Below are 274028 nucleotides of genomic sequence, written 5' to 3'. Positions count from 1 at the left end.
TTAACCCCTTGCCCACTGTGAGCAAGAGTCAAAGCATCAAGCTCTTGGGGGGTGGGGTGGGGGGCTGGGAATCACACAGATTTTCATTTTTAAAGTTAAGAATAACACAGAACCCTGCACACAGATAAATCAGAGGCAGAAGGGAAAATTCCTTTTAAAGGGTGATTAAGAAAGGTTGGAGGGGAGTATAAAAGTGAAAATAAATTGTGGAGGCTAATGTACCAAATTTGTAATGGAAACAGCTGCTAGCTTTCTCCTTCAGTGTTTGGCATCTGGTGCAACATCACAGGAAGGATTGTCAAAGGATCTGGACATGAAATGTAAACACAGATTATCAGCCAAAACTCAGGTGCTATATTTATAAAACAGTAGCAACTCTTCTTCCATGTATGTGTGTGTGTATATATATATACACACACACACATACACACCTGCCTCATACATATGACTATATATATCGATATACATACACACATACATGTATACAATCCTGTCCTTAAGCAGCAACTAGTAACACCATTACATGACATTGCACCTTACTACTGGCTGAAGTAGGTAAGAACATGCATTTAATTCTTACTAACACTGGGTGTGGAACAACCACCTTCATTGTTCTCCATTTGCAGCAGCATTTTTTCATTTAAATAGCAAAACTCTAGTGCAATTCAACATATAATCTCTAACATTAAACCAAGGCAAAAATTAACCAGTAAAACTTTATGTCAAATATGTTCAATATTCCCAGAAATACTCCTACAATATTAGATCTTTATCATCAGTGCAAGCTAACTGAACAACTCCCTGGACATTTACTAAATCAGATTTGAAACTCCTAGCAGCAAAACAAAGTTCCACTGAATAATGAGGTCCATTTCTAATTGTATTTTCTTCTAGGACCTTTTGTCGCAGAGATAGAGATCTAGTTTCATTTCCCTCCTTTAAAAAGGAAGAATTGGCAAGAACATGAAACCCCAAAGCATGCAACTACTGCCATTACTCCACTGCTATAAGCCTATAATAAAGCACAGATTTGATAGTACTATCCATGTAGTGTGGCGAACCACACACAAATAAACAGTTCTCCACAAAGAATGAAAACCCAAAGACCAAACCCTTCCAATTCAAACATTATTGTTGCTTTTAACATAAGCCATCCGCAGAAATCAGCCAAGGAGGTGACAGGAAATCCAAAAATAATTTGGTCTGGCCCTACGCACTATGAGAAAGATTACAAGTTGCTTTAAACTCTTCTTACTGGTTGAGGGAAGCAGTGAAAACTGTAAAAAGTTATGTTTATGTAACAGATACCTATGGTACCACTCTTGTGAAAGACTTATTTCTACCACAGTTCAGAACAGCATCACTGAAATTCATCAAATAAATGTGGCATTTGAGTAGTGTGAAGGGGGGGGGGGGGGGGGGGGGGGGGGGAGGCAACTTTACAAAACCACTGTATTAATTCAATAGCTAATGCAAATGACTAAATGTGTGCAAAATCAAACCATCCAGTGCACATAGTTAAGGCGGCCAGATGTGCCTCAAAATATCCTGAGAAACTGAGTCTAAACCTGGTGCTTTCTTTTATCAAAATGTAGAAAGCGAGCTGTAGTTTACAAAAGTGTGACCAATTGGAGCTTAGTCTTCTGTTGCTAATTGAAGCATGAAAAAAAGACCCAGTTTCTGAGGGCAAACTACAAACACATACTTTTTATATTCCACTGCCACATGATAAAAAACAGAATCAAGCTGACTGATAGAAATTTGACTGGCAACCAAAGACCAAGCTATTACTTCAAACCGTTATGGGAAGGCAATAAAATTGCTACCAGGTCTCCTCATGTTACTCTTCAATAAAAAGAAGCCATCAGGGAAATAAGAGGAAAAGAAAACACATCAAAACCTCTAAAGTTCGTTTAAGTAAGAATACATTCTGTGGCATAATGCCATCTGCTTCTTGGTTAACGTGACAAGACAATTCAACAACTAGAATACCACTGTTTTGAAAACACCAAGTAACCACAATCAATAGATTTTAGTTTGCTCTTTTGACTGCAAAAACTGTGTTCACATGCCACTATTGGCATATGCTTCAAACATCCCCATGAGGGCATTTTTCTTAGATTACTATTTGGTAGAGATTCTCAGGAGACTGAACACCTCAGCCAAGCTGGGTCTGTGCCCTGGAATAAGATTTTGGGTAGGAAGACTCAAAAACTGGATGAAAATGATAGAAGATAAGGAACCCAAATGTTTGGTATTTATTTTTTCTCTAAGATTTATAAGTCAAAATAGTTGAGGAAGATTTATCAGAAAGGACACACAATTCAACATAGCATGTCTTCACTTCAAAGTTACTGAAACAAAGAGCTTCACATTTAATTTCCGATGGCTTTGATCTGAATAGCCCCAGTGGACATTACAGGTAGATGCTAGAAAAGTCGATCCCTTTGTTTGAGATTTAGCAGTATTTGCCAACTTACAGGAAAAGACGACATATTCTAAACTTCTGACACTAAAATGCAACTTTTTTACTTGCAGTATGGGCTTAAGACTGCAGAAAATTTAATCAATACCATAGCTACGCTAGAGCTGGACAAACTATATATATACAATCATCAATCCTATTTCATTGCATGCAACTTACCCTACCCTACGTAAGGTGTTTAATCAAGTAATCTTAGATATAAAATCACATATATCTTATGTATGTGCAAAAAGGGGCACCAGAAGAAACTACCTACTCCCAGCCCCCTGAATTTTCTCTCAGCTTAAAAAAAAAAAAAAAAAAGGGGGGGGGGCTGTTTTACAAAGAAAGTGCTTGTCAGTCAAGTCACTCTGAATAGTTTTACAACCTTTCATTCAAATGTAAAGGCTTTGTTCCAATTGCCAAGACCATTTAGTCTGAATTAAAAGCGAAAACCCAACAGAGAGTGCCTACTGAAACCCTTGGCTACAGTACAACCAAAAGTCATAGTCTGATCTTCATATTTGCCCAAATGGCTACTCATAGCCTGCAGCAAACTGGCTTTAATTCAAGAATGTAATAATAATTTTTAAAATCTTGTAATTTAAAATCTCATTTTAAGAAAACCCCTTAAGTCCTGATAAGAAGCCTGGTAATTATCTTTACTAAAATTATCTCATTTCAAACATACTTTAAAGTAAATTAAAAAATGATAGCTTGTATTATTATTTTTAGTGAAATGCTGCACCACAGAAGAGCTCCACTGGGCAGAAACACTCGGATGCAAAAAGGAGGGGGGGGGGGGGGGTGTCAAATTGAAAAGAAAAAAATATAAACAAACTTTTCTAAATTAAAAAAAAAATATTTACTTTCTGTAATTATGTGATCATCATAAATTTTCATGGAACGCCATTTTGCTGTCTTTCACTCAACAGGGAATGTTGTGTACAGACCAGAATTTTTAACAAGATCAACACATCTTCTGTGATTATTATTAAGAAATAACTCTTTGACATGTAAACATACTACACAAAACACTAGTTTTCAGCAAAACTATGGCTAGCCCTTACACTGAAGTCACTACATCCATAGATCCACAGGTGTGACCCTGTGTGAGGACTCATGGGAGGCTGTATTTCTGTTGTAAGAAATAAAGCACAATTAAGAATTCTGTCAGGTAACCTCTCCAGCCTTTCAGGAGATGCAGTGACGTATCACCATGTACATTAGAACATTATACAAGTACAATATAAAGCTGGTACATTGCTAAGCATATTATGTGAAGAATAACCTGGCTGTTGGATCATCTGTACAAAGTACCTTAGCTCAAAGCAAAGAAGACTCTGAAACTTGGTTGTATTCCGCAATCTTCATTGTACACCAAGGCACAAATATGGAACATGCAGCTGGCATACCACTCAAAATTTGAGTACTGTATCTGAGAAATGCAGAACATGTGGCAGCGACACAAAGCTGGAAGTAATCTAACCTTTTTTCAAGGATGGGTGATGGAAATCCAAAATATACAAGTCTTTATCCAAAACATAAGTAAAGGTGGTATTTCTGATAGCAGAAATGTTAGTATTTCCAAGACCATATTCCTGATGATGCTTATAAGATGTGCTCAGTAGCACATGTACCAGCAACACCGTGTAAGATGTGGAGAAACACAGGTATTTTATTTTTTTATTCTTTTAGCCTACTTTGACAAACGCAAATGGCATGGATAACACTGAGCAAGTAACGGGAAAACTGCACTCAACATGCAAAGGATGGGACCAGTTGACAGAAAGCAGGCCACTGAATCTCCCACAAGCATCAGTACTATGGAGGTCATTCATTTCTGGGGCGGGGCAGGGGAAAGACACGAGTTTTAGCATGCAAGAAAAACTGCATATTTCAGATTTATGATTTACGTTGTTGTCGATAAAATAGCTTTCCAATTATCAAGGCCCTGGTAGAAGAAGCTGGAATGCATTATGTGTTAATGATCACAACCAGGGGTCCAAGCTCTACTCTTTTGTCAGAGCTACAGCAGATCCTCCCCGCAGCTTCACCATTAACATGTCTGTTTCCTGTCAGACCACTCAGAGATAATGTCATTTATCTCAGGGCGGCACAAGACCAGTCATTAGCTTCAGTAAAAGACCTCAAACAAAGGCCGGACGGCGTTTTATCCAGGGCTCGCAGGCTCCAGCCAAGAATCTCATTGCCTAACAGTTCAGAACTTAAGTTATCTTTAAAAGAGTAATTTTTCCTCTATCAACAACTCTAGAACACTTCTCTGAAGAGCAGAAAAGTCTCTGCATGGAAAATTTTAGTCAGTGGTTTTGTGACATGCAATTAGGTGACTGATAAGAGCTTGCTAAAGTTATCCTTTGAGAGGCTGCCTTTTTTTTTTTTCCCTCTCCCTCCGCCCCCCCTCCCCCCCTTCCTTTACCTCGTAGGGAAAAATTGACAGAGTAATTCAGGTTCTACCTAAAGAGTAAGACCTTTGAAGAACTGACCCTTATTGTGTTTGCCTGCAGGAGATGATTCACCATTATAAATTCTTCAATGACTGAGCTTCTGGAAATCTCTTTAAATGAAAGTGGAACTGGTTAACTGTACGCATGAACATGTGTTTTCATAGTCTCTCCTGTATTATTGCATTTCAGAAAGCTTCTATAAAGTGCCAGGTGAACTTTTTTTAAATAATGATAATAATAATAAAAAAAAGAAAGAGAGTCGAAAAAAATATGAGCAAATCTCAGCTATTCAATTCCTGGTTTTATGCTGAAAACTAGGAACAGATGGTACTTTCCATGTTACTTGAATCTGGTTATTGAACACCTCTATGGTTACGGGAGATTTTGCTTAGCACTTTTAACATACATTTCATTTATTGGACTATAAAATGCTACTTTGGAAAAACAAGTCTTTATATAGCTATAATTAAAACAGTCTTGCAGGAAAGCCCTTTAACACGGAGAACATGGTTAACCTCATGACATCTGGACAATCAATCCTTTCCTTTTTACTGGATATTTATGAAGTTATTAAAATTGTAAAATTACCAATGCCCAAAGTGAACTATTTTTCCAGTAGTTCCGAGTAAGGTTATCAGCTTCCTTACTTTATTTTATAAACGTTCTAGACTAGCCTCCATTGTGCTACACTAACTCCTGCTTTGCACAGGAATTCAATAGCAGATCTGGCAGTACATATTGGCAAAGGTCAGCAGGCTCACACGGAAAGCTTTCCCCGGCCAAAGGGCAACACCTCTTCACCCAGCTCAAAAAGCACCGTCACACTACTAGACAGCACTACAGAACTTTAAGAACCTTGAGCCGTGCTTATTGTTAGACACCCATAGTTATCAATGTTTTTAACAGCTAAATCCCTTATGTAGCTTTCAAAACAGTTTGCTGTCAAACAACAATAGACTTTGTTCTTTAATTACAGCAAGTGACCTCCCTGCCCTTTTATTTCACAGCAAATAAACTACACACAAGGCTGGCAAGAAAAGTACATGAAAAGCATATCTCCATAACATCATTAATCAAAGCATGTACTTAAATGATTTACATCAATAGGTAAAATGCACACGGAGTTTCCTGATGAAGTGTAGAACACCCTCAAACCTGCTATTAAAAAAATAGTGAATATAAAATAAACAATACCAGCCAACATGTTAATTTGCTGAAGACGTGAAATGCTGTCTTAATGGGAAGCAATAAGTCAATACAAGAGAAAAACTCAATCCTGGAGTATCACTGGACAGATTCATTTAAAAACTGCATGTAGACACCTCTGATTATAGCTTTGTATCTTCTGTATTATTGTCATGTAAACACAGTGATTTTCACATGCCAAATACAATTTTCACATATCTCAGAGTAAACTGTGACCGAATCTCAAAATCTCCCTGCAACACACAAAACGCAAATTCTTGCAGATGCTCTGAACGCTTTTCCATGTAACAGCTGTTAAAAATACAAAAAACATAGCTAAAACAGATGAAGAGTTCATGCTGACAGTCAGTAACTGCTAAAAACAGTATGAATGAGAAATGGAAAATGGAGACAGGTTTTAACACCAAAAATCTTAGGAGTGGTTAGCCTACCTGTCAAAGCTACTTATTCAGACATGTCACTGGTGGCTTAACCACAAAATGGGCTGCACGAACACAGCTCAAACATCTTAGAATTACAGCATACTTTGACTTTATCCACATATTAGGGGAGTGGCGACTTTTACAACGTACTTGCGGTTTCTGCATAAAAGAGCCAGCAGAACACAGTCATTGATTTAATTAGGCTTCATAAGATCCAATTTATCATGTTTTACATGACTTTATGCAGCAAGGAAACAGAATAAATAGACCAAAAATAGACACTGAAGCATGCTGTGAAAGCTAAACAGTGACTACAACTCCCGGGAATCTGCTCCAAGCTTTTCACAAATAGTAAACAAATGCAGTATTATATTTCTGTAGATTACAACCTGTAGATTTTGAATCAGCAGACATGAACTCATCTGTACCTACGAGGAAACATCCAAATTCATGAGACGTCTTTCCTAACATTAAGATAACCGGAAACTGATTTTAATATGCAGGCTTGAAAATTATACATTTATCTACAGACACCACGTACATTGTGCAAGTACAGCATCTATGTTCCAGTGTATAAACAGTCAAAGCAAGAATACTTAAGGAATCCAAAACCCCCTTTAAAAAAATCTAATTATTATTAAATATTTGGGGAAAAAGCCAGAACAACAAACATAAAACACTTCAGTACCATTAATAGTGCCACAGGGTAGGCTTAAGGTTGCAGCCATTGTCAGCAATGAGTTTTATTATTATTATTGTACGTCTAGAACGGAACATTGTTTGGGAAAAGAAACACCAAGGGATGTTACTTAAGACAGCAAGCAAGCACATCATTGTGCCAGACAGTGGCCACCACTGCACGACTCTAATGTGTGAAGCCTGTATTAAAGTCGGTGTGTGCCAACAACAGTGTCTTACTGGAAATGCAAGCTCCAAATCTCCTCCTGGAGCAACAAAGTGTACTACTGGCTCTGAACCGCTCCATACATGTTTGCTCTGCATTTGCATGCCATCCAATTTACATTGCACATTACTGGCATGTATATGGATTCTTCATACAATTTCCTGTGTGACTAGAGAGTGAAAAGAATACAAAAACGGGAGAAACCACACCACCCTCTAATCTCTGTTGCCATGACAGCAGCCTTTGAGATACTGAAATGTTCAGATTGCCAGCTAAACAAAATTGTTGAATGTGAACATTTGGCTGAGAGATTAAAAGGCTAAGGGGGTTGCAAAAGGGCAGTACCTCCCACATTCCAGGCAGCCACTGAATCCAATCAAATGGCTCTGACTCTTTAACCACAGCCATTGTGAAGACCGGATTAGGGCAATTTATCTAGATAGTTAAAACAGATTAGAGAACTGCAATTTGAAGGCTATTGGCAACAGAAGTAAATGCCTACTGTACTAAGTTAATAAAAAGACTTTGCGATTTTAGGACACCTTTCCATCGCGAACAAAACTTCCATAAACCAAAGCACAAACATACGCACATGAATTACAGCAATCTGGTTTTCTCATCTGCATTTAGAAAAGGTCACAAGGCTCATTCAAATTCGTCCGTAGATACGCTATCTTTAAAAGCAGTAATACACATACAATATGAAATTTAATTTGTTCCTTGCCTTAAACAGAAGCCCTTGAAATTATCTTTGTGTTTTAACAAACATCTGATGTCACGAACACCCAAATCTAATCCTCCAGTCGGCTTCAACATTACAAAAATTTGAACATGACCAAAATACAAAAAAGCTGGTAACGGGTCATAAAAAGACATAACTTTTCCCTGAGACCTTCAGCCCTCCCAGACACTTGCAGACCATACCATACAGTTAACACCAACCCGAAAGTTTTCCCATCGCTGAACATTCACTCTGGGAAGTTGTAAAAGCAGGTAATTTAAGACCAACAGCTGACAATAAAGTCACAATCTAACACCCTGAGATTGTTCATTTGTGGGGTGTTGGTTTGCTTTATTTTTCAGGCAGACCAGGTTATCTTTGCTTAACAACCTGTAGAATTCATCAGACCCATAACCCTGGACCAATGCTCACACCCAGGTCCCCCAGAAGACGCCGTCTGCCCTACAGACCGAACAATTCCCACCGACACCAAAACCTCCTTGAACCAGCGCTTAACAAAAGCCAAGTTCTCCCTCCACCCTTCCCAGAGAATAGAGTCATGGCCATCTATTCTTACAGAAAGCATCCTTCATAATGTAATAGAAAGGAAGAAAGACACACACCCCCATCTGATTTCTTTCACACATTTCAACTACTCAACAGACAAGCAGTTCACATCCAAGAGCCAGCGGGGCTCAGCTATGAAATGTCCCCCAGACAGGAGACAAACTGCTCCCCTCTGTTTCGAAAGCTGTTTTGCACACATTGCATCTCAGCACAAGGTGCATTCCCCTCCTCCCAGCCTCCTCCTTCCAGGAAGAGGAGAGGCACCGCCTTTCTGCTGGCTCCTTCCACCCTGTTCTCTACACCAGCTTCTGGGGCCTCTGGGCTGCTGTACCACAGGAGCCCCCAGCATGATAAGCATCCTGCATCTCCACAAAGTGTAACGGCACCTCCTGCTTCCCCACCCCACCCCCCAAACACAATCTCAACTCCAGACAGCGGGTCAGAGGAGAAGGGAGAGGGGTCCCTTTAGACTTTGGGCGAGGAATGGCCATGAATGCCCAGCGGTGCTGGAAGTGTCAGCACATACAAGAACTGCTGCTCCTGGAGCCTGAGTTACACACCCCTCTAGGCAAACACACAGATCTCCAGCCTGCAAACACGTGCCATCCCACTGGTACCAACACTGCTGCTTTCCACTAAAACCTGTGACAGCTCAGTCAGGGCCACTGCAGGGTTTGTCCTTCTGGGTGAGCGCTATCAAAAGGAACAGACTTAACAGAAAGGTTCTCCAGGTCTGACAGGGAGGGGAAATCATAAGAAAGAGCAGCACACTCAAAACATGGTGTCTTCTGTCTAGGAAAGAGGTCTCAGGGCTGTTGTTTTTTTTCTTTAAGAGAAAGAGGAAGAACAGATGCATGTCACAAATAGCAGAGAGAAGGACACAGGAGCCAAACACACAGGGAGACACAGAAGAGGAGAGATGGAGAGGAGCTTTGTCCTACCTTTTCTGTTTTCAATTTCTTGATTCGCCTGTGGCTCTCTTCCTCCTCCTCTTCCTTCTTTACCAAAATAGAGTTCCCCATTAACCCTGAATCCGGGGTACTTTTGCTCACCTCCCCCACAGCAGAGGAGGTGCAGTGGAAGGGGCTGCTGCTTCCACCACCACCTCCCTTGGCCCCAAAGCCATAGAGGTGCCCAGGGGGAGCTTGGCCGCTGCCACCCCCACTGCCGTTGGGGTGGCCCTGCTGCAGGTCATGCTGCTTGTCCTTCCTGGATTTTCCCGCATCCTTATCTCGCTTGGAGCCTCTGCTGCCTGGGGCTTTACCTGCTTTTTCCTCTTTGCTTTTCCCACAAGAGGCAATGGTGGTGGTGTTGCTGGTGGTGCTATTATTGCCGTTTGGGTTACTGCTCACGCTTTGACCCAGTGCTGAATTCATGCCAGTTGCCTCTCCAGGGCGCCCTTGGACTTCCTGCCTCTTGCCAGCACTGCTGATCTCAGGAATCCCATACAAGGAAGCAGAAGGCAGAGATTTATTAGCATCCTTAGAAGTTTTACTCCTTTTCACTTTTGATTTGCTAGTCTCTTTGTGAGAGGAATTCCCCTGGGGAGCAGAGGGCTGAACAGAAGCAAATTTTAGGCCATCAGCTAAGGCTGAGGTAGCATTAGCCCCACTGGAAGCCAGACCCCCGCAATCCTTGGAGCTGGTGTTACTGCTGCTGGTGGTATTAGTAGAATTATTCATCTCAAATTTCTGTCTGTCCTTCTCCAAATCGGCATCCAAATCAATTATTAAATTCCCAACACCGATTTCCCAATCATCGCCACTGTCGTAAGTGTCAACCGTGTTTGGATCCACACCTTTTCCTGCAGTGGAAGTGTTCAATGACATCCTGAAGATGAGATCTCTAGAGTAAAAATCCGATGAACTTTCCTTTGGAGATGTGGGGACATTCGTTTATCTCCGTTGGGCTCTCTTAAGTTCAACTCTTCTTGTCTTCCTCCCCGAGGTGTATCTAGGTTCACAACCTGCAGTCCACGTCCACCTTGTCCTGTGATGAGGGGGAAAGTCAAATATTTCTTGTCTGGGTTTTACCAGAATATAATACAACTAATAAAAAGGGAGCAAGGTTAGGGGGAGCGAAATCATTTACCATTGCCCCATTTTTTTCTTAAGTTTGTTAAACCGGAGGCTATGACCATGATGCTTTTATAGCGAGCATCTTTAATCTAGTTGGATACCAATATCCATAGTCTCTCCTAAAAAAGTCACGTCCACAGAAAGGAGGGGAGAGGGGGGGGAGAAAAAAAAAAAAAAACCAAAAAAAAAACCCCTACATGATTTAAATCCACAAAGCTCAGGAAATACAGTCTTAGAAGTGGTGCCTAGCTGCTGGAGCACATGTTGTAATCTAACCCCTGGACCACCACCTAGGCACGAAAGGGAGAAAAGGAAGATTCACAGATTCACTCTTCGCTGCATTCCATGGATTTCGTGGCTTTAAACCAGACCCTTGAAGTTTTGTGACTCTCCTATATTATCTTTTGCCCCCGTTCCGCTTAATCTCTTGTGGAAGGGGTGAGGGAGCACTAAGGGAAGTGGGAAACCTCATTTTTCCTTGCCACAACACAGCTTCTGTTAAAAATCAACAGCCTACAAACACAAATGTTTACTGGAAAATACTAAACTCCATAGGTTAAAAAAAGAAAGAAAAGAAATAAAAAGGTCTTTTTCCTTTAGAAAAATATTATCAAGATAACAGTTCTAAAAGCAGTTCTAATGTACTCCTAGGTCACACAATTGTTAGGTCTGTTAAATATAGTATTACTGACTGTACAGGAAACTGATTAAGACATACACTTAAGTGATCTGCACCAAGGTGGCCTCAGTGACCGCAAATGAGTGTGTGTTTGACAAAGCTTAGTTAAAACGATTTTTAAAGCGATCTCTCCCTTTTACAGTCGAATGTGGAAATATTTATACATAGATATGCATAATGCTTACCTTTAATCCTTTATCATTTTTTAATTAAACCAGCAAATCAAAATGCTGTTCCCACTCGTCTCAGCAACAACTCTGTGCCTCATTTTACTTAAAGAGCAAGTGATCAAGAAGTAGAAAGCAAGTACCATCTCAGCCAGTATAAATCGGTCAATAACATATCTCCCCCTACTTTGGCACTCGGATCAGAAGTCCTTTTTTTGTTTGTTTAGGTTTTTTTTCCTCCTTGCTTAAAGAAAAAAAAAATGCTGAGCCTCACAACTTTACCAGCTGGTAGGTAATATTTCACATTCAGAACTGAAGCATCAAGGACCAGATTTTTGTTTGTTTGCTTTTCCTGAATAAGCACCGTGAGGTAATAATCATCACAGTAATTAAAAAAAAAAAAAAAAAATGTTTCCCCAACTTCACACTCCGTCTTCAGCCCCGGACCTGGGAGCCATCCTGATCAGTAAGTAATGATCCCATGAAACAAACCTACAGGCGCCCGGGTGTTACAAGACAGAATGTGCTAACATCGGGATAAATTAGTGAAAGGGAGGAAGGAAAAAAAGAAGAAGAAAGGACTGAAAATCTGGGCTGGATTCCGCCTGTTAGTTGGGAAGTGGCATTTTTTTCGCCCGTCCTGACAGATCTGATTTCTTGAAGTAACTTGAGGGGAAACGGGGGGGGGGGGGGAGGGGGGGGGCGAGGAAGAGGAGGAGGAGCGGGAGGGGGGAATCACTGATCTGATAAACCGGCTATCAAAACATTTTGTGGGAGTGGAGGAAGGACAGCGTGCTCTCAGACGAAGTAAATTTTCCCAGGGATCAGATTTCGGGGAGGGGGGTGTCTGTGCCTGTCGTCGTGTCCGTCCCCCCGTCCCCCCCCCCCCACCCGCCTTGAATCTGCGCGTTTTAGAAATAGTAATAAAAAAAAGCATAAGCACAGTTTCAAATTGCTGTCTCGGAAAAAGAAAATAATAATGAAAAACCCGGGAGCTTGGGCTAATCAGTCATGCGGTAAGTAATTCAGTAATTAGAGTCCGAGGAGATAAAGCAGACGACCTTTTTTTCAGGACAGATCGCTCCCACCTCATTGTCTCGGCAAACCCCGCAGTCTGCTCCTGCCCCCCGGCCGCCCCCCGCCCGCCTCACCACCCCCACCACCCCCGAGTCAGACGGCCTTGGAGCTTTAGCTTAGTATTTTTAATTAGCCGGCGATGGGAAGCTAAAAGCCGTAATGAATTGCCGGTGGCGGGCGAGGGAGTGGGGGGTGGGGGACGACGACGGGGGGACGGGAGAGGAGGGGGGATGCGGGGGGGGGAGAGGGGGGAGGAGGGGCGCTCGCGCCAGCAACCGCCAACCCCCGAGGCGCAGCGGTTCCGTTACAGTTCAGGCCGCCCGCGTCACGTGAGGCTGGCGGGCTCCATTGGTTGTCGTGAGAACAAAAATGGGTGACAAGCGTATCCAGCGAATACGGGTCGGGTTTTTAACACACATACACACACACACACCCCCCCCAGAAAAAAAAGGAGGAAGAAAAAAACAGGAGGAAACACCCCCCCCACCAGCACCGCAACACACAGACAGGCAGGCAGACAGACCGACCGACCGGCCCCGCCACGCCCGCGGCCGCGGGGATCCCTGCCGCCCGGGGGTGCTCCCCGGGAATACCTTACCGAGTGCCCCGCCGCCCGGCGGGGGGTGCCGGCACCGCGGGGCTTCCCCCTGCTCCCGCCTCGGGACGGCGAGCGGCGGCCGGCTGGCAGACTGTGGCGGGGGGGAAACCGGCCGAGGCACCGGCGACCAACGGGTGATCCCACCCCCCCACCCCCCCACAGCTCCGGCCTCGCGTTCCTGGCGTCTCCGTGTGACAGGAGAAATGCCTCCCGTGCCGCCGGATCTGTCGGTACCCCATCACTCCTCCTAACGAGCGCCTCGCTCGGGGGCCGAGGCGGGAGGGGACGGTATGCAGGCTTGTCTGTAATTGTGTCACTTTTATTTTTCCCCCTTGGTTAGTTAAAACCCCAAAAAGGCACTATGCTTTAACGCCCCCCAAGTGCACCGTCAAGTATGATTTGTGTGACTACAGTGCTTTCACCCTCCTATTTCCCTCAAATAACTCATCCTGCTTGTGGGAGTCTTCTTCTTTTCTTCATTTTTTTTTTCTTTTTAAACCCAAAAAAACCCTAGTTCCCTCAACTCCCAAAACTCGTAACACTCCCCTTTGCAGAGAAAAAAAAAAAAATAAAAATCCCCTCTAAGTGCTATAGACACACCACGCAACCGTACTTACGGTCTGTATTGGATCGAGTTGACCTTTTCCTTCTAACTGCATTGAGTGTGTTTTTGTTGCAGCCGCTTTTTATTTTAGGAAAAAAAATCTAATGTCTTCAACAGATTTATTGTGTTTGGAAGAAGAGAGCACCAGATACCATGAACCTTCCTTTCTTTCTAGAAACAAAATTAAAACAAAAAATAAAAACGGGGGAGAGAAGAAAAAATAGCATCTGTATCTGTCCCCTCACACGCTGACACACACACAGGGGACACGGGCGCTGCCCCGGCGGCGGCGGCCGGGGTGGGGGAGTGGGAGCCCGCTCCGGCGCGGTACCTGAGAGGGACTTTTCTTTGTTCACAATGCCCTTTCCCTGCTGGCCAATCAGAAGCCAGCTTTTATGAAACCGGGCTCTCTGATTGGCCCGCCGCTCCTCCTGCCTGCCGGCGAGGGTGAGAGACAGAAACACGCGCGCACACACACACATTGTACACACAGGCATTAGGCACGCACACACCCCCCACTCCCCCCGCATCAGACCTCCCAACCCCCCCACCCCCTCACCCCCCTCTCCTCGCTCTGCAGCCCTCAGCCCACGCCGTGTTACCGTCGGCAGCCTCCTGCTGCAGCCAGATACAAATCATGTTTCCCATTTCAATTATCCTATATAACATTTAGGGCTGGGGGGGGGGGGAGGGGGAGGGGGAGGAGGGGAAAAAATAGAAAACCAAGGTGGAGAGTAGCTCTGCCAAGCCTCACACGTTGGGAGGAAGACTCCCTCATTTCGTTTTAATTTAATTTCAGGGCAGCCTTCGAAGCGATGATGAATGATTTTTCTGTGCCGGTTTCAAAGAGGCAATTTAGAATCTCACTCATAATTTTTAAATGCCCCCTCATTCAAAGTTACAACAGCTTGAAGCCAGCGAGAGAGGGCTGCTGATACACATGTGCGATTACTTTCGTGCTTAGTGGAGGAGAAAAGCAAACAGTGTCTGGAGGAAAGGGCTGAAGGGAGGTTCAGGGCAGGGCAGCACCCCCATCTCTGCTCGGGGGGACACCGGGGCGCTGCTGCACTGTCGGGCCAGATCTCCTTCTTGCATTCACTCTCTCCCACTCGTCACGTATTTTATTCCATGTTCATTTTTTACAATATGGCTTAAGTTAGGCTGGTCGGGTTTTATTTATTTTTTTTCTCCCTCCCCCCTCTTTTTCGGAAGGAGGGGGAGCAGAAAATAACCCTTTTGTTTCCAGGCTGCTGATTTACTGCTGCACGCACTGAAGTGTGAATGCCAGCGACCGTATAACTACCACGTGAACATCCTTTCACAGGAATTAGTAACACAAATCTTCCCTATCGGGCTTTGTGTAGCTCGAAAATATCCCCCTTAATCATTCCTTTTGTTTAGGTTGGGAGCCATTATGCTACACCACTGCGTTAAATTGCGTTTAACCCTTCGCAGACGGCGGTGGTGGGGTGGGGGCGGGGGCGGCGGCCGCCCGCGGGCACCGGGGGGGAGGGGGGGGGGGAGACTCCCTCTCGCCGGCACCCGCCGTGCCTCCGGGTCGGGGCTCGGACCCTGTCCTCTTTGATTCCCTTAAGCACAGTTTATTCCCCGCCGCCCCCCCCCCCCCTTTTTTTTTTTTTCTTTTTTTTTTTCCCTCACCTTTTTCCCTTGATCTCACCGGGAATTATGTCCCTGTGAAAATCGATAGGGGATGTTTTTCTTGCCAAACGCACGCGTTGCCCAAGTCAAGGTTTCCGGCAAGGAGTCAAAGCGTGGCATTTACAATGTCCTGCGCACCCGTGACAGGGTGACAAAATACTTCTTTGGACTTCATCCAGCTGAGCAAATTACAGGCGTTCGCGTCCCCCCGTCCCGTCCCCCCGCCCCGTTACAGGCCTCCCATTAAAGGGGTGGTTGGTGGAGTCGGTAGCGGAGCTGTGCAACCTCCCAAACCTACCTGCTGCGGGGGCAGGGGAAGGTGGTGCAGGATGGGGGGTGGGGGGTGGGGGTGGCTCTACACGCTGCCTGTGATGTGGCACCCGGACGTGCCCTGGGCACCGAGCCATCGTGACCAGGGCCCTGGGGAGCCAAGGCAGCCCTCCCAGTCCCGTGAGCCCTGGCTCCCCCGGTCGCCCCTCCGGCCTCGCGCCGAGGGCACGGGGGTCACCAGTACACGTTCCCTTGGGAGGCCTTGAAGCCGCCCAGAGAAAACTTGCTCGGTTCCTCCTGGTGTAAAAACACTTCCCTTTCAGGAGCTGATAATGAAGGGTTTATTAGCAGGGATAAGTTCATTGCCAAGGAGGCCCTTGATCATCACATTAAATTTTTAAGTGATTACAAAGAGAAGGGGGGGATGGGGGAAGGAAAAAAAAAAAAAGATGGAAGGCACGGCATGTGTGTAGTGCAAACAAGAAATGCTGCGGTATGAACGTGTCCCTGTCCTCCCACCCTGGTCTTCTGACAACGTGGCGCTGATGGCAAGGAACGCCTGCGAGGGGCTGCTTCCTAGCTAGTGTGGCAACCGAGACAGCTGCCAGCAGAACCAGAGATGGCTGCCGACACTGCCAGCTGTACCCGGGGTGCCCCACTTGCACCCCAGCATTTGCAATTCGTAGGGGCACAAGCATGCCTAATGTTACGAGGTACTGCCAATCACAGGTTCCTCCGGGTGACTTTTGGGTGATTTCACTCAGTGCATCACGAAAATTTTAAGGTCAGCAACACCAAGCCTACTTTTTTTCAGTCTACTTCGTCGCAGATCACTGTTCCTGTTTCTTTAGAGTACGTACTTTACAGATTTAGGTAATGGCCCTGATTTTTCAATATCGACCTCTGTTTGGACACGTTTCACTTTGGGCTGCTTCTCATCTGCGAAATTACAGTCATTTTCACATTATTATACAGTGAGTAGGAGACAGTTGGTATTCAGCATCGGGTGGGGGAAGGGGTATTATGGGAAGTGATCTGCTACGGTCAGCACATAATTTCAGCCCAAAGAAAATTGCTTCTGAATAGCTGGTCTGTTAACTAGCCAAGGAACAGTCACTGGTACAGACTGCAAAAGCGCCTCTGCTTTATCTGCGTTACACCATCATTTTCTTTTCTGAAAGCAACGGTCAGTGTGGAAGAGCAGTTTCTCCAACCACAGCTACCAACTGATGGGTAAAATATCCTCACAAACCCTTTAAGACCACAAAATTCAGAGGGGAGCCTCCCCTCCTGCTCCTCTTCCTCCTGGCTTTTGTGTATGACTATACAGGGAAGGAGCCTGTCCAATGTGCTGCATGATTACCGAAGCAGGGTTTTATTTATTTCTGTGGCTGAAATTACAGCAAGACCACTTGCAGGCCCGTAGGTGTATCTGCAGCAGTCGATTCCCATGAGCGGCTGCAAAAAGACCACTTAACTCACATTGCCTTGTCAGGTCGGAAATGTCCCTATTTCAAAAAGAGGCCAGTGCCCGCTGTGTGATTTAGTGGCTTTTTCGCCTTGATTTTCTCGCCAAATTAAATTACAACTTTGAATTCGTGTACGTTTTACAAGACAGGCAGAAGGCCAATAAATTAGTGATGTTTGTCTAAAATAGGAAATCCGTTTTTAATTAATGCAGCTGCAGACCACTAATAATTCCAGAGAACTCCATCCACCCTCCCCGCCCCGCTTTTCTTTTTTTTTCTTTTTCTTTTTTTTTTTTCTTTTTAATCTTGCCAGACATACGCATCGTATACGCTAAGAAAAATTACCGGTAAACGTCTATTTTTAGCGAAAGGAATGTGAGGCTCTTATCTTACACTCCCGGACAGTTTGAAACCGCATTTTTTATGAGGAAAAGCTCCTTCCTCCTCCTCCCCCCGGAGCAGCCTGGCGACGAGCCCGAGCGGCGCGGCGGGGCGGGAGCCCGCAGCCAGGCGCGGAGCCGCGGCCAGCGCTCCGCCCGCCGCCCCGCGCCCGCTCCCCGGCCGCCGGCGCCCCGGGCGCGGAGCGGGCAGCGACCAATCACCGCTCCAGAAATCGCTATCCCGGCCTCTCATTGGCTGAGGCCGCGCGGGGCTGTGCGGCCGGCGGCGGGCCGCGCCCGGCCCTGCCCGCGGTGGGGGCGGCCGGGGCGCCCCCGGCCCGCATCCCCCGAAGTGCCGGGACAGCTCGGTCCGCGGCCCGGCTGCCGTGGGTAAGCGTGGGGCGCAGCGAACACCCGTTCACGCGCAGCTTCGGGAAGGGTTTTTGTCAGGCCTTGCCCATGCCCCTGCCCCGCTGATAGGATGAACCGCGAGATCGTTGGTGTTAAATTTGTTAATGTCTGAAAGTGCCACGTCGTCCCGCCGCCGTTTGCAGTTGAGCCTCAGTCACCTTCCCTCAGACGACCTTTCCCAACTGCACCCTTTGTTTCTGGGTCTCATGTTGCAGGAGCAGAGGTCCGTGTGTGCACAGGCAATCTCAGCTTTACACACTGTGCGCCTGCAAAGATTACAACCATCATTATTTTTTCTTCAGCTTTGCACTACAGAGAGGGCAAAAATATATTTTTCTCTTGAGGACTTATTTGCTGGATTAATTAGGTAAACAATCCCAGGCATTTCTCTCGAATACAACATTTTGCACATAAAGGGTTTCGCACTGCAGATTTGAAAGCCGTACCTTGGAAATTTATTATCATATTGATGCAAAGATTTTGGATTAGCACTGTCCTTACAACCCCCAGAGTTTATCGCAGCCTATCCTGGTGTCCTACGGACAAACTTTTAACTGATATGTGTGCAAACTACTCACTTTGCACATTAGTTGTGGATAATTTATTACAGCATTGCAGACTGCCATTGATCCATAGACCAGAGTGTGGGAACTGGTGATACACACATACAGAGGAGTCATTATACACTTGGCAGCTACTTATGTTAGATACTACTGGCTTTCTTTCTTTTTTTTTTTTTTTTTTAAGAGGCAATGCTAACAATGTTTTCTTCTTCTTTAGAACACTCCATAGACTCTTTTACATTTATCTGCATATTCACAAGGAGTCTCAGTCTGATATCTAGTCTAAAGGTCAGTGTCTCTGATGTTTCAGTACACAATTACAGGTTATATATGGAAACAAAGTACCGCTCTGTTGTTTATAGAAGAGCAACAAAAAAGGCCTGGCAACTAGAGGGAACGATTTATGAAAGACTCTGTGTGTGTGTGTGTGTGTGTGTGTCTGTGTGTCTGTGTATTTGTTTGGGGGTAGGGAGAGAGTGTAAAAGGTAGACAGGATAGAAGCTATCTTTCTGAAAGCATGGGGCAGGGGGGGAGAGAAGAACAACAGCTGAAGATTAAAAAAAAAACAAAACACCTAACAGTGAAATGTGCTAATCAGTGAAATAAATAATGTCCCAGAGGAAGTTCTTAAGTCCTATTGCATAGGACTTGAAAATTAGGCTGGAAAAAGCACTAAGAATAAATACTATGGGGAATGACTCCATTGGCATTAGAATGGACTGAATGACCTAGTAAGTCTTTTCTGTTCCATAACTTAATAGTTCTGTGAAGTTCTGCTGTAGAATTTGAACTACAAACCTCTTACCCAGACATGAACATAGCCTTCAGTTCACTGTATAGATACTCAATTTCTCCTCAAATAATTTAAACAGCTTATTTATTTATGTAATGCATTGTGTAAACATTCAGCTAACATTAAAAACATGCATTTCTTGCTTAATAGACTGTGTGTGATGAGAAACAGGTAATACATGTTAAAATCTGTTGAAGCCTTTTGTCATAGTCTTAGTACTCTATTATGTAGTGTATTTTTTACAGCTACTTTCATACAAAATAGCTTAATGTTTCAGAGTCGATTATAATTTGTAATAGAAATGATGGATGCAGATTCAGTATTTCAGTTGGGCAGCATCCATATTATAGCAGTGCTAAGGTGAAAAATGTACAAAAGGCCAGTGGCTGGGTGCCATACTTCAGATTTTCAGAGAGAATAAATGAGCATGGGGGAATGAAACCAGGCTTAGGGAATAGAATTGGATTCTTTTATTAGAGAGAAGGCTAGGAGTCATAGGCCAGTGAGAGGGAAGATTAGTCTTCGAAAGGAAATTGCTGAGAAGTAGCCAGTTAGACATAAGGAATCTGCAGCAGAAGCCGGGGTGAGAGGGATTTGTTGTCCAGTGTGAAAGGAGAGCAAGAAGCATGCTGCTGGATGAGCAGAAGGAATAGGTGAGAGATAAGATTGGATAGTACATACGAGGAGTAAGATAAAAATGACTAAGAGGCAGAGTGTGTACTGGTGGCTGGTGAAGTGAGGAATGAATCTGTGAAAGTTTTTGAAGCTAAGGTTAGGTATATCATCCCCAGGGGAGGAATGAGTATGCTGCTACATTTCTGACAGGAAGGAGCTTGAAGAGGAACGACCCTGAAAACTCACCAGAGAAGTTATCAGAATGTGTTTGGGAGTTGACATCTGGTAGATTTAAAAACTGCAGAGGTGTGGAAGGAGAAAATAAATGCTCTGGGACAAGATGAATGCCTGAGATCTTGATAATCGGGCCAAGAGGCATTTTAACAAATCAAGTATGTGGGCCGCTGGAGCTGCAAGTAAAGAGAGTATCCATAAGAACCTCTCTGTGTGTACCAGACCTGGCAACTCTGTCCTCTTGCTTTCCTGACTGTCCTTGTTGCTCTCTTGTTGCTTCCTTTGCTGTACTGGGGCAGGAGGAGAGAAACACGGAGAGCTTCATACCCTCAAGTGCAAAAGAAGGGACCATCTGGAAAACGAGCGTGAGGAGACAGGGATCAAGGCAGTAGGAAAGAAGAGAGGCCAAGAAAGGAAGACAGAAAAGAGGGCAGTGTAAATGCAAAAAGGAAAGAATTATGTCATTAGTGCAGAGGATGGGGAATTGGGGCGGTCTGTTCTCAGCTGTCTCACAATTATTATGTGACCTTTGGAAGTTCATGGTACTTCTCTCTGTGACTTGGCCATCTTGCCTTGAAATGGTAATTAGAACAATGTGTGGATGTAAAAACACCCTTAAAACCTCAGCCAAAAATAATGCAGTTATGTTTTGTAGTAGAAGGGGAGCCTAGATGAGATGAGACACTACTTACTTGCAAGGCTTAAATTCTCTGTGGAGGTACCTGAAACACTGCAGAACTGCGTTCTTGATGTTTGAGGAGAAGACCCATCCAGGCTTTAGATATTTTCTGTGTAGGTGTGATTGCAAAAATTTAATTTGAAAAGAGAAGAAGCCTGATAAACAAATAAGAAAATGGCAAGAAAAACACTCTGAGGAATGCATAGATTTAGAAGTCTGGCAGTAAGGAATATCAAGTCACAAAAATATGTAATGCTGTGAAAATTTCCCACAAAAGGTAATAAATAACCTGAGAATCCAGACAATTTTATATAACGTTCAAAACTATTTCAGTGATGTCTTTGTCAATATGCAGTATGTGTACAAGAATCCAATAATCTTGTTATGCTTCTTCGTTCAACATCTAGGAGTTGTACCACAGCAGGGGCCATGAAACTTAGCTGATGTTACATGCCACAGCTATGATACAAGAAAATTACACACATCATCATCACTGGTTGATCGTTCTTCTTAAGGAAGAAAGGTATGTTTTTAGCTAAACTGAGTGGATCACATAGGTCTTTGTTTTAAAGCAGTGGCATGCACTCAAGCTGACATTGTTAGTATCAGGCACAGGCAGAGGTGATATGTTTAGCTCCTGAGCCTCTGCACAATCTGGACTTAGAAACCTGTGGGTCTTCTCATCACAATGTTTCTGTTTCCTCACTTATAATTTCATGTAACAGTGATTACTTACCTTACATGGTGCCCTGAGGACTGTGTTTGTTAAACATATTGAGATCAAGTGCAATGTGATTAAAAACATCTGCATGAGATTTAGACGTGTATTGTGAATAACTACTATTACAGCAGACCTTCCAGTGACTGAAACCACTCACTTCTTTGGAACTAGAGGAAAGACAGACAGTTCAAAGAGTCACACACAGGTCTCGGCTTTATCTGCCTTAACTGAAGATGATTTGTGCTTTCAAACCCTTTAAATGGGGATGGCAGCAAACTTTTAGTCTTCTTCCCTGAACAGGCACAGAGATGTGGAAAAAGACCTGGTGCACATTTCTTTTAATTCTGGTTAAAGAAGCCTTCAGTCCTTAGGAGATGCTCAGGGATCCTTCTGAAGCCAAAGGTTTTCTTTGGTGTCCTGGAGCCAGAAGTGCTATTTCAATGCAACCATCTCCCCACAGAAATGCTATAAGAGAACCTGGAAGAAGTGCTGTGAGGATCACTGCTTCTGCAAAGTGGGTTCTAGCTGATATCCATCAAGAATGCTCAACAGAAAATTTCCAAGCTGTACTTAAAAGACAAGGATACTTACAAGTTATACCATACTCTGGACCATGGGATAGTGTTTTGCAGAGTACATACTCCTCCTTTCCTTTTTCTCCAGATTTGAAATTTAGGAATAAATTACAGAGTTTTTATAACAAAATGTGGCTTTTTCATTTTTACAGTTCTATAATCGTAAGTGCACAAATGTGATGCCCTCAGAATTAAAACACTTGTGTTAAAATTTTGCCCAAAGCAAAGTTTTATAGCTTTTAAACAAAGTTGCTGGGTTTTAATTTTAATGGTGATATTAAAAGATATCTATGAGTACATTGACATTAATAAGAAGTATTAAAAAGCAGTGGTTTTATTTGGAGGAATGAATTTGTGTGAACTATTTCTACCTGTAAATCTTTTTATCTAGCACTCCATGTTTTGCTGGTTAAAAGCATTCCTCTGAGGTCAAATAAAAATTTGTAATCAAATGCAAACCAACTTTCTCTTGTACTGCTGTTCGAAATGTTCTGAAATACAATCTGTTAGCACATTATTAATGAAAACATTTAACAGTGAGGTCAAGATTTTCTGAAAAGAAAAAAAAAGAAAGTGCACTTTTTCAGGAGAGTATCTGCTGTGTACCTATCTTACTTGTTCTTTGTAAAAACCTTTGTAAAGAAAACTGGGTTATAATTTGTCTTTCTTGGGGGAAAGTATTGTTGACAAGAGTGCATTGCAAGTGTACAAAATAAGTGGACAATGGCTTCTACATGATTACTTTGCAAGGAGTATGTGTGAGAACTGTGCCAGTGTCGAGCACTACCCTTATCACATCCTTAGTTCCACACGGTTCAGGGTGAGGAACAATGCCAGAGTGTGACCTTAAGCAGAAAATATGAAGCCCTAAGTATTAACTGCCCAACATTTTAACATGTTCACATACTTCAGAATGATCAGAAACTTCCAAGGATACATCGCTGTATTCACACACAGTGTCACAACAACTCAGATTGCAGATAACTGTTCCTAAGTTCAGTTCTCCAGAAGGTATTTATAGAAAGAGCTTTGAGGAAAATGTGATTGTGTTCCTTTTATTTCTCTCTATTTTAGCCTTATTAAAAGGAGAAACTATGCATCTGAAAAGAAAAACATGAAGAGGAGACCCCATTGCCATTACTTTGGAGAGCTGAGAGGTGGAGAATGAAAAAGCCATTGGTCTCAGTTTTACTACCACAATGGCCTTTTATGAGAGGGATTAGATACGCCTAGAGCTGGTGCAGCATTCAGTGCTGCCCTGGACAACAGTCTGGAAAGAAAGACAATAAAAATAAGTTTGCATAAGGTTAAATCACCACAGACTAGCTAGATTGGCTTTTCAGGTTGTTTCTCATTTGGGGAAATGAGGAAAAACAGAAAGAAAGAGAGAAATATGGCTTAAAAGCTGGTTTGTTGGGATTTTTTTTTTCCTTCTCTCCTTTTTTTTTTTCTTTCCTGCAAGATGTAGCATTCAGAAAACATGTTGAGCGAGTTGAGGCATTAAAAAGATCAGTCTTTGGTTGCTGAATGAAAGACTGTTGTTCGTGTGACTCACATACTAAACAGAAATCTGCCTTCAAAGCCTATTTTACTGCCTAATTATATATACACAAAATGTAGCTGTCTGTTTCAATCAAATCCTAGGAAAAAGAATAAAACTCCTCTTAAGATGCAATTTTCCTGTTTTTTCATAACCTTAAAACACACACTGCTAATGCAAAAGGGGTAAGTACAGCTGCAAAGTCCAGATAAGGCACCAGTAATTGTTTTTCTTTTAATTATTACTTTATAAAGACATTATACCTTCCACTCAGAATGCAGAAAATTAGTGTCCTCTCCTTTTTTTTTTTCTTCTCTCCCCTCCTTCTCTTTTTGAGGTTTTCCTTTCCCCTCCCTGCCTCCCCCGCTCCCCCTCCCTGAAAGCTCTGTTATACATGTCAGGAGCAGCCAGCAGCTAAGAAAAGTACTTTTAAGCAACCTTTGTTAATAACAAGCTTTCAGGAGGGATCTAGGAATTTCAGCCCTCTACAAACTTCTGTATTGCACTGAGCAGTCCATATGAACAAAACCAAATAAAAAGTGAAAAAATGCACTATAAAATAGAAAATAATGGCTGGCAATCAGCTCTCTTGGAAACTTTCAAGCTGGACAACATGTGTGAGCCATTTCTTTTATGAGAGACAAAAAACCACCCAAATTGATTGTAGCTCTTCCTGCAGTAATGTGAGTAGGTGCATATGTGAGTGTATGTACATACATACATATATAATTTTTTTAAATAATCTACTATTCAGAGCTATTTTTTAATAACTTCAATTCTAAAGTTTGATAAGCCATTACTAATTTACATCTTGCAGATACAAACCATTAAAATGAAATTATGTTTAAATGGCTTATCCAATATATGTCTAGCTGCTCCTTAAATATTTGTTACTCTGAAGACATCACTGGATATCTCCCTGGGAGTCTGGAGCGGTACAGACATTTACCCTGCAGATCTCTGTGCTGGTGGAAGAGGTACCGTCCATCATCTGTCTGGGGAGAGTACATCATATTCTTCCTGACCTGAGTGCTTCCCTAGACCATTCCAGCCAAAATGAGACAAATTAGCAAAACTATTTTCCCCACTGTTTAAGTAGCTGAACTCAATTAGGCAGAAGTGGGTTAGAGGGGGCTCTTACTGGAAAAGGTGAGGTTTAGTAACTTGTGGGAAGAGGCATGGAAGTACAGTGATAAACAAGTCACAACAGACTGGGAAAATAACTCTATTTCATCTGCAGTGGCTGTTTACAGCCTAATAGTCATATCCTGAAACTGCTTCTATTGTTGTTCGACCGTTGGTTCTGGTAGAATATTATTGCTAATTACTAGAGGGAATAAGGTCAAAACTGGTCACTGAAAATCTAATTCAAATTTTCACTTTTTCTGTTCAAGTCACTGGCATTACTTGTGCTCACAAAAAGGCTGATCTCTCCAAAACTGGGAAAAGTCTGTTAATTACAGAATTAATGAGATAAAGGGCCCGACTTGTTCTGCTGTGCAGTGCATGTGCATTCAGCCAGAAGAAGTTTTCTGGCAAACCTTTCTCCCACCTAATCAACGTCTAGTAATTTGAACTCTGACATAAGGCAGCCATGGAGTGAGTGGGTAAGATTTAGGAGTTCTGGCTGGTATGGTTGAGCTTGCAGGTTTGCTGTACTGCTGAATGCCCTGGCAAATGGGTATCCAGATCTCACGGACTGTGTCTTCTCTCTTCCAGACGGGTTACAACGGAGGCTTGTTGAACATAATGACTGTACTTTAGCCAGACAATAGGTATGCTAAGGAGATTAGCTGAAGCTACTTCCTTTACCTGCCTGCAGGGAGGGAATTTGGAGAACAAACACAGAACAAAAGACTTATGGATCAAGTGAAGTTACTGCAAAGTATGCAGGGGTGTGACTTTACAGCACACTAACTACTGCACTCTTTCTCATATGGGCATCCTTTGTGCACGGTAAGGGTGCAGCTGAGCCAGACACTTGAGCTGCTCTAACAGCTTGCTGCTGCCAAAAGGGGCAGTCCCATTCTTCAGGCCCTGTTTTCCCACTTTTTCTCTAGCCCTTCAAGCTGTGTGGTCTCATCCTCTCCATTGCACAGCTCTGGCACTTGTTTGACCCCTAAGTAAGTCAGCGGAGCCTGATAAGCCAACAAAAAACTGCTGGCTGTTTTGTGGGGTTATGTTGCTGCTGGCTCAGTCACAGTCAGGGGAGCACTTGTGTCACTCTGAGGGGACACTGTCCACATGCAGGTTAGGTGGGAGCAAGGGAGAGGAAACTGAGGGCTGGACAGAGCAGGACCACCCCCTTCAGTCCCAGTAAACCATGACATTGGGTTATGCCATTCCATCTCACTATACTGTAAGGACAGAGACCTGCCTTTTCCCAGACTGCCCTTCCAGCTGCCGTCACCAGGTCTATGGGCTGAACTGGCAAAAAATACTTTTTAAACATAAACCAATCCCATTCATTTTGCCAAGTGTAAACTAAGACACAGCCATGCAAGCACCTAATTCAGAGGAACAGGTAAAAACTTCCGATACTTTTGGGATAGAAGCCACTTCCTCTGGCACGGCAGAAGTAAAAAGAAATGATCTGCCTCTGTCCTTAGAGCATCCAAAGTACAAGGGATTTAGTGCAGGAGAATGGCTATGCTATAAATTCACAACAGTACACTTTGCAGCGACTTCCTCACCAAAAAAAAGGTGCAAAGAAATGGAAGTGTTGGAACAGGGACTCACAGAGACACATGTGACATCCTAGGCAAATGAAGGGAAGGAATAAACCTGCTTTCACAGCAAAGAAGAGAGGTTTGGCTGATAGATCAACATATGTAATAGATGACTAGCTGAGCTGAAGGCAGTAAATGGTTTGGACAGAATATTCTGGGCCAGGCCATTGACTACAGAAGAATGTTCCAAAATGGTAAGAAATCAGGAGTAAAGAAATAATTGCAAGAGTTACTGTTTCTTATCTTGGTCTGTGTATCTTTATGTTGAGTGAAATTCATTGAGCAGTTTTAGAAACCCAGAATAAATCTCTGGTATGACTTCTCTCAAACACAAGGAACCTGATACTAAATCATCTGATTTCTTGCCATGTTGCCCACTGGCTTCTTCCCTGTCTTCTGGCCAGGCTACTTATTTGTTGAAGCACCACATGCCTGTCTTAGACTCACCCATGGGGACTACTTTGTGCTGGATCTCCCTTGGCCTTCAGTGCATCAGTCTGGGATGGATTCACTGGTACACACAGAGCTACAGACTCATATTTTTTCACAGATGATTTCAACAGTCTTGTTCTTCACTGTGAATGTAACAAAACCAGAACTTTTTAATGACATTCTTGACACATTCCTGTTGTCTCTTCAGCTCTAAAGCTGATCATGGAGAAGTATCTTTAAAAGGCATCCCTACTTCTAGAACCAGCATAGACTCAATATTAATTCCAAATCTGTAATGGGATATCAGTCATGCAATCAATTGACCAGTCAATTAAAAAAAAAAAAAAAAAAAAAAAGGCACTCAGGAAAATATTGTCAGGTTGTTCCAGAGGTGGAACTTTAACTGTAGTAATACTACCAACCCAGCATAATACTGTGGCATCACCTAAAGCCAATGGGACAGGTACTGGCAATTTAGTCTCACATAAAGCCAGTGGTAAACTCCACAGGCAATGTCGCACATGCAGTTTGAAATATCGCAGGCATGCAAGGCCCTTTCAGTTGACTTTAATCTTCCATTAGTGAAGTTTTTGGAAGCAAATATTCTCAAACACACAAAAGAGGGACAAAAGCTTTTTTGTTGTTTGTTTAGTTTTCTTACCTTTTATTTTCCACAAAGAGTTGAAAAAAACCAAGAAAGTGTGGTTTATTTCTCAAACAGGTATTCATGAATACCCATCAAAATATGTGACAGAAGCTCAAATATGACAGAGATATCTAGTAGACAAACTGCTAGATAGGCAGGTAGTATGGGTGAATGTAAGTTCAGTTGTTATGCATGAGGTCTGTGGCAGAACTAGGAGCATAGTTGAAATCATTGGACTCCTAGCTATTTTGTAAGAGAACACCAGAGTATGGGTTTAGAAAGGACACTGTACAAGAAGTACAAATCCCTGCCAGTGCAGAAACCCATGCTGTAAGTATTTTAGGAGGTGCAAAGAGTATGTATTCTATATACTACTGATACATCATGGCCCACAGAATTCATTCCTGGGTCCTACAGCAAATATGAGACCTATATCCAAATGACAGAAGCCATGCCCACGGTACACCCAAGGAAGGCAGCAGACTTGTTTTCACCCCCAGTGTTGTAAGCCTCTGCAGCAAAGGGGAACTTGCTAGAGAAACCTCCCAGACAACACTGGAAAAAAGCCTAATTCTATAGACAAACATCAAGACTACATGTCAATCAGATCTGAATAAAGATTGTTTCCAGACATCAGTTTAGCATAGAGTTGTGGCAAACACACATGAAACAGATGTCTCATGAAGTTCATTGCTACTGGAAGCATCTCCTGCCTTCAGCTGTGACCAGTGCCTCCCATGATCCATAATAAGAACATTCTTTTCTAAGGGCAGGGAAGCATTAAACTTTCTCGCTTCTTTCTACACTGGTCTACTACAAAAAGTCCACCCTTGCTATGTCAGAGTTCATAGGGAAGAAGAGATAAAAACCTTACCTGTGTCTGAACCCTTGCAGAAATGTCATGATTGTGCTAAAACTTGTAGAGTTTGGTGCTAGGTGTTCTTTTCAGGATTACTTTTTTCTTTTCAGGACCAATTACCCTTTCTGTAGAAAACAGCCTTTCCTGTCAAGGACCCTGAGGTGGTGATATCTCTCCTGAACATCCTAGAAGTCAGGTAGGGATCACAGGACTCTCCAAGGAGAGAGGGATTGCCTTCAATGCTCAGTCCATCCAGCCCCAGCCAGGAGCCTTTTTTGAGCTCTGATGAGAACTGTGTGAAAGCATCTTTTATTTACTTCTGTGACTCTGTCAAGCTGTGTAAGTCTGAAATCTTATACAACTACAGTAAGGGCAAGCCCAGATTTTGGATGTTGCCTGTATGAAAAAACTTCATGTTACCATTGAAAAATCCTGTTACTGTTGCATTTGATATTGCAGGCCATTGCTAGGCCATTGCAGAATGGCAAAATAATGTTAATCTGCCTGCTTTAATTTTATAGTTCAGCAGTTTAGTTTCCATTCCTGTTGCTGAATTGCCTAGTTTCCTATTTTTTTTTAAAAAAACATGAATCTAGTGTTTTTGACACGTCAATATATTCTCAAGACAGAGATAATTGACTGTAAACCTCATGTCACCATAGATTTCTCTCCTTGGGGTTTTCAGTGGGAATTATTTGCCCTTCAAATATCCTTTTATGTCTGTGTACATAATAAAAACAAACAAATATTTAATGGACGTTTACAAGAATGGATGAAGGAATTGTTACAGTCTACCGTGTAGAACATACAGGCATCGTGTAAAATGCATCTTTTACGCTTGCAGCGACATCAGCATGAAATGCACAGCATATAGTACTAACATATGTGCACATACAGAAAAAAGAGAAAGTATGAAAGGAGAACTGATTTTAAATACTCTTTCATTATTCAATTTTCCTGTCTTAAAATATTGCAGGATTTTATTACTTGGTTTTTAAAAATCCCAGAAGCCTAATTTGAGTTATATAAGAATACATTAATGCATTTTAAAAAGATATGAATAAGTAAAAAAAGGGGGAAAAAACCCGCGTACAATCTAGAAATTATTTTAGTGGTCTTATTTAAAACTCAAAAAAATGGGTTAAATGAAGGAGACAGCAACAAAGCCTTAAATATAGATGAGCTGACAACAACATAGTAGGAAAAATCTCATATCATTCTGAAAGCTTGCTACACTGCTAACATATTTTGTTACAGTGCTCTCTTAGTCCTTCACCAAATGTCTAATTTCAGATCCGCTTCACGTGCTTTCCTTGCAGGGTTTAATGTACGTGATTAATCTTGACTCGGCTTAATACTGCTAGGAATGTGGCAATGACCTCAGCTGAACACTGGCAAAGTGATTAATGTTACATGAACTGGGATATTTTTTACTTGGGATCCTGAATAAACACCGACGTGCTGTATTCCGTTACAGACCTTTGCTCAATTGAAAATGTACTGTGGTTTCAAAGAGTAATGTTTCAGATGCAATAAACAACGTTAGAGGAAACATGGCTCTTGTTAAAGAAAATGCTGTTTCAGGCTAAAGTCCCAGTGATCATAAAAGATATATGATGCAATAAACAAAATGAACCACAGGCAAGACAGGTCTATTTGATGACTAACCACTGATTGAATTTTCCAACACTTCTAGACATTCTGTGAGATAAACTATTCACAAAAGATCCCTATTAAATATAAGGTTGTCATTTCTTTTTTATTTTTATAGTGAGGGCCAAGAACTGTATGAATGTCCCCTATTGGTTGTTTGTGTTTTTGAATTTTTTATGATTCAGGAAGACAGGCAAACAGTTGCTATGATTGTCAAATGTCTTAAATCAAGTAGAGAAAATGCAATAAAACACAGTTTCTATGGCAACACATTGTAACCTAGTACCTCTGGATTATGAACCAGCTCACATCTATGATCATTATTTGTTGACAAGCATAAATTGAGCCTAAAAGCATTAATTTCAGAGATAAAACTGGAATGTTGAGCTAAGTAATAATAATGTTTAAACATTTCCAAGGTAGTGGCAGCAAATCAAGGCTAGTTATGTTGCCATTTACATAATGTTAATAACCTAAATGAAAATGCTTTTATTTCCAAGCCTTTCAGGAAAGTTGTAACATATACATATCCAAACCTGCAAATAGTAATTGACATGTGTTCCATGCTGCTAAAGGAATACAGTAGGACCAATTATATGGAATTATATACAAGACATTGCCATCAAATAATATGATTTTGATTTGCAGTTTTTTGACAAAAAAACTGGAGAAAAAAAGAAGAAATATTTAAACACCTGATTACTAACACTATCTCCCTCTTCTGCACCCTATTGTCCCTGTTGCCCACTGGGCTGTCTTTGTGGGTTGCTATGAAGCACTAAAGCAGAAAAAAGGAAATTAACTTTGTTGGTAGAATTTATGTCTGCCTGTCATTACCACATTCATTTCAAAAGCATGAAGGTGATCGCTTTGTCTGTTTTTCACAAATCAGTAAGAATTGACCAAAACAATCAACAGGGATAATGAATCTGTTTCTGAGGGATTCTCACTCTCACTGCTATTATTTGGGATCATCTCAGAGCAGAGGCCCCTGGTTCACAGATTCTCCAACAGCCATTGCAGGAGGCTTAGCATCAGGCACATTGGACCTATTGCATATTCTTTACAAAGCTGCTCTGCAACCCCGCAGGTGTTCCTGGAGCTGCCTGCGTAGCAATGATCAGCTGCCTTCACAAAGGAACAGAAAGCAGCCCATGTACTGGAAGTCTGATCCTTCCATCTTACTGTGCAGGCACAGAAACCATATCCCATGCCTTTCAATTATCTGAGGTCATCCTGTTTCTAGAGAGCATCCAGTTTGTCAGTCTGTGGCTTTTCTCCATAGAAGTTAAGGTCCGTGAACTCTTTTAGAAATCTTTTGGTTTCTTATCAACAGGAAGGAATGGATATTCATCTTTGTTGTTGCTGAATCAAACCCCCTGCAATTCAAAAGCTTCAGTATAACCTTCTTTAAGGCTGTGTGTCTTGAATAGTGCCTTTACATCGTTGCTGGAGTTCAGAGAAGATAAGATAGATCCTAAACATAGATTTGTACTCCTGCAAATTCCAGACTGTAGCTTAGGGGGCTACTTAAATAAAATAATTTGTTCCCCTTTTTAGTTAAAAATTAAGTCAGATTTGACCAGCACTAACCCCTGGAAAGGACCAATTCAATAAACATATGCAACAGTTCTGGGAACAATGCATCACATTGCATCTTATTTGTAGTTTGCTGACTATAAGGTGACTTTGGAGGTATTCAAAGTTAGAATTTTTGGATAGAATCTGATTTCTGAGGGTGATTTCTGAAGCATGTTCCTACCTAAATGAAGAATCCCATAATCCTGTATGTAGACAGATACCACTACAGTTCTTATGACAATACTAAGTCTTCAAGAACAACAGTGAAGGACAAAGTGCAAAAACCTGTTCAGATTAGATAGCTATGTAATTTTCCAATTACATTAAGAAGAAAAGAAGGTTTAGAAGAAAGACAACTGTAATGTCTGAACTTGGTAGCAGCAAGCATAGGGCTTCTTCAGAAAGGACTGGGCGGCTGTAATGTCTAGGATGATTCTTGGGCTGTATTGCTTGAAGGAGATGCTTGTAATTTCACTGATAGGATCAAATACTCTTCAGTGCTCTTCAACAGCATTAGTAGTCACAAAGGTCAGTTTCGGGTGGCTGCAACTTCTCTCAAGGATCTGGTGCTTCTTTTGGGAAGACTGTTTCAGCAGACACAGTTGTTGCTTGCCTTGTTCTACAGCTTGATCTACTTGCTGCTTGGTGATGCAAATTCTGCTGGTTTTTGGCAGTGAAGTTGGTGTGGGCCCGTTGCACTACTACTTCTATTTATCTTTTTGGTCCAAAGTTTGCCTTCCTCAAAGTCAGTAGAGTTATCTGGGAGTAAAGGTGGAAGAACATGACTGTGGCTTGGAAAAAGCACAGGAACATCTCTTTCACCCATTAAGTTCCCAATTAAACACATCATTGGTCCAAATCATTTGCAAAGGCCAGTACAAGGTCATGTAGTTTATGTTACTTAGGCAGAATAGTTTATAGTTGGCATGTCTGTCCTGCTGAGCAGATGATATGCGAACAGGAAAAGTATACATACATTTTTAAGGGGCCAAAGCAAAATCCACAGGAAAGCTTTAGGCTGCAGGAACTGTTTTATGTTTGCCACATAATACATATTTAGAGGCATAAAGATTGAAAAAGCATAACAGATATATTGAGCTATTGTGTTAACTTTTTCTTTTCCTCTTCTTTTCTTTTCTTTTCTTTTCTTTTCTTTTCTTTTCTTTTCTTTTCTTTTCTTTTCTTTTCTTTTCTTTTCTTTTCTTTTCTTTCTTTTCTTTTCTTTTCTTTTTTCTTTTCTTTTCTTTTCTTTTCTCTTCTTTTCTTTTCTCTTTTCTTTTCTTTTCTTTTCTTTTCTTTTCTTTTCTTTTCTTTTTTCTTTTCTTTTCTTTTCTTTTCTCTTCTTTTCTTTTCTCTTTTCTTTTCTTTTCTTTTCTTTTCTTTTCTTTTCTTTTCTTTTCTTTTCTTTTCTTTTCTTTTCTTTTCTTTTCTTTTCTTTTCTTTTCTTTTCTTTTCTTTTCTTTTCTTTTTTGTTTTTATTTCAAACGGCCTATATACTGCTATGATATTCATAGCTCAGTATTTGTTTTCAATATATCATGACATATATGCTCACAGTTTTATACTAAAATCACTATGAGATTTGTTAAGCAGATTTAATAAATGTATGAAGTATCTACTTTCTATATTAGCTATAATTTTTAAAGGGTGTAGCTCAATGAACTCATTGAGAATTTGCTCAGGCAAAACCAAATTAGAAGCTGCGTGAAGCTAAATGAAATGACATCACACACAATTTTAAAATTGGGCCTCCTGCATCTCGGCCATTAACACCTGTCTCTCTGACTCAAAAGTAGCTCCGTCTACATTACAAAGTGTTTCAGCTAACAGGAATAGTTTATGTCAAGTCACAGAAGCTTAGAAGTAATAATACAACACAAAACTCCAGGGTGCTTGTACTGCTGCTTTGTCTAAGAGACACTGAAGGGATGACTTTAGTAGTGGTAAGCTTATGGGGTTTTGCGCGATGTTTTAAAACGCTGCAGCTTTGTGTTGCAGCCTTTTGCTCATCACTGTTCCACCTACCTGATGTTAAACATGGGCCCGCGAGTGCCTTGCTAAACGGCCTGAAGCACCATCCCTCCTTGCCAGGCAAGCCCGGGGAGCAGCCGCGGCCCGGAGGGGGAGGCCAGGGCCCACCTGAGCCCCAGCGGGCCTGGCAGGGCTGCCCCACACCATGGCTGTGTGCCGCTGTGTCCTGAGTGCCGGGCACCCAGCATGGCTGGCAGAGCTGCCTGGAAGCCCTCCTTCCTCCCTTCCTTCCTCCCTTCCTTCCTCCCTTTCTTCCTCCCTTCCTTCCTTCCTTCGTTCCCTGTGCAGTCCTGCCTCATGGATGGCACCTTACAGCCCTAAAGGTTTATGGCATTTGCATTTACTCGAATGTAATTATGACTATTGACTTATACACATTTAGAATATGTTGCACTGGGAGCAAAATTTTGTCTTTTTTTTCCCCCTTCATACTTCACAAAGAATATTTTTTTACTCTGCTTTAATTAATTGGCTCTTGGATTGGATTTAGAAGGTAAGTGACGTGTTTGCCTAGCTGCAAGCCAGAGTGCTTTATTCTTTAACTCCAGCTTCACAGAATGAAGTAGTAGCTGCCATAGCCAATCCACAGCGTTTAATTCTCTAAACTCAGTTTTGATGGAAAAAACCCCAAACCTCTACTCTTACCTTGGGAAAAGAAATAAGACCAAACTAAACCTGAGATAGTTGAAATTGTGGTCTATTCAGATTAGGTGGGCGAAGGAAAGGCTGCTTTGCTGGCATGCCCTTGTTCCACCTCCTTTTATCATTAGTAATTCTATTCCATTCTTATCTGATTATGCAGGGACACATTAACTCACTGGCAAATGAATACGCTATGGAAAAAACTCCCTCAAATGCAAATTAAACAGGGGTTGCTGATACTGAACACAAGGAAGCTTCTTGTACTCCTACCCGTCTGCTGACAATGAGCTGCCAGCCGCCCTGACAAAATCTACCCTTCCTACAAAAATAAAAGCCCTAATCTTGCAAATATTGCAGAAATTATGACTTTCTTATCTCCTTGGATGAAACCTGATATTCAGCAAACCCTTAACATTCAGACTTATTACTTATCTGGCATTATATTTTTGAAATGCCACATTTCAACCTTTAAAATAAAGCAAAGAGCAAATGTAGATTGCATGTACGCGTCAAGCCAATTGTTGAACCTATAGACACATTTGAGCCCAGTCCTCAGGGGTGCATGATTTTTCCAGAGGCTTATCATCTCTCCCAGGTCAGTTCGATGACAACACTGAAAATCCAGCACCTTGCAGGGTTGGACAGATAGCAAAAGAGCCAGCATTTCAATGTAGTTTTCAGGGTTTCCATTCTAGTTACCTTCTAAGGTTCAGTAACACCCCTTCCCCCCATATGCTTTAAGAGTAGAAAGTGTAACCTCTGTAAGAACAATGCCAATCAAACCAGACAAAATAAAACCCAAATGTGGATTAAAGATGACTCCAAATAGATCAAACAGCAACATGCACACACACTGGAAAACTACTTGTATCTTTTCAATTTTCCTAGTATTCAGTTCTCATTTTTGGACCAAGATGAAGTCCTTATAAAGTTGGGTTTTTTGAGCTATATTGGGTCATTTTTAAACATTTTGCTTTATATACCAATGATTTCATGGTGAATGTACCACCATACTTTAGAGAAATTACATTTCTTATTAATTTTTAATAGAATGAAGATCTTGGTGGACAGGAGAATGTATAAGGCAGCATGCAATTCTGTGCTCTTTGAATACCTACTAGGCCTGATCTGCAGGGAAAACAAGGATCTGTGCTTCAAGCCAATGCATGCAAAGTACATTCAACATTCAGGAATATTTGGTTTTTAAAGTGCATGTAGCTGTACATGTTCATAAGGCATTTGTGTTAAGTGGGTACTTTTATTACAGAGAACTGCACCCATCAAGACTGCCAAAAAGCCCTGGATACATTGTCAGGTTCACAATCAAAATTCCTGTTTCATATCTACAATACAAACTGTTTGAGTAGCAAGCATGGAAGATGGCAAGCATGGAGAGATGCAAACACCACAGGGTACAAATGGCAGCTCATGTTCTTTGAACTGCTTTCAGAAAAAATACACTGATTTGCTGAGGTTCTATGTGAGCACACTGAGTGAAAACAATTCTTTTCTATTTTATATATGTCATGTCACGTTACTCATACCTTTTTATTTTGTTTTGTTTTTATCTAACAGTTTTATTTTACTTCGTCCTTCAGATTAAGGCAATGAAAACTAAGAACTGGCACAGCATGAACTTACAATTTATTTAATACTTTGACTTTCCAGAGCTCAAATACCTCTGATCCATTTGTTTCATGGTGTTAGTTGGCTTAACCTTTTTAGATTTCTCCAAACAAAATAACTTGAGCTTCAGCAAGCTGTTTGCCAGGGATTTGAACTCTGGAAAGAATGGGGAAAAAAGCCACTTAGCTCCTGCAGCATGATGGAGAAAATATATTTACTCTTATTTGTGTGCTAGACTTCTGCTCACCTGGCTTCATTCTTATTACTATGCCAATTCTGCCTGTACAATACGCTCCCTTTTCCAACACTAATTCTGGTAACTGCTTCTTGAATGTACAGAGCATGAGTAAGAATAATATTAAAAATAGTACTCAATATGAATGCCCTTTCACTATAAGGTGAAGTGTAAATATAACAATTCCTGTCTATAATCTGTATTTGTTCCATGGAAAAACTATTAAAGGTATGGTAACTGCATGAAAGGATCCCCTGTATTAGCACACTCAGGTTCTTTACACATGTTATTTTAAAACGTGGCTTCTTTCACTTTGACACAACACTGTGGCTTTTCTTTTTCCAACAAAATGAATGAGAAAGGGACCAGCCATACCATACAGCAATTCAGCTTGGAACAAACAATAGAAGCCATTACTTACAGGGTAGAGGACTTCAGCAGCTCTGAAAATGAGCTGAGGCTTATGGGGAATAGTCAGCTGAATAACAAAGCTTCATGGCTCTCAAATAAGATTCAGGAGATGAAATCTCACCTTTTTTTTTCTTTTTCTTTCAGTAGGATGTTTTGTACGGGAGCACTGTGTTCAAGCAGGATGTTGATATTCTGGAGGAAATGCAAAAAAGAACCAGAAGAGAAATTTGAAGACTAGAAAATAAGCCTCCCTGTGAAAGATTTGGGGTGTGCAAGTGAATTTTATTTGTCACAGAGAGCTTAAATGGGAGCATTGTTCATAGTTTCAAATTCCTTACAAGGGATCACAAATTTTATGATATGGACCTCCATCACAGACATAACTGCATGGAATTAGTTGGTGATAAACTTAGACAAAGTCAGACCATCTCAGTACGATCTTGATGGGAGGTATTCCTTTTAACAGTAAAGGTCATCAACTATTTTTAATGTACATAAAGATTTTTGATAGATTCTCCATTGCTGGTCCAAACACCCTGCCCTGATGAGGGGAACGTGCTCAATTCTGGACATGACCTAAGATGAGTTTCTTCAGTTTTCTTGCCCTGAGCTTCTTGGGCAGCAGTACAGCACTAACGTGGGGCAGGGCTTCTTTTTCTGAGCAGCAGTGACCTGATTCAACAATCCTTTCAAGGTAGAAAGTGCCTGTGAAGACGCAGTGCATGCCTTCCCCGCCAGACCAGGGGAAGGGGAACAGCAAGACGCAATGCAGTGCTGCCACAAGGAACAGCCATCACCCCTGGCAGGACATGCGAGGATCTAACAGGGCTGGGGCAAAATGTGACACAATATAGGCAGTATGTTTGTCTTCCTGACTCCATTTTCCTACCACTGTGGCAAGCAGCATTAGCTTCCATGAGTGTAAAAGTAATCTAGTAATTATCCAGTCCTTGCTTCAGCTTGAGGAAACAACATGAGTGTTTCTTGTCCACGTTTTAGTAGTGTTTCTTTGTGATAGGGATACGTGACCAAGAAAAAGAAATGAAATAAAGGGCATTGATTCATTTCATGTGAATGACTAGGCAGCCTTCAAACCATGATGACATTGAAACACTGGTGACTGCACTGGGACAGGCTCTCTTTCTGCATGAGATGCCCATGTTATTTGGAACTCTTTTTGAATAGCTTAATTTAACATGGACCAGCTTCTCACTATCATTGTCCTTTGCCAGCTTTGCCTGAGTCTCCATGTTATCCTCAGGTCAAATTAGAAGCCTCATTCAGCCAGTCATCCATGGCTGGCTCTGAGCAAAGAAAGTTACAGTCAGAGTAATAGGAAATAATTTCAAATAATGTCTTCTTATGACTGTGAATTCTGAGGTTTTGGTTTTCTGAAATGTATTTATAAAACACGCACACACATGAAAAGAAAGAGAATGTTTGCCAGGTGGTATGTTTTCCAGCCTCTTACAGCTCCAAAAATATTCTAAGGAAGATTTTATGGTGAATGTTTTCCAATTTAGCACAATTATAGCAACTGAGTATTTGACCCGTTTTCCTTGGAGGAGTATTTTCAATGGATCCTTATACAGAAACAATCTCTCTATTCTTGTGAAAACTGTGGGTCTGGGTGGCATTTTTTGTTTTATTTTTTAAATGTAACGACCGCCACATTCCACTGCAAAAAAAAAAAAAAAAAAAAAAAAAAATCAGTGCACTCTTCTTTCTCTTTTGTGTCTCTGCTATTTTGCTTTTCAGGGGGATGATGTAAAGTCATATTAATGAAGAAGCAATCTGTGATCAGCATCTGAGAACTCTTTATACCCTGTGCTAACAATGTTTTGATATAGTCCCCCGCTCTCCCTCCCCCGGCTGGCTTCCTTCGCTGCCTGGTGGTGTCTGCCGTGCTGCTGCTGAAGCCCTCGCTGGCAGGCTGCCCAGCAAGCAGCTCTCCTGTAGATTTCAGCCTCTCTCCAGGAGTTGCCTGCCTTCAGCATAATGGGCAACATTGAAAGCAGCAAGGCGTTCGGTTGACAAGGTCAGAGTGCCTTTCATTCCTGCAATAATCAACCAGTGTAGCTCTTCCTCAGACCTGGGGAGAGAGAAGGTAGAGGTCAAAAGAGCAATTACATTTCACGTTGACTCCAGGAAAGGCTTGGAACACAAAACTGAAAAGAAAACAGCATAGAGCCTCTCTCTCCCACATTCCTTTTCTGGTCATTATTATTAGAATAGTGCAGCAACCATGTCCATTATAAACACTATAACATGAAGAACCATTTTCCTCCAGTGGGTGAGATCTTTCTTCTCAGACGTTTAGTGCTGTCAGCATATTGCAAAGGAATGTAAATGAGAAACACCACGTATAACCAGATAGAGTGAGTAAAGGCTATTAATTACATTTAAAACACTAACCCTAGCCGACTGTGGAGCAAGTAGTTGCGCTAATTTAATCAGTAATCAGTCTCTGAATTATTGTAACTTTATTTATTTAGTATTAAGACCATAATTCAGGGGATACAATTTAGGTGGAAATGTCAGTAATTTTCTTCTGCCATATTGCCATTACAAAGCTGTCTTTATTTGACCCTACAGCTGCTGGGCCTAATTGCTTTAATGGCATTAATTGTACTGACCATTGTGGTATTGTAGCTTTTAATTACTATTACTGCATAGCTGAGATCATTGTGAAATGCGTCATATTTGTTTCACAGACATCTTCTGTTACTTCCTTATATTCTTAAAGCACAGTCTGCCAAAGATTTAGCCAAAAAAATCCCCATGAAACATAAATCTGAGACAGCCCTTTAAGCAGAGCAACCTGCAAACTCTAATGTTAGTAGAGTGTGATAGTAGAAGAATGTAACTGATCCATTTACTCATTGCCCTACCCTGTCTTTATGAAAGCTGAATTAGCTTGGTGTTGACAAAGGATTAAGAAACTTGGTAGTGACATTCCTCACAGTAAACAAAACCTCCCTCATTCCACATTTCACACTGAAGGCAGCCACTTCAAGAATATTCACTTCTTTGTTTCCAGCTATAGAATGCAAACATGGCTTTCTTCCACAGTTTCCTACAAAACAAAATGTGAGCACAGTGTCTCTATCCCACGGAACACCTGGTATTATTCATTCCACTGTTGAAAGCACTATATCACTAACGGATTGAAAAACATGTTTATTTTACCAACCATGTCAAGCAACAGGATTATTTTTTTTTCTCTGTAACATTATGGGTGCATGGCAAGAGGAGAAAAGATGCAAAATTTCACTCAAGATCTTTTCAGAGAGTTCAGATCTCTGCAAGTACAATACAATCAGTAGCCGACACTTAAAAATCACACGTAAGCAAAGCACTGCTCTTGGCCATGTCCTAAAACTGAGACCTCACCAAGGGAAAACAAATCGAGGATTCAGAGGCAGCTGAATCAACACCAAATAGGGATTTGATTAGATGGTGGAGGCTGTTCACAGCCCAGTGGACTGTATTGCTTTAGCTCTGCTAGCTTTGACATCTCCCTGGCCATTTCAACACTTGACCCCTTGGGAACGGTGGTTAACATTCAGTTGTGAGAGCTGGCACTATTTTGCCTTCTGTTTTAGTGATATCTGCTGGAGGCAAATGCTGTTCAAATGGTTGACATAAGCTTTCCTAACTGCTTTTTTCTTTTTCCCAGTGGCTACCACTTGCTAGAGGAATGAATCTGGCTTGGGGGTTCTGTGGTGTGCATCACCAGGAAAGATACAGCCTTAAAAGGGTGATTTGGGATTGTGTTGTGATGGAAAATTCTGCTATTTCCCTTTTCCTTAAGTACAATTGAACTTTCCTGATCTATGGGCAGGTCACAGGAAAGAAAGCATTTGTAAAAATGTTCCCTAGGGAATAATCCTGCAATAATAATCAGCTAGAAGGTCAGTGTGGAGAAAGAGGACTTAAAGGAATACAAATGTTAACTTTCTTCTTACTATTCTAAAACCCGTACACAATCCTTCCAGAATATGACAAGATGAGTCAGTTTTCCCTTTTTGGAGATGCTTCCGTACCATGATGACATTTGCAAATAATTAGAAATATACATGATACACCTTGAAAATTTGCTCTTTCAAACAGGTATATTGATTGCTCACCTCTGCATTACCTGGGATAACCTTAACAAAGAAAATGCTGCATCAATAAGTGATCTTGATTCTGTACTGTTGCCCTCATTTAAATGACTGATAAGACAAGGCCATCCTGTAGAACTAAGAAGAGATTACTTTATTAAAGAGGGACTTTACTGAATGACCTAGTGTTATGCGCAGAGACAGATATTATATAGAAAGGAGAAAAATACAACATTGGTAAATTATTGCTAAGTCTGTATTACCTGTATGTTTCCATTCCTTCTTTATTTATAAGTTCTGTACCAGTAGCATACAGAATTTTTCAGTCATGTCTAATTTATAAGCAGAAAGAATTCACGGAGCTCTTGTGTCATGAAGCCTCATCATTTATTGAAAATCTTAGGCTGCAGGTTTAGGCACCTGTAAGCTGACAGTGCTGCCAAAATCACAGCCATCCCCATGCACAGCTAATGTTGCCCATTCCCTCCGTTGTGCCAACCTGCAATATGCCAGAAGCAGCATTTTTAAAGCAGAGACTAAAAGCGGCTGAGGGAACTGATCCATCTGGAATGCACAGAGGCTGTTCATGCTGGGCTGTCTTACAGCTGTATCAGTTTCCTGATCCCGGCTCACCACACAAGAACACAAGCACTTCTGCTGGTTCTGGCTGCAAGGTGACACCAGCCTGGAGAGGAACAGCCAGCAGCTCAGAGGGCAGAGCAGCAGGGGTGGCATAGGTGCACCTCAAAGTATGGCTTTAATATTCTGGCATGCTTATGTGATCTCTTTCCTTGTCTTCTTTCTGTGCAATGGAAATTAACATTATTGCAAACAAAATGTAACTACTAATTAGCTAAGTATGTCAGACAATAGCATTATAACTGCTCAGAGATGTACTTAAGCCTGGGGTTTTTTTTTGGTTGTGGTTTGTTTGTTTTTTGTTTTTTTTTCCTAAGCAGGGACTCTGATTCTGGTTGCTTAACTGCATACCTTAAAAGCTGTAATTTTCAGAAAATTGCATGCTGCTTAATATGTCTCAGGATAAAAATGGAAGCATTCAAAATGGTGGCCTCAGTGTGTGAAGAGAAGACAAGCAAGGCCTGGATGTGGACGACCTGCAGAGAGGTGAGATGTCCAGGCTGAATACCACACAGCCTCTGTAGCAGAGCTCAGGGTGGAGCTCATTTACTGGGGTGGGTGTTTTGGGGGGCTGACTGATGAATGCACTTCTGCAGACAAGAAACTGTATTAGTTTACTGCCTAGTCTCTCTGTAGTCACTCTAAGGAATAGCTTAGAAAAGTATAAAATTTCCCCAACAGCCCATGATATAGCTCAATCTGTTAAAAGATAATAAAATATTTCCTATAAAAGTCAGGGAAAAAGCTCTCATCAACATTGTTCAGAACAGGAAAAAGACCAATAGTCTATAAAACATGTGTATGTGCTCTGTTTATGGAAATCTATGCAATATGAAACATATGGTATTGCCACATGGAAAGAAATATTTCAAAAAAATATTTGCTAAAAGAATAAGCCTGTCAAGGGAAGAGTTAGTGATGGAGCTCTTTAAACAATGTTAAACATCTCAGTCCAGACTTGCCCTCATTTTGTAACTTCAGGTCTTACTGATGGGAATTATTTATTTCATTTCATTTTACTTCATTTTCTGGTACCTACCCAGACTTCTTGGAATCCTCTAAAATTGAATACCCAATCAGAAAATGTAGCATTTCCCAGTAAAAAAATCTTTATTCATTAAATTGCCTATTAAGCATTTTCTTGTTAATATATTCTTATCGGGCCCTAAAGGAGGCCTGACAATAGCACACCATAAAAAATCAGTCAAGTCACCCCTAGCCTTCAGCCCTTTCTCTTACAAAACATCAACATCGTAGAGACTAAAATAGAAAATGGTCCAGATTATTCTGTCACAACGTTTCTTTCAGTGGTTCAAGTCATGGCTTCACGTCATCTCATGCTTTCCTCACTGAAATGAAAAGACAGAGTAACCTGTCTGTACTACAGTTTGTAATTACATTATGTGTTTTCTTTGACGGTGAAACAAGCTTAAGAAGTTCTTCACTCCACCTGTCCTTGGCTGCTTGTTTCTACCTGCACACTAGAGGTTAGGTTATTGTCCTCCAGCAAGGGTGGTTCAGCAGTGTGTGGGAGCCATGGTGTTCCCTGGAGCATGAGATGACACATTAAGGAAAAAAAGAAAAACCACAAAGGAAAAAATCCCAACAACCAAAACCTGGGCTTTACTGTTTAGAGGACATCTCCAATACTTACATGAGAAGTTTTTCTTCAGTTTCTTTGTTATAAAAGAAGCACCACTTACCTCTGGGATGGAGAACCTGGAGAAGAACTGCTGAGGAAATGTGCCATGTAAACTTAGAAGAAACTGTGTATAGGGAAAAACTGCACATTATGTCCAGGCATATATTGTAAGAATTACATTAATTAAAGGGTGTTTCATGAAAAATAATAATGTACAATTTAAATAAAACAACGCGCAAGTGGTGTATCAAGGAAAGTTGTGATTAATTTTCTCTGGTGTTGTCCAACTTAATAGACAGCCATGATTGTTGAAAAATGGATTTCCATGTACTGTTGTTTTCACCAAAGAATAGCATGAAACACTGTTTCTGCAGGAGCTATTACAGGTATTAGGAAGCCCACAGGAATAAATGGCTGCCCAATTCTTACACCATGGAGTGCAGTTAACTCATATACTTCAGGACAGAGGATATTAACTTATTAGAAATAGGACCAATCAATAAGCGAAGTCTTGAGGAAAAACAAAAAAGATGTGAAAGAGTATGAATGCCACAAATGCATGAAAATAGGCATTATTCTTGGTTTTTATAAACCTAGGTATGAAAATGTTTCAGAGGAGGTGAGTGAGGATGCTAAATTCTTCCCTGTGACTCCTTATACAGTTGCTGAAACTTCTGCACCTTCCTCTTTGTTCTGGTTTCTCTTGGTCAGTATTTTTTCTCCCAAATGTAGTCCCTCTCAAGACTTTATAAAATCCAGGAATAATATCTTAAACTAATTTTTTATTTGCAAGGGCCAGGGCTGCCTCTCAGTGTGGCTTCTTCAAAGTGTGACTTGGATGTTAGGCAAGAGACTTCTGCTGGCCATTGGATCTTGAGCTTCCCAGAACGTAAAGGGGAGATTTTCTCATGCAAAATGGACATTCATCTTATCCCCAAGACAATGAATAAATAACACAAAGGCCAAATGTATATAAATACTAATATATATTTTTATTTATAGTTCATATTTTGATGATATTATATTTAAGTTTTATTAGTTAATTGTTTTCATTATTATTTTACTTACTTTAATATACATATAAAGAAATTCAGCATAAATAATTAAATTAGTGAATAAAATATTTGGGGTTTTTTGGCTGCTGGAGACATCCCCTAGTGAAAGTCTCAGTGAAAACTCAACCCTCTGAAGAGTTTCTCAAGATGAAAAATAATGCAGTTTAATTTTTCGTGCTGATTAGTTTTTTTCAATAAAATGTTTAGAACTGAGTTTTTTTTTCCATGTTTCTGTTTACAAGTCTGTTATTGAAATGGCTTGAATAACAAGCAACTGAAACAGCAGTTAATGACTGAGTTTATCTGCCATCTTTGAATTTCCTATGCTTTGCTCATGAGGAAAAATGGAATTGAAAATACATCCAGCAATGTGCAATGAAGCTTGGCCTGCTCATCTAGAAATTCAAGATCGTGGCATGATTTCCTCTCCTACTGGCTTCAATGACAGCCTTGTATGCAAAGTCTATGATGGATACTATTGAATCTAAGGACCTGCAGTTGTAATTTTCCTCCCCTTTCGACACATAAGGGATACAAAGACATGTGAAGAAACTTCAGAATAATTACTCCAGGTGAGTTTTAACAATCATTGAGTGCAAACATATTTTTACAATTTCCTTAAACAATTTTCTTGTAGCTTCTGAAAAAATTGAGTCATTATCTAGAGTAGGTGGTGTCATTTTGGTTATGATCCACATTTACTCTTTTGCTTAATAAATGGATGTAAGCCTCATTTTATCAAAGTCAGTCCTGCTTTAACCGTGGAATCACTAATGGCGTCATCATTTTTCATAAATCTTTTTACTGCTTTTCTGTTCCCTTTAGCACCTTTCTTACTGTTTTCAGCTTTTTGGCCTTTTACATCTTTGCTTTTCTGTATCCTTTTCACTTTTCTACTTTTCTCTTGTCATCCTTTCTTTCTGAGTAAATGTCTTCTGATGCTCCCTGGTATTCTCATCAGTTTGCAATTAAGTGGGCCTGTTATGTTTCTCCTTTTTAAAGGTAGTATTTAATGTACTAACCTAGTCCCATGGTCTTTGAACTCCACTTTTGCAGACTAATACAACAAGAATTGTTAGATTAGTAAGATGCATCATGTCGGTCTTGGCCCTTTCCATACCCATATGGACAGCACCTGAAGCAGGAGTCAGCACAAAGTTTAGACAATTTGCTCCGTCTCTGTCATCCTGCTAATCCTGTATTATTTTCTTTGAAATAAAATAGCCCCAACAAAAAGACTCAAGAGTGCCTCACATTCTGAATCCGTATAATTTAGTCGTTTGGGTGGGGAAAAGGAAGAGGGAGGTGATGGTTTTATTTCCCTCTGGTTGGAGAGGCACCTGATGAGATGACTTTCTATGCAGGTTTTATACTTTCTAGGTGTATTTGAAATAGAGAGAGAAATGATCCTCAAAGGAAAAATTTCAGATAGCCTTCTGCAGGAGGAGGGTTCAGTATGAAGATTCAGAACAAGGCTGCGGTGTCCATTGGCCTGTTAGGGTGGCAACTTCAGTGCTCCATGTGCTGGCTGTGCTGCACCGTTTGGACACACATAACTCCCACCAATCCATCCACAGGCACACCGTGCAGCCCTCTCAGGGACCTCTCTCATGGACCCCAGGTAACTTAAAGTTGTTTGCTGTGGCTGGAGTGGTTTGGAAAATCTGGTCCTAAGTAATGTGGGAACAGAGGTGTTGTGATAAAAGTTGGAAAACCACCTGAATTAAAGCATGTGACTTTACAAGGCTATTTTCTTTACATTCTTTATCAAATTAGCAAAGAAAACCAAGTTTTGCCTAAGGAAGCAGGTGTTTAAATTGGCTGACTCTCCCACAGCAGTGTAACATCCTGGTTTAGGCACTTTTGGTAGAACTATAACATGACATATAGGGAATACTGCCTTTAGACTCCACCAGATTGGTGATTTACATTCTGCTGATTTTCCACTGATAAAATGTTTGACCTGCTGATTTTAGTGTAGTAGTTATAGATCTGAGAAAGCGTATTTCATTTAGGAAATATGTTCCTTTCATAAAACAATTGTAGTACAGCACTGCAGTAGCACAGAAGTAGGAGACAAGTTCTCTTGGGTATTGGAAGACCTATGTTCTCTTCTAGGACTTTCCAAAGTGTTCTTTTTCTTCATATAAGCACACGCAGATAGAGTTGAGCACTGCTGATAATGGTAGAAAAAAGGAAGCCCTAACATTAATCATTTCCCAAGAACAACTGTTACTGCATAAATCATTATATTGAGTATATGGAGGCTTTATATAATACCAGTAACCAATCAGGCTATCCCAAATGCAATTTATGTTCATGCTGAAAACCAAACAGGAATTCTTGTGTTATATATGTAAATTGAGGTTTCAGTCATGTTATTGGCTAGTTAGGTGAATGATTTACCATTTGCATCAGCAAAGATTTAGGGAATGTTGAAGATGTGTTTTCACATAAAGTTGTATCTAGATAGATATGTTTATATCAGACGAGGACCTGTCCTTGAGGATCACGATACAGTCATTTTCTGGTTTTGGTACTCTTTGGGTGAAAGCTTCAAGAAGAAAACTGAGAAAAAAGATTCAAATTTTGCCACAAATTTGGTGAGAGAATTATATTTTGCTTTGCAGACTTTTGGAAGCACCATGGAAGGTCTAAAATAGCTTGTGACAGCAGACGTGTAATAAATATCCAACGTCAGACTATCTGTAAGAATACTACACAACTTCCCTGAAGTTCCAGCTCATTATTAATTTAACCATTTGAAAGCTAGACAACAAACTAGCATTGTCCAGATGTCCTGGTGTGAAAGGGCAATGAAGAACACAAAAAGAGGCAATGTTTCCTGCACAGATAGCTGAAGAAAAGAAGAAAGGAAAAGATGAACAGATGGAGGGAGCAACACAGAAGAAAGCGAAAACAACAGACAAACAAGACAAACAGTACCCCCAATGAGGCAGAGTACAGCCCAGGCTTCAAGAATGCTTCTGAAAACATGTAAAAGAAAAAGCTCTGCAAACCATTTCTGTTTTGGCTGTCCTGTGAACAAAGAACTCCGTGGAGTCACAGGCTCTTTCTTAACTGTGGCTACTTGCAACAGATTCACTGTGCCTTGTTTTTGAGTCATGCAAAAGGAAAAATGTGCATGATAAGCAAAATCAACATGTGTGACACAGCAAGCAACAGTTCCTCTAGAGTTCTGAGGTTAACCATAGAGAAATAATAAAAACAAAAAGTAGTAGTAGAAACAGTTACACAGCTAGAGTTGTACAGCAAACAAAAATGGTGATCACTGACATTTCAGGCTTGAATTTGAAAGATCCAATGTGCAATCATGCAGAAAAACCTCACATGTGGTAGCTTGCCTTACCTGTTCCAGAGTTACCATAGCTGAGAGTGGATCAGCCTTGGTGCATGCAGTTGTGTCCTGACAATTGCATAACTCCCCACCTGCAAATATCAAATTCACAAGCCCAGTCTTTTTTGCTGAACATATGTGCTTACATATGCAATGTATTTCTGACCCTTTAAAATAATGAAGGTGCTCAGCCTGTGTCTGGCGACTGATTTCTTGTCCAGAAAGTGGCAGAAACATGAAACTTGGGCCATCACCTGCTTCTTTATGATTACATTGGGCAAGAGCAGAGCACTGAGTCCTACCCACCATTCATATGACCAGCCCCAAAACACTTTGCTTTAGCAAGTCTTTCATATAGAACAACAAAGGGAGAATGAGTTACCAGAAAAAAAGTGAAGTAGATCAAAGACATCTCTAGTCTTTACCATATCAAGGAATTTCTTGTACGGGAATGCAGAGCAACAGGACAGTTATTGTTACTGATTAAGAGAAAGAATGAATTGGTTGGAAATCTGCAGAAGCTCAGGTGTTACAAACAATCAATGTGCAACATAAAAGCACCAGTGCTACACAAGATTTCACAGATTCTTTTGGCTCCCTCTGCTAGTTTATCCACTAGTATTCAATAGCGTGCAATCATGATGCCCAGAGGTATTTGGATGAAGTTCTCAGTCGTCTCTGCAAAGAAAAGAAAGCTTTCTTCTCTAGCAACTCCTTGTTAATGTGGGGTCTTTCTCCATGGCTCCTACTGAGGGTTGCTGTTGAAAATTGAAACTACTCAGCTGTTTTAATTTGTAAAAGGATTGTAACAATTTCTCAAATCCTTTGTGTGTGAATTTAAAAGAACAGGCAGAGGAGCTGATTTGGATGCATACCAAATGTATGTACACACCTGCAAGTACATGCAAAATCTGAGTCTGTAAGCTTATCTAGCTGGTCTGCAAGTTCCTGCTTGCACAGGCATATGTGAGTGTCAACATGCCTGACCAAACCAAGTCTGCCAGCTGAAATCTACAGCAAAGATGAGTTAAGAAAGATGTGTTAAGATGGCTTTGTAGTCCTCAAGTAATACATCAGAGATCTGACACTGGCCTGAAAGGGCAAGTTAAAGGGAGGCTAGCTGTGGACTGCTTGAGCATGCAACTCCACTAAGGTTCATGAAGCAGAGTTTTGCAGGTGAGTGATTTCTGCCCTGGGGAACAGGTCTGTGAGCTCTGGAAGGCAGCTGAATATCAGGCCCTATGACTGATACCTTGGTGTCTACCTTGGTGGCATGTAGCTGTTGTGCCTGCATGTGTGCCATGCAATACACTCTAATCCTTGGACCCAGAGAACTTAGTGGGGTTTGCTTGTAGTTAAAACCAGAAGTCAAGCAACAGTGACCTCCGTAAGTACAGCAGTCCTGCCGAGGGCCCTGAGCTGTTTTACAGATCAAGTAAAGGAAGGAGGATGCAGAGGTAATTCACTACTGTCTCTCCATAAAGCAGAGCTCAGCTGACCCAAAGCCATAGCTAAAAAAGATAAATACTAGAATCTGCTTAGCGTTGTCGTATTTGTGCCTTGTAAGCATTATTTGGAGGTTATGCAAAATAATTGTGTCAAACCCACAAAAAAAACCCCTTCTGGATCTAAGGTTTTACTGTTGCTTTTATGAAGGAAGTGTCATGTGTTGTTTTGTTAGAAAATGAAGCTCAGTTCATAGCCATATGATTAAAACAGCCTCTTTCCTCTCCCCTGAAAAAATAAAATCACATGAGCTCACTTACAAAAGCAACAGTCAAATCCTGGCTTTGGCTGTAGCATATAAAACACTTAGCACCATTAACTATTTCCTGGGATAATCAACTCATGAAGCAGCAGGGTGAGTAAATGAGAGAAAGGCCTCCAAGGATTTTTCACTTCTTTTATCCAAAGCCTAGTGTAAAAGTATATAAGGAACAGTTGCAGGGACAATTTAGTGATCACAAAACCAGAAGAAATCAGGAGAAGGGGGAGACGGAACAGACATGAAAGAGGGCAGACAAACATCAAACACATGAAACATTATTTGGCAGTTTTCTGTGAAGGTTTGTCCTCAGGCTGTATGACTGTAGTTATCTTTTATTACTCTTTTCGGCCACAAAACTTTTTTTTCATATTCCATGGTGAAGGCACAATGTTACTATTTCCCTGGCTGAAATTTTGAGAAACGTGCAAAGCACCTCCCCCACCACCGTCTGCTTGTGAGGATGTCATTGCTAGTGGCCTGATTCTGTGTGGTGCTATGGGACCTCCACTCTGGCTGAGGCAGTGGAGCACACAGCAACATTCACAATGTCCCTCTTTTTCCCAAAAGGTATGAGAAACTTAGTAAACCCAATAGCTATTAAACTAGAAAGGCGGGAGAAGAAAGCAGGGGAAATCTCACAGCTACAACATACAGACCTGCTGCAATGGCAAATGTAGAGTGGCCTTGGCTTCACTTTCATGTCAGGACTGACTGAACTGCGCTCAGGCAGCTCTGCCTACCCATGCACAGGCTGTTTCAGAGAGGAAGGAGCTGCTCCTTCATCCTGGCTTCGTCCTGCAGCATCAAGAGGTGATGATTCCAATAAAGGTCACATCGTTAAGGGGGTGTGTGGGGGAATGGGGGGGGGGGGGGGGGCGGGATGGGGGAGGGAGGCAGGGAGGAAAAGTGCAAAACCTGCATATTAAACCTGTGATGTTTAATCTGATTCCACTGAACTTGGGCTGGCACAGGCAGTCCCAAACTTCATACTGTGTGGGATTTAACGCCATTAGGAGATAATTAATAACAATCTAATCTCCACCCAACACCTCTGCAAAGAACGAGAGCCAGGGCATAACTGGCTGGAGTGCCAGCTCCCTGCAGTGCTGCTCCTGCCAAGCCAACATGCTATAATATGAAAAATGGGTGCTGAAATGTTTATGACAAATAAGGAGATGTAGGAGTACTCCCAGCTGAAATAAAGCAAAGCCAAAAAAGGTCTTTGAAAAGGCACGTAGCCACATGGGAAGATCCCTCTCTGCCTGCCCAGGTCTCCTCCTTGCTGGAGGGCAGCCGGGTGCCTGGGCAGCCTTGCAGCTGGAGTAGGAGCTGGTGGGGTACAGTACCCTGCAAATCACCGGTGCTATGCTGATTTACATCTGCTGAGGATTAAATGTGTCTTTCGAACAGCCCATCAGTATACACAAGCTCTGTTTGAAATTTACCTAAGTCTCACAAATTATGGTATTTAAATAATTCAAAAATTGCCAATTCAGCTGAATTCCCTAACATCTGTAGCAGTTAGAACCATAACAGACCCATGGAGCTGTTCTCAGCAGGCTGGTTTGGCTAAATCTACTCCCCGTAAATGTGAAGTAGCAGATATGTTTGTTGTGCAAGTAACAAGGTCACTGACTGTTCAGCTGTAGGAGCAAACTCGATTAAGACTGGTGATAATCTTTTGAAAGATAGTAATTTATCTCCATTTGAGGAGTATTATCTTTGTTCTGCAGCTATCAGAGAGAACAAGGTTAACAAATATTCCGTGATGAATTTTCGAAAGCTTTAGTCAGATCCTGTACATTTAAGTCTTTCTAAACGGCTGTCAAAGGCAAGGAAACAAAGTGTCAAATTTGTACACAGACTTACCTAATGGTCTTTATCTGAAGAAGTGGTTTATGATTTATACTGTCCCTACCTTTACTTAAACAATTTCTCTTTTGTTCTATAGTGAAGTCAATCATTACTCACGTGGGAGAGATTAGTCCCATAGACTGATCTTGCCGAAAGAAGTTAGAAGATTCAAAACATACAGAGACATGACACAAACTGTGCTGTAATCAGCTTTTATTACTGATTTCTGGTGAATTGTCAGTTGACTGTGTTTAGATATAAAAGTTATAATTATAAATGCATTCTATATTGAAAGGGACTGTGCTTATAAAATGTTTTCTTGACTTTCAAGTAAAATGTCACCTTCAATGACACTGAATAAATGTGCGTAAAAGCACATATTTTCTATCCTTGAAATAACATTAGAAGCATAGGAAGATAAGAGTAAGAGCTCCGCATCGTATACAAATTGACAGAGCTCCTACTTTCAAGGAAAAAGGGAAGAAATCATTTCCAGATATACATACTATGTATATTTTTTTAAAGAACTGATTCTCATAGGCTGTTTCTGGAGGTCTTTTGTTACATACAAGATAGCTATCTAGATAACAGAAAGAAGCTACATATCTATTTATGCATATAAATTACATATACGAGCATGAGTATGCATATGTATATGTATATATACATACTCATAATATATGTATTTATGCATTCATATCCATATCTGCAGACATGATGTTTATTTAATCATAATGCCTTTAATTTTGGGAATATATCAGAATAGAAAAGTAGAACAAATACATCAAGGCCATATTTTTCTTTCCTGTGTAATTTTTCTGTGATCAAATGCTCTCAACTGATTATGTCATGCAGTAGATTTTGTTGACTTCAGTGAATAAGATTTTGAGACCACTTAGGCATGAAGATACAATTTTAAACGTGCATTCTGAACTGAGAGTTTCCACCTGAAACTGAAACAAGGTCATTGATATGCTAATGACACTTGATCCGAGATGTCTTCTGTTTTTCTCAGGACCTAGCTATGAGACTGTAGATAACATTTGCAGTGATGGCAATTGACTTCCTGGTGAGCCCTGTTGCCAGCTGTTTCAGAAGTTTTGCAGTTGCCATTTCATCTGAAAATTAGCACTGTTGAAAGCGTGCCAGGCCACCTAGTACTTTGAGATAGTGTTTTCCTCTGGCTCCTTCTTGGTTGACAGTTCTATTGTAAATATCTTGTGGAATTGCTAGAAAGGACTATGGGCACAAGGGAAAATATGGCAACTGTGATACAGGCACACCCATGTGTCAAGGGTCAAGACTGTAAAATGAAAGGTGCATGCAATAATACTGGTTGTATTTAATTTACATTCACAGAGAAGTCAAGGATCCTTATCCCACAGAGGAAATGAGAATAATAATGAGTGTGTCATGTACACAATGGTGCCAGAATTGTCCAACCTGTAGTTTACAAACTATAGGGTATGACAAACCAGTGAAGTATGGTTCCTAGGCAAATGAAGCTACAGACCAAGTCAAGAGACGAAAATGGGACGGAGCCAGCCAGGACTGTAGAAGGTGATGTGGGACACTGCCCAGAACTTGTGAATTGCAGGAATGCATACACATGTGGTTTGGAGGATATTCATAGCCAGCCTACTGTAACAGGATGCACCAGACATAAGAGATAGATGGCCAGTGACTAAGAAAAAGAAATCCTGCTAAAGGAGGCATAGTGAGTCACTTATCTTGCATGCAGAGTAGTTCTAACCTATTAGACAAGTGTCCTAAACAGACACATAAAGGATAACTAAGGAGAGTTTTGGTCAAGTGAAACACTGCAACAGCTTTGCAAATCTGAATCTCTTGACAACGCAAGCTAAAAAGCATATAATCTAAATCTCAGGACATTAAATGGGTACACAGTTCATTGTGCTAACTGCTTATACCACCATGCACCTTGGACATGGAGTAATATACTAGTGAGTGTCTAGAAAGGGAAAGAGAAATTGTTAGACCATCATTTGCCATTTTTGTATTGTCTAATTTTGTTGTGTCTGTTGCTGTTGTAGTATTTGGCATTGAGAATGCAATTCTTTTCAGGTACTTTGGTCCATGCCAGAGTAATGGTTAACAAATGAGACAAGAACAAAGAAATGCTATATTAACATTAGGCTTGACCTTATCTCCACCCCATTAGCCCTCCAAAATTTTGTTAACTTGTTAACTTTCAATACAAGAAAAGCCTGAGAATTACAGCAGACTTAATTATCTCAGGCACTCCAGCCCTCATGCACAGTAGCACTTTTTTCTTTAAAAGTGCATATAAAAAGCTGTAAAGCTGACTTCTAGTGTCATAAAATGCGACAAAGGAATGGAAAACCAATGAGACATGGGTTTTTCTCCACAAGGGGAGATCTGTGGTTCAAAGCTATGTAAGGCTGATAATGACCAAGAGCTGCTACCATGAGCTATGATAGAGTAGAGCACCAGGGTACCTCAGGAGACCCATGCAGAAGAAGATCTTCAGCAGCACAAACTGCATACTTTATGGTCCCATACGGCTGTGCCCTTACTGTCTCTACCATCCTGTTCTGAACCAGATTATTGCAGTCTTTCTGATGAAGGAACATCAGAAGACTTGAACAAACTCTAAGGACCCTTCATAAACCTTAAACTGTCCTGTGGCAGTCATGCAAAAGCAGGAGCTTCAGGGTGGCTTAGACCCAGCGTGATAGTGTTATCAAGCTGGTGGTCTGAGCTCACTCATTGAGGACACATTTAATGATGTGCCTGCTTCTGGTGCCCCCCTCCTTTGCCCAGTGATTTCGGTTCTAGGAATAGATAATATTATTAGATCTAAGTTGGATTTGCACCCACGGTGGGAATGATATGTATTCCATGTTACTGATTGCAGATAAGAAATATAAACTGAAGGACGTGTAGGTGTGTGAACAGTGGGGTATATACAATTGACAAATACACTTATGTTGGAATTAAAGAGATTGATATTTGTCAGGACAGTGAAATTCTGGAAAGTCTGTGGAAAAACAAGAGGAAAAAAGATCACTTTTTTCAATCAAGTACTCCATTACTTTATGAAAATGATAGCAGCAACGTAGAACTGATGACACAGAAATCATCACATACACTCTGGTCTTGGTCCGGAATATTTAATGCTCCCAGAATATTAAAATTCAGTGAATGGCAACCTAGACACCTTCCCAAGCAAATGAATAATTCACAGTCTATTTCAGGAGATAAAGACATACAACAAATAACATCTGGAAAATGTAAACAGATGTGTAAATAAGACTCTTCATGTCATCTGAAACTAGCACGTTTCTGCACACTTGTAAATTCCTGTTTCTTTGCACAACTATGGCTTGGACATAAGTTGTCCTCTCATGTCACTGTATTTGTACACTTGGCTTCTGCATTGTGGTAGGTTGGCTGTGGTTGACAAGTAAGTCCCCACCCAGTTTCTCACTCACTTCTCCCCTCAGCTGGATGGGGGAGAGAATCAGAAAGGCAAAAGTAAGAAGAACTAATAGGCCAAGATAAAGACAGTTTAAGAAAGGAAGGCAAGAAAAGAAAAAAAAATTAAAAAACCCCAAGTGATGCAAAGGCAATCACCTCCCACCAGGAGAACGATGCCCAGCAGATCTTTGAGCAATGGCTACTTTCGGACACACGTGGACACGGACACCCTCACCCCCCGACCCATTTTCATTGCTGAGCATAGAATTGTAGGTTATAGAATATCCCTTTGGTCAACTGGAGTCAGCTGTCGCAGCTACTTCCCCTCCCAGCCTCCTGCTTGCTCTCAACCTATGGGAGCAGGGAAGACCATAACACTACGCCAGCACTGCTCAGCAATAACCAAAACATTGGGGTTATCCACACTTTTTTGGTCACAAATCTAAAAGACAGCATCACATGGGCTGCGATGAGGAAAGATAACTCCATCTGAGCCAGACCCAGTACACACATCAGTTTACATACTAGTATTGGGAAAACAGCTCACTCAATAACTTGTTCTTCTGAACAGCACTGGCAAGTGGGTGAGGGAAAACAAGATGATGCCTCCAGGTTGTTTCCAGCTACATCTTGAATACCAGGTTGTTCCAGGACATTAGAGTTTTGCTTGCATTGGTGAGAGAAGTTATTAGCCCACACAATTTGTACCATTTAAAGTCCTACAGAGTATAGATAGCGTGTATTTTGTGGCAGGACGGTATTCACAAATCTACAGATTCAGTGGGTTGCATGTATTTCTGCCGCAGCTTTTCTTTCTGGGTACTTCAGGGCATTCTTGGGGATATGTTATGCAGTAGTGTATAAAGTCTACAGAAATATTAGGAAAGAGCAGCCTAGCTACTAGACCATGTTAAAGTGAACTGAACCAAATTTCATGCAATCTCTGAATTATTCGCTTATGGGGGTACTCATATGGGCTTTATCTCTTGTTTGAACTTATGACATGTAAGACACCTCCTCATTAATAAAATGGATTTTCCAACAGCATGAACTGTCCACACTGAATGCTGAAGGAAAGTAGATTTTCTGAAGTGTTTCTTGTTCATACTCACTCACAGAAGTAGCATTTCAAGGCATCAAAACCCAGAAGAGGTCATCTGGAAACAATGGTTCCCCATTAGTAAAATAATATTCTGTTTGGCATTCTTTTTTCTTCTGTACCCAATAAAACCATTCTTTCTACCATCATCTACTTGTTCTGGTGTTTATGTTTTTGATTCTATAGTCTAGAAGGCTGAAACAAAGACATCTATTTTGTGTATATTTAGGGAAGCATACAGCATCCCTTATCCATCTAGTTCCCATTAAACACGAAAGGTTGGAGAAATCCGGTCACCACTACCCCAAACTAAAGCCATGCAAGTGCCTTATAAAAATAGGCCATAGCTGGTTCAAGGAATAGCACTTTGTAACTCACCCTCTACGCAGCCACAGGAATGTGGTTATAGTCCAATAAATATGACCTCTTAAATACTGTTTGAGAGGTCATACTCCTTTAGTTTAACTAAAACATCTAGAAATAATGGAAAATGAAACTAATATCAGTATTGACAAGAAACATTATCAGCCTTGGCTTAAATAAATTCCTCCTTCACATATTTTATTTCATCTTATTTACAGGCCTTTCTGTTGCTCTCATCTCCAAATTACCTATGGCCTTCATAGGCATCAATGAAGTTAGCGTCAGACAGCACCTGGGAGACCAGAAAGATTGCTGTCTTCATTTTTCAGATGAACAAGTGGAGTCACACCTCGCAGAAGTGGCTTCTTCTAGATCACAGAGGACATAAGAAGCTGAACAGAAACTGATCACCCTGACAATGTGAATTGTATTTCAGGTGTCCTACTCCTTAATTCAACAACTTCATTTTAACATTCTGTTTTTTAGAGGTGGTTGACACATACAGGCAACATAAATTGACTTGACTCAACATACTTAACAGCTATTAACAGCATTTGAGATCAATGAAGAAAAAAGAATCTGCTGATTGAAAGGGAGGGAAAAAAAGTTGAAGAAAGAATCTAAGGTGTATTTTAACATTTTTATGAATGTAGTGTAAATATGAATATTTACATTCTTCTGTTTAGTGTTCTAAGCTAGAATTCAGTAGTTCCACATTGCTCAAATATGAATTGAGTAGACTCTTAATCTCTGTTTACCTGTTTTCAAACATCCATTTGTAACATGCATCATGTTGCTTACATGTCCTTTCTCCATTTTTGTCGTAAATTTAAATCTTAATTACTCTCTGCTATTGTGAACTTTTTTACTGTGAACTGTGCTATTTTCACATGATGAAAAGGGAAATAATGACCTAAAATATGAAGTGTGCATACATAAGGCCTAATCAATAACTCTAATAAAAAAATTCCTCTGGCCTTATAAAATGCTGTGGGTTCAGATGCTGCCTGTGAAAAAGAGAATTAAAAATCACCCAGGATTATTTAGACAATTAATTGATAACTTAGTGTTAACAATTTTGCTTATGACATACAAGCTGCCTTCCATCTCATGCAAAAAATACAGTAATCCAGGCAAATTATTCATTAGGAATGAATCAGTACCATTGTTGGGAGGCAAGATTTTAATGGCCAGCTGACTTAAAGAAGAATTCTCTGAAAGGACTTGGTCAACTGCCAGAAGCTGTTTGCAATGACAAATTGCTCACAATGATTTGTTTAGAGAGAAAACAATACTTTTTGTTTATGAAACAAATCTGCATGCCAGTCAGTTGAGTTTGAGTATGAAGGATGTTTGGTGGAAGGTCATGAATGCAACATTGGTTTGCTTTTCTTAGTATGTGTTGTTTATTTCTCTTGAAGCTGAAACTGCTAAATACCAGTAAAAAGTAGATAGCAACTCCAGAATTGGGTCCATTATTGTAACAGAGAAAGGTTTCTTGGCTGTCTTTTCATACCCATCTCTTTTCTTCATTGCCAGTCCTTCTTTATTCAAGGGGTAATCTGAAAATATCTGTGTGAAAGGACTTGTGGACATTTTCAAATGGTTGTGCTGGATCATTTAAATTCAGTAACATATCTTCCACAGCTGCAAAGCCTCTCTGAGTGTTTCATTCAAACCATCTAGCTCCTGTGAAGAAGCAATATGATTGCTGGTGCTCTCTCAGAGCTGCTAAGAAAGAACCATTAAAATTTGCTTTTAACAGTATTTCTTACAGCACAGTAATTTAATAAGATACCTGTTGTTCGCAGATGTTGCATAGGTTGTTTGCACGATAGTCAGTAAGTACAATCAGATTAATGTTTTTTCTGGCACATGTTGTAAATGTACTTGGAAGACTGCTATCAATTTTCTGCACAAGCACAGAACACAGCCTATGTCCAGTTGCAGAACGCTGTATGACATTCTCCTCTTGCCTACACAGAAACAATTTACAAGAGGCCATGCTGCATCTCCAGCACATTTATCTTTGTCCTAGTCTGAATATAATGTAAACCTGCCTAGTCTTTAAAGACAATACTTTCATGAATGCAAGTACAAGAAAGTTGCTATGGAAATCCATGATTATATTTTTCTGGCTAAAAAGCCTTCCAGATAGTTCTGTGTCGTTTCAAACTTGGCATTTCACGCAGTACCTGCCAAGTATGTTAATACATATCTGATGGGCAAGGGGGAAGTTTTGCACTAAAACCATCTATCTGCTTTCCAGCAGAGGGGAAAGGTACTTTCTGTGATCAGTGACTAACCTTTCAGCAAACAGAATTGTAAACTAGTGTGCAAGACAGACAAAGGAAATGCAGCTCCAGTGTATTCAAATGCTTTGTGCTATACAAAAAAAGGGAAAGACCATCCATTGCAGCATTAATGGTTGTGATGTGAAACTGTGAGGGTGCTCTCTGCAATTGGCTTTACTGAGCACAAAGATAGAGTGCTGTGGTTTTCTAAGTTGTCCCTCTCCGCACAGTCTGGATAGTGGTGTGAGCTGAATATTCCTGCATTTACCAGGCAGTAGAACTGTTCAAGCATCACCAAGAGATGGAAGAAGCAGGCAGCAAGCATAATCAAGTCAGCACAAAGCAGGCAAAGATATTAATCTGCTGTTGTCAGTAAGCCAGCTACAGAAGCAACTGCTGATCAGGCACTGAGTACTTCAGCAAAGAATCCACCGACATTCTGGTTGAAAAGTGTTCATTCTGCTGTACTTCAAAGCAAAAATTATTACAATTGTTTTAGACATTTGCTCCTCAAATATTTTCTTGAAGTGTTTTATCTTAATATTTAAATTGTTAAATATTGGTGTACAGAAAGTGAAATGCTGTGTGACACAAATGTGGGACGCAAATGAGTGAAATTCACAAGCTGTTGCAATATTTCCAAGCTTGCAGCTCCTTAATGCACAGGTTTCTGTATCAGTGAGAGCATCAGGACAATGACCAGGTTCATTTCTACATTTTCCAGTTTTTATACTTCCAAGTCAGTCACATACATCAGTTACCAGTACAGGTGTGATTTGATATTTGCAATTAAAAGTGGTGATATAAAGGCAGATCAGATATAAGAGGATGTCATATCTCAGTCTTCTCATCTACTCAGCTCCTTGCTCCTACTGAAGATTACTACTCAAATGTGTCAGTTCAATTGTTTTTTCAACCATGTTTTAAGATTTGTCTAGTAAATATATTTTGGTTAAGTGTGGTGATTTCATAGAACCAATATAGGGCGCAGCCACAAATAGAGTTCCTCAATACCTTTCAGGGAGTGTAGCAGGGTGGGTGTGCACTGACTGATCTGTTCTAAAGATTAATGAACAAAAAACCCCTTAAATGTTCATCCATATATTTGCCATGAAACTCTTTGCTTTGATTTGATTTACACTGCTATCCCAGAGGCAGTGATGGGAGTTGTAGAAGATCCCCCCCACTGAGTCTGTTTCTGGGTCCCTTGCGTCATGGAAAAACATTTGTAATTGAAGAAAACGCTCCAAAACCTCAAGACAACAATCTAGTTTTGACCACAGTGATAATCACTTTTATAGTCTTTCAAACCCAATCTCAAAGCTGATATAATTTCCTCTGTCACTAGAAAGTACTTTATTTTTAGCTTGGCTGTTATCTCACTTCTGATAAAATGTATATCTTGTGCTACGTTTGGACTGAAAACTGCTTATTTGGTAGTGAGGTCTGAGTTTTCTGTAATTTTCGTTTAGTTAGAAAGCTCATAGATCATTTGAAAGTAGTTGCAATGAGAACAAAAGAAATGGGAAGACTTCTTTGCTCTCTGAGCTGAAGTATTTCCTGAGAGCTTTAGGGTATTTGTCCCTAATTATTTTGAACACACATACAATGAATAATAGAGAAGAAAAATTATGCATTCATTTACGCATGCAAAGTAACTATACTGCAGTCAGCAAGTCTTTAAGATCATTGTACACCCAGCTTTTTTAGTGTTGGGACCCTGTTGCAAACACAACTAGCACTGAAAGTCTGCATCATCATGCAGCTTTGCTGTGACACATTAATAATGTTTACATAAATAAGAGTAAGATTGTGTAGAACCCACTTGTGGCCAAAAATGCTGTATTATGAAAAGTCATTGTTAATTGTAGTCATGATCATTACATCTGAAGCAAACTGCAGGGAGGAATACTTCTCTTTCTATTTTTGTTTGTTTGTTTCCTTTCTGGCTTTCGCAGATTTTGTCAGCTTGAGGGGAAAAAAAAGAAAGGAAAGGAAAAGAAAAGATTCCTTTGGTAGGGAAAAGGGGTTCTGAGTCCTGAAAGAGTGTACCTTGCTCACAAGTATGGGCAGGCATTTGGAAAAGACCCTGAATTTTGTGAAGGTTATTGCATTGCCTTGTCAGGTCTAAGTACTGAGCTGTAGAGAATGGCTTTCCATTCCACTGTCTAGGGATTACCAAGTGAGCTGCTTTTTTTCCCCTTCTAAGCACTAATCTTCTTTCCTGCTGCTGAGTAATGGCACAGGAGGAAGAGTAAAATAAAGGTCCCTGATCTATGTTAATATTAATTTTGTACTTCTTTTAATACTGGTTTTGGCATACTTGACTATAAACAGTTGTCTGCAAGCTTTCTAATTTGGACCGTGACAACCTCTCAGCAAGTCAAACAGGTCTCTGTGGCCAGGGTAGATAAGCACAACAGAGAAAGGGTGTCTATAAACAGAGGCAGAAAAAAATACAAGTTCACATCTGGGTCAGTGAACAATTGCTGGTGTCACGGAAACAATGTCAGTGAACAGCAGCACTTAACATTGCTTTAAAAAATAAAGTGCTCCTGGTCTGATCTAACTCTCATTGAAATCAGAAGGAATCTTTATCCTGATTATAATGGGAACTGGATAGAAATGTAATCCAAATACCAAGCTGATTACGTCCTTAATACATTCCACAAATGTAGCTATTTATTAGAAACATGGATACTACATAAATCATCATCTGGAAATCAGAGTGCCTTTGAACAGAAACAAAACAAAGAAATGGAAAATGAGGAAAAGCAGTTTGTCACTGGCAGAAGAGTTGATTGAACTTAGTAGTGCTCTGTTTATGAACACATGCAGAAATGTTCTAGGGGTTCATCTGTTCCTACTTTGCATTCAAAGAAAGGGTATGCAAATTAAAAATAAAACCTTAAATATACACCAGCATTTTTGAACTCAGCATAAATTGCGTTTTTGCGCTGGCACATAGCTAAAAGCACTGAACTGGTGAATATTGGTAAACATTTGAAACTTGCTCATACAAGTCCTTGTTTGCACCTGGCGGGTATGCATAAGTGTAGGGCTTTGCAGATGTGCTGCATCTCCTATTACAGCGAACTTTGAATATAAGCTCTCGTTTCCAAATTGTCCCCCACCTTTCGAGGTAAAAGCAGATGAAAATGTTGATTTCACAGGACTAAGAATGTAGTAGGTTGACATCACTGTTTGTTGGCAAGGGCTTTTCAAAATCTCTTTGGAAAAAAACTTCAGCTACATTTATACTGGAGAAATGCCCTAGGGGTGCCTAGAAATGACAAGCCAACCTACCTGCAAGTCCAACGACTAAATGGAAGAAAGGGGGTACACTGATGGCAAGGCAAGCATGGGAGTAGAGCTGTTGTTCCCAGACGTGGGCTGTTATGTCTTTCCCCCCACACGCAGCACCCTGAGAACTTCAGAGTGTCACTGATTCATCTGTAATGGGGAGAGTTGTTAGGTGTGTAAGTTAGCAAGCAATATGAGTGTCTATCCCAAAATAGCTCCCTCTGTACATGTTATTTCCTTTTGACATTTAAAACATCTGGTAGAGGTTAGGCCTTCTCTTTAAAGGCTCAGCTTCACCTGTAGCATCAACTGTCCTGTTGGGTCTCCCATGAACTGTTAAGCCATTCAGCCAGCCCATTCTCCACATTTGCTCCCAGAATGATGAAAGCCATTGATTTGACTTGTCTGCACTGTCCTGATCATGCTGCCTGTGGTTTTGTTTTCTTAATGGATCCCAGAATCACACCATTAATGAATGAGCTGCACCTACCCTAGTGATAAGTCCTGTGCTTCTGGCAGATGAAGCTTTGCAACACTTAGGTCATTGAAGTATTTGTTTTTTTTCCTATATTCCTCTATTTGTTCCTGTTACTTTGCTAGCACATTAATTATGAAATTAGTCATTGTGTTACTGATGATTCTGAAGTTTGGTTATTTTGGAAAAGAAATGATTCTTGCCCCAAGGAAAGTAATCAGGAACAAATACATTGTGGCTGGAGAAACTGATAGAAAGGAACGGGAAAGAGGGATGACCAAAGACTAAGAAGGAAAACACAAGGCTTTCAGGAAAGTAGCAGAGGAAAAGCAAAAATAGCTATTATCTCATACACAGACTAACAGGCTGACAAATGAAAATACCTAATAGTTTACTAAGTGCTCAGAGTTTTTACATCTTGGGACTCTAGTTTCTAGATACTGGTACATTGTTCAGTGTCATTGTGTTCTCAGCTGCGTTGTCCAGGATTTCTTCTGAAAATGTAAAGATGTGTAAAAACATGTGTTGTTATAGAGCATCTTAAGATGATGATTTCTAATGTTACTTGTTAGAACCTGGAAGTTAAATCAGATAATACTTGAATGTTTCACATTTTTTTCAGCCATTTAAATTACTTACTACCTAGAAGGTTTTCCATTTCCCTCTGTGTTAGGCAATACTTATAGCATATTTAGGATGCTTAAAACTTTTCATTAAAGCTTTTTGGTGCACTTAAAATGTAATTAAATAATTGTGAATTTGCAGCATTTATTAGATCTTTTTAAAGAAGTGGAAGAGTATTGCCATATAAACAACATATATTCCATGACAGCTGTTTTATTCTGTTGCTTAATGAAAATGAGATCAAGCCTCATGGAGATGTTTTAATATACCACATTTCAGCCTGTTTCAGAAATTTGTCAAAAAAACCCCAACAAACCAAAACCCCATCATTGTTTTATTCCACATTGTTAATTATATTACAGCTGAAAAATCAGAGTAGTTATAATTTTTAAGATGAACTGTAAAGCTAAAATGGAATCATGTAAATTCCCAAGAATCAAGTGCACATTACTGGATGTTTCTGTAGGTGCATGCATGCTTTCAGAAGTTATTCTCAATACAATTAACTTTCAGCTCACCTTTATTTAAAAATTGCTTCCCCCTTTCTATTAATCAGTTGAGTCTGATTTTCCAGAGTTGTAGGTTGTCCAGGGATGTGTGATTTATTGAAGTTAATAACACTGTTGTGAAATAGTGGCATATTTGACAACAGTAGGACTTTCCTAATACTTTCAGAACAAAAGTTTGGTACAAATCAGAGACTGTGGAAAATCCATCCTGCTCCATGCTGAGCTCGGTCAACTGGCTGTAATGTTGGGAGTGATTACCTGGTGACAGTGTTGGTACATCAGGAAGCATGAGCAAAAGGGAGAGAAAGGGAAAAGGAAGAATATTATGGCAACTCAAATCATACAAATGTGGAGCTATCAGGACTAATTTTTTTTTTTTAATTAACTCTCAAATTCTGTTTCTCAAACAAAGAGTATTGCATTTACTACTGCCTTCTCTTTGGTAAAGGCTTCTAAGATAAGGTCTTACTGCGCCTGCCCTAAAATGTTTGTATTTTAAATTTACAGAAGAATGCAATAGACTGATCTATCTTTTTCTTTTCAGCAAAGATTAGTAATTTTTATTGTTCCTTTCAACTGAAAATTGAATGATGTAACTGTTCAGCAGTGAATGCTGATGTACACCTGAGGTGTTATTTTGTCTGGCTAGAAGAGTAGGGATTGATATTTACAGCTAACCCAGTAATATCACACAGGGAGAATGAGCAGTTTTCTGAAAGTCAAAGCAGGGCCACGAGCAGAACCCAGATTCCCAAGTCCCTTGCATGTGCTAAGTGTAACACTATCAATTTATAATAAACCTAAAATTAATTACTTTAACCCCAGCTTCGAACACATGCAGAGCCATCACACCAGTTCCTGCGGTTTTGTTGCAAGTTATTGTAGCTGACTCATCAAGACTTGACCCTAAACTATAAAAATAAAATAAGCAGGCAGAAATATAGTGAACACCAAATTCTCAGTGCAATTTTTTACTTCCTCTTGTTTCATTTGGAAACAGCACTATTCGTCTGGCAAGGTAAATGAAACAGTACTCTTACAGGCTCTCAGTCTTCCCCTTTCAGATTGCTATTCTGACTTACAAATTAAAAAGCCATCTTTCAACCAGGAAGAAATACCAGCAGGCTAAATGTTTCATGTTGGCGTTTCTGTTCTACTGATTCTATAGTTTGCCAGTATGATCTCCTCTGCGGCTGGCTGTTGTTATGCAGCAATATGAAACACACCCTGCACGCCCCCCAACAGCCCCCCCCCACCCCCCCAAGGAAACATCTCTGTGGTACATGGCCATGTTCAGTTCCTATTATTGTTTGAAACATGCAATCCAAGTTCAAGTGGGGTTTTGCAACCAGATGGAAATCTTAGAGCTAGAAATGGACCCTTTCTAACCCAGGCCCTTTCTGCCTCTTGGTTTCTCACTCTTTTCTTTTCCTCTCCACCAAACCCAAAGCCAGATAACACTTTCCTGCTGTGAATTTTTTAGTCACACAACAGCTCTGTCATAGTTTTCAGATGAGAAAATCATCTGCAGCTCACATAGATCTATGAGCTGATAGGAGTTAATTGACAGCTTGCAGGATTTCATCTCCAGGCAGAGTTAGAGGGAATGGGAGCCCTGTGGGTTTCATTTGGGCAGAGATAAAGCAGGTTTTTATTCAGTGCTCATGGAGAGAGCATAATTAACCTTTTAGAAGTTTTAAGAACAATCAAATTGTTATTCATTTTTGCAAATGAGAAAAGTGAGCTTCTTTCTCTGCCAGGAAAATGCCAGTGCAGATTTCAAGGTCACTTGATGATTTCCTTTGACTGAAAAGATGGAAGTTGGAAAAAAAAAAAGAGTAAAATACAAAGACTGAGAAATGTCTTCATAAAATCATGCATCGTTCAGGATTTGAAACGAACAAATGTCCTTTTCTAACATAATACACTTTACCTAACATTTACTGCATGTTCATGTTAGCCTGCTGGACTCTACAGGTGATGAAGGTTCCCGTTGTTATTGTAAATAAGCAACTTGGTGCTAGCAGCTCTCCTTTATGTTGCTGCTGTAATTTTTTGAAAATCTATTCTTAAAGGAGAAAATGAACCATTATACAAGGTCGGTGGCTTTGTTTTCAAGATGTGTAACACAGTATTTTCAGATGCTGTAGATTCCTGGAATGATTATATGAGTACAGAATAGGGGAACTAAACATCTGTAAATTAAAAATAAAAACATACCTTAAGTCTGTTTAAACAATAATATAAAAAAACAACTAATAACTGAGAATCATGCTGCTGTAAGCACTAATGGAAAAACAACACTCAGATTTTTGCTTGTTGACTAGGCAATGCCTTTATAAAATATAGACTAATATAGCCATGATTCAGTTTCTGTATGACTGACTGACTGACTGACACAGGGCACAAGATACCTTGCAAAACTATAACCTCTTTTCTCCTTGTATTATTTATTGCTCATTTATAGGTCAATGAGAAGAACAGAATATCTTGTACACAAGAATAGATCCAGACTCTTGCGTAGTGTAGAAGCAATAAGGCAGTCAGCAATAAGAAACTATGAACACTACCAATAAACCTGTTCTTCCAATCTAAGCTCTAGGTTTTATGATTCTGTCCTAACTCCTGCCCTTTAGAACATCCATTTTTTGTCCATCCTGCATGGTGACACTACATGAATCTCTGTTTTCTCCTCCCCTCGTTCTTCCCCCTCTTTCTCTCTTCTCCCTGAACTTTTCAGACGTGAGATCCACACAGTATGATAAAAATCATTGTAACACGTCACATCCTCTTTTCTGATCTGGAGGTACTTAACAACCTCCAACAACTCAGGCTACAGAGTTTTCCTCCTAGAAAAAAATGTATAAACCACCAGTGGTGAGCGTACCTCATGGCAGACAGGCTCCTGGCCCCTGCGCTGTAGCATCTTGCTGTAGGTTGTGCTCTTTGTCCCTGGTGGGGGTTTTTTGGTTGTTGTTTTCTTCTTTTTCATGGACAGAGGTGCGAGTGCCAAAATTGTGGAAAATTTTGATGCACTCTTTTATTAAAAACCTTGTAAATAAGTTTACTGATTAATGAAATCAGCTTAGGTCACAGACTTTAAAGAGTACTTTCCTTTAGCTCACAAAGATTATCTTATCTTGTTTTGCTTAAAGTAAATCCTTGTTATTACAGTACATGAAGCAAAGACTGTTTTGGCTTCCTAAAGCCCACATGTGAGGATAAAACATTCTTGGCATGATTTCTGTTTATGTTACCTGCTCTTTATAATTTTTTTTTCTTTCCTAAATGCTATTGTCCTTTTGATTTAGGCAGGCTGGATGGTAAACTGGTACCTTTGGCAACTCTCAAAAGAGTCCTGAGACTGTGCTGAGACGCCTCTTTATTCTTAAAATATATTTAAATGTGGTAAGATAAATAAGTATCAAATAATAATTCCTTCTTTTCTGTGACATGCTCATTACTGCGCTATTGATTTTATTAACAAAGAATGTAGGGGTTTAGGCTACAAAACCCTGTTTTTTTCAGGTTTCTGTAATCCAAAATTCCTTGCTTCATTCTTTGCCCAAGTGAATAGAAAAGCACTACACGCTTTACCTTAAAACACTTGTGCTTTCCAATCCAGTTAGGCACAACCTCTCTCCCCAAAAATAACATAAGTTGTCCTGCTGATGTACTAGCTCCCTGCTAGTAGTTGAAAATGATAATCCTCAACCAAGACAAATGTGAGTAGCTTTTGAGTCTGAGTGCCAGTGGGTCTTTAAGAGGAGAATACTTCTGATCAGACTCTAGAAGGTTTTCCAGGTAAATCTGTTTATTGCCATGAATTATTCATACTCAGATCATGGGTACCAGTAAATAGGAAGACTTGGCAGTAATAACACTGCCGGACAATAAAATCTTCAACTACACATTTTAGCCTAAAACTCACACAGTTTTACAAAATGTGTCTGCCATATCGGTTTCAAAAAAACCAATAATGAGCTAGCATATATCTTCAAACTTGCAGCAGGCCTTTAGGTTTTTCACTCTGAAAAACTTATTTAGATTTTACAATATGAAAATTATAGACATGGTGACATTTAAACCTTTGCTTTTCATAGCATTTCACACTTACACCATTTTAAAAGACAGCTATTAACATTTACAAAAATCTTTCAGGAACCAAATGTTCTAACATGCAGAATTCCAATTATACTGTGTAAGAGGGTTATCGACTATTCTTCTACAAGAATACTTTGAAGTGCTTGGTATTAAACCAAGAGCTAAAATGTCAGTTGCACATAGACAATAAATTAAGGTTTATAAAACCATGTAAGATTTATTTAATATTACAATTTTGACCTTTACACTGCCTTAACCATAGCTTGCTTAAGTTTTGCTCTCTCTTGCCTTCCTTCTTTATCTGCCTAATCTTACTTGAATGTTAAACAAAGGTTGTGATGCCAGCATGCAAAGTAATATAAACCATTCGCAGCACTAGTACTTTCCCCCAGTTGCTGTAACACAGTCACATAAACCATGTTTCATTCTTCAGCTGAGATGTTTTCTGAATTGCTCAGGGAGTTCAATGAGCAGCATTTCCAGGGCTGCCAAGACACAGCTGTTTAATTTTCGGTTTCTCATTACAAACATCCAAACCTTTCAATGAAATGCAAAACTAGAAATACAAATGCAGGTTGGCTCTCATATCCTACCAACAGACACTGAGAAGAGGACAGGCAAAGTCAAAGGAAAGGTGGCAATAGCAGAAGAGGAGCTCAGTGTTGAAGGACAAAAAAACAGTGCTTGCAGGAGACAGGTCTAAGTGAATGTTGTTTTGAAACACGTTTCAGCTCACAGCAAACAAAACGCTGCAAGGGTAGGGGATGAACTGATCCTTTTTTGCTGGCTTCACACTAAGAAGACTCCCCCTCCCCAGACAAAGAAGCTCCTATGTCAGAAGGTAAGTATCTGAACTATTTTTAGCACCTCTCACATCAGTGGTATTATTGATTAGTAATGACCAGAAAAGTCAGGAAAGCAATTAGGGAAGGGAATAGTTGCTGAATAATCTACAAACAATCTTCACAGGCACCTACCACTGAGGAAGACCATACTAAAAGCAATGTACACCAATCACGACTGAGAAATGACCAGAAGCTGTACGTGGGAATTAGAAACTCAGTGTAATGATTTTTTTTTCTTTGCATAGCAAAATGGATGGTGCAAAGGACAGTTCATGCAGAAAACATGCCAGGCTTTCAGATATCATGAAGGAAACAGAGGAAGCAAATGTGGAAAACTGTACTGAAGCTCTACTCCAGATAATATTCTGCTATGAGCTGAGCTGTAAGACCCAGATGACTGAAAGGGTACACAAAGTGCCAGTGCAGAGTCACCATCTGGGATCTTTCCTTCTCCACTTTTCTTCAGATGTCTCAACTACAGAGATAAGGTTAAAATGTTGAGATTGGCTGGACAAAGATCAGAAATTAAATTCAACTCCATGTTCATTTCATTTTATCCAGACTGTAGTTTAAAGATCCAAAGAGGTCATGGTTATTTTCTGAAATTTGAAGAAAGTCCTCAGAGATCAAAATGTTCACTATGTCACAGCATGCTTCTTTCTCTGAAGCTGAAAGGTGAGCTATAGTAAATGGGAACACTACATTTTCTAACTCCACCCGATAGCAGCTTAACATTTCAGCTTCATAAAAGCCACGACATTGTTTCTTCTAGCTCACCTTGAAAGCAGGGATTTCAAAACAAGTTGTTGGAGATTCTTTTAGTTTTTACTACAGCTAATATTGGAATAACATGCAATGCAAGATAATGCTAAAGGTCTTTTCCAGCCTAAATGTTTTTACGATTCGATGCTGTAAAAGATATTTTTCCTCCCATGTGGATGGCAAACTTGAAAAAAAATTTTTTGTCGGAGTTTTTGTTTTTGTTTGTTTTTGTTTTTTTTTTTTCTGATAGCAAACCTTGGTAAGGCTATACATGACTGATAGTTGTTTTCCTTTTTCAACATCAACACACAACAAAAATCAAGTTGTCAGCTGTAATTTGATCTATATGAGGAGACTCTGCTCAGGCAGAGTGATTTTGCAGCCCTGCAAATCACCTTTCCTAACACCAAATCCTCCTTTCCCAACACTCACCATCTTCTCAAATTCTTTGTCTCTTTTTTCACCTTCTTTCTCCACTTTCATGGCTATCCAACAGAACACATTTCTGAGCAGAGCTCAAGCATCAGAGGAAAGGGTCGTGTTGCCTTCTCCCATAAATCTTTCCATGGCCCACACAAGTCTGTTTTAATTTGCCTGCTGACGTTCATTCTGCCTTTCAGCAGGCTGCAGCCTCCAGAAGGGCCCCTTTCCTTTCCTCTCCTCTGCAATCTGCAGCAATTGCTTTGTTCTACTATCAGATGAATAAATAGCCATCCTGGCAAGACAAGTCTCACGTCACTGCAAAGGTTTAGGAATTTTTCAGTGCAGTTGAAGACTTCTGTATAATGTTGTGTTCAGGCAGCTTTCCCTCATCGTTCTCATCTGTCTGAGTGCCTCAACATAAAACATAAAGCCCTGCTATGCAAGTTTGTCATAATTTGAGGTGCAGCATTCCTTATGTTATGTAAAGGAAAATTAAGAGTCAGATCACGAAAATAATTTGAACGAAATGGGTTTTGTGAATTCCGTGAAGAGTAATTTCATTCAGCCTGGCATTAAAATTGGTAGCAATTATTTGCAGGATCGAGGTCCTGGAGAACAGTCATCTCAGAACAATACAGTGGGCAACTTTTCCCAGAATAAAGTAGCACCCAGCAGAGAGGCAATATTAGGCAGCTGCAGGAGAGGCAAGAAAGTGAAAAGGTTTATGTTATTGATTGCAGAAAAGAGAAGCCCTCAGTCACATATCAAATCAATCAGCCACTCTATTTTGGTTTAGTATGTTATTCATTCACTACATTTAGTAGTGCCTTTAATTGTTTGCAGTATGATGAGATTTGCAGACTTCTTGGGAATTTCCACAAGATTAAATCTGGAGGCCTAACAGTTAAGTCTTTATTATCTTTAGTTTTGTGGGTTTTTTTCTGTGTGTGTGGTTTTTTTTAAAATGTTTTCTCTTTCTCTCTCTCCCTCTGTCCCTGTGCCCCCCCCCCTGCCCCGACCAGTACTATATGAAGGGGGTAAGGGCACTCAATCAACTTTATTGAGTCACAGCAGTTTCCATACCTCTCAAGTGTCTGGGTTTTATTGGAAAGTCCTCCATTTACAGGAATTTGAATTATGGGCTACACAGTGTTTTCACGTTTTGTTCCAGTTTTTGCTCTGTGGCCACTGAAATCGCAAGCAGTTATCTCTAAAGGCCTAAGAAACGCAGTCAAATTCCTGTGAGTTAAATTTATTGTGTTGACTCAAATACTGTGCAAATTTTTCCTGCCACCTAGAACCAATATTGATTTAAAGAAGATGGAAAAAAAAGCAAAGAAAACAATGAACTAATCCATCTAATTTATGTATCCAGCATCACCACTTCCCTGCCTAGATTTTCTTTATTTGTATTGGGCTGGTAAAGACTCTGCAGTGCATTCTGGAATGTTAGAAATATAAGGCCAAATACATTAGAATTGGGGTTTAAACACACTGCAACACTGAATTAAGGAATGATTAATGCTACTGAGCATTATGGGATAAAAGAACTTGAGGATCGTAGTGTCGTTTGGCGTGTGTGGTTGTTACATGCATTCTTAAATTCTTTCTCATTTACCCTGGTATGCTTAGCTGCATACTGAGCTATATAAATAAGTGAAAGAAACCATTTTCATCTGGGACATAATAACTTTCCATTCACTATGTGGTGCATTGTTGAACATTAAAGGACAGCTCTGTTTCCTGGATGCTAATGAGGATGTTTGATTTAAATGGCACTACAGTCAGAGATCCTTACAGTTACCATATGCTTATGACTTTCCTTGTATAATTCCTAAGACTGCAAGTCACCAAAACCAGCCAGTAGAACTCCCTACGTCTTTTCAAGCTGTATTTGTAACACCTGTACTTTACTGGTTGGAAATACGTGTTGTAAATTTTTGGCAACATTTGGTAGTCGGGATTTTATTGCAGTGATAGAAAGAGGAAGAGGTTAAGTAGACAGAATGAAGGGAGAATGAAGAAAGCTGCTTCAGCCAAAGGCGGTTTGTATAGAGGGAAACTTCTCTTGTGATATGTAAGAAGCAGGACACAGGTAACGGGTGGTAATTTGGTTGTTAGAGTCCTATTTTCTTATCCTGCACATGTGAATTTCACCTGCTGTGCAGATGCAATTGCAGTGGTTCTATACATGAATTAAATAAACACTTGAGCAATTGTGCTCACATTTTGAGTACACACTTTGGCTTTGTGTCTTTGAATCCCTAGACCACCCACTGTCTGTAAGGACTGCTCCTTCCGTCATCTACTTTGATCCGATAAAAAGTGAAACTGTGGCACAACATTATGTAAACAATTTGGAGCTAATCTTGGGAACATTAATGAATGCTCTCTCTCTGCAATATCAGGGTCCAGCCCCAGCACACAAAATGAAGACCATTGTTATTTGAAGAAAGTGTTGGGTAAATGCAGTCAGAGCAAATGTAATTGCCTTCCAGCCAGCCCTCAGGGCCTGCTGTGAGCCACAACGTGGCTGAACTTTGTGTGCAGACTGCCCTGTGTGCCATCATGTCACCAGACCTGGACTGCATTCAGGAGAGATGGCTACCTGCTACATCACGAGATAAGAAATGCCTCCAGAAGAGTCTGAAGAGAACCTGGTGCGAAAGAGAGAAAAGCCAAGCGTGCATGTGTGAGACTGATGGTGATAAGCCATGGAGGTGAACCCCAGCATGAAATATTAAGAGGAGGAGCTGTGGAGGGTGTAGGAAACATGGAGAATGGGCAGGAAAGCAAAGCGTAGGAAGGAGTCAAGGACATGCAGGAGAAGAAGCAGTGGCTCCACCAAGAAGATGGTCAGGGACTGGTAAGTGTAAAGGGAGGAGGAAAATATTGAGGGAAGAGACCATATGGCTGGGCAAGAGGCTTTGATAAAATTAATATAGAGAAGCATGGAAGTAAATGGAGAGGGCGAGAAAAGGGAGAATTTTTTCTCCAGTACATGGGACAGGAGGAGAATAATGCTGTTCCCTACAGCTACTGCATGGGACCACACTCTTGTGTAACTTTTGAATAATAAAAAGACTTTCACATATGGCCTGTTAATTAAATGAGGGAAAAAATTTTGTCTGAAAATTAAAAAAAAGAACAGTGAAACTTTCACTGAGCAGACACCTGCTATAGCAGCTAAGCTAGGACTAGGGTCTCCTATGGTTATTACAAGGGTTTTCACTGTGCTTAACTAGGAGTTATGCCAGGCACTGACCAGGGAGACTCACATTCATAGAATAACCAAGGGTATTTTAATGATTATGAATGATTGGAAGAGGGATTTCTATCCAACACAAACAATATTGTAACAACAGGTATGAGAGGATGATAAAAACTGAACATCAGATTTTTATTTTTTTTTTCAAAGAAGCTGTGTGGTTTCTTTAGGACTTCTTGTCCTCTGCATTTATTTTTTTAAACAGATGTAAAAAGTGGATGGAAAGTTAACTGCCAGTAATTGGAAATAAAACCACAATGCAATCTCCTGCTTGTCTGTCTTCATTCTAATGTAATTTATCTAAAAATGCATCACTTTATACATATGGGAAGCTGGGATGAGTTCGTTTAAGTGCTTTTCAAGTGCAATGCGATTGTATGTTTCTCTGTTGTAAAAAGCCAACAGAAAACTTGACACAGTGCACAAACCAGATTTTTTTTAAATATTTTTTTTTCATTCTGCATAACCACCCACGTTCAGGACTGGAAACTGCACAAACAAGATACAGTGGAGTGAAAATCACTTACCAGATTTGTGCTTTAGGAACTGCTTTAGGAGCAGCTTTTACACCTTGTGTTTGTATTTATAGAACCAGCACTGGGACAGACCTTTTAGCATGCTGTAACTGTGAGCAGATTCAAAAGGAACGTCAAGTACTTTTTTAAAAAAATTAACCCAGTAACCAAAATTATTTGATCTTTTATCAGCAGACTGTAGTTGTTGTAAAAAGAAATGAAATATAGTGACCAGTGAATGCCAAGTAACTGTAGATAAACCCAGCCTGAACTGGGTTCAATTAATTCTTGGAGTATGATCTGCATTACAATCAACTTCAGGTTAGACAAACACATGTGCATATGCATGCATTCCTGATATTTTGCATTTTTCATCTTGTTTTGGTTTGTTGGTTGTTTTTTTTTCTTTTAAAATGAACCTTTTCATTTTTAACAGGCACACTGATATTTTTATGCTGATAGTCTTTTTCTAAACAGGTTATTTCTGGAGGATTCTTCTATTCTGCATGCAAGCAAATAAATAATATGCAAATAACACACACATATACATACCTCCTTTCTAACTAGAAGAAGATGTTTTCTTCTAAACCTGATTTGGTTTGATAAATGTGAGAATATACCACAACAAGATACTTTAGGTTATGCAAAATACTGGACTGGAGCTACATTTAGTCATGGCATGGCAAATCCACTTATAAGTCCCCTAAGACAGCCTGGTGGGTTAGAATAACAGCTCCATTATCATCCTACTTATTAGCATAGTTTTCATGTTAAACAATGGTGTTAGTTTTCTGTGTGCATCCTCCTACTTATTCATTATCAAATTACTTTACAATGTTTATTTAGACTGCTGTCATCTAGATCAAGTGTACCAGGTCCTAAAAAGGTAACTTCCCCAATAACAAGACAATTTTCAGCAAATTGGTTTAGCATTTAACTTTAACATGGAATCACCTTAGAAACAGTTTTTGAAAACATTTTTTCAAGAGTGAAATACTGAGCTTGATGAACTCGGAACAGTGGAAAGTCTTTTAGTAGTTTCAATAGGTTTTGGATCAAGACTAAGATCTCATTTTCAGAAAGTACTTGTAAATATGTGCATACATCTGTCCCTATTCAACAAAAGCATTTAAGGACATAGGCCAGTAGATTTTGTTTCATGGTTAGAGGTCAAGTAGGCTTGTAAGTGCTTTCCTGATCAAATACTCAATATTGACAAAAATATCCAGCACCAAGCACAAAAAAATACAAAGAGTGAGGCCCACCTCTAGGCTACTGTCTATGCTGGAGTAAAACAAAGGAATATTTTCTCCTGAGTTTAAGAGAACAGTTTGCTTCCAAGCTGTTTATTCTCATCACCTCTCTACAGATCTCTAACACCTGACAGAAGTATCCTAGTGTGCTGCTTGCCACCCCTTAGGTCACAAGGAACGCTCGACACTCCTTGCCCGCTTCCTGGAACTCAGGATTTTTTCTGTAATGCCGTCAGGAGTGTCTCTGTCTATCCACTCACATGCTCACATCTTTAACTTTTTTAAACTTTTAAAAACTTTTTTAAAGTTAAAGAAACCCTAACCACTCACCCAACCGAGATTTGCTAATCCTATAGATGCATCAGTCCCAATTTTAATTTAGCATTAAATTAAAGTTTCCTACCAGCACTCACTATAGACCTGCTGTAGGTGTGCATACATGCCTAGCCGGGTGGTAGCATTGGATAGACACAGACAGAAAGAAATTACTGTGGTTTCAAGTTACGTCGACTGTGCTCAGTTTCTGGATAAACATCTATAAAGTACACCCATGTGTCTCCAGGACATGTATTATTTTGCCCCTTTATCATAAGCAGCTTAAAGCTCCCAGGATCACTGTCTGCTTCTCCAAAGCTCGGAATGGCAGAAGCTGAAGACAGGAAATTTTCTTGTCCAAGACATCACTACTTTTCTTGCTTCTGCATCCCTGTTTTTGCCTATGTCCATCAACAAATGGCTTTAGGAAGAGTCTGAGCTGAGCTAATTTAATTCATTCCTGTGTTCAACTACAGCTGAGCAGCATTTGATGGTGTTCCCATGGTTTGTGTGCGAAGCTACAGACAAGGGGAAATTGCAGATCAGAATGAAGCTCCTGTCAGCTGTCATTTTCCACTGATATATTTTACTGTAATTATTACTTTTTGAAAACTGGCATACACTGTAAATTACAAGGTTATTTAAGTTCTTAAGATGTACTACATTCCTGCTCTGAAGTTTTTGAAGAAATTATTTCTTTTTATGTGTTTACACTAAAGCTCAAGACTGCCAAAAAGAAACTATACTACGTTTTAAAGTGATGTGTATGCAATGCATTTCAATTTCTCTCTTTGGCAACTCTGCACGTTTTTTTGAAGCTTTATATATATATCAAGAGGAACTCTTCAGCACCGATCTAATGTCTTTATAAAATGGATTGCATGACACTCAGAATATATCATGATGCATCTACTTAACATGCAGCCTTACCAGAAATACAAATTTGATATGTTACACTTCTCTAACCTTATGTTTTCAGTACAACACTATGCCTTTTTAGCACTGACTAGAAAATCAGATTGAATATGTCTGGGAATATAGTTTCACATTGTGCATAATCCTGGTTCTGCCACTGAAGAAAATCAATGAGGGTGAAGCATTGATCTCTTTGCAGAGTGCAAATGCAGTTAGCTCTGAAACACACTGCTGGGGATTTTGTTATTCAAGTCATTCGATCACTCAATGTGTTTGCTAACCAAGTTCTTATCATGCAGCACCTCACTAGCCTAAGCTTAGCTTCAGTTATGTATACAGCTAAAAAAGGTCGCTTTTGGAAGAAGAAAAAGGTTTTACATATGCACAGTTCCTCTACTGCCTGTATGTTTGCTCAAGGCTAAATTGAAATGCCTTTTCTTCAATGACATTTCACAATGTCACCAAATATATGAAAGTATCACAGAAGGATGTGTGAATACCAGTCACTCCAGGAAAGTATTGTCTTTTGTTGTGATGGATTTTATTTTAGTCTGTGCTGGTTAGTCAGTTTGTTTTCCTTTTTTTCTTAGAGAAGGAAATTTGATCCAGTATTTCTTGATGTTGCCAAAATATACATATATTCTTGTACATAGATACCTACATAATTACAGGTATGATAAATGCACGCACACACACATACACATACTCCTTAGATAGGGAGATGTACTTAATTTTTTATTTATATATGAACTATATTTCATTCTTGTCAGCAAAAATATTTTCCTAACCTACAGGCTTCCAACTGTAGACAATAAATCAAGTATTTTAAAAGTGATTGCAGATGATTCATTTAGTACTGTCATAATATAGTGTTTTCTTTAATGAAAATTTATATAACTTCCCCTGGAATAAACCTCAGTTTAATAAATTTATACTGAAAGTTGCAAGAGAACTGATATATTTTGTGGTAAAAACTGGCTGGAGCTTGACAATAAGCAGGACCCTGACCTGCTGAAGTACTCAGATGTTATTTAATGCATCTACTCTGAGTTAGGATTTTCCATGGTATTACTGTTATACAAATATCTGTAGCTGAACCAGGTGGCATTTGTATTAAGACATAACACTCGCAGATCAGCATTAAGCTGCAACTATATAAAGCAGTTCCTCAGAATATTAACAAGATTAAGATAATGAATTCTGCTTTAAAGCATACTAAGAGCAGACAGCAGGTCTGATAGTAGAAAGGTTAAAAAAACAACCAAACAAAAAATGTTCCCTGGCTTTATTGTTATTTGAGTACTCAATATTTAGCAAGATGAAGTATTAACTGAAATATTATAGAAAATATAGTAGATGAAAAGGATGCTTTGCAAACAAGTATAATCTAAGAGACTAATATATATTATGCTTTATTTATTATGATCACACATTTGGCATAATTACAGTGAAAATGTAAATGAAACAGGAATGTTTCAAATGAAACATTTCCTCTGGCTATTTAGTGTTACACCAGGAACAACTGAAGTTCACAAGATAGCAAAGCCTCCTACATTTAAGCAAATAGCTGCTTTATATCAGAAACAATTACAGTAAATCACCAAAAGCATCATGCAGAACTCAATTGGTGGTGAAACATTCAGTATCAATTGAGCAGCAGTGTAAAATTAATAGCTGAGCTTTTCATCTGTTTGTTGTATCAATGGATTAAATCTACTTACTTCAAATTGTGAATACTTTGAGAAATTTTGATATCGTATAATTAGATACTTTATTACAATGGTGTGTGAATATAATAAAAATATTATTATTTATATTAATATAATATGAATATAATATAATGTCTGTCATGCATATAGCACCGCCTTCAAAGCACACACCACACAATATAAAGAGTCACAATAGAAATGAATAAAGCACCCTGTCTCAGGATGAAAAAGAAACTCTTAAAAATCCTTACCAGCAACCAGATAAATGTTTTATTTTATTCTCACTGACCTAGTAGTGTGCATCCAGTTATTCAAAAGTTGACCTCACAAAATGCACAATGATGGGACCTTAAGTAGAAGAGTTACAGATAGCCTAAACCCAAACCCAGCCCCATCCCTTTCAGCTTTGTGACATCCATGCCCACGCTGCTACCTCTTTGCACTCCTGAACTTTCAGCTGTAACGTCAAGTAGAAGGGAAGCTACAAATTTGGATAATCTTCACACAACAAAGTGAAACAACTCATCACCTTTTCACCCTCCCTTGTCTGTTACTGCTGGTGACTCAATTATTAATTACTCTTTTTTTCTTTTAGGCTTCTAATTTGTGTATTTCATTTCTGCTATTTCTCCTATATTCATGGATACTATTGCAACAACCTGCTAGGTATCTTGTCACAATGCCTCTAAAGTCCATTACTTCTGTTTTTACAACCAAAACTTGCACGCAGATTCATACTATCTTTCCCTGTAAATACTGTATTTCCAGAGAGGAGAAAGAATGCTTCCTTATTATTTGCATTTCACTAAAAAAATAAATAAATCTTTAGTTCTGTGTTTCAACTACCTGGATCAAAACACATCCCCACATCAAAGCTCTTGGTCCTTTTCTTCCAGGACAACTTACCTTTTCTTTCATTTCTGTTACTGTCTTTTTCCACCTTCCCATAAATCCTTTTTCTTGCACATCTAATTTTCTTGTTTATACACCACAGAATGAAATTACTTCCTGAACTCTGAGAAGCAAGCCACAACTACACTCTTCCCTTTCTTTTCCCACAAAGGCTCCTAGATAAAGCATGTTTCTTCCACAGACATGGGAAACACAGTTAGCTTCTTTAGGAAATGTGGGAAACACTGACAATAAAGATACATTAAAAAGAGATGAAAATAGATCTGTCCTTTCCTTCACTTTCTCTCAATAAACCTCTATCTCAAGCCAATGAACAACTTCCATGGAAATTCTTGCAGTACTAGAATACTCCTTTTTATTTCACCCTTATCAGCTCTGGAACTGAAGTTCAGGTCAAAGCAAGTGTGTTTGTCGGAATTGCTTTGCTCTTCTGTTTTTTATGTGTATCACTATTGACTACTTCAAAATTAAATAGGACAATGTGCTGGGTTTTTATAAATTATTTTTTCAAAATACAAAATAAAACCACTGGAAAACATGCTGTCTTGATATTCTCAGCATCCTTAGAAAAGCTATTTTAATTATTAATTTTTATGAAATATCTGATGACTTCAGCTTTTTTCCTTTATGTGAATCATTTGTAAACTAATCCTGATTTCCACAAAATATCTTTTATGCATCTGTGCTGAAGGGTTTATGCAAACAAATATTGGCCCATGGCTTGTTTGCAAACTGCTGACTTAAAATGTTTGTTATTCATGGCAGATGACTTATCAGAGAGTTAGCACTTTATTGATTTAGTGTCCTCATAGTTTTTAAATTTTAAAGGAACCACAGTAGCTTTGAACTGTATGGGGAGTAGTTTCAGTGGGTAGGAGGAGAGGAAGCATGGATAACCCAGATAAAAATGAAGCAAGGACAAAATTAAATGTATGAAATTAGACTATAGGATCATAGTATATTTGACTTTGAAAATAAAGGTAAATAAATACAGAAAGAGATTTTAAATGTAATGTGTTCTTTTTAAAAAACAATGGCACTGTTAATCAACAACCCTGTGTACCACAACATACAGTTAGTGGTACTTCCAATAGAGATTTTGAAGTGAATTTCTTATATCCACTGAAATACTAAAATTATCTTGTTTTAGAATCAGAAGCTTTCATTACAGAACTGCCGTTATTCAATTAATCATAACCAATGTTCAACACAAGTAATTTATACTGGTGAGATGAACATACAATATATAAATATAAGAACACGACTAAACCCATACCACTCTCTAACAATCTTCATTCACAGAATTAAGAAACCAATTCACTTTCAGCAGTACCTCATGTAATGCTACAAGACTATTCACTAACATAAAACTTTACTGTCTGGACATGTTAATGAAACAAATTTAAAGTTTTACTTGCATAACTCTTTGATAGGCAACACTGAAAGCATAGCTTTCAGTATTATGAAAATACAAACAAACCCAAATCCGATGTTTTCTATTTACTTTGTAACATAGAGCAAAAAGTTCTTTTCACAAAAAGTGGAGAAATAAAAAGCCATTCCTTGACTAGCTCACATTCTGTAAAGCAAACAAAATAAAGGTGACACAGAAACATTTGCCAGTAAGAGAATTGTAACCAGACCCAACAACCTGACATTCACTTACTGCCACCTTTGAGAGCAATCTGACTCTCCAGGCTCAACCTCTTGCCATGTCTCATTGAGGAACCTCAAGAAAAAATGAGCTGAGTCAAGGCTTCGTAATTTAGACCTTTCCAGTGAGTGTATGTTAGTTATACTTTCTCTATACAAAATAAAGTGGTGACAATCTTCAGTGACATCTTCAACTCCTCCCTTTTGTGGGCCATAGTTGACTATTATCTTGATGAAATATTACTGTATAAAACTGTGGTTTTACAAGCTTCTACAAGGAGGAATTTTAACTTAATGCAAACTCTGAGCCACTGTGGCTCAGGGGAGTGGGAACTGGCAAAGAATAGGTTTCCTAGCACTAAAGCAACAGACTGACACTGGATGAGTGCAAGCCTATGCTGAGTGTTTGTCTGAAACAATGTTGAAGCATGTAAACTTTTTGTGTGCTGGTGAATTACTAATTGAACTGGACGTAATTATGTCATTGTTTTGTATACAGCACTGCAAGTGATTTCCTACATTCCTAATACTGAAATTAAAAAATGCAGCATTTCCTTCTTCCAGATAAACCCAGAGCTTTGTGGCAAAGTGCACGGTACCCTTGCTGGAACTCAGTCAATGTCAGATACTTAATCTAGACCTAAACTTCATGACTGTGCAGTCACCTGTCGTAGATGCTTAGAGACATAACAGGCTTACAGGTCTAAATCTTACATATTGGTAATTTTTGAACCTTCAAGGTGTTATCAAAACATAAATATGCATCTTTGGGTGAACTCTTTGCCACGGCAGCCTTCTCTGAGCACACAGGCATTTGATTCAAGTCTGTGGTTCTTGCTGAGATATGCGTTGCATCATTGTCTATTTTCAGCTTGTTACATTAATCAAAACGTATCCCATTTATTAAACTGCTTTCTGCAGCTCAGGCATTTGAAATTCAGAATGCCAGCAAGCAGCTGCCAGCCACCGTGAAGGAAAGAGGTGGGGTAGATTTGAGTAATGTACAAATTGAATTTCAAGTGACTGAGCAGCCTCTTTATCTCTTAGTGACACAACCAGTGATTGTAACAGTATTCTTAAAGGAAATTAAACCTGGAGCCACAGTTCAATCATTGGATAGTTACTATAGCCCTTCCCAGCAGTCCTTCTGGAACTACTGATGAGTGTGACCTTTGCAAAAATGCACAAAGCCTTGATTTCTGCACAGTTAACCTTTACAAGCTGGAACCCTCCTGTGGAACCTAACCACAACAGAGGGATGCTTTGGAATAGAAACACACACATACACATGTTTTATGAAAGAGCAAATTTGCAAAAAAAGGGGGTGGGGGGAAGAAAAAAAAACAAAGAAAGAAAATATTTTGGATGGGGGCATTTAACAGTTTTCCAATAGTTGATTACCTACATCTCTGTTTTGATCAATACATTTTGCACTTCTCATATTCCACAGGTAATAGTTAACCCAGAAGTCTAGCACCAAAGCTGTTTTTCTTAGAAATATTCTCTGGGCTTTAGAAGCCACTCAGCCAAGAAGCTTACAAAACAGAAATTCAGTATAATCTCAACATCGAGCGTTCCACTAAAACCATAGCGGATATAGGTGCCATACCCAGGCAATCAGTGGGCTCCCACCTCTCCATCAGTGTTCCTCCCCTGTGCACCTCATACCTGTGAGAGACTCCAAGCATGCAGCTTTGTGTGTGAGAATAAATGTCATAAGATTTTTTAGGAGAGGGTAAATTACCATTTTCCCATCCTTGCACTTCAAAACTTGAGCTCAGTCATGGACATTATTTCCTTGAGCACTCAAGAACACAGGGTTGCTTGAGAGAGCAAACCCCCATAATTTTCCTTACCAAAATTTCAACCAATACAAAACAAATTGTTGGCGACCATTTCAGCTAATGCTACACCAGGTAAAACAGAATGCAAGGTAAAAGAGGATGCAAGCTGGTGAAATGCCTTGTAAAGATCTCTTCTAGGGGAATCTTGATGATATTTAATTTCTCTTCCAGGCTTTTTTCTTATTATTCTTGATGGCACTGAGCGCTGCTTGGAGAGCTTTAATTATGTCTTTGAAGAATGCGAGAGGCATAGTAGTATTCTTCTATGCTTGGTTGATTTGGTTTCCTGAGTATATGTCTTTGTGGAAATTATCTTTGGAAAAATGCCTTTTTCAAAAACAAATTCTTACAGCATAAACTGCATTCATAGGTTTGCCTGGATACCTTTCAGTCTGGTGTATGGAAGTCTTTTGTCTCTCGTGTGCTGCCCCAGTGTCTGTCCTTGTCATGCCGGTAGTACAAAATTCCTGCTGTTGTATTGTCTTGGATGATTTCAGTCAGGCCAAGATATCAAGTAAAGCATTTATCATAGAAAAAGGATGAACAATATTAAAACACAAGAAGGATTAAATGACAGAATAGTGTCACTAAAAGACCACAAACTGGGTAAACAACTAACTTGCAAAGATATTTTACCTTTAATAACAAATTAGAAGCTTCATTTTGGGAGGCCATATATTAATTTTCGTAATTTTTGTTTCCCTGGACAGACTGAAAACCTAATACAGCTTTTTGCAAAACATCTGTAAAACTAGTATGTCTGTGAGATACATGGGTAAGAACAACTTCATTCTAACCTTCAAAGTGAAGCCACATGCTTGGACGTCAGCAGGAAAATTACTTTAATTCATTCTAGATGACCTTTTCATTGAAAAGCAAACCCATATGCCCTTAGGCTATTGAGAAAGGTTAGGTGTACCTTTTTCCTTTTATGAGGCCTATATTTATTAGTGCTCTCTAGTGTTTTTTTCACACTGACTCCAGTTAGCTTTTAGAAAAATCAAACAACTCCCAACTTCATCCCTACCCTTTTCACTTTTGTAAACCATTAAATACTTCCAGACTCCTTCTTTTGAGATCTGAGTGTAAAAAAATTTCATTCAAAAAAAGAGGAAGATGGAAAGGATCAACAGTATAATTGATATTATTTAGCAACCAACAGTTCATTAAATAGCCATTCTTATTCTTTAAAACTTGTTTTAGTTGCTTTAAATACTCCATTTAAAGGAAAAAAATCTGTAATGAAATGGTATTAAATCTGCTGCTTTTCGTCTCTGCCAATAAGGATTTTGGTATGGATATGTGGAGTTAACACCCAGGGGAAAATGTTAATTACCAACAGTGGAAATCATGTTCTGTATGCAGATCGGTGAAAAGTCTTTATTAACTGCTAAGAAATAGTTAATTTGTCATTAGTCAGAACACTGAACCAGAGGCTGCTGCCTATGAACCATTGATTAAAGTTTATGGTAGCAATAACCTCACTGAAAAACATTTGTTACCATACTTACTGACCAGATTTTAAACCATTAATCTTCCTTTGTGGGTTAACCAACCAAATGGGTGTAAGTTGTTTGTAACAACCAATACTACCAATGTTAATATTCAGATGTTTTAAACATCAAACAAGCTTCTTAACATATAGTCTATAGCAACTTATGTGAGAATAGCACTTAATACGAAAGAAAAGGGCCTCCATTCCAAACAGACACAGCGTGATATTGTAGATAGAAAGGTATAATCTGGCTTTTAACTAGCATGTTTCCTTAGATAGGGTGTATATGCTGTACAGCAGTAGAGTGCCAAAACTTCCTTCCACAGAACTACTGAGAGATAGGGGCACACACAAGAGCGCATGAGAGGTCCTTGTGATGGACCAGAGCTGGGGACAGAATCCACTGAGACCATAACTACCAGGGCAGCTGTAAGTGCTGTGTTCCCCATCTTCATGGTAGTGAGGAAGTGAACTTGCCCTCAAGCCTGTGTACGATACAAAGACAGACCTGCTCTGCCTTAAAGGCTAGTCTCTGTTTCCATAGGGAGTAGCAGGGAAATGGTATATCAGTCAGTGCAAACACAGAGGATACTAAAACTGGATTTTAGTTTACTTTGGTGGCAATTTCCTAACCAAGCCAAGATCATCTGCACCAAGTGCAAACTAATACACATGCCCTTTAGTCTTCTGCTGAAGCAGGTGCACTCTTCGTATTTCCCTCACTGCAGATTTCCTGGTGTCCACCAGCATGACAAGTCTAAGGCACAGAGCAAAATGCTGGTGTGAGTAATGGCTTTTGCTGGGATTTGTACTTAGTTCCTTTCAGTCTTGGAAAACCCAGACAGAGCATATACTCACTTTGAAACCAGTCCAGCAACATTTCTCTCAGGAGCACTTCTGGAATATGAGTGTATCCCAGATTAAAGCCTATACCCTCTAGAAATGTTTTGATTAGATTAGTGTATAGCATGTGTTTCATTCTGGATGTCTGTAGTCATTGGGCCAGTGCCCAAAGCCATAAGCAATGCTATTATTAGAAATCCTATTTGAAGGTTACAAACCATTGCAGGATGCTATTTCAGTACAAGCTCCATTCTGCTGTGACCTATTGCAAAGCTGAAGAACCTGCGGTGGACCACTGACATTTTTTATGAACCCATTTTACCCTGGCTGAACATGCACAGTGGTATGTACCTAAAAACGCATCAGTGGCAGTATTGTTAGGCCTGAGGTTAAGAACAGATAGCCTTAGCTGTACATAAGCACCTGCCAGCTTCCACTGAACTTAACTAATGCAGCTTTACTATATATGGCACCTCTGGGATCTCAGTAATGAAGTGACCCATCTTTAATAATTCTCCAAATCACAGTAATACAATAACATTTGTGACCCAATCACTTAAGATAGTTACTCTTGAGTAGCAAAATAATAAAGCAGGAACACGTGGGGTAGTTAGATCAATAGAGATGGAAATGATGCAAATGGTAGCAAACTGCAGGGCTCTATTACCGACGCAGCAAGTACTTACAACCAAAGACAGTATCTCTGGGGAACTCAATTGCTCTCGGTCATTTCCGTTTCTGATGGCTATTTCATAATTGTGGGAAATTTCATGTACATGTTAATTCTTCAAATATTCTTGGCCAGCTTCCATCTAGTAAACAAGCTTTGCTATTATCTGAGTATTTAACTCAGCCAAGCTCTCAATAATAATTTAATGACTGGATTTCATATTATTTTGGGAACACTTGTCAACTGAATGGCTGCACTGAGAGGGTGCAATAAAATATTCTTGTAACCATCTTGGATTCTGGGGCTTTTTTTCTTTTTGAGGGTTGTATTGTGTGTTGTCCTCCATCTGTTACAATATTGAGGGGGGAAGCAGTTCCTTATACACAATGCCAGCTTTCAGCAGACATATCACTTTTAGGGTAAACCCCATCTAAAAAAGCGATTTTCCTGAAATAAGATACTTAGAAAAAAATAATGTCTGGTTTAAGGTGCATATTCCTGTGATCTTGTGAATTTGTGCTATGTCTCATTAATGAAACAGTACTTAAGACTATTTGACTTTCAGTAAGGAGCTCACACCTGAGAATGAAGAAGTGTTTTAACCCCAAATAATATGTGGATGATAAGCATGGCAAATCCACTTACGAATTTTCCATGTCACAGTCTATGATGATATTCATAGCAGGACTTCACAACGCACACATGCTCTGCCATAGGTGGCTTAAGAAGTATAGTTTCCTCAGTGTGGGCGCTGTTGTGGACAGAAAATAAAGACTGTATGAATATATAATTTCCCTGCATCAGGTAGAGAATAAACTGCGCAAACAGACATACTGCCTTTTGACTGACATAAGGAGAATCAGACACAAAGGTTAATACCAGTGCAGGCGTACCAGTAAAATGTTACACCACAACTGTGCAGTAAAACTGTGCCATGCTGAGGCCTTACCATTTAGTTTTTAATGAGCTTTGATGCTCTCGTTCTTGAAAACCCTTTTATGCTTTCTGTTGACTCCATATGGCACTCTGATGAGCTCACACTTCTTAAGTACTTCTGTATCAGAAAACAAGAGCAAAGCTGAAACAAAGTGAGTCATCTGTTTTAGTCTTTGCTTTCACTGCATGAGATAATGTGGAGGTGTTAATTACAAGACTTCACTGAGTCTTGACTAATAACAGTGTGCAAACAAATGTGTGTCAAACTCAGCTACAGAAAGCTTCTACTAATAAGGTAAAACTAGCAATTAGAGCTGACAATGAAGTCATACTTTTCCTTGAATATTCATTTATGAAGTCGTTGTTTGTAGGCTTGCTTCTATTTTCTTCAAGAAAACTAATACGAACTCCTAGTCATTCATTAAAAATGACTTAAATATCATTTGGTGAGCGAGCACACTGGATTAATTCTCCTTTGTACTAATTCACTGACCCTTTGCATCAAAGGCAGAGAAGTGATGTTCTCTGAGATTTCCCAATCTGTGACCTTGGCATAATAGGAACAAATTGAATTCCCAGAAGAAGAAAAATGACACTGACCATATAAAATCACTAACTGCATGTCTGAAACACCATTCATTTCATTTAAATTCTACAGTGGAACTCCTCTGGTTACAAGAAGAACAAATATGATTAGCACACTAAACTTAGTCCTGTCACTTGGTCTGGGGCTTTCCCCCCCGCTCCTTTACAAAGCAGTTTTGACATGCTTCTTTAAACACACAAGCTTTGCATTCCCATGCTGGATGAAAGCATACCAGGAGGAAACAGACTGCACATTCAAATCTCTTTATGTGCCTAAATCCCCAAATAAAAACAATTGCAAGCTCAAACTTAGCCTTGCTGTCTAATTGCATATCCATGGATTAATTATTCCCCTAAAACCATTTAATGATTGTTCCAAAATCTATTCAATTAAATACAGATAATGTCAGGGGTTTTTGAAATAGCATTTATAGTGGAAAATAGAAAATATCATCCTGGAAAACTATTCACTAGAATGTATTTCATATGTAGCTTATGAATTGAGGACATTAACTTATTAAAAAAAAAAGAAAGAAAATAAAATTATTCTGTTTGGAAAGATCCTTTCTTTGATCACCAGTCTCCATTTTCTCCCTATGTTGTTGTAATGTAAGCCATTCACAATTAACATATGGTAGCTATACGTTGCTGCCAAGCATTGCTGAAACTGTGCTGAATATAATGCTGTTCTGGTGCATCTTTCCTCACAGTGGTATCTGTCTCAGTAATCGTTTGCCCTCTTATCATTTGATCTATTCGCAAATACAATGCTGTCTTTCATATATCTCTAGGTATCTATGGAAATCTGTGGGGATATCTATATTGATATCTACATGTACACGCTGACACACATTATCAGTCTCCAATCCTTTGGCTCAAACCATTGTTTTCCAGACCAAACTCAGGGTTCTTGTTGGGCTGCTGGTCTGGGAAGGAGAAGATGGGAGGACTAAAACTGTGACTAGCCACTGCATGCTCTTGTTTCTGCTTCTGTACATTGGCACCAGTGATAACAACAGATGGGACTGATAAGCATAAATCTGCAAAACTAATGCAGAGACTGGGAGTACATTCTATTCTGTGGGTGGCAGAAGAGTGGGAAAGCTAAAATTTTGGTAGCTGAGCCTCTATTTTAATTCAAAAAGCATCTACAGAGAAGGAGATACTGTAACAACTCTGTTACCTTCACAGACAAAACCACACTGATACGAAAACTTTGATGTTGCATTTCTTTATTTGGTAATCTAAACAAATATATTTGTTTAAATAAATAATATATAAATAAAATAAATATATAATTAGTGTATATATTTCGTATATAAATAAATAAAATAAATAGGAATAAAGTTAGTGAATTCAAGATGAGGTTTGTAGATACAAGCAATAGATATTAGGCCAATACAGTTCAAAATCAGCAAATTTTGAAGTACTTTGATTGTGACAGTACCCAAAGCTTTGAAAAAATGATCATGTTCCTCAGGTACTGTTCAAAGTGAGTATCACACCATTACACCTTCAATAAGGTACTTGGTGAAAGTAGTGTTTTTATGCATTCTTATTTTATGTGCCAGTTTATGACTACTTACAGGCACTGCAAACACAGAGTAGACCTCTACTGCAGAAGAGTTAAAACCAAATAGTTTGAAGGGAATAAAAACAGGAGGAAAACTTTTGCCTTCAGTGAAACAGAATTTTGTAAGAAAGTGTTTCTGTTAATTATTTCTTTCAGCAGGTACTGGCTGTCAAGGTAATGCATTACTACACCATTTGGAAAAAACTACACTTCTAATTAGATGAGCAAATAAATGTTCATTTCAATTTATTAATATAGCTGCAGGCCTTGTTGCAATTTATCTCTCATTTCTGAGACCAATGCATTGCAGGCTGGAAATCATTGTGCTGAAGTAACTGGCTTTAATAATGGATACAGGTGGTGAATTATTCATGCAGAGGGGAGCAAGCCTTGATGCTTTCTACTCACTCCTTTAATTAACTGAGATGCTGATGAGCCCTGTAGTGTGTCTGAGCTTTCTAAGTTTATCTCACCTGTAAATGTGAATTCTCTTGTAGCTGCAAAAACAGTTTGTCAACAGCTTAATCCAGAAAATACAATCCTGACAAAGTAACTATTTTACCACTGCTATTTTTTGTGTTGCTTTCATGTCAGCACCATTTCTATAATGCAAGCCTTCAATTTCACCCCCAAATTAGCTCAGCTCTCCTCTGAAGAAGTTACACAGCTTACAAATTCTAGAAAAGGTTGCTTACTCTTACAACTTTGATATTCAATGCTCTTTCTCTGCTGAAAGTGATGGATAGGGAATGCACTAGTGAGAAATGTTCTATACTCAAGGCATGTCCTCAGATAGCACAGGACCAGAGGGTAGCTTTGCAGTGTTTCTTTTCTTTTTATCCTGAGGGCTGCACCAGGGTAGTGGGCTACCAATGGCAATCGCAATAAGAAATTCCTACCCTCTATACGGCCCAAGTGATCAGTCAAAGCAAGACTTTTCAAACTCCTGGGCATTAAACTGTACAGTTTTGATTGTGCCTCATTCAACAGAACTGTTTCTGTGAGCCCAGTTACATATATGCATGACAATTTATTGGATCTGGCTGCAAACCAGGAAAAAATCTAGAAGAGCATAATTTAGGAAAACTTTAGTAAGACATACAAAGTAATTGAGGTTTTCCTCTCAGTATATTGGACTAAACTTTTGTTTAAAACTGTCACTTTGTAGCTGGTTGAAGTTAATGAGCTACAGAAGAGATTTTTAAGCCTGTATTTGGTGTAGCATCAAATAAACATTGCAAATTCATACCAAATGTAAACGCTGCAATTATTTGCACGGGGATCTGTATGCTATTTATGTGGGTTTACCAAATTGCTTTAACAGTTCCTTGTAGGGGATCAATTATTATAGTTTCTTAATGAAAAGAGAACAGTAAAAAAAAGAAAATTTTCCTTTTTTTTTTTTTAAGCAAGTTTCTAAATTACAGCTACAGAGTAGAGCAGAAGAAACACACTTCAGAGACAAGTTCTGCTGGGATACAACTCAACGTTTTTGTGGCAGTCACATTAGCAATGTGCTTAGACAATTGATTGTCCTTTATCTGACAGATCTACATTACTATTAGCTGTTACCAAGCACATAAAATATGTAATGCACATAAACATTTATTGAGCAATTTTTGTATTGCAATGGTAGGCATCCTTTGACTTTCAGCATTTCTGAACTAAAGAAAGAATCTGAGGGAGGTCTTATGCTACTGTTTCTTTGTAGAAATTGAATCACTATTTCTATAAATCAAATACCATGTTAAAAGCTCAGTGAAGTAAACAATGATGTATGTGAATTAGCAGCACAACTTTAGTCAATACAAATCAAAGTGGCTTTATGAAGGTATAGATGTTTTCAGCTCTTGTGATGGTTGAATACATTTAAGCATTTACCCCTGGAGGGACTGTTGATCCAACTGAATCTATTCACTTTGGAACTAGATCACGGTCATGGCAGCAAACAAGCTTACATATACCAAACTAAAAGTGGCACTTATATTAACCGTAGTAACTGTTAAGTTTATAGCAATACAGGTTTTAATGCAACAAAAGGGGTTGGAAACAAGTGCTTGATTGCAGCATTTAGGCTGTATCTTAATTCAATTTTCCATTTGTTTTTGTAATTTCAGGTAAAGGGAGTGGCAGTGAAATGCAATTATATTAACATTTTCACATATTCCACACAAAACGAAGAGAGCTGATTGTGATAACAGGTCTGTTATTTTCTCATTTTCCCTAGTAGATTAAAGTAATGACTGCTTTAAAGGAGAAATTGTATTTTGTTTTCATGCAAATGTTACTGAGGATGTGGCAAATCTACTCCTGATTGCATCTGTATAAACCTAGAGAAACTCCAGCAAAGCCTTCCCTGAGTAACCATTCTTGCACATTTCTGCTGATGTGCCAGGTCCACCTGGCCCTATGGGTCAAACATTTTTAGCATGGAAGCAGTATGTGCTGAAGGTAGTATTTATTTCTAAAAATATAATGACTGTGTGAAAAATGATACCTTATTATTGTTTGAATAATATAATGAAAACGGCCAGTCTTTTCAGGATTAGCTGCAGGACAAGGAACCTCATGACTATAATCACATGACAAGTGGGAAATACTACAGAATGCCTCAGTCGATAAAGAAAACTACAGCCTTTGGTTCAAATATGAAATACATGCTGTAAGCCTTCACCTCACAATTTAAAACCTTTTTCTTTCTCTGCGCTGCTCTGAAGAAGTTGACTGGTACACATGGGCTTAAAAGCTAACTATTGCCTGTACTTCATCGTACAAAGGGCAAAACCTCCTTTGGATCCCTTTGCCTTCTCCTCCAAGAAAATAAAAACGCATAAATATCTCTTCAAACCCACCATGCTTAATAAATGCCATCTTGCCTGAGGGTGCTTGCAAGAGACAAACGCACATTAGAGGAACCTCGCAAAACTCAAAACAAAATCCCTGTGTCGTTGGAAGCCATAGACCTTTTTAAGCACATATGAAAAAAGAATAATAGATTAAAATGTCCTCCACAATGTTTTATTTGTAGGTCTCTCCTTCTCTAAAGAATAGTGCAGCACTGGAGTGTGGGAATGTTTCTCTTACACATGTGTAAATCACACATTTCACTGCACAGGCTGCTGCAGAACCATAGCAGCGGTGGGGGTGGGGAGGACACAGTACTGGTCAAGCAGTGTGTAAATGAAACATTTACACAAGTGGTTTATGTGGTAGTAATGAAAAAGGGGTCTTTCATCCCATCCTTTCATTACTTAGCACAATCTTTAAGAGGATTAGTTTAAAAAGAAAGGGGGGAGGCGAATGTGCTTATCAGTTGATTCTCAGGATCGGTGGTGCTGAGTTCTTAATAGATTGCCCGTGGATTTGGGATTACTGCAGCACAAGCTCTTTCAGGCGTTGCTACAGAACAGAAAGCAGGTTGTTTTTGCAGCATTCTCACCCTCGGATGAAGAGAGCTATTGACTTTGTGATGAAATGACACGGGACTCAAGGTTATTGTGGCCTGATCCCTTCTGTTGCTCCGTGTTTCCCTTAAAGAAGAAACTACATATTCATAATGATCTCTTTACGGTGGATGATGCAGATTGCATTGAGACATGCACTAATTCCTCAGCTAATATGATTAAAAGCTGCTGACACTGTGAGTTTAGGCACAGCAAGCAGCAGACTCTCACGAAATCCCTGAGCTGGGATTCACCTCTACAGGAAATTTTCCCTGGAGCAAACTGGTTACAGTGCCTTGTGCAAATGTGGACATTTTAGTTCTGTTTGGATCAGGAATAATTTTGTACTGGAGCAGATTATGCTGGATGATGTGTATGCACAGTGCTGCTCTGCCATGTGGCTCAGACCTTGCTGTCATCAGCCATTGCCTCTTTGACCTCTTGCATGTGGATACTCCAGTGAAGGCACTCCCAGTCTCACCTGTGCCAGGAGGCATGCTTGCAAATAGACCTCTGAAGATGTATCCAACTCATTAGAAAAAAAAACATGTACTTGGCCTGTACATCTCTTTTAATGATGCAAGGCCAGATCTGCAGCTGACACAGACGGCCAGAGTCCTGCAGGGCACCATGAGCACATACTGACCCTGAACCCTGGCCAAAGCAAAACGTAACAGGGTCCACCAGGAAGGTGGCCCAGCAGCAGGTTCCTGCCATGTAACACAGCCTAGAGAGAGGGACCTGCCCTGGACCATCCTGATAGGTGCCACTGCTCACCTGGTCCTGCCTCTGAGTAGTTTGCATTTGATAAACGCACACATGTATTTGGTGTCAACAATCTTGTTGTTTACTGGCCCTAGCACTGCTGCTGGCTATCCACCATTATCACCCCGTTTCAAATCTCCACTTTCCCACTGGCTCAAGGAAGTAAACTAATGAGAGGAAAATGGGCAAAGCTAGCATACTGACTATTCGTGAAATTAATTTGCATTCTTACTATAGTTGAATTATGTACTGTCATGAAAGAGAATTTTTTTTTCCATTGAGTATGGGGAACAATGCCAGAAAATAATCAGATATTAATCTTTAGTTGTCTGATAGCTCTCACTTCATATCTTTAAGTGTGGGAAAAGAATACTGGATGACAAAAGAAGTGGTAAACATTTCTATTGATATTTCCACTCTTGATTGGAAATGGACTGAAATCTAAAAAACCGAGGGAATCTTTAAACATACTTTCCTACTGTCAGTTAGGAAATAAAACACTTTACTTTCTCTCTACCCCTTAATGATATTGGATGAGAACAGTTTTCTACAACAATGAAACAAATTACAATTAATGATCTATTTAAAAACATGATTAAATAACTTTTGCAATGAACTTAAAAATATTGCAATGGACTCCCTTCATCTGAAGTCACCAAATAGGATAGAAGTATTTCATAATTCATTAATCATCTGCCCATTGATGATAGTTTTGGAAGTGGTTTGGACGGACCATCTGAAGCAGGCCTGGAGCATTTCAGTATTAAAGCATGCCCGTTTGCCTCTAAATACGCTTTTATTTTAGAGTTCCTATGCTTTACTTCTTGACAGAGAGGAAGCAAAGTTAGTGGTTTGAGCAAGGGAATAGGAGAGAGTAAAAAACATAGAAATATTTCCAGTTTTTTTGGTTCTGTTTCTGATTTTGACCTGGAGATCTCTCTTTCTTTGGCCTTTCAGTCTGAATGGAGTTTTTAACTAAGAGCACGCATCTCACAATTGGTAACTCCTAGAGCTAATTATTTTGCAGCATTGAGGATTTTCTTTTTATTCCACACAAAATCTATATTTAAGAGAATATTATGATGCTATGGTTAAACATTCAATAGTCAGAATGCGCAATCTCAGCTCTGTGCCATGAACATTTTTAATTATATCAGACCTTAATTACAGAATTAGTCTTCAGAATTGCTGAACAATTTTTCTACAGTCTGTGTACAACATATGGTAAGATCCTCCCCCAATATTTTATAGTCCATTTATTTTAATATGAGGACAAGTCTGTGTATTTCACTAAGTTAACTTTCAGGCTGCAAATTCTATCAGCCAATAGTATTTTAAGAAGTTTATAGGTTTCCATGACATACATGATATAGTTCTTGCTACACTCCATAGAAGGGGATCAGGGCATAACCACGATGTCAATGTAGTTGGAAAATTGCACAGACTGTACATGCATGCATGTTTCTGAATATGTGTATGTATTCATGTACACATACACACATGTGCACACATACGTACCCGTGACATTCTTAAAATATAGGAATAACAAAACCTGATTTTTACTGGAAATCAAACTGTCAGTGATACGTGATTCAAAATGACTATCTGTAGGCCTTTTTTTCACTTAATCTAGTTTAAATGGCATTTTTAATTATATATAAAGTGGTATTAAAAACTTTTTTAAAAAAGAAACAAAAAGGATTCTAGAGATGCAATCTGACAGGAGATTAGCAATCTAATGTTGTGGTGTTCCGGAAATGAGCAGCCTTATCCTCCTCACACCTTGTTCTTCCTTTTGCTGGCCACGTGCATGAGCAAGTTCAGCACACCAAATCTGCAAAAAACTTACCAGTGGGGGTGGGAGAATATATTGTCACTAGATTAGCTTATTGGCAGGTTCTGGAGTGTATATGTGAGAGTGGTTGGGATTACTCAGCCAGATGCAGGGAAGTGAAAAGAAATGAAAGAAGGAGTGGAAGGATAAGACCTGCCCATCGCAATGGTAGTGAGATGTTAGATCAACTCAGCTGCCTCAGAGAGACAGTATTGAAAAAAATAGTTGGTGTATTAAATGCATGTGTTGCCAAAAAGTTGTTTTTATGTGTGGTCTTTCTCTTAAAAATAAAGATCAGGGAGCTTAATCAGTTTTTACTCATTGATATGCATACAGAGAGTCTGTGTTTCTTTGAACATTTCCTATACACAACTTCCAAGCCTAATTTTCTTTAATAGTATTTATTACATGGTATCCCAAAACACCATACACATCTGCCTAAAACATGAGTCCTGCAAAAACTCAGGCATTTCACTTTATGTGCTTTCAGGTTTTGAGACTGTGCGGTCTCCATCCTTGGAGGGTTTCAGACCCTGGTTGGATGAAGCCTTGAGCACCCTGCTCTGGCCTTAGAGCTAACACTGCTGTTAGCATCACATTGGAACAGACACCTCCTGAGGTCCTTCCTGATCTGAATTATCCTGTAATCCTAAATTGTCTCATGTGGCTTAAACCTGAACAAGCACACAAGTCTTATTTAGAATTGGGACTTGAAAGTTCAGAGACAGTGGCATAGTATCCTAAAAAGGGGTAATATGTGACCACATAATCAAGCACAGTGTGAAAGTACTAAAAGGCAGTAATAATACTGGAAATGTTATTGATAGAAACAGAAAGAAAGGCAGAAATGGTCAAAATGAACACAATCTTTAAAACTTTTCAAGACAAAATCCATACTAGATCAGAAAGTAATGAAGATGTTTGATAGGAGCTCCTGATTGTATGTGATAAACTAGCTCTGTTTGTGCACACAGGACCAGAAAGGATCATTGTGAAGTTCTTAACAGGTCATAGAAGAAAACAGAATCAATCTACTTTGCTACTTCAAATGCAGACTAGACAAAAGAAATAGTGGAAAGTTTATTCTATGTGGCTGGACCTATGCCCATGGAAATATACATATGTAAATACAGTAAGAAGCTGAAGTTGTCAATGTAAAGTCTAATTGGTCAATTTAGAAAGAAATTGAGGAAATTTCTCCTCAAAAGACCATTTTAAAGACCATTAAAGACCAAAGATTTGGAAAATTTATGCCAATCAGTCACCATCTCAAGAAGAGCTTAAATTAACAGAGAAACCTGGATTTCAAATTCATTTTCAACCAGCTCAAAATCCATTGCAGAACCAACCTCAAACCTTTCTCTGTCCCTCATATGCATGCAAAAATCTCTTGCACAAGTTTGATGATAAATTCAGTTCAGGTTTACCTCACTGAGGAACCTCCTGATTCCTCCCACTTTTTCACAAATTAGGAAATTAGAAAACAGTTCCATTTACCTCAGGAAAAAGGAATGGTAAAACAGATTTCCTCGTGTCATCACAGGACAAGTAAAAAGCACATTAACCTGGGAGTGGGGCTGCCTACAGCTAGACTGGATTGAACTAACCTGGGTTCTTTGACAAAGATATAGCCATAAATGTGCTGTGTGTTCTTGTACGGTAGCGAGGCCAATACCCTTCTTATTTCTAATCCCATCTCATCCATCTACCCCAAACTCGAGTAGCAGAAGCAAGACCCTTTACTGTATGATGGAGCTGCACATTATCCCTCTATCCAGTACTGCCTCCATGCAAAGGTGCAAACAAGTTCACAGCAGTATCTGCCTTAACCACAATATTCTCTCACGGTGTGTAAAAACAGTGTTCAAGAGCCCTCATCCAAACACAGCTAAGCTTTAGAAAATAAAAGGCTGTGATGTTCCCTTATCATTGTAATTAGTATTTCAAGGCCAAAAAATTTCCAAACTTGGATTCAGTTCACCCCTAGCATTGTAAGAGCCTCACTTTTGTATTAACAGTTGACACAGAAAAGGAGGTGAATAAAAAACTCCAGTGACACCTTTTGTTGACATATTATTCTTCCTGATCACTTTGGATACATATGTCAAACAGTTAATTCACCATGACATTAAAACACTGTGACTAGGCCAAAAGAAAGTGAAGATACAGTGAGCATATTGAATGTGAAGAGTCTTTTTTTCAAAGACTCTTTTTTGCACCATGCTTTCTTCCCTTCTTTTATTTTTAAGTTTTTTTTTTCTTTTTTTCCCTTTTTCTTTCCTTTTTTTTTTTTTTTTTTTTTTTCCCCTGGGAACCTAAGTAATTGCTCTTCAAAACATCCCTGCTAACTTTATTTTTCGCTTGTAAAACCAGTTCAGAATAATGCTTTTGTTTTGTAGACAATCCCATCCTGAAGCAGCTTTCCCCTTTCTTTTTGTTCCTACAACACAGTTCTTCACCAGCAAGGGATTACAATGGCTTTGTTATGTTTAGTAATAACAGGGAATAAGCACAGCTGACTTGATTTGTGTGGACATGGAGAAGACTGTTAAACTCTCTGTAGCTTAATTTTCTCGTTGGTAAAATGCTTCTACGGGATTACTGTGAGGGTTCATCAATTAGCATTTGCATGATACCTTGAGATTTCTGGATGGTCAGAACAACATGTATTTCTTATATAGATGTATATATGATAATACATATGATATATATGTGTGTATGTATATGTATGTCTATCTCTATGAATGTATGTTTGTACACGTAAAGATCACAATTAAATTGCTATTTGTTTGCTGAAATCTTCCTTTGTCCTAAATGTTGCTTGTAAAGTGTTTTCCCTGCATAGTATGAATAAAGACTTTTCCTCACTGAAAATCACCCCTAACTCCTTTTTATCCCTTTTTAATGCCTGCATGCCCCCAGGAACCCATGCTAGAATGTTTTGTGTTGTCATGTGTTTTAGCTTACGAATTAGGAAATAGATTCCCTCTGCTCTCCCAAGCTGCTGTGTGCCAGCGCTTACTGGAGCTGTGTCTTGCCTTCTTGGCCCTGCTAATATGGCCTTTCTGAACCAGAAGTAGAACAGTTTTATAGCCACTGATGTCTTCCACATAGCACAGCCCTCTACCTTTCACAACTGTGCTGTTAGTAGAGCAGCATATCATACAGAGTTTCAGCTCACAATTTCTTAAGAAAACAAAGGTACCAAGAACACAACATAAAATAGTTTAAAAATGAAAATGCCAAAGGTTTAACTATTAACACATTTAGACAAAGCTTGTTGCCAGTAAATATTTTCAGTACAGTAGTAAACATTGTATCAAAATAAAGATGAGCTGGAAAAGAAAAGAAGTAGGTGAGATCCATCTTCTAAAGGCATTGATGTCTTTTTATTCATACAAAGCACTGTGTCACCAGAGTTATGAGCGTTATAGAAATGGCTTTATGTGTGAGAAGTATAGGGAATAAATTACAGCCTTTAACAGCTGTTAGTAACACAGAATACTTACAGATTCCTTATCCTTTTGACAAACAAATTTTTCTTAAGTTCAAGGTTGAATTCTGTTTGGGAAAGAAGACTGACTAAAAATCCCAGTACACCAATGTAGGAGCCAGATCATTTCGAAGTATGCCAAAAAGGGGGAGCAAAGCAGCACATTGTGGATAAGTGCTGTAAGGATCAGCTTTTGGATGCTGTGAAATTAATTTCAGAACTAAATATTTTTATTAAAAAATGGTTCCATTTTCCTCAAAATCTCCTAACACCCACACCCTATAGAAAAGTATAGGTCTTTCTATTTGTATTAATTTGATTCAATTAATTTGACAATACTGTCACATCACAGTCACAAGCTATAAAGAAATCCCTAAGTATGTGCTACGTTTTATTCCATCCAGCAAACAAACGATAATGAAAAGAAGAAAAGATGCAAACAGATGAGTGATACCACCCCCACATACTTGCTGATTTTCTAGGAAGTGAAAACATTAAGAAGCATAAAAGAGAAACACACAATTTTGTCTCCCACAGAATGAGTAGCTGTTCTAAGACAAATGACAAGACATAAAATAACATGCATAAGAGCAATGAATCATCAAACTCTACAGGAATTTACCAGCATCATGCAGCTGATAAGTGAATTTGCTGTTGTTAGTCATTTAGGGTAGTTTCTAACACAATATCAAACAATGCTTAGGTGTATGAGGATCCTAATGGGTGTTTTCATCTACTGACAGACTCATGGAGAAACTTCTTGAAAGGCATTAGGGAAGAATGTGCTAATTTACACCTGCCTCTCTTCTTCCGTGGTGCTCTGTTCTTTGGCCTTTGAAGACGATCATAAAATCCTGAGAAATCAATGGAAAGACTCTCATTTTAGTGGGATTTAGAACATATCCTGGAGAAAGTTTTGTAGAGCGGTTACGGTACTTTCAGTTAGAGGAAGACAAAAGAGTGGCTTTCATTCAACTCTCAGAGCCGTGAATTAGCAATATGAAATTGTGTTGCTATCATTACCCATGCATACAGCACAATGTTAAAACAGACACTTTGTCTCATGCTGTTAGAAGAAAAATTAAAGCAACAGTTGAAAAGCCAACATTGCAGTATACATTTCTCCATTGCTTTTAACTAGCAAAAGAAAGAAAGCAAATCTGAGATACGGCATTTATTGGCATGATGGAAAGTGACTTGGAGTCCAGGCTGAGTATAGATCCCTTTGCTAATTGAATTGTTTGAGTGAGAACAATTTATTGCAAAGGAATATTGCCTCAGCCATATCTAAGGGGCAAATATATTGATATCTTGATTTAGAAGCATAACACAGCTTCAGAGAACCTACGCCTAACACACAGATTGCTGAAAGTGTAACTGTCACATTGACAGCCACAACACTGGAATTCCATCTATTTCAATAACGGTGGACACAAGTTTCCATGATTTCTATTATTGCTAGGTGAGATCCTGCTCAGGATCCTGCTTTTCTCTGACAGAAGTACACATCCTTTAACTGTTACCTATCTTACAGCTGGTGACACTATCGTGGGTGTTAAAGACAACACCTACAGTGTCTTAATAACACACTGTAAAGACTTGAAATATACAGGGAAAAAAAGCAAAAGCAAGGCAATAACACTGCACATATGAAGAAGTCTGAGCAGCCTGACAAACTTTCTTCCACATAACCATTCTTTTCTGCTTTGGGGAATTGTCTTTTACATGCACTATTTTTGCCTTCTACTCTTTACATGATATACTATAATACTTGTCAAAAGTTGTATCTTTTCATAGTGATCATCTGCAAAGGTTAATTCTATTTTAAAGGCAGAACTGTATGATAGAAGGCCTAGTTTTTTGCTCTAAGACCTTGAGTTTTCTACTGAGGGTCACTGAGTCACACATGAACAGTTCATGTACACACGAACACTTCCAAAATTCCTTCTGTGAAACTGGATCAGGTTCTGTGTTTGCAATGACATTTGAGGCAGCCTGACTGGCAAGATTTCCAAGACTATTATCAAATGCTCTAAACTTAACAGAAATTTCTGGAGTTGTCTCTGAGTAACAGTAGAAAATTAAATAGAAAAGGCCACCCTGATTTTTTACAACTGAACTATGCAAGGAGTACAGAGCATGTACAGAAGTAAGTGAAGTTCAGTTTAAAGAGTATCTGTGGTATCTCAAATTTCTCGAGCAATCCAAAGGCAATTCGTAAGATGAAATATGTCATAAGATCATCAGATGACAGACTTCTTACGTTGTCATCATTATATATATGTGGAATCAGACCAGTAATACTGGTTCAAAAGTGATGTGAAATTTCACAACTCCTTCAGAGCTTTGTGTCAACACTTGACAGGATTACATCTCCGAGGGTGTTAGCATTACAGAGAGCTCATAGAAGCTCATCAAACTCACAACTCCTGTTAAAAATGTCCCCGTGTTAAAGGACACTAATTATTCTCCAGGAGTGATTTTCATCCTTCTGTGCAAGAAACGCGTTCAAGGCCTTCACATCTCTCAAGTCCCAATTAGAACCTTGGAGGAAGGCAGATGTGGTGCTAAATGGTGTCAAAAAGATGGCACAGAACCACTAAATAGAGGAGGATTTTCTTCCCTGTGAACATTGTGACCGGAGAGTGAGGAAGCTGATCTAACCAAACATGCTTTTGTCAAAGGAATTTGTATCTCCAGCATCACTCGAGTGAACTCACATGGGCATGCATGTGTGTGTACTCACGCCTGTGAATAAGCCAGAGTATCACACAACTGTTGTTGTAAATCTGTGTTAAAAACACAAACAGAAAAAAAAAGGAAAAAAAAATGTTCCTGTTTAGAAATTAACTTTAATGTGACATAGTACAATAAATGTAAAAACTGTCAGAGCCTTCCTCTTCCTCTTGACCAACACTAGCCCTTGAGAACTCCAAAGTAATTTAAAAGTACCTGTCCGTGAAAAGAAAAGAATGATACACGAGAACTTCATACTTCAAATACAGTATCTAAATCAATGTGTGAGAGATTGTGGCTTTGCTCTAATTCAATATAATCAGAAGAGTGATCTTTTTTTTTTCTTTTGATGAAGAATCTTGGGGGGGGGGGATGTAGAGAAAACTCAATGCTGAGAAAGCACCAGCAAAGAACAAGTCACTCTCTATGACATTTCATTTCTTAGCAGCTTGAGATTAATGCTTTCTTCTGCAGTTCATGCATTACTATTCCTAGCTATCCAGAAATGAAAAATTGTGTACTCAACTCATTTTTTACTGCATAAATGTTATACAAAGAGAATGGAAATTTGCATTTAGGTCTTCTTTCCTGTTAAAATATTACAGCGTCGATAACATTAGGGTGAGAAATACTTTAGTGCACTTTCATATTCAGGATCACTGAAACAGTTTAATATATTCTAATTACAAGGTGGGAAATGAGAGACTTAAATTATATTAAATTATGTGGGGGCTACACTGATTTGAAAAGTCTTGTCATATCTATATTACATAGAAAATCTAATGATACATCCTCCCATACTCAGAATCACTGAGGGCAGAACTGCCCCACTTATCAGCAGCTGACAACTGAAGAAGAACATAATATTGCCAGTAGCTTTTTATGGTAACTGAACATCAGAGACAAGGGCTATTACAAGGACGTTTTAGTGCAAGGCGCTATTCAAACACATGCAGCAGACACTATTGTACTAGTCATACACATAGCACATCCACACCTTGGTGAGGAATGGCTTGTTGGGTGGATAATACGGCTCAGTTCCCCCCTTGAAATGGACAGCTTAGTCCTGTCGGAGGAATGGGTGAGATTTGAGCTTGGCAGAATAAGCTGCTATTGAGATGAGATTACCATTGGTTAATTTATTACTGGAATCAAAAATATAAAGCTGAATTTACTTGATCTGAGTGTTGGGGTCAGGAAGATAAAGTGGTTCCGTGTTCAATAGTGTCAAGAAAGACACCTGAACTCTCATAGGTACCTCTCTGCAGCATTTTTCTTGTCTTATACAATAGCTTTTATACCATACAAGAAATTCCTGGCATACGTTTTTTAGCAAAGCCAACACTCCCATTGATATGTTACATTGTTTTAAGACAAAGAAACTCCTCAGTTTTATATGCTTTTATTTAGCTTTCGTACAATGAGCTATTCAGATGGCCTATGGATCACTAGCCAGATCAAATAACAAATTTAGCTTTAATTAGTTTATAAAGATGGGGCCAGAAACCTGATTGAGGACTTCTAAGGAACAAAATTTTTAGTATTATTTCAGAAGAGAAACCCTCAAAAAGATGTTTCTCTAAGTCTGGAGGTTGCAGTGTGAAAGCAATACAAAGTTTTTCAGACACAGGTTTTATCACATCCATCTGTGTAAGAGTTTCATCCAGTAGTAACTCAACATTATTTCAGCTAGAAGAGGGTGTCCACGTGAAGCTTGTCCTCCAAGTTTCTCCCACAGGAAGATTTCACAAGCATGAAATTGGAAGAAAAAAAGATACTGAAGTGATTTGGAAAAGCCAATTCCCCTTCAGACTACCGCAGCCATGGTAATAATGTGGATAGAGAGGGGCCGTCTCTCTCTCTTCTCCCTACCCCCTGCCCTGCTTCAACTTAAAAATATATCCTACTGCAAAGACACTGAAAGATTTGTAGGAAGTTGTTGGTCTTAAGGTAATTTTGTATTTCTAGCAATTAAAGACACTCTCCTGCATATTTTTCAGACTTTACAGCTTAGATTAAACCTCAAATCAGAGAGAAAAATAAGAAATTATACCAAAAGGGGCAAGGCAGGAAAAATGCCAGCTTTCATTCAGCCTAACCTTATTTAATTGCTCTTAGTATCTACCATAAAAATAAGTTAGCTCGTTAGCACCAGAAATCTGTTCCTTTTGTGCACTGATTTCTACCTCTGTAACAACAAAGATGACAGCTAGTGCTTACTAGACTGTAACTCCCATGTCACAGGTTGAATTTGGCCCGTTCAACTAAGTACCAAATGTGTGTGTTCACTCTGGGCTTTCTGTTTCAGCAGCCGCTTTAAATCTGAGTCTGTAAAATTCTAAGTGTGAGTAACTTCTTTCTGAATTATGCACTTTGAAGGGGCAAGTACTGGGATTATATATATATTTTACACATATATAACTATATGGGAATATATGTAGATATATTTTCCTGGTTCTAATAACTTTAAAATTGCTTATAATATAATTTATTGTCTATGATATCATAAGTTTGGCTATTGCTCATCTGTTGCTGACTGGGATTTACTCACACAGGTTTTCATTCCTAGATATGCTGCCTCTCTTGATATAACAAAACCTGAATATTGTCCAGGTTTTCCCAAAGCTGACATCAAGCCTTATATTTCATAAAGGTTTTACACACTCAGAACTCACAAGTTCTGTTAGCTGTTGTGTCACACAACAGCATAGTATTTAAGAAAACATGTCAAACTTTTCAACTAGTTGTGTTAAGGTACTAAAGTACTGCAGGGCTATGCCTAGAAGAGAGACTGTTATTACACTTCCTGCACTTTTGTATAATAAATGCCTAAGAAGCTTGTGATAATTTAATTAATGTTTCATAACTATAAAGAGAAACAAAATCATTCCACAGATTAAGAGCAGTTACTGGTTTTCCAGCTAAATTTGTAGTATAGGTGAATCAAAAAGAAAGAGAAAGAAATTAAGGAGAAAGGAGAGATAAGATGTATGATAGAAAAAATGGCAAAAATAGGTACATTATATTTCTCTTGGCATGTTACTGCTAAGGAATAACTGTCTTTTGGAATACAATTTTCCAGTTTCCTTTGGGAAAGTGCTGAATCTCCCAGGAACTTCAGTGGCGCTTCCTGACAAGATTCCCCATGATTTTACTAAACATCTGGCCTCCGTGGTATGCAATTATATTGCTCTTTTCTCTTCATGCTGACCTCCAAGTTCAACTGCCTCTGACATGAGCAGCAGGAGAGAGCAAGCAGCTCAGTACCGTGTGAAAAGAAAATCATGAAGCTGGAAGTTGAATGTAAAGTCATTATTGGGGCAAATGGAAACACTGGAGAGTGGCTCAGCGTACAAACTAGGAGAAAAAACACTGCACAGAGACTGAATGGTGCCAACCATGCTGTTTATTCATCAGTTTTCTAATGTGTGGATAGGACAAAATGCCCTCATAAAGTCTTATTCTCTGGATTCTCTTGTGAAATTATGCTTACGCTTAGTAATAGGGTGCCACAAAACAAAGACAGGCAGCAGGAGCTTTGGATCAGGTCAAAGAATTTAAGGCTAATTGAAGCTGGGTTGCTCACTGATAGCTTTTACATCTGAACAATGATGATGGGAAGGAACAGTTCGCTTGCTTTGGCTCAAAAATATATGCCAGAGGCCTCATTCTGTCAGAGACATGCACTTGTTGAGTGTTCTCTGTGATTAGGTGATTAACCCATATAATATAAAACCAGCAAGTATACTCCTATTCAGCAGCCCCCTCCCTGGGATAAATTACACCCACACCATGTTAATCTTCCTCTGTAGAGGAGGAGGAGCAGGAAATATGGACCATTACTAAGACTTGCAGCAGAAGGAATGATGCATTTGATATGTGTAACATCAGGTGCACAGAAAGGGCAGATCTTTGTAATACTGCCCCAAGGGCAAAAATTGGACAACCAGTGTCATCATTAATCTTACAGCACTGTCAAAAATGGTACAGTCATTTAGTCCAACAAAGCCCTTCTTAACAGCTAGGATACATATTTGATTTTGATCCAGTGACAAATGTCTTTTGATGGCTTTCTGGCAGGCCAGTAACTTGCTGGATTAAGTATCTGCGAGAAAACTGAACACAAGAGTCACTATAGAGGGCTCTTTCTATGAGATCTCTGTGAGATTCTTTCTGATAAGGACTGTAATTTTTTAAAAAGACACATCTTCAGAGATCTGTCTTTGGAGTCTACTCTGTAGCACCAATATTTATTCAAACTCCTGTAATTCTTTTAATAAATGAAGAATATGCAACGACTGTAGTTTCTTGCATGTAGTTCAATCAGTGTTTAAAAATCAGTCTTACACAAAGTTTTCAGTTCAGTGCTCTATTTGTGTATCATCGAGAAACCAGACATCAGGTGGGCACTGATATATCTCCAGCTCTTGAATAATGGAAACAATATTAAAAAAAGCATAACCTTTTCTCCACTAAATCATCCTTTGAACATCAGGAATCTGTTCACGGGAGTTAATTAGGTTATGCGTGTGCCAATGCAAATGTTCTAGCCTTTAATCTTTCAAAAATATTTGGAAAGAGCTTTTTTTCTCTCCATGTAGAATTTATTTATGTAATTCATCACCACAGACCCAGCACAGACTTACATTATGACTCTTTGTTTGCTCCTGTTGAAATGTATACCACTTCCAGAAAAAAAACCACATCAGTGGAAACAGAGAGATAAAATGGGATTAAAATAGGAGTCCTGCAAATATTTCAGATGGTCTCATAAAAGCCCATGTTCTACTAACTACAGGTCTGTGGAGGAGACAGCTCAGAATATGCCAGAAAACTGCATGCATTTTATTTGCCTATTTACTCAACAGTTTGAATAGGAATAAGTACTTACTGTGGTAACCCTTGTGTGACATGGAGACTTGAGAGAACTTTTTTAAGACACAGATGCTACACATAAGGTATGTGGCTTGTGGATTCGCACACTGCCCTATTCATGAACAGCAAGAATGACACCATCTTACCCTCAGCAAGCTATGTCTTGAAAACCATACTTTTGGAAAAGAACATTATTTATGTTACATATGAATAGTTACAGTTTGTGTGTTTAAGATGTGAATGCCTCTTTTTGGTTGTGCACCCAATGGAACACATAACATATCCTTCCTTCAATGCTCTGGGAGGGTAATGTTGGACTTGATGGCTAGCAATGTGGGATAGCCTTGTGAACATCACAAATGGGACTTTTATTCATTTTCTGTAGTGAATAGAGAATGTATAAAGCCACTGCACATGCAGACAGCCTTGTGAATCTACAAAAGTTCAGAAATGGAGTGGTATAACTGGAAACAGATGATTAGGTGCTTATGCACACTAAAACTTAGCAGAGAGCTATTTTTTAAAGTGGGCAGCTTTTTCAATTAGGAGAAAAAAACTTGACTGAATACATGTCCATGTCCTTTTTGCAGTTGTGTATCCACTTGGGTAGTTGTACGAATAAACTTATGCAGAACCTACCTCCAACACTGAACCCATTAGTATTGAGCTAAGCTTGTGGTTCCCAAGGAGAGTATCACTCATAAGAAGAGATATTTATTAACTCTGTACATGCTCCCCTTTATCAGCTCGCTGTTTACGTTTTCTTGTCTCTTAAACACCACTCAGTTTTCCCCCATAAGTCCACATAGTCCTTTATCATTTATTTGCCATCTGTGGAAAGCAGGTCACCAGTTCTCAACTGCTTTCACTTTGTACAGATCCCAGTGATTATTTCTCCCTAGAAAGCTTTTAAAATGCTGCCATGTGGGGACTTCCTCCAAAGGAGTCTTACAGGAGGCAGGTGCTATTCCACGTTATTATGTTCAAGAAGAAGGAAGGAAAATGCAGGCTATCAGCTTCCAGTCATGGGGACAGGATGGATAAATATGGCAGCAGTCTTTAGTTTAGGAACCAGTTATCCAGAGGCTTGAAAGAAATACCTTGTGAAGGACCCACCACTGCTCTCCGGGACATGACAACAGATCTGACTCACTGGAGGCCACATCATCCTGCAAAACTCCAGAAATGAAACACATTTCAAAACGCAAACAGACATGACAGGACAAGGGTTTGTTGTGAATATGCAGTGTGATACACATGCAAATAATCAGCAGAGAGTTATTTAAAGCGTACATTCCTTGGTTTGTGACCATCTGTTTTGTTCAGCATTGGACGAGGTTTTAGTGCTGTGAAAAAGAGAGGATGCCTTGATCCATCAACAGGGTGCTATTCATAGAAGCTTCCCAACACCATAACAAATAACAATTATATAACCCTGCAATGTGTCCTGCTACCTAGATTACTGTTTTGTTTCCACATAAACCTTTGTTGCAATTTGCTTAAACCCGGAAATTTACATAACTCAGCGTGGAGATAAGGCATTTCGCACCACCATCTCATTACTTCAAGAAGTGCCACATATTACTGCCAACTTGTTTACATTGCATTACCAGATTTTAACCTCTTTCCTGGGAAACAAACCATATCAGAATTTAATACCTCACGAAGTTTCCTGGCAACGCATAAACAAAGAAGATATTCCCTTTGATTACTCTGAGGGGTGTCCTAGAAAGGTATCCCTTGCAACCCCGGCCAGTCTGAACAGCTTCCAGTTAGAAACGGAGACAAAGAACGTTAGAGACGGAGAGGGAGCAAGCGAAGTGAGGCAATGAGTGCAGCTTGTCTTTCTGATTTGCTGGGTTGTTTGCTCAGCCAAACAGTTTGGATTACCAGATAAACATTGTAAATCATTGCCGTTTTTCTGATGTAAATGAAACAACTCAGAGTGGGATGCCAACATACTTGTAAAAGTGCATCATGCTAAATTATTAGTCTGCACGTCCATTTGCACAAGAAAGCAAAAAGCTCTTCTATTACCACGCTTTAAGACATAAGAAGAGCCCGGCCAAGAGTAGCTGAACATGTTTTAGCGAGGGTGTGCATGTAAGAGAAAAATGGTTTAGTAATGAGTAATGGGAGGAGGAAAAGGTGTGAAAGACTTCTAATGTTACAGTGCTGGCTGGCTTTGATAAATCACCACAGAGAACCGGCAAGAGTAAATACCAGAATTAAGAGTCTGCTATTTCTCCAGGGGCTATGCTAATGCCCCCACCCCAGCTTCTGCTGGAATCAAACCTCAAAGGTATGAACTCGTCCAGTTGACTGCAAAAATCCTGCCCAAAAGAGTATTTTGATTTTTCATAATACCTACAAGATGCCTAAAAAAACTCGAACAGCCAAGCCTTTATTCTAACATCTATGGAAAGCTTCTATTTAAGTGGCTATGTGACTGATGCAGTGTATTGGAGCCTTGGGGGAAAAATATAAAGACTAAATATGGATTCATCAGTTTCTAAAATGCAGCCACATTTCCAGGAAAGCCTATACATCACACTCTACTAAAAATTACCTATTTCCCATGCTTTTCATGTACAAGCAATAGACGTCTGGTTTAACAGATGTAAAGATTAATATTAGCCACAAGAACATGTAAACTAAATACTTCTTCTTTAAAAACTACCCTTTAAATCTCGTTAGTTCAATCTGACACTGAAAAAGCCCTGATTTAGAAATGATTTACACTGCACAGATTGTTTGTCCAGATTTAGACTTCTTTTATGAAATGAAAAACGTGAAGATGAATTTAATATTTCTCAGATGAATAGACATGGGGCTTGAAATCTTCCTTTGACAGAGGTAACTGCATTTTGTTTCAGTGTTAATAAATTCACTTTTGTAAGACTGTGAGCTTTTTTTCTTAGATTCATTCCTAGTTACTGCCCATCAGTCTCTGTGTAGAACTATCTCCTCCATCAGAAAAAAGCAACACAACCAGCCAAAGAACAAATATATAGGATTAGTACATTATGAAGAATAAAGAGCAGCTTTCAGCTCTCTGTCATGGATGGTATTTATCACATTTCTCTCTACCCAGCTCCTAACAACGCTGACGAGATAAAGCAGGCTGGATGCATTTTTCCTGTGTAGTGTGTTTTACAACAACAATAACAGTAAGAAGACTGGGAGATGATGCATGTATTTTTCTTCTTCCCAGTTTTTATTTTTCTTAGAAAGGAAAAAAAAATACTTCTACAAAAAAGTGGGTTTAGACTTTTCTGTCTGTTATGCTAATATATTCATAGAAAAAGCTGGTGCTAAGGGCGGTTCTCCAATTAAGACAAATGAGGCACACTGAATTTCTCCCTCAGGGCACAGCAGGGGTGCTGGCAAAATCTACTTTATTCTTTCTGTCAGGGCTGAACTGGAAACAAAAGCATGAAAATTCAACACATCCACTTACAGAATAATAAAGGCTGTTGTTTAAAGCGTGAAGAGTTTTGGCACCCTTCTGGGGCCTTATGCAAATCATTCTTCCTCTCAACTGCTACCAAACCATCGGTCTTGGAAATTAAAGATGTACTTGGTCGGTTAACAGCTGAAAAGAGAGGAGCAGCCTGAAAGTCAATTAGATTTGTATTAAGCAAATAAATCAGGTCTGACTGATATTGGCTAAACTAAAATGCATTATTATGGTCTGACAGTAATTCTAATTTGATTGACAAATGTATGTAGTGTATTATTAAGCTAAATGAAAGATGAGAATAATCCTATTATTTTTTTAGAACCGTTTTCAAGCAAATAGCCCCCCCCCCCAAACACAATAAAGGCCACCAATGTTGTATTGTTATCTACAGTACGGTTAAAAAAACCCAGACACGTATTTTATGGGATATTAAAATAATTAAGGCAGTGTATGACCTTTAGAAAATTACATTTTTGTACAGATTTTTTGTGTGTCTTCCTAAATCCAGAAATGTATGAGGTTAAGAAATTTTTTTTTGTTCTTTTGTCTCCTTACAGAAAGCTTTATCCTGAAATTGGTGGTGGTTTATATCATATGCTAGTAAAAATGCTAGCACCTTGGCTGGAGTGATATTGTTACCAGCCATAGCATCAACTGTAACAACAGCAGCAAATTTTAGGGAAAACAAAAACGGTTAGCACATGATATTAGTAAGAACAATGCAGCTGTTAATCAAATACATTATTTTTTCCCCCCTGTTCTTGGAGCAAACAAGCCAAGTACCATCACAACTAACAGAACCCGTGCAATTAAGAAAAATACCTTTCTATGGCCTTATAGGATGGTATATATAACAGCATGTGATCATAATACAGACAGACAACCATCCTTTACTCATATGTAGAACAGGATTTGTAATGTAAATGACTCTATAGGTGGCTCACTGCCTATGTCTGTGTACTAACACCCAGTCCGTATGTTCTTGCCAAGGATTTCCTTTCAGAAGCAAGGCACGTGCAAACATACTTGTGTAGTTGTGGAAGTCTGGTAGTCAGAGCTTTATCATCCTTTCTGCTTCCTGAACATAAATTGTTAATGATGTACATTGTTTGTTTTTCTTGTGAAAGGGAAAGATACCACACTGCACTAATATGGTCAGGAGCCAGGATCTGCCTGTCAAAATACAGCACAAACCCCAGAGACATCAGCGATAACTTTAAGGCTATATATTGGGAAAGTATCAAGGTAGCCAATAAAACAGTAGTGGGGTGCTTTATATGACTGGCACACCCATAAGTGCACAGAATTGGCTGCTGCGTTTTGCGTTTAGGTTTTATATATTAGAAGGGCACTGAGAGATTTTAATAAGGAAAACATGTCAAATACCTTTGCCTCAAGCTTGTCTGCATTCGTAGTTTGGTGGAATCCTGTTGTTTAAAGATAACATATGGAAAACAGAAAACCAGTGTGAGTGAGTAAATGTGATGGTACAGAGCATTTTGTAAATGCTTTTTAAACTCTGAATTCAAGGCTAGAGCTGGCAGAATACTTCAAGAATGTATTCATAAACCTATGCTGGAATAAAAATATATCTACTTTAATGGTGTTCAGAGATGTTTTTATTTGTTTTCCATAAACGTTTCTAGAAGTGATTTTTTTTTTGTTTTGTTCTCAAGAATGTTAATTGAAAGCAAAGAACTGGGCAATAGACATGCAAATCATTGAGGGCAATAGCCATGCAAATCATTGAGGTAAACTGGGGTTCTTTAAGAAGTGAACAGGAAACCTTCTCTAGATTAAAAAAAAAAAAAAAAAAAGTGAAAAAAAGGCAGTTAAAGAAAATTTGTATAAACTTGCTATGTCTCTGACTCTGCTTAAAATTCCCACACCACACCTTTTTCATCCGATATGCTTTATTATAGGATATCATTGTTTTAGAATAAAATGTTTTATGATTTTGAAGTGCTAAACAAATGTTTGGATCTTTTCTTCCACCTTCAAAAATGTATCTTATTCATCAGTCTCGGGATTTTAGAACCACAGAGTCGGGAATAATTGCTGGTAGAGACTGGGAGGTGCCCCTGGAGCTGCCCCCTCTCCAAGTCTTGGTCCTCCAGCCTCTGCTTACAGGGCAGGTGCTCTAGCCCTGACCATCTCAGCGCCTTTCTGCTTGAAATTCCCCTCAATACCACATCCCCCCGATCATTATTGTCCTGCTAATCATTTCTGGGAGTGTTATTTTTCGGGGGTAAAAAAAAAAATAGAGTAAATAACCAATGAGATATTTTCTTTGGGTCCATGTAAGTATAACATTATGTTGATAAACAATGTCACCTCACCACATGTAGTTTGGATACGTTTATATAGACAGTGTACATACACATCGGTATTCTAGAAATAATTGTCTTCAGGTACTGTTAGTGGTTTTTAGAAAAGAGGAGATGTTGGCAGTTAGCGCTGAGGACACAGAAAAGGGAGGTTGAGTTCCATGCAAAACAACAAACCTTTAGGGAAAAATAGGATCACACATTCTGCTGTAATAAATGTTGATCTTGAGAGTCAGGGTTCCTTGTCATGCATCAGTTTACAAGTTAGGAAGGAAGTAGGGGGGATTTTTGTTCCTCCCTAAGTGCCAGCTCCTGCTCTTGTGGCTGGTTGGCATGTAGAGCTGGGTAAAGTTTGCAGGCTGCTCACTTAGTAGGGCCAGAGGATTCTACTGTCTCTCCTTTGTATTTCATACCTCAGACTGATGCCATGTAGTATTTCTTAACAATGTTAGGCCCTCACAGGGATTAGACAAATGGAAGAAACAGTTTGTTCTTTTTTTTCTCTAGTTGTGACTGACCATCCTCCTGTGAAAGAGAGAGGTCAGCTGTTTGAAGCAAGTCTGTCACCTGTAATAAATACAGGAACAAACCAAAAAGCACCTGAAATTAAACAGAAGATCTGAAATCCTATGAAAATATTGCTCAAGAAAAGTGCAAGACCAAGATTTGCACACCTCTGGGTTTAATGAAAAAATCAGTACTCCTCAGATTATTAGCTAACAGTAGGAAAAAAAAAAAAGTCTTGCACAGCATATTGAGTCACAGCGTAATAATTCTTGGCAAGCCACAGAATCACAGAAGGACTGAGGTTGGACGGGGCCTCTGGATATCACCCAGTTGAAACTGTCTGTTGAAAGCAGGATCCGTTTGCTCGGGCTTTGGGTATCTCCATGGACAGAAGCTTCACAACGGCTCTGGGCAACCTGTTGCACTGTTTGATCACTCTTAGATTTCAAGCATCACAGAAATTGTCCATATTTCAGTTTGTGCACAATGCCTTTTGTCTAGTTACCAGGCACCACTGAGAAGACAGTCTGGCTCCATCTTCACTACCTCCCCCTGCCTCGCAGTATTTGTACACATGGATGAGATTCCTCTCAGTCTTCCCTTTTTCAAGCTGAACAGTCCCATCTCTCTCAGCCTCTTCTCACATGTCATGTATGTCAAGTCCTTACTCATCTTTGCAGCCCTTTGTTGGACTCACTCCAGTCTATCCATGTGCCTTCTACTGGGAAGCCCAGATATAGACTTCAGGTATTTCTCAGTAGCACTGACCAGGGGAGAAGGATCACCTCCCTTGACCTGCTGGCAACACTCCTAATACAGCCCAGAAGGTACCACTTGCTGCAGATTTCCAGGTGAGTTAGCAGGAGACATATACAAGCATTGAATGTTCCACAACCGTCCTTGGTAGTCAGCTCTTAAATGCAATATACTAACCCCTTGGTCTGCACAAACTCATGAACAGAAAGTCAATTTTAATGGAAAGGAGAAAGCTTCGGCTGTCTCAAGGGAATCCACACTGAGATGTTTGTGTATGTCATAGTGAATGACTGCTGTTTCTAACCTAATTACAGATGGTGCAGCTTATCCAGGATTGAAAGAGGATGGAAGGGGCTACACAACACCTACCACTAGTCTCACTTGCACCTGGACGTCCTACTGGGAACTGAAAAATTTTTCAATTGTTCTTATTTTCTTCTTTTACTGCTATTTTGATCAGAACAGGTGTCCTTCTCACTCTGTCTGTGTGATGTACAGGCTCTTCCCCAGCCTTCAAACCTCTCTAAGAGTGCTACTGGAGCCTTCTCAGGCTTCTCATCCTCCATGCAAAGAGGAAAAAAAATTACCCCAACTTCCACATCAGCTTTTAGAAAGAAATTCTCACAAATATTAATAAGCAAAGACTCAAAAGACAAAAATGGATTAAATGGCAGACCAGTTTGCTGTTCTGTCCACAAGGAATAATTTCTTCCCTCGCATAATAAAACCTATTTTCTAGCACTTCCAGTCCAAACTGATCATCACTTGCCAGAAACAGTGTCGAGAGCCATATTCTTCTTTAAACAGATCCCACTGAAGTCCTGGTGTAGTTAAGTTACAGATTTGCAGGATGCGTATTTCCAGGTCAGCAATGTATATGCACAACACCAAAAAAAGTTTTAAAGACATAAAGGTGCAAAGCAATGATCTGAAGCTGTTCTGTGTTCTCTAGGTCTAGTGTTTGAGGGTTTTTTTTTCCCCTTTCCAAACTAAAACTTTAGTATTAGGCCTGCACAGGTATTTTTTCACTTTAACAGACAGCACCTAATATCTATGCTATCTACTTAGATTCAAGTGAGTCTAATCTATAGTTTATAATTAATAATGTCCAGTACCAGCAGTGCTTTGATGAACATAAAGCAAAAATGAAGAGGAAATTAATTTCATTTGTAACATTTTAGCTCTCATAGTTTTATTAACATCAAGCTGTAATAAGCACAATAGTGGTCCAAAAGATACTGGAAAATTTAGACAATTATTCCCTTTTTCCCCAGAAGCACCCCTTCCTCACTTTCAGACTAAAGGCTGCATACTATTTTAATGAGATTTTTGGCTGGGAGTTTTAAAACAAGTGAGAACAGTTCATTTAGTAAAACAGCAATTAATGTTGTGGGGATTATATCTGCCTTTTGGGTTTTTAAAGGTTTTGAAAGCTAATTTAAAAATTTGTTTTCCTAACATAATATTCTTTAAAAACAACACCCTATACTTTTATGTTTAATAAGCTGAAGACTTGCAATTTAAGGTAAATAGTACAGTAAAACTATAAAACTCAGGATACGCAATGCGTCTCAACTATATAAATAATGCATGATTATGTGATCACTTTTTAATGGCAATTCTCCATGTTAAAGCTGCATATTAAAGCCACGGTAGAATTTTTCTCTCACACACACATATATGAATAATATTTAATTTTCCTGCTAGACTTTTATTAAGATTCTTTTGCATCTGTAGGCATTTCCAAATTAGCAGCTTCCTATGAACTTCAGATATCTTAAAATGGGTAACTTGACACACCTACTAAAATTTAACAGTGGTGATATAATGTGATTTCATCACTTCCTTTCATTTTAGATTCTTTTAATTTTGATTGTATTTATTGAACTGCACTTGATGGACATTTAATGCACTTGCTATCGTCTCATGGCCAGCCTTATCATCTAGTGCTTACAAAAAGTAAGCACTAGACTTGTGGTAATTTACCTATGCAAATAATTAAAAAAAACCCAAGAAAAAAGCCTTAATGCTGTTTTCCAGGAAGATATATACCACTTCAGCATGAGGAGGTAAGTATCAGGGTGGAACTGAGGTGGGAATCCAAAGGTTTAGTTCTTAGTTGTTGTAGTTGTTAGGAATTCATGGCCTTTAGAGAGAAATGGAAAGAAAATAAAACTTTGTTATGCAGATGTTTCAGTATTATAAAAATAAGACAGGCCATAACTGAATTCTTAGTATGATCTCATGGACAGTGTTGCTGATTAGCTGAAAAGTATTTTTTTTAAAAAAAGTTTATTGATATTATCAGATTTATAGAACTTAAAGCAGTAGAGTAGAAAAATAAATATTCAGATCTTTGCAGCCCTTTTAATTTCAGCTTTTCACCGAACTTTATGAACACTCCTGAAGTATGTAGTACCAAGAAAAATAGTTCTTGGATTGACTGTACTGGAAAATAATCCGATTATGAAAAAGAACAAATTTCTAGCAGTACAGCAGAAGAGATGTCCATGCCGTTTCTGTCCCAGAGAGCCTTTGCAATGTCAGGATACTCTTCTGTCTCCTAGTAACATACCAGACCTTTTGGCAATGCTGAATGGGAGTTGCCCCAAAGTGAGAGAAGACCACAAATCTAGACCAATTACAGTTCCACATCAAAAGAAAGGTCTATTTTCTGTTGATGCCTCAACACATCGGCATGATTTATAAGGTCTGGCTAGAACCAGAAGGCTGTTTGCCTTGTACAAAGACGCAACGTTAAAACTTGAAAAAGAAAAAAAAAAAGTTTCCTGACCTTAGCTTCTCTCTCTCTCTTTTTTAAAAGCAATTTGAATGGCTATCACACTGCTACATCATGAACTGGGAAAGTTTTAATCCTGTGAAATTTAGAAAGCTATCCACACCCTCTAAAATCTTGAAACTTATGAACAATTTATTTGTAGCTCATATTTTCTAGATACTAGAGACACGGTTGTTTTGTAAACATATACAAACAAGGGGTAGTTCCAATTTAAAAAAATACATTAAAAAAAAAAAAAAGTAAATGCTTTTCAAGTTATTTTCCAATTAATGGACCATGCAATGTGACCTGCAAAGTACAACCTGAATTTCACCTGCCTCATCCTGAACAACTTCCTTGAAATCATCCAAGACACCTGGTATTGTGAAATACAGCCTCTCCTCCTGTACTTCACCTTCCAGGGCACTAGTGCTGCTTTCATTTAAGTCTTAAAGAAGAACTCCCTTATATTATATTGACGGAGTCTCAGAAGTGGGCGAGGAGCAGTGATTTCTTCATTAGCTTTCTAGCTTAATCAGAACTTTTATCATGAGTTTGTACCAGTTCCAGGGCATCCTGGAGGTGGTGGGTAAAGAAAAGGCTTTGAATGTATTTGGCTTCTGTGTTCCTGTAACCTTTCAACTGTGTGGATAAGAATCAAGTGGCCTGACAATGTATTTCGTGTGGAAATGGTCACTCAGCTGATTGTTTCTCCACAGAAATCACAGAGGCTGCTGCCACTACATCCATGCATCCCTTTCGCAGCCAGAGGAGGCAAAGATGCCAAATGAGGACTGCATGTCTATCCACACTTCAGTGGATGGAACTGGAAAATTTTGTCGTCTTCATCACTTATGGGTTGTAAATAACATTCAGTTTGCTTGGATTGCACATCATGTGTATACTTCATCATCTATCCATTCAATGGCCAAAAAGGCCAATCTGAAATTGGTTGTTTCCAGTTCACTTTACATTCTGTAATTTTTCTATTAAAAGCAAAATATCTGGGAAGAACATTTCCCATCATATAACCTCCTTCCAAGAAAAAGTAATGCTTCAGGCAGCTGATTAACAGTGATTCCAAAGCTAACCTACTAAAAAGGCACATGGGGGTGGGGGGTGGTGGTGGTGTGCAGAAGGAGGAATAAATCAGTGCAGGATGATTCACTGAAATTGTTTCTATGGTTTAGGCTTGTAGTGCCAGAACTAAAATAACAGTGGTCAAAGATCCTCAGGCACAATGTTTATTCTGAATTACTGGTGTCTGGTAGATTCCGACTTAAATCACTTTTGAGGCATTGGAAAATGAAGCATTTATTATAAAATTGTAGTTATCTCACCACACCCCCACCCCTCCAGAAAGTGTGAAACTGGGCTATTCTGGGAAAAAAAAAAAAAAAAAAAAAAAAAAGTAGTCAGCTTTTACTGTATTTTTTCAGCTGGACATTGTACGCTTGTGAAATGCATCTGCACCAATACCATACTTCTTTTACATTTGGGAAGTGATATTTCAGAACAAGCTCTTGTAAAACAATACTCCATTTTCTGTGGTTTGGGGAGAAGCCAACACAAAATTTAGATTTCTTCCTTTTTCATATACGAACTCTATAATAAACAAAACTAACTCCATAAAGCAGATTTACAATGCTGCCATTGTGTGAGGTTCAGCACAACTACAAAATATTACGTTGTGCAAAATTAATGCTGCTGAAAATATATGTTGCCAGCAGCTTGGATAATTACAAGGAAAGGCAGTTAGTAATGAATTCCTTTTACTCAGAATTCAAATCTCAGGGCTGAATGTTGCCCATTATTGCAGTTCAAAGGCAAGTATCTCTAGAATTGTTCTTTTAATGTTTGCTCGATGGTTTTAGTTGTTCTTTTCTTGTAGGCACACAATTGTTGTCTTGATCTTTGTGATAAAAAGAGCTACACTGAAGCTTTGTAGTGAATCCAGTTGGCTTGGTAATGTGCCCGTAGTCAGAATTCCAAAGTGGGAAGACAAAAGCTTAGAAAATATAAGGCTGAGAGCTGTTTGTTCAGGGCTGTGGGAATCTAACACAGACCTATGAAACCAATGAGCTCTCTCCCTTACATCCACATTCATAAAGTAACTATCCAATTCTACCCTTTTTTGTCTTTTCCCAGACCAGACTTTTAACCACACTTTAAACAAATGTGCCAACTTCTTTGTAGCTCTGCTCCTACCAAAATTCCCAGCATGCTATAATTCTTTCCCTTCATGTTAAACCTCCATTAGCTTAGCTCGTTCAAAGTTGCATTTATTTCCCTAAATATCTATGCATCAAGTGAAAGGGTTTCACTTAGACAAAAGGAAAAGCTGCTTTTAAAACCAAGTGTCAGTTTTCACAGGGTCACAAATTACATTCCAAAGGTATTTTCTAATGCTTTCCAAAAATAAAATTAGAATGCATGTCTGTCATTTATATCTTAATTGGAAACATGGGATTCTAGGTTGTATCTGAATAATCTGTTGCATCTGTAGATCTCAAAGGACTTCGTAACATGCTCTGTAAAAGCTGAGGCACAGAGGCTGAAGCACAAAGATTGTGTTCCAAGTCAGAAACGGAATGAGGAACAAAACATGGGGCTGGCAGCAGCAGCTCCACCACATGTCTCGTCCTACTGCTACACTGAAATGCAAAACAGCAGCAAAGGAGCTAGCAGAAGGATGGAGAGGGAGGAAGAGTGAGCGAGGCTTGGCTACCTTCTCAGCAGCTGGAGCAGCAGCTCGTTGCTGGTGGCCTTTAAGTGCAACAGCAGCTGACTTGAATGACAGAATGACAGCTAGAGCAAATGTGTGGCTGTCATTCCAGATGAATGATATTTGGCTGGGGCATTGTGGCAAGATTTACACCTAAGAGAACCTTTGGAAAATATGCAAGAAGCCAATACTATATAAGTCCACTGGGCTGAGATAAATTCAGAGGGGGTCAGCAAAACCAGGGAAGAATTAGTCATATTGTTTCAGAGGAGAGGTTGGCTGCCCTTCTCAAGATGTCCAGAAGATTGACAGGCAAACGTGCTTCAGCAAGGGCAAGAGGTTACCAGTTCTTCAAGCAACAGGACAAAGTACTGTGGGACCAAGCCTTTCCAGATACAGATGTTGCCTGTGGGACAGGCATGAAGCATGAAGTTCTCCATGCCATCACTCCTTCCCTGGGTCACAGGACAGGGTGGGGACCTTTAAGGTTACCTCTAAATTTTATGGCAAGGTCAGCATCTATTGGTACCTTTGTTCTTTTTCTTTCCTTTTTTGAAACCAAACAGAAGTCAACACATCAATCACAAAGTAATACAGCCGATTAAAAAGACACAGGTGAGATGGGAGAGGGGGGCAATGGTGACACCTCACTACCCTGATAGATGACAGGATATTTTGTTTCATAACACCGAGCTATAAATAATTACTGTCTGTGGCTTACAACACCTTTCTGCTTGCAAAGGCATTTCTCTGTTTTAGAACAACTTTTGCTGCAGTGAACTCTGCAGCTGCTCACCTACTCGGTCACTTGAAACCTGTGTACACTGCTCTTCCTATTGTACACGGTCAGTGAGCAGGTGAGCGTGCACAGTATGGGGGGCACAAACAGGAGTAAGGTAACTGCCCTCAAAAAGGCTGTGTGGTCAGTGCCCATGTGTTTGCACCCTTTAGACTGTGATCAGGTTGCATGTGAGGCACAGGGCTTCAGTACCTGGAGCGAACTGCTGACCTGATGGGTTGAATGAGTTGCAGATAGCCATCAGGGCAGTAGCTGAGAAAGGGAGCTCGGGACTGGCCTTAGTCAAATAACACCAATGACCAAGTAGAATCCATAATCAATATATCTCTCACTTATTCCTTTGGTTTAGTGCAAAATGAAAAGATACCTCATTTTCTTTTCTGTAGAACCAGGTCTCTGGCCAAAAGGATAGCTGCCGGCCAGCCTTTTACCAGCATTTCTTCTGTTTTAATTCACTAGGAGGTAATCCTAAAAAAAACCCCTAATGCTCAAGAACCTTTTTATGTTGGGATAAGTCCTGATTGCTATGAAGATAACAGCTACCTTTCAAGGAAAGCCATTCCACTAGCAGCATGTGGACTTTTCTGTCAGGATTTAAATGGCTGGGTAATCTTACTAAGGAATATGAGGAAAAATGTTGTAACAGTGAGTGATGCTGGGAGGAGATCTTTGAATCTGACTTTTCTAATGCTGCTTTTCTTCAGTTATAGTGTCTGTATAAAGTACAAGCTCAGCATTGTGTACTTGAATTAAAATAACAAGGGAAATGGCTGAATGGAAGCATCTATTAATTTTGTATTAAACAACTCACCTGGTACCTCAAGGGAAGTTAATTGTGATTGAAAATGTTATTTCATGGCTACTTGGTGAGCTATATAAAAACCTGTTTAAAGAGTCTACTAACAAGAAATAACTTATCTTCTTCAGTTTAAATATCTTGAACTTGATTTATGGATTGCCTGAAACTTTAGTTGTACTCTAGCTGCTGTTTATTACAAATAGTTTCAGTAGCTTTACTTGTACCGTCCAGGTGTGCCCAAAATGAACCACCGTGGTTGTTTGTTTGTTTTGTTTTTTTTTTTTTTTTTTTACAGTTCTGAAAACCTGGATCAGTTTCTATGTGATTTAAAAAAAAAAAAAAAATCTTGATTGATATTCTCTGGCACTTCATCTGGTTCAGTATCTTTAAAAATGTGACCAAAAAGCTGTTCATTCCTAACCATATAAGAAATCTATTTTCTGCATTAAAAGTAAAATATAATTGCATGTTCAATGGCTTCTTTGTGACTATTTATCTAGCCTTACCTCTCTAAGCTTTACAGAAGACAGACCAGTTTATTTCTCATTTGGATTAGTCTAACTGCATTTAGCAAGTGGGCAACATACAAGTCATATTACACTTCTCTTTTTGCTACTGCTTGCCTTCCCTACTTACAGGCATTCCTGAAAACATCAGCTGTAAGAAGGTTCTTATCAGACACGTATTTCACTTTTAACAAACACTTGTGCAATTTCATGATCATTTTCTGTGATACATTTCCCTAAGATTCACAGTCTGTTTCCACCTCAACTGATTTCTGCCTGCAAACACATTTATGAAGTTGCTTACAATCATAAAAAAATTGTCATTCCTCTCCCCCCCAGTCAGGGAACAGTCTCATTGCATCATAGTTAGGGTTCAAGAAGCATTCAGATAATTTGTCAAAAGAACAGGTCCCTGCACATGTAATGTTGAAGTGACTTGTACATGACATCCCCTGCTACTCTCCAGCTGTCTTAATGCAGGTGCTTTGTAATGCTCTTAATTCCCCATAATTTCTTTGCAGCAGTTAAGTAGTGCTATCTTCCCTGCTCACAAATACTACTACTCTGAATAAGTACTATGAAAAATTCAGGGTTCATGTGACCTCATGAAACTCTCCAAGAGTTAGTTTGAGACCTTCTGTTTAGAATTTCTTGCAAAACTTTTGCTTCTACTTAGCAACACATGTGATGGAGTTATGTCCTTCTAGGTCACCAAGTCCAACCTAATACCATTATAACCCTCTTCTTCCTTGGCTCCTTCTGCAAATTTATCAACCTCTTTAAAGTTCTTGCTTCTGCTGTTTATATGGGAAGGCTGTACACGTTTGACGAACTGATAGTTACAATAGGTAAGATTATCCATCTTTTGATAATAGATACACTTTTCAAAACAGAGAAATATATTAATTAGTTCAGCAGCAAGTTATTTTAAATTACCTCTTCCTTACTTACCTCTGTGCCTTCAACTATTCCTTCTTCCGCAATTTGTTCTAAAGCTTTGCAAGTTCTTGAGGTTAGTATTTGTCTTGATCACTCTTCTTCTTAAATACAAGTATTTCATTTGCATTTTTTGTGCCAACCATCCCTTAAGTTGGTTAATTAATTTTAAAAAGCACTTAGCAAGGGATTTGCATCTTAGGCAGGATCTCTCAAGACTCAGTGGAAAGTATGTAGCCTATTTATCTTGAGAACTATGAGAGTCAAGATGTACTACAGTTTCATAGCTGTGAGATTTGCTTCCATTTGCTGAAGCAGAATACCTTGTTCAACTCAAATATTTTTCAGGAAATCATTTCCTTCAAAAACTGATTTCCATTTTAATTAACACCAGGTATGCATGTTTTGATTCTTCATGATCAAACTGAACAATCAATTATTCACTAAGATTTCATTTCAGTTAGATAAACGCCAAATCTGGGTCTTTATCAGTGCAAGATAAATAAAATTATAATTCACTGCCCAATTTATGGTATATGGCTGTGAGCATGAATAGCTGCACAATACAAAATAGTTTTTAGAAGTATGATTTTTCTGTTAAAACTCTTTTAAGGTGCTCTTTGAAAGGGAAAGCTTACACTTATCTGTCACTCCTTACCTTAATTGACCCCAGAAAGCTTAAACTGCCAAGGACCAATCTATTTCTATAAAGATAAATGACTAAAAAAGACAGTCTACTTCCTACCATTTCCTTGTTTCCCTACAGAATTTTGTTACTAAAAGGAAGACTGATACCTGAGATGACATTTTGTCTGCCCCCAGCTGAGATTACTGAGAATGGTGACACTTGGACTGCTGCAGACTGAGCTCATGAACCCTCTGGGATTCATCTCCCGTTACCTCATTGGTGTCAAATAGTGTTTAGAAATCAGTCCTGGTAACTTACTGCATAGGAACATCTTTAATGTTTTCCTCCTGAAGATTTATAATAGTTCTCTTTCCCACTATTATTGCCTGTAATTTTTGTGCTTTCACAATAACTTCCCTGTGTAAACCATTTTGTCCAAAGCACATCCAAACAGTGAACAAGGAATACAGGAACAGTATGCCATGACTATTACATGGGAAGAAAAAGCAAAATCTAGAATAAAGACTCACCTTACTGATAAAGTTTACACATCCTGATAGCATATATTTTCTCAGAGTATCCTGGTCAAACAACTACTGTGCTTGGAAGTATGTTCAGTGTACTCAGTGAACGTTTTGAACACAGATACTGAATATTACTTCAAATGATGGATGTTTTATCTTTTAAGTTAGTGTGCATTTGAAAACAACGAACAAAGTGAACAGAGTCAGTACCACAAATCCAAATGCAATACGTAGTCATTTTCATGTTTACATTCTTAAAAGCTTTTAAGACACCATGTTTAATTAACAGGCCATTTCAGATGTTAACAATCAACTTACTTGAAGGTGTTTATAGTATATAAGCATATAAAGATTAAGAGCCCTATGCTTCGTTTTCTGAGTAGCAAAATGTGAAGTAATTCAAGCAGGAAGATTCTGGGGTAAGAGAATCACTTGCATTGCAACTGCAATAATGCTCTGCCTTTAGACAGAAAAATAATCAGTCTCTTTGTACTGAGCCATTATGTTGTATGCTTCCAGAAAATACACTATGCATACTTATTAACATTTTCTAGTTCAAATATTTAATTGAATAGAAACTGCTCCTCTGGCTGCATCTGTTTCTGTCAAATACACAGATACTTCTCTTTATAATGCCCTTCCTCCACCAGAGATCCCTGAGCTAATTCATGACACTTGACATTAATCACATGCACAGATCAACAAAGACTTTGCTTTCATATAAAAACTAATTTAGAACATATTTCTAAATTACTGCTTGTTATTGCAGTCAATTTAATTAGCTAGTTAATGACAATATCTGTTCATAATCCAAGTAGTCAAAAATACCAAGTTCAGTAATTAGACCACATAATTCCTTAACAACTCAATTTTATAATGGAAAAGTGCTGTGCTTTAAGTCAATTTGCTTTTAATACTCTCCTATATTCAAAATTAGAAATTCCTTAGTGTATTCTTTTGACATTTAAAGCTTGAGAGAGAATATTTGGGTTAGAAAGCTCAGCTCCCCTCTGCATTCCACATTAAATTGCATGTAAGTTATATTTCATTTTCTATCATTTGCTCAGACCTTACCGAGTATATAATATTTATCTAAATACTGGGCTGAAGAATCTATTTTAAAACAATTGCAAAAGTTTAATCTTTGTTAGACAAGTATAATGATAAAATAATTACAGACTACTCTAGCAAGTAATATTTGACCTTATTATCAACACAGACATTGAACATTATTCCAACTGATGTGACAAAGGAAGGCATAGTGTAGCATTTAAGACTGTTTTAAAAAATTCCCCACAAACCTAACGAAGACAGTACCACAAATCCAAACTGACACTTATAGTAACCCGTGGCAATGAAAAAATTCCTGTCGAAAAAGCGTTAGAATAAACTAATTTCATTTCTCCCAGCTGCCTGCCTTTCAATTCTTTATCCCTGCTATCAGGTTTGAATAAATTTCATCTCTCACACTACAAGTAATGAGCAGGCAATGACTTATGAAGCAAAGAGACCAAGTTGAGACAGAATTAGAATACAATTTTAATGAGACAGAGCTGAGAAAGTGGAAGTGTTACTCTTTTGACAGACTTGGCAAAATACCCAACATTATTTCAAATGCTCTTTCCTTTTCATAGAGAAACTGTCATTTTTTAAAAAATGGGAATACTCAGGAGAATACTTTTAGGTGTACATTGTTAATGTGATTTAAGTGAAGAACTAGTTAGTAAAGAATTTGCTTTCTTGAAGACCAAATTGGACTTAAATTAAAATACACTAGAAGTCATACTGGATGGGAGACAGAAACCAGATGCTCTGCTCTGCTGGTATCTTTCTAGAGAATCAGCGTCCTCAAAGTCTTTTTGTGGCTAACTGAATAACACTAAATCATCTTTCAGGTGTCTGGAGGAGGAGTACTCATAATTACACTCACAAGGCTTAGAATGTAAAAAGCCTTTCTAGTTCTGATGACTTTGTGTCTCCAGCACCACTCCCACACCAACAATATCAAAAGAGAAGGAGGCCTCAAGAAATTGAGTCTCTTTGCCTAGAAGAAAAAAAAAAAACCAAACCCAAGAAAGGTATGCAAGCTCACAAAGTGTTATTTTATGAAGCCAGCAGAAATTCATCCCAAGGTCCAGCCACAGTAGTAGATGCACTTAATATAGGAATGGATTCTGGCACCCAGGAAAAATGACGGGAGATAACGAAGCAAAGAGTAACTTTGAACTGAAGGAAAAAAAAAAAAGAAATATTTTAAACATATGACAAATGAAAATGAAACACTTGAACAACAGCTTTTTTTTACTAACCGCCTAAATTTTATGAACAAGTCCTTTGTGCCCTCCCTTGAAGTGGTGTTTAAAAAACCCTATCTCAAATGGATCTGTTAGTGAAACAAGTTGGAAGAACAGTAACTAGACTATACAAGTGCTACTTTTTTTCCTAAATATCTATTACCTAAAATCTGCTGTTCTCACATTTACCTGCTCCATACCTCTTTCTTACTATAAGATGCAAAACAACTCTAGAGTACAGGTTAAGCCTACATGTTTCAGGGATCTGAGACTCTGTCTATACTGCCTTTTCCTGACAAACCTGAGATCATCCTGGTTGCACTCCAAGCTAGCTGGAGGCAAGCCAGCTCTGATCCAAAAATTGTGTAACTGCTTTAGTGCCTCTTAGTAGGGCTTATTAGCTTGGGCTAAGTGCCATGCTAATGTGGTTACACAGCTTCTAGTCTGGACCAAGTTCAGGTCTAGTTGGTTTGGAGTGAGTTCTCATTTGCCTGCCTTCAGCTGTGTAGACACAGCCTGACAAAACCACTTTTTGTCACTTTTTAGCACTCAAAATCAGCTTGTTCTCTCTTACAAACTGATAACAATGAAAATATTTTTTTTAAAATATTAAAATCCATATGTAAAGTTAGTGAAACAAATCAGCAAGTCAGCCTGTGCAAAAAGACGTACAGAAAAGGGTTACAGGAAAAAAAATCCAAACCGAATCTTGAATCGCACACAAATACAAATAATGAAACCTAGTATCATTAATCAAAGGAGGGTGTCTAGTTTTCCCACAGTACAATTAAGAACTTTACAGCCTCAGGGAAAAAACGATTCAATATTTCTGATAGACAGTTAGTTCATGCACTCCTTATTCAGGATTCACCATGTTTAAAGAAAATACTAAAATGTACATACTATTGTATGCTAGAGTAGTTCTGTATGAATTTAAGACCTCTTCCTTTTTGGCCTTTTCTGTCAAAATGATATTACTCCCCCTCATTTATACTTATTTACCTGGAACCAGTCTTACTGTTCAAATGGCTGAATGTTCAAATGTCAATATATTGACAGATATGCTGTTGAGGTTGAAGAAGTTTTATTTCATGATTATATAGATTGTTAAATGCCAGATTTATGCAAGTCACTAATAAGGCTACAGCAGTGATCTGCCTCCTTAGCCTTACAGGAAGGCTTTTGACTGGTTTGAGTGTGTATTCTTGAAAAGGTAGCATGTTGTACAGAGACGGTAATTTTCTTTTATGAGGCTACTCTATTGAAGCCAAGGTAAAGATGTCACTTTTTCAGGTTTTCCTTGAAACCTCCTTCCCAGATGAAATTGCTGACTTCATGATCTGTTACTTGGAGCAAAGCCACCTTCTGAATTTGCCATTGTGTTTTCAGTACTTGCCCTAAGTAGAGAGATCTGTGTATTAATTCTTCAGGTCTCAGAATCTTAAAGAAAGTGGCATTTATTTTTGCTGAAAGAACCAAGGACTTACTGAAACCAGACTGTGAAAGAGTAACATATTGTATATTAAGAGTGGAGATTTGCTTCACAGAAATGTTTATCTTTGCTACAGTAGTCCTCACGTTTAGCAAATTATACCCACAAATACTGTGTGCACAGCTGCTTGGTGGCGAACGGGCTAATGCATGGTACAATTGGAAGGGCACTATTAACTGGCCCTGGAGAAGGGAGACAACATCTCACTTGGTAGATTAGGAATGACCCCTGAGTAGTCTTTGCACAGATGCACTGTTGCAAATTGCTGACTCCAGAGGAAAGAAAAGCTTCACCTCAGCTGTCAGTAACCACTACAGCCAGCAGATCGATCAAATTAGCCTTGAGAAGACAACTATCTATTGCTGTACGTAGCACCCAGATCCCTTCTTTAGGAGATCTCAGCTCTGCTTTGAACGAAATTAACAATGCAGATGATCTAATCTGGATTAAGAAAAACTTGATGGAGACAGTAGCTGGTGGGCAGTCCACCAAAATCAGTGGTCAAATATGTTTTATTGTACCGAGGAAACCACTTCAAAAGTCAAAATCAGTGGTACCTTTGCTCCCGTAATTTGTTTGACTTTATCCTACCATGATGTTCTTACCTTGCAAAATGCATCAGTCCTGCCTACCAAGCAGAACCAGCGTGGTTTGGTGTCTGACATGACAGAGGAACAGTAAGGCATATATTGCCCCAGGGCCTTCTAAAGGCAAAACACTTTCTTAATCTTAGCCATAGGAATATGGAACAGTCAGAAAAAACCCCACATAAATAATAAAAGGTAAACAGGATAGGTAAAAACCTGAAGCAAACTCATCTTCCAGGAGATCTTCTGTCTTTGGGATATAGAGATTAGATGCTTCTGACTCATTTTCTTTATTAACCCTGAGATTACCTGATTATATGTCTGTGTCTCTAAACCATTCTGAACTTTGTATTAACTCCTCCTTCCAAGCACACACCGCTATGTGCTATCACAAGGTATTCCTGGCAAAAAACTACTGAAACAGTCATTCCACAGGGAGTCTTAGCCACGAAACTGTGGGCAATGATCCTCCAGACCTGTTCATCAGGTCATTGCTGTGATTGTAGTCATAGCCTTATACTCATAGACTTCTGAGGTATTTTCTGACAATATTGCCAGGGAGCTGAGAAACTGTCTGTGTACAGAGCGTATCTTGATAGCTTGACCAAGACACAGGATCCCTGTGTAAACAAGAGTAGCCCCTCTAAACATTCAGAGAAATTATGCTTCAATAATTTTGAAAAGACAGTGCAGTGTTTAGAATGCAAAGTAACAAACAAACAAACAAACAAACTAGCACCCCCCCCAAGTAATAAACAAAAACCCCACAAAAAAAGAGCAGTTATTAAGTTTAATTTCTATTTCTGTAGTATTTGGTTTTCTATTCATAATTATCCAATCTCTGACACTCCTTGACAAAGTTAATATAGCTAATAAGAATCTATCATCACTGGAAAAACTGTTTGATGAGAAGTTCTGCCCCACAGTATCAAAGGACATGTCTGTGTGTCTGCAGTTTTCAGTATATCATGAAAAGCAACATTTTTAAAATGTCAAATCATCTTTTTTTCATTCAAACTTTCTCTCTCTTTTCTAAGGGTCTTGGAGCTATGATTAATATCCATCCCATGCCTGAAGCTGAAGTATATAGAATTTGCATGGAAGAATTGTGAGAGGCTGGGAGGGGACAAGAGAAGGTTTTACACAAAATAAAAGCAATATAGTGGCTGAAAGGACAACTCACAAAGTATTCTCTCCTCTTGCTCAGCAAAGCTGTTGGTTGCCTTTCAGATAAATCTCCACAGGCTGCTGTTTTTTCTTCATTCTACACAAATATAAATCAATTAGATGTAACTGTATGAAGAGAAGTTTAAGAATGAGAAAATTAGAAATACAAGCAGTTTTCATTGTATTACTGTATTTTTTTTATTAATCCATTAAAAAGAAAACCAAACAAACATTGCCCGCTTCCCACATCTCCACAGTAAAAACAGTGACTAATTGGCTTAATGTTCATAAAGGTAGAGTATAACAGCAAAATAATCCTGCATGTCCTAAGCAAGGTTTTAACTAAAAATAGCACTAGAGCACCAGGTCACTGCTAAGTGAGAAAATGCCAAGAAAATGTAAAGCAAAGTTTATTTTCTCTTTTGCCCTCCCCCACTGCTTCTGCATTTCCTTTAGTGATTGCATCCTGTCCGTTTTTCCAGTGTGTAAAACATCTGTGATTTGCTGCAAGCAGTTTCTATTTATATTGAGAACCACACAGCAGGTGCTACCTAAGAAAAAGAAAAAAAAAAAAGAAGAAGAAAAAAAGAAAAAAACCCAGCAAGCAGCAACCCATGAGTGTTATCCCATGACCCTGAGGGTCATTTTACTTGTTATTGCACAATGCATGTTGGAAGGAGGCTTCCCATGAAAAGGCTGCGTGTAGCCAGCAAGCAAGTTACAACGACTTCCTTTTATCACAGCAAAATGCAGATTTATAAAATACTTATCTTCCTGAAACAAAAATCTTTATGAATAATTGATTATGTTGAATCTAGAAACAGGCCATGTTCAACAACTGAATACTATAGTGTGTATTTTTAAGTAGACATTATGAGATGTGAATTTTTTTCCACAGTTACCATGTGAGCACAAACTCATTCTCATTACTTTCATGCTTAATATCAGTACAGCTGTCAAAGCATGGTATTTCCCAACCAAAATGAAAATGAAACAATTTCATTCTGAGCAAATGTATCTGATTACTACAAGAATTCTTAATGCAGTTTATATTTAACATTCCTCCACGAAAGAAGGGATGTACTTCAATATCATATAAGTACCCTGTTCTTTAAACATAATTTTAGGTATTCATTTAAGAGAATTTGTTGGATCTAATTGTACTTCACCAATTCCCACTAGCCTTGTTCCTTCTTCTGAGCCATATTTATCAGGTTCATTGAATAAAAAGCCTGAAGGAGCTTTCTTAAACTGGATATTTATTTAGCTCCTCGGGTCTGCCCTTTTCCCTTCCCCCTCTACCCTTTCACTGCAGCTCATTGTGAAAACTAAAGCTGTGAAGCATGAAAGATTACGTCCTGGTAGAAGACAGTACTAGAGTTTTAACCTTCAGTACTAATAAGATGGGTCCTAATTGTCCTCCCAAGTGTCTGCAACAAAGCTAATTTCGGAGTGCCAAAGATAACCTCTTTAGATGACCTAATTAAATTCTCAGGAAAGCTGTGATTTTTAAAATAAGCCGCTTCGGCAATCGACTATTTAAAAACTGAAGTTAAAATGCCTGGAAATGAGGCATTTACAATTCCTACTCAATGAGAATTTCCCATTCATGCTGGCTCTGGGTATGGACTCAGAAAAAGTGGACCTTTTAATTTAGTACAATTCACTACAAATCTGCATGATAACCAAAATATTTGTTCCGTGCAAACACATCAAGTTGTATAAATATAGGCAGTGTCTCTTTTCAGTATGGATTAAATACATAAGTGAATACACAGGGTGATTTTTTTACTTTTAAAATAGAAGTAGAGAAATTAAAGATGAGAACTGTCTCCCCTCAGGTCAAGTAATTGCGGAATTATGCGTGTCCATTCATTAGCTACATTGAAAGCATTCCCAGACTGACCAAATCTCACTATGGTGATAGTGTATTTTACCCTTACAAATGTTGGCTGGAGTGTGTTGCGTTTAAACCTTTGTAAAACATGTGCAGTGTGCTTCACCTATTGTTGAACTGGTATTTGGAACTAGTATTTGGAAAATTTGCAAACTGAATTGTCTTTTTAGAAAAGCAATTTGTTTACAGTAAGCATCTGGGCATTAAGATAAGGAGAGGAGCCATTCCCCAGACAAGGTAGGATTACTCCAAAGAGGTGAAGAAGAAAGAGAAAAGCCCAAGGACGGTTTTGAACAGCTTTCAGCTATCAGGTCAGTGTGCCTGTTGTTAGATCAGTTGCTGACAGTGGCATGTCTCCTTTGTAGTAAAGGAAACCCACACTGACATCTTAACTTGCTAAACTAGCCATGGTTGTCATTTCATGCAAGGGGAAAAGGGAGTGGAGAAATGGAAAGAATGTAAAAAATTAAAGAAGGGATAAAAAAAATGTTCTATGAGCATACCAAACCACTTAAGGAGACAGTTTTCTCTAGGTATTGTGCATTCCACTCACTTTGGATGTTGCTGGAAATGGGCTCATCTGGCAGGTTTTCTGTGTTTGAAGCAAAAATGCAGGATCCCCAAACTCGTTACTAAACGGGCTTCAGATTTTTCACACTCAGATGGATGTTACCTTTTCAATATATTCTTTACAATTCTAAAAGCCCCCAGTGTCATTGTTTCCCCTGATCCTAAAATAAGGAATTGTAAGAATGGATACCCCATCTAAAAAGAGGCCGAAGGTTTCTTTTTTCTGAGCATTTCTAATATTTTCCAACTGATTTTAAAATTGCACATTTTAAAAGCAGACATGCTAATAAGCACATAACTTCAGATTGTACATGTAAATCAAGAAAGAAAGTGCACCACACACCTCCTTCAACTCATTGCATAAGAAGAAAGCAGAACTGCTTTCTAAACTCTCCTGCCTGAGTGCTGAGATCCTGGTTCAACAATGCTAACAGGAACTAAAGACTCCCAATCATCTCAGAGAATTGCATGCTTTGCAGGTCCACACTAACACAGCAAGTAGTACCACAGAGATCCTCTCTAGCTTAGAAGAGATAGACTTGTCAGGTTTCCTGTGTACACACTGGCCTTTGCAATCCCTTTTTCCATAATCAAAACAATCGCTTGCGAAAGGCACTGGTTCACAAGGCATTGCACCTCGTGCTTCACTGACAGGCGATTTCTCCCCTCCAAAGGAAAGGCTTTGTGCAAAATTTCTTGCAGCATTCCCAGATTTGCACTCACACTGCAGTCGTTACTTAACCTAGTGCGAATTTCCTGTGACAATTTCTAACTGCATCAACTAATACATTACAGATTAAACACATAAAAAAAGAAAAAGCAGGAGTTTTCTGTTGTGTCTCTGATAACAGAAATATAATTAATGAAAACAAAGCTGAGAGTATTCAGAACTTTTAGCATTCCTTCTATAGCACAGGTCAATTATACAGTTCTACAATATTTGGGTATCCACAGACTCTCTTCACAATCTTCAATTCCCACAACTTCTTCCAGGAAGTGATTAAAAAGATTGGAAAGTGATTCTGATTCTCAGAAGTGAAGCTAATGAAACCATAAACTGAGGCACAAAAAGGCTTCCTTTACTGAATTTGCTAAAGTCACATCAACCTGACAAGTAGAGGTCACTGAAGTTCAAACCCCAAATGTTCACATCCCCAAGGAGAATGGGACATTATTAATATTTTTGTATAGAATAACTCCTGAGTGAAGCAGTCCCTCAGTGATGAAAAGAAAAGGGTATTCCACTGTGTACTGTGAAATATATTATATATCATCCACATAGTTGGTTGGGGATCAATTGCCAGCTTCTTCACGGTGTGAGCTCTTGATTGAAGCACCAGCTGTGTTCAAGGGATTGAAAGAGACCTTGAAAATGGCAAAGCAAGACCCAGCATTCAGAGCTGACAAAACAAAACTGACAAGAGAGGCAATAGCTATTCTTTCTGAGTGCTCATCATAGGAAATGTCATTGGAAAGAAAGAAGAAAAAGAAAGAGAAAAGGGGGTGGGAGAAATCAAACAGAGGTTTCGGTATGACTTGAATATGCTCTTCTGTTTTCTCACATTATTTTTTTTTAATTAAGAAAAAAGAAATGTAACATAAAGCTTGAAAAAAAATGCAGGCATCGGATGAGAAAAAGCTTCTCTCTGTCATAAACATTCAGGAATATTTTTGTTTGCAGCTTGTGTGAGTTAGAATTAACCAATGCCACGGAGCTGCGTTGGTGGAAGTCAGGTGTAAAGCAGAGGAAAAAATTAGGCCTACTGCTTTATAAAACTCACAGAAGAATTACATTTGTAAGTAAGCTCTGCAACCTTGAATTCCTATCAGAACAAAACAATCATAGTCCCACTTTAAATATAAACTCTTAACTTCTTAAAGTAGTCTGAGTTACTTATGACTCCTGGGAACTTATAGTGGTATTTTTGGAGTGAAGGAAGTATCTAAGGTCAGTCTCCATCTGTTATGTAAAGACACACATGAAGTAAAATAGATGCTCACTTGCCATTTATAAATGCATGCTAGTTTTTTCACTGCACTTTCAACTTTCAAGACTTCTAACATCTTTTCCCCTGAATTTTTTTTTTTTTTTTTTTTTTTTCTTTTTGTGTGCAAGCCCGTTCTTTGACAGCCAAAGTGTTGAAATGTCAATTGGTATCCCCTGGAGACTTCATTTCCACTGTCTGACACTGCCAACATCATCATGTGGTTCAGGGTTTATCTTTCCTGCTGTGACTGAGCTGGAAAATCTAAATCAGCCCTGTACAAAAGGTTGAGCAGAGGCCAGCCATAATCAGATAGAAACTGTATGTTTTTGACTAAAAGATAAGAGGAAGGAGGAGGGGAATCACTTAAAAAAACTATATAGACATAATCCCTCAGACTGGCTGCATACAGCATTCTGTTTAATAAGCAACTTAGCAGGAAAATGAGAGGGAGAAAAAAGTGTTATTACAAGGGAAGTGGTATAGTCTTATGCAGTCAGAAGCAGATAGATACGCAGGGTTAAAAACCAGATGTGCAAGAGAAAGATGTAGAGGAATTAAAGAGGGTATCTCAAATGGTTTTGTGTGTGACTCAGAGTCATCACTTACCAGCCCATGCGGCCAAGTGAATAGGTCACTAGACTGGGAGCTGGGGAAATTTATGCTTTATTTCTGGTTCTGCCACTGACCTAATAAAGACTGTGACTAGTTTCTTCACTCCCTCGAACCACTTCATATCTGTTTATTTTTGCAAGCTCTTTGGAAAAGTAGCAATTTGTTTCTAGCAGATTAGCTTTTTGCCTAGCTTTTTAAGAAAAGGGTTTCTAGGAAGGCTCACTTCCTAATACAAAAATTTTAATAATTATAATACATTTCAAACACAGATTAATGGTTTCACTCTGATACCAGTGTGTGACACTTTTCTGTGTTTGGTTTACAGGCCAACACCTTTAACAGCATATTTGTTCAGCAAAAGATAGAGTGCTAATCTACAGGGACTAGAAATGGCTTTGTCATTTTCTAGATGACAGCTCTTATTTTCCATTGCTTTCTGGCAGAAGAATTACCATGAGTCTTCCATCTTTCTCAGCAAGACACTTGCTTATCTAGCTGCTGGAAATGCTTTTGTTTAAAATTCCTCCCCTATAACGGTTAGAAGAAAGGTTGCTTGGTTTACAAAACAAGCTCACACTGCACTATCTCACTGATGCATCTGTTGCTAAAAACAGTCAAAAAAACCCAGCTGAAGAGCAAAATCCAGTTAGCAAGCATAGACTTTTTTTTCCTTCTAAAAATAAAGAGAGGCAATCACTTTTGCTAAGGATTAAGCAACTCTTTTGCTTATTTGTGTGAAAGAGAGTATAAACTTGTCAATACTTGAAAAGAATACATGGAAATCTGAAGCCTAGGCAAATTCTGCTGTTGGTGTGACTATTTGAAATCAAGTGGAAGCAGGACCTAACCTATACTAGATGCTTCAATTATCAAGCAAAGACAGCCTAATAAAATTGTACAAGCATATGCAGAGGCAGACCGGGATAGAATACAGGTTAGAAAGAACAATTGTAAAGATCACCTTTGTGCTTGTCTAATCCTGAAGCCATTCTGCGCAGTAAAAAATTAATTTACAGTGGATGCGAGTGATTTCAGCATGTCACTAACCTTTCACATTTCATTCTTTCGGGCCTAGATGATAGCTGGTAAGGATCCTGGAAAAAAAACAACTGTTCCTAGCCTGTTTGGTCTTTTTGTGATGTATGCTGGTTTTGGAAAGTACGGTCCTGAACAATCCATTGTGACAACTACTCAGTCATCCGGTACATGTGCTTCAGATAATGTTACTCTAGGATGACATTTACTGTAAACTGTGGTTTGTCAATAAATCAACACAATCACTGATTTGAGAGCAAGCATTGTGGACAATGAGAAAGGCAGAATTGACTGAAAGAGCAATGGGTGAGAACTAGAAATTCCCAACCTTATTTTCGTTTGTAGCGAAAGATGGCAGTAAAATGGGCTGAAATAGATAGAGCTGTATGTGTGCCTAATGCACAACAATTTACGATGGGCAAAGGCATTCCTGAGGCAAAATTAGAGCTAGCTAAAAGGTTCATAGTTCATTACTTCATTCCCCAAATAAATCAAAGGTAAAAAGGATGAAGTCAGTCCAGAGCATCTACAATTTTAAATCTAATTTTATTTTTTTTAAAAAAAGATTTTCTACTGTACAGCAAGAACTACAAACTCCCTTTATCATCACAGAAATGCAATTTACAGCACATACCTATAACTCATGTTTAAGTGAACAAGCTTCATATTATTTATGTAGGAACCATAAATAGATTTCAGGGAAGGGAAGCTTATTTTCAGGCTCATAGAAAGGGCAACCCTTTGGATTCTGCATATTTACACATACACACACATACACATACACATAATCACATCTACACTAGTTCTTGTGAAAGCAATGAGTGTCTTTCCTTCTGCCCACAGAACTTGCTTGGAAAATAGCACAGCTTCTTCCAAGAACTCCTCCTTGATGCATGTCACAGCTTGGCCCAGATGAGGTCTGTTGGTGGAACATTTTTGGAAAATGGCAAGTACCTAAACCAGTTTCCAGAAACTCACTGGTTCAGCAAAGCTATCTCTGTGGTGTCTTCAGCTCCAGAAAATGTTTCATGGTTACAAGAGACTTTCTACAACAAGGTGGGGTTAACAGTTTGATTTGGGGTATATTCTGAGTCTGTTCCATTGCTAAATGGAACCTCTGCCTGTTTTTTTGAGAAAGCATCTTGCATGTAGCCAACTGGATATTCAGCATAAGCATGCACATTTACATGTTCTCTGTTACTTAACAAAGAAAAAAGAAAAAGAGAGATTTGTAACCATGAGAAATGGAAAATGAATTTAATTTTTTTTGTAAACCATAGTCCTTGTTTTACTCCGAGTCCTACTGAAAAATTTAGCTGCTCACCGTGATGCCCCAGCTACGTCTTTGATCCTTGCTAATCTTTCTAAGTGCCATTTTTTTCAGGCTTTCCCTTCAAATCTGCTATTCCACTTCTTACTGGTGGATTTCTTTCTCCAACACACTGTATTTAATTTAACAGTTGTGATTAATCAGGTTTTTCAAAGCATTATTTAGTTTAAACATAAGGAACAAACCAAGAACAAAAGGCACATTAACACAACCCACAAGCCTTTTGCGGACCTCTGCAACCACTAACTGCTCAGCAGGTCTGAAGAGGAACAAGGAAAAATCCAACTATTTAGCCAATTTCCAAGCAGGGCAAATTTGCAAGGGCTCTCTGTGTATCTGAATAGCTCTCCACTTATCTGATAGGATGGTCAGTCTCCAGATGGCAATTTTTTTCTTTCACTCTTTTCAATTTGCTTTGGGCTGTCCTTCACCTCACCAATCAACAGATCTGTTCCCTGTGTAACTGCAGACAATCTGCCTGACTATTTCAGTCACAACAGAGCATCCACAGCCCAACCAGTATTTCCATCATCATAAACCTGCAGTTGTTTTAAAGATAGTTACCCAGTACCTGTAGCCATTTAAGAACATAATTCTCTGTGAGCCTGCCATTTTCCCCCCAGAAATTTAGCTATGTCCATAGATAAAGAAACAATAATGAATTTTTTAAATTCACAGCACTGACACTTGCTCTTTGTTTTTTAATTGCTAACATGGTTAGCTCAAAACACATCCATCAGCTCTTACTTGGCTGTTAGACAGCAGCAGCTCCTTTTTTTGGCCAGCAGGTCCTAAGGGAGGATTTGGCTAATCTGACTGCAGGTGTGTGTCAGGACAAGCTTTTATATACATATCTGCTTTCTTATGAAGAAATTCTGGAGGTTGTCACCTCCAAAATGAAGAGGTCCCTATCACACCTCTCTCCTAGTCACACCAGAATTGCTGACTGACATTAATTGCTTCACCTGTAACCCATCTGAACACATCCTCTCTCCATTGTAAAAGGCACAACTTGTCAGTGAAATTTCCACTCCAACTTTATAGACTTTAACCCGTGTTCCTTAGTAGCAGCTTATCATGAGTGGTGGAAGACTTCCAAACAGACTGGCTCTAGAAGAAAAGAAGATAATCAAGGAAATAGGGTTGTCCACCTCAGCTGAAAATCTCAGTTTAGCTGCAAATCAGAAACGCTTTACTGATTAGGAATAGGATTGGGATTAAGTTCTGCCAGTTATCATGTTTGAGCTTGTGTTTTTGTGGGTTTTCTCTGTTCTAAAATTGATAGTGGTGTCATATTTCACAAACACATATCAGACCTAGGAGAAAAACAATCTCTCTTTTTAGAAAGCACCTACTCAGCCATGAAAGAAGTTCATTTGATACTATGCACTATAGCAGAATGCATCTGGACTCTCCTGAGAAAACTGTTTCACAGGAGACTGTCTGCTGGAATTTGTAGATCTTAGAGGTTATGAAAACCAGCCTTAAATTTGTTTGTAAGTGCATGTTGACCCATATTGATCTCCTTTGAACCACACTCTCCACAGCTGAAAATCACAAGAGAGTCTATATTTTTGATCTGAAGTACCTAATAACAGCTTGAATTTATTTGTTTTATAGAGACATGCCTTTACAGTTAGCGTTTATGTTCATGCAAATTCACTTGTAGTAAGCCACTTTGGCATAGGCCAGCTTTAGACAGAAAAAGACAGAGATAAGACGTCTAAAGCAGTTTTCCTGTGTGACTCTTTATTTTCTTCTTCCTCTTTTGTCTTTTATTTTTCTCCCCCAGGTCCAGTTTTTAGCATCATTGGAATGGAAAATGGAAAAGAGAGAAGGTGGAGAGGTTTCATACAAGTTTAGGTAGACAGACCCTGTAGGCAATCCTGACAATTCCTTCTTTATCCTTATTAAAGGTGAATTCTGCTTCACAATTGCTCTCCTAATAAGTCCCAGCTGGTTTTAATGACAGGATTTATAGCATGTTTCTAGACTGTTGTGAATTGCATCCAACAGACCCCTGCAGAAATTGTATGCTGCATCGTAAGATCATTTTCACCAGGGGCATGAGTGCTCGGGTATAACATAACAGGGGCTATCTTTTCTAAAGTTCAAAAGAATTCTTATAAACTACAAGGGCTGCCCACCCCCCACCCCCCCTTCTTGTAAGAAAATTTCATAAATATTTATAGCTAAAAGGCATGGAAGTTACCTTCCATTGCCCATCTCAGTTAGAGAAGATTCCCCTCCCTTCCCAATTACCAGAAATTTGGCAGCATTCCAAGTTTTCTCTGTAATTGTTCTAATAGACAGAAGAACATTTGAATTTGTGCTTTGCATGGACAAAGAATATAAAGTTACTGCCTAAAAGGGTGACAAAATCAGGTGGTTTATTTGTTAGGAGTATAAGACCACAAAGGGAGGTAGAGACAATTCTGTTCTTTACCAAGCACAATATTGACACATCGGTTTAGAGTCCATTCAGCAAGGGAAGACAAGTGATGATTAAAAACATACCCATTATCCTTGTATCAGGTCAGCAGTCAAGGTCCAACGCCTTCAATACAGACATTACTGTCATTGTAAGGAATCTAGCTGGTTTAAGGTGAAAAATGCAGCTGATCATTCTTTTAAGCAGTCATCTTCAGCTCTGCATGTAAAACAAATGATAAAAGGCAGCAGATCATATATTTATTTGAAACATGTCTGATGCTAAGTCAAGTGATAGTGTACTTCCTACATTATGCTACTTTATCTTTAAGGCTACAGTAAATCACAAACATCTAAACATTATGCAGGAGTGCATCTTTCAGTTTGTGGGAAATGTGGTAAAAGAAATACTTTAAGTAAGGTAGGACTAATTTCGAAACTCATTTGGACTACTGGAGTGGTGTCTGTGTAGGATAGAGCCACCATTGAGCAATTGAAGGGCAATACAAATACCTGAAAATTTAATTCTATATTACTCCACTATATTCGGGGGGTTTTGTTTGTTTGCTTGTTGGGGTTTGGTTGCTTTTTTTTTTTTTTTTTTTCATATTAAGAATGGTAACTTTGCTTTTTATTATACATGAAACTGTACTTTCGGCTTACCTTGTTGAATACTATTGCCAACATATGTTGAACTACTATTTAAACAAAAAGCAAAACCAACACAGTCCAAAATAACTAATGCAAGTACATATGTGTGTTCTCCATAATGCCTGGGAGAACAGTTGATACAAACTGAAGATATTTCAGAACACAGATAGGAAGTGGAAAGTGAGAAAAGTCTAAATCCTGCTAAGCTTTACAATAGTAAAAACTAGATACTTGCTTGGGATTTTAAATGATTTCTTAGAGAAAGTACACCCAATAAGGGTTTTTGAAAGAAGAAAGGCATCAATAAAATATCAGAGAATTCACAGCACAGTAAATATCTCCAATACCTTTTCTTTTGCACAAACATTTTTGCGTATGCGGCTTCTGAAACTCATGTAACAATCATCCTGTAAGCACTTTTGTGTATATGAACTAATTCAAATCTCTTTCTGGAAGTAGTAAACAATAAGGGAAAGAGGCAATTAAGTTCAACAGTTGTGGAAATTGACACAGCATAATAAAAATGAGCCTAAAGGAGAATGTTGCTTTGTTTTCACATGTCAGGACTAAAATTCCGGATACCATTTTGGTGTGCTGTTTGCCTCAAAAGATGATTAGGGAGCCAGCAGACAAGCCACAGCATTTGGATACTTAACACACTCATGCCCAGAACTATGGAAACTTAATTCTGAATTTAATGCTACTTTACATGCAAATTATATTATTTCATCCAATGGGGTAGTATCAGAATAAATTTACAAAGTAACAAAGGCACAAATATCTCCTGACTTAAAGCTGGATTGCACAGATCTTCTACTTCGTCATTTTTTTTAATGAAATAGGAGTTTATAGACATTCTTTGCTTTAATTACAGTGAACTTGGTAGTTTTTCAGATGTATTCCATTGAGTGGAACAGATAAATGCATAAATGACTAGTATAGGATAGATTTTAAGAGGTGATATTCTCTCTATGCTGTGACAAGACAAGACAAGTGCATGATAACAAGCTTCTCATCACAAACCCCACCTCATGCCTTAATACCCGCCCCCCCAACCTATTTGCCCTTTTATTATTGCAGAGGTCACCTGCTGAGAAATCACATTTCAAGATTCAAGAATCATCTTACATGCAAAGTGAAATTCCAGTTTTCATTTACGTCTGAGCAACAACACTGAGTACCCAGCTACATCTCCCCAGGGAACCCAGACACCATCACAGGTGTAAGCCCCCGCTGGAGAGCTTCTTGTCACCAGCCAGACCTTCAGCACTTTGAGAATAAGAAAGGTATATATGAGCAAAAAGTATTTCCATGCTGAGGATGGGGGGAAGAAGGTGACGTGAGGCTTCCCTTCTTTAGGTGATCTCCCTGATGGCTAATTCTTTGCTTCATCAACAGAAGAAGAGACGTGCATCTGTAGTGCAAATGTCCCAATATACACTGTTCAACTCTCTCTGTCAGTGATGCTCTGTGCTATTCGCTCACACTGAATCAGTGGGGGGCACCTTTTGCTTCATGCTATTTGTTTCTGTGAAGCTTCCCTCAAGTCACCACAGACGATTACTCTAGCAATTTAAAGGAACTACCATCTTTCCTCAAGCACTGTGGAATGTAAATAGATATACCCTCTCTGTGAAAAAGTATCTCTCCAGTGATTAATTATTTAAGTACATTATCAATTATTTTAAATATCTTACATATGAAGTTTGAATTTAGAATTTCAAACTAACTCAGTATATATAGCAAGCCATAAATGGATGAAATCTTTCTCAAACCCTGTTTGATTGCATGACTGCTGCTTGGTAGAAATACACATATGGAGCACAAGTACCATACCTCCTTGCAAAATTACAGCTGTGTCACTTGCAAGTATGACGTTATAGTCCTCTCATTCTATAAAGTTAGTTTTACTCATTTGCACATGAGGTATCTTCTGAAGAAAAGGAAATAATCATAGCTGCTGCACTTATAGAATCATAAAACAATTGATGTTGGGAAGGACCTCGGAAGGTCATTTGGTTCAACCTCCCTGCTCAAGCAGGGACACCTAAAGCCAGTTGCCCAGGTCTGTGTCCAGGCAGCTTTTGAACATCTCCAAGGATAGGGATCCCACAATTTCTCTGAGTAACCTGCTCCAGTACTCAATTACCCTCAGAGTGAAAAAGTGTTTCCTGATGTTTAGAGGAAATGTCTTGTGTTTCAGTTTGTGCCCATTGTCTCTCATCCTGTCATCAGGCACTACCAAAAATGAGCCTCGCTCTGTTGTCCTTCCATAGAATAATAGAATAGTTTAGGTTGGAAGGGACCTCCAAAGATCACCTATTCCAACCCCCCCTGCAAGGAGCAGAGACACCTTCAACTAAATCAGGTTGCTCAGAGCCCCATCCAACCTGGACTTGAACGTTTCCAGAGATGGGACATCTATAACCTTTCCAGGTAACCTGTCCCAGTGTTTCACTGCCTTCGTCATGAAAAATTTCTTCCAAATATCTAGTCTGAATGTACCCTCTTCTAGTTTGAAACCATTACCCTTTGTCTTATACCTACAGGCTCTTTTAAAGTCTATCCCCGTCTTCCTTATAAGCATCCTTGATGAAGCCATGCTGACCACACCTGAGGATTTTCTTGTTCTTAATATGCCTGGAAATAGGTTCCAGGATTAGCTGCTCCATCACTTTTCCATGGATTGAGGTAAGGCTGACTAGCCTGTAGCTCCTGGGGTCCTCCTTCTTGCTTTTCTTGAAGATAAGAGTGACATCTCTTTTCCTACAGTCTTCAGACACTTCCAGTCGCCATGACTGATCAACAATTTTTGAGTGGTCTTGTTGTGACATCTGCCAGCTCCTTCGGCACTTGTGGGTACATCCCATCAAGGCCCATGGACTTACGTATGTCAAATCTACTTAAGCATTCCCTTACATGATCCTTTTCCACCAAAGGTAGGTGTTCCTTGCTCCAGACTTTACCAGGTCCCTGGAGCCTGGGATTACTGAAGGCTGGTCTAGTTAACAAAGACTGAAGTGAAGAAGGCATTCAGTACCTCAGCCTCTTCAGTGCTGTGTGTCACCAGGTCCCCCTTCTCATTCAGCAGTGATCTCACAGTTTCCCTGGCTCTCCTTTTGCCATCTATACTTACAGAAGATCTTGTTGTTTTTGATGCCTCTGGCAAGATTCAGTTCCAGTTGGGCTTTGGCACTCCTAGTCTTTTTCCTGCATGCTCAGAGCATGTCTCTGTGTTCCTCCCAGGTTACCTGTCCCTGCTTCCACCTTCTGTATGCTTCTTTTTTGTTTCAGTTTTACCAGGTGCTCCTTGCTCACCCACACAGGCCTTCTGGCATTTTTGCCTGACTGCCTGCTCATTGGGATAGACTGGTCTTGAGTTTGGAGGAGGTAATTCTTAAATATTAACCAGCCTTCCCGGGCCCCTCTTTCCTTCAGGGCCCTATCCCATGGGACTCTACCAAGCAGATCTTTGAGGAGGCCAAAGTTTGCTCTCCTGAAATCCAGTGTTGTAATCTTGCTTTTTGCCCTATTCCATCTTCTCAGGACGCTGAACTCCACCCTCTCGTGGACACTGACTTTGACCTTCACAACCCCAATGAGCCCTTCCCTGTTGGTGTCTATGAGGTTCATCAGAGCACCTCTCCTCATTGACATTTTTATCACTTGGGTCAGGACATTGTCTTTGATGCACTCCAGAACCTCCTGGATTGCTTATGCCCTGCGGTGTTGTTCCTCCAGTAGGTATCAGGGTATTTGAGGTCTCCCATGTGTACGAGGGCCTGCAAATGTGAGTCTGCTCCTATCTGTCCCTCTCCTCGCCATAAACTTTATCAGTTCCTCCTGTAACTACAATTGTTACTGTACACAGAGCTGGCTTAGGCTCAGTCACTTCAAAATGGTCTAGTTTTATCCCTCAGGATAAGTTCTTGTTCTTGACGCCATGGGGAGGGAGGAAAAATTTAATTCCAGTAAAGAATAGTCATTGTCATTATGAACTCAGAAACTGAGGAGTGAGGAACTTTCCCTGCTGTGCTAACACCGAACTGGTAGGCAACTGAATGAGAAGGAAAACCCATATTTTTCTGGAAAGAATTATGTGGTGGAAGGTGAAATAGAGACAATGTCTTTGCTGCCTGGTGCACCTGTCAGGATTTCCACCTTACATGCACAAACACATGGCAGACAGCAATGAAGACATGTCTATACTGCATTAGGAAGCACTGCTAACAGACATCAAGCCAGTAACACAATGTGGCAGTGTGGGGAGCAACCTGAGCCATGCAGCCCCTTTCTAGGAGAAGGTGACACTGAACTCTTTCCAAGAGATCTTTCTACTTTGGTCTCAGCTTGGTGATTTCTCAGACTAAATAAAGATTTAGTGATTTGCTGGATATCACACACAGCAGGTATAGAGTGAAGGACTCAAAATGGGACTCTGAGGTCCCATGTTAGTGAGCTAACCACAACTGGTCTTCACATATGCTCTCACATGTAGTTAAGAAAGGTTTCTTAGAGCTGTTAAAAACAATTATTTTCTTCATGTGCACTGTCCAAAGCTATATAAATTATCAGCAATTAACTAACAATACATTAGGAAAATAGTATTTATGGAAAAGCACTTTTTCCTCGACAACTGTATTACAATATTTTAGAATTATCTTTTGCAGCCTCTATATCATCAGAACCCCCACCCTAACTAAAGCAATGGTTGAAATGTTCTAGCAAATGATCGTGCATATTGAAAGTTTCCTCCAGTGGAGAGCTTATCAAAAGTAAAATAGTGTTTGAAAGAGTGAGGAAAGGCAGAAAACAAAAGAAGCCACTCTAGCCAGTTTCTGAGACCAAGCAAATATTTATTTGTTTAACCATCTGATTCCTCCCTATTCCTTAATATTTTCCTCCTACAGTAGTCTGACTCAAAGCAGAGCTGCCTTCCCACCTCACTAGTCCATCAGAGGATTGGGTCCACTGTGAACCCAAACCTGGGTTTTGTTCCTGTTTACTTTTGCGATCTGTTTGCTTCAGCTCTAATATACCCCTCTTGTAGTTCAGAATTAAAGTCTTCTAGGTGCTTTAGCCACAGCTGTAGGCAGCAGAAAATTAATCACTTCAGGAGGTTTGAAGAGTAGCAAGCAAAGAAGCAGGCAATTTAAAATGAACAGCTAAACAATAGGAAGAGGGTATACTATTTGATTTCTTTCAACTTAGCCAGTGGGGAAGGAAAAACAAAGTCTGAGGGAGGAAAGTACTTCTACTTTTCCCTTGTAAGTGACATGTCTGCCTATGCAACATCAGAGAATTTATGTGCAGATTGATAAACATTTATACACCACATATTTCATAAAGCTAAACAATCCAGAGAGGTACAGCACTGGGAAGCATGAACCATGGTCTTTCCTGCATATCGGTGTATTTAGCAAAGCTAATTTAATTTTTATTTTTATATGTATATAAATAAAATACTAATTTATATTTAGTAAAAGCTACATTAGTGCACCTTTTTTGTGTTCCCTTTTGGTGTGAAATGTTTTCATTGTGTGTATGGGAAGCTGTGGCCTTACAGGCTTTTGAATAACAGTTGCAATCTGTTCTTGAGCTTTCTTTGTATTTCATGTTCTTTGCAAAATTAATTGCACTTTACTTTTTCTTACTTTTTCCTTTTTAACTGAAAATAGAAATGGTATAAACATGGAACACTTGAGCATGAAAGTTTACGTAAAGCAGAACCCAGGTTTTAACTAATAGATCGTGCAAACCCCCTTCATCTCTGCTGTGTAGTTCAGGTATTTTATTGTTCCCCTCTTAGAAAGGAATAAATTTCTTTTCCTGTGGCTCTCCTGATCAGGTTGTTTGATCCTTTTGATTTCTATCCCAACCTCTATAATGTTCGAGGTTTCAGCTCAGGCTTCTCATAACATTTGATCATATTACGTCACTTCTGCAACTGGCTCAAAAGGTTGTTCTCTTGAACATGAGGGGGATTTGACAGAGAAAAGGGAGCTGGAAGGGGACTCTACCCCCTGCCTCCTCTGAACAATTCTTGGTGCTTTGCAGCCTCCAGGTTCAGGAATGACAGCTTTGCTTAGCAACAAATCTCCTTTCCCTCTTACAGGACAACCTGACCAGTCCCACATGAGCAATGATGCAAGTCAACCAGCTCTTTGCTTTCAGGTTTAGTTACAAACACCGCACGGTGTTCAGGCAAAGATATCCATATTTCTTCTCTTCATGCTCTTTGCCTACCTGCTACATGCACAATGGAATACAGAATTTAAAATTAATCTATAATATCTAGACACACAACTAACTAGAAAAAAGCCTATATTTTACATACTATGTAATTCTAACAAAACAGCATTAGTAACATTAAATGCATCATTTCTAATATATTGGGTCAATTAATATTAATTTAATCTGGGCTTTCAAGCAAAACGTTTGCTGTAAGTTTAACTCACTGCAACTCAGTTACTTGGGTGAAAAATTCTGAAGTTAAAGGTTTTGAATACGTATCCCTACACACTCTCATATCATCCTAGCTGTAATTTCCCAACATCAAACAAGGGTTAAGTACCTTGTTATTTAAACAAGATGGAGGCATTTGGTAATGACTTCGAATGGAAAGTGGAGGAGGAAGAATGCTGGAAGGGAATGCAACTGCTATCATCAGGGCATGGGAGAGAACAGCAACAGCACATAAATCTACTTCATGAAAATATTGCTATTATAATACAGTTCATCTGTATGAACTTCCCTGGTTTTCATCTTGGAAAACAAGTACATCTAGGGATGTTATTTCACCCTTTTTATTACACATTTGAGAAAGTAGCCAAGACTAGTTAGACTTAATTACACCCATTAAGGCACTTTAGATGTCAAGCTTGACTAACTAATTTACAAGTGGGTTGAAAGCAAATTTCTTGTTACTAGGCTTCAGGTTTTGCATTTTAAATTTGTTCAAGGTCATGAAATGGTCAGGATTGAAAGGTACATGAAATTATGTTGGGAATCCCCCTTTTTTCTTATGCTTGACTAGTTCCTTATGTTTGAAGACACTATTGCCACAGTTAAGCAAGTACATGTTTCCGCAAGAAAATACACCAAGTTATCTTTAATATGTCATTCTTTTAAATATAGGAGTAAGAACCTTCCTTCAAGAAATCCTTAAGACAACACTCCAGCAGCAAATCCAGGAGGGTACCACCCTCGGTTGGCACACCAAGGATTCAAGTCAAAAAGTTGATTATCCTCCACAAATCTTCTGGACTGCTTGAAGAGTGAGAAAATTTTAGCAACATTGTAAGTTAATTCTACTGAAACCCAAATATAATTAATAGCTTTAAAAAACCCCTGAAATTTCTGGCAGTCACTCTGAGCTTTAATAGCATAAATCTCCAAACATGTAACTTGCACTACCTTTAATAATGGTTGAAGCACCTGTACCAATGGGTGGTTAGAATTAGGCCCAAGTACATCATTTCACTTAATTTTATTACATCTAATAATCTTGGAAAAAATAAACACTTTTTTTTTTGTCTTCCCAAGGGAGCTGTTGCTTTTGTTTGTGCTTAGTACAACAGAAAAAATCAAGCTGTCTATTCAGTAATGAATTTTGTGTGGCTGTTGGTTGGTAACTTGACAATGATGTGAGCAAACATGGCAAAGGGGAAGAAGGACACAAGTTTATCAAACAATTGCTGTTGATCTCATTGGTGAACCTGAAATTACAAGAAGATATATAAGCCAGCTTTCTACATGAGTGGGAAACTGAACAGAAATCACAGCAAGTGACAAACATTATTTCTGTGAAAACCACACTTTCATATCTCAGAAATCTCTGTTGGCTGCAATAAGCAAGAGACCAGGAGCTCAAAAATTCTGCAAGTACACCCATTTCAGGCTCCTATAAATCTCGAGGTACAAAGGTTAAAATAATTGTGAAATAGAAGGAATAAGTCTGGTTATTTCCCTACCAGGTAGGGAGACATAAAGGAGAATCCCTCCTTTTGAGCAATCATCATGATCTAATTTATGCTACATGACAGAAACTGGCATGTCTGCAATCCCTAGCTAGCGTTCTAAGATGGATAAAACAAATTTATTTTAAAATGTAAATGCATGAGAGAGAGCAATCACAAGGTAACAGGGAAAGGGGTGGGAGGACTAAGACAGGCCATATGTTCCTCCCCTCTTTCTGCATTTGCTGCTTTCATACGGAGAATTCCCTGCCTGACAGATGGAAAGAAACGTGCTTTGTGCAAGGTGCAGGTGGGTTTCTCCATGAAAGCTTAAGAGCTGAAGAACAAAGCAAAGCAATTATGAGTTCCCTTTATAAAAATCTATGACTTATCATATATATTACAGATGACTTCCAGAGAAATACAGAATAAAATAAACCAAAACAAAACAAATTAATGAGCATTACTAAAATGTCACTTGATTATTGGCAATTTCTTATTTCAATTTTAACAAGACATTGGTAGTAGGAAGAGAACACGCAGTAGCTGAAACAGCTAGAAGGAAACAACTTCAGTCGTGTTAAGAACACTGTTTTGGCACTTCAAAATTTCTCTCTGTCTTTTTTTTTTCAATCTCCAGATAGCTACAGATCTATCTTTTAACATTATTTGCATGAATGTGTGGAGTTGATAGATTTAGATACTATGGGTGGATGACAGGTTTTTCTTTACCATAAATCCTGTCCCACACCAGGAAGCATGAGAGAAGCATTTTGATAGATAACACAAACTGAAACTTTTTGATAGATAAAAACCTCATTAATCACCATCCTTTAAGTGCCATAAGAAGAATTTAAAATGTGCCAGGTTCAGCACTTGTAGAAGTTTCTCACTTCTAAATCACAGCAGTAATTACTCTGTGCTTTTTGACTAGCCTGAATGGTCATTTCAGTAAGAAAAAATGGCCAGTGGGGGTTAAATTTAGTGTAAGACCAAACAAGGACAAGCTTCACAGTGCTATCATTAATGCTCTCTTCCTCTTCCCAGAGAACATTGGCAGACTTCCAGTTTATTAAAACAACAGTCAAAGGCAGATCTTCTCTCTGTATACACAATGAGTCAAGGATGGATCATTTACTCAGAGCTGTTCGCTGAGGTATAAAAGCAAAAATTCATTTTAGGGAAAATAGTTAGTTCATGAATATTAGGCAAAAAATGTTCCACAGTTGTGTCTCATACAAAAGCATTCCAATAATTATTAAATAAAAACAGAATACCATATTGTTTTTCTGAAAGCTTTAAGCTCAAGATCAGGAATTAAAGTACCTTTAAAAGATTAATTGATAATTATTTGCACAAAGGAGCTTTAGCATTTGTAAGCCTCTTAATTTAACTAAATGTGAAAGAAAATTATTTGTCTGATTGGCATATATTCTAATTTAAATAAAAAGTTGTTAATACACATCTACATCTGTTTACATGGAAGAATATAAGTATAGGGAGACCACATGTACAACCACAGAAACATAATATGCATACATTTTTATTAAAAATAGGGATAAGAATTTTGGGTTTCTAGTTTGTGAAATAACTTCTTTGAGATGATAGGCAGTAAGTTCATCTGGGAAGTCCTTTGGTTCACATTGTGCTTCAGTAAAGATGAGGGAAGGAAAAAAGAATGAAAGAAGCAGACACAGGGCACAAAAAAAAAAAAAAAAAAAAAAAAAAAAAAAAAAAAAAGCAAACCCAATGAAAAATGGACTTCAGAGTAAACAGAGTGGAAAACTAAATACACAGAAGGTGAAATCCTGACCCTATTGAAGTCACTGGGCACTGTGCCACCAGTTTCTAGGAAGCCAAGATTCTATCCAAAGACTGCTAAAAAGAAAATTAAAAAAAAAGATAGGAGCAGAGAACAGCATTTGAAGATACATATGCTGTCTATCATATGTAGGTCACCTGTTGGTGGATAATCTCATTTGAGAGGAAGAGCTGTTTTCCTGTTTTCTATGTATAACACAAGCACCCTCAGTCAGAAGACAAAATATACTTCTATTTTTTATTTTCCACTGAAATACTGAATAAACAGAGAAGTACTGAAAAAAATCAAGCATCATTTCAAGGGGAGGGGTGCAGGATGTTTGGAAATCTAGTTTAGTTACCACTAAATAGGCAGGTTCTCAAAAGCTCAGCCTCTAGGAGGTTCACACATCCCTAAGAAAAGCTTTTTCTGTTCTTGTAACAACTACGATTATGTCTTGAACAATAATTTTAGAGGTTAAACAGGATTGCTGTTCATCCAAATGGCAGCTAAACATGTAAGGCACACAAGCTTCACACTTGAAGACTCCTCTCAGCAGAGCCTCAGGGAGAAGTGTCTGTAAAATCCGCTTTGTTTGCAGGCTGCGTTTTGGTAAACCCGAATCTTTGATAATGACACAATCGTATTGAATGGTGGCTGTGAGTGAATGCTTGTTGAACTTTTAAGATATGATTCAGCACAGCACTATGAGAACAGAGCACAATAACATTAAACACCAGATGGTATTTCAAAGCCCATCAGATACACAGATTCCTTTTTCTTCTGTACAAAAGATCAGCAAGGCCTCATGTCTGAAAAAAAGCCCATTAAGATAAATGGAGTTGATTTGGTTTTGTCTTGCTAGGGCTATTATAAGAAAGTCATCTGAATGGGTCAAATTACAAACTGCTCTGGATCAAAGGAGAACAACTGCAGTAGTGGGTCAAATTGATCCAAGCTATGTCAACTGGATCAGCATGAAACCCTAAGCTGCAGTGCAAAAACCCCTTAGCATGGGGCTTGACAATAATTAACAGAAGTAGTGCCTGTTTTGCACTGCAAGTTAGGAAGGTGTGAGCTGGACAGATTCATCAGAAATCTCGTTTGCAGTTGCCTGGAAGGGAGAGATTTATGAAAGCAGTGTCAGGACCCTAGGCTCAACAGGGACAAGCAGCTCTGCAGCCCAAAGTACCCACTGTCAGCACAGGTGAGGTGAAAACTAATACAGCACTACCAATCCCAGAGTTATGTATGCTTAGGCAGCTGAGAGCCTGGCTGCTGATTCTGTGCCATGCTAGAGAGGACTTTTAGGTTTTGAGTTACATTCAGCCTGGGAGGAGTTCCCCTGAAGTGCAAGGAATTACCACCATGATTTATTTGGTCTATTGGCAGCATCACATTTGTTGACTTGTCTTAGTGATCCATTGGTGCAGTGTCATTTGTATGAGCAATTGATGTCGGACAATGCTGATATTGCAGGCTGGGGGCTGTGTGTGTGTAGGTGTGTGCGAACAGCATTGTACCATAGGTAGCAAAGCTTACAGTGTTATATAGAGCGTAAAGACAGGCTTTCAGAACAAAAGCTGTAGTAAAAAAGTTAGAAATGTGTGTGAGGGAGAGTAAAGAAATAGAGGGCCTGAAGAAGGGAAAGTTCTCTTGAATCAGCTAATTATTTGACCAAAAATAGAAATGGTAGCTTGCCTGCCCCCTCCCCTCCCTATTGCTGATAGCAAGCAGCAAACAAAAAAGAGCCTCCACGGTTAACAAAGGCTGCTACTCATGAGGCAGGATGCATACAAAAACTTGGCACAGTGTTGCCAAAAGGAGCAGCCCTCCGAGCTTCACCACAGATGTCCAAATGTCCCCTGCTGCCTTTCTTATATGTCAGCAACAAATGGTGCTAGTACATCAAGCAAATGACTGACACATACACATTTTCTTGAGAGTCCAGTTGAGCATCTTGCTTGTGACTCTTTTACTGGTTGTTGGGTCTAGAGAGGCCATTCTTTGAGGAAGTAGTTACTAGGGAACGTGTAAATACTCTACAAATTTCTGTTTGCCTTTTTTGTCCATTCAGCACAAGTCCTTTAAAACTGTAACATGCATCCTTCTGGCAACAGCTGAGTCACTGAATTAATTGTCTCCTCCTCTACTCATTGCACTGCTTAACTCTGTCACATTGGAGCGCTTTTTAGGATGCAGGAGAACGCCTGCTTCTTTATATCTAATTCTAGCAGAGGCTTCAGGCACTGGGAGTTTGCTGGGAGTGCCAGTGGCCCAGTTTGATGTGAATAAGCAGCCTTTAGTAAGTGATGCATATTTCCTCTCAGCTGCAAGCATTCGGGTTTTCTCGGGGGTTGGGTACACTGAAATGCTGTGGCCGTTGAAACAGACGCGGGTGTCAAAACCCCTGATGATTCCTAACACTTGAACACATCACACAGGAGCAATTAAACTGACAAGGGGAAAAAAGCTCTCCTCAGTCCAGATTTACACTGTGTTCCCATTCATGGACAAATCAGCAAACATTTCAAATGCCTTGACTGAGTAATGAATGGGTTCTGGGTTAGTTACTGTGCTGACAGCAGGTTTTAAATTCTATTGAGTCAGGCAAGGGGGAAGGTGAATAGGGTAGAATTACAGGAAAGGATTAATGAGGGGTTTCTTGCTGAACATACTGTTGCAGTGTTCTCTCAGTCACTATACCAAGCAGTCACTGATTTTTGCCTTAAGGACTGTACTTTTATAACCTAAAATACGCCTCCTTAAACAAATCCACATCAGGCAATGTGTCAACACTTCATTGGTTTCAATAGAATTAGTTTGCTAAACGTTCTTTTCTGAGGCAATTTTTGTACTTGAAAATGCATTACAAGGAACATTTACTGCAACTACAGTACAATGATGTATAATACGACAAACACAGTTTTAATCAGTGCAAGCTGTAACAACAAATATACTACACATATGGTCTCTCTTTCTTTCGTTCCTTTTTGCTCCTCACAATCATAGTAAAAATCCATACATTCATCTTTTTACAACCATTAGTTGCTACTGTTAGGTTTAAATATTATTTTGAAGAAAACAAAAAAGAACACTGCAGAAGATGCAGTAACAATTTTCAGCTGATGACAGATGCCTACTTACTAACGTGTTCCTGTTGCTCATCATATCTACTAAAGCATGCCCAGTCATAAAATAATTTTCCTACAAAAGCGTATACTCACACAGCCTCTACTATACTTTGTGTGTGAAATCAAATATCATTGCTGTTTGCCAGGCTTAGCTGGGTCACATTCACTCAAGAGTCTTAGAGAGTGCCAAGGGCTGTCAAGAAGCCACATCACTGGCTCTGGAGCATCCCACAGCTCAGTCAGCACTGAAATTACATTAGTATGGAGACAGTGATCTGAAAGACCAGGGAGAAAATCTGTTTTTCTTCGCCTGTACATTTCTGTTGGCCTTGTTTCAAAATGTCATTTTTAGAGGATTCTTCCCCCCTGCCTCCCCGCTGCCCTGCAAAAAGCAGTCAGTAGATTAGAATACCTACAGCAAAATGCCTAACTTTCAGCCCTTGGTTCCTTTCATGACTTTTGCTTTGCTCGTGTACTATACTTTTGTTCTTGAAACTCCATCTTCTGGGTTTTAAATGACACTGGCTAGGAGTCTGAACTACACTCCATCAAGGGCTGCCAGTTCCTGAGATATGCTTAGTTGAAGAAATACAAATCATGATAAAAAAGGTCTCATTCCCTTTATTCTCACCAATAGGCTACAGGTAAATGCAGCCTCATACCCTAAAAAAGCAACCCTTTCATACATCAGGAAGGGTTTCATTCCATCACTGTAAGTACAGGTGCTATGGGGTTGCCCTAAGCGAAATGCACATAATGATGATCTTTAGTTTGAATACGAGAAGTGTGCCTTTCATCTAAGCATATAAAATAAAATGCAAAACACCTCTCACTGAAGTGATTTATGCCAAAACCATTCATTGCTGTAATCAAAATTCACAAGACTAAATGCAACAAAAGACATATCAGTTTACTTTTTTATTGCTTTCACAAGCAATGGAGAAGCTTAAACACATGTGTTATTCTTTCCTCTAGATTGTCTTGGTAACAGCATTTAGGATGACCTTGAAATGTGATACTTGCCCATTGGCTGTTGTTTGGTTTATTTGTTTTTTTTCTTTTCATGTCTTCTACAGAGAAAGGAAGGAGGAAGATGAAAAATAAACAAGCACAAAACCACATACCTGAATTTGAAGCACACCTATTCTCCACCACTCCAGAAAGTCCCTGGCTCTATATAGACTTGCAGGGCTATTGACTGATCAGGCACAATGAGAGTATTAAAAGTATTCATTCATCCCGGACTTATTCTTCTGCCAAAGACAACAATGCTGATTCCCGCTGTGGTTTCTAATCAAAGTACAAGTTGGCATCTCTTGGTTTCAAATTCTTGCCCACCCTGCTGAAACACCAGTGCAATAAACATCTCACATGTGCACAAGGAAGGCTACAGCATATCACGTCTCTACATGGCCTCATAAGCGTGGGAACCTGTGCTAATAGGGAATATTTGTGCAGTAGCTATCAAGAATTAGGTTCATCTTCTCTGTGAGGTCAAGAGGTGCTGTTCCAAATACGGGAGCTCCAAAACTGAAAACTGGGCATCTCAAAAAGAAAGCAGGTAAAGAAATATATAACAGCATACAAGTGGATGCACAGTCAGTTCAAAGGTCTGCCTCGGTACAGCCCACTGCTCAGTGTCTGACAGCCTCCAAAGCTGGCAAGACTGGAAAAATAGGAGCAACAGGCATCCTCCCTTTGGCATTTTTGCTCATTGAGCTGGGAGCTCAAGGGCTTCTCCAAAGCTAGTTTGAACAGCCGAGTATTTACTAACTCTAGAAGGACTTTTTTTTTTGTGAATACACCTGAAAATTTTTGGAGCTGTTTAAGTGAAAGCAGGAAGACCGTAGTTTTGTAAACAGTGAAGTCAGACCTGAGAGGAGCTAGTAGAGCCTGAGTATAAACAGGCTGCAATAAACCATACTTTTCTAAAAAAAACAAGGAGACTTTCCACTCTGCTGCTAAGGATGGCACAAACTCCCCCCATTAGGATGGTGAGTCATTAACTTTAATAAAAGGGCAGGTATAACAAAACGATGAATGCTTGAAATGCTTCTTCTTGTTTCTGCAGGGACAGGTCTAAGGAATTTCTCTAAAAAACCTCTCACTTTTATTCATTTCAAATGGGGATCATTCAGGCCTTGAAGTCCCTCCTCTTGGTTTTTCAAGGTGTACAATAGGGGAGTGTATACTTACTGGAAATGCTAGTTGAGTGATACAGGCTGACTGTCAGCTTCAGAGTCTCCCAGAGCCTTCATAGAATGTGCACCCATTTATCTAAGAAAAAAAATTGACTCAGTAGAAATAATACCTCCAAAAGCTCCTAATGCAGATAGCTAACTTAATCAATAAAATATAAGGTTCATTAGCTTCAGTGAGGATTTAAATGTCAGATATAACCAGCCCAGCAGGGGTGATGAAATTTCATATGAGAGGAAAAAGTTCCGCATGAATAATCTAGAAAAATTTCCCTGTGTCTTTATATTAGTATTTTAAATATAAAATCAAGACTGTGGGTGGAGGACACAATTAAAAAAAATAATAAATCAAACACCCAGTAAGGTTGGTGAGTCTAAGTTAATTTTAAAACTACACCTTTATACTTTTCCAGAAAAGACTGGATCTCAGTCTTAGAACCTAAGGATTATGACAATTACACTTTATTTAAAATTAACATTTATGCCAGCCATCAGAATACAAAAATCACACATTTGTGTATTGTTTTACATGGTCTACAGTAATAGAAGTCTAAATGTTCTAATATATAAAGATCTTGCAATGTGGTATTCCAAGATCTTTAGTTTTCTTAAGCCTCAAGGCTTGTATTGTTTCTCAGCACACCATTTACACACAAGATAATGTAGCATTTATCTTGCTACATTACTCAATATCCAAGTGTTTATTGTTGTGTTTTCTGTACGTTTACACAACCTCACAGTTAGGGCTGAACACATTTTTGTTTCGGGTTAAATCTAAGGAAAAAAAGTAAACCATACAAGATTCTGACTTGAAAATTCACTTGAACTAGCATTGAACCTGAAAGGAAAGGTTTTACTGTATAAGGTAACAGAAAGGAGATGGTTTCTTTAGTCTCCTTGTTTAAACTTTAAATTAAATTTAAAAATAAATGACAGATTTTAGCTTTCCCATTGAACACCAGAGTTTTACAAAAGAACTTGGCTATTTGTTTTCAGATCAATTTTATACAGTATGTGCAGTAGGATGCAAAAAGTATAGACCTTACATGAGAAAAATGGGTTCATTTAACATATTTTAAAGAAAAATATTGAAGTTGCACAAACTTAAATACTACAGTAAAGCATGCTATTAATTTAATGTATGTTTACTTTAAATTTATTTTGATTATATTGAACTATTTTTTCATGTAAAAATAGCTTGCCTGTTACATCCAGGAGATTAAATAACCCGGTGAGATTGAAATCTCACTTGATTTCGGTGATACATAGGAACAAAAACAAAGTAGAATTTGCCATGTATATAGAATTACCCTAGTTTTTTGAGTCAGTTTCAAGTAATAGTTTTATAGAGTACTCATTATATTATTTCAATAGTATAAATTCTTTCTCTGTCAGAAAAAAGCCCAATCAATGTCAATGTTAGCATAGAAGGTCCTCAGATGTTCACACATTATTTCCGTATGAGTAGCTGGAGATGTACAATATTTAAATGAGCTGCATGAGGAATAGGAAGAATTATCTGAGTACCCAGGACACAGGTAATGACAGCTGAAATTAACTTTGGCTACACAGCAACAGACCACTGTGAGTAATACCACCTGTGGATGCTGGATCATGGTATTATTGCTTATTTGATACAGAAGGTGAAACAAAATGTCGTTTTATATCTATTGAGCCAGTCTGATTGCTTTGGTATAAAAGATAAGAATAATTTTGCACATGGTAATAACAAATTGCAGCATTGTTTTTCTTCAAAAGGAGCGTACAAACTTCTTGAGTAGCCCCTGTTTAACAATTGTGGTTTCGTCTCCTTATAATAACCATATCATTGTATTATTATCAGAAAAGCACACACAGGCAGTTTCCTTATTGCTGCTGATACAAACACATGAACTTTTCCTCTGAGGGACAGGACAAAGAGATGTACCTTGCATTTTCTTTCAAAATTAATATTCAAGCTGGGAAACTTCCCTCCTCTAGAAGAAATCATGCATTATGGACCATTCATACATGCAAGTAAGAACCCTCATCTCTTCAAGCTCAGTGGGTTGCTTATGCAATTATAGTATAGAATTGTTTCTGTATTCTTGTGATTACTAAAAAGGTGTGTTGTGTTGCTGTATAGTAAACAAAAAAAGAGAAAAATGAAACACTGGCATAACTCCAACATGTTCTCAACTTTCTTGAGCTCCCAAGAAGAGGATACTGGTGTGTGTGGTGTGTGGTGGTTTTTAAACCTAGAAGGGCTGTTCATTCTTTTCTGCCTGCATCTTACATCCATCACAGGAAAAATATTATGAACCTTTTTTAATCGAAATAGGATTTAAAGCCTTTGAAGAGTGCCAGATTGATAGCACTTTGGACTGGAACCCCATGTTTACAGAACAGGTTACAGTAATCCCAGCATAGATGTCAGACCCTGGGGCAGCCTTTCACTTAATGTCCAGAGCTATGATTCTGGCCGAGTTGATAGGGAAATGAAAGTTATTTATCTCAATCTTGACTGCTTATATGAGAGTGTATATTTATTATGAACTTTATCTTTAGCCTTTTTGCAAGGTGTATCCAAGAAGTAGAAACTGGAAACCCTTTGTGGTGTTGCTTCTTTCACATGAGGTGGACATTATTATAGCAAAAGGAGTCAGTTACAAATATCGTATTTCAAAATAATATACATCTGATGCTAGTACAGACCACTCAAATATTTCACTGTTATTGCATCCCCACTGAGACCACATGGTGTGTGCAGACACCACCTTATATTCACCCACGTCACATTCAGAAAGCAGAGGGACTTGCGAACTACAAATGTATACCTAATTTGAAAGTGGAAAATAACTTACATTGCAAAACAGTAAAATAGTCTACAGTCCATAAGAAAGGGCATCATTCCTATCCTGTTTGAAAACAGGCATTTGAAAATTCAAACTAGCATTTGAAAAGAGAGAGATATTCAGGGAGCTCTATGTAATGAACTGTTCTCAGCAGAGCCCATTCCTTAGGGAAGCTATACATATGGCCTCTGGAATAGCACTAGGAGGTCAGCAAGGCACAAACTGTTACATGGATATCATAAAATTACACAGAAAACATATTTAGGCTTTGAACAAGGATTTGAATTTCGGTAATCTCAATCCAATTGTTCATTGTTCTGTTTGAGCTGGAAGTATTTCAAGATAGGCACACAAATGGCTCTCCCACATGCAGGTTATAATACCTGGCATGTACATTTTCTTGAACTCTGTTATTAAAATCATCCAGATGTTCTTGAACACAGTTGGGTTTTCACTAGCTCATCACTCTGCTAGAATGTGGCAGTAATTTAACCTGATGTAACACAAAAGCCTGACTATTTTTAGTGATCTTATGCCTAAGTCTGAAGATCCAGAGGCTAGCATTAACAGATCAGAGTTCATACAGCAGTTCTTTATCACTGCACTACACACAAGGATGAAGAGTCTACTAGGCTCATGTATTGGTAGCATGTATCCTAGATCTCTAGTGTGTGTGGCATGGTTTCTGAGTACATCCCTTTTTTCATTTCAGGAAGCTCACATACTCTGTCATTATGAAGTGTAACACAGATTGGATTAAATCTCATACCTTCTCTGTTTTGCAGCAAAAAAAGGGCAAAAGAAAAAAAGTAGTTCTGCAACAATACACATAAGAACTTGAAAAGTTAATGTAGGCTCTGTGCTGACAACATTCAAATAATCTTCAATTAGATGTCATGTTCTGTACAAATTTGTTGACTTTGGAGAAGTTTCACAAAGCAAAATCTGATGCATTATATCTCCCACAGGCTGCAAATTTTAGGACACTGGATATACAACAACTATAGTATTGCTTGGCAACAAAAATTATCTGGGGGGAGTCACTAAGGTTATTGCAGGTCACGTAAGTCATTAACAATAGCTGAGCAGTGAAGTTCTATTTTCAGTTTAAATAGTTTTCCAGCACCTTGCTACTCAAAGTTACACAGTCTTGATCCAAATTAGGTTATTCTAAGACACATACAAAATTTATTCTATATGTCCCTGTATGCTGTGTCCCTCTACATTCAACTGTGTAAGCTATATTAAAAAAAGTACCTATAATTATGGAGGCATACATTCAGAAAACTACAACCAGAAGGTTCATTATGGGTTGATTTGCTAATAGTTAACAATGTTTGCATCCTTTTTGATGTCAGATTTAGAGGTAGATGGAAAATAGCCTTCCCCTCCCAGACAATGGTTGAAATTGAAGGTTTTCCCTTCTGTGCTTGGATAAATTCTCCGCATTTCAAAACAGTGTGCATACATCTGTGCCAGCGAGAGAGAAGGTGGGGGGAGGGAGGAAAGGTGTGTGAGCCATCTATCCCTAAAAAGCAAACAGTCTGAGAATTTCTATACGTACTGAGGTATAAAATATACAGGGTCAGGTCCTTCCTCCGACTAGCACCAAGCAACAGCTGTTTTCAGGTGAGTATCTCTTTATATTGCCTACTGGAGCTGTTCCTTTTTGGAACTGTTCCCGTTTTCCACTGGGTCAGGGAAACATCAGCTGCTCAGCACAGGGGTTAGGAATCTCTCATGGAACACAGCAGCTTTTTGTCCAAACGCTATCTGTTTATGTGGGTAGTAGTTTTAAAAAAGGAGTGCAAGTGTAGCAAGAGTTGACTACAGCACTTCTGAAGCTTTTTTTTTTTTTTTTTTTTTTTTTTTAAAAAAAAACAACCCTAAGTTCTTGAGTCTTTAGAGCACTACAGTTTAATCCATCATGGAACTTTTCTTCATGTTCATCCTAGCATTGCTCCCTTTACCTTCAAACTGCCACAGAACACTCAGGAGCATGTGGTAGTCATCTAGACACCAGCTCTCAGGCAGTACGGCAGGTACTAAACCAACAACTTTAAGGGCAGAGTTTGCAAGGGAACTGCTAAGTGACATTGTCTTCAGTGCAGTGCTTTGTGGACTGATGTGAGAATTTCATAGTCAGAAGGGAGTTTTCCTTTGAGTTAGTTTGTGTCAAGTGGGATGAAAACTTTTTCTTTCTGAAAAGGAGGTACTGACCAAAAGTTCTCACTTCAGACCCTGCCACTCTTCAACACTCTGTTTCAGAGCATCAGGATCTTCCCTGAAAATAGCTGTGGGCAAAAGTGTACCTAATTTTTTAATCAACTTTGATGTCAAAAACTGATTTAAAGTAGTGAAAAGCAGCCTTAGGCAGGCTGTCAGTCACTTCTCTCAATCCACAGAAATACTTGCTATCAGCTGAAAATTCTTCATTACTTTTCATCCAAAAGACTGAATTCTGAATCTCACCTCTATTCAATCAACACTGTACACCCCAAAAGGGTAATAAAAAAAAGAAAATAAAAAAAATATCTCAGCTTTTTAGAGTAAGAGTCTCTACAAGCCCTCAAAGCTACTGCTTCTATTAGTTATATATGAAAGATGCTCAAATACTCAGTAATGCCCAGTAATGTAAAAGTGTAACACAGACCTTTAATACAGACAATTCTGACTTATGTACAATGTGGGAAGTAACTGTAGTTCCTAGACAATGAATTTATTATTATTAAAGGAAAAGCAATTATTAAATGTATTTGTTCTTCCCTCCCTCCTCCCCTTCCCCCCCCCCCCCCCCCCCCCCCCCAAGAGAACTTCAGGGATTTCATCAAGAATACGGTTGTTATCTTCAATTCCCTATCAAAGGCTTGGTATTTTTATTTTATCTTGTCAAGTATTTGTATAACATAGAAATTTCACAGTATGAGCAGAATTCACCCTCTGCATTTCCTCATTTAGCTAAATTAAACCAAATATTTTTTTTCTAAACAGCTATCACAAAACAATAAGTTACAATTTTGCAGCTATTCAACCTAGCAAATTTTTATGCAAGTGCTGCAATGGATCACAGGGTTAGCTGTGAATTGTGATCCCTTGTGCAGTTTCTTAAATGAGGGGCAATGCCAACTCAGCTTTGCCTAGCTCATTTACTCTGCATCTCAACTTGTAAATTAATCATTGCTGGCAACATCAATTTGGCTGTAATTAATCATACAGGGAGGAGCAAAGAAATTGCACTGAACTGAGTCATATTAACAACGTTATCTGATTGCTCTCAGTGTAATTTACTAGGATCCTGATGTGTGCATACAAGGCTTCTGGCTGGTGCTTTGGCACAGAAGAAAATTCGTAAATTGCTGTGTATGATAGGTAGAATAATGGGTAGCCCAACTAGCCGTATATGTAGATTTCTAATGAGCCTTGCTTTGATGCATTACTTTTGTGCCTATAATTGTGCAGGCTCTCAGCCCTTTAGCTCTCAAACTGCCAATGAAGGAAAGGGACCTCTAGTGCCCCTCTGTCACGTAATAAATAACAATGGAGTCCATTTCCAGGCAAGCCAAGGAGAATTCCACCCAGGTGAAATGCTGCTATAGGCAAAAATAAAATGCAGAGGAAAACACTGTATTGAATTTAAAGCAAAAGTAAACTGGAGAAAATAAAAATGGAAAACAATTAGCTACACAGGCTTCCAATATTGATAAGGACTACTTTTCCCCCAGAAAGCAAACTGAAAGATTGGATGCTGATGGTCTTATGAGGTAACAGAAAATTTAGTTCTACTATTTCCAAGGAATTCCTCTCTTAATGAGATGCTTGAGATCTTGAAGCATGTGAAGATTCTTTACACATCCAGTTAATCTCAAAACAGGTTAATGATAGACATAATTTTAATTTTAAAACAATTTATCTATGACATAATTTCCATCTGAAATGTGTATCTCTATCCAGAGAGGAAACAGGAAAATGATATGGCAGAGATAATCTTAATAAAACAAAAAGCTGGAAGGTGAAGTCTAGAAGTAAAACAATGTCTGTTTTGCACACTTACATACATCTAATATGACTGTATGGACATCCAAACTGGATGTTTACAGGCACATGCAATCCAAACTTGAAACTCCAGGTCATACTTTACCAGAGGGTGTCAAAGTTTTATAGGCACATACATTACTGTACATATATCAGTTACTGCCTGGAATGAACATGTAAAGGAGGACTGTTATTTCACACAGCAATGTATATTAAAGCTCTGAATATATTAAAATTAGTTATCCTACTTTAATGATCCCAGTGTTCAAATGGTATGGTTCCCATTAAACCAGCTTTCTCGTGGCAGAGCTTCAATGTTAGTAAATGAGGAAGGTCAGAGATAAGGTAGATTGGTTTCATGTCTGAGCGCAGCCCAAGTTTTCCAGGAAATCAGATGACCTACATAAACCTCACATCTAATAGTAAATGTATTTCAACTAGGGCAATAATTATAGGAAGCCAATTAACCAGTTACAGGAGGCTGTGCAGCAGGGCACTGGAAGAAGTGATTTCTCCTCTTTTAACTGGAACAGCCGAAGGAAAACAGTTTTCTTCTATCCTGAGAGCACTGAGCTGACTGAGAAAGAGAGAATTCAGGTAATAGGGAGAATAAAAGAAATGCCTGCTGACATCCTACGATTTTAATTATTCCCCCTGCAACCTGGAGACCTGGCCTGCAGTGCTGGCCCTCCCAACACCTCTGTTCTCCCGATGAGGAGCAGGGGCGTGTGAGTGGGATGATCTCCTGCCAGCCCAGGAGCCTGTCCCCTGCAGCATGTATCTGGGCAATGTGAGGGCAGGAGGCAAGCGAACAGTGACAGAGATGCTCCACCAGCCTCCAGCAATCTATGGCTCATGGATGTCCTGAGCTAGCAGTTATATTGTTCTGTTTAAACCAGAGGTATTTAACTTACAGGTGATCCTGTGGAAGCAGAGCTGAAGCATAATTTATATGGCTTTTCTTTCTAAATCTCTGAAAAATAATTACCCATAATCGGTGCTTAATGCTAACTGAGTTCGCTGCAAGATATCTAATGAAGTTCAAGGCTAGCAAACATTTCCTGTGCTCTTTGAGAGGATTATTACCTTCACATTATGCAAAGCTGCTGCGGTTTAAACCCATAAGACTGGTAGGAGGCACTCTTAATCTCCCTGGTTGCGTTGTCAAAAAGTGAAATAGAGGTAATATTACTTGAAACTTCCTTGCACACCTGAAATTGCAGGGTTAGACAGTTTTTACCCCACTTGCAAGGCCTGGAGCGATAGATCAGCAGTCTTATTATGTATGACTTCTAAATCAGGCAGCAAAAAAAAATTAAAATGGTAGGAATAAGGAACGTCTGTGGGACACTCCAATTGTAGAACTTCTACAGGATGCAAGAATACCAAGCTGTTTCTTCAGAAAGAGGAAGATGTGGTGCTAGTTGTAGATAAATCACTGGACACCAATCTCAGCTTATATTAAACACTGGAGCCACAACTAAAAAAATGGCAGATACCCTAGCAGGCAAGCTTTTAAATCTGAAGTGATGCTGGCATTTCTACACACTATAAATAAGTGTGTACTGGTATGTCGCATTCACTGTCCATAGTTTAAAAATTATGTTTAAAAGTTAGAAAGTACTTGAAAATGTATAATTGAAGTCTGATGTCTGGAAAACAGGCCTTATCTTGAGACACTTAACTAGCTTAGCCCATTTGTTTGTCCATGAGAAGCAGGCATAGTTTGTTATTGTGTACGGACATGTAAAGGGCAGGAGCTGCAAGTTTAAAAGGAGCAGAGGGCTGCAGCTGTGACCTGTGTGAGAGGACAGATGAAAACCATTGCAGCTGGCTCTGAAACCTACTTAAGCAACAGTGGAAAAAAAATCAAAAACTTTAAAACTGCACGCCAAGGTATATCCAATCCAAGCAGCACACGGTGCCCGGCTCAGACATGTTGCAGAGATACACCGGCAGCTGGTGGTGGCTGCAGATGTGCTCCTGAGGTGGATCTTATGCCAGAAGTGGGTAGGTATGTCCCTGAAGGGCCTGCAGGCTGTGGGTGACCCTCAGTGGAGCAGGGACAACAGGGAACAGAGCCGCACACAGAGTTACACATGGAGCAGCAGGAAACTATGAAGCATCACCCAGCAGAAAGGCATGATTGGGTGCAGAACAAGGGGAAGCTGTTGGGCAGAGCACCCCAGCCTCCTATACCACCCCCACCTCATCAGGTGAACTCTGACAGGCTGAGCACAACTTCCAGAACAGATATGAAAAACTGAGGCTACAGAAAGGGAAAGACAGATGTTTATCTAAGTGTTTGTATAATTGCTCATGGTTTTCCCTCCCCCCCTCTCAACATTCAGATCAATGATCAGAAGTTTATGTTTACTTCTTATTAGGAGTCAAATAGATTTCCCCAACTCAAGTTTTGCTTGTGACAACATATTGAAAAGAAAAAGTGTTAGCTGGTTATAAATGGATCTATAACAGAAGAAGGCATAAAAAAATCCAATGGATGAAAGATGTATGCTAGTCAAATACACATTGGAAAAGGTAGAGCAGCATTGACTATAATTAATCAGGACAATAAGCAGAAGCATGCTGGTCTGCTGCTTGCAAACGCTTGAAACCAAGATCAGATAGAAAGAAATCACAGGTTTGATTCAAAGAGCTCGATGTCTCTTGTCTTTTTTACCATACATGTCCTGTATTTTATAATACAGGGCACATCTGCCTGCATCATGATAGTTGTCCCTCGCAGACTTTGAAATCCTAAAGTATAAGTTGCTATACCTGAGAGTAGAAACAGTGTACAGTAGCAATAAGCAATAGGCAGGCAGTATACAAAACGATGTCTTGACAGCAAAAGGGTAAGAAGCTGTTTCTCATTCTTCTGCTTTTCGTAACTGTGCCCATGCTGTAATTCTTTGTCTAGAAAACATTTTGCTGATACAGCCATTTGTGGAGCCAAACCACAAAAGAAAGCATTTAAGCAATATGTGTAAAAAATAAAACTAACCCCCCCCAAACCAGTGTATAGATAACTATTCCCCAAATAGTTTTTCCAAACTGTCATACCTCTCCTGAACTCAGAACAAAGAGAACTTCACGTTCTCTGATCACTTTTTATGACCATGTTGTAACAAGCCTTGCTTGTATTAACCTTTGAATAAAGCTTTTGCAAGTGTCAAAGCAGCTTAGGAACCAAAATACAATTTTCAAAAGAGTTTCAGCAAGGTGTAGTACCATCTGTAGCACTGAAATGAGCAGATGTAAGACACTGGAGTACTTTCAAGCATTTTTATAGAAAGTGTTTTCAAAAGCAATGAGGCCTTGAACTGAAAAGTTAGTACCTTTAATTTTTTGGGGGGAATTACTATGAAGTTTTGCAGCCACACAAGATAAAGTTTTGTTTGCTCCCTGTAGTAATCATGGCTTGAAATCCCACCCAAATTTCAATTTGTGTTCTGTACATTTCTTAGAAGTTTATAGAAGAAAATGAAGATTTTAATAAACTGGCTTTGGTTAGAGTGTGGTTTCACTTGAGAAGTAAGAGTATGATTTAAGTCAACTAAACACAGATGCTAGAATTAGGTGAAATCACAGCAAAACTATGTTTGCAATTGCATTAAAATTACAGGCCAACAAGTAAAAAAAATGCTGAAGTGGGTGCCTATGTATAGGACTATACCTCAAAAATATCCCAGTTATCCAGGTTTATTGCTGATGAGTCCCACACAGAAGATGTTTTTACACAACTCAGTAAGCCAGAAATTATACTTGTAACATCTGTAAATTTCCTACATGTTAAGCACATAATTAGCATATGCTTATCTGAAATTTATTATTTCTTATGGTTTTAGATGGTTAATACTCTGCCTATCTATAGAGTTTATAGTCTTGAAAAAGCAAAAACATAAAGCTATCAATTCTCACCTTTCACCAAACATCTCATAATTGAACATTGCTAATGTTATGCAGCCCTGGACACTTCAAGCCACCAGCTGTTCCACAAAAGCTGGAATGTGATGGCATCATTATGGGCATCATATGTTCTCTAGCAGGAGCTTTGTAACCACCTAAACTGATAAGGTGTATTGCTGTGCTTTAAATTCCTTTCTAGATCACCTTGAAAATTGCAACATATAAAAAAAAAAAGGTTTCCTAAGAAATAAAAATCTCAAATCAGTGCCAGTTTGATAGAACCTATAATTTCTTAAAAGTGTATGAGCTTAATATTAATACAAAAGTTCTGTTAATACAATATTAAGGTCAAAGTGCAATAAAAATATAAAAAAGGTGCTAATAGGACCCACATGTAAGAAAAGTCATAACTTTCAACCATAATTTGCTTCAACTCAAGTCAAGTTCTGTTTTCCATAGTCAGCAAGAAATTTTAAGAGAATATATGCAATGAAAAATACTGCAACTGAGCTATGTATTCTATGCTACAAATGAAAGGATAGTGAAGTTTATACGAAGAATTGCATGACAGGAAAAAATTTCTTAATGATAGAACATTAAATCTCAAGATGAATTCTGATGCTTGTGATGTTTTGGAATCTGTCAGGGAATGCAACATGTGGCAGGAACTCGATGTATGATGTATTGTTGCATTGATATAATTTGATGCATTCGTACCATTTTAGTTCTTCTCCTGGCTGTCCGTGGGGCTGGGAAAAACCTTTATACTTTTGATTCACTCACAGGGAGAGAAACATGAGGGGTGAGTTTGTTTCTTCTGATGCTTTTGAGGTTGGCTATAACAGGAGAGAATGCATGCTGTGGCTCCTACTAACACTGGAATTTCTCAGTTGCCAGTCGGACATGTTTTTCCCTCTCTTCAGGGCTGAAATAATTGCCAGGTTTGGATTAAGAATTTTTCCTTCCAGTCTTAATTTTATTGTGGGTAGTAGTTAGATGGTGTGTGACCACAGGTGTGTGCACATCAAAGGTTTCTACCGATCCTTTGGCATTTATTGCCAGACTCATTTTATGGGTATCTGTGACTACAAGATACTGAACTCAACACTGGAGATAGTATCTGTGGCATCAGCCTTGTGCTCTGACAGTTTCACATGAAATAGCATGATTTCACAAGCTGTTGCCATTTACTGTTTGATGTTTGGTAAACTGAATGCACAAACTTGTGGCCACAGCTGTAAGTATCTGGCTGCTTATGTATGTACATCCATCGTATGGAAAACACACAACTCAGTTTCTGAAGCTTCAGGGAAAATACACTGGTTTTCTTCCAGTATTTGAAAAAAAACCCCACAATAATGAATGAAGGGATTATATTATACTAAATAACTTGATGTAGTTCTCAAGCATACAAAACTAGAACAACAGAGGAAGCTGCACACAGGACATTGAGATGTTAATATTGCAATCATTTTATTTTATTTTATTTTATTTTTTAAGGAAAGTGTATGTCCTTGATTCTGTCTTGGAGAATCAGTATTATAAATATTCCCAAAAAGCAGTGATCACTAGTGTTAAAGAAGAGCTAGGATTTGTTAGATCACTATTAGGGATATGAGGCCATGGATACATGCTGCACATTTGTTCAATAACTGCAGTGTGCCAGAGTAAATCCAATGCTCCTTCACTGACAGAGGTGGGAGAGAAACAGATAGTGTGTCCCTTTTGGCAATTTTCCTTTTTGAGACAAATATTAAAATTGAGGTAGTACAACTATAAATTATAAATTCTGATCTCTAGTGAACAAATTAGGAAAGTATCATATTTGGGAGAAAAAAAAGAAAGTCCTGCACTCATAAATCATCAACTGAATGTTTTGCTTTTAAGCTAGTGAAATAGCTAAAACATGACACTAGACACATGCCCCTTACATTGCAGGAAGCTAATTGTTCTAAAAATACACCTTTTTGTAAACCCATCCAAGCGGTGGTGATGCAGTATTGCACTTCCAGTTTTAAAACAAAGGAAGTCACAGGCATACAAGTCAACTGGTTATCCCGAGGTAGAGAAAGGAGGGTTACAGCAGCTGAAAGTTACATGAGAAAGAAGCAGCTCCCTTAACTGTATCTGAGCAGGGACTGTAAGGATGAAGGCTCCTTTAAAGAGGCATGAAATGGATTTTTGCCTTTATAAGCCTAATTTGGCCTGTCCTTCTCTTACGGATTGAAAGACATTTTTATTTTGAGTTTCACCCACTTGTGAAGAAAAACTAGTCAGGCTTTCTACAAGTCTGTGTTTCTAAAGACCAGATGGTATTGATCTGAACATAAGGTAGATGGCAGAATTAAGGCAGAAAGAATATCGGGGAGGGAGAGAAGCAACACAATCCTTTATGAATTGCATAGCCTCTTCTTATTGCTTTTTTTTTTTTTTTTTCTTTTTTTTCACTCTAAAATCTGTATTTTTCAGCCTAGCTGCAAACACTGAGTAAAGTGAAATCTTCTTGTGTCTTGTATTTTTCTTTTGCATACAGCAAACTAGTGGTACTTTGTTTTTACAATGATTTAGTATAATCTTAAGAAGCAGCTATTACTCGTACTGCTAAGCCTTGTCACATATCTCTGAAATTCTCTCTCTAAATATAACATGAACATGAGAAGTACAGCAGCCAAGAGAGTCAAAGAGTTATTCAGGTTATTTGTCATTGCCAAGAGTGTTTTGAAGATAGCAGCCTTTCTCATATGCTTAATTAAACATATGTGAATATTGACACTTTTTAAAAGGAATTGTATGAACTGAGATGAGCACCTTAAATCATTTAAAGATCCTAAATAATGCATCAGATATTATTAACATACCCTACACCTCATTAAAAATAGTGCCTAGATTTGAAAGTAACTTGTTAAAATTAACAAGATTGCTCCTAGAATAAGACCTCTTTCAACAGAAAGAATTAGTCCATTGCAACTGGGTGTCTAATATTTAATCTTTGAAAATTCCTAGTATTTTATAAGCTGCTTATCATTTCAGAAGAGGTTAAGATTCTCGATGGAAAATATAAAATACATTCATAATAAGCACATGCAGTTCTAGGTGAGGTGATCCAGTCTGATTTTCTGAACACCATAGATTTTCTCTTGCTTTAACTGATAGGTGACTCCATAATGAGTCAAGTAATGACAAACTAAATTATTTACATTTTCTGGGGTCTACATAACTGTTAACGACAGACAGAGAAAAAAGGAAAAACAGAGCCATTAAAGCCACTGAATGAAGAGGCTGCATAGGCAACACCTTGGCAGGCTAGTCCAACACAGAGAATTCCTACCAAACCCTAGAAATTAGTATGTTTGAAGCATTCCTTCCCAGTTAAAAAATATGATAAGTTTAATGCTGAATACATGAACAAGTCAGAACAACTATATTTTGCTTTCTCCACTGGCCTTACTTCCTCCAGCATCTTTCCTCCAGGAAGACAGGAAAAGACAGAAAATGCTGACAGAAGCCTTCTGGCCAACTACACAGTAGGGGGGGAGGGGAATAAAAAATGTGTTCCTGACCATTTGGTTAGTTGTCTTAAAAACATGACTTTTTACTTAGTGCAGGGCAGGAAGTTCCATGATGTTATTAAGAGGAATGCAGTTAAGTCCCATGAGGGAATATTTTCAAGGCAAAGGTTCAGATGTTGAAGAATACCAAAATGTGAAGGAACCACTAACGCTGTCGAGCTTAGATATTTACAGATGATTTATAGACTTTCTCCTGGAAACAGATTAAAATTCACATCTAGATCATTCCAGATGACACTTAGCCTCCCAGCTTCCTGATAGTAACCTTTCACCTGAAAAATTCTTAGTGTTAAACCCCAGCATTTTGTAATTGCCTATTCCCAGCTGCTGGAGCTAGTTAACACTTCTGTCACCCAGATTGAGAAATTTGCCCCTTCTGCATGAGGTCTCTGTCCTAGGGTAGTTGCCTGGGTGTAAAAAATAAGTTACCTTCCTCCTTGAATAATTAAACATCCTTATGTAAGTCTAGTTATTCATGTATAGGTTACCTTCACACCCTTCTATTTAGTTGATATTCTGAAAGTTGCTTTTAGCCTTCTTGATTATAGCACTGCAGGTTATCTCCAGCTACCCTAAAGTTCTTCTGGAGTCACTGCCTTCCAGCACGTTTCTTACCCTACAGTCATACACTGGAGTTGTTATCCTCACATGCATCAGCTGTATTACAACATCTGAGCTGGACTGTAACCATTTAAATAGATGATTCAGGTTGGTTTTAGAAAAGAAAAAGTAATCTCTTTTTATTATTTATTTCTAGACCAATCTTTGTCCCATCTGAATATTGTTGCAGGAAAGACATGGTATCAGCATCCAGATTTGTTCATAAAAATACTGTTGGATCAAGAATTAGTCTCCTAGCAGAAACATTTCGTTTGATTGATATCTCTCTGTTAACAGCTATATTTTCAGAACTGACAGCAACAGAATAAAATTCCATTTAAAATTTACTTCCCTTGTCAGTTTCTCTAAGCTTTGGAAAACTGGCCCTGCTGAAGATCCAAAAATACGCAGTACTGGTTGGTGTGTGTTTTCTTGTCATAAGTAAACACTATAGGGTCATAATCAAGATATCTAAGCAGTTGCTAGTTTTAAGTTCACAAATTCACAAGCAGAATGAGAGCCAAATTGAGTTACCTTCTGTTAGTTGCAAGAATTTATGGCTAAATAAGTTAATTTTTATTTCTTTCAGAAAATAAAATTAATTTGTGTTACTGGATGCTTGCAGAATTGGACAAAATGTCACACACACAAAAATCACCGGCCACTATATTTTTTTCTTCAGGGCAATTACAGGCTGATGGTTTTAAGCCTTCCCCTTCCATCCCCTTAGCTCTTTTTTTTTTTTTTTTTTTTTTTTTTTTTTTTTTTTTTTTTTTTTTTTTTTTCTGTTTGAAAATGCGGATATTGTGACAAACAGTTATCAATCTCCTACTCAGTTCTGCCCTGTGATTCTGAATTGCTGATGATTAACAAGTGTCTGATCTCTAGTATCTTCATCCTATCACACAAATTGTAATAGGTGATTTTAATGTTTTAATTACACACCACATTTTAGCAGCTTTCAGTAATAACAGCTGTCTCACCTTTTCTTTCACACATGAATATCTCCAAGATCTCCTTTACTGCTTAGAGAGAAAACATAAAGTATTGACAATATTCTTAAAGAACACAAATGTAACCCTAGTTACAAGTGAAAATAATGCACACAACATAAACCTTTATGATTAGGCAAAAACATTTAAATAAGCCAACTGATGTTCTTATGCCAAGCCAGTATGTCTGTTTGCCGTTCAGTAAAAACAACTGTGAGATTCTGCTCTCTGCTTGAATATAATGTATGAATTCATCTTCATTTGTAAAAGGTTTGTCCATTAAAGGAACTGCAGGAAATGGCATTTAATTTAGAAAATCTAGCCTGATTGTGTTTGTTTATTTACTGTTCCTGTTTACATACAAGCATATACAAAAGCTAACCACATGCATGCACACTTAGATTTATTAAACCAAGCTAGATCATGTCTGGCAAAAAAAAATATATATTTTGCTTAGCATCGAAAATGTTGTAGAGATACATTACTGTAGGCATTTTTTCTTCATGAAAGAAATGGAAGAACTTCATGTGCTTTGTATGCACCAATGGTTGTAATGAGAGCCTGGAATCTGGGACATCTGTGTAAATGCCCTCTGTGTCCAGTGTCCTTATCTAAGAGTAATAGATGGTGACCTTTCTCCAACAGGAGACCTAAGCTTTAATAAAAAGAGACATTGACTGGTCTTTTTCTGCTGGTGTGTTTTAATTTTTTAAAATCAGCACAGGATAAGTAAAAGAAAAAAATACTGAGATTTTCTAAGGCTCCCCTGGGTAATCACAGGGTGTTAACCCCAGGGAGATGCATGTTGTACTCTGCCATGTGAGAGTTGTGCCTGTGGATAGGCAAGTGCCACCAGTGCCCCAAGCACACTGGACCCCCACCTGGGCTCCAGCTGCCTGCATCCTTTTGGTGCAGGCATGGTGCTACCTGCCTCACTGCCTGCTCCTGATCCCTGGTGGTCCCTGTACTTAACTGCTCTGCTGGATCTGCCTTCACTCTCAGCTTTAGAGTTCAGATGCCAGTAATTTTTCTCATGTACATTTACTTTGGATTCAAGAAAATAAAACATTCCCCCTTCCAGCAAAGCCTATAGCCAACCAGGGGGGCAATGGAAGACATAATTAAAATATCCCTCTTCCTCTACCGACAGCCCCTTCTGCTGTCACAGAAAAAGATAATGTATAGACAGACCTTGTGACAGAAACAAAGAATATCAGATGGTAGACTATGACTAGACATATTCTGCTCAGTAATAATGATGACTACAGTGTCTCAAGGATTGTTTTGTACTAAAGGATTGGACTACAGCAGCACATTTCAGCTTTTTTCAACATGTATAGCTTGCTGCATTATGTCAGTGACTAGCTTTTTGTAGTCACACTTCAATTCAGAAGGAATCTGCTGGACACAGGCTGAAATCCACAGTTAGAACATTTTCACAGCCCTTGCTTAAGAGATCATTTGGTTGCTGCTTTGTGTGTCAAACAGCTCAAACACCCCTAAAGAAGTCCACTGTCAAAGGTTGAGGGTGAGCTCACTTTTCTTTTTGTACTTCTGAAACATTCAGTGAAGTGACACATACTCATTCCCAATAGAGCTTCTCCTCCCTCCCCTCTCTCCTCGTGCCTCACAAATCCTTTAAAACACATAATTTCTAAGAAAAGTTGTAATACAACATTATGCGACACCTTACAGATTGTTGCCAACGTTATCAGGAGCAACACATAAAATGATGGATGCCACTGAGGAAAAGGTAATGTTTGAATACTGAACCATCAGTTCCCACTCGAGATGGGAGCTGTATCAGGAATATAACAGTAGTGCAGCAAGATCCCCAAAACAGTGGCACTCTTGCAAAGGTACTTGAAAATCTTTGCAGTATAGTAATGGTCTTTAACAACAAATCTGTGATACAGAATCCCAGAGGAACACTAACGCAACATGAACAAAACTCCCTAAGGAAAGCAAGTTGCACATTCCTTGTCATGGAATATTTTTTACTTCACCTACGAGGTAAAATTTCAAACCATGGAACTCTCAGCACAAAAACATGAACTTAAATGTTTATAGTTTTATTTGAAAAGGATTTTTACCCAAGCATTTTCAAACCATGCTATCTAGACCACATTAAACACTGATATTGTGAATTAGTTCTCAAAATAAAGTCTTGAGATTGAAAGCTCAGCTTGATTTGAGTTTCAGGAGTAAAGATGTGGAATCTAAATCCAGTAAAATTCAATGTTTCTGTGATAACAGAAAACTTACTGTTATCCAGATATTGTGGGTGCTCAAAACAAAACAACCCACATTTAAGGGTGATTATAGAAACCTTCTTTGGCTAAGAAATTGCTGTTAATTAAGCTTGAGACTAATGCGAACATCTGAAGTCTGAATCCCAGACAGAGGGTTTATAATGGAAATGCTGACAGACACTTGGCTGTATGGACAGATAGAGTTCCAATAATGCCGCAAATACAAGGGAAAAGGAAGTATGTTTTGGAAAAAAAGACTCCTCAGAAGTCGACAAATACAAAGGGGAGCAAAACATTACACCAAACTGTTGATTTGTGGTTGGCAGCCAGTCTGTAAATATACTGTATACAGTCAAAGATAATTAAAGAAAAGAATCATCAAGATAGTTTTATTGTTCTGTTTTGAACGATAAAGGGAGAAGAAAAATATGACAATGTTTTTGTAGAATGGATTTACAGCCTGTTCTAGATAACTGCAATAACTGAACTATTAAAACGAATACCCTCTTCCTAGGTATATAAACAAGACTTATCTTCTTTTTAAATATTTATTTTCTTCTTTGCAATGTAACTTCCTGTGCTGCTGCAATCATGCAATCACATGTCACTCAAGACCATATTCAGCTGCTAGCCTAGAGAACAACTTTCAGGAACAGTGCCACATTGATTAGACAGATTAGGAAAGCAATGTTATGAAGAGATCATAATCTTTCACAGATTCATCTGCTGAGCTGTGGCCAAGCACATCATACTAATCATTTACCATCTACGGCAAAAGGGAGAAACAAAACATTACAACTCTTGGTCAGCCTGGAAAGGGAGAAAACTAGTCTCTGAACAGCCATGCCAAACGCAGCTCTTAGTATAAATCCACTGTGGGCTTCACACTACTGTCATTTTGGTTAACCACAGGACTCCATGCTTACATCAGGATCATGCTCCTAATGCTGAGATCAGCAGGTATGAGAATTTTACAATGTCCATGTCCTAACAGCTGTAAACTAATCAGAATTATGCAGGTGAAGTTCGTAAACCTTCATGTCCCCTTCAGAGCGCAGGGCTCAGAACCATAAGGAAGGTGAGTGAGAGTAATCACCATGGATTTACAATGGGAAAATCATGCCTGACCAACCCAATAGCCTTCTACCACAGAACAGCTACTTTAGTGGGTGAGGGCAGCAGTGAATATTGTTTGCCTCAGCTTCAGAAAGTCTTTTGACACTGCCTCTCACCAGATTGCTTACAGTCACAGCAGTGATTGGGTGCGGTATGAATGAATAATGGCAAAAATGGAAATTACAATATCTTGATGTGTATCTTTTTTAGAGATACACTTTTTCCACATATATAATTCAATACCTGCTTTACCTCACATTGTAAGAAAGAGCTACAGAAAACAGAAGTATTTTATGTCATTGCTTTCCTGATGCCCTGGGAACCATTCATTCCACCCACATTCTCCCACATCAAGATACCATTATGGAAAGAATAAGCTTTCTGTAACACAAGACAGTATCGTTTTGAGATTCTTCAAGCAATGTATGAGATTACTACAAAACCACTTTTCTGAAATACTATAAATCACCACCTAATATATCCATTTATCTAATTCCATATTATACTAACATTAGAGAAACATTGTTATCAACAATTAAAAAATAAGTCCTTAAGCAATTCAAAACTCCCTCTAAAGACAGGCCTTTGTAAGTCACGCCCAAAAATAATAATTGAAGCCTTCTTTTCTTCAGTGATTTTCAGTTATGAGATTACTTGCTGTAGCACCAGGAGTGTAACTGTTAGAACACCCTGTATCATCCAGTCCAGCCTGGCACAGTCACTGTGTTTAAATATCAGCATCCAGAATGCAAGTATGAAACCAAATCTTGAGTACTGTTTATAAACTTTGAAGATACATCTTTGATTACTATACTGTCTACTTCATTTTGGTGGCTGTTTCACAGATTCAATAGTGGCATGTGCTTTCTTACCTGATGTGGGGTTCCCAGTGTATGCTACCAATATTCATCCTTGTTATCATGGTCCTTCTTTTGTTAGGCTGTTTGGCTAGTTACTTATGCACTTGGATTTGGATTTGTAGACACTGTTGCATAGAGACTTTCTGACTGAAGACAGTCTATCACACAGATTTTCCTGTTGTACTGTCCCCTTGCTTTTGCAGTAACATTTTCACATTTTTTATTATGTTTTAAATTTCTTCTTGGGCTGAATTTATATTTCAGATTTAATTTCATACTCATTTTATGGTCACTGAAAGAGGATTGGTGTTTATATCATCTTTCAGCGATCTTTTTTTTTTATTCACCATTAACGAACAAGTACAGTGTTACTGGTTTTCTAAAAGTAGTTGAAAGTCTGTGGTTTTGTTTGCATAGTCTTTACCTTCTTTCATTTTACTTATATGCTGTAATGTATTGCGGGTTTCATGCAAAACTACAGATGATGTGGTGTGAATTTGCTCTGTATCAAGGAATGTACTGAGTTTGCCATGAGCTCCAGATACTGGAATATCTTTATATACTCTGCTCATAGACTCTTTCAATGTCAAGCCCATAATTAAACCTTAAGTGTATTTAAATTCTGTATTCATTAAATTATACTTATATAATAGCATTAATTTTGGAGAGATCTAAATGCAAATTTTTTCATGCTCATTTCCCTTTAAAAATAGTGATAGTTTACTTTAATAGGACTATTCATGTGTATAAAGCCAAACATGTGTTTAAGTGGTTGCATGATTGGATTCTTTGTATACAAAAAAGGCAGTGAAATTACTTTTGTGTAGCTGGCCTTCCCAGTTTTTTCAGGACTGGGAGAAAAGCAACAAATGAAAATTCATTTCTTCTCCGGGGTCTAATAAAAGTTAGCACCTGTCCTTAACAGGCTAAACTGAGCAAGCCTGGGAAACAATCATTGAACACAGGGGGTCTTTCCTGCATTCCTTGGAAAGGAGTGTTATATCAATCATACAATATTTAAAATATCCAACAAATTAGAACAATACAGACAGTGAGAAGGGCTAAAAAAAAAAAAGTGGGAGGCTGTGCAAGCCTTGGTGGCTTGGGTCTGGAGATTTGTGGGTAGTTACTATTAGGTACTATTCACACTGATGCTAAAAAGCAAAATCGGCTTTCTTTCACAAAGGCAGTATATGCTGCTTTTGAAGACAGACTACAGAGTCTGACAGAAAAGTCTTTGCTTCTTAGATGTCTCCATTGTACATTCTAGTTAAAAATAATGAGAATGTTGCTGAATATTTTATGAATATTTACATGCAAAAACGACAAAAAGAAATGAGAACAGAAATAATAGAATGCAGCACTTTGTTCTGTAGTTTATGAATTAGTTATATACATTTTGTTGTAGGGTTTGCTTTTTTCTTTTTTTTTAATTATACAGTGTATTTTTGGTTTTGTTCTCAAATTCTGTTTATTTGAAAAAATAGTCAAAATCAGCTACAAATGATTGCTCAGCCTTTTGCTGTGATGATTACCTTTTGTATGACCAGAATACTTTTACGGTCAGGTCTAGCTTTTCAAGTGTGTGACTTCGAGAAATGAAATAGCCTTAGCCTTTAGTCAGTCCCCAGTGATTTGCAGAATTGGTGCTTGAGTACCATACAATTTGGCAAAAAGGTTCTGAAACCTGGGGACATCCTACCACTATGCAGCTGTGCTACAGACATGAACAATGCAATTCACAGGGCTACTTCACATAAAATGTTCCTGAACAGAATGAGCCTCCTTGTTGTCTATTAGGTAAAGCACTACATAAAGACCATTTGGGTGGATCCTGTGTCTTTTCAGAGTCCTCGGGACTTTTCAGGAACACAGCTGTTTCACAACTATTAAATTCTTCTCAGAGTCAAGCTGCCTACCTTATATCTCACCTACTTGCAACTCCTGACCTCTTTAATACTTGTGCTTTTCTTCAAGACTACCAACAAACCCACCAAATGCAGTACTCACAGTGGAGGTAGTAAGTAGACCCTGTGATCACCTCTCAACAGATGTCACTGATTTTGACTCAAACTGTGTTTGAGAAGTAGAATACATTACATTAGTCATTCACAATGAAAAATGTGCATTCAGTGGCAAAAAAGAAAATGCTCAGTGGTGAAAAACATAAATAAATAGAGCCAGTGGATATGGTCACATATTAAAGAATAGAAATACATTTTCTACCTACAGAGAATTAATTTTTCTCTGCAATGTTTCTGGTTGGTGAATAGGTTTCAAGCATCTGGGAACACAGACATGTAAAATCTGGAACACATGTTTTGCAACAACAGTAAATCCAGGAGTGCAATTAAAGTACAGCACACACCAAAAATAACTTAAAATTTGCTACAACTGACTGCATGCCCTCTTTCACTTTGAAATCAATTTGCTTTAACACGCATGCTTGAATTCATAGCTTTGCTGCTTGATAAACACTTTGAGAATACTCTCAATTGCCATAATCCCTTTAAACGTCTCAAGTTCCTTTCCCATCCTTTAAAGACTTCGTGGAAAGAGTTGTTTAGCAAAGCTAAAACTAGGATGTGGTCTTTGCTGTTTACAGATTCCTAGAACTGATATCTGGCAACAGCTATGGAAATATGTGCAGGCTTGAAACAGAGCCTCACTTTGAAGCTTATGTCATTTTCCTGCTCATGGAAACAGTCAGTGGTTTTGTGTCTGCTGTCTGTAGTTTCCTTCCTACAAGTGCTCATCTCTTTCCAGCTTAATATGTGTCTTTAACAGAGGGGTCACGCTTTACAGCAGATGTGTCCAGTGTGCCTCCGTTTCTAACAGCAAGCTGTCATTCTTACTGCTCACACAAAGTACTGTGAGGGCCTGCGAAAAATACCCTGTGTTTGCAGTTGCTCTACATACCTCAAAATACACTTTTGGTAGCAGAAACATTATTAAGAGGGAGCATTTACACCGACTGAATTTAGGCATTGAGTTTAGGATGCTAATCTCCATAAAGTCCTTACACAGCCAGAAGCAGGAGAGAGGAATTCCTCCACAGAGTAATTCAGAGTACCTCATGTGTTTGAGCCACCCTCAAAATACTTTATTTCTCTCTTTTTGTCAGCAATGCAGAAAACCAATGCAAATCAAACCATTCTGACGCAGGACGCGGAGTTCAAACCCGAGCCAGGGATGTGAAACTGCCCTTAGTGGTACACTAGTCTATACACAGAGCCGAGCAGTGCAATATAGTCAGCTTTGGATTTGGGAGATACATTTCCAGCAATTTTAACACAACATGAAGTAAGTTCAACATCAACCTGTAAAAACAAATCAGCTAGTTGATATGCCATCAAAATACACAAATTTTGTCACAAACGCTTCTGTTAGAAAGGACCTTAAAAGATTTTCTTGAGCAGCAGTAAGTAGGGCCATCTACAAGCTTTGGCAAGTATGTCAGTGGGGAGATCAAATACAAATAGCAGGAGGGACCAGTGTTATCTGGAGTAGCTACAGCCGTACCAGAGGTAGAGAGATAGCCCACATTCCACCGTAAAATGCAGAGATAGTGTGAAGTGCAGAAATACAGCTACATCTGATGAAGATTTAGTGACCTATGCCTCTATCACAGAAAGGGAGGGAAGGCAAATGTCTGGAAAATGGTAAGGGGGAGAGAGAAGTGGTTAAAACTCCTTTGGCACCTCCAAGCCCATTCACTACCAAAATGACAGAGACACAGTCTTTACACTCTCAGATTCCTACTCGTTCCTTTTAGCCTGGAAGCTATGCTGCTGCTGTTCCAAGTTCAGCTGTGTGGCTGCAAGCAACAAAGAACAATTTCCTCTGTCCGAATCCTTGTCCCAATTCTGTAACAGGGTAAGGCCTGGAAATACAGGTAAAGGAAAATTGGGAGTTTTCTGGGCATATACCTCAAAGGTGATGTGAGGATAACTGGGAACCCAGGATTCCTGATCAAAACAATGTCTAGGTTCAGCCTCTAAGACCCTACCTGCACATTCAAGAGGACAGCTGCTACGCTGGGACTTTACCTGTAACACCCAACGTATCACCCATTATGCAGTCAGATACAGAACTTTTAATCCATCTTGTTTTCTTTTCCCTTATGGAGCTCTGTTTGCAACAGTTTGTTGCATCTTCATCTTCTGACAGCTACCCAAGCCTTTTAAAATTCGTTGTTGTTTGGATCTATCCTGTCCCTCATTCCCTGTAGTCTTTGAAAAAAACAGCACAGTAAAATGTGGTTGTTTCACTTTTCTTCAACTTTATGTTTCCATTTTGCATATATATATATATATTTATATATATACAGAGAGACACACACACACACACACACATTTTTATATGTGTGTATGTATATGCACACACATTTGGTAGTAACACACATGCTACCTTAACCAGAAATTTTTACAAATTGACCTAGTTATTCTGGAAGAAGAATACGTGTGTGTAAACTATCATTTGCAACTCAAATGCCACCTGGGAATCAAGGTGTTCCAAGAAACATTAGGGTCATTATCAATTTTTATGTACTTCTGGGAAGCATTAACAAATATACCAGAACATGGGGGAGGTGACATTTGAAAGAAGAATGTGGAAGGATTTCTGTATATATACTTTCTGTAGTTTTCTAGTTTTATTTGTCAACTCCTTGAAACCATGGAGAAGATCTGGGTAAGCAGCCAAACCTCTTGATGCTTGTTCTAACTAAAATAAAATTCCAAACCTTTTGAGATTTAACCAGCACTAATTATTTCATATCTTGTTTTGTAATCTCTCGGTCCCTTATGTAAACACACTGTATCTACCATCATCCAGCCTTCCTTAAGCTGCCAGCTTTAGTCTGTACTTTTATGAAGTCTTATTTGGTCTGTTTACCGACTTTTGATTACTTCCATATTGTTCTGAATTGGCTTAATGTCCCTAAAGACTTTTCCCACTTTGTGTATCACTTTATCTTTGTTTCTTTTGTCTCTTGCTACTTGCATATAAAAACTGATGACATTTTCAATTGTATTTAAATCCTGTAGATACAATGGAGTTCTCAAAACTGATTGTTTTCGTTTTCTGATACTTAGCTTAGCTTTATAATTGTAAATTCTCTATAGGGAATCTGTTTTGAATCAGCTCCTTAAGATGAAAGTTACGTAAAGTTTCAGCATAGCATAGCAAAACCATAACATTAAGAGAACAATATGTGAGGAAAAAAAAACATTTTCTTCTCACCTAACCTGGACAGAATTGCTGTTTCTTAGGTAACACACTTCACAACAGAAAAAAAAAAAAAAAAAAAGACTAAGAGAACTGAAATTTTGTTGGTTTGTTGGTTTTTGGTTTTTTTTCCCCCTGCTGGACCTGTCTTCTTCCCATGAGTTGAGGGGCAGTGGATGGGACTTTAACAGGATACGTTTTGGAAGATTTTTGTTTTCTTTTATACATTCCGGTATTCTTTGTTGAAGTCCATCTTTGCACCATTCCTGCTAGCCAGAGCAGAAATACAACTCCCTTTCTTTAGTCTACTGTTCTGAGGTTGCCCCTTTGCTCCTTTCTACGTGTATTTTCTTTGCACTTCTTAAGTTCTGGTATTGTTCATTTTTCAAGAGTCAGGTCAGTTCTAAGGCTATATTAGTGTTACAAAAATATTTGCTTTGTGCTCCTCTGATACACAGGGAGATGAGAAAGCTGAATATTCAGGGATACATTATGATAATTTTGGACTGTAAAGGAAGAGAAGGAAACTGCTTATGAAAACAACAATAAATGAGGGAGTGATGTGGTATGCTGGTGTCACAGGGAAGTTTCAGGGTTTTGTTGTGTTCCAGTATGTATCTCTCAATGACAGCAGGCTACATGGGGAGACACCACACTGTTCAGAAAAAGCTTCCATGTAAGGAAAATGCTAGAAATAACAAGTAAAAACTCAATGTACCTGTCCCTTCCCCTCCTTCCCAAAACCAAAAGCTGACAACAGGGTTAATTTTAAACAAACAATAGCTCCCATATTTTGTATTTAGTGTTCTGAGCAGGTAATTGATCAAATATTTATTATTTAAAACCCCCACAAAATAATTCAATTTACTGAAGCACCATCTACCAAACTTCAAGTACTTTGTTCAAGAGGTTGATCTGAGTGACATACAGCTGTCCCCACTAACTAAGCCTCCTACCTATTAAGACATTGTACTTCCACTGTTTGAGTAAAGCCTTGTTCCAGCAGCACCCAGATATATGTCCCCTACCTTGACTACTAGATTCAAGCTCTGGAAAGAACAGGATTTTCTTTTCTTTATATATGATTGTCTTCAATCCTTCTCCAGGATTCAGTCCTCATCCTTTAAGTGTATCAGTCAATCAATAGCTATTCAGGAGGGTTCAGCATATGCCTCTGTCTTTGAATTGTAATCCTCTGAGCACATTGGAAAACTTTTCTGTTCTCCAGGGCATTCAGCTGCAGGATTTCTGGCAGTGTCCACTTTAGCAACCATAAACATTCTTCCTCTTCTTATTTTCTAAGTAATGTGACTTTCAGGTTTGGTCCCAATTTTGTTCGCAATAGGATTAAGTGGTGTGTGTAGCTAATTAATAGAGTTGCTCAGTTTTTTCCCCTGCTTTAAGAGGCTGGCAACAGTTTCTTCCCACACCATACAACAAATGAAACTATGGATGCTCTGCCATATGACTGTGCAGAGGTTCTTGGATTTCAGCTTTTTAAGCCAGGCTGTTAGCCACCTTTTGCCAGAAATCTTCAGGTAGTACTACCTGACCCAAATATTGTTTTCAGCTTCAGTTAGACAATGGTATGAACTAGTATTTTTATACCAAGATGACCAATGCCAAAGCTGAATTTTCAGACTGTTTTATATAAAATTAGAATAGTTTTGTAGCAATATGAGTAGTTTAAGAAAGTGTATTAAGGTAAGATTTCTGTAAATCCTATAAAACCTTTATTTCTAATCCGGTTTAGTCTGCAAGTTGCTCATTATTAAGATGAGAATGGTCTTCTACTAGGAGCAGCTTGGGTTTATGGAGAAAATATGCATTCTCTGTGCAATGTTTTTGTCAAGGGACTCAAAATAAACACTAAACAAAGATTTAAATAAATCTGTGAAATACATGTGATGCCCATAAAAATGAAATGCTGGCACTACTTAGTTAAATGTTTTTGTAGTATTCTGGAATATGGAGTCTGTAAGGAAATCCTTACCATTTGATTGCCATTCTGGAGGGTTCCTTTCCAAGCCAGGGAAGCCAATCCTAGTTCTCAGGGGCTAGATGGAAATGTTTATATCTTTCACCAGACTTTCTCTCTTCAACACCAGTGAAACACCAAAACCAGCTACCAGATTCCCAGGCACAATTGCTAGCTTTTGGTTACCAGTTGCTTCAGCATGTACTGCTCAGAAGAATATGCCTCAAACGTGCCCAGTTTTGTATGTTGCTCACTAAAATCAGCAGATTCAACAGAAACTATGAGCAAATCTGAAATCAGATGTGTTTCACTGCATTCAGAACTTTGTTATTGCAGGTGTGGACAGCTCTAACACAAAGGCTGACATTAAATTTCATTTCATATTATGGTACTTTCAAAACTGCAAAAAGAAAACTCTACATTTTAAAGAAAAGGGTTATTTTTGCCCTTTAACAGAGATAATGGAACGCTGGAAAACTAAGTGTTTTCTTTGAGTTAGCAATAATTTCCTAGTCCTGCAACATAAGTTGTGGAATATTTTTCCAGACTGGTTTCTGTGAAATCTCTACTCATTATTTTCTTGAGATTTATTAGTGTATCCTGTAAAACTCTAGAGAGAAAGTACGCTAATTTACATCTGTAAGAGAATTAACATGATGTTAAAGTGATCAATTAGTTAATCGTTAAAACACTAAACTGAAAAGACTTAAGTATGGAAGACCCTCATAGGATTTTCATGGCAACAAAAAGTCATGTATTTCAGGAACAGAATTACTATAGCTGATTTAAAGACATCGTGCCTTTGTATTTTCAACATATTGCCTTATTAATGCAACCTTAGGACTTGAAATATATGTATTCTTTTCACTGAAATGCAAAACCATGCAAGGCACAATAGGGTTTAGGATTTCAGTGCAAATGAAATGTTAGGGCATTCACAAATCTTCCAGGCTGGGCCAACACTAACTTCCCCTCCCCCCTCCCCTCCCCCCACCCCCCCACCCCCCCGCCCATCCCCAATATATAAAGTTTTCAAATAAGCTTTTACCTTCTCAAGTCATAATTCCCTAAGTGGAAGCAACATGGACATGGTAGAGATTACACCACCGCTTTTAACCTTAATCAGGGCTGCCTGTGTGTGCAGGACAACAAAAGGCCAGCACCACACTGACCTGCACTATCACTCTTACCGCTAAGCCCGATGGCTGGACAGTGTGCCACTGTGAGAGATGTCCTGGAGAAGCATTGCCCAATAGGTTGTCTGGTGAGAGTAATTTCTTATCCAAACAAGGGAGAGGCTCCTTTGCTCATCTTCTTTGGAAGAAAACTCCCACCTCTCACTGCATTTGCCCAAAGGACACATGCTGCTTTTCTTCCTTTTCACAACAGTTTGATATTTAGTGAGCAGAAAAGGAGGGGAAGAATTTACCACCCATTACCATGTCATAAAAACTTCTCACCAGTGTGCCAAATACCCCACTGCTCCTCTTCCCTCTTGTAGAGTTATTTGCCATACAGCATTGTGTTAAACTCATCTTAGTTTTGGAATAAAACATAATAAAGAAGTGTGTTTCATTAAAAAAAAAACAAACAAACAAAAAAAAAAAAAACCAAACCAAACAGTTTTGTGCCAGATTTTGGAAGCATGAAGTAGCAGAGGGGTGCCAATATTTTATAAAAAGAGGATAAGTGGGGAGCTGATTAAAGCTCCCATAAATTTTACCATCACTTTGACATGACAACATTTTTACCTTCAGGTACCAGTTTGGAAATTACAGTGCCATAACAACCTTTTCAGACCTATTACCATCTGATAGTTAAACATGGATATGAATCATGAAAAGAGAACCATTGGGAAATTTTTAAAAAGTGACTTGTTTCCCCTCTAAAACATACAGCATTCTGAAAGTTAGACTCCTTCCCTCCTCCGTTCCCCAGTTCTTCAGCAGGAAAACTAATATTAAAGCTGTCTGACCAAGGTTCTTTCAAATACACTCTGATGAAGCTACATGAATGCACAGATGATGTGTATCTAAAAGCAGAACTGACTCCTGTAATGAGTCTGCCTGCTTAAAATTTGTGAGCTATTTTCATGGAGACAAAATTACCACAAGCACATAGTAGCTAATTTCCTAAATGTAATTATGTGGTTATTTGCCACAATGGCCACAGGCACTGCATCAGTCCACATTAAAGAATAAAAGGTTAATAATTTTGAGTTTAAAAGAAGAAAAACCTGACTGGCTTGCTTTTGAGTTACAGGACTGTAAAATGCATTTAAAATCACCAATTTTATTTTTTGTAGCTTTATAACTTTTAAACAGACACATTTGTATTTATGTATTTATTTATTAAATCTTTTCCTGCTTGAGACCACATATGCTCAGTATGTGTAATTTTATAGGTCAGTTATGAACTTCTATAAAGAGGTGTGAAACAAAAATATTGACAGCTGAGTTTCCTGGCACAATTATGACATTCTTCAAAGTAAAGGTCAAAACACTGAAAATCAGGGATATTCCACAGCTCCAAAAATAAACAAAAACATCCGAACAAATGTTAGAATTTTCCTGGATGTTTTAATATTTCTTTAGCTTAGCCACTTTTAAATCAAGCCATTTCCCTTGCCAGACAAGCAAATGGCTTTTCTTGCTTGTCTTCCTTTCCACCACTTTTCAGAGATATATAGAAAGGACAAAATCAGGAAACAAACAAAAAATCCTCTGTTGAAAGGAAAGCTGGAACATGCAGATGTGTGATTTTAGGAAAGCAAAGCGCAGAGCCCATTTTACAAGTTTTATTCAGGCCTGGCAGGGAAATGGGCGTAACTGGGAGGTATGAGCTGGCTGAGAAAGAAATCAGAAGGCTACAGAACAAGAAACTACCCTCACCAGCACAAGGCCAATGGCAAAAAGTTGCAGAAATGTAAGCTAGGTTTGTGCCTCACCCTCTTAAGACTCCCAGCTTTGCCTTTTACCTTGGGGAAAAAACATATCAGCAGCACACAGCCTGGGTGAAGGCAAGGTCTGCATAAAAAAAGAAACAATAAACCTTTTTCTGCCACCACCTACCTGCTGGGACCTGGGGACTCCAACCACAAAACTTCTCCAGCTGTGGGGCAGAACATGTTTAATATGCAGGAACTCTTCCTATGGCTTAAAGCCATTCTGCTTCTTCCCTATGGAATGGAGAGAACCACTCTGAGCAGATGTGTCTTTAAGCAGCAGGACAGCAACAGAGATGTCATAAGGGTGTGTGGTAGGGAAGGCACCAGTTTGAAGGGTTAGTCAGAAACTTTCTGTGAATATTTATGACTCTGTCGAACTGTCACTTGAAATGAAATCCCAGCCCTTATGGAGTCTATGGGATGTTTGGCTTTCAAGGGTGGCAGGTCAACCGACCAAATAAACTTTAATGTGGACCATGACCAGTTCAAGAATGTTTTCCTGGAAAAACATGGGATGGGATTCATCGACCCAGGAAATTCCTCCCAGTTGCATGCTCACCGTGGCCAGAATTTCATCCCTGGCTCTTAGCCATCCTCATGTCAACATTTGTATTTTTCTAATTAAAATTGTTCAGGGCACAATCAGATGTACTATGGCTACAGCTTAACTTGATTAAGAGGTCGCTGTCCTCATCTGCTCACCCCCTCTTCTGTCTCACTCCTGCTCCCTCAGCAATGCCAGCACAACTGTATAAGCAGTGACACCTCCACCAGTTTCTGTGAAAAAAATGTGTTAGAATAAAACAAAAAGCCTAAAACGTATGCAAGTGAGTGCAGGTTATTCTCATCAGTTACAAATGCAGTAAAGCCAGAAAATCTGAACCAGCTGAGAATGTGCAAATGGAGTCACACATCTCCCAACGCCAGCAGCTGCAGCATAGCCGGTATGTTTGGCTATGCCCTTTTTCCAAGGGTTTAACCTGATTTAACTAGGAGCCAAGTTGTCAAGGGATATAGTAAATTCAGAGATACTGTGTGGTGGTTCTGGCTTTGTTTTGGAATAAGTCATTTGAGAACTGAGATTTAAAGTGGACTCAAGTAAGCCTGGACAACAGCTTGTGTGATTTTGAGCTGTGAAACAGAGCGCCTAGTGTATGCTGCTCTTCTGTCCCTCTGCCAATGCTGAGATGCGTGAGTACATAACCCACAAAGGAGAGCAAGGAGCACCCCACAGATAATTTAAGCATGAGAGAATGAAGTGATTTAGGTGGTTGTTATTATTTCAGTCACCCAGTAATATGCAAAAGACATCTCATGCAATACCAAGATCAAAGTCTGAAAGGTATTCCAGGACTTGATGATAGAAGACATGGCAGAACATTAGCAGGGCCTTGAAATCTATCTTTTGTTGCATGAGTAGCAAGCCCTAAAAAAGGATCAAGTTGGTGTCACTCTGCTTTTTTGCACTTTAACAGCAGATTTTCACGCAGAGCTTGAAGTATAGTAAAACATTTTACTAGGTAAAGGTAAATCAACAAGCAGAGCCATTAGTCTAAGCTGGAGGAAATAAAAGCAAACAAGCTTTTTTGAATCAAACAGCCAAAGCTGAAGTCAGGAAACATAGTACTTTTTTTTTTTTTTTTTTTTTTAATAATAGACCCCTGAGTGCTTAGATGTATGTTTTTTGAGCATGGTCTAGAATCTAAAGGTCACCCAAATGGAAAACAGTTTCTAAGCATTGTTCAGTCTAAAGACCAGATACGATCTACTAGTCTTCTTGTATTAGTATAGACTGTAGCTGCCTGCAAAATTGTTGAAGACAGCAATTACCAGGAAATTATCAGCACCTGGGAAATCAGAATTGTCATGGACCCCAACGTCTAAGGAGCTAGTTGTGATTTAAATACTACCTGTGCTAGTAGCCCAGACATGGCTGTAACATCTACTACAGCTTCTTCTTTGGCTTTAGTCAGAATGAATGAGTAACTGTTGCTGAGCTGTGGAAAGGATCTTATGGTTCTGCATGAAGTTACAGGAGCTGCCAAAAATTGCTGGAAAAGAAGGAAAAGATCATTGTAAAAGACCTTATAGCATAGCTTAAAAATTAATTTTCAGTAGTTGGGGAAAAATGCTTGGCTGACAGAGCTGAAAATCAAAATCTTCTGTTTAGCCGTACAGCAGATAAAATATTACCAACCATTGCACAATGGGCATCCACTTTGCCCATTGAACATCACTCTGACTTTATTAACTACACGAAACAATTTAAAATCCTAGCGACTGCAGCAGGAAGTGCTCTGGCTCCCAGACTGGCACTCAGCCTTGATGTCATCTTGAGTCTTGGGCTCTTTATGAGCACTCCCAAGAAGAATGCCAAATGGCTGTGCATTTTGGAAGGGGACTGACAACCAACTTGTTATGCACAAGCTAAGAGGGACAGCTGTTGTATGGAAATGACTTTTAGTTAACAGGCGTAGTTGACAGACTGCAACAACTGGCAAATTATTTCATAGGTCTGATTGAGAAGAGAATCTGAGGACAGTTGATGAATGACAAAAGGGAACAGCAGGTGGGTTTTCATTCAGATTAATCCTTTCATGAGGCAGATCCTTAACTGCCCCTCAGTAACTTGTTAAGGCATACATCACAAGCTGATGCCATTTGACTTCGACTTGAACTTTAATGAAAGCAGAAAAACTCCAAGAGAGCACTGTAATAGGCCTTAAGTAAATGCTGTGCATAAGGATAGTATCTCCAACTCTGAAAGACAGCATTTGTGCCTCCAAATGTTTACGAATACAATTATCTGGTGTAGCAGCAGAGTGCTTTCAGAATTGAAGACAGCTTTTCAAAGTTGGACTTCCTGCTATGGCTAATAAATATAAGGAAAAAAAAATGCTTTCTCCTTTCCACATTTTGTGTTTCAGTGCTGTTTCCCTTCCCTTCAACAGTATGCAGAAGAGTGTAACAGATCACCAGGTTCTGAGACTCTCCTTTTAAGACTTCGCAATCCAGAAGATAAAGACAGTGAAAGATTCCAGTCACTCTGAGACTGACCATAAATGAGAAAAGTTGGAAAAACAAATTGCACGTCTTTGAAGTTCAAGACTCTGTTGCATGACTACTGGTTTTAAGTGCAAAGTTGCCTTTGGTAGTTGTGACTGTGCTGGGATTAGACTATACAAGGATTGAACCCTTACAGAACAGATGTTAATTCCCAAAACAACAGGTATGAGGCTTGCTGATGTGCTCAGAGATGTGACACTGAGAAATAAAGGCAAATGAAAGAAGTTAGGAGGAATACACTTGAATGAAAGGAAAAAAACCCAGTCCTAACTTTGTGGGTGTCATTGCATTATACTCCATGAAGATGTGTTAGTCAATGTAAACCCTAACAAAAATATCCCTACCTTTTCCTCATGAAGCAAACCCTGCAACACACAGTCGAGCACAGAAATTTCAGTTGGATCCATCAGCCTCAGTAAATGCCACCAAATCCTTCTTGATGATGTCTGGAGAGAAAGAGGAAACAAACAAACTAAGTATCTGCAGGAAACAGGGCGAATTAAAGGAAGTTGAAAAAAAAATCTTTTACCTGCACTGCCAAGTAGGAACAGATGGTGAGATCCGAGGGGAGATAAACATTAAAGACTGGAAACCAAGCAATTCATCCTGCCAGATTTCAAAGATCCAGTACAGCTGAAAAATCTAAGAACCATATAACAGCAATGTTAAACAACAATAAACAAGACTATAGGGCAGGTAAAATGGAGTGAACATGCTGAGCAGAGGGAGTTGAGTGCTTTCGACAACAAGCCCATGAAGGGTTCTTGAAGTCAGATTGCAAGGAGTCACCAAGCAGAAAAAAGTTAAGGGAAAGAATAAAGAGAAAAGGCAAATTGTGTGGTAAAGTACATGAAACAAAACCAGTCTTGTGTTGAGGTATTGAGCAATCTCAGCAACCACTTCTAAAAGCTCAATGGAAAAATAGGGTCATTTTGAATTTCAAGGCAGTGGATAACTTTAGAACTATTTTTTTTACAAAAAAATAAGCTCTCTAATATAGATCTACAGACAGTAAAACAAAGAAAAGCTGTTTGACAGTGCAATACTTGGCTTCACATAACATTTTTCAGGCCCCTTAGGCATAAATGTTGGCTTCCTGCTACTAAATTCTTCTGGCCCATGGAGTACAGATGTCATAAAGGAAAGGTCCAAATTTTTCAAGGTCCTCACACAGCTGCCATTTTGCTCAAAGAGCAGGATTTCTGTATCAGAGCCCTCCCTCTAAAAGCTCATTAGATAACCTGAAAAGATGCCCTGGGAAGATCCAAAGGTATTAAGAGGAGATTGTACATATGGTTGGAAACTTTGCTTGGCACTGAACAGCTGTAGCTACTGCTTTTTTTCCTCCCTCTTCAATTGCTCTGCAATCCAAAGCAGTTAAGACTCCAGCCCTGGGGGCAGAGTCCAATTGTACCAAACAGGAGGGAGGTCTCACATCCAGCCTGAAAGCCCTGGGTCAGCGGCACCAGTGAACAGTTCCGCTCAAGCCAGGAGTGCACACCAGCAGTTCCCTTGTGAAGGACAGCACTAGAGCATCATCTGCACACACAACATGCACAGTACAGAGAACACCACTGGGAAACAGGAATGTTTTCACGAGGTTGCCTTAATAAGTTTAATCTCAACACATAAATCTAATGTTTGAACTACACCTGCTTGGACTTTGTTAGATTACTAGCATGCTTTAGCCAACACTTGGCCAATTGACACAGTTTACCTGAGCATGAAAGAGCTTTCTAACTCATCAAATTGAACTGGCATGGTTGAGACATTTAGAAGTTAAGAGAATATATAGAAGGAAGACATAAATACAGTGCAGTTCCATAAGACCTTCCATTTCCTTGGGAAATCAAGTTAAGCAGTTATAATTAGAGGCATGCAAAGGCCTTCTAGTCTAACCACTGGAGTGAATATCAGCTACGTTTTAGAAGTCTTAAATATTTGTAATTGGAAAACAGGTTCATGATAAACAACAAAAATAAAACAAAAATGTTGCAGACTGTCTTATTCCCAAATGAGACTTCTTTCTGCACCTTAATTAAGCAGATGGCCAAACTTCAGCCAAATGGCATCTTCTGATTCTAGCACATCCCTTTTTCCAGGTTCCTTACCCTCCTTTTCAAACATCCAGCTGTGCTCAGGTATCAGGATGTGCTTAGGGGCAATCTTCAGTGTCCTCTTGACACAAATAAATTCTCTTTATGACCAGCGAGATCCCTGTCATGGATGGCAAAGACAGGATTTCGGATGCTTTCTGGACCGTTGTGGTGCCACAGAAAATTGATCAAGAGGAGCACAAGGCAATTCTCTGTTGCTGTGCCCAGGAATCCTTTCTCCTTTGCTTTACAGCACCTAGAAAACTCTCCTGTTCTGATGCTCATTTATTTTGTGCTTCCCTCCCTTGCCTTATGAATGGTTATAGGGTAAGCTTTGATATTGTGTCTGAGCAAAAAGATTTTGGCAGAAGTTAATATGCCTTGGGCAGAGAACAGATAAGCTTCTTGACCCCTCCCTGCAGTGCAATAGTACGGCTGGGAATTTAACACCTCTGTGAAACAAGCATGCTCCAGAGTCCACAGTAATATTAAACATTTATTAACAATACTCCCTTAAGCTTCTAATGAAAATAAATTTACTAAGCAATCAAAAATCAACACCAGTCCTTGCCAAAATATAAGGAAAGAAAAATTCGGCTGGAGTCCCTGGGATAATGTTACAGATGTTTGTTTTCTAAATGTCACTCTCTCTTCCTTAATTGGCTTTTTGGTAATTTTCAGGAGATTATGCACTCTCCACTCAGTTATGGAGACTCTCGACTGAAGCATAAGAACCCACTGGTGAAATGGTGGAGGACAACCTGATTTCCTACCTTTTGCCTTCTCCCAAGGCATGATTTTTCCAGAGTGCTGAGGGCAATCTGCCCTGAAAGGCTATTTGGCAGAATGGAAGGGGCAACCTTGAGGCAGGAGACCTGAAGTTACACTTGCCATCAAAGAGTGTAACTTCCCATTTGCAAGCTGAGATAAAAAGACTGGTAACACAAAAAAAACCCCTGGGAATATTCTGGTTAAAATGGATTGGTAGCAGCTAGCTGAGAAAACAGGTATAGACAGAAAGTCTTCTCCTCTTAAAGCTTTGTGCTCTAACATATATGACTTGTCTGCCATGTTAAAGGCTTGTCTTAATCACATATGCGGAATTCTCTTTCATTGTCACTGGAGGCTTCTCTCCCTTCACTCTGCAAAGTGGAAGAGAACAATGCCACCTCCTGGGACACCCCCCCCCCCCCCCGAAAGTCTTTTGGGAAGCCTATAAAAAGCCAAATTAGCTACCCTCTTTTTGTAACACATTTTTCTTCTGAGTCCCTTTAGTCTCCTCTGTTCCATTTTTAGCCTTCTTTTATTGTGGACTGAGCAGCCCAAGATGAGCAAAAAACTTCACTACTGAGGAAGAACGAAAGCAAGCTATACTTATAGCTTATAAACTTATATACTATAAATAGAGGTGATTTAATTATTCTGAATAGCCCAAAAAGTTAGATCAAAGATGGGGAATTCTGTCCCTGTGGAACGACAGATTTTAAATGGTATTTAGGCAACAGAGTCATATATAAGCACTGGAGGGGCTTTTAATGCTAACAAGGCTTCAGTGTTCAGATTGCTCGTTACGTATTTTCTAACTCTCCCTGAAATCTGCCTATCTACTGCTTTTCGTACCTAAATAACCTTAAAAGCTCCAACTTCCCTGTGTAGACAGAATGAAGAACAGCATCAGTGTTGATGGAATTTGTTTGTTTGTTTTAATTTATTCATGTAAGGGAACTATCTATCATCACCAGAGCAACTATGCACAAACAAAGAAGGCAGTCATAAGCAGGCCTTCTTGAAATATAGCCCCGTGTGTATACGTCCACCATGTACACACGTTCACCACCCCAGCTTTTTTACATAAGCCTGTTTGCATGAGAGAAAGCAGCAAGGAAGCTGTAAGCACTGCGTAGAGCAAGTTTTTCTGGCACACAAAGAAAAGAAAAACCTTTGCTGAGGAAACACTCTGGCATCGCCTCCGCCGCCACCTTCCTCCCTTTCCTCGTGTGTTGGTTCCTCAGCCTCTGCTTTAGATTACATTAAAACTCCAGGTCTGTAAATGGCCTGGGGGAGGAACGCGCTCGCATTTCCTTCTTCTCAGGATTCAGAATTACAAATTAATCTACAGGAAACAATTGCTTGAGCAATTTAGAAATGGTGTGGGCAAAACTCCACACATGTTCCTTACTGTAGCAAGGAGGAAAAAAGGGAGGGAGAGAAGCAAGAGAATAGCAGGCAGCTATTGTGCTACTCCCTGCCAAACTGTATTGATAGCATTCATTTTAGGTTCTTAGCAAGGTTAAGCATGATAATTGAAAATGTTCATAGCATTACAGTACTAATGCAACTGCATTGTAGCTCTACATTTGGTTCCAACATGATGAAATTATCAGCTATTTAACAGCCTTTTTATGCTATTCTGACTGGAGTACTTAAATCCATACCATAATGCAAATGCAACGCCTGTCACACTTCTCTGTTAAGTGAAGAATAGAATTCTATACTGACTTCTAAAAAACACTTTCTCGTGAGGCAGATACCTTTTTCTCCCATTATAGAATTATGAAGGCATCTAATAAATAAATAAATGTATTTTTAAATCTGGCACCTGTTGAAAATATTTGGCTCATAAACTTGTAACAAAAGACACGTCAAATGAAAGATAGAATTACACTGGAAAGAAAACATTTTCTGTCAGCACAGCCTAAGCAAGAATACTCTTGATGTTTCCCACACCACAGCTTTGTACAGGTTTATTTATTTTGTGTTGTGTACTGTGTGGGCAGCATAATTTGACATAGTGAGAAAACTAACAATTTTATGCTAAAGCAGATTTCTCAGAAAACTCCAGTCAGTTTAGAAATCCAATCCAATGCAACAGAAACCTCCAAAAGGAAATGTAGTAGTAGGCAGAATGCGTAACAGTTGCCACTTCACCTGATCCAAAATACAAATGGAGAAAGTAACGAAGATATAAAAAAAGAAGAACCCTCATCCTCCAGCCCCTTCAGCAACGTGGGGCAGGTATTCAAAGGGAATTCAGGGGCTATTAGGTACTTGTTTTTCACAGCGTTTTCAAAAGTCCTGAGTAGCTGGGCTCTCACAGCTCTGGTGTCTAGAAATTCTTGCTGAAGTTACAAGGGACTTAGTTTTAACACTTTTTCAAAGCTTATATTCAACTCCTGAAGTACATACAGAAAAAGAGATTTTTAAAAAGAACACGCTCACAACATCAGAACCAAAATCATCCTTTGCTTCTGAGACTTTATCAGACTAATAAGCAAAATTAATCTTGTACTCTACTAAATCAGTAGATATCTTTTTGTTTAATATTCATGGGAAGAAGCCAGATGGTAAGAATCACATGCAACAAAGGCAATGTGTTTATTCAGGGATTTATATACCAGAAAAAGTGACTGAGGAAGGGAAAAGCAGAAGGGCAAGGCCCTAAGCACCTAGGAAAACAACAATTAAGGTTTCAGGAGCAAATCACTGGCTGCATCTGCAGTACTATTTTTTTGTGAGGTTTTGAGGTTTTGAATTTAATCCCTTGAGCTTCCCCACTTACTAGGCTTTGCTTTGGTCCTCACAGTGGTTTTGGTGTACTTGAACTACATTCCTCTCTGAGGAAGCTGAGCCAGAAGTTCCACTGCAGGTGCAAACCCAATGATGTCCAGCCTGTCACAGGAACATAGACATCTGAGTCAAAGATTGGTGGTTCGGACAACTTTGAGCCATGTGTGATGAGAATATTTGGTTTGAGGAAACAGACCAAATTTAGTCTGACTAAAAGCCACAAACCACATAAGAAGCAAATATTAGGAACTCGGCACCAGCTATATGAATCTGTTGCTCCACTCCAGTTGCATCAAATTACTGTTCACTTAGGCGTAGCCTTTATCCTTCAAAATATACATCTTCCTTTTCAGGCCTGTCACCTCTAGCCAGAGTTAACCAAGAGGTTTCTGTGTGGACAGACTTCCTAGCCTTCTACTGCAGTTTTCATTTGTAAAGTTGATCTTTTGCTTGGATGGACAGTTTTCCTTCGTATATCTGATGTGTACACCAGGGAATGCAATCAGGAGATTTCTATTGATTGCTCTCAAGCAATTTAGTTCTGGTCATGGTTGTACTGGATTTGCAATTATACTGAGGAGAGGTATTATTGACTCTGCCTAGTAATTACCAGGCTGACATTAGATTCTTCTATAGCTGAAACTAAAGTACATCTCTCTGACCAAGTTGCCATAATGAGATGCTGATATTTTTTTTCCCCAAGCAAAAGCAAGCTTATAATTTTGTCTTCTAAGCACCATACAGAGGGAAATTTAACAACATATTCTTTTAAAGAGAGTTATGTGTACTTACAGCAGAGACTACATTTAACCTTAATTAGAAAAGGTTTGGGGATTTGGGGTATTCTCTAAGTGCTAGTATATTTGTAGAAAAGCACTGCCAAAGCGTATGCAAGCTAAGGGAAGTTAGATCAGCTGTTATTTGAAGAAATTTAATAGCATTAGCTGGACTTCTCTGGAGGCTCGTCCTACATGCTTGGAGCCATTGTTATCAGCTATAATGCTTTAAGAATCATACTGGCAGTCTTGCCCTCTGAGCCCAGTGATAAAAACAAGAAACAGTGTTAGAATTAGGACTTCAGGCATATACGTGGCCCCGTTTCTCACACAAACTGCAGGACAAACATATTGTAGCCTGTAACAACTTTTTTTTTACGGTCATACCAGGACTTCTAAGTTCATGCTGGCATGTGTAATGCACATACACGGTTTACCAAAAGTTAAAGTAAACCAAAGCAAGTTAAACCTCTAGATACCATTTTTGCGTCACTCATCATACTTTTCCACAGAAGCTACAAAACCCAGAAGCTGACACTGCACATGGCTCTTCCAGTTTCCTTATTACTGTTTACTTTGCAGTTACTGACAACAGTACTTCTGAGGAACAACAGCTGGTATATCAAGAAGTAATCTCTGTTTCTAAGTCACCGTCCTCTTTGTACCCTGCCATGTAAAATATCTGAGTGACTTATCTGCTGTCTTATATGACCAGCTTCTGGCTAGGTTAGAGTACAGGCAGATACAGGAGAGTCTGGAAGTAGACAAGGGCTTAGAGGAAAGGTCCCATGTGACTGAAAACAGCAGAGGTAATCCCTACGCAAATCCAGGCCAGGAAACACCACTGCAGAGATGAAAAGTCCTGGCAACCACAAACACAAATACACATATCAACTACTCAAGAAAACTCTGGCTGCTTCAGTCTCCCCACAGCCCCATTCTGTCAGCCAGAGTACATTAGGGTACAAACACCTTCTAGCGTCTCATAAACAAGGCAGCAGCACCTATACCTTGCATGCAAGTGCCAAGCTATTTTGTTTGCTCACTCTTGTGGTCAGGCTTTAGGGATTTCTCAAACGATGCAGAGATATTTGGTCTGTCAACAAGCAGAGCAGGTGGATCCTTCTGGCGCCAGCCCTGGATGTGGAACTAGTTGTGAATGCCTCTCTGGAGCACAGGAAACTGGTGACAGAGACAAAGGAGGTCCTGCAGAGAGCAGCCCAAGAAGCAACTAAGCTCCAAAGAGAAATTTGGCAGGCATGTTTGTTGTTATTTAAGTTAACTACAAAGGAAGCCCCAGGGAGGGGGAAAATAGGGAGCAGATCCAGTGTGCACATGTGCTGTGCTAGGAGCAGGGTAAGAATGCCAGTTTCCAAATGCCTAATGTATAGGTATGTGTATACAAGAGCACAAACATACAGAGGCATAACTGCTCACTGTGGTTTCCTAGAGCCAGAAAGCAGCTTATTGTCTCAGCCTCATATTTGGTGCTGCCTGTGACACAAGCTCTGTTGATGAGAACATCAGTACTGTGCATTGTGTTTTGCAGAGGACAGCCTGATTTTGTTGTTAATTTGGTTTACAGTGTTTAGTGCTTCTTGTGGTGTTAAGGTTTGTGTGTTTTTCCTGCTGTCTCTGTACTGGAATAGGAATAAGCAGACCAGGAGCTTCTCAGATTGCCTTGTTTTGAGTGTACACTCCCACAGACACTCATTGTTTGTGCAGAGAGCACACTGATATTTTGCAGCTAGTCCCTAGAAAAGCCAAAAATTTAAGGCTGTGTGCATAATCCTAAACCATGCTTTTTCTTTCTTCCTCTATGGTCATCTCTGTGAGTATGCAGAGAAAAGCTGTTGAGTCTGTCATCTCCTTGGGGTAACATTTTCCAATGCCCTTAAAACAGCTTTTAGAAATAGCTTGAACAGGAAGGAATCTACTTCTCATTGTAAGTCAACGGCTATGTTCATACTAGCAATTTTTGTGCAGTAGCTGAACTGAAACACTAAGGCACAGCAATTGTAGCTGAGCTCTTTGCATGTCCTTTATGATGGGGTGCAGTGCAGAGTGGGGAGGAGATAATTCAAATTTAAATACTTGAGTGAAATACTCAAGCCAGTTCTGCTTAAAGCTGCTAATGTAGACACATACTTCAAGATCTTTATAATCTACACACTTCAGTTGTGTTAGAATCCAAGGTCAATTATAAGTGTCTGTTTGCACTGTGGAAAAATAGATGAAGTGGCTACTTCTTGTAATACACAACTGGCTGCTGCAGTAATCCTAACAGTAAGCAGAAGGGAGCACGAAGATTCTCAGTGTTTTTAGTAAGCAGCAGCAGGATGCTAATACTTACTGTTCCAGGAAAGCAGTAACACAGGAAAAGGTTATGGGACCAGGGATGATCACCAACCTAGCTGTTCTAGTAATTGCAATCTAATTAATAAATTTAATATCTTATCATGTTTTTACACTATTGTTTCTCAAGTAGCACAATGTAATCTTGTTTGCTTGGGTTTCTTTTTTAACTCAAAATACATAGGTACCCCACATTGCAATACTATGTCTTTTCTATGTTCTACCTGAGCAAAGTTCTTGAAATTCATTTATGTTACTTCCAGAATTTAACATGATTGAAACTAATTTTACTATCATTGTTAAATGTACTGAGCTCACATGAAGAGCAGTTTTCCAAGGCTCATAACCCAGCTAAATCAAATCCATTTTTTCTCTGGAATACAAAAAGTGCATGTCTTCCCATCATGATCTCTTTCACTGACAGGTTTTAACTTTCAGCCTCCAGCTGTTTTGGCTGGAGAGCTGCTTGACACAAAATAAATAAACAAATAAATTCAAGATTAAGATAATGACTAAAGTGTACTCTCTCTATTCTCCTCTGGTTTCTAAACAGCTTTTCCACAGACTTGCTCCTCAGGAAATAACTGCTTTTAATGCAGAAAGTGACCCTCTCAAATGCATAGCACTCATTGTCGTACTTGAGCAATTAAAAGTGTTTAGGCTAATTTTATCATAGCCTACATTAATTACAAGACAAAATCTTTATGCACTTGATGAAGTACAGCAAGAGATACTATTGGTATGATTTTACTCACTGTTGGTCAAGAATATAAATAAAATACTCTTGTCTTTTTTGCTCTAGTGTCCCAGAAAATCAGCTATGGAACAGTTCAACACAAATGCAAAGCAATTTCATGAAGACAACTAGAAGTTAAGCAGAGAATTCTCTTCCTGACAGCCTCTTTTTCTTCTTTCCCAATGCAAAGACAAAGTACGGGTGGTGAACAAAAGCAGGAGTAACTGGAAGATCCTAAAACCAGAGCAGCTCAGAGTAGCTTTGCTACTGTCACTGGCAAAACCCAAGGAAGGGAGGAGCTTGAAGCTGCAGAGGAAATTGGTCCTAAACAGCTTTCAAAACTAGGAGCTGGCCAAAGTGTGGTGTGTAGCTGGGAAGGGCTGTCCAGATTCTCTTAACTGTTTATATGTGTCCTGAATGTCACAAGTAGCTTTTCATATGACCCTTGTCTCCACAGGCAAGATTTTCAATTAGAAGTAGCACAGACTTAAGATTCAGGACTTGCTGATATAAATTCACACTCAATTTCCCTCCGCTTCTTGTCATATTAACAACACAAGAATCAGGATCTCAAACAATGAAGCCAGTAGTCACATTTTTTTGCCTTCAGTTATATCGTCAATAGCAAAGCAGGTCCCCATTATGTAGCTAGGATTTTCTTCTAAAACTTTTGGTAATTTTTACAGCTTGATCAGTAAATCAAATTCTGTTCTGAGCTATGCCGGTACACCTCCATTGCCACTTTGCTGTGTGCCTGGCAAGCTACGCAGGCTTACAGAAAATTCAGATCAAAATGTGGATGTAAGCAGGAAAAAAAGAAGAAAATTAAGTCTGCTTTCCAGATTTTAACTTGGTTATACAGGCAGACATATACTTAAATCTCCCCACAAAATTGTTGCATGTAGTCATTTCATTGGCTGTCTGGTAGTCACCTATCAGTCATATTAATCTGATTTTCAAGTTTAACGAATGCTTAACCCTTTGAGGTTCTTGTTCTGTGACCTAAATACATCTGTATCATTGAGACAAAATGCTTAAAACAGCTTGACAGTAGTCTGAACTAGCGGTTTTCTGTCCTGCTAAATTATCGTGGTAGATTTTTAGATACAGTATTTCAAAAGAAAAATACCATCCCAACCCCTCTGATCATCTCCTAGGAAACAGTTGGGGGGGGCGGGGGGGGGGGGGGGGGGCAGGAGTTGGAGCCAGACAAAAGGGAATCTGACAAATGTCCAATTTACGTTCAGATATACATGTGCATTCATATCTAGTTATACAGATGTGAAGAGACAGATCTACGCACAAGCGCGCATACTTCAGAAAGAGACAGAAGACATTTGTGGATTTAGTTACCATAAATGTTTCTAAAATCAACCGCTGAGTTAAGTTGCATTTAGTTGTCACGTGGAGAACCGAGAGGCCAGAAGTAGGCTGAATCCAAAATGTGGCTCTTGTCATAAAAGCTCAACTAGGCAGAAAGCTGGGAACATAGCAGTTGACAAAGATAGAGCAGAGAGCTCCACGGCTTATCCTTAATTAGGTGTTGGCACTGGTTCTTGTCAAACAAGGGGAAGGAGTGTATGCTGAAGCACACTGACACACACAGACAGCACCAGTCGCTGCTGGAGAGAATACAAAGTGCATTCAAGCTGGCATTGAAAGGGATTTAGATAAGTACTTGAGGTAACAAAAATCGAAAAAACGAGGATGATAGCAATGGAAGCTTTAGATGAATTGCAACGGAGTGCACCTTTATTACAGCTTATCAGTCTCCAGACAGCAACAAACCAGCCTTCCTAGTGCATTTCTCTTCTTGGTCTCCTGGATTAAAGGTCAAAGTAACTCAAATTTATATGTTCTGTCTCTCTTGCTGCTCACACACATTCAGCACATATCTTTGTGAATTGGTATACCAGAGATGAAAGCTTCAGCTCCTTGAATATAACAAAGGCCTTTTCCTTTGTCAAAGAGGCTCCGTTTTCCCCCTCAAACAATTATCGTCTGGAAGAGGTTGCAAACAATATGATATTAAAAGGTCACAATAGTGAATGCTGGAAAAAATACACATCTGGCATTGTGCCAGTTCCAATCCTTCTTGTCTAGAATCACTGTTCTATTTTACAATCATTTGACATATTCAAATAGCTAATATGTGAGTTTATTAATAATACATATAGGCAGTATCCTAACATACACAAAAGCTGTGTGTTTTCACAATGTGTATAAGCACTTCAAGCAATAAGCTGTGCACATTTAGCTACCAGATGGTAGTTCTTATCAGAGATAAAAGCACATATATGTTACTATAACTAAATCCTCAAAAAGAAAATTATAAGAAAAAATACTCTCCACATCACAGCTTACATTATCCATCTACTTAGGCAGAAAACAGCATATGCTTTACTGCTAGGGAAATGCTGTACTTCAGAAAAAAATACTATTTCAAAGGGGGGTGTGTGTGTGTGTGTGTGTAGAAATCCAGGGTGACAGATTTCATATGGATGGTCAATGAAAGGTTTGCTTGCTGTAATAATACTAAAGTGCGCGTGTTGTGATTAATTTATTTACTCTCTGAACCACACACAACATGCAGCAGAAGATGCATCCATCTTAATCCTTCATCCATTTCTATTTTTTTAGCAGCACATGAGCTTCATAAGAAGTCCAGAAGTAAATATTTTAGGGACATACTTTTCATTGATATAACATTTTGGGAAAAAAACCAAACCAAACAACAAAAAAAAACACCCCACCAAAACACCACAAAGCAAAACAAGTATATTTGATTACTAAAAGCAATAGAAACATTACACTACATTGTCCTTATGACCCAATCTACATCTGTTCAGAAGATTATTAGGAATTCACAGGGTTTTTTTTCTGTGGTTGATACTTCTTTTGTCTCACATTTTCGATTAAAAAAAACACAACAGCTCCCCCCCCCCAAAAAAAAAAACCAAAACAAAACACCTAGAGTGCAGAGGTTTACATTTTCACAAAAGACAAATCTCCTCCTAGAATGCTGCATAAACAACTGTGGATGAGCAACCTTAAACACATTTTGATCCAAAGCAAATTTAAAGTGATGCTCCCCCCCCGCCCCCAATTTTGCAAAGGCAGAGAAGCAGAAAGTGGCTTCAGCGCTGCTGCCACTGGCAGTGGCGGGGGCTCCGGCAGCCACTGCCAGCGCTGCACTTGTGGCGGGCAGCCAAGCAATCTCCGTTTCCCAATGAAGCCCTGATTCCATCTGCTCTAGCAGTGCAATATATTCCACCTCAGGTCAAAAGCAGGGAGCCAGCAGTATTAACATTACACTAATCTGCAAAGACATTTTCACTAGGCTAGATAGGCTAATGTTACACAGAGCTTTTAAAGGCTGCGGGGATAAGGAACAGCAGTAATTGCCAGGGGAGGAGACAGTATGCAGAATGTAGTCCAAGATGACAATAGATAGAGCATTGTCAGAACTGAATAAAACAATTACTTGCTGGGGAGATTACAATTTGAATATGTATACGAGCTCACAACCAATTTCATCTTTCAGGCACTTAACACTAATTGCAAAAATATTTTCCCTTAATTGAAAGGAGAATGCTTCAATGTCGCATTTGGAAAAAAAAAAAGGAATATGGAAATAGGTCAGTCTCCGCGCTACCTTCTGTAAGAGATAAACCTCAAGTATTTCAAAGCAACTAAGGTCCCTTAAAAAGGAAGCGGACATGCCTTTTGTTTCTGGAAATCAATATACGCTACACATTTTGCAGATATGGTGGAATTGTGATCAAGCACTTCTGAAATAGACATAATTATGTTTTCATTATTACAAGTGCTCAGGAAAACACTACAGCAGCACAAAAAAAGTAGGTTAACACACATATTTGAAATTCACTATTTGCAACCAGGAAAAAAAGAAAGAAACAAACCAAAAAACCCAAACCACAACACAATTTTCAGCTTCTTCCTAACAGGTTTCTAAGAAAATAGTTCACGATTCATGCCTTTAGGCACATCAGAAACCATTAAGAAGTACATTTCTGGAAGTCATAATGTATAAAAATTCAATTTAGGCTGCTAGAGATTTTCTTTTGAGATCTAAGGAAAAAAATATTTGGCTGGAAATGAACCATCTGCAAATCCACACAATTAAGTATATGACTATGTTTTAATATACTTGAAATCATGTGGCACTGACATGAAAGATAACTTAAATGATAGAACAATAGAGATTCAGTAGATGGAAATACATTGTTCTTTAATTAAAAAAAAAAAAAAAAAAAGCTAAAAATCCATCACAGTAGTGTAACATTTCTCAAATGAAAGTACAGGCTTCATTTGTATTTTGCTGGTTATTAATTTCCACCCGTCTTACTCTTTTATCTGCATCTTAATGAGCAGATGTTAAACAGTTACTTCTTTAGCAGACCTGATTATCATCTCAGAAGTTCACCAATTGTTACTGTTTTGCAAACAGGATTTTGTCCTCATTTGTGAAACAGAGGTCTGCACTTCCTGCATTCGTAATCTTGTTTCTAGTTACATATAGAACACATGACATTGATGCGTGTGCACATGCGATGCCTGGGCACACCCATGCACCCCTACAAAAAGTGGCATTCCAGCCAAAGGAATGGCCATCCAGAAGATTTTTATCTGGCGGGAGAGGACTGCAGCAAGTTCAGACGAAGTGCGTTGCCTTCCACCCCCTCACCTCAGCCTTTCCAAGCATTTTGCATGCTAATCACTGCGCCCAGCATCTGCCCCTGACAGGCAGCCTGCTCAATCCGGCAGATAACAAATGTGGTCTGATGGCGGCTGGGCCCGGCCATGCCACATGCTCCAGCAGCTACTGTGCTCTGTTCCTCTGATTAAACAGGCAGCCGGAAAGAGCTTACAGAGCTATAATTGCTGCCGTTATGAAACATCTTCAGCTGTTATCCAAAGCTAAGCTGAATCACAGCAGAAATTATTAACAGTGGCTGTTTTCATGCCAGCTTAATTTGAGCTGATGCTGCTGTTCACTTAGCACAGATGAATAGGTGTGTAGGACGAGACTTTAAACAGAAATGACACCCCAATGAATATTTGCTAGCAACTGTACTGCAGGGAGCTAGGTTGAAGAACAACAGACAATTGTTAAAAGCAAGCGGATGGGGGTGAGAGGAGGAGAAAGGAGCCACTGCCATCAGTGTCTGTGCTGACAATAATTTTCCAGCCCGATGTCAGCTTTTAACAGCTAAATCATTTTTTTCAATTAGTTTCCACAAATGTTGGCAAACACAAGCTGACTTTGTGCATACACAATGGTGTGAGAAAACAACACTGCATCAAAGGTGGCCAGAAATGCGCTACTCCGCCAAACAGGCATTAAATTTTAATAGTCTGCTTTCATTTTCACTGCAGTGTGCTTCAAGACGATTATAAATTACAGCATTCTGCTTACTTTTGACTAAATAAGGCATGTTTTAGCATTTGATTTAGAAGTAATATGTGCTTGACATATGAAACAAATCTTGCAGATGTAATTTATCACATGGTGCTCTATGTTTCAATAGAAATGGCTGCACTACCTAGTCACCACTTTGATGAGTAGTTATGACTTAGATGTGGAATTTAGATAAATGCATTATTGGAGTCAGAGCAAGGCCAGGATTTACCTGCGACCTTCAAAACTGAGGAGGCACTCCTTGTGTTTGATTTCCAGAACCATTAATCAAATACCTCATCAAGGCTCAGAGAGATGGGGGCCCTGAGTACAGAGCCTTTGTAAATTAACTTTACTGAGGAACCCCCACAGATTGCAGGTGAACAGTCCTTGACCTCCCTGCTTTGCACTCCCACCTCTGCACATGTGCTTCACATACCCACAATTAGCCCAAGTGCAGTGGGAGAGACCTGTGGAGACTGCTGAACACGCTCGCTGCAAACCCTGAAGCAGATCCAAACATAAAAAAGAGCTCCTGCCAGCAGAAGCAGATACAAGGGGCCCAAGCACAGTTACTGATTTGGCACTAAAAATGTGCTCAATTTTGTACGAGGTTCAACTGGTGCCTGAACTATTTACACATAAACGTGCTGGTTTGGCTCCTAACTGCTACTAGTGACCTGTTGTCTTCTGCCTGCAGGAAGAGAAAGTTACAGTGTAGTAGCAGAAGCATCAGTGAATGTTTTAGATTTGTCTTTCTTATCAGTGACACCTTAGAGATAGCAACTCCAGGCTTGGTAGCCAGCTCCAAAACATCTGCTTGATTTTCTGCTGTCTCTGAGGTCTGCCTGCCTACTGAAACAGGTAAAGATGCCTCTCATGGTTGGTCCTTATGCAAATGGGAACAGGAGGAATAAAAGCCTGTTTATGGATGTGGGGAAGAACAGCATGTCCAGAGATGTTCAAAGTCTCTTGAAAGGCCAAAATTTTGATAGCCATAAGATCTGCTGTTCCAATGAGGAGTCACCCCTCATTCTGACCACTTTCCCTCTTGAATATGTACCTTGTCAGAGCACTTAACTGTATTGGCATTGTGGTTTTAAAGAAATATAGACTTAATTTATATCCTAAAATGTGTGTTTATAGGTAAACTACCAAACGGTTGCACTGACATGATCTAACTTATTACAGCTAGAGCTGTGAGGCTTAATTAGTTTGTAAAGCTTTTGAAACCTTTGGATGAAAATACTTTGGAAATGCTAATTGAATCTTGTTCAGATTGTACCAGCCAAGAAGGCAGACTTAGAGACTCCTACTATATATTCTGTCAAGTAACACCAGCTACAAACAGGTTTCATTTTCAATGGTCTTAATAAAAGGGATGCGTTGCTTTTGAAAATCGGATAACATCCATCTGTTGCACACAAATGAAATCTGAGCAAAGCTGTGAGACCTGCCCTTTCCAAATTGTTTCAGAAAGAAAGGGATCACAGCTCTCCAGATCATAACATATTGGGGGGTGGGGAGGTTAAAAAAAGCAGCATACCTTTTACAAAAGACAAATGGACAAAATACAGTGCTTCAGGTCAAAAGCTGTCTCTGTAAGGTAAAGGCAAATGGATCATCTTCAGTGGGAAAGAGGAAAGGTTCACATCGATCCATGTGAGTTTTTGAGGTTTTTTTTCTCCTTCAAGTTCTCCAACTTTTAGGAACAGTGCGGTGCAATGCATTGTCTCATTTGTAGCTTGACAACTGGGGCCAAAAGCAGTGGGAAAAAGGATTAGAAAAGGTAAGCTGCCAATGTTTCATGCTCTGCCCTGTCTGAGAGCCTCTATAGGTTGCCTCTTATTACCTGCTATTCAAGACCCTGTGTTTGGGCACGGGAGTGGCAGGGGAAGGGGACAGGCAGAACTCACTTCCCTTTCAGAGCAGGCAGAAATAGCATCTGTACATTTCCTCCCCTGTGTCTTCATCCCAGCAGCTTTCCCTGTTTATTCTGCTTTCTAAATAGACCTTGCAGCAACTTGCCCATTTAGAAAGTTTCACTGAGGAAGCTCTGTACTTTTCAGCATGCTCCAGCATGTGGGCAAAAAGCCACAAAATTAAGAAATGTGACCTTGAAAGTAAGCAGCAGCACAGGAGAGTGAAGGACCTCCTTCTCTGTTTGGTACCTTCGTAATTCTGAAAGATAGAACCAATGCTAGAACATAATGTAGAGGCAATAAAGGACACCTAGAAGAGTAAAATCCTTTTGGATATGGACCTTATCATTTCTTCACAGTATCAGAGGATTGTTCTTTTAGCAGATAGCTGTAGCTGTGGCCAGTGGGTATGTTAAGTGTGTAAATTTCTCTTAAGCTTTCTACTTTCCTATGGAGAGAACAAAAAGCAGAACAAACTAAAAGAGCTATTTGAAATGTAGTTTTGCTAAGAGGAGAAGCCTTCAAGGAGTGGGATTGAGGAGTATGAAGTTTGTCTGAAACTGTAGATCCAAGTTTTAAGAAGCACTCACAAATAAACACTTCAAAGAAACCCAGAGTTACATACTATATTTTAAATCAGATCAGGAAAACCAACAGGAAGCAAATAAAAGTAATTGAAATTATAAACCAGATAGCTGAGCAAGATATGTTGCAGGAAATCACCTTCTAGAAAGGCAAATCCATCCCTCTCATCAAACAGATTTCTTTGAGAATAGCAATAATGTAGTTGCTTTAGATATGATTTACTTGGGCTTTGAAAAAGCCTCTGACAAAATACCTTACAAGAGAATTGAGAGTCTCTAATGGCAAAGACTGAAGGGTTAAAATACTGCCATGAATCAGAAATCAGTTGAGAGAGAGAGAGAGAGAGAGAGAGAGAGAGAGACTAATGGTCAGTTTTCATCATGACAGGTTTGCAATGGGATTCTTCATGTTTCTGTGCCGAGATAAGACTCTGTTCTCTTTATTAATGTTCTGGGAAAAAGGGTGGGAAAAAATTTGCAGACAGCACAATTATTTAGATTAGTCATCACTAGAGAAGGTTAAGAAGGTCCAAAGGGACCTTACAAAAATAAACGAATAGGCAGCAGGGCTACTTACGTATGAGGTTGACAAATGCAAGATAATGCAGATAGGAAGGAGTAATTAGAAGTAATCAGACTAAATTAATTACAAACATCTGGGCACCTCAGCAAACACCACAATGCAGGACTCCACACAATAGAGCCATTGAGAAAGCCAGCAACATTTTAATGCCTCTAAGGTGTTTTCCTAGAAGGCACGGATGGATGGGGACAAATTAACAAACTGCCAGATCATACCTGCTCACAAAGTCTGGTCAAGTTTCATAGTTTAAGGATGGGAGAGGACTGTCTTTCTCCCCTTTCTTCTTCAAGCACCTCCCAAGTCTTTACTCATTAGGGGAAGCTATTTCCAGAACCTAAACAAGTATCAATCGTAATTTAACACCTAAAAAAAAAAAAGTCTTAGGAGCCATGCAGGATTCCAACAAGTGTAATTAATGTCAAGTTGAGTACAAAGTGGTGTTGCCCTCTTGCTGCCCTCTCCACCTGCTGCCCGTCTGGTGTTGCCCCCCCTGCTGCTCCATCCACCTGCCGGCTGTTTGGGACTGCTCTCCAGCTGCTGTGCCCATGTGCTCACCCGCATCCTCAGAGGCATCCCAGGCACGTTGTGCTCCCTCTGTGCCCTGAATGGCCTCAGATGGAGCCAGCACTGCTGCATGACTGCACGGATGAGCACAGGAGAGCTGTCAGGGGGTGCAGGGAGGCAGAGGGGTTGCAGGTGTTGTAGGTAATCTACTTCCATCCAGCAGCACCAGCAAAGTTGCTCAGGTGATGGAAGGTCTGAGGCAGAGAATTTCTTGTTCCTCACCCACTTCATTGGAAAGGGAAGGAAAGGTCCCTGTCATAGGCAGACATGCTGGTAAGGATTTCAAATATCTAGGCATCCACTTTGTGTCTGTTTTCCAATAAAGAAGTTGGAATACCCAAAGTATCCTTAAAAACCAAAGTTAGCACATCATGGTCTGCTTCCACTATGGATCAAAGCGATCTGCCACACTACACCACTCATTTCTCTGCTGTCAAGAGAAGGGAAAGGATGATATCTTTTTCTTTCACATTTCAAGTTCTGCATTGTATCAGTGAAGGAGAGCACAATATCAAGTCACAGAATGACCTGGCCACACACAAAGAAGTCATATTGATAAAAATGGTTGAGGGATTTCTACTAAGCTCTCCCTCTATTTATACACCCCCCCACCCCCCAGTTTTACCACGTTGGAACTTATTATTTTTACTTCAAAATACATTTTCTTTCAAATTTACAGTCAAATGCTGGTATATTTTAATTTAACTTCTTTTACTAGAATATTGGCATACTGGAGTCCCTTGAAATAACTGTTGATAACCATGATTAGTACCCTAATATAAACACAGTATTGAAGAGTCAGTGTGCATAAAAATAAAATATAAACCTTTTGTTTTCAATGAACATTTGTCCTCAGGGAGGCAAGGTCTCCTGACTGTTGTCACTCCTACTGGAAATAAATGTAACCACACCATCTTTTTCTACATGCTATATGCTTTCACATATTATTTTTTTTTGTCATGCCATAACCTGAATATGCAATATTTTCAGCATGCCAACAGTATTCCCATCCATTTGACCTGAAGCTCAGCTGGGGATAAAATACTGAGTTAAAAAAAAATAAAAATAAAATCTAGAATGGAAATGAAAAGTACTTTCTGGCTAAAGCACTTTCTATCAGTCAGTGTGGACAACAGGATTTAGAAGAGTGTTTTGCTGCATCCCTAGGTATTTTAAACCATTGGAATCACATCAGATAAGACTAAACAGTTACAAATATCTCAGATGGCGATTTTACGGATACAGAGACCCTTGTAATCTCCAGCACATCCTGTCTATCCTAGGCCTAAAGCTACTCAAAAACTGGGCTATACTACGCCATGCCACGTTACCTAGGTGTGCTTCTCTGTACTTTATAATCTGTGTTAATTTCTGGTTTACTTCCAGATGACACCTACAAGATTACATCTGATTTAGGCACAGAAAACAGGGACAAATGGACTTGTTAGCTTGTCCTCCAGGTTTGTTCTTTTTAACCACGCTTGCCTGTTGCATTTTTTGTCTGTGCCATCCATCTGTTCTAGTTGGAAATGGTATGTAGGAAAAACACTTGGGACTCTTGTTTGAAAATAACACCTGAAACACAAAAAAATTAAAAAAAACAGAACAGAAACATAGGGTGGGTTAGGGTCAAACACTGATGAATATCCATACTGTAGGGAAACTGGAATCTCAGTCACAGATGGACTGTTGTCAACAGCATTTTTAATATTGTGTCCAATAAGTCTTCTTAAAAATGGCCCAAATGATGTTCCCAAAGAGGTAATCAGTGTTTATTTCTTTGTCTTTATTTTTTTATTTGTTTTCTTAGGGTAGACAGATGCTAAAAAGCTGCTGCAAGTCTCTTGTTTTGTTCTGACATTTAGCGTTATGTGGGCTATTCAAACTAGTAGCCCTCATGTTTACGTATGGGAAGGTTAGAGGTGCTCCCTGTCCTCAGTGCAGAAAGCCAAATTTATTCACCCTGAGCACACAGTGCAAAATTTAAACATTAGTGCAAACTTTTGCTGATGGAAGAGACAGTTTTCCTTTGTGCAGGAAGAGTAGGAAACCATTTAATTGACTTGGTTCTCAAAGCATCGATTAATTTACTTTTTTTTTATAATGTTTTGACATTGGAGAATATAAGTTTCTTGTAAATCAAATATAACTTACTTTTTAGACCCTCTTGCAAGACAGAACTTTTCCTGGAGTGTTACAAAACATTTTTTTCCCAGGTACTAGTATTACACATGGCCACACACTAACAGGGAAGAAAAGCTTTGGGAAATGTTCCTTGTTCTTTTCTTTCCTGAATTTATGGTACAGACAGAAACACAACTCCTGAACAATTATTCTCAGGTTCTAATGGAAAACAAGACCAGTAGATATTTACAGGAAGGTATTACAGTCAAAGCATTACAGTTTGAGGAGCTTTCTTTAATGCTAGGGGATGAACTACGCTTGCTGCTACTTTCACTGACTTGAAGAAAGGCTAGACAAAGGCATATTCTTTTAAAGAAAAGCAAGTGTCTTTCTAGCTAACAGTCCTTTTCCTCCTTTCGTTGCTTATGGGGGAGGAATTTCTTGGAGCTGGATTAGTTAGCCTTCCCTCTAGTACCCAGCATTGGTAGAAGAAAGGCAAAGTCCCTGGGCAGGAAAACATCCTCCTGCACACTCCTCTCTCAGCGCTCCTTCATCTTCCCGGCTGCCACAGCTTGCTGCTTAGCTGCTGCCCTCAAAATGTGATGTGTTCTCACTCAGTGTCAAGGATGTGCAAGGTATACCCAGCCATGCCAGAATTTGTATTTGCCATATGTATCACACATCCTGCTCCACAGCAGCTCCATGAACCATGCTGGCACTGCCGTTCACCTATGCAGTAGGTTTTCTGGTTAGCACTAAGGCAGGGGAAGGTCACACACCCCAGTGCTGTCAGATTAGTGGCTCCAAAATGGCAATGCTTTTTTAAAATATGCCAGACATTTTTTCCAAATCAAGAAGGTGCAGAACTGATGTTTTTGATGTAAATGCTTGTGATCCAAAGCCTGCAGCAAAGCACACAGTTTCTAAAGTTTTCTGCTGTCCTACTTTGCTAAATGACCTACTGAACTGAAGGGAGCATTTTCCTAGTCCACCAATAGCAGCTGGTTCCCTTTCCCTGCCTCCAACTCTTCAGTCATTTTACTGACTTGAAGTTATGGGAGGAAAATAAATGTCAATAAATGAAGGTCTTGGCATCCATTCCGTGTGTTATTTGCTAGTAGCACTAAAAGGGGGAAAAAAATGGGACTAGGCTAGGCAGTCTAGAGGGAAATTGTGGAAATGACTTGTAACTAAGAAGAGGTGACCCTCTGCATAATTCATAATCATTAGTCTAAGTGACACTTCTGCAGTATGTGCAGTAGTGCTCTCCAATACGACAGGTCTGAGCCCAAATGGCCCACTCAGCAGCAGTCCGTTTGTGATCAGATTTCCCTGAAAGGCAACTCTCAAAGCAACATTTGCTCTGTGTACATGTATATGCATGGTTTTTTTTTTTTAATTTTTTTCAAATAAAGATGCTGGCTCAGCTTCATCATGTGTGCAGTTTAAGGGTTGCTCAAGTGATTCTTTAAAACTGCATAAAGGCAATTCTGCTGTGCCTTGGAGACAGCATTGCTGTAATGTTCTGTGCATACATCTGCATGATTTCTCAAAGCTAATTCAAATTTAATGCATTGGTAATTCCTTTTCTGCAGAACTCACCCAGCAGTAATCTGAAGGTTACAGAATGATCTTTCAGATCAAATAACACTTCTAAAATAGTATAAACCGGGAGGTGAGATTATAATGGTAGAATTAAGACTTTCAATGAATCACTCCACCTTCCTTACAATCCTAAACATAGTATCCTGGTGTCAAAAGTATTTTTAGAAAGTGCAGTGAAAAGAAAGTTATAGTGGTTAAACCGGCTACAAGACAGTTTACAGCACTGCATTGTCAGAGGGAAATTATGACAGAGATTTGAATCAGTGGGAACTTTAAAAAACAGGGGCATTTGTGTGTTTGGATGTGCTAATGAATTTGGTTATTTATGTAATTTAAACAAAATATGAAGACTACCAACTGTTTATAGAAAATGTAAATTATTCACAGTTAAATTTTGATGTAAATTGAGCCTAAGCAAATGAGTAAAAAAAAAAAAATTACACTCCTCTTGCAGTTTAGACATCACAGTACTAATGGACCATTAATTTCCATTTCATCTAGGCAGGCACTTATGTAAAACGTTACCATGTTGGACCATGCCAAAGCAGCAAGTTAAATGGTTTTACTTGACAATGACCAGTTCTACAGAGAACAAATCTTTCTGTTTTCAACAGCCGCATTGCAATTTAGTCTTACTTAGCTTCATATTTGACCATCACAACAAGCAAGTATAAGGATATAATTGGATTCCTTGAACTCTATGACTTTTTCCTATGCTGTAGCTGGATCAATACAAACATGTTGCACCCAGCCTCTGTGGCTTAGTTATGAGATACAGATGGCAAGCTGGAAATAAAACCAAAAACAGAGTAGTCATGAGAAATACATACTTGAAGGTACAAAACCTAGTTGTTTTTATTTTGGGCTGTGGTCCCTTCTTGGATTTATTTTAAGCACTATTTATTTGCAGTTAAGTCCAGAAGATATTCCACAATGCCATCCTCAACCGTTACTAAATATCCTGAGGACTGGCCTAGCCCAGTTTCTTCACTGTCCCCCATGTATTTCGACAAAAGAGAAGAGGCGTCTTTCCACTACCTCAGCTGTTTGCTTACTGCCACTTACACTATTTGGTCTGTGGTGTACTTAGGGAAGAGACTGTGGTCATATTGGACTACTGAGAAGAATATTTAAGAGGTCAGCATCTCTCACCATAAAAAATTTTCTGCAGTCTATACCAAAGGGACCTGACTTTTCAAGGGAGGCTAATTTCAGCTGGCTTCTGGATTAACACTGTGGAAACAGAAAAGACTCTTTCAGCTGAAAGAAATAAATAAAAGATGGGTCAAACCAAGATCCAACACTGACATGGAGTGTTCTATAAATTTCTAAAAAGCATATTTCACTCTAGGCTTTACCGCCACACCTCAGAACAAACACACCTACAGATGTGTTAAAATGCACTCATTTTAACTGAGAACAACATGACTAAAAATCCCTCCTATCCAGTCACTGAAACAACTAGTGTTTCCAGGAAGTGGCCTTTTTTGGCAGTATTGATAGTGGTTTCCAGAAAAAAACACATTTGTTTCCACTTTAAAATGACATTAATAACTATAATAACAACAATAACAACAACAACAATAAAAAAGGTTTCCAGTAACTTGTGCCTAATCCTGCTTAGAAAAGAAGGAAACCTCCTCCCTGATTTTTAGATAGTCTATAAAAAATAAAGAGGAATATAAAAGTAAGAAACTAACATTCCTTTCTCCTCTTTGTAAGTCACTTTTAAAAATGGATGTAATTTGCATGACAAACATTTGATATTAATTATTTGCCAAGCTCCATATTGTGTGTGGTTTTTTTTTTTTAAAAAGACATTTTATTGTATGAATTGTGAATGTCGACAATGACTTATTACCTTGAACAAGTTTAAAAGGAAGGCTCATATGATTCCTTACAGCAAAACTCCTATGACAGCTGCTCCATAGAGTCAATTACACTGCTGTGTGCTCTCAAGCAGACTTATTTTTCATAGTCAGAATGAATAAGGAACAAGGTGAACAAACACCTCCGTAGTGATTGAGGACTGACTTTCTTTGGTTTGCAGCACCTGAAATAAAAGAATCTTGCCTAATGAAGTAAAAATGTTTATCACTGAGCAATGCAGGGCAAGTGTTACTACCGTCATCGCTAGAAGAGTTAACACAGATGTCCTGAACTGTCCACCAGTTTTCAGACTCGACCAAACCAGCAAAATAACAACAAAAAAATAATTGTTTGCAGAAAAAAAATCCAGTTTAAAATACAAACAAAATCCACTTTATGCCAAATCCTGATCTGCACCACTTTGACACACCCCTGTGCAAAAAGAAGGTTCAAAATGAAAAGCACTGCAAATCTGCCTTCTAAGTAGAGCTCAGTGATGTCTGAGCTCAGTAGATAGAAGAGAAGACATGCTAGGTCTTTCCATAAAGAAGCCAGAGCTCCCTCCACCACCGCCCCCCACCCCCCACGCCACCCCACCCCCACCCTGCCAAGATCCAGAAAAGTAACTGGCTATCCCCAAAGGCTAAGTGCTAGAGAACAGCAAGCTAAGTTTTAGCATAGGAACTACAATTTACATATGGCTGACTGCTTATCAAATGGAACAATCATGGTATTGCAGATCAGGTAAAATTCAGTGTTTGCAAAACAATTTTCAGATGGTCTGTAGAGGCACCAAGGCCGTGTACAAAATGAAACCATGGATACTAAATAAGCAGTCCCTTCCCTGATGTTTGTTTTTGCTCTTTGCAAATTTTTATATTAAATGTGGAGGCTTGCTTAGTTCTACAGAATCTCTGTTGTCAGGGTTGATCCATGCTGTCTGATCCACGCTGTGCTGGTCAGATATACTGTTGTATGATTAGTGTCCTGGTGATTTACTTAATTCATTAACAATCCTTATATTTTTAAGATGAAATCCAGGCTACTAAGAGCTATCTCTGTTCTTAGAATTCTACAATCTGTTAATCAGACCATATTTTGACTCATCTGTTCTTTGGATGATCATTGTCTCTTTAGATTTGCTCTAAAAAAGAACAGAATTTAAAAGAAGAAATTTCATCTAGGCAGAAACAGAAGGAAGAAAAGAAATGAAACAAGTTTTTTCTTGATGCACATAGAAAATGGTTGCATAATAAGAAGTTAGGTCCATGCAAGTTTAAATACATGCTTAGTTTACTCGGTTTAGAGAAGATAGAGATGGTAGCATGTTTTAAGGTTTTACAGACCTGGGAGAGTTACACCATAAGACAAGCCAGGCATATCTTGTACAAATTATCAGAAATGAAATACCTATTATATCTTATATCACTCCATGACATTGTGTGCACTCAATGCAATTACAGAAGCAGAGTTCGGGAAATATTTCATGACATTAATAAAATTATCTCTGTTATCATTTTTCAGTTCTCAGCTTTAGACTTAGTTCTGTGGCAGCAGGATGTCACCCCTGAAATAAATACTGAATGGAAATAACTGTAAGCAATGCCTTTCCAAATTCCCCAGTGTCAAACAAGCAATTTTAAACATTTTTAAACAATGTCTTAAAAAATGGTCCTTACCTATGGAATAACTAGGAAGATGGCAACCTGGCTTATTAATGGCAAGTAACACCTGCTTTTATCTTTGACTGATCATGTGATGTTAGACTAATTCTTCACTGGTCCTGGGCTGAATCTTACTCTGTTTGTATGTAACAAACCTGTGTAGTTTCTTTAGGAAATTCTGTCTGCATCCAGCAAAAGGGAGATGTACTTTTCTATGAAAGGTAATTATTCATGTGTGTCAGATGGTGCAGCTGGGGTTTCAGGCCTAAGGTGACATACATCTATGAGGGACCACCTTCTCAAACGACACGTAGAGAATGCTGATGAATCCTCCACAAATGAGCAAAAGCAAGTCTTGCTTGCTGTCCCTGGGCTGACTTGACTCAGCATTTACTGCTGCTGCAGAGTTACAGTGGCTTACTGAAATGTGGCCTGTCTGGGGTACCTGGCCTGTGCTTCCTCTATCTGGCACTGCATCCCCAATTCAAATCAGGTTGAAAGTTCTTTCCTCTCAGTTGGGTACCCCATAAGTATTAGCAAGTAAGGTGTCTGGAATTGCCTTTGGCTACATTACTCATTTTAATTACACTCTTGCTTGTGTTTTTTTTCTCAGAATGCATATGAAAAAAACCCAAGCTGTAATCTCATCATGGACCTACTGCCTCTATTTCTGCATTACTCAGGCCAAGTTACTGCAAAAAGACATCATAGCTGTGAAAATCCTCACTTCCCCAAATGTATTACAATCTATTTGTAGTAAAGGAGCCTCATATGATAAATCTGTAAGATTCATTTAGTAAGAATGACTTCTAATGCTGAATAATTGGGCACTGAAGCTATACTGAGCTCATCAGATGAAAACAGATGAATAAATGCATATATTTACAAACACTTGTCTCACTGATAGAAGGAAAAAGTGTGTACTGTAAGTAAAAGCACTTAAAATGTGGGTTAGGTTAACATTTCAATTTAAGACCCCACAGAAACACATATCAAGAAAAAACTAATAAAGCCTTCAGTTATATTTTCCAATGCCTTTACACTTGGCTACAAAATGTGACATTGCAGAGATCATGCACAGCACTGTAAATAAATAGATCCCTTTAAGTGTCTAATCATTAAGTACATTCTGCAAAAAATTAAACTAAACCAAGATGATAAATACAATAAAGGTTCCTCTGATTAAGCAGTGCAGCAATATTTATATCTTTGCAACCAAGAAAGAAAAGATTAATTTCCCTTCACGTGCCCTGGTTTACAAGCAGTTTAGTGGCCTCTGATTGATGAAACAAATTAATGACTACTCTGGATTTTGTGAATATCTAAAAGCAACTAAGAAAATTAATACCAGCAGCAGTGTGTACATGTGCATATGCACACACATGCAGCTTGATGGTCTCTGCACTAACCAGTAATGGCTCAGGAATTGAGTGCACCAAATAGATAGTATTACTGAAAGAGAGTAGCAAGGGCAGAGCTGAGGGAGAAGTAATCTGGCATATTGCATGATAAAATTACATTATTATCCAAAAGTAGATTGCTTTACTTGCCCAGTACTCACAAACTCTATCCCTTGATAATCATCTTCACACTCAGCTGCACTTCATAGCTTGTTTACCATGTTGCACTGATGTTTACTCCCTAAGTTTATTTGATGTTGGCCATTTGAAAACATTATCATTTAAATTAGTTCCTGTAACTGATGAGCATATGTTTCATGTGTGTTCCCCAGGAACAAGGAAATAAAAATGTTTTGGGTTAACATCCTCTTTTTTGATCAAGTTCAATCATCTTGGAAAATAGAGAACAGACTACAAAGATTTATTCTGACATAAGAAAATGTAGCAAAAATTCAAAGGAATGAACATATTACATTATAAGAATTTTTAAGCCTATTCAGACATCATAAGCTCATGACTTTTCCAGCAGAGCTAAACCTGATAGATATGAGAGCTCTAAGAAAAACTAATTGCTTAATAAGTAGTGAGGCAGAAGAAATTCTGAGTGGCAGCTCACTTACTGGCTCATAGTCCATGCTATCATGTCTGGACTACTAATGTTGAAGCACTGAAACACCAAAGGAAAAAAGTGCAATAAAACAGAGAAAAGGGAGAACAAACACAATAATACTACATTTGAGGGGCAGTTGGTAGTGGCTTCCTAAAACTTTGCCTGTTCTACCTCTGAAGGTTAAGGTAAGGGGTTTTAGTTTTCCAAAACTTTTCCAGTCCACTCTGCATGTTTAGTTTTCCTGAGTAATTCGGAATTTAGTATAAGGGTAGAGAAGAATTAAAAGTATTGAAGCAGAAAAAAAGAACACTAAAACACTGCACCAAGTGGCAAAGAGGATGTCATACCATGAAGAAAAGATCTGTAAGTGGGGAAAACTATGGTAGAAACTTAAACACGCTATTTGGCACACACTGCCTTCCTAGACTATTCTGTACATTTATAACATTTGAGTAATTTGGAAATATCTGTGTGGTGTCCAAAGTTTTGGCTTTGATACATTTGCTTATTGAAACAGTTGACATTTAAAAAACATTCAGAAATTTCCAATTTGTGATGTGCTCATATTCCAGATACCAGAGTTTGTCTCAATAAATGTTTTTTTAAGGCACTGTGGGCTTACACATGGTAGGCTGAGGAGTGCCCTGTGCAGATCCATTTGGAACAGACTGGGATGAAGCCTTCAGGGTATGCAGCTGTTTTGTGGCCTCATCTTGTCTAAAGAATACAGTTTGGTAGACTCATACTATTCACACAATTTTGAGAAACTTAACTAGAAATACTAGCATCTGCCAGCTTCCTAGATGTTATAAAAGTTAATAGAGACATTTTCTGGTTGGTGACTGCCATCAAAACCCTGGCATGAGAGGTTTCTGTGCATGTACTACTTGAGTTATTGAGTTCTATGAGTTTATACTCATAGTTTCAACTCATATACTTGAGTTTATGAGTTCTACATGCAAAAGACTTGAGAATTTACCATTAAGGTCTATAAATCCACTGTTGGTTTTAGATCTTTGCAATCTTGTTAGTCATTAGTTACTTAATTTTCAACATTTCTTAGAGGCAAAATCTCATGGCCATTCTCCCCAGTTTTATATATAGACAACAAACTTGAAAACTCTCTTTTTAATCAAGCAAATATTCAAAATGTAGCAAGTAGAATTCCACTAATTCTCTGCTTGCTGGGAAACTCACAATAGCTCTTAGTCACACAAAAGCCCCTGATTACCATTTCAGAGTCTGTCTTTTTCTTTAATTCTGGTTAGCATTTCAATTTTATTTTTTATTTTTATATTCTAGTTAGAGATCTTGTAATCTTGGCCATTTGTATTTCTTCATACTTGTGAAGTACATTTATGACATATGATCATTCTACAGTGCTTCACAAAACTTTCTATCTTACTGAACAAAACCTTCACATGGTTCCTAATACACAGTTTCTGGTGTCGAAAGTAAAACTTTGGGCATGATAAGTGGCGAGCTGTAAACAAAATGGTAAATTTTATTTTTAATAATTGAGCTTACTGGTTTGGTTCCCATAGCTGGTCCCATAATTTGGGACTGGTACCAAATTAACAGCCAGCATGGAACAATTTTCTTCTCTGATGTGAAGTTTGTCTGTAGTCACATGTCTGCAAATAACCAACATAGGCAAGTACCCATCATCTGGGTGCCTGGAAAATCATTTTGGCTTAGGACAGGGAAATTTCATGGGAGAAGAAACAGGCAAATTTTTCTGTGAGAACAAGCATTAATCTCATTGTGAGTCGTTGGGGAAAAAAGCAGCATAGCTAGTTGGGGTTCATAGATCCCTACATAGGTTGTAGGGTTATCTATATTTTGAGTTTTCCTCTACTGTGACAGAGCTATGTATCTACATGAAATTTCAGCTTCAATATTTCCTCAAGCTTCCTAAAATATTCTGCCTTCAACTTTCTGTGGGATACTTTTTGTTAATGCTAATAATAAATTCAGAGCTAAAAATAAATATCTATCAAATACTTTCTTTTGTGGGTTGTCTTTAATTTCATGGGTGTTACTTGATTTTCATGAGAGGGAAAAATATGGCTGCTGTTTAATTTTGAAATAATCTTTGCTTCTTTACAGGGATGGAACCTGTGATTTCCTATTAAAAAAATCCTATTAATAAAAATTTCCTTAAAAAAAATTCACCTGTGAAATCATAAAACTAGAGAAAGACGCTGAAAAAAGATAATTTTGCATAAGAAGAACCAGAAATTCAGATTATGCAAGGGGAACTGTCTTAGGTGGTCATAAGGAAGACTTATTCCTCACATCTGATCAAGTGTTCTTTTTTATGAAGCATCTCAGCTCCTCTTCATACCAGCTATGCATAGAAATATAGCAGTAACAAAAAAAATTCCCTGCCCACAGTGAATGTCAGGTTCCATACAGTGTTAGACAAGTGAAGCAGAGCAAAGCATCCTCATGTAGGTCCTGCCCACAGCTCCCTATGGGCATGCCATGGCCCATGGTGTGCTTGCCAACCCTGCATTGTGGACTGCCGGGACTCCCTGCCCAGTTTCCACTACTGATGCTGCTATATGCCGAGCAGTTGCCAGGTGGAAAGATTAGCATAGGACAATGAATCCCTGTGAGCAAATGAGACCCAGAAATTGATGCCCTCTGACATGCACTAGTGCAAGTGAAAAAAGGCGCACACAAAAACCAGCAGTACTACTCTCCGCAAATAAAACTTGTTATACAAAACGTTTAATTTGGATCTTAATCCATTTCTAATACCACAAACAACATTCTCATAGTCGATTATGGGGACAAACAGTTCTTTAATCAATTTAATAAACATAATCTTATTAAAGCAACTCTTGAGTCAACCATAGATCATGTCCTCAATTAACCTGAGTTATAAAACACTCGGCTAAATGAACAGACATCAAAGAGGCTGCTGAATTCAAAGATAAGCTCCACTGTTTGGATGGGGAGAGAAAGGAGAGAAAACATTTGCCGGCAGATGCAGTTTAGCTGTTTTAGGTTTGCTTTGAATACAAATAAGCAGCAATATTAACCACAGCTACCTGCAGGAATAAAAGGTACCCTGGAAAAAAAAAAAAAAAGAAACCAGCAGAACATATGAATTTGAATTACTGAAGAGTACCCATGCCTCTATAGTCTCTTTTCATCTGCCTCAAGACATAGCTGTTGTCTAAGACTCTCACTGATTTTACAGGAACTTTAGATTTCTGAACCATAGACCTACTGTTCCTGTTTATTCTCTACTAAAGCCCTGCCCAAGAGGACAGATTTACAGACAGAAGGACAGAGAATGCAAAAGAATGTCTTACTTTATCAAATAATTACTCTATCCACACTGACTTGTTTTGAAGCCTTTCAAAGAAATTAAATGTTAATTTGGTTGCTTTGCCACATCAGAAGTTTCTGCTGGGCTGTAGATAGGGGACAACACAAAAATTGTGAATGCCTGCACATCTTCCCTACTGCTCTGGATTCGTATGGAGTCTCCCGCAGCATTGCAATTCTTTCTTCCTGAAATTGTTTACAATGAAAGGAGATAAGAACCCCAGGGGAGAAATGAAAGCAGATTGTTGTACTGGTTCTAGGTGTCCCACTGTATCTGAGCCAAGAACAACTCTTGTAACTGAGAACATATCCAAGAAAGCACAAAGACCCAGAGACATGAGTTATCTATGTTCAAGAACTGCAAAGCATTCTATCAATAAAAGCAATTAAAAACTTCTTAACAAGCTACTTCTGCTCCTCGCCTTCTTCCAAGCCCTAATCTGAACCTTAAATTTGTGTATTTTTAGAATAGCTGTTACTAGTATTTATCAGCTTGTTTTCCTTATGTATTATAAATGCCTTTATTTGTAAAAAAATAGATGCTCAGACTGCAGCCACAAAACCAGCTCAGAGGCCTGTTCACCTACATACTAATTTGCAGCTGTTCATAAAACAAGTCTGGGACTGGAGTGGTAACGGGAAACATGTGCAGGCAATTGCAGCTTCTGGATCAATCCATGCCTTATAAGACCCTTATAAATGTGTAAACATTTCATCATATAACAGCAGCTTCTGTATAGTACTGCTCATTTGTACATCTCAAAAAGCACAATAAAAGACCTTTAACATTGTGGCCATTTCTATATGGAGAAACAGACCTGAAAAATTATTTCCTCGTTTTTGCTTTGGGCCAGTGCTTAAACATAGAAAGACAAAACAGGTCCCCATAATACTAGGTCATCATCTTTAAAAAGAAAACACTGATGCAGGAAGTGAGAGGTAATTGAGTTCGCAACTGGGACATGAGCATAACTAATAGAACGTATTACTTTCATGTGATTTCTATGTAATCAATTTTTCCTGTTCCTCATTAATTTTAATTTTTTTTTCCCACAAGAATTAGTTTCTAATTTTATCTAAGGTTCTTTTGAAAGAAAAGAAAAAGGCCTAGAAAATTTATTCTGAAGGTGAGCAATAGATTTTTTTTTTCTTTTTAAATTAATCATGGAGAAACTTAGAATTTTCTCCATTATAGGAGACCACCATTTTGCTCTTACTAGAGACACAAAGAAAGTTACATTTGGAGACAGAAAATCAAACATAAACCTAAGATTTCTTTATTTCTGCAAGGCAGTTTTACTAAATGTTTAAAAAAAAAAAAAAAAAGAGGAGGGAGAATATTATAATTACAGTATCATGAAGAGAAACAATAAACACATTAAACTATGAAGGCATGATCATTACCAAATCTTAAAGAGGAGATCAGGGTCTAAGTCAGGCATTTCTAACAAGAACATCAGCAAGGTTCATTAACTACACTTACAGCTTTCTGAATATGGTAATTTACATAAAAATGGATTTAGTGACACCAATTTCTCATTACTGTTGGTTTGTGTTTAGGTTCATAAAGTATCATTGTAAATAAATACACTATCAATGTGTTTTCAAAGGAATATATTAAAGGATGAGAAGAATGAAGATTCACACTGTTAAGTGTTATGCAGTTATATCTATGCACAGACAGTGCTAAAACAGTGCCCCGAGACAGGTACTCTGCATTCATTTATCTTCACGTGGGTTGTGTTCTCTCTTAGCCCTCCTTATCTTATTTTCGGCCTGAATTTTTAGCATCTTTTATTCTTTTTGCATATTTATTAAGTTTTGTGATTTATCTTCTCCTTGTTATTTCTTTCCAGGAGTTGCTGTCTACAGAGTGTGTAGTGGTTTAACTTAATATTTGAACTCAATTTAACATTTTAACTTAATAACATTTTAACTTAATAACATAATAGCATTTTAGGCCAATGTCAAGTAAACTGTGAAAGTTATGTAGGGATTCTAATTCAGCTTTTGATGTAGGCATAGGCCAGCTGGATTTAAGCACATCCAAACTGTTCAAACATGTCACTAACAGAAAGGTAGAAGTATTCCCAAAGAATACATAAAATGTGTTAGATTAGCAAAGCAAGTATCCTACTGTCACAAATTTGTGTGACTCTGGATTGTTACGGGTTATCCTAGACATATGTCACTACAGAAGATGAAGTTGGACATCTCCCAGAAATAGTTAAAACCAAAGAAATTCCAGAGGCAGATGCCTCTCTTTGTCCTATGTTTTAAATATTTTAATTGGAAGGCACCACTACTATTTCTTCCATAGCCTCTACTTGAACTCATGAGCTACAAGTGCTTACTGAAATAAAGGCTGTAAAGAACACAAATCGAAGCATTAATTTTTCCATTTATACAAAAGCTACTTAGTTTTAACCATACATAGAGTTGCCATAGGACTAAAATACTGCCTTTTTTGAAAAACATATTAACTCTGTTAACAACATAATACCATTTGGTACTTGGAAAGCATCCAAAACCAGCATATTACAGCAAGTAGAAAATTCTCTCACTGCCTGAAAGATCTTAGAAAAAGCAGAAGTTGAATTTTAAAAGTATACTATTTTATGAATTGCCTGTTTGCACAATCTTTTTCAACTGTACAAGGTTGAAAGTGACATTTATTACAATAGGGTTGCATGTAGCCATTTCCAGTGACACCCAACTGGGCTAGTGATATGCAAACAGACAAAAAGACTGTTCTTACTTCAAACAGTTGATGTTTAACCTTGTTTAAACAGAGTTACACTGCTGTAAAAATAGAGATACTGAACCATTTGATCATACAAACATAAAGCAAGAAGCCAAACCAAGTAACAATCAGTAGACCCAGATGTCATTGTACGAGAAAAATCTTTTTTTCCCTATGGAGTTCCAGCAATTCAAGTGTTGTGGTTAAAACAAAAAAAAAAAAAACCCAAGCCCCAAAACAATCATCATCCTCAAAGTCTGAAAAAAAAAAATATCCTAAAGACCTTATTTTGAATGACTTAACAGTTTTGTACTGGTGCTTCCAATAAATATGCTTAGAGGGGAAGTTGGGGGAGGCTTTCTAAACATGAGTGTGTATTAGATGAAAAGCTGAGTATTGTATGAATCCAAAAGGGTTAGGAAGGTAAAGATGGCCTTTATGGCGTCTTCATCCATTTGACATTTCCAAAATACACCGCAGACACAGTTTCATGCAAAAAGTCTAACTTGGCTGTCTGTTTTAATTTTTCCTTTATATTGTTAAAATACTTTCTGTCAAGATCTAGCAGAATGCAATAAGGCTTGCCATCTTCAATCCCAACTTTCTTCCTGTTTCCTTGCAAAACACACAGCACATGACAGCACAGACTAAGGTCAATTATGATAGTATGGTCAGAAGGCAAGGCTAAACAATATTTTTCATAGGTTGAATATTGCTTATAAATTTGGAATTCCCATAACCCTATATTATGAAGCTATTCTTGGTAACTGAAAAGGGATCAGAATTTGACCAGTACTCCTGGGAAACCCCACTCTTTTGAGATACCTACCATATGGCTTATTTTAGATTTATTAGAGACTTATCAGTATTATTAATATGCATTAAATATACCCCTTATATTAGTATGTTTTTAAATGCAAGTGTAATTTAACCTTAATTTGACATATAATGAAATCTACCATCCTAAAGATGATGAGGAATAAAATTGCAGAAGGGCAAAATACCATCTACTGGGACATGCAAGTTATATTGGAATCCGGTTTTGGAAGGTGTAGCTGTCAATGCATTTTCCACCACCAAACAGAAAACTTCCAAAGAGCCGGAATGAAGATGTGCATCTTGTATTGCAGGAAAGCACCATCTTCAGCAACCTGTGCCTAAATGTAGCTACTCAAAAGTTGGGCTATGAAACCACACATTAGTTAGTCATTTGCAACCAACAGGAAAATTGTACTAAGATACTAGGATTCTAAGTACACAGTATTGCAAACAAACGAACAAACAAATAAATAAAGTACATATGCCATTTAGCAGCCAGAACACAAATAACTGCAACAATTTTTTCCCTATTCCACATGGTTAAGCAGTACTAGTAAAAAAGTGTTTCATTTGCAAATATTACTGTAAACACACATGGTCAATTTCACATTCCTTCCAAACTGTTTACTTAAAATATGTTAATGGAAGTGCAACACAAATCCTTTAGAAGATGCTTTATGGTTAAATAATGAGACAGTATTTATTATATTGTTTACTTATGAAAGTATGCAATGCTTTCATGCCAAAACTTTCACAGTCGGGGACCTGCTAAATATTCCCTATTTCTGAAAAGCAGTTCAACACCTAGGATCCCAATAGAAGGTACACTAAAATGCCACTTAAACCCAGAATAAACTCCCACTATATCCAGCATGCCAATACCTAATTCTTTTTGCTACATTTTTCAAAAAGCTGTTGATCTATTTTTGGCCAAATGTGTTGAGAAAGAACCATTGTGGAAGTTTTCAGTTTCTGCTTGGATTTAGACTATTGCTTTCAGCTTACATCATCCAATGAACCTTTTGTACATGAGAAACCCTTTGTAGATCAGAACCTAAATTTACCATAAGGACTCTCTTAACAGGAAATCCTTTGACTATATGCCTACCATAGCATGCCAAAAATGGAGTACAAATCTACATATTCTTTCTTCCTTTCAAGACAACTGGAGTTCAGTCATTGACTTCACCAGTTCAAACACAGGCCCCCAGACATAGAAGTCACTCAGTCATGAGATGCTCTGCCTTTCAAACAAGGCATAAATGGAAGTACAAGCTAAAAAACTCAGGTCACGCATGAATTAGATAGGAAAATTCACTGTGAAAAATGGGTCCCCAGTTAGGGCTTTTATGTCTAATCTCTTAAAGAAGAATTCTGAAGAATAAGAATTTAGCAGCTTAAATGAAAATTGTCTTGTCATGTCTGAGAATCTATGGGTAGATATTTGTTACAATGATAGGCTTGGTTGTTATTTAGTACTTATTAGTGGTACACCTGAAATTTTATTAGAAAAACATATTCAGATAGATTAGATTTTCTCTCTACCTACACATGAAAGGGATCTTTTTGACACTCTTTAGTACTATAGACTTTCAAAATCTGTCCCAAGATGCTTTTTTCCAGTCTTGTATTTTGTACAAAGCCTGAACATGGAAATTTTTTGTAAGTACAGATATTAGATTAATACTGTTCCCCTGATAAAAATTTACCTTAAGAAAACAGTTGGGGGAAGGGAAGTATTTCCATCCAACTCAAGAATAGAGGGGAAACAGCCAGCATCTGCCTCAATTCTGTACATAGTTCCTTTAAATTCAATGGCAATGGATCTGAGCACTTTCATTGAAGATATTGAACTGTGCTATCCTTCAAACAAGCTTCCAGGATAAGGCTAGTTTTCAGAGTTTGAAGTGGAACCCTAGGTGCTCAGGTATTTTAAGGGCAGCAATTTTTTTCTGTTCTTGAAAGTACATGAAGAAATTGTCTTGTTGCAAGTGATTGAAAATAACTAAACTTAAGAGCAAACCCTGTATCTTACAGCTCTGTCCAACTTCCACTTATCAGCTTAATCATATTTACTTTGTGCAAGCTCACTGGCATGGAAATAGCAGCATCCTCGTGCTGTAGATTAAAAACACAGGGATCACCTTCAATGGTGGCTGCAGCTAAAGAGTTAATTGTGGATGTCAATCACCATCAGTCAGTCAATCATGCAACTAATTCCTTCAGGGGTCACAGTTACAACAAGGACAGCAGTTGACAGAAGAGCTGACAGACTGAGAATCCTACCACCTAGGTAACAGTTTATGCATACCAAGTCACTCCTTACACAAACAGATGGCATAGTCCATTCAGCACAGGGTAAGCCCTTGGGCATTTTTGACATTTTTACCAAAACAATCCTTTGAAGAACAGGAATGAAAAAAGTGTCTCCATTTTTGTACTGGCATTGCATACAATTTATCACTCTTCCCTCTCTTCCCTCCCTCCACTACAAGTTTCTTCTGCCAACAATAAAATGGGAAGAAAATGAACACAACTGATTTCTTAAAATTTTATTCTTTTAATTGACATACCAATTTACGTGAACATAGATACAAGTGGCCTGCATCCTGTCATTTCTTCAGAAGAGATAAGTATATTTGTCTAGCTATAACGTATTTGTTATTGTTTTGAAGGCAATTCTTACGTAGATAGACTCCCACCTGCTTTCATAAGAATGAAAATTTCTACTTAACACTCTGTCTTACCATAAAATGAGCCTAAAAGATGCTAGTATGATTTCTTAGTAGAACAAGATAGATCCAAAATATTTTCCTTCACTTTCTAAATAAAAACCACCAGTGATCTGCTGCAAAATTAGTAAGTAGCTGGGGGAAAGAGGTACTAATTACAGAAACTTTGAAAAAAAAATGACAACAAACCCTTTGAAGACCCTAGCATAAAAGCAAGAAGTGCATATAAGGGAGGCAAATAAATGGTCTTGTATGTATTTAGGAACTCATCAACAGAAGACTGAAAACCGTTACCCAGACCACTGAATCCAATTCTTTCCTTCCTTGCTAACTCCAAGTCACTAATTTGCAAGCTAGGTGGAGTAAACATTTAGTGTACACATAACAAAACCCCCTCTCCAACAGTCTAGTAACTCCCTTCAACAGCTGCCATAATGCCCAAACCCACAAACTAAAGCATACTGGAAAGGAGGAGAGCTTGAGTATCACCACTGTTCCAAGCCCTGTAGTAGCCTGGCTGCTCTCCTAGGAAAGGGAGTGCATGCCTCACAAACCAGCTAGAGGTACTTCACAGAAATTTCAGGCATGTGAAAATCCTTTCCAGATTTTCCTCTATCCAGTTTTCCAATTCTGAGTGTAGAAGGAAGATAGATATTTTTTCCCCTGTCAAATGGAAGGTGCCGTCCAACTCTAATAGTGGCCTACCTCAGATACTTCAGAGAAAAGTGTAAAAATCTGCAGAAGCCAATGTATGTCTTTAAGGAAGGAGAAGTCCTATTTTGCCTCTGCGGTTGACCATTGGAAGCTCCAAAACAAGGGAATAACATAAAGATGGTGCCAAGAATGTAATCAACAACCAAAGGTTAAATTCCTTTTTTCTGTTTTGTACACCATTAGCTTGATTTCAAGACTGCTTCAAGCTGCTTTTGTTGGCTGCAAGAGGCAGTAATTTCAGAAATAGCTCAGATCATTCATTAGCTTCATATTCTGCCACTATTGAAGAAAAATGCTTTAAATTGACTTGGATTGCTCCTCATATTTTCAGTGCAGCCATCAGATTAATTACAGCTATGCTATTTGTTTTCCTATTCTTTTTTTTTTTCCTGTTAGTTATCAGCTAGAGATAAAAAGTCATATTGCATTCATGGACTTGCTGCTTTCAGAGAGCTTAGACAAATTTTACACCAGTTCCAGCCAACAGGACTGCAATATAATGTGTGCTGAAGGCAATTGTATGATCCAGTTATTGGCTTCTCTGATATTGTAATCCTGTCACCTTAAAATGAAGTTTTTACAGTGGTATGTGAATCAAGCTGTGACCTTCTGTGGTGGCTTGACCCTGGTTGGATGTCAGGTGCCCACCAAAGCTGCTGTATCACTCCCTTTCTCAACCAGACAGGGAAGAGAACATAGGATGAAAATCTTGTGGCTCGGGATAAAGATAAGGACAGGGAAATCACTCAGCAATTACCATCACAGGCAAAACAGACCCAGCTTGGGGAAATTAGTTTAATTTATTATCATTCAAATCAGAAAAACCCCACCTTCCCCCCACCCCTCCCTTCTTTCCGGGCTTAACTTAATTCCAAATTTCTCTATGTTCTCCCTGTGAGCAGCACAGGGGGATGGAGAATGGAGGTTGAGGTCAGTTCATCACACATTGCCTTTGCCACTCCTTCCTCCTCACACTCTTCCCCTGTTCCAGTGCAGGGTCCCTCCCACTGGATACAGTTTTACATGAACTTCTCCAACATGGGTCCTTCCCACAGCCTGCAGTTCTTCACCCACTGCTCCAGCGTGGGTCCTTTCCATGGGGTGCAGTCCTTCAGGAACACGCAGCTCCAGTGTGGGTCCTCCATGGGGTGACAGGCCCTGTCAGCAAACCTGATCCAGCCTGGGCTCCTCTCTCCATTGGGTCACAGGTCCTGCCAGGATCCTGCTCTAGTGTGGACTTCCCATGGGGTCACAGCCTCCTTCAGGGATCCGTGGGCTGAGGGGCACAGCCTGCCTCACTGTGGGCTTCACCACGGGCTGGGGGGAATCTCTGCTGCGGCCCCTGGAGCCCCCCCGCCCCTCCTGCAGCGCTGGCCTGGGGGGCTGCAGGGCTGTTCTGCTCACTCCTCTTTCTACAGCTGTACAGGTTTCCCCCCTGTCCCTCTTTAAATATGCTATCCCAGAGGTACTACCACCATTGCTGAAGGGCTCAGCCTTGGTCAGCAGTAGTTTCACCTTGGAGCCAGCTGGCATTGGCTCCATTGGACATGGGGGAAGCTTCTGATATTTCCTCACAGAAGCTATCCTTGTAGGCCCCCCCAGCTGCCAAAATCTTGCCACACAAAGCCACTACACCTTTAAATTGTTATACTTTGTACTAGGGTTACGTATATAAGTCAGAAGAGTTAACAAATGCTGAATGAAGTATATATAAGCAGGTAGTAGATATAAACCTTAAACAAGTATGAGATGCACTTAAAAGTGATCCATTGCATAAGTGGGCTAATAGCCTACATGAGATGAGCAGTGATTCATACATGGAATGGTAATAGTGAAGGTTAATGTTCAGAAAGAACTAAAGGCTTTACTTCTAATCATTTGAATTCAAAGGATCCAAGCAGTGAAAACAAAATAAAGAAAAGAAACCCACTAAAATTCCAAAGTGAGATAACACATCTCAGATTAAGTGCGAATTATAGCCCTAGTTGCTACCAAAAAAAATGAAAAAGTCAACACATTGAATTATAGTATCAATTTTCATCAGACAGCTTCTACATACAGTAAATAATATGCAGAACAAGGGAATTTTTTCCTCAAAATTCAGCAAAGAGGACCCCACACAAAAATATTTTTGATTGATTTAAATATTTTTTTACTATTTTATAGTTTTCGTCTGATTTGGATCCAAAGCAGACATTTTTAAAAATTTCCCATGAACCGGAAACCCTCTGAACTCTGCAGCTGTTAAGTCAAATTGATGATCTCATCAGTTTCACTGCTTGTACATGCAACAAACTGATAAAGAGGTTGAATTTACTGAGAAGCTGCAGGAGGTTCCCATAGACAGTTTCACCAGCAGATTGCCTCAGACCAGTAACAAAATATTTCTCAGTTTTGTTGCTACAGGGTGCATCCTCCAGGTCACTGCCCCAGAACCAGTGATATGACAACTAAATGAACAGCAGAGTCTCTTCAGCTGCCTAAAAATAAATAATAAAAAAATAAATATTCCAAGCTTTCAGCACTCGAAGTAGAGAAATAGAATTCAGAAAATTGCTATCTATTTCAAGAGAAAGATCAAATCTCCAAATAAAGATGCTCTTCATTAGTTCCAGTCCTGCCTCCTTGGAGGATAATTGGCCAATCTCATCTCCAAAATAGCACAAAGAACTGCTGATGGATGTATATGAAATATTGTTCTGCCTTTCCAAAAATATGTCAAAGAGAATCCCCTCCCTAAAGAAATGTTCTGAGAAATTATTTAAGCATATCTCTAGTTTAAGGCACATCCTTAATAGTTTTTCCAATAATAGTCTGCTTTTCTTACTCAGCTCACATCTGCATTGGTGTTACATCCAGGTGATTTCCACCTTTGAGAAAGAGGAAAAATGTTTTTCCAGATACATATTTCCCTGATATACCGTATCTTACATAAACTATAACAGTCATCTTTTTTTTCTGTGCAGACTTCTGTATTCCTTTTTTTCATCTCTTTGTCTTCTAATGCAGCCCTTTCCTGCTGGAGTACCTGGGGTACACCCTTCTGGAGGCGGGTGTGAGGGGGTGTGTGTGTATTTTTGCTTCCTCCACATTTACCTTTGCTGAGGTGTGTTAAGTGTGAGGATAGATGTGGTATTAGCTGCTCCTTGATATGCTTGCTGTATATTTTGTGCCCCAGGATTATAAAAGAGGAATGTTCAAATATCCATCAAGTACTATAACAATTGTCACACAGGTAAAGTGTGTGACTTGGCAGAAAACATAAACTAGTAGTAAACCAAAAGAGCTCTACAATCACAGATTTTTCTTTCTGATTTGTTTTAAAAAAAGAATCAGTTCCTTAAGTCTCTAACTCAAGCTTATGGATTGACCCTTAATGGGCCCTGGCAGAACACCAGTGCAGTACTCCAGAGATACACTATTTTCCACCAAGGATGGAAACATTTCATATCCATCTGCTTCTTAGCTAGTTACTAATCTGCTATCTACATTTCCAATCAAAACAAAAAAAGTCACAGTGCAAAAGGAAAAAATAATAATAATGCAAGAATCTTACCAATGTCTGACTGCGTTGAGCAAACGCATCATATGCTTAAGAGGTAAGAGTCAGTAGTATTGAAGTTCTCTGAGAAAAGATTTGAGAAAAGACTTCTCCCACTACCTAGCTTGCAGTGAATCTTACATAGTCTTTGCAAGCCTACTTATTCAAGACAGCAGGCTAAAGTAAAATATGTACTAAGGTGCTTCCCCTAAGGAATTGCATTTGTTCAAAATTTACAAGGTATACAAAAAGTGAAAATCTTGTAGATCAAATAGAAAAAAAAAAAAAAGAAGGGTTTTGCTTTAAACCTTTCAATGCATAATATTTCTTCACACGAAATTTTTGACTAAATAGCAGCTTGCTTTCAAATTTTTGAAGTCTGTAAAATGACTTCACATCTACAAATTTTTAGGCAGTGGGAAGGGAGCAGAGGAAGGAGAGAAAAAGATGTACAGTGATGTCTGTAGTAAATTCAACACTAAGCTTAAAAAGGGAAGGCAGTTAAACTACTATAAAAAAGAAGTGCAGTTGAAACCTAAAAGAAGCTTTCCTAAAGACAAGAATTATATGTGCTTTCCAGAAAGGGATGGGAAATCTAGCAAAAAGAAAGAAAAAAGGAAAATAGAAATACCAACTTCTTCTGGATTCATTTTGATATACTAACCTTGCCAATAAAAATGTTTAAACCTCAGTTCCAACTCCCTGGGGAATGGCAGCTATTATCCCCTATTGAGTTGGTGCTTACCATACAGAGCCTGAACAATTCATACAGAAAAATAAACCATAACATTCCTGTTTATTATTACTTTAGCTGAGAGGTGCTGACATTAAACAGTTCTGCACTGCTGCTATAAATCAGCATGCTGTGGATGTTCTCAGCATGGGACTAGGGCTCCCTGGTAACAGCTCTCATCAAGGCAACCAGCTGTCAGAATTCTTCAAATTAAACTGTTATTACTGTAGTATTCATTAGTCAGTTACTGACTATTAAGATATTTTTATATCTGAGCCATTGACATTGGATATTGCTTTTTAATATGCAAGTTATATATAAACATGATTAAGTGGTTCACGTGGGGTTGACGGCTTCTATTATAGTTTGATCTCCCCTTTGTAGGGACTATAGTGTTGGAGATAACATTCTGGTCTGTACTAAAATTAATTTTCCTTTTAAAAGTCTTGTATTTCTGCTGTGATCGATAGGCTGTTTCCTTAAGCATCAGCATTCATGTTGCAGAGGTGTAACACAATACAAAAGGGATGTGTAATAGATTGTTTTGACCATGATATAGAATGATAAAAATTGTTAATTTTAATTACATTTCTGTCCATACTGGACTCCTGGTCATTTTGTTTAGGTAAGAATCATGTAACTGTGGTTACAAGAAAGATGAGACTCGAAAGATGTTAATACACACTTTAGTTGTTTAATTATTTGGCATAGATATAACTAATCTAAATAGGAGCATTCTTAACATTTCAGCAACTTTTTTTTCTTTCCTTAAATACTGATTAAAAATTACTGACATTTCCAGCACACAAAAGTCTTTTCATCTAGGATATTTCTCTTGCTTCCAAATACAGATACGTGTTTTTAAGTTTTTCCTGCCTTTCTCTGCAATCGCATGTTTGGGGATTACTTTCTATGGTGGTAAACCTGTTTGCACCTCAGACATCCCCTTTGTTTTCTGGACACATTTTTAGATAAGTCTCTTTTAGCTAAAATAATTGTTTTGATCTTGTTTCAAACTGCGTTCCCCATTTCATGTTATATGGACATTTCTGAGGCACTGCAAAATTTACACCATCACTACAGTAAGGGTTTTTTTTTTGCTTTGACAGAGCCTCTTTAGGAAAATTCAATTTTCCTAGCATTACTTTATGTTGGAAAGCTCAGAAAAGCTTTGTACAGGACTATTAAAAACCTGTAAGCTTTCCTCATTATTTAATGTCCATAACTCGAAGCACCGAGTTGTAGGTGCAGCAGTAACTAAGGCAGCACAGCATATGTGTTTCCCTGTATCATGTGAAACGCTTCGAAGCCATGCCTAACCTGAAGTATATCATGAACTCACAAACCAATACTCTGATAAAAACTTTCAGAGTTTCCTATTGATACAGCTGGAGTTCATGGAAGAAGTGTCCAATAATGACAATAAGCGGAATCTCAGCTAGCATCTTATCTGCTTATAACTCTTACCTCCATGAACTGCTTCATGTGCCCCTGGAAATAAATGCACTCAGTGGTTGATTCAGGGCATCCAGAAGAGTCACCTTCATTCTCCTTTAGCTGTACGCCTTTAGCTGTAAATGTACATTAAAGCTTCAGAAAAATCAAAACACCCAGGAGATGTTGTGGTCACATTTTCTCTAGTAGAATTCCAGAGCAGTTTACTGAACTTAATAGAATTACTAAGATTATAAAAGAAACAATCCTGAAAATCCTTGCAGTGAAAACAACTCAGAGATAATATCTGTTCAGAATGTCATAAAGAGGAAGGTTGCACACCGTTCTTGTGTTACTTGAAAGAACTCCATATACCTCTGCATATAACATGTGAAAGCCCTTCAGTGCATAAGACAAGGGATTTTATGCCTTAGTCTTGCTTTTATAGGACGTTAACCATAGAGCAGTCAATGAGAAGAGATTCTTATCTCCTCCTTCACGCCCCATTTTGACAGTTAAACTCTAGAAGTAGTTAGAAAAGAGAAGACTGGGAAAATCACCCCAGAGAAAAAAAAAAATGTCGATACCTTACACAGATCAAAACCTGCACACAAGTAATGTTATGACACTTTACAGTTGTATGAAGGAATTCCCTATTCCATGTGGACCTTAGTTTTTTGAACATCTTCGAACATGGATTAAAAGAAGAGGTGCCTAATCACTATTGGGGCAGAGTCATAAAGGTTTTCTCCTGCAGTTATGCTGGTGTATGCCAGACCAGATTGGCACGCTGACATCCATTCTTACCTTACTCAGGCACTATTATAGTCATCTACGCAGTTATCTAAGTCAGATTTCCTTTTGTAGTAGCTTCAGAAATAACTATGGCTGGGTAAAAATATCTAACTCCATTTTACACAGGCATTGGTAATCTTCTTAAAAGTATATTGCTCCTTTAAATTTCACACAGACCTTTACAAACTTGTCAATTTTCAGTTGTTTCTAAACATTGTCAAAATGCCCTTGAATTTCTTTCTTAAGGTTGTGGGTACTGAAAACTCAGATTACTACACTTAAGTTTCAGCAGCACATCAAATAGGGTATAAAAATGCTTTTTAGAACATTTACAAGAGATGGAGATCTGAAGCCTCAGACTAGAAGAAAAAAATCTAATGTGCAGGCTAAAAAGGTGTATCCAGCTAGTTTGGACTCAAAAGAGAAGTTTACCCCACTGGGAGCAAGCGTACTGCCAGCAAGCCACACATGCATGATGAATGAGACAGTAAAAATGTGCTTATGGAAGTGCGATGACAGTTCTGTGTCCATAAGACATCCATCCCCAAGGTACACTTGTGCATGTGTTTTATATTTTGGTATTGTTTCTTCTTCAGCTTTGAGTTATATAAGAAGGTGAGAATCTATGCCTAAAAAGCCATAAAAAAAGAAAAGTTAGCAGAGGCTGTAAGGTGACAACATGAGTGCCTAGAAAGATTTATCATCAGGGAGAGTAGAGAATATTGTAAATACCCTAGAAGATTCTGCAGTGGATGAAGGAAACTGTTGTTCACCCTCCCGTTACGCCAGGGGTGAATTATGTTTTCCTTCTTATCGTGCATCCCCTCCAACTCACTCCGTCTGCTCTTCTCACAGAGCAGCGCCTGGTGATTTTCTGCAGTGCAGCCTCCTCTGCACTACTCATTTTTCTTTTACTTTCTCACTGTTTCCAAAACTGGCAAAAAGTAAACAGATCCTAAGTTTTCTGCAAGAACTGTGAAGTCTGTATTTCCTCAGCTTGAACAGGCAGGTGTAAATGGGAGCAGAAGGGTGAGAAAAAATGCAGCAAAATACCCTCAACAACCAAACCACAAAGGAAAGTGTTTCAATACCCTACATGCTATTATGCAACACTTCATGGTGGTTATTCAAACTCCTAAATTTTACGGACAAAACTTAAGCCTAAAGGGTTACAGCGTTCAGTGCTCTGCTCCTCTTAGGTCAGCATGACCTGTTCTTTGCACACAAATGAGTGAGTCTCTAGCCAGAGCCTGGCTTAGCTGTTTTCTGTTTTCTGCTTTGAAGATAGCAAATACACAGAGCGTGATATCCAGGACCATGCTGTAAAGTTTATCTGAAGTGGCTGAAAGGAAGCCCTGGTCTCCAGAGCTTAAACAGAAAGTGTTACAAGAAATGAAAATTTAGATCAAATGATACAGATGAAAGGAGTTAAAAAAGACAGAGAACATGACACCACCACAAACATCCCAACAAAATGACGCTCTGGATAGATGGAAAGTTTTGCATTGTAAAGAATGGGAAGTTCAGTATACACTGTTAACCAAAATACATGCTTTGAAGCTGTGTAGTACACTATAAACAATGCTAAAGAGCCATATCCTGACATGAAGCCAATTTGTGTGTAGGGCAGTTCAGAAGAAAGCATTTACAGGAATTCAGAAAGCTAGATTCATCACTACTTCAAACCAGGTGCTAGTTCAAGGTAAAATTGAACTTGTGTACATGATAGGTAGCTGCCCAAGGACAAAGAATTGATGTAGCCTCAGATGACCCAGATATGACAGCTTTCTTCCACCTTAATTTTTTTTTCTTGCCTCGGTTGTAAGTGTCGCAAAGTTTCTGTGGCTCCACCAGATCATGCTTATGCTAAAAGAGATGCACCAGCTTGATCAGGACCAAGCTAAATTCTGTCAGTGCTATATGAGATAATTGTACTGTGCTAAAGAGTCAGATCCATTAAGTCAGAGTATAAACAAGTCAGCTGTTGTTCAGACTTCTTCATGCTAAACAAAAGCAGCAGCAGCAAAATAACCTCCCTCTTTACAGCTTAGAAAGAGAAACATTTAGGACAAACATTCAAACATATAACCTTGTGGGAGATTAAAACAGAAAAAAAACCAAAAAAACCCAACCTAACAAAGTGGATGAATTTTGGCATCTTGTGCTAGATGTAAGCTCTAAGGTACTTGCAAAAAGTCCATTACTGCTTACATACCACAGCTGCCAAGAGGAAACCTCAAAATTTTTGCACAAATTTATTTGCAGATATGGGAAATTAAAATCACATACAGCTTAAGAACATCCACCATTCTCACCACAGCTGCTTCAATGCCTTAATGCATACCGCACTGCCAGTTAATAGGAAAATAAATCGGCAGCTCTTTTATGCTGCGTTCACTCTCCCCTTCTTAAGTTTGGCAGGGCTTCTTCTGTCCTGGAAAGCAAGCCATAATATTCTGTTGTTGTGCTAGCTGCTGAAAATACAAACATCAACCTTTTCATTCATCACTTAAAAGAAGGCAGCACAAAACACTCAGCATTGCTAACTGGGAGATGTGGAGCAAAGAATGATTCAGCCAGCAAAACGATTGGACTGATGTGATGTTTGTAGCAGGCACCAGAGGAAGAACTCTTGTCTTGATGTTAAAAAAGCTGTTTTGGCACATGTTTTCTAATGATTTGTTCACTGACCTAAAATAGTCTTCAGAACTGGACAGGCTGTGGCCCACTGCAGAAATCAGGTATTTTCAGGGAAACTATATAGTTAGTCAACACAAATATGAATCTATTGTATTTATTTAAACCAACTTAAACATTATTCCTGACAGAAGTGTCTGATACTCACCACTGCGACTTGAAGATGTGCTTTTAGGGCAATAGGATTTTATGTACAGGTGTTACATACTAATTTCACAGAAAGTAAAAACTCACAAAAGCTACACATGTCAAAAAATGCTAACAAATAGTAGTGTCTGAATTCAGTGCATGCTCACAACTTACTAAATGTTCCAAGTACAGATACTAATTCTGCAAAAATATGGCCTAAGTATTACACCAAGGCCCACAAGACGACTCTTTAGGATGGAACAGTTTATTGTGGAAAAGATGGCTTCTTCTGGATAAGTTGATGATGAAGTTGCTGCCATATCTGCAAATCACTCCTGGTGCCACATCTTATTCATGGCATGCTTAGTAAAACAGCACAGATTTTCTAAATCTAAGGTTTCTCATAGTGGTCAGTGTTGTGGGTGAATCAGATTTCTGAAGAACAAAAACATTAAAGTTTTATATGAAAAAAAATTATTTCAATGGTTGGTTTAGTTAATAACTATGTGGAAAAGGTAATGCATTCAAACAGTGGTAAAAACTTTGTTAGAACTGTTTTAAACAGTAATGGCAACATCCTGATCTCACTGAAATCAAACTGTACTCCTTAGAGAATGTCATGAAGTTAAAATTTCATCTAGACTTCTAACACTTCTCAAGGTTAAGGACCTGTTCTTTACTGTTCGTCACTTGGGATGTGTGACTACTCATTTTCAAAGAAACAGTTTGTCTGCTTAGGGACATCTGTATATGCTTGTTGTTTGTTTGCTTGTTTAAATGCGGGCATTCTCGGATGACTGCTTAGGACTATCTACTGAGCTCACAGTAAATGAAATCTAGTTGAAGCCAAACGATTCCCAATTGAATCAGTTTAACCCAAAGCCATTTGTTCAGTTCTGGCTGACACAGGGTAACAGTCTTTCTTTTTCGTGTAATGTTTGAGCAAAGGGGGTGGGGAGCGAGCGGAAGAGAAGAACGTCACAACCTTGTGAGCATTCTCAAAGTGTGAATATACAATACTGTTTTCATCAAACAGCTTATATTTAAAATATAAGGCAGTAACCACAGGCAAAGAGAAAACCCTGTATAATCTCTGTGCTGTTTCCATGAAGATTGACTGTGACTTAAAATAGCTGGAGGTTATTAACACTGTAAATCTTTCTGAAAGATATTTCTGTTGCATTCAGAAAAATCAGCATAACGTGAATCTGACATAAATTACAGACTTCCAGGCTTTGCTAGAATAATTAAATCATTTATTATACCCAAAGTTACAAGACTGACCTTACAAGCCACCACTCCCCACACCCCCTTACCCCCCAAGAAAATCTCTAACCAATTGATCAAGACCATCTAGTCCTTCAGGCTGGCAAACAGATTTTTCTTCTGGAATATTTTTAAGTTAGTGGAACATTTTTAGTGAATGCATGAGAATGAAACATTTATGTGTGGAGATTTTTATTGATGAGTCACAATTCATCTACACTATTTATAATAATTTGAAAAAGATGGAGACTTTTCACTGTAAAAGCATTTCTTATTTTTGCTAAGGCCTTTAACTGGACCATACTTCAGTATGAAATTTGCACCTGTGTGTGCATTGCCTACATCGTTAGTCACATATGAGCAATAAGCTCCTCAGAGGAGTCATGGTTAGAGGAATGAATTAGACGCAAATGTTTTTAATGAATGCCACACTTCGACATGTTGATTATACCAATAATGTACAATTGAAGGAAAGCTAGAAGCTCTGCATATAAATTATGTCTCTTGTGTTAAAGTCATCATAAGCACTGTTACCTTAATGCAAAAATAACTAGATGGTGTGCCTGTGAGACTAAAGGGTGTAAAAATTCCTTCAGACTTGAGATCCTATGACTCCCAATCACATTTTACATTTTCTCTGTACAATGCTTGCAACAGTCACCCATGCAATTTTTGCAAATCCCTCCTTGCAAAAAAGCAGGGGAGGGGGAGGGCAGGGAAGAGAAACCTGAACACATTATGATGTGGATAAGAGACATGGATAGAAAAATAAAGGTCTAATTTGCCCCAAGTTTCCCCCTGCCCAACTGCTTCAGTCTAAGTAGACTAACTCAAACACATAGTATCTAACTATATATATTTTTAAATAAACAAGTAATTGCCAAACACTTATTGTACCATAAAAGTTATGTAATTCATATGAAAAAAGATTCAAGGTTTGTAACTTGAAGTCTTACAAAATATGTAAAATATCACTGTAGCAGTACTGAAACACCAGTTGGACTAATAAAATTACTATGCTTACACATTTCATTGTATTTACTACTAAATAATAGATGGAACACCTATCTGGGGATGCTCTTATAGCAGTTTCTAAAGGACAAGAAACTTTTGTCGTAAAGCTGTTTAGTAAAACTTGAAATGTAATTTAATGATCAACTGAAATGGTACACAAATTGCCACAAGTGTTTCACAGTAATAAGTTAAAACGTACTTAAAAAAATATTAGTTGAAATCACACTGAAGTTTCGTATTTTACTGTACTTTTCAGAACTTACAGAAATATCTGATTTTTGATACACCCAATGTCCTTATTTCCTATTTTAAAGTTTGCACAAAGGAGAAGACAAACTTGGAAGGAAACCAGTATAGGGAAACACATGTGAGAGCACATGCTGGGTGAACTTGTACACAGAAAAACGTTGACACAAAGAGAGGTTGGTAAAATTCAAAGTAGAAGTGGCAAATAGCAAAATAGCTCCTCTTTATTGGATGTCTTTTCCACACCACTGGGGAGATAAAAAGAATACAACAAGGTTACAGATAAGAGTGAATTTTACACACTTCCACACACTGTAATTATGGTATTTTGAAAAGTGTGACCTGACTTTACAAGCTGAGTACTGAGCAGTCATCAGCTGTGTAAACACTGGCCTTAACCTTTTGCTTGGACTCCCACAACCGATGTTTCTGGTCTTTTAATTAGTTGGTTATTTCTGTCCATTGATTTTCAAAATACAAAACAGACGTAACATCTAAGCTGCAGGTCCTGTATTAAATAATTAATATTAATATTTTGGTCTTCTGCAAAGCTTCTGCCCATGAATTTATTTTATTTTCCACTATGTTACAGTTAACTCCAAAATTTATCACACAGTAAAAATCTGGAAAATGTAGATGAAAAACAATGAGCGACTTGATGTGTAACAGAGGTAATCACTGTGAATTATCGGAGTTGATAACGCTTCAAAAATCAGTAAGAGAAAAATGTTACTCTTTTTAAGTGTCATATTACAACAATGTTTTGCTGAAAACTGTTGTCTGCATCCAATTTAGGAAGGCATCTGCTCATGTTTGCTTAAAACAAAAGGGTGGTTGACTTAATGAATTATTTACAGGCGTGCAATATGGCAACAGTATCATTATGAACTCTCTTCTAAGATCTCCTCTGGCTACTCCTGGCAGGGTGTCAATTTGCTTGTTTTTATGGTAGGTGCATGAAATTATGGAGCAGTTCTCTGAAATGGGATTCTGCTGTTCTACTCGCTAAATGTTAGCAAATTCAATGAACAAACTGCATCATTGCTACATCTCTGTGAAAAGGCTTATTTCTTAATAAGAGAACAGCATACACACACATAGTTTTAAACCAAAATTCTTGAAGTAGATACGCATAGACTTTCCACAAATAGTTTCCTAAAACTACCAAGTTTTAGAAAGTATTCTCAATAATAACAAGAACTTGTGAGTAGCTTTTAAGAGAAATCTTAAGAGCAAGGATATTTTTTCATTAACTTTCCCTGTTCTGCAGCAGCGTATTAAGGGCTGAATGGGCAACCACAACAACAGTACTGAATTACAAAAGCCAGAAGAACTAAACTGTTTGCTAGAAGTACAAGGACGTTTTCTGACCAGCAATGGAAACAGCTTTCAAATTGCTGGGGCTACTGAATCATCAGGACCTTGGGTCTGCAAAGTTTAGAGAGGACACCTGACCACTCCATTCCCACAAATAAGGTAGAGTAAAAAGAGCTTAAAGAGAATATCCCACACTTGCATGAACCCACCGAGCAGTTACTAATAGATCACTATAAGGATAGAAAAGAAAAATCAAGTGGGGATTCCCCAAAGCTCTGCTCCCAATCTCATACTATTTCAGTCACTAATGACCTAGATAATGGAGTAGGGCTAATTAGTACATCTGAAGATGACACCAGGCTAAAAGCAGTTGCAAGTGCTGGTGAGCAACTTTAGAATGCAAAATGATTTTGACAAACTGGATAAGTAGCCAGAGGGGCGGGGGTGGGGGTGTGTGTGAGAAAAAAGAGAAGGATTACAGAACATTATTCTTGTCCTTTGGTAGGAGCAATCAGTCACTCAAATGTGGAACAGGGAACAACTGCTCAGTGGCAGTACCGCACAAAAGGATCTCTGGGTTATGCTTAATCATAAGTAGAGCATAAATCCACAGTGTTCTGTCACTGCAAGGGAGACACTTAAATTATCAGTATGCCTGACCTACAGCATGACTATAGGCAAAGGAAGTAACATCTCTCTGCTCAGGGCTCTGTCCTAGCTCTGTTTACGTCACTACCAGAGAGGTCAACTGGTTTGTAAAAGAAGCCTAAAAAGCATGGCTCACAAAGACTGAATTAACTGTACTACTTTATCCGGAGGAACAGAAAATTAAGGAGAGCCCAAACTTTCAAACCTTTGCGTACTGGAGTAGTTTCCATACACATGAATAGCCTAGTTTAAAATCAATATTCCATCAAGTCAGTTATTTTCAACAATTTCTGTGGTAATTCTTGGCTTATTAGTTACCAGATAAGAAATAAGTGTGCATTATAAAAAATGCATAATTGAGCTTCTTAGGCACTCATCTGAGGAGACAACAGGCTAGAGACTGCCAAACCCCAGTGTTTACATTGTACTTAGTACACCACACGTAGAAATTAAACGCTATCAAAAAGTTACTTTGCTCCTTTGACGGCAAAGCTGTTTGCTGAGAACTTCTAATACAATGATTTGACCCAGGAGACACTGCACCATCTCTCCTTAACAGCTGCTTTGCAGCAAAGCACCTCTGAGGGGAAGCAAGGGGGAAAAAAAATAAAAATAGGGAGAAGGGGGGAAACAAAAGGTGAAAAATACATGAAGAAACCTCATCTCTTTTGTAAGACTAGAGAACATGGAAGCCATATTGTTTTCAAGAGCACCTGTTTGTACCTGGTTTAATAAACACTATGGTTTTACAAATTACCTTTGTGTTTTCAGCTGGGGTGATAAATTGATGCTCCATATTAACACAGACCTCATTCATCTCATTTGTGCTCAATGTCACTTGTTTTCTGACCCAAGCAGTATGCTTGTTTCTCTTTAGTTTAAGTCTTCTGGGAACTATAGTATTTCCAAAACAGGTCTAAAGTCACATGGAAAAGATTTCAGGGATGTTATCAACTCGTTGTATAATTAGTTAATCTGAGCAGGTTCTGGGTGACATTGTGTTCTCTGTGCTGAGGTCTTTTGTCTGCAGGGAGACAAGGACAGGAAAGCTAGTACTTGTGTGTGTCTGGCATCCAGAATGAACCACTTTATCTGCATTTATTACACCCTACTTATGTACTGTGAGAGAAGCTGCAACTGCGCTTTTCCTTTGGGGGACAAAACCCTGTCAACTTGACAAGTCTATGGTCAGTTTGCATAACATATCAGTTAATGGGTATTTTTCAGAGCTATGAGAGGGCTTTAACTCTTTTAAGGCAGCCAGAGCAGAGAAACTGTGGTGGAATATCCCAAAACACAGGAAGAGTACCTGGTTAGTTCTTACTATACACTCCAAGGAATAAGGTTTAATGTTTATGTATAATGGTAATGCTAGGAAGCTCCTTATTCTGTTATTTTGAAAAGATAATTTCCTCTGAAATCCTCTTACAGAAATCTTCCCATATCTGATTGAAAAGGGAGATATTCCATACCTAATATTTGCAACTTAAAAATTAATCAAATACAGGTTTTAACTGTGCTATATGGTATGACTACCACTAGAGTATTTTCATTATGTTCAAAAAACTTTTTTTTTTTTTTTTTTTGGAGGGGGGGGGTGGGAAAGCCAGAGGCTTTTTAGCTTCACAGAGTAGGAACGGGGCCAACGCTGTTTAGGTGTATTTCAGCACAAATGAGGAAGGAGTTCAGAACACTTATAAACATAACGTATAATTTTAGTTAATTTCCCTGGCTCATAAAGATGTGTTTCCATTTAGCGTGGCTGATAGTGTCAGTTTGCGACAAGTGTAGGTAGACTGTAGGCTGGACTCAATTTATTAAGAGGGAGTCTGGCTCATGCAGCCTTCAGCAGTTGCAGACTTTCTGCTTAGGTATAGACGGTGTAATCAGTCTTCTGCTTACAACAGCACTAAAATTGGTGTCTGAAAAATACATTGTATTTATGAAGACAGAGGAAGAAGGAATAAAGAGAACTGTTTAAGAATAACACATTATATTATCTTTATAGTAAGAGTACAGCCCTGTGTTTCCTATGTTGTAGTCTTAAAGACATTCCCTGATTTGTCTTCAGCAACGAATTGTACTTTTCTAGCAGTGTGATGGTTTACACCACTAGGGTCCCAGGATGATCTGGGCAATATGAACATCAGGGGGTATCAGATAGGGGTAAGCACAGAGGTATGTGACAGGACATTAACTACTTAGCAAATTGATATCATTGCCTTCTCAGGCTTCATCAGGGCTTTGCAGTCCCCGATACTGCTGCCTGCCTATAGCAACTGCTGTGCTCCCTCTGCTCTCTTGGCAGCTGTACTTCAGCGATGTTTCTAGCCAATGATTCCACTGCTGTTGTTTACCTGCTCACATACATGGCAGTACACCAGAGAACAAATCTTGAACTCTTTCAGACTGGTCAATGTTTTGCTGTTTGTCGATGAATATGCTTTCATAACTTTGTCTTTTTAAACAGGCAAGATGAATACATCCAACCTTTACATAGGCTACAGAGGCTAGACATAATGCATCCCATGTCTCTGAACCATGTCCTGTATGTTTTCACTTTATAGCACAACGTCTGTCTTTAAGGTGGTTTCCCGTACCCCCACCCACCCCTGTTTTGAAATTTCCACTGGAAAAAAATACATTTGATGTTTTGAAGAAGCCGAATGGCCTAAAGGTTACAGCAGAAAAAAAACCATTAAAATATTAAATCCAGTGTTTGTTTAAGAAAACTTACATCTTGCATGCTGCTGTCTCAGACAATTATTCCTGTGATGTGTGAGCTGTGGCACAGGAGCAGGAGCAGTGGCTCCAGAGGGCATGGGAGTTCTGGGAGATGAGGTGGAGGTAGTACCTCTGTGTGAGCCTGGCTCAGCAAGCACAGTGCATGCTGCTGCCTCGTTGCTGGCGGGACCTGCCTGCACCTTGTAGACCCTTCTGTCGCTACTGCCACTGCACTCAGCCCTGGTGCAAACAGCCGCCTTTTGGGTCGGGGAATTTCACTTATCTACTCTCAAGCAAACTTCTGGCCACCAATTCAGGTGTTGAGGAAAAACAGATGTGAGCATTTACACACACACACACACACACACACTGAGGTGAACACCTGTCCTCCCTACTCCCACTCTCAGGTCCCCTTGTTTTCACACGTTGCAGGGTCCTCCGTGGCCACAGTCCCTCAGGGGTGTCCCTGTCCCAGTACAGGTTCCCTGTGGCTGCAGTCCTGGGGGTGTCCAGGTCCTGGTATGTGTGTCCCATGACTGCAATCCCTTAGGGGTGTGGGTGCCCCTTTTGGCACATTATGCCCTCCCTAGAGAGTGTCTTCAGCCCCAGCAGCTGGGGCCTTTCTTGAACACATCGGGGTCTGCTTATTCTTCTCCCACTGACACTGTCATGGCTCAGGAAGGATTTTCTTTCCAGTGCTGTTTTCATCAGTGTCAGTGGTGGCTGCAGCCAGCACATGAGTCCATGGCCTCCTCCTGCACCATGCACTGTTGCAGCCCCCACCTCTTAAACCTTGTCACTCCTACCGGTAGAAGTCTTGAGAGACCCTGTCCTGCCTCGTACCAAGAAAAATAAAGAAAAAATGTGGCTGATTTAATCCCTCAGCAGCCTTGGTCTCTCTTTTCCAAGTGCCTATTTTTTCCTGGGTGGCCTCAGAGAGTCTCCCTGGCCAAGGTCCCTGCATGCAATACAACTTTCCAGGCAAATAAATAAATAAAATTGTGCTTCCTTATCTCACACAGGTGTTTTGAAGGTGAGTATACCCGTGGAGATTTCTGACACAAGCACAGGTCAGTACAGGGAGGATGGCTGAGCACTGCTGCCCATCCCCATGGAAGGATGCAGAGATCCCTCACATGACAGTCCATCCCCATCCAGGGGGAGTCTCATTTGCAAACTGAAACCACTAACAAATGCTGTCAAATTTCCATGTGCCATTAATTGTGCTATTAACTCCTCAGAAGTCTTCAGGAAAGTGCACTGGAGAGGTTGCCATAGCCCTGAGAAGTCTTTTGTTAGAGTATCCATCTTGACAACTTTATTTTGACATGGCAGGGATAAAATTGCTAACAGCAGCTAATGGTTTGACTATTGTTCTTATATTTATCAAGTTTGTAAGCTCAGAACCTGTAGATACAACCAGGTCCCAAAGATGTAGGAAGAAATGAGGACACATTATCACCTACAAAAAATGCGAAGGAAAATAACTATATCATGGATGTGAAGAAAGCAAGTTACTAAATAAAGCACAAAAAATTTGCAACGTTTTGTATGCTTTACATATACTTCTGTACATAACTACATGAAAAATTAAAAAACAGATAAGTTTTGCACTTCTAGATGCTAATGTCCCTCAGTTGACCTGATGATTGCTTATAGATGTCATTTAAGGAGTGGGTGTTGTGAAGTCAGTTAAAAAGGAAGAGAAGTTCAGAGTATTTGTGTGACAGAGGTGAAGCTAGTTGTGGTGCGTGACTGAGAATGAAGGATTGTAATGGAAGAGTGGAATAAAAGAGAGGTGGTGGGAAATAAGGGAGAATAAGTATCAGAGAGGAAACTGTAGAAATTAACGAGTGCATGTAAGAGAAGTTGTAACAATTAGTGTGGAAGAACATCTGGTACCACTTAGGAAAATTCTGTGAAGAAAGGGTTACATACTAAATATATTGTCGGGTAAATGTCACAAAAATTTTAAGAAGTCATCTACCTTCCTGAATTAATCACAAATCACTTATTATGAGTGTTAGATCTCAGTTTCTAAATATGTGAGATTGATTTCATTAAGACTGATCTCAGAAATAATATAACATTTCTATTCTTTGGTTGGGTATTTTTGACAAAATACCTTCTGAAATACATGCAAAAAAGAAATCATTTTCACAAAGATTTTCAAATGAATAAGCTTTCTACAAATATTTTACCAGAAATGCCTACTACACAAGTATATGCACAGTGTGCTTGCAAAGGAGGTCAGGACTGTGGCATGCCTTTTTGAAATGCAGATGCAAGAATACTCAAATAATAGATCAGTTCTTGTAATTTTAAAAATCTGAAATAGTCACATAAATAATAAATCATTTCAGTATAAAAGGTCCACAGATATTACCAGGATGCCTTCTCTGCCTTTGTTTTAATTTGGACTATTATTTCCTATATTTTCTATGAATCCAGACCATGATAAAACCAAAAAGGAAATGAAAGATGAGGCTGATAGATGAGGACACAGATCCTCAAAGGTTGTTTTTTAAGAAAGAGGGAAGCTCAATTTATGAACAAAATTGTATGATGCCAGAAATGTTTCAGCACCATAATTATTTTATAATCACTACTGTTTTTTTTTAAATTTCATGTAATCCTTTTTGTTATCTTAGGTCATTATATGATATAATGTATAATCTAGGGAATAAACTGTGAAATAAATGTGAATTAAATACAAATTGTCCTATTTTGATGTTTGAAGAGAAATAAAATAAAGTGAGAAAGGGCTAAAGAAAGGAATTGCTGGTAAAGACAAAATCTTCCATATTATTCCCAGTGATCACAGAATGTAAATACATCTGCAACTTAAAAAACAGTGCAGGAGCTTTTAAATAATAGCTGACTGGACATCAGTGCAGTAGATATTGTATAGGTTGTTATGATTTACGGTTTTCACAATTAACATTATAGCAATAACAATTTTGGCAGATTGTAAGATCTTGCTTCACATATTTATTTTCCAGACATGCCTTTTAATAATGCTATTCACAGAATCATAGTATTCACATAGTATATCAGATTCAGCGTCCTGTATTAAAGTAAATATGCCAAACCATTAGCACACAGCAATTACAGATGTGTATTGCAGAACAACATACATCACACATTCTGTTCATACCAAGAGGGTATGAAGGTCATACCAAGAGGGAGAAATAACTCTTCAGATATTCTCAGAAGTTAACAAAGTTAAAAAAAAAAAAAGTCAAAATTTTTAAATTCAATATAACCTGTGACAATATTCAAACACAGTAGCTTCTGCCACTGAGCAAATACACTGTACATACTAAACAAGTGTTGAGGAATGGAGCTACACTGCCTGGAGTCCTTCTAAGAATGTGTTACATTAATCAGCCCTGTAGCCAAAATACCATGCAGTGCTGTTGCAAGTTAGTCTTGGGATAAATAGAAATGTGGTCTGTGCAAATGGCAATGCTTAAAGAAGTGCTCTTGTCATGTTGAATATATTGCTTTTCAAGGAAACAGAGTGGTCAGATGTGACATCAGGGTTATTAGCCCCTCTCAGGAATAGCTAAGGTAACAGTGAGAAAAATTCTTTGCAATGGTATAGTACAAACATTATTCCCCATAGTTTGCAGCCAGGCTGTTCATGTAAAATATATTTTGAATACAGAAAAGGGTATAAAGCTTCTCCCTAAGAATGCTAAAGTGTTAATATTAATGGAATATTTCATTTAAATGTCAAAAATAATTAATATCATATTGAAATTGTCTATTGAGGTAGAGAAACATGAGTGATAGCAATTGACTTAGATACTTGTTTTCTGTCCTGTTACCAAATGCTGATACTCTCAAAGGAATCATTGTAGCAAATGGTGTAAGAAAAATCAGTATGTCCAAATCAGAGTCAAGGCTGGTGCCCAGAGACTGATGAAATATCTTTATATCAATAACTTCTCACAATATCTTCCAATAAACACAGGATTATTCTGATGAATTCATCAGGTAATTTCAAGGCTTTATCTAGGCTTCAATGGTCAAGAGCAGGATAGACAACAGTATATCATCATAAAAATTATAATCTGTACTCTGTTCAGGAAAGGTTTGCACCAGCTCACAGGTATTAGTAGAACTAAATAGAAGAGCATAACCTTTAAGCTGGACCTGTGGAGGAAGGGAGAGAGTGATGAAAAGAATGCCTGTCTCACCAGAAAGTAAGAATAAGGTCTTGCCCTCAAGATGTAAAGATATGAATTTTTGACATACTGCTCCATCCTTCTTGATAATATGGAACAGCAAAACACCTTTCCATTTCTTCCAGGAAGAAAAGAGAGTGTTCTTTCTAAATTTCAGCTCAACAGTTCATAAAAATCACAGTGGACCAGACATTGTGACACAGAAACTAGTCATGTCAGTCTTTGGTCGGGTTTCGTTAGAACATGCTCTATTGCACCTCTCCATTTTGGAAGATCAAAAGACAGGAATAGTCAAGTTTTGAGGATTCTGATCAGTGGAAGGATTTCACTGCACTCTATTTTATATGGTCCTGCTCATACAACTTACAGCTGAGGTCAGTTACTTCATTGACAATTTTTTCAGGTTTTTAAGATCAGAAAAGTCAATTGAGATAACTCAGTCTGAGTCTGCTAGTAAAAGCTACTAGGAACTTTTTGATTGTTCCACAAGCTGGTAAAGGACTTTTACCCTGAAGTTTTGTGGTGAATTAACAGTACAATATAGATGTAAATAAATAATAAAAAAAAATCCTTACAAAGGTTTCACTATGCTAGAACTCTCAGATAGCTTTGCTCCTTCAAGATTTCTGGGCCAGTTTTGCAGACTCAAGAGATTTAAATACTTCAAGAAAAATATGTTTACATTTATTTTAACTTCAACCAACCTCACTGCCACCAAGTAAGTTGTGTTTCTATCTCAAAAGAGTAAGTACACGTTATCATATTTTCAGTTATTTCCTGAGCTGCAGAACTGTGAATCATCCTTTTAGCAGATCAGTTATGTTTTCATGTTTTCCCAGTATTTCCCACCCTGCCCCCCCAAACCCTCCACAAACTTGCTGTAAGAAGGAAGAGCAAAACAACAGCTTGTTTTGGTGTTTCTCCTTCCTACAACTTATTTGGAGATATTTAAAAGATGTCTGACATGGTCCTCGGCAACTTGCTCTGGCTGACTCTGCTTGAGCAGAAGGGTTGGGCCAAATGACCTGGAAAGGTCCCTTCCAACTTCAACTATTGTGTGATTCTGTAACTTTAGAGCGTAGGTCACTCGATGGAATACCTATGTGATAAAGGCTGTGCAGCTACTACATACAAAAGAGCCCATGTGGAGAAGACATCAGCAAAATGCTGTCGCATCCATCTAGATAGGTGGATCAACAAGTTGTGACCAGCTGTGTGATAATACAACAAACCAGCTACGAGTGGAACAAGGTTGCTCTAGACAAGTTGTGTAAAGTCTATCAGCCAGAGTTGGGGTTTCTGTCTGTTTTTTTTAAAAAGGATGGGTTTTGTGTGTATTTTCTCCCTTCCATTCTGTGCTAGGAAGGCTGCTACATTATTACAAACTGATACTAGAGATGATTGCAGCAATGCACAACCCATAAGAGAGGTCTAGACGTGATGGCAAGGTCTGTCAGTGATGGTGAGTTCCACAACATTGCAGCTTTTATTTGCCCTTCTTCAACTTCCTAATTCCCCCCCCCCCCCCCCCCCCCAAAGGTAACCTATATTCTATATTAACCTTCTCTTTATGATTTTATTTACTGGTTTGTTTATGGGGAATGTGACAAAGCACTGTGATGCTTTTCACTAATAAATAAATAAATCAACGAAAATTGGCCTCAATAGATCAGTATTTTTTAAAAAAAAAAATTAAGCCCCTTTTCTCATTGCAGTATCATAATGCATATCATACCTTGATTAAACAGTGTGTAATCAAAAATAAATATCTTGGTCATTTTGTATTTCTGATTTTGCTGCAGTTTCTCATGTCGTTGGCATGCTCCTCTCATGACAGGAATTTGAGATGGAAGATATATGTTTTCCTGTAGCAAGCAAAACTGGAAAGTGTTACAGTATTAATAAATGTATTTGTGCTTCAAATTCTTCATGGAACTGAGAATTCTGAACATCAAAAAAATAATTGCGTTGTTCCCTCAGATTAGGTCTGTGTCTTTGAAATACACTGTCTTAGAATGTTAATTGAGTTTGACATAAGCATGGATATAAAATGCATCATGCCACTCAACTTACCAGCAGTGAAACTGATTACCAATTATAATCATTCTCTGCATGGTGACAGGATACCAAGATGGAGATGTTGAATATTTCAGTTTGCAATATTATCTGGGTTGTTTAAAGTACTGACTACGTGTCCTGAAACCAATAGAGGTAATTGGTATGCATGTAAGAGCTGGCAGGCTGAGCACATCACTTATTTATAGAGTCTTTTGATGTAACTCTGTGGAAAAAAAATGTTAATAAAACATGGTTCAAAGGAAAATTTACACTCACCATTATAATATGACATAAAGTACAAATTATTGTACCTGAATAACTGTTTTCTAGTGTATAGTGTTCCTTTTTCCTTTTATTGAACTAGTCCACTGAAACCTAACAGAAGGGGGAAGGGGAACACAAAGAACAAGAAGGCTATTAAGGCTTTTCATTTTGTGACGCAGCTATCTGGAAATTAAGATACATACACAAGACAGAGAGTGGAAAATCACTGGGTATGTCATTGCTTTCATAACCACCTAATTTGCTCCACAAATTGGTTTATGGTCCTCTTAGGGCATGTTCATCAACAAACTCCATGTCAACAATTGATGGGAAGCTTGAATTGGACCAGAAAACAGGATACAGGAAGTAACACGGTGACCTTAGTTGAAAGGCAGCGAGCCAGCCAAATTAACCTTCACTTAAGTCCTTCTACTGCAAGGACACCAGCAATGCTAATTTCTCTGAAATAGGAAGGCAAACATACAATCTCAGAGATAATTTTTACAGAATGCTTTGTTTTTGTCAGAACTAGTGGTAAACCTTACAGGATCTACGCAAAATCAAACTTTGTATCACAGGCATGAACAACATAGAGCTTCTGGTCACCGGATAAAAAACGAAAATAAACACAATATTAGCAAATGCTGTTAAAAAACAATTTCATTAGACTCAGAATTTCTTTTCTATGAAGCAAGGGAAATCTTTAAAACTAGACACAAAGGGGAAAATGGGAGATCAGAGTCCAGGCTATCCCATGGGAGTTAAATATTAGGATATTACATAATATTTAGCAAGAAATCCCATTTAATCTTGTCATTAAAGACTGAATTGTTATGTTCATGCCCAAGCGGCAGCAAATTAAAATTAACCAAGCACTGACTGTTGTCATTTCCATAAAGGTGATCATCTGAATTTCCTGGTGTTAAATGCTTCATTGTGTGTGTATTTTTAAGGAACTGTAGTGTTTCATGTAAGCTCAATAGCAAATTACTAATGCCTTTTGCTCTTGAATTTTTACCCCTTGATGCCTGGCCATCATGGCAATGAAAACTCTATACCAAGTGCAGAGATCAGTCTGTAACATCTCCCAAAACCCCCTTAGCACCTCACTGATCTTGCCTTACAGAGAGGCAGATGCTAGTAAAAATAATTAAAAGTTAAACAACGAACAAATTCCTAATAGTGAGTTCCACACCCAGGTAGTCTCATTAATGTAATTTAAAACCTTCAGTTTCATGTGACATGGAAGGCTACACCTGTCCATCAAATACACTTGTTGTTCTTGTGGCTTGTCTGCAGTGCTGCGATCATGAAGATCTTTCTGATTCCGTTTTGGCTCTGTGGATTACCTATGATCACTTTCAATTCCATTTTAAGAATTAGTGGTTGAAATGAAACATTTATTTACAAGCACATCCTTTTGTGATCATAATTTTGCAGAAGCAATATTTAATTACTTATAAAATATTTACATGATTAGAGCATGAAGAGAAATACGGCAGTGAAATGTGAGTAAGGCCAAATTCTCTGCAAGCTGACTGCTATCAAGATTGCAAATCCTGAAGAAAATATGATGTATTTGAGGTGGGGAGGAAAAAAATAAATTCTGCTACACAGTATATGTTGCTGCTGAGCTAACCAAATTCATGTTTTATTTATAAAATGTGCAATATAGTGCTTGAATGTAGAGCATTATTTCCCTGGTGCCAAAGTCCTCAGTAGGTGTCAAGGCATAGAAGGAGTAAAGTACACAGGATTGCACATACACCTTCCCCCAAAAAAGCTTTTTGGAACTGTATTGTGGGATCAAGTGAAGCCCAAGCACACTGCCAATAAAAAAATTCACACAACATGGGGAGTTAGAGCCTCTTCACAGTGTAAGCATATGGTATCCTTTAAAGAAGTAAATAATCAGCCTGTTTGCACCCAAACTACATCTGTATAGCCTGCCTTGGCAGGGAAAGCTCTAGTCAGCTGTCTTACAGGTCAAATTTTTCCAAATGCCCTTGAGAAAGGTGTCTTTGCAGGAGATGGGTGCTAATCAGTCAGCAGGACCTGGATGTGTATATCAGCAGCTGCCGCAGGAGTGAGCTGTGGAGGGGAGACTCGGTCCAGTGGTGGAGCACTGAAGTTAGGCCATTGCTTACTTCTGTGTCTGTAACTGAGGCACTCAAATCACCCAAGTTATACCATTGTGTTTTTAATAACTGAAGAGGCAATTAAACAGAGAGGCAAAACTCCCCTTGATTTCTATGAGAAGGGAAATCAGATATGCTGTTAGTACCTGAAATGATACTCATTTGGTACAGGTACTGTTACTCATAATTATGCATTAATAACAGGTACAGCTAGTACCTGTAAAAATAAAAAAAAATAAAAAAAAAAAGTCCACAGAGCTTTAATGTACTGTGATGTAAAAATTAATGTTGCAGTTTTAAGTTGTTTTCTAATACACTTCAATCAAAATGAAGACTTACTTTTCATGGCATAGTGGGGTGAGATCACAGCTCATTTGCTCTCATTGATTTCACTCAGCCAACTTTTTTCCCCCCAGTCTGGCTGTCTGTTTGTCACTGAGACCCTAATTCAAGTCCATTAGAGTGGTTCCACAGCTACCTGCACCAAGCATCAGCAGAGTTTGTTGCCAGCAACCTGGTACTCAAAGCCAGTTAGGGGATGTGAGCTCTGACGCCAAAGCAGAATTGTTTTATGAGAAGGCGTTGGGTTCTCAGCAGCCTGATGTCGGGTCTGGCACAGCACCTGCAGACTTTGTGTGGACTGGAACTACAGCCTGCCACAGCTGGCTTGGTTGTAGAGGCAGAGCAATTGGCCTCTGGCTGAGATCTAGAACCAGCCAAGCCTGGTGCAGCCTTTTCCTGGGCACCAAGTTTCAAGGCTGGAACTATTCCTTGAGTATCATCAAGGATGCAGCTGTCAGCAGGGGAAAATTAGACTGATTTACCCTCAGAGAATGCTACACTAATTCAGGAAATGCACACAAAGGACATGAGAAACAAACATCAATTAAAAGAAGAAACATGAAAAATATCATTCAGCATCTGCCCTGCCCTTTATTGTTATTCCAAATGCATTCAACCAATCATTCTCTCAGTCTGCTTCATTATTAGCAAATTGTAAAATAAATACTGAGTATTTTTATCTTCCCATTAGCAATACTGAATCTCATTTCCTTGGCAGGAAGATTTCCATAACTGGCACAAAGGGAAATACCCTACGGTGGTCACCTCACACACAAAAATGTCTTTGAAAGAACGTAAAGCACAATTTCGTCTTTTCTAATTTGTAGAAGGAGAAAGATGTTAATGAAATGACTGCAGCATCTTTATTAGGGTGTCGAGTTTTGAACTGAATATTGAAAAAAACACAACAAACTATTGAGTGAAGAGCCATAGGAGTAAAGAAAACAGGAATACAGGCAGAAAGAGCTTCTTTTGTTTGTGCTTTAAAGTGTGATGTCTACAGTTATTAACATATTAATATTGAATAACATTATGGCTTCAGAGGCTGCATAGTATGCGGGAAAGAAACACATTTATTGGTATCTATTTTGCTCCCATTCCTCAGTGATACAGAAATCACATAAGGTATCATGAAATTCGAGATTACGTCTACAAAGCTCCTGAAGAGGTACAGAGCGTGACATGATCTTGATCTTGCTGTGGGCTCTGCACGCAGCTGCTGCACAGTCTGCATGAGGAGGGCCCGTGCCGAAGGGCTGCAGGCAGAACAGCACTTGCAGACTTGCTGCCTGTGTGGGCAGGAAATTTATTTTCTTCCCTTTCACATGATCCTCTAATGCCATGGAAAACACAATGCAGACAAAGTGGGAAAGGTGAAGAAATTTCTCTCTGTATAAATGTATCTAATTAGTGGACACTGGCCACTGTCCACCACATATCCAGCTGGGTCTTTTGTTTACCTCATGTTTTTCCTTTATAGGGGATTGAGAAAGGAGAGTCCGTGTATCAGGAAAAGAGGGAAGCAAACACAAAAGGGAATTAATGCACAATTTTCACCTTTTGAATGATCATGCTCAGACTAGCAACTGTTGGATGACAGCTCTCTGTATGGGCTTCTTACCTCTGGTGTCCTAACTGACAAAAAGCTTCATACAAAAACCCCTCTGGTAGCCATCCTCTTCTGACAGATCAGCTCATTTTTTTGTATTGTACTATGGGTTATATTTACCTTCAGAACCAGTGCAACTAGATTTCTGCGTATGCTTTTAGTTTAGGTGTTGCTGTTGTAATGTCTTTGCTGGCTCTACAGATCTGTGTATACTTGCACAAGGGTTGTTTTGCCACTGAGACATAATAAAACAGGCAAAACAAAACAGGCAATTTGTACCCCTAAGTAAGAAAGTTAACACAGGTAAGAAAATGACTGATACTCATCTACCTCATTCCATAAACTGAAAATAAAAATAATAATGACGTGGTCTGTAATAATAAAGAAACAAATTACAAATATTACACTATTGATTTTGAAGGACTGTAATTTCAGACAGGTGCTTTCTATTCTGTCAGCGTTATAGATCCTGAAAATGAATGGATTCTGTTTCAGGAATACTGCCTTCCAAAAACCCACCTCCCATTATTTGCAATATTTTGAATAAAAACTGAGGTAGCACAAATGTTTAAACAGATGGCTCAATGACATGCCTTTTTTCTTTACTAATCATAGTTATTAAAGCAACCACTTTATTTTTTATTGTGTTTTAAATGGGCATAGAAAATTTGCATCTGATAATGACCTTTGTACGTCATGCTGCAAATTGATTTTGATGACCTTTCACTCTCAGATAATTAGGCTTCATGCACATTCATCTTGTTCTCACTGCACTGAGACTGCTGACTGCACTGGGCCCTGCAAATTTCCCCTTTTCCAGCATGTTGTCTCTTACTATCCAATCCTGATCTATTACTGTTGGAGAATGTAGTGGGTGTTATGTAAAAATTGCAATTGCAATTTGGCTTCCCATTAAATGTTAACACTTGTGCAATGCCAGATTTGGGGTGAAAATTGTTGACAATAGCTTGTTCTCTTTCAAAATGGGAGCTTCAAAAAAATCAGTTGTCAGTGTTCAACTCATTGCTGTGCCTACCTCAGATTTATTTTCCTCTTAAAACTAAATCTAATTTGAATGGCTCGGTGATTCAGCTTAAATTCTCATTCAGTCCTCTACAAACTCCATGTACACAACATCAAAATTACTGTAGGAAATACTGTGATATCCTAGGCGAGGTTGATTTCCAGCAGGGAAAAAGCCACAAATGTAATGGCTGCAGGACAAAAATGCAGCATACGGACAGAGCACATGAGCGTAGTTGTCTCTAATGGAATGTTTTTCCTTAGGCATCAGCTGCTCTAAATGTAAATGTCTTATAGGGATGTGCAAGTGTTACACCAAGACACACACTATGAGTAAATCTTCAACATATTCTGTGAGTGATCAGAAACTTTCTGAATGTGAACTGATAAAAATCACATACTTAAAAAGCAGACATCATGAAAGTCAAAATGTATTAAGTTTTTCAGTAGAAAATGATAAAGGAATTAAAAGCCTCTTGTCAGCCTGTAGGCAATTACTTAATCCTAAACACATTATTCTAAACAGGATTCTTTCCATATTTTGGCAACAAAAGTTGGTCCTGTGTTTCATGTCCAACAAGCTAATACAGGTAATAGATGTAATAGCATAAGAGTTGTTTCTAGATTAATAAAAATCAGCAACTCAACCCTGCATCAGTAAGGGACTGTATGAACAAACCACCCAAAGAATCTATATTGCTTCTTTGTACATTTGTGTTACAGACCTGCATAGAGGACAAGGGTCTGCAGTGACAGAGTTCTCCAAAGATAAAGGTAAAGCCCTCTAATCCAACCTGTTGTAAGCAATTTGATATACATGTACAAATGAAGGGAAATAAAAAAAAAGAGAGAAAGAGAGAAAAGTAAGCAAATAATTAAGGAATACTGTTGTTTCGTGAAAGGGTAGCAAGTTTCTGCTCCCTGTAAAGATGGAAGTCTTTCTGTTGATATGTTCTGATGTCAACCCCAGCAAGTTCTGTTAAATTCAGTTCAACAAGAGAAGAAAGTCTGTGTATTTCTGTGAGGAAAAGGAAACTAGGACAGGACATGAAGGTCTCAGAGGGTAAGAAGCGCCTTAAAAACAGCCGAGCTTAACAGAACATTCATGCTGAGATATGTTTATTATTAATGTTATTGTTATATTTGTCAGCAAAGGCAAACTCCAAGAGAGGAAAAAGTCTGGAACATAGCCAGAATGTGTTTACTATCTTATGAGCAGGATGGAAAAGAGCTTTCTGTGTTTCTTGCTGTGTAAGATCCACAAGGGCAAGGACTTTGTGTTCTCCTTTATTCTGTACAGCTCTCAGCACAATGTCAGTTCTTAATAAATAATAAATAAAATAATGACTTGGAGAACATATAAAAAGATGAGTGGGGAGGACATACTAAATTATTCATAAATGTTCCCAACAATGTCACTTTCCAATTAAAGTGTCATCCTATCGTCTGTGTGGGTGAGACAACAACCTTCATCTCACACAAATGTGACAGCACTAAGAGCAAAAGGATTTTGTCATATATTAGTAACTAGGATGTGATAAAGCATTTAGAACAAGTTTTCAGGAGTGCAGTTTTTCTATAATTGTCTTGCCTATATCACTAAAATTCCAGTCATTTTTTGAATATAAAACATATGTACTAGAATTTGACAAAAAATGTATTTAACGGTTTGCATAAAAGCTCATAAACTGCTTAATAGTTGTCTTTTTGAGCAAGTCACGAAAATCGGAAATAATGTCAAAATTAGTATTAGCTACCTCCTAAGCAGTTCCTCTCTATGGCAAATCTACCGACCTAGGTTTTAAGGCACTGCTTCTGCCCTGCCTTGGCCAAGCAGGAGCAGTGCAGATCCTCATGCCAAGTTGTGCAGTCTAGTTTATGTCAACACTGTTCAAAGCTAGCTATACTCATGCTGTATGTTAGATAAAGTAAAGCATCGGTTATCTCACCAACCTTTGTATGATACAGTGGAGTCCTCCCTAAAGCCACTGTCATGACTCTCCTGCATCAAACACTACCATTAATGTCAGCATAACCTACACATCAAGGGCCTGTGCTCTGCGTCTCTCCCTCTCCCTCAGTGCTTCCTTGGTTCACAGAATCACAGAATGGTCAGGGTTGGAAGGGACCTCTGGAGATCACCTAGTCCAATCCCTGCTAAGGCAGGTTGCACAGAATTGCGTCCAGACATTTTGAATGTCTCCAGAGGAGACTCTTCCAGTGGTCTGTCACTCTCCAGGTAGTCTTTCCTCACAGTCAGAAGGAACATCTTGTATTTCAGTTTGTGCCCACTGCCCCTTGTCCTGTCACTGGACACTACTCAAAGAGCCTGGCCCCATCCCCTTGACACTCAAGCTTAAGGTATTTGTAGATATTGATAAGGTCCCCTCTTGGTCTTCTCTCTCCAGGCTTAACAAGCCCAGTTCTCTTAACTTCTTAACTCTCTCGAACTGGGCAACGCAGAACTGGGCACAGCACTTCAGATGCAGCCTCACCAGGACAGAGTAGAAGGGGAGGGTCACCTCCCTTGACATGCTGTCCACACTCCTCCTAATGCCCCCCTGGTTCCCATTGGCCTTCCTGGCCACCAGGGCACACTGCTGGCCCATGGGCACCTTGCTGCCCACCAGCACTCCCAGGTCCTTCTCCACAGAGCTGCCTTCCAGCAGGTCACCCCCAGGCTGTGCTGGTGCCTGGGGCTGTCCCTCCCCAGGGGCAGGACCCTGCACTTGCCTTTGCTGAACTCCATGAGGTCCCTCTGCCCCAGCTCTCCTGACCAGGTCTCATGGAATAGAAGTGCAATGTGCTGGTGTATCAGCCGCTCCTCCTGGTTTTGTATCATCCTTCAAAAGAGAGCGATCAATAGGGTGAGAAGGCAGGAAAAGGAGGTAGAAGATGTAAATGCTTTTCCCACCCTGAGGAGATTGTTCGGAGATGTATGTTATTGCTCTTCTCCAGTGGTTCTATTCTGAGTCATGCAGCATTTAGTGTGGTTCTCATAATTACAGGGTTGGGAGCTGTGAAGCAGTATTACAATAAACAGCAAGATTGATTGCAATAAATAGTAAGTTTCTAGCTATCATAGCCACAAAATTCGAAACCCTGAACTTTGGAAGACTTAAATACAGAAAACAAAACAGAGCAACTGTAAATGCATATTGTTAACTCTCATGATTCCTAAACATATTTTACCTGCATAAAGACAACATATAGCTTGGGCTGCCAGTATTCAGAGATTTACAAGGCTGGATCAATATAAGCAAAACTATCTTTCCGGTTTTTTTCCTCCTTGGTTCAGAGATTTGGACTGTGGTATAAATCTCCTAACAGTAATGCTGTGTTTATTTAAATGCACTCCTCCACATTACAAAGATACCTTGTGTGTATATAATTGACTTGTTCATTATATAGACAAGTAAATATAGGCCTACACAGTCAGGCAAGGAAATATCACTAATATCAGTTTAAAAGAATTGATAATAGGCGTAAAAAAAACTGTTGGTAAATTTCAAGGACCTTATTTTTTATTTATTTTACAGCTGAAACTAATGATAGGATATGAGCATGTGGCAGATGAATATAAAATGTTATAGAGATCACCAGTATGCAGAGTATTTCCCGGATCCTCTGTTTTATTTACAGCTGAGCTGATGCACAAAGCCTTTGAACCAGCTTCTTAGAGCATACTGCACAGTCGTTTCATTCACTTTCATGTCAACAAGCTTTGGCTTGATGAATTAAAACAGAAAAATGCTGGGTAAAACACTGCAGACCTGCATGATTCATTTTGCAGCAATTTTCTCAAGGCTGCCTCAAGAATGACCTGCTATCTTCTTCATCTTCTTATCATTTTCCCATCTGGAAAAGTCTGAGCCATGTGGTGCACTGGGGAGTAAGTAGTCTGAGACTGCTGCATTCAAAGGCCATTAACAATCATAACTTAAAATCACCACCCTCCTGCAGACAAGGTTAATAGTAGTCTATATAATAGGTAGGTAGGGAGGTCAATAGTTAACTTTTACTAGAATAAATACCAAGGGAATTATTTGGTTTTCTTTGTTACCTCAGATATAAACCAATAACTGCTACTGAAGATTACTATTGACAACATGGAACTTTAAACCTGTTAGACCTTAATGGCCAGTGAAAGACATCCTTTGTGTATATATCTCTTGGATTACTGTATTAATTTTCTTCCCCTAAAACTGAAATACAGCTGTATATTCACAGAGCCCGGCAAGTTTGATTAGTTTAGCAATTATCTTGGTAGTCTAGTCCAAGGTTTTGAAATCCCAAAATTTGGAGTATTAATTTTCAATACAGAGGGACAAATCAGAGAAAGACACTAACTGCCAATAACATCAACTCTACGTCGATCAGTGCAGTGCCATAAATGAAAAATAAATTAAAAAAAAAAAAAAAAACAAAACACAAAACAAACAAACAACAAACCAGGAATTAAAAATAATATCAGATTTCAAAGTCTAAGTTTTCTAACCAGTGTTTGCTCCCTAAGTGAAATTCTGAAAAGTTCTGTTAAAAGAATACAAAATGCTCTGGTAGGATAAAGTGGGATAAAAAGCAAAACAGTGCTGTTACTATAGACAAACACCTGAAATGGCAGATAATGTAGAAAAGCAAGAAACAAACAAAAGAATTAACTTCTATAAAAGAAGGACATTAATCAGGACCTAAGAGGGAATTGATAATAATTATAGTGAATCAACAAAAGAAGGAAAAAGGTAGTTCCGTTAATGGCAAAACCAGTAGATAGTAATGAGTCATAACAAAGGTTATTATTTGCAAGGTCAGTAAAGCCACTGATTATATTTCCAGTGGTAGAGTAGGTACATTTATATGTGGGCATGTGCGTGCACGCACACACACGCAGACACAGAGGTGCACACACATACACAGACACATTCTGCTTCAGGTGAATGGCAAACGTCAGTGCTAAAATGAAAAAGTCCATCTGGCAGCCCACACATTACGGTGAATTAAATATAAAGGTACATTTGAAAAGTTTGTTTCCGTTCACATGAAATGTTTAGGATTTCAGTCTTTCAAATCCTTCAAATGGGTGACACTGCTTCAAAAATTCTTTGCCTCATGAAATGAAGGAGAATTTTTAAAAATATATTTTGGTTCAATCCATATCTATTTGTAAAGTTTATATTTATCATTGCATTCTACACTTCTGTACCTATAGATCTCGATTGTGGAATCTGGAGCAGTGAATTCTGCCAGTGTATGAGAGGATAAAGCTTAGTATACGCCTGGTAAATCCTTTGTAAATTTTAGGCCCCTTTTTGAGACTCCTTTTCCCTTCCCCTTCTCCCTGAAGCCCTGAATGGCTCAGTGAATTGCTAAGGGTTTATGGAGCCTTTCACTCTGGGTCACTGGTTTGATTCAAGTCTAAGTCAGCAGTGAACCAAGAGTCATTACCATCTGAGGATGGGTTTGTGCTCCTTTAAAATGAGCTGGCGGCTTGAGCCAGTTCCCTTTGAGTAAAGTGGTAAAGCACCTTCACAACTGACAATCTTCTGGTGCATGCTTAGCTGAAAAGACAGACTTTCAGACCCATGGACCAGTCACTACAAGTCAGAGAGAAGGGATGCTCAAGCTCCATTGTAAATGTCCACTAATTACTTTTCTTGTATAGAAGAAGTGAAGAAGTTTTTTTCCAGAGCTACTAACCTCTGCTGTATTTATGAAGAGCATGCATGAAAAAAAAGAATAAAGAATTTATGTCACTGTATAGTCAAGCTGTCATTAAAGAAACTTTTTGAGAAAGGAAGAATGTTATCTTGCCTTCTTGCTCTGATTGTCCTCTAGGAATGACTACATCCTGATTAGTAAAGAAACAAAAAAATATTAAATCACAAGAAAATTATAACTGTGAAGAAGACTTTGGCTTTGCCACTGCTGGTAGGGCTGACACTCCTTTGATGAGGTAATCTTTACTTTTTAATGGAATGATCCTTTCCAATAGTCTTACTCACCTACAAGTGTAGTTTTCTACTTCCTGCATTCTTTACAAGCAGCTTTAATAAGTCAGTGCTCATGTTGACAGTGTCCTCTGTGAAACGATGGACAATTTCTAGTTTGTTTATACTTTTTTCAGCTGATAATGGAACACTACCTGTAAACAAAAAGTTTAAGTGGTGGAGTTGCCTTTCCACTGGCAGTCCTTCTTAACTGAGGTTTTTCTCTATATCATCTGCATCTACATGGTGTCAGAAGGTCTGGCTGATTTCTAGTCCCGATCCCCCTTTCTCCTATTGACAGTTTGCCTTTCACTCATAATCACAATACATCTGAAAATGCTGTCTACTTCAGTCTAATCCCATTTCAGCAGGCTTTGTCTGGCAAAGCCCTCTAACTTACAAACCAAGAAAATCTCAGATTTACCAAATAAGAAAGCCAGATTCTTATGAATTAGTATGCTTCCCCTGACCTTGGTGGAACTTGTTTATATGATCTCCCTAAAACAGCATGTCCATGCATGCAAAACACATACTTTTTTACATATAAGATTCTGTATATTGCAAAATAAGCTTCTGCTGTTCATCAGTTGCTGGTCTTGCCTGACTCACTGTACCTATAGCTTAAGCTGGCTGACTAGTGCTCCAGTGCTCCAGCTCATTGTCTGAAATTGCAAAATCACTGACTGCTGTAGTTCACAATCAATCTGAAGCCTCTTATTCTGCAAAAGATCTATACACATAAGTAGTTTTACACATGTGAGTAATTCTATTGTGTTCAGAATAACCTCCCATCACCAAGTCTGAGTTTGATATTTAAATTATTATTTAACTCTGAATTTTTTAGCTTTGGTCACTTAACTGTGAATTTGGATAACTCATGGGATATGATGGGAAAAGCATGTGGTCCATACTACTGTTGATATTTGCATACAAATATCTGCTTCTAAAACTGGAGCCTACAAAGAACAGCCCATTTAAAATACCTATATTTCATGCTAAAGTCTGTTTTTACTTAAAAAGAGTTAATTCTTTATGTTATAAGATTTACTTATGGTATTCTCTAATTTGATGACTGATAGGAGATGCTTCGATAAAATATAATTTTATCAAGTGTATTTTTAAATTATTCTTCTGGTGAATCAATCTGAGAATGCATCTAACAGGCAGGGGGAATGGGGGGGAGAGAGAGGGGCTCATGTGTAGAATTAATTTTGCCCTCTGGAGAAATCCCCATGACTGCACACAGTTCAAAACCCATTATGGTTGTTTCACAACCAAACATTTGATGCACTGATCAGTGTCAAGAGTGGCAGTAAGGAAGAGTCACAAAATGAGACTGAAAAGCCTTGATAGTGCCAGCTGTTCTCTAACCTTGACTCAGTGGTGTGAGTATTAAAAAAAAAAAAAAAAAGAAAATAGAGAAAGCAAAAGAAAAGCAGGCAAGTAAGCAAGCAAAAATGATAGAAAACAAGACAGACCTGAAAATATTGCTCCCTTCAGATAACAGCTTTCTTCTTTCAGCTGCTGAAGTCTTAATTATTCTCTATTAATAAATCAAAATATCAGAGTAGTCTTGTAGACACCAGCTATGGGCTCCCCAAGGGAAAGTTAAAATCTTTTTAACTCCTTGAAGCAATAAAAATACTGCCTTCTAATTATTGAAAGGTTTATTATTATTATTATTATTATTTGTGGTTTTGTAAAAAAAAAAACACATCAAAAGACACGGCAACATCTGTCTCTTCCTACAAGTTTTTTTGAGTGGTGGAGTTATTTATTCATAGGAGACTTCACAGAAAGACAGAGAATAATAAATTGAAGACTTTCTATAAAAGAAAAGTATCAGAATATCTTGCTCATGAATCAGAGAGATTTATTGTTCTTAACACAAACATTTGGGAAGCAGACACAGAAGCCTGGAAAATATTGTGCAATGACTAATATTAACATAAAAAAGAAATTTCCCACTGAAACGTGCTGTGGCTAATGATTTAAAATACTACTTACTGTTTAAGTGCTGCTGTCCCTTGAATCCATATATTTTAAAACCAGACATTTACTGGTGGGTAGTTCTTTTGGAAGGCGAATACTTCATGTTAAACACTGGTGTCAAAGGTTAAGAAAACACCCCATGAACTGAGTAAACTATGTATTCAAGTAGTCCTCTTTAATTATTAATTTATGTTCATGTTGATAATAGCTAGATCTTTCTAGACCTTTGATTCACACTTTGTAAAAATACTATAGAGTAACAAAGTCAGGCAGAGTTAAACAAAATTTAACGAAAACTAAAAATTTTGAATACCTGTAAAATAAGGGTGGCAAAAAATAAAAGTATTATTAGATTAAAAAATCAAAGCAACCTCCCAGCTGCATCTCAACCACCTAAGATATACAATTTCACAATTTATTTTCACTTGGTTTTTGTATAGTGTAGTGTTTGTATCCTACAAATTCAGAGAAAAGGCATACAATTATGCATTCATTGGGACTGGGAAAAAAGATGTGGTATAAAATGTGTAAGTGGAATCTTTGTGGAAGTATAGAAGTGAACTAAAGTGCAATATTTCTGTATTGCTTGCATTAGTTAAATTAATTTCTAATTTGCTTCATATTTCTTTGCCTCTGCATAGTGAGATTTGGTTGGAATGGAAGTACCAAAGAACTGAGCTGTTCTCGTGTTTTTTCAGTGTGACTCTTTTGCCATGGAAATTTAAGTAAGCTTTAAAGTTTTTGAAAATTTAGAGGCTGATTTCAAACTGAATCTCCTTGCAACCTACTGCTTCTGGTAATTCAGCAGCTGATCTGGCATCTTAGGCAAGGTTACACAAGCTGGTGCCAATCTGCAAAAGAAGGGTATGAGTCTTACAGTAGATTTTACATGGGGCTATGGACCCCTGGAGCCTCCCTTTAACCACTGACTAGTGATGTTTCTGGAGCTCTGTTCACACTCACAAATGCGACCTGTCTTCGCTTGGCAGAGAAGCTGCACCACCTGCACAATTCCTTTGCAGGATCCCTTTCATTGCAGATGGGAGGAATTCAGGGGCTTGGCTGGAGTATAATGTTCTCCAACTAGCCCTGCTTGGCAAACTATTCATTGAGCAACTGTTGGAGCAGCAATTCTGAATTTAAAACAGCCCTTATAATAGATGGGAGGACCTGACCACAAATTCATTGTCCTGAAATTTGACAGGGTATTTGACGTCATCTCTAGCATTTAAGTAGGTCATTTTTCCTGAAAAAGTGATTCAGGGCAACTGGGTCCAGCCTCGTGGTTCACATTCAGTGGATTGTTTATAACTAAGCTGTAGCCTCTGATCTTGAACTGACATTACATATCACTCATCACACATCTGTCAGAAGTTATATCAGTATCTGTAGCAGCAGTTGCATCTTCTGGATGAAAAGTCTCAATGTTTACCTTTAAAATGTCAGTCCTTCTGCACTCTCAGCATTCACAGACCTGTTCATCAGTTTGTTCTCATCTGCACTGGAGATGTATTCAGAATAAATGAAGCAAGCAGGATGATTTAAATACAAGGAAGAAGCTGTAGTCAAAGTCATCTGCAGGTTTCACTTCACAGGCCAGCTCTCAAAGGGATCCTTCCTGCAGTGATAGCACTTGACTGTGACTTAAATATCATGTGGAAAGTATGGGCATAATTTTGATAACAGACCTTCTCAGCTGAGGTTTAAAGATGGCAGAATTTCATGTAGGTGACTGCGAAGAGGTGGGAGACTAAAACAGTGGCATGGCCACTGCAGTACATGCTCTATCCAGCAATAACAGCTGTATTCAGACAGCACTATGCACAATCCATGGTGCAAATCAGGAAATCATTCTAAACACCAGTGAGGACTGCCAAGACACCTGACTGCTGTCTCTAGACAGCAAAGATGCAAGGAAGGAGTGGTTAGTCTGTTGTGTTCCATGGCCTGCAGAAAATTTCTGCGGGACCCTGAAACAAGCAACTTCCCTGCAGTCTCAAACACCACAGAAACAGTTTCCTTTGAATAAAGCCAGCATGCTTTTCTAATGCTTTGCCCTCACACCTATTTCATGCTTCTGAATAAAGAAACCTAGCAGTTTAGATGTGCTACTGAATACATTGCAGGCTGACTTGGCCAGCTTCTGGCCATGTTTGTAGCCTGACCTTGAAAGGGTGCATCAGACGATCATCGCAAGCCTTACCCTCAGTTAGTAACTGGTTACTAACTCTTTGGAAGTCATCATCATTCTCTGATAGCAGTTCTTATATCTGATTTATGTTATCCCTAGAAAATGCATGAAATTTTTGCTTCTAGTGACATAACTAACAGAGCAAATATTGTATTTTATTACCCAAACTAAGTTGCTAGGCCTCCTAAGTTGTTGATGTACTAAACACATCATGAGAACGCAGAAGTCCCATTAACAGTGACTTTCACAGCATATCCACACAAAGATCCATTGCGTCTGAGTTTCTAAAATCATGTGGATATTTGAGGGAAACCTATGGATGCAGTACCTGCTGTCTCTCCTCTATAGCCTCTCTGCTTTGGCAGCATGTTTCAGGGCTTCTGGGGGACTGAAATGTATAGGTGACCGATAATAATAAGTGAAAAGTCCTAGGTATGAGTTGCTTCTGATATTGACTGTATGTTGTCCATGCCTGGTGTAGTAGCTTCTAGGGGCTATCTGCAGGTAGTAAAGTAAACACATATGCACTATATATCTTTCCGTCTACCTGTCTACCTGTCTATCTATTTGCTATATATAGAGAGGGAAGAGAAAGATCTTAGCAGCTGTACTCTACCTCAGCAATCAGTACCCTACTCCACAGCTGGACGAGGCAAATAAATACTGAGTTGTGGAGGCTGCCTGCCATGGCAATTGTAAACACAGTCCTTCCCATCTGGGGCAGAAAGCTTTGGCCCAGGAAGCTTCTGTTTCCACAGTGTCCTTTGTGCTTCTCCTCTCACTGAGTGGGAACACAGCCTCTAAGACTGCGGATCCAGCACCTACTGACAGCACAGCATTCACTAAAAAATGGGAAAGAAATAATGTTTTCCTTTGATCTACAATCCATGCTCTGCCCTTCCTCTGCACTGTTCATACGTATGCACCACATAAAAAAAAACCCATCTAGAACAATTTCCTTTCTGTTGTTCATATGTGTGAGCATGGGATACATTATCCAAAAGAATAAGCAGGTGGGATGCAGCCGGGATCTCATTCGTTAAAATCACACAGTTTTTATTCTCTGGCTCCATTGACCCTTTGCTTGGAATATTTTTGCAAAGTCCTTGTGCCTTTGTGGTTACATTGCCGTGAGATTTTAAGGCTGCTTAGAAGTGGGATACTCACAGGTGAAAAGCAGACTGTTTTCTGCCTGCCTATTTATCATAGCCAGATCAGGAAATGGGGATGAACTTCCATACTTGCACGTTCTCTTCCATCAGAGCTGGAATCATCAGGGAACAGTTGCACATTGTAAATGTTTTCCATCAGTAGGCACCTATGACTATAATCATTCATCCAAAACTGTGAGTTTATGATAAGGTATTATAATGCAAACTGTGACTGAAATTTGATTTTGCTGTTGCAGAAAGAGGGAAAACGGATTTTCTAAGGCAGACTGGTAATTAAACTCAGGAGCGCTGGCAGAACAGCTGAATGTAATGGATAAGTAGTTGCTATCCTGCAATTATATATTAGAGTATTAGCGATCTCAGAAATGGTTTGCTGCTCCATCAGTGAATCCATCTGGATCATTGAATTAAAAAAAATAATCTAATTTCATTATAAGTTTTGGAGGCCATTTTATGATGTCTGCTTTTGGCTCTTGTATTAATAGCCTACCTAATTTTCCTCTCTCTAAAATGAGATGTGGTTTCAAAGGAGCAGCTTTTTGACATTTACATAAGCACACACAACGTGCTTCAAAGCATGTGAGGTAACTTCACAGAGAAGCTTGGTAGTGGTACTGCCCAGTACAGAATACATCACTATAGAAGTATATTTGAAAAATAATGTACTTGACAAAAAAAAGCCAGTTGTGCTGCTCCAGAGTCACTGTTGAGCCTTGTTTATGGGCATTTCACTGACACAGAGGTGTTTTTATTCCACTAAAAGAGGAAGCTGATTAACAGTGGAATCCTCCTGGGAAAACAAAATACCCTGTAAAAGATTTTGAAAGAAAATTTTCACATTTCACAATCCAAAGCACATATCTAGAGATAGGAGCTACACAAAGCATAAATGTATCTAGTTGGTAAATAGATAAATATATTTGGTATTTGTGATATCAACACTCTTCTCATGCACGGACATGCATCTAAAAATGATGATTCAGAATCTGAAGAAAACATCCATTTGCCAGTATGAAAAAAACAGGAAGGGACTTTTTTGTTTTTAAACAATCAAGAGAAAGAGAGGAAAAAGCCACAAAACCCAGCCCTAATGTTATAAACCCTGACATTTTAGCAAGCTAGGACTGAGAGTCTTTTGTAGTAGATTCCTAATTTGTTCATTTTACACTCTCTGAGTAACTAGATCAAAAAGCAGTGTCAAATGCCCAAAGCAGTGTTTGTCAGCAGTTCTTTTTTATTTCAAAGCATTTGAATTGAGGAAGGCTAGTACTGTATTTCCAAACAGACATAGGCAGGCTCTTGTTGGCAGCCTCTTGCTGCAGAATGAATACACACCATGAGTATAGACCATTTGTCTGCTGATTACAGCAGACCCCGGGGGAGATGATGTTAGCTCTCATTTTCACCTCTCTTTCTTTCGCAGTGTCTCCTTGCTGTGGCAGTCCTGCCTCCCCTCCTCCTCCTTGCCTTCATTCCTTACAGCTCTGAGCCGATCTGACTTGGCAGTGGTATATTTAAGATTGTTTTCTAAATTAAAATCAGACTAGGATGTTTGAAATGTGTTGACTTGCCTTGAAGGTTAACACAGAGAAAAAAAAAAAAAAAGAAAAAAAAAAAAAAAAGAGAAGCTATTCTCATTTGGAATTCAGTGCTGATCATAATGAATGTACTTGGTATTCATGTGAATCTCACATGTATTTCCATAAGAGTGCTACTGTAATTTAACACTGGAACTAAAAACACTGGGGGGAGAGGGGCACTTAAAATAAAATGTCATAGAATAAAAAAAAAGGTCATACATTGTGTCTCTGCAGCAACTCTACCGTTTGCCTGTTGTTTTAATGATTGATTTATAAGCATTCTCTCCCATCCCCCACTCATTTCCATAGATTTTTCTCAGAGAAAAAATGAGAAATATTATTTTACTGTGCTAAATATGTAGCTCTATGATTCAGTACTTCCAAGGGCAGTGGTGATGTATGTGCTATCAAATTACATGGATTTTACACACCTATTTTCTCTGATATCCAATAAGAAATGTGTACTTACTGCAGTAACCTTGCATTACTCATGCTACACTTTGGAGAGACAGAGCATGCTGCACCAAGCACATTCAGTAGTGTGCTGTCTCATTTTTTTCCCCTCACAGTATTTTAAAGGGGAAAATATGTGTTATGCTCCAGAAAATAATTTTCTGAGTTTCCTAATTCATTTTTAAAATAGGGTAAATGGCCATATCTCAGTGACAATGGACTTCAGAGCAACACACAAGTACACCAGTTGAGAATTATTTCTTTGATGTAAATTTGACTTTCTTTCACTTTTCTCTCTTTATGCACACCCTGACTGCATTTGACAGTTCTCTCCTTTTTCATTAGGTTGTTGCCGTTGGAGCAACACAATAAACAACAGCTTTTAAGGTTTAATTGTGGAAAAATCTATGTATAGTCCCATGTTGCTTTCCAGTGATTTACATACTTAAACTTTGCTCATCTAAATCTTTATCAAAGAACTATTTTTGTGCCCTATGATCAGGAGTTGGTTCCTGCTTCTCAGGGGGACAAATGAGTCACAGAAAGTGAGCAAAGGTGGGGTGGAAGCATGGATATGAGGGAGTAAGGAGTGGGATGCAAACAAGTTTTTCTGTTCTTAAGCAGCACCTCAACTTTCAGCTTTTTCAAGCTTTCCTGTTTTCATTTAAAAATGAAACCCTGTCTGCCTACATCAATTACCCTAGAAAAACACGCAGTGAGCCTGATATCATGGAAGACATATGGAAACCATTCATCTGCACAGGGAAGCAGTTCCTGTAAAGGAAGTCTCTAATTCCATTTTGTGCTGGTTTTTGCTGGGATAGAGTTAATTTTCTTCATGGTACTGGGATGGGGTTATGTTTTACATTTGTGCTGGAATCAGTGTTGATGATATAAGGATGTTTTGTTATTGCTGAGCAGCTCTTACACAGAGCCAAGGCCTTTTCTGGTCCTCTCCCCACCCCACCAGTGAGTGGGTTGGGCAGGCACAAGAAACTGGGAGGGGGCACAGCTGGGACAGCTGACCCCAACTGCCCAAAGGGGTTTTCCATACCATATGGCATCATGCTCAGCATATAAAGCTGGGGGAAGAAGAAGAAAGGGGTGGACATTCAGAACAATGGAGTTTGTCTTCCCCAACTAACCATTAGGCATGACGGAGCCCTGCTTCCCTGGGGATGGCTGAGCACCTGCCTGCCCATGGGAAGAGGTGAATGAATCCCTTGTTTTGCTCTTCTTGCATGCACAGCTTTTGCTTTACCTATTAAACTGTCTTTATTTCAACCCATGGGTTTTCTCACTTCTACCCTTCCAATTCTATCTTGCATCCTGCTGTGGGACAAGTGGGAGAGGGGCTGCGTGGGGCTTATTTGCCAGCTGGGCTTAAACCACAACACCCCCCTACTCAGAGAAAAGGTGCTGGACATCTTGGAAGGTCCCTGGTGGAGAAGCTGTCCTCTTCAGTTAAGGCTTTTGGGAGTTCAAGCTGGTCATAGCAGATCTCTTTCTGGCACCCTCCAGAAATATGTCCACTGATTTTTATGGAATTCTTATTAGGAAGACTGCCTCATTAGGGACCTGCATAGTGCTTGGATGCATAAGATAGGAGGATCAATCAAAATAAAGAAAATATATTTAATGGTTGACTACTTCATTGTTCATCAGTATTACCATGAGAGAAGATGAAACATCATGTTACGATACACATTCTGCTCTGCATAACTCATGATGTATTTGGCTAAATTAGCCATTTACACTGAACGGAGGAACAGCCAGAGGAATTATCTTCATTATGGGACTTGAACTAGTATGTTCATGAACTAGCATGCATTTTACATATACAAGCAAATGTTTTAGATAATTTTCCTTTTTCTCTTTGTATGGAAACCTGTTATAAAATACAACATAATTACAGCCAGTCTGGTTGTGGTGACTTGGGGAGTAGGTCTTGATTTAGAACAAATTATTTTTTCAGCATGATTTTACAAGTCCCAACTGTATTTTAGCAGCCACTGAAGTTAAAGGCAGGTTGATATATTTTTCCTAGTAGACACCTAACAAAAGGGAGTGAGGAGAGGTGCAATAGTTGAAAATGAAATGGAACCCCACATCATGAAAGAGGAATACAACAATATGTTACTCTCTCAGTAGTTCCCTTTGACTGAGAGCAAACTGGAATGATGGGACTACGGTGGTGAAAGTGTTGCACAAAGCCTGGCTTCACGTATTTCTTGTTCAGTGTGGAAGGTTCAGTGACCACTGCCGTAGTAATACAGGAGCTTAAGTGAGCAGAGATCATTATACATGAAAAAATACAGGACTCCTGACAAAGCCCTGCTTACCCTATACTGAAGTCTTGCAAATATATATGATCCAAATATATGTTTTTACCATAGTTGCCATTACTTTGTCTATGCAAACTTTGGAAATAAATCACTTTTCTGCTATGACTGTTGTGCTATGAAAGGGAATATTCCTTTGCAGGCTGTATTATAAATGCTGTTCTTTAACACAGGTATGCCATGATGAGCATGTTGGCTGAAACTTTAATAATAGAGTAGACATATGAAAATTAATTACTCATTTATAGGCTTTTTTTTTTTCATTTTTACCTATGCTGAGGCTGTAATCTCACTGACATTTCCCCTAAGCTGTTACCATTGAGAGTAGTACAACCCTTTCCTTCTCCTCCACATCCTTGTTAGATCGTTTTCAACACAGTACTTTCTCACCTGTGCTTTCTTGTAGGGGTATCTGATGAACAAAAGTGGTTTTTGGGTAGAAAAAAGTGACTAGGCAAGTGCTGAAGCTGGCACTACCAATGAGAGAAATGACCCTGAAAACACAATTGAAGAACACAGAACTGCAGCAAGTCAGCTTATGTTCTTCTTTCAGACAACAGTAAATGGCAATGAATGGCTTCCTCACATTCAAAGTGATATCAGCACACTGTCTTTCCTTGTTTTTGTTGTGGAAAATATCCTTGCACTTGTTCTCTTACTATATTTCATGTGATCCGTGACAGTTTTCAGCTGAGGGCTGGTAACCTGTTAAAACATGCTAACTTCATCACCTGATATAAAATTATATGATCAAAAGCACTACTTTACCCTACATTACTACCAAAAAGTCCTTTTGGGTACAGGAAGATGTAGAGAGCAGTATCCATCTAGTTACTCAGAATTAAAAGCTTCTAAAAGAAAAGAGGAAAAGACTAAGCTACAGAAGAAAACAAAAAATGTGCTGAACTGAAGATTTTCAATTCTGATAGGATGTATTTTTGATTTAATGAAATTGGGAGGAGAAAAGAGAAAGCAATTCTAAAAGTAAATCAATAGGAGAATCATTTGCTAATTAAAGTGATTGAAAAGGGGTTACTTGACCCTACAGACATATATTAATATGCTAAACTTTTTATTTATGATCAGGGATCTGAGTAGGAATAGTCTTAGATTTGAACTGGGAGATGAATTATGTAGGAGCGTAACACGGCTACAAGAAGAGAATGATACATTTCATGATACTACCGAAAGACTTCAGTTCTTTTATCCAGTTCTCCAATATTTCCATATAAATATGCTCTTCAGTGTATAACTGGGCCTTGAAGTCTCAGTCTGACAAAAATCTAAGTACCTGTTCAGCTTTAGGCTTTCCAACTGTCCTTTGGACATCATCAGATCTCTCTTATTTCAAAAATGCATGTGTTTAACACAATTGTGGATCAGAGCCTTAGTAAGAGGCACTGGTTTTTCTGCCAGTGTACCCTGGTTAAATTTTAAAGATTAAATTCCCCAGAACAGAGGTGTTGCAATCTGACATGACACCCTGAGCTCTGCTGTCTTAGCATTCATCACTTTACAAAACAATGGCACCCCATGGTAAGCAGCACTGTATTAAAATACATCTTTTTGGGAGGCAGCATCAGACTGCCATATCAGTGTCAGTATCCTTAGTTTAGGAAGTTTTGAAACACCTCATTAATAGGGAAAATGTAATGTGCACTGCTTTGTTAGTTTATAGAGAGTAATTTCAGGTCCTTAGAAAACCTTTTCCTGAATGTCCTGCCTGCTAGACAGATAAATCCATCTGAAAATGCCCCGTGAGACATGTCTTGGTGTTTGTCCGAACGAAAAATTGCCTTACCCCAAGAGATGTATAGTTTATATATATATATTCACTTAAGGGAGGGTTGGGGGGAAGGCAACTTTAAGATTACATACATTCTCTTGTTTCAGCCTGCCAGATACTAACAATTGGAATAATGTTTTCTATAAATCACATTTGCACCTGTAAATCTCTGAAATGCTTAGGGTACACAACTTCCAGTTTAAGCTGGATGAATCAAGAAAGATGGCAGCTGCATTAAGGAAGATGGAGCTGTAAGTACAGGAGAACTGCTAGGAACTTCAACATTTTTGAGAGAAAATTTTTAACAAAAATTATTTACCAGATGTATTTAACAGCAAATTCCAACTCCACCAGCAATCAGAATTACTAACAATTCTAAGTGGCTTTGGAATTATCTATTTTAACCAGTCTTTACTTTAAACCTTAAGCTATTATCAGAATACATACAAGTAATAGTACAAATGTAAATTATACTTCTATGTTAATTCATTACTACTTTTACTATACTCTTTAAAATTATTTCAGTCTGTACACAAGCGTGAAGATTATTAGTCTGCATAAAAATAAGTTTTAAAATAAGAAAAATGTTCTTGGTGAATTCAGTTTCCAGTCCAGAATATTTGGACCCAAAGAGACTCAGCTTTAAGCAAATGCTTTGACATGGCTCTTGAATTTCCATGAAAGATGTCTGCAAGAGCAGGTCCTGAAACCCTGTTATATTTACTATCTAGTTTAATGATCCAAAAGTCTGTGCTGAATCAGAGGTAGAAATGTTAAAGTAATTACCCTGGAAAGTCAATTTAATGAATGCCCAATATGTGAAAGCATTATTTCTGTAATCTTTTCTATTGCCCAATTTATCATTTTTATTGTTCATTTACCTATGTTATATAGTTCTGGTACGAATTATATTCCCTAATATTCGTTTTTCTTCAATACGACTTGTTAGATAGCTAGTGAAAAGATTGTCTTTAAAAAGAGACCTTTGTACTTGAGAAAACTTTGAAATATAATACACCTAAACATAAATCCATTCCTGTCTCATGGGTTTTTTTGGAAAAATTCCCACGCTCCTTGCTATAATTATCAGAAATATTTGTTTGAACAAGGACTTCAATCTCCACTATTTCGTTTGAACTTTCCATTTGGTTTGAAAGCATGGCAATGTTATGGAATTTGTGGATTCCAGTATCCAGTCCCAGGCCTTGATTCTGCAAAAAAATTGTCTCCATCCACAAATTTATTCACACCAGTAATTCCCCAACTACTAAGCCAAAACACATGAGTTTTGTTATAATGCACACAAACAGGATCGCTGACAACATCTAGTCCTAACACAACATGTTCACATGATATGAATGCAGTATTCTTTCCTAAACTCAGGCATAAAACAAATCAGCTCGTAGAGAAAATAAGCTTCATTAGGACTATAGGAAACAGCAAAGAAAACCCATCCCTCAGTATGGTTTGACTGAGAAATTGCATTTGGAAGAAGATTGTTGGAAGAGCCTGTAGGAGTTTTGAATGTTTGAGAATGACTTTTGATAATGTTCTCTCTAGTATTTATCAGAAAGCCCTCTCTTAGAAATCTTGAACTGGAATAATGAATTTTATGGTAGGCACCATAGTAAAGAGCAGCATACATCTGCACATTTGCATTTTAAGAGTTTACCAAGGTACTCAGTCTGAAACGGATTGATGAGTAGATGCCAAGAGGTAAGTAGGCAAGGTGAAACTTTTAAGAAGACAGTGTTGGAAAATAAGATTAAGTAAAATGGTATATTAGGGGAACAGCCAGCAGGAGAAAATGGAAAGAAAAAAGATGAAGGTGATGAATATTTTGACATCCACAGCTTTCCTTTGCTCTCGTGGAGTGGCTGAAGCGTGGCTAGACACTGGCTTTATGGCTAGTATAAAGGTGTTATGGTAACTAGCATGACCTCTACCTCCCAAAAGGAAATCAGGACATACTTATAACTATTCTGTATCCCAGCGCTGCAGCCTTTCCCCAGGAAGACCCCTCACATCCACAAGAAAAGAAGGGAGATTAGTCGGCACCCAGTCAGAGCATTAAGGACTGTCTGGCACATTCTTAAAAGGGAGAGAGATTATTCCTATAAGCTAATACTGGCAATTTTAAGGCCAAGTTGAGGGCAACAATATTGACTGCAGGTTCTGAAGCTGTGCCAGAAGGAAGGTTTTAATACAAGAAGGAGTATATGAGGCGCCTCATGAGATGGAGAGGAACAGTTTTGTACAGATGTGCACAATTGCTGACTTTGGCTTTTCCTGGCAAGATGAATTCTCTTGAACCCAAACCCAGCCCAAAATTAGCTTTAAAAAAGGACATCCTGGTGAGTGAAATACTGCTGATGTAAAAAAACACCAAGACCAATGTCTCCCTGTTGTTGCAACTATGGCATGCCGTGGGCCTTGGTTATCTGCTCCACCTGCATGCCACCATTATGCAACTCACATGTAAAAGAAAGCCAAATTTAAACCTTCAAAATAGTGATCTTGCCAGTAAATATTCTATTGGGAACAAAAATTCGCAATCCAGAAATGTGAAGGGTTCATTCACACACACATGGGACAAATAAGGGCTTAGAAGGAATTGGTTTACAGTCCTTTTGGACTCCTGTAGAGCTAATAAGTCAAGAAATACCACTTGAATGGAATCATATGATAATCACGATTATATTTTTTGATACATTGCATAGTGCTTAAGCATAAAAATAAAAATGCATTTAGAGCTTAGCCTGTCCTTTATTGTATCAAATTAAATCGGATTTAATGCCTAGCTGTGTGTCATGCAGATCAGATCCATTTGTACAAGACTGTACAGCATGGAGCTGGTTCAAATGAATGAATAGCTTTCTCATTACTTCACCCTATTCTGCTGTCTCTTTTCCTGTCCTTTGTAATGTAATGGAGGACAGCTGTGGCAGTGAAGTGAATATTAACTAACCCCAGCGCCTCAGCAGATTGTGACTTTAATCCCTGCAAATACCACTAAAATCAAAATCTAATTACAGTCAGCGTAGCTCTGTTAATGCCTGAAAAATATTTAACAATTAGTGGTTGGCTTAATTAAGAAAACTGCCTTTCACAAAGCAACCTGAAAAGTTTTCCCCTGTATTTTATGCCTCAGACTAATTAGTCTGATGTAAGCTTACAGCACTTCATTTACTGTTACCGAGTCTGCTGCATTACTGATCCAGTTTCTGGGGCTTAACAGTCTTTAATGGAGGAGAAGTTGTTGAAAGAAAGAATAAGGATTCATTGAGCACTACTACCCCTTAAAAATAAAAAATGCTTTCTCGTAAGCCAGGTAGTTTCATTAGTTATTTACCTATATGCAGTTACGTATTTAAAGATATTTTTACTATGATCATATTATTTACATGGGTTCAGCATATGTTGAATAACATGTAAATTAGGGTACAGCCATGTCTATCAGAGGGCACTGCCTCTCACATATAGACCATAAAAATTATTATATCTAAGATTAGTGAAAAGGCTTGGCTTTGTGTGGCCTGAGTCAGGTATTTGATTTGAAAATGCATGATAAAAAGTGAGGATTACAAGGTAAAAGTGGCTCACCTCTGACTTTGACAGTTAAGTCTTGTCATTTCAATTAACATGGTGTTGCTTTGATCTTGTTTGTTTGTGCTATTATAATACAAGATCCATTGCTTTTGTTTTTGTGCATTTTCATAATGTTCCATTCCTGTAACCTATAATTACACGTGGGCTCTCTTTGCTTTCTGAATATACATCGCAAGAAATTCCTGTAAACTGTGGTTCGAATTATAACTTTG

The 274028-nt window shown here is 38.8% G+C and overlaps 1 protein-coding gene and 1 long non-coding RNA gene across 13 annotated transcripts in view; both read right to left on the bottom strand.

The window, feature by feature from the left end:
- ZNF608 (zinc finger protein 608) overlaps positions 1-12541 on the bottom strand; it is a 65918-nt gene extending 53377 nt beyond the window's left edge. Inside the window, exons 1-2 of one of the 4 annotated variants that reach the window (XM_080372648.1) lie at positions 10551-12541; positions 9694-10180 (exon numbers count right to left, since the gene is read on the bottom strand). In XM_080372648.1, coding sequence (XP_080228774.1) covers positions 9694-10128 — 435 coding nt within the window. In that variant the 5' untranslated portion in view covers positions 10129-10180; positions 10551-12541. Of the gene's footprint in view, positions 1-9693 lie in introns of all 4 variants that reach the window. The other 3 variants (XM_080372646.1, XM_080372645.1, XM_080372647.1) reach the window with 3 other exon arrangements.
- Positions 12542-115108: 102567 nt separating this feature from the next.
- Positions 115109-239924, bottom strand: LOC308056820. 9 transcript variants are annotated; one of them, XR_013924983.1, is made up of 4 exons: positions 186836-225798; positions 186651-186752; positions 183365-185291; positions 115109-137397 (listed from the first exon to the last, which is right to left on the bottom strand). It is a non-coding gene; the product is annotated as an uncharacterized lncRNA (long non-coding RNA). The 9 variants fall into 9 exon arrangements; XR_013924984.1 differs by having other exon boundaries at positions 183365-186752; positions 186836-186948; positions 191962-225798; XR_013924976.1 differs by adding an exon at positions 230275-239924 and having other exon boundaries at positions 183365-186948.
- Between the last annotated feature and the right edge of the window lie 34104 nt (positions 239925-274028).

The sequence above is a fragment of the Falco punctatus genome (genome assembly GCF_963210335.1).
Source record: "Falco punctatus genome assembly, chromosome: Z".
In the NCBI taxonomy this organism is placed as follows: Eukaryota; Metazoa; Chordata; class Aves; order Falconiformes; family Falconidae; genus Falco; species Falco punctatus.
The sequence above is the reverse complement of the archived record's forward strand: the minus strand, read 5'-3'. Positions and strand labels throughout refer to the sequence as shown.